The sequence below is a fragment of the Ovis canadensis genome, chromosome X (assembly GCF_042477335.2).
Source record: "Ovis canadensis isolate MfBH-ARS-UI-01 breed Bighorn chromosome X, ARS-UI_OviCan_v2, whole genome shotgun sequence".
Taxonomy (NCBI): domain Eukaryota; kingdom Metazoa; phylum Chordata; class Mammalia; order Artiodactyla; family Bovidae; genus Ovis; species Ovis canadensis.
Genome location: NC_091727.1, coordinates 109,328,399 through 109,538,138, shown reverse-complemented (window position 1 = coordinate 109,538,138; position 209,740 = coordinate 109,328,399). Strand labels below are relative to the sequence as shown.

Below are 209,740 nucleotides of genomic sequence, written 5' to 3'. Positions count from 1 at the left end.
GTAGTGAAATGTAAAGGAAGTATAAGCTGATATAACCACTTTGGAGAGTAATTAAGCAAAATCTAGTAAAGCTACAGATGCTCATATTTATGACTCAGAAAGTCTACTTCTAAGTATAACCTAGAGTTTCATGTGCCCAAGAAGATATGTACAAAAATGTTCTTTGCAACATGATTATCCCTCCTAATTTTTTATTTTGAAACCTTTAAAATACTAAGATGCAATAGTGGAACATACCCCTTATCAATTGTAAGCATGTTGCCACATTTGCTTTATCTGTGTGTAAAAATACAGTACTCTTTTTCTGAGTCATTTGAGAGCAAATTGCACTTAATTTCTAAATACTTCAGCATGCATTTCCTAAAGTAAAGGCATTCTTCTACATAGCCACAATATACTGATCACATTCAGGGCATTTTAATGCTTGTCATCCTACTATTATCTTGTTTACCATCCCTATTAAAATTTCTCCAATTATTGTAATAATGTCCTTTAGTGTTATTTTAAACTCCATCTAGAATCCACTCAAATGTCAGACATTTTATTTAGTTGTCATTTCCTTTAGTCTCTAATCTAGTAAAGTTCCACTACCTTTTTTGTGCCTTTCATAACATTGACTTTTTTGAAGAGTCTAGGCAAATTGGTTTTTGTTTGTTTTTAGATTTTAGAGATTTCAATTATTTATTTTTATCTATTTTTATTGAAGTATTATTGATTTACAATATTTTATTGGTTTCAGATGTACAATATTGTAATTCAATATTTTTATAGATTATACTCCATTTAGTTACTATAAAATATCGGCTATATTCCCTGTGCTATACAATAGGCAAGTTGGTTCTGCAAATGTTCCTACAACTGGATTTGCAACATTTTTAAAGAATAAACATTTTATTTTAGAATTGCTTTAGATTTAAAGAAAAATTGCAAACACAATACAAAGAGGTAACATACTAGTATACATTCAGTTTCCCCCATTATTAAGTTCTTGTAAGTAGGATGCTGCATTTGTCACAATTAATGAGTCAACACTGATACATTATTATTAAATAAGTACATATCTCATTCAGATTTCCTTAGTTTTTACCTAATGTCCTTTTAATCTCCCAGGAACCCATCTAGGTTACCACATTACCTTTAGTTGTCAGGTCTCCTTACACTCTTCTTACCTATGATATTTTCCTAAACTTTTCTTACTTTTGAGGAGTATTGGTACAGTACTGTTTTGAGGAGTACTGCTCAGATATGCTGTAGAATGTTCCTCAATTGGGATTTGTCTTATATTTTTCCTCATGATTAAACTGGGGTTATGTATTTTAAGGAGGAAGGGCATAGAGGTACAGTCTTATTCTCATCACGCCATATGAAGGGTACACGTTATCAACATGACTTACCACTGCTGATGCTGATCTTGACCACCTGGCTGAGGTAGTATTTTTCAGATTACTTCACTGTAAAGTTACTCGTTTGAGACCCTTTCCATACTGTACTCTGTGGAAGGCTGTCATTATGCTTAGCGCACACTAAAGAGTAGGTAGTCATGCTCTATCTCTGTGAGGGTGGAATAGCTACACAAATTATTTGGAATTCTTCTGCATGTGATATTTAGTCCTTCTCCATTTATTTATTTATTCAATCATTTATTTATACCAGTATAGACTGATGGATAAATACCACTTTATTTGGTTGGTCAAATTGTCCTAGATTTGGCTGAAGGGAATTCATTCATCTGACTCCTGTGTCCTTTTAATATACCTTCATCATCATTGCATCACTGCATCATCAGAGCCAGAGGTCAAAGACTTCCCTGGTGGCTCAGACTGTAAAGCGTCTGCTTATAATGCGGGAGAGCCGGGTTTGATCCCTGGGTCAGGAAGATCCTATGGAGAAGGAAATGGCAACCCACTCCAGTACTCTTGCCTGGAAAATCCCATGGAAGGAGGAGCCTGGTGAGCTACAGTCCATGGGGTCGCAAAGAATTGGACACAACCGAGCGACTTCACCTTCACTTTATCGTCATTGCATAGGTTCTTTGTTTCTTTATTTTTTAGAATATCCTTACTTTCTGGCACTACAAGATGATCCAGATTCTTCTTGTATATTTCTTGGCCCATTTCTAGAATTAGTCATTTCTCTATGGAGCCCTCGTTGCTTTTATTGGTATTAGAAACCAAGATCTGGGTGTTAAATGTGCTTGTTGCTACTAGATTCTCATTGCTACTAAGCTCTCTCAGTTGACAGAGCAAAGTGATATACGTATGTATATGTCATTAGACATTTGTTCAACTCTATACAATGTATAGGGCTTCCCAGGTGGCTCAGTGGTGAAAAAAAAAAATCCACCTGCCAATGCAGGAGATGCAGGTTCATTCGCTGGGTCAGGAAGATCCCCTAGAGCAGGAAATGGCAACCTGCTCCAGTATTCTTGCCTGGAAAATTCCATGGACAGAGGAGCCTGGTGGGCTAGTCCATTGGGTTGCAAAGAGTTGGACACGACTGAGTGACTGAGCACATACACACATACAGTGTACAACACCAGGAGTGAATCCTAATGCAAACTATGGACTTTGGGTGAGTATGCTGTATCAATGTAGGTTCATCAGTTGTAACAAATGTACTGCCCTGGCGAGAGATGTTGATAATAGGCAAAGCTATGTATCCATTGGGCAAGGGGTATATAAGAATGCTGTACTTTCTGCTCAGTTTTTCTGGGAACCTACAGCTGCTCTAAAAAATAAAGTCTATATAAAAGGGGAAAAATGAATGGAGGGTTACAGAGACATCTTATTATTATTTTACTATTCTCTATATTGGTTTGAATGTTTGAAGTATTCTTTAATAAAAGGAAAAGAAGATGCTTGCATATGGGCACTTCTTCAGGATTCAAAACAATGTTGAATTATATGCAAAGAATCATAGCCATTTTGGTTTTTTTTTAATTTAAATTTTATTTTTTTTACTTTACAATACTGTATTGGTTTTGTTAATAAACAACTCAATTGTCCATCATCAGGTGAATGGATAAAAAAACTGTGGCACATCCATTCAATGGAATACTACTCAGCAATTAAAAATTAGAAATTGCTGATATAGACAACAACCTATAGAATCTCAGAAACACAAAGTTGAGCAAAAGAAACCATATACAAGAGTTCATAAATTATAAGTCCATTTATATGAAATATTTATTATTAAATGCTTTTATTGCCTGCTTAGTCACTCAGTCATGTCTGACTCTTTGCAACCCCATGGACTGTAGCCCACCAGGCTCCTCTGTCCATGGGATTGTCCAGGCAAGAATACTGGAATGGGTAGCCATTTCCTTCTCCAGGGAATCTTCCCAACCCAGGGATTGAACTCATATCTTCTGCACTGCAGGTGGACTCTTTACTGTCTGGGCCAATAGGGAAGCCCCAGATGTGTATGAAAAACCCAAATGAACTTTTTGGCCAACCGAGTATTATCATTACTCCAATATATGAAGCATTTATAAATGGAAATAAAACCAGTGGTTGCCCCTTGGGGGATAGCGGTGGTAACCAACTGGAAATGGGCAAGTGGGAACTTTTAAAATTTGAGATATGGTTGTCATATAATGTGTAAGTTTAAGGTGTATAATATGTCATCTGATACATTTATATATTTTAATATGATTACCACTGTAGTGGTAGCTAACACCTCTATGTCACATAATTATTATTTCTTTCTTGTTGTGAAAACAATTAAAATCTAGTCTCATAGCAACTTCACAGTTTATAATATAGTATTGATGACTATAATCACTATGCTGTGGATTAGATCACTAGGACTTATTTATCTACTATTTGCAAGTTTCAGTGGGGATTTTTTGAGGTGATAAAAATGTTCTATATCTTGACAGCAGAGATTCTTATGTGGGTATATATATTTGTCAAAAACTCATCAAGAAATACACTTGAAATGTATATTATGGGACTTTCCTGGTGGTCCAGTGGTTAAGATGCCTTGCAAGTGCAGAGGACGTGGGTTCTATCCCTGGTGGGGCAACTAAGATCCCACATGCCTTGGAGTAACTAAACCTGAGTGCCACACCTAGAGAGTCCTTGTGCAGCAAGGAAAGATCCCAAATGATGCAACTAAGATCCAACCCAGCCAAATAAATAACTATTAAAAAAGAAGTAAATAAAAATAAAAACCCTTCATTAAAAAAAAATCTATAATTTTATGTAAATTATATCTCAATTTTTAAAAATAGGAAAAAAAGTGCTGGAGATGTTATTGTGTCTCGAAGGCCATCTTAGCTGAGGTGTACAGAAGGGGACTGATTTGTAGCCCCATTCCTCATTAGTATAGTGGTGAGTATCCCCATCTGTCATGTGGGAAACTGGGGTTTGATTCCCTAACGGGGAGGAGTGTCAAATTTTGGGCTTTCCAGGTGGCTCAGAGGTAAAGAATCTGCCTGCCAATGCAGGAGACACAGGAGATGAGGGTCTGATCCCTGGAGTCGGGAAGATCTCCTGGAGGAGGGCATGGCAACCCACTCAATATTCTTGCCTGGTGAATTCCATGGACAGAGGAGCCTGGCAGGCTATAGTCGGACACAACTAAACACGCACACAGTGTTAGAAACAGCAAGAGCCTCCAGCAAGTAGGAGGACTCAGATCTTATCAATGGAATCAGCTGTGGCCTCAGTCCACATACTTATGGTGCAGTCACAGCTTAATTGTGTGCAATGGCTCAAGACTTGTCAAGTTCACACAAGAGACAAGCCAAGACCAAGGCCAGATTTATTTGCCGATAAGCTCCAGCGAGTCATTTCTAGATTTAGACATTTTACTCCTTAAGTAGATAGCAAAAAGAAGAATAAGCCTAAGGTGCCAGTTCTCTGTGATCCTTTCCTCCACACTAAAACAGACAACACTAGAACAAGTTGTCCTGAGGAGCTGAGGTGTCATTAGGGGTTTTATGTTCTTGTAGATACGTTATGAAGGTGTAAGACAGAAAGCTCCACACATCATCAGAACCAGGGTGGCATGAGAAGCAATCTCATGACAGCCTCCCAGGGTGGGTAGGGAGGCCAATGGGAGATGGCCTTGTAGGAGCTCCTTACAGGCCTCCTGTCCTCCTGTGTTCCAGGAGGATAAAAGGCATTCTGCCAAAGCTCAGATAGTGCAAGCCTTTGCCTATGCGGTTATGTGCAATGTCACCATAGCAGAGTTATTTCCCTAATAAGGCTATTTCCCTATTGACAATGAATAGAAACAGTAGAAGTTGGATGAGTAGAAGGTCCCAGGCCTCTTTTAAGTGATCTGGCAATGACCTGGATTGATCATGATTTGGAGGAAATCCAAGTTCAGCTTTTTCAGGTAACCGGATACGTTAGTTCCTAGAATACTTGTGTTGTCATAGTAATGAATTCACTTCCCTTTGCCAACGCTGCTAAGGGAGACAAGGAATTAGAGGTAGTTCACAAGTTTGTCTTTGCATTAAATGCAGTATTCTTTAGCTTTTATTTTTCCCTGGTGGCTCAGATGGTAAAGAATCTGCCTGCAATTCAGGAGACCTGAGTCTGATCCCTGGCTCAGGAAGATTCCCCGGAGAAAGAAATGGCAACTCACTCCAATATTCTTGCCTGGAGAAGTCCATGGACAGAGGAGCCTGGTGGGCTTCAGTCCATGGGGTCGCAAAGAGTTGGACACGACTGAGCAACTGGCACACATATATTGTTCTCAAAATTTTTACATAGAGTTTAGGTTCGAATTTCTCAATTCATTCCTTAGGATGTTTTTTACCCCTTAAGAAATTCCTGAGCAAAGACCTCTTTCTATGTGAAGGAAAGAGCTCTTAACTGGTGGTTGGACTTGAAAACCAGTTGCAGGCCAGTTTCTGTCCACAGAGAGCACACTAAGTCAACAGTTCTGCTTCAGGATGGTGTCTGAACAAGGCCTATTCCTGTTTGGGTATGTACATGTTACAGGACATTAGGAAAAATTAAGACCAACATTCAAAAAGTCAATACACCACAGGAAGCCTGTGGACTACTTTAAAAATACAGTATTGGAAGCCTGAGAAAATATATGCCAACGATCAAAAATACTAGGCACTGGGGAAACAAAATATGCAACTTGGTTAACTGGCAAAGTCAAAGAGGCTATTGTAAGGAGGAAAAAAGCTTCTTTCAAAAAATGGAAATATAGTTTCTAATGAGGAGAACAGGGAAGTCTGGAAAATATGGCAGCTCAGATACAAAGTTGAAATTACAAGGGCTCAAAAAGAATGATGAGTTCTTTGCCAGGGACTGGAAAGCTCCTCTCTGAAATATATCCGAGAGAAAGCCAGCTAGAGAATCAGTGGGATTACAAGGATTTAAAGGGATTTGACGTGTGGCAGGAGCCTGGGAGGTGGGAGTTTTGGGTTGCTGGTGGCTTAAATGCTGGAAGGCTTTGGCAAGGCCTTGGGCAAGGCCATGGAGAGGTGATGAAATAAGAAAAGTTTTATCTTTCCCTCTCTGTCACTTCATCCTCCAATTTCATTCTCTCCTTAGCCTTTTCCTGAATTGGCTTGGCTTTGCCCCCTCTTTGCCTTTAATGTCCTTTTTCTGTTTCTCCTTGACCAGATCTTGGTCATTTCCACCTTGTGGTGCCTAGGGAGACTGCAGAACCCTTCCAACTGGGCTTACTCTGTGGGCACCCGAGTCCTCACCTGAAATCAGTACTAAGAAATTTCTGCACCTAAGTAGCTCTGATCAGGAATAGGTGAGGAGCAAATAGTTGTCGAGTCCTTTGTGCCTTCCTCTCCTGTTGGAGAGGGTAGATGACCGGGTCACCTTTGGCCTGCTAGGGTTTAGCTAGGGGAGGCTGACACCTGGTGGTCATACTCAGGAGGTGCAGAAGAGTTCACAGTAGCCCCATGCTTTTACTTTACTTACCATTTATTGAGCTATCTGCCTCATATGAATTATCTCATCTAAAAGTCACAATTCTGTGAAGTGCATATCACTATTTCAACTTGACATATGAGTGATTTATGCTAAGCATTTATGAACCTATGTAAGCAATGGGGTCAGGATTTTTTTTCTCCATTTTTCTTTTTTCAGCTCCTGGGACAGTACCTAGGTCATAGCAGACGCTCAGGAAATATTTACTGAAATCACATTTTTTACTTATCAACATCATGAAACGTTAATTCAGAGGGTAGTCTCTTTGTAATAGAGTTGATCTGAATATTGTGCCACCCACCAGATAAGCCTAGATTCAGCCTGCTGCAACTCTTGCTTTCCCCAGAAATCTCACCATCTCATCTACTTGGAGACTGAGTCTGCTTCAGAGAAAAATTCAGATCTATTGAATCTCTACTTAACTACGATCATTCTGCACCCTCTGTCCTGAACAAGGCTGAGTTTCTGTCCAAATGGAGACATTTCATATTGAGTAACCACCAAGAAACCACAAAATTTAGTCAGCTGAGGCTGTTCAAATGCTGCCTTTTTAGAATCCCCCCTCCCCAAAAAACACTAGGTGCCCAAGATGAATGCTTGTTGATAGGAACACTGAAGTTGCTCAAGATGGTAGCCAGTTTGTTAGAGAGGAAGACTGTGAGTCAAGTGTCAACATATTCAACCAATGAGAGAGACAGACAGAGAGAGACAGAGAGAGAGAGAGAGAGGCTGGCCAGGAAGCTATTAGACTATGGCAATGAAGAAGAGAAAATGGATGGTATAAACTTTAAGGAAGCAATATTGAAAGAGTTATGGGCTTGGAAGCAGTGATGACATAGGAGAATACCTACTGTATTATGTGAATAATAAATGAACGAGCATTGTTCACTGGAGGGAGGTGCAATGGAAGTGGTATCTTGAGGGGAGCACCATGTTTAATTCAAGGTCAGAAAGTGGGAGAGTTCCCCTGGAAGAGAGTCTGTCTGTCTTTGAATAAGAATTCCGTAGGGCCAAGTGGAAAGGTCTGGGTGGGAGAGGTGTTAGTGGGAATTTGGGTAGTACCAAAGTACAGAGGGCTTCCCTGATAGCTCAGCTGGTAAAGAATTCGCCTGCAATGTGGGAGACCCTGGTTCGATCCCTGGGTTGGGAAGATCCTCTGGAGAAGGGAAAGGCTACCCACTCCAATATTCTGGCCTGGAGAATTCCATGGACTGTATAGTCCATGGGGTCGCAAAGAGTCGGACACGACTGAGTGACTTTCACTTTCACGGAAGTACAGAGCAGGATGGAGATGAAAGGAAGAGAGGGGACAGATGATCAGGGGGCTTCATCTTGGGTGGTAGCCAAATATGATTGGATGTAAAGAGGGTTGTATTGACTTTCCTCAAAGCTAAGGCAGGCTGAGGCACTTGACTACAGTGGGGAACTTGGACTTCTGGAATCATTATGGGAAACTCATGAAAGTCTGGAGCTATCAAGGTAGAAGTGGTAGTTGCAGAGATACAATCAAAACCATCTGAGTGATTAAGTTGGCAGGTGAGTAGTGCCTTGAAAAAGATGAAGACTGAAAGTCTCTACACATTGGCTGACCCCACATGAAAAAGAAGGGTGTTTTCAGAAGTCAGTAGGTGTCCAACAAGAAATGCTACACTCTTAACCCACCAAACCTTACTGAGCTCTTTCCTTGTCTTCCAATTTCAAAATCTTGTATGACAGCTTTCGGAACCTCCTCGGCAGGCTCTTGGTGCTTCCTTTTAGACATCTTTGCTGATCCTCATGGCCTCCATGAAGGTCTGTACTCCCTAAGACCATGGATTGACCATTTCTATCTCTCAATTGCCCCTCTGTTTCTGTCTCTTCCCATTTGGCATGTTTTCATCATGGAAGTAAAGGAAAGAAAGCAGTTGAAGATCTAGAGAGATTTTGAGGTCAAGAAGAATGAAATTGGGGAAGCTTATGTGGATGTCCTCATTCTTTCCTGTGTAATGGAAGGCACAGTCATTGGCTGAAGGTCTGGTGGTAATTCATACCTCACATGACTGTTGTGAGCATTAAACAAGATAGTGGATGTGAGGGACTTCCCTGGCAGTTCAGTGCTTACAACACTGTGCTTCCACTGCAGGGGACGCAGGTTCAATTCCTGATCTGGGAACTAAGACACTGCATGCCAGCCAGGGCAGCCAAAAAAAAAAAAAAAAATTGATAGTGGATGTGAGTCATTTAGCACAGTGTGTGGCTTAATTATTTGATATTTTAAAAAGCTCCTTGTGGAAAAGTCAGAGTCCTGGCTGGGCACGGCAGTAGTCAAGGCAACTGACAAGTGTTGGGCAAGGTTCAGCACCCAGCAATGGATTAGTGAACAGGTAGGTAACTGGGATCCATGTAAGGAGAGACCAGCAAGCTACTAAAGCTCAAGGAATAAACTGAGGATTCGTCACATTGCATAAGTTAAGCAGTGAGTTTTAAGTGAGGCATGTGCGTGCTAAGTTGCTTCAGCCGTGGCCCTATGGACCATAGCTCACCAGGCTCCTCTGTCCATGGGATTCTTCAGGCAAGAATACTGGAGTGGGTTGCCATGCCCTCCTCCAGGAGATCTTCCCAACCCAGGGATTGAATCCACGTCTCTTATGTCTCCTGCATTCGCAGGCACGGTCTTTACCACTAGTGCCACTTGGGAAGCCCAAAGTGATGTAGGGATCCTGGCAAACCATTTGCTAGCCAGGGGGTTGCCTTAGACCCAAAGGTTATACCTTTCCTGAGTTGGACTCCAAGGGCCACTCATTAAGACCCATTAGGGCATCTTGGAGCCTGACTTTGTACAGAATCCAGGTAGTATGATTTAGACAGTTTCTTTAACAGCAGTTAGTAGGTACGAAGAGGGAGTAGAGAAATTGGGACAGGGCAAGGGACTGGCAAAAGGAGATGAGAAGGGGGAAATTTAGGGGAGTAGAAGGCATATTGTTAGAGTGTTTGATATGAAATGAAGCAAAAAAGGGAGAATGTTTTGTAGGCTAGCAAATAACTATAAAAAAGAAAAGAAGGAGATGGAAGAATAAGTTATATATCTGGTTCCTCTCCATCAAACATAATACCTCAAATCCAAGTAAGTAATTGCTAGAAATTTAATTCTAAATGAGAACATAATAACTCTCTAAAATAAGTGAATTTATTTACAGAAAATGGACTAAAACTATACTATTAAAATCAATAAGAGGAGAAACCAGAGCAAGCAGGATTGATGCAAGACACTTCCCCAGGAATTTTTTAAATACTTTCTCTTTTAGAAAAAATGATTTTCTGTGCTTTAAATCAGTGGTAAATTTTCAAATTCATTTGTTACACTATAAAAGCAATATCAATTTTATCTAAAATAGGGATTCCCTGGTAGCTCAGCTGGTAAAGAGTCTGCCTGCAATGCAGGAGACCCTAGTTCTATTCCTAGGGTGGGAAGATCCCCTGGAGAAGGGAAAGGCTACCCACTCCAGTAGTTTGGCCTGGAGAGTTCCATGGACTGTATAGTCCATGGGGTTGCAAGAGTTGGACACGACTCAGTGATTTTCACTTTTACTTTTTTGGCTAACATGCACTGGTAATACTTTAGCAGTCCCAGTTACTTAATAGATGTAGAAGTTTGATGAAATCCAGATGGTTAAGTTATACTCACTTGTCTAAAGAGGAGAGAGAAAACTGGCGGGCTACAGTCCATGGGGTTGCAAAGAGTTAGACATGACTGAGCGACTAAGTACAGCGCAGCACAGTCCAATGAGGAGCATAACTAGAGAAATGAAAAGAAATCCTCAGGACTTCCCTGGTGATCCAGTGGTTAAGAATCCACCTACCAATGCAGGGGACACGGGTTCGATCCCTGGTCTGGGAAGATCCTGCAAGCAACAGAGCAACTAAGCCCGCATGTCACAAGCACTGAGCCTGTGCACCTAGAGCCTGTGCTCCACAACAAGACAAGCCACTGCGATGAGACGCCCGCACACCACTACTAGAGAAAGACTTCTCAGAGGAACACAGACCCAGTGCACCCAAAAATAAATAAATAAAAGAAATCCTTGACGTTTAGGCAGTGGCTAACCAAAAAGAAATAGAAACAACGTGTCAGTTTCTTATGGCTGCTGTAACAAGTTACCTGAAACTGAGTGTTTGTTTGTTTTTTTTTTTACAACAGTCAGTGAAAGCACTTTATTATTTTTTTCCCATGAAGAAATTAGTTCCATCTCTAATGTCTAGGTTTCTTGGTGGGGAGGGGGGCGATCTTAAAGGAAACTGCAAATTTATTGTAGAAAACTTTTCATTTTGAGCACAGACACTAGTCCTAGCTTCAAGTAGTAGCATTTTTTATTGGATGGTAGAGCTGCTAACATCTATGTGTGCATGCTAAGTCACTTCAGTTGTATTTGACTCTGTGCGGCCCCAAGGACTGTAGCCCACCAGGCTCCTCTCTCCATGGGACCCTCCAGGCAAGAACACTGGAGTGGGTCGCCATGCCCTCCCCCAGGGGACCCTCCTGACCCAGGGGTCGAACCTGTGTCTCTTATATCATCTGCATTGCAGGCAGGCTCTCCACCACTAGTGCCACCTGGGAAGCTAACATTGACAGGCCCACTTATATATTTTTTGCTCCATATGCATGAAATCCATGGGATCCTGCATATGCGGATCTGCCATAGGTTGAATTCGCAGATGCGGAGCCCGTGGATGAAGAGGGCCAACTGTACACATTTTCAACTCCATTCCTTCCTGTGTCAACTAAAAGTCCCCTTCATAAAGTTAAGCGCTATGTTTGCATAATGTTAGTCACTCAGTTGTGTCCGACTCTTTGTGACCCCAAGGACTGTAGCCCACCAGGCTCCTCTGTCCATGCGATTTTCCAGGCAAGAATACTGGAGTGGGTTGCCATTTCCTTCTCCACTGAGTGGTTTTAAATAACAGACATTTATTCTCCAACAGTTCTGGAAGCTGGAAGTCTGAAATCAAGGTGCCAGCGAGCCACACTCCCTGCAAAGGCTCTGGGGAAGTACCCTTCCTGGTTTCTTAACTCCCGATGGTTGTCAGCATTCCTTGGCTTGTGATGCATCTTTCCAGTCTCTGTCTTCACATGGCATTCTCCTCTCTGTGTCTGTGCCCGAAGCATCTCTTCCTATAAAGACACTAGTCGTATTGGATTTACAGTCTATCATAACTCAGTATGACCTCATCTAAACTTGATTACCTCTGCAAAGACCCTATTTCCAAATGACATCACATTCACAGGTTTCAGATGGACATGAATTTTGGGGGGACACTATTCAATCCAGCGCACAAGCAAAATGTACTCTCTTGAGAGCTGGTACCACCAGGACAGTAAGTGTACTCTAGGTTTCCAAAAATACCACTGGGGACGGCAGAGGAGTGACTGGTAGAGAAGCCAAAGAGGAAAGGCAGAGAGTTCATGAGAACTGTGAAAGGGAAGGTCCTCACTACTTGTTTGTTATCCAGACTTTTTAGTACCGGGGCAGAATGAATGTTGGGGAGGACAGCCTGACCTGCAAGTTAAAGCTATTGATGTGACTGATATAGGAAGAATGAAGTATTGTGTGTGAAAACCATAGATGCTTCAAAATGAATCTGCTTTGTGGAGGAGTAGTTTATGCTGTTCCAGCAGAAATGGGCACATTGGTCGTACCGCTGATGAGATGTGTAGCATCCACCCAGACAGGGACCCATATCCTGCCACCACTCATCATACAGGAAGTCCCCTACATACGAACCTTCAAGTTTTGAACTTTGAAAGATGTAAATGTGTGTTCCACCAACATCAGGCATGAGTGAAATTGCAGCTTGCCCTCCCTCTCCTATTGCTGATGATCCTTCAGCTCTGCCATCTCCCACCTCCTCTCCCTCCTCCAGTCAGTGACTCTTCTTGCCTCTTCACTCCATGCCAGCCCCTGTATGACAGTTGTACTGCACTATTGTACTTTTCAAGGTCCTATAAGATTAAAACTGTTTTGTTTATTTTTTGTTTGCTTTTTATGTCCTATTTGTGTGAAATGTATTAGAAACCTATTACAGTACAATGCTATTGTGTTAGTTGGTTACCTAGGCTAACTTTGTTAGTTGGGTTAATACAGTTGTGTTATTTGGATACCTAGGCTTTGTTGGACTTATGAACAAATGGGACTTATGAATGCCCTGTTGGAATGTATATAGGGGACTTCCTATATTATAATATGTCCCCTTCCTGGGGCTGAACCTATAGCTAAAAAACCACAAGGCCTTCCCCCACCCAAACTCAGACCAAGGCTGACACACATAACAGTGCTTAACCCTTTAGGACCAACTTTGCCCTATATCTGCTAGTCAATACATTGCCAGACAGTCCATGCAAGTGTTCCCAGCACTACTCCACAAGCTGAAGTGAAAGCTTGTGCACTGGCCACAGTACGTACATGGATCACCTTTCACCACATGTGGAGACAGCCGTATCTCATGAAACCCATTCAGTCTTCAATACATCTTGACATTGTCCTGCTCAGATCACTGCTCACTGCTCAGACCCACACACTGCTCAGCAAACCGGGAGCCAGCTCTTACTTGAGAACCAGACCTCGATGCAATAGCCATCTGCCAGGCCAGAACCCATTTTCATACCAAAGCAAAACACACTGAGGGCCAGATTTGAATCCAAACAAGAACAACAGCCAGACAGACAATACAACCTCAGAGGGTTTATAGGGCTAAGTCCACACAACTCCATTTGGCATGCTAGGAACCATCAGAATATGAGTCATGCCCAAGTCATTGCTCAGGACACTCTGAGAAGGGCCACCCCAATCAGACCTCAACATAGATCCTTGCACAAAGCTTGATAACTGATGAGAGAGTCCCCAGCCACGCCTCACGCCTCTACTTGCTCAGCAGAACAAACTGTGATGCTGGTTCCAGCACTGGCTGGAACAACTGCCTGCAGGGCTGCACCCTCTGTGGACCACTACCGAACAAGACACAGGATATTTTTGCTTAGACCAGGCTCTGTGCATATGCCACCCCTCAGAACAGGCACAGCGTTCTCAGCTGCTCAGGGTAACAAATGAGACATGGTTCCGCCTAGGACCTCATCTCACCTCCTGCAGCCCCGTCCCTAGCCAGAACCCTCTCTTTTCTCTCTCCATGCCTCATCTACTCTTTTGCCACGGGGTCCTTTCCCAACGCCCACCCCATCTCCATAACCTGTGACACCTCTTCCATCCCTAACACAAGAGCCAGCTCTTTCTACTCCTCTCTCTATTCAAATCCCAGCCAAGTTTTACAAGAGCAGTCTGTAGCCCTACCACTAACTCTTCACTTTCCATTCACTCCTCTACCTGCCCCCCTCCCTCAAAAGCTGGCCTCTGACCTCAGGCCTCTCTTGAGATCACCAGCTGCCACATCCTAAAGTTGCTTTCCTGACTCTTATCTGTGGTACCTGGTTGGGAGATGGCACACTGGGTCCCAGCTTCCTCCATGGAACTCCCTCTTCCCCCAGGTCCCTGGATTCGGCTCCTGCCTCTCCCCACTTCTCTGCACAACTCTAGGCCCTCCCATGCCCCCATGGACAATGATCTCTGGGCCCCTGAGGACCTCCCGCTTCTTGGCACAGCCCCCAGGTGTCCCTCCCCAGGAAGCCTTGACAGACCCCGCCCCCAGCACCCCACTCCCCTCTCTAGCCCTGTGTGGCCGGCACTTGGCACTCACACTCTGGGTGGACATCTCTCCCCTGCAAATCCTAGGTCCTTGCGGGCAGGAGCCCTCTGTTTCCCACCGCTGGGTCCTCACAGCGGGGCTTGGTGTCTGGCTCTGAGCCAGGGCTTGATGCACCCGGCTACCCCTGGAGCTGGAGGGATCCCTGAGGCCCCAGGGGAGCAGGAGAGGAGGCGTCCGGCCCCGCACGTGGCTGCGGGGGAAGCTGCTGCGGGGGGCTGGGGAGGTCGTCCCATGAGGCCTGCTCCGGGTGAGTGGCCACCTCTAATGACCCCGGTAAGGGCTCCGTAAATGGGTGTTGAATCAGCCGAGAGGCGTCCGTGCAGACTCGGCGGTCAGGAGAGGCATGAAGGGCCCTTGAACCCCGCTGTTAGTGAGGATAATTTGGCAGAAGAGCGAGGCTCTGGGCGGCGGGAGGGAGAGGCGCCCGGCTGCAGGAGACTGAGCAGGAGTGCCCCAGGGTCTCGGGTCAAGCGCAGGGCTCCCCACCCCGGGGCGTCTGGGCACTGTGGGGGGCCGGGCGGCTCCCTGCGGGCACAGTCCAGGTCCTCTCCACACGAGGGCGGCCACATCCCCTCACGGGCGTGAGGGGAGCTCTCCCGCGTTTCCGCAGAAACCCTGGACAGAGCCCTGGGCGGGACAGACGGCGCGGGAAGGCGCGTGGGTCTTGAACAGGACGCCCTTCCCCTCTGCTGTTTAGAGCGGAGGACACTAAGGGGCCTTGGTCAGAGTCGCAGCCCCCTCAGGATGTGCCAGGGGGGCTGAGGGTCTGCACGGGGCTTGGGGGTGGGCTGAGGGTTGCCTGGAGGTGACATGGATTGGACCTTCTTCTGGAGGGATGGTCCTCGAGGAGCTGGGTCTCAGCTCTGGTTTGGGGTCCCTGTGCTTGGTATATTTATTTATTCAAAAGGGCCTGGAGCTGAGCCAGGCCTGAACCTTGTTTTGGGCACCTTGTGTCCAGCAAGTGTGCACATGAAGTCCTGGGATTAAGCTGAGACCATTCTGCATGGTGTTGAGCTGGGGCCTCTGTATCTGGATGTGGCTTGAGCCTGTCTTGGTTACTTCCTCATCTTGCCCCCTGAAGGGAGTTAGGCAAGGGTGTGCTGAGTGCGGAGGTGTCCATGCTCTGGTCTTAGCAAGGCCAGCCCCCTCAGGGGAATATGACTGGGTGTCAGGGGTTGTTGTCTCACAGTATGTCTAGCTGACGGTTGGCTGTAAACCCAGGTCTGGACACAAACTGATTTGGGAAGTGCTGTCTGTGGGTATGTAAGTGGGTCCTGTCCTTGGCAGTGATGTTGCATCATGTCTTCTTGGCTGATGATATTTCCTGGGGTATGTGCTAGAGGAAGTGGTAATGGACAGGGAAGACTGGCATGCTGTAGTCCATGGGGTTGCAAAGAGTCAGACATGACTGAGCAACTGAACTGATCCTGACTGTGCTAGAGATGATGGTATGGACTATGGCTATCCCATGGCACACTGGGAAGAGGTAGTTTTAAACTGGCCTTTTTTAAGACAGTGGCCTTCTCTGTGTGTGTCCGGCTTCTACCTAACTAATGGCTGACATGCTATTATTTATGATCGAATTCTTGTAGACTGTGCACCCTGAGTTCTGGGTGGGCTGTAAGTGTCCCAGTTAGAGCTTTTCCATATTTCCTCAGTAAGAATGGAGAATTTTCTAAAGTAGCAATGGTGTGGCTGAAGTGATATTGCTTTAAGCTTCTTGGTAGGGACCAAGCCCTGAGTCTTGGAGTAATTCAACTGGAAGGTCACAAGCAGACTCTGCCAAGGAAGGCAGAGATGTGGTCCCAGCTTGTGTTAAGGAAACATACTTTTTGCTTTTTTGAAGAGAGATACAGTATAGGTTTGTAAGGGTACAACCAGGGCCTAGGGACGTGTGTCACTCTTCTCAAATAGCCTAGGCCATCATCATTCTGAGAGATAAGTGGAGTGTCCAAGCATTTAAAACATGCTACAGACATGGAAACAACCTAAATATCCATTGACAGAGGAATGGATAAAGCATATGTGTATATATACACATACACATACATATATTCAGTTCAGTTCAGTTCAGTTCAGTCGCTCAGTCGTGTCCGACTCTTTGCGACCGCATGAACTGCAGCACGCCAGGCCTCCCTGGCCATCACCAACTCCCAGAGTTCACTGAAACTCACATCCATTGAGTCGGTGATGCCATCCAGCCATCTCATCCTCTGTCGTCCCCTTCTCCTCCTGCCCCCAATCCCTCCCAGCATCAGAGTCTTTTCCAGTGATTCAACTCTTCGCATGAGGTGGCCAAAGTACTGGAGTTTCAGCTTCAGCATCATTCCTTCCAAAGGACACCCAGGGCTGATCTCCTTTAGAATGGATTGGTTGTTACTCAACCATAAAAAAGAATGGAATTTTGCCATTTGCAGCAACATGGATATACTCGGAGGGCATTATGCTAAGTGAAGTAAGTCAGACAAATACTGTATGCTATCACTCATATGTGGAGTCTAAAAAATACAACAAACTAGTGAACATAACAAAAAAGAAACAGACTCACAGATATAGAGAACAAACTAATGGTTGCCAAGGGGTAGGAGGGGTGACGAAAGGAATGGATTAGGAGTTTGGGATTAGCAGATACAAACTATCTACAAATATCTACTAATACAAACTATTATATATAGAATGGATAAACATAAAGGACCTACTGTATAGCACAAGGCACTATATTCAATATTCTATAATAATCCATAATGTAAATGAATATTAAAAATAAAACATGCTACAGAAAGAGTTGACACACTATAGCCCATGAAAGTGAGTCACTCAGTCATGTCCAACTTTTTGCAATCCCATGGACTATATGGTCCATGGAATTCTCCAGGCCAGAATACTGGAGTGGGTAGCTTTTCTCTTCTCCAGGGGATCTTCCCAAGCCCAGGGATCTAACTCAGGTTTCCCACATTGCAGGCAGATTCTTTACCAGCTGAGTCACCAGGGAAGCTCAAGAATACCGGAGTGGGTAGCCTCTCCCTTCTCCAGTGGATCTTCCCGACCCAGGAATCAACCTGGGTCTCCTGCACTGCAGGCAGATTCTTTACCAGCTGAGTCACCAGGGAAGCCATAGCCCACGAGCCTGCTGCCTATTGTTATGAGTAAAGTTTTATTGGAACACAGCCACACTCATTTGTTTATGTATCGTCTATGGCTGCTTTCTCAGCACAACACCAGAGCTGAGTAATTGGGGTAGAGACCACATGGCCCACAAAGCCTCAAATGTTTACTATCTGGCCTTTTACAGCAAAAGTGTTCCAATTCCTGTGGAGAGGACTGTTCCCATTACTTCAGCTTGTCTGAGAGAAGAAAAGCATAAAACCAGAATAAAATTCAGTCTGTGGCCATACTCTTCTCAACAACCTCTTGACCTGGGTTGACATTCTCATCACGTTTTACAGATGAGGAAACTGAGATACAGACGGGTAAAGTGACACAGCCAGAAAGTGCCCAAGCCAAGACCTAAACCTGGGCAGGCTGGCTTTATCAGACCGGCCTCTAGCTATTGGGTTGGCTAAAAGTTCGTTTGGGTTTTTCCATAACATCATACAGAAAACCTCAAACGAACTTTTTGGCCAACCCAATGCTACATGGAACTACTTCCTTTGTAGAGCAAAGCTAGGAATACAAACTTCATCAGGTCTCCAAATTACTAGTGTCATCATGATTTTAGAGCACCCATGAGGCCTCTGCCTGTGGCTAGACTGAAGGAACATACTTCCAGAACACCACTGGGGACTAGCAGACAGATTTAATTACACTATTCTTTCCATCATGTCTGCTTTCCTTAGTCATGTCTGGGGTGCAGCCCCCTCCCCCCATCCTCCTCTCCTCAACTGTATTTGCCACATAGAGAAGAATACAAAGCATTTCATAATTAGCACCCCACCATGAAATTCTAGAATTTTCTTATACATGCTTCAGAATTTCAGTTATTAAGAAATAAAATATAGCCCCAGTTGGAGCTCCCTCTGTACTTCTGGATCTCTTTATCTTCCTGCTCCAGAGGTAACTACTACACTGAAATTGAAGTTTGTTTTTCCCAGGCATGCCAGAACTCTTTACGAGACTGCCCTGTTTAAAAATGTCATCATCCAGTATGGGCAAGAAATACTAGTTCCTCAAGTTCATATAGTCTCCCCAGTTGCTTCTCTTCTCACCTCTGATGAGGTATCCTTTGAACCTTTGTTTGGAGTCCAGTGTCTTTGTTCTCCAAGATCCTAATCTACTCATAGGTGTGGCTGTCAGGCAAGACAGAGGGATGGAGGTAAACAGAACTGGAGTGATGACTGAGTTATTTGTCTGACACAAATAAGTGCTTCCCATCTCACCTGTCACATCCTGTCACCACTCACAAGGCTGAAGCAAATATAACAGGGGTTCTTGCTCAAACAGTGTTCCAGAGTGAACTGGGCAAGGTTATCCAGAACAGATGAAAACATCTTAGTCCATGGGATGAGGGAGGAAGGGAAGCCAGAAGTCACAAGTAAGAAGCAGTGATAAGCATCAGCTTCCAAAGATGACCTTCAGTTTTACATAAGAAAAGGGGGTTATGAAATGATAAGGTCAGAAACCAGTCAGAGAATAAAATACAGTGTAGGTTGAAGCAAACAGTTCAAGATCTAGGTGGGACTTCACTGGTGGTCCAGTGGCTAAGACTCCACACTCCCAATGCAGGGGATCTGAGTTCGATCCCTGGTCAGGGAACTAGATCCTACATGCTATAACTAAGAGTTTGCACGCTGCAACTAAGACCTGGCCCAGCCAAATAAATAAATTAAAAATTAATATTAAAGACCTAGGCTGTGATGAGAAAAGAGTAATGGGAACCTGTGCTGCATTTCCTTTCAGGATTTGCTCCTCTCGATGTGTTCTCTACTCTGCTCGGTGCCTGCATGCTCAGTCGCCTCAGTCGTGTCCGACTCTGTGATCCTATGGACCATAGCCCGCCAGGCTCCTCTGTCCATGGCATTCTCCAGGCAAGAATACTGGAGTGGGGTGCCATTTCCTTCTCCAGGGGATCTTCATGACCCAAGGATCACACTATCTTATGTCTCCTGCAGTGGGAGGCAGATTATTTACCACTATCGCCACCTGGGAAGCCTCACTCTGCTCTGTACCAGCCCATATATATTGATGGTAAGATGTTATAGAAAAATCCAAATGAACTTTTTGGCCAATTCAATGCATTGGTGAGCTCCGTTGCCTCTGGTTTCCAGTGTGGCTTGGCCAATGGGGAAGACTGGCAAGGATGCAAAAGAATGAAACTGGGGTACTTATTTCTATGATTTTTTTTCCCTGAGAGGTGTCTGGAGGTAAACTGGCTCTTTCTGTCACTTGAAGGTCATAACTCTTCTTGTCTGGTAGCCCTTGCCACCCGGTGCTTGCTCTCCCCTACACCCAAGTTCAAGAAATCACTCTCTCCCTTTGCTGCTTCAAGTTTAGGACTGTTCACAGCCTTACTAGCCTCGGGTTTGGAATATCACTTGTGGATTCTCTATACCCTATCTAAATTTTGTAAATAGATGCCTTATCAAATGATTCTTTCAAAACATTTGAGTGTGCCATCGGTTCCTGCTGGATGTTTTAACTGACATGGGTTCATTCATATGTTACTGAGGAAATTCCTGAAGAATTAATTCCATTACTTCTATTAATGACAAGTCAACAGCACTAATTTTCAATTCAAGAAGGAGATACTAATATATAGACTCTCTAACTGATAATTTTGTGAAACTGCAAAATGTATACACTCAAATTTCCTAAAGAAATAATTTCCAGGAACACTGAGCCTTACACCCAGGAATCTATTATACTTTTCTTGAAATTTTGAATTTTTCAAAAGTAATCTCTGATGTGCTTGCTTGTCTTATGTCTGTCTCCCCTACCGGACTGTAACATCCATGACACCAGGACACTGTTTTGTTCACTACTGTATCCTCAATGACCAGGGCAATACCCCTCAAATAGTAGATACTCAACACATTTTTTTAAATTTCATGAATGATTGTATTATGTTTCTTTGATAGTCAAAAGCAGTACTAAAAACAGGGACTTCCCTGGTGGTCTAGTGCTGAGACTCCATGCTCGCAATGCAGGGGGTCCGGTTTGATCCGTGCTTGGGGAACTAGATCTCACACGCAACTAATGATCCCACATGCTTCAAGGAAGCTGGATGATCCCATGTGCCACAACTAAGACCAGGTGCAGCCAAATAAATAAATAAAGAGCTTAAAAAGAAAAGCACTACTAAAAACAATTACCCATCATGGAGTACTGATGAGTCATTTTCTTAATTAGAGGCAGGTGTGATGGAGCAGGCACTTGTTTGAATAGTTGCCTCTGTGAATCATGTGACCTCTTTGGGGCTTACAATCATACCTTTTTGTGAAGGTGGTATGGGAGTGTTCACAAATTTTTCAGGGTGTCTGCTCAATTATAGAAATAATAGGAAATGGTAAATTTCAACACAGGCTGTACAACACAGTTTGGGCTTTAAAATTTCAACACAATGAGCATAACACAGTTTGGGCTTTACTTTAGGAAAGCCTTAACATACTCAGAACTGAGGAATCCATGATATTTCCTTTGCAGAAGTATCTCTGTAAAGTCAAACCAACCCCTGAAGGCAAGAGGCGATAACATCAAGAATGTTAATGATAAATGGTTTTGCTGTGAGCACCAGCAGACATTTCTTAACTTGCTTGAACCTCTAACACATCACCCAGGAGATTAACCCTTATCAGTACACCCTTTGCAGGGAATGCATTTGCTAATGCTTATGGTCAATTAATAAGCATGCATAGCATACCTACCATTTGTCCTGTCCTGTGAAGGCATGCTCCCTGGAAATGATGAATCATAGTCCACATCTCGGAGAAGGCAATGGCACCCCACTCCAGTACTCTTGCCTGGAAAATCCCATGGACGGAGGAGCCTGGTAGGCTGCAGTCCATGGGGTCGCTAAGAGTCGGACACGACTGAGAGAATTCACTTTCACTTTTCACTTTCATGCATTGGAGAAGGAAATGGCCACCCACTCCAGTGTTCTTGCCTGGAGAATCCCAGGGACGGGGGAGCCTGGTGGGCTGCTGTCTATGGGGTTGCACAGAGTCAGACACGACTGAAGCGACTTAACAGCAGTAGCAGCAGCAGTAGCAGCAGCAGTCCATATCTGTGATTGCTCATAGGCTAGTGGAGACACAATCACAATATAAGTACTCTGATAAAGGTATTATTGTATGATTTTAAATTTTTTTTATTTGGAGATAATTTCAAACATACAGCAAGAATGCTAGAATAAGACTAGTATAAAGAGGAGGGGTGGGATGAATTGGAAGGTGGGGATTGACATATATATAGTCACTCAGTTGTGTCTGACTCTTTGTGACCCCATGGACTGTAGCCCACCAGGTTCCTCTGTCCATGGAATTCTCCAGGCAAGAATACTGAAGTGGGTTACCATTTCCTTCTCCAGGGGATCTTCCTGACCCAGGGATTGAGCCGGGTCTCCTGGGCTTCCCTGGTGCCTCAGAAGCTAAAGCATCTGCCTGCAATGAAGGAGACCTAGGTTCGATCCCTGGGTCAGGAAGATCCCCTGGAGAAGGAAATGGCAACCCATTCCAGTATTCTTGCCTGGAGAATCCCATGGACAAGGAGCCTGGTGGGCTACAGTCCACGTGGTTGCAAAGAATTGGACACGACTGAGTGACTTCACTTTCTTTCACTCTTGTATTGCAGACAGACTCTTTACCAGCTGAGCCACCAGGGAAGACTGTATACACAAACACACACACACACACACACACACATACATATATATGGACTTTATATACATATATATAATGTATAAAATATATAACTAGTGAGAACTTTCTGTTATAGCACAAGGAGCTCTAGGTTTCCCAGGTGGTGCTAGAGATGTAAGAGATGTGGGTTCAGTCCCCAGGTTGGGAAGATCCCCTGGAAGAGGGCATGGCAACCCACTCCAGTATTCTTGCCTGGAGAATCCCATAGACAAGGGAGCCTGGCATGCTACAGTCCATGGGGTCACAAAGAGTCAGACACAACTGAAGTGACTTAGCATGCATGCACTCAGAGAGAACTCTACTCAATGCTCTGTGGTCACTTAAATGGGGAGGAAATCTAGAAATGAAGGGATATATGTATAACTGGTTCACTTTGCTGTACAGCAGAAACTAACACAACATTGTTAAGCAACTATGCACACACGCACGCTCAGTTCCTTCAGCCGTGTCTGACTCTTTGAGACCCCATGGACTGTAGCCCACCAGGCTCCTCTGTCCATGGGGATTCTCCAGGCAAGAATACTGGAGTGGGTTGCCATTTCCTTCTCCAGGGGATCTTCCTGACCCAGGGATCGAACCCACATCTCCTGCACTGCTGGCGGATTCATTACTGGTGAAGTCCTGTAAAGCAACTAGATGCCAATACATTTTTTTTTTAAAGAAATAGTTTAAAGAACAGTTATAAACCCTTTTGTCGGTTCAAAACCTCTGGAGCTCCCCAGGTGAAATCTGAGATTGGCGCCTTATCCTCAGAAGCGAGGAGAGACCAAAGAGGCAGACCACCCCAGACTGGTAGGAGGAGGTTTTGTAAGTTAGGAAACTTACATAGGAGGCTCATCTTGGATGGTCCCAAAACAAACCCATCTCCACACCCACCTGCCAGAATCTTAAAAGTTTACACAGAGGCCCAAACTGGGCTCAGTCACTTATTCAGTCCAGGTGGTCTCAATACCTCACTCTCTCAGAGCTCTGGCCTTGAATCACCTCTGGCTATGGGAGCAGTTGGAGAAGGCAATGGCACCCTACTCCAGTACTCCTGCCTGGAAAATCCCATGGACGGAGGAGCCTGGTGGGCTGCAGTCCATGGGGTCACTAAGAGTCGGAGACGACTGAGCGACTTCACTTTCACTTTTCACTTTCATGCATTGGAGAAGGAAATGGCAACCCACTCCAGTGTTCTTGCCTGGAGAATCCCAGGCACAGGGGAGCTTGGTGGGCTGCCGTCCATGGGGTCGCACAGAGTTGGACACGACTGAAGCAACTTAGCAGCAGCAGCATGGGAGCAGTGGGCAGAATTCCAAGCAAGCAGGGGAGGGGATAAGAAGCCTCCCATTGCTTGTCCAATCCCAGGGTCAACTGGCAGTCATTTCCTCCTGATGACCTCCTCAAGCATCTTTACCCCAGATTCACCTGTTAACTTTTTACCCCATGTGCTTTATCATTTGTATGATCTACCTGTCTCTCTATCTTTTCTCCTGAACTGTTGGGGAGAATTATATATCATTGCCCTTCACCCCTAAATACTTCAGTGCATATTTCTGAAGAGTATGGTAATATTCTCTTACTTTAACCACAATCCAATTATCAACTTCAGAAATTTACATTAATACAACACTTTATTATTTTTGGCCACTCCACACAGCTTGTGAGATCTTAGCTCTCTGACCAGGGGTTGAACCCTTGCCCCCTGCAATGGCAGGCAGAATCCTAACCATTGGACCATGAGGGAATTTCCATGATACAACACTTTAATCTATCATCCCATATTCCAATTTTAGCAGTTGACCTAATAATGTCCTTTAAGTATTCCCTTACCCCACCCCAGTACAGGAGCCTGTCTAGGGTCAGATATTGCCTTTCGTTGTCACATGGTGGAGGAGGACATTGAGTTGTGACCACCAGTTGGCTGGTAAGCTGGTCAAGGGCTACCAGTGTCAGGATTAAGGCATCTATAGTGCCAAACTTAAGGAGACACCAGTGAGTTCCACCTGGAGGAGTTTGACAGGTGAATAGGAATGTACTTAGCAGAGAAGAGAGATGAGGTCATTTGGGACAAAGGGAACAGTGGCCAGAAAGACTAGGAAGCATGAAGAGCATGGTGAGAAGTGCGATATAATCATAGTATAAGGTATTTGTTAGGGAGGGCCTGAAGATGAGACTGATAAAGTAAGTTGAGAGCAGGTGTAAATTGCCTTAGTGTTATGAGCCTGGACTGGACTTTACCCTATAGGCAGTAAAAACGTTGAAGAGTCTTTTCACATCCCGGATTGCTTGACTCACTTGGTTATCAAATTCCATCAACTCCACTTCTACACTGGCTTCCCTTGAAGTCTCCCCCCACCCCTTGAAGGGTTTTAATCAGAGGAGTAACATGATTATAATATTTTTTAATGAGGTGAAACTGGCAACATTGTATAAACTAGACTGGCAGGATGAGTGATAAGAAAGGTGAAACCTAAGTCAGGTGAGGAGGCTAATCAAGCGAGAGGTGATAAAGAACTGAATTAACAAAACAGTAGCAGGAAGGGGAAAATGTTTATGAGATATAATTAGTTAAGACTTGGGTACTGTGAGAGGGTTTCAACCTGAAATGGAACTGGAGGATTGGAAATAGAGAATCTCAGGCATGTGTCCTCAGAAGAATGGAACTTAACCAAGAGACTGATTTCCCATAAATGCCTGACTTCCAGAGGACAGAGACTTATCTCCTGACCAACAAACATCCCTCCCCATCCTCAAGCCAGTGAACTTGCTGCTTGCGCTCTGGCTGGACATCCTCCTCTTTGCACTCCTTGCCCATAAATGGAGCCCACCCCGAACCCTCAAGGGACTCACCTGTAGCTTGATACAGCTTGCATTTCTTGAATTGCAATTTCTCTGCTATTCCCAAATAAACTAAATTTCTGGTAAATTGAGGCTGTCTCCGTTTACCTTTTTATTTACGTTGACCATGTTGATTTTATATGTAGAGTCTAGAGAAGTCCAGGATGACTTTTCAGTTTCAGGCTTGAAGGACTGGGTAAGAAGAGTTGCCATTCAAGAAGTGGGGAAAATGGTAGAAATAAGTTTGAGTGGAAAAGGAAGTACAGTTTTAGACATGAGTTCAAGCTGGCCAAAGGATATCCAATTAGAAGTTTCCATGAAAAGGTTTTGAAATAATGTCTCAGTGAAACTTGGACAGCTTCCCTTTTCTGAGTTCCTTCTGCCTTCACAATCAAGATGAAATCAGGAACTTTAGGTAAAACGTTTGTTTCACCAAGTCATGTCTGGGAGTCCCCAGGGGATATTTTTAACATCCTCACGAACCTATCTTTCAGCTGTTGTTACCTTATGGCACCCACCATCCTCCTCACTTGCCTCAGCCCTCTCATTTATATCCACTGTTCAATTAAACACCTGAAGAGTGTTTCACCTTTGCCATAGCTACGTGTCCACTGTCAAAGTATAATTTTTAGAAAACTGAAAATGTGACAAGGAGAACCTACTGTATAGCATAGAGAGCTCTACTCAGTGCTCTGTGGTGACCTAAATGGGAAGGAAATCTAAAAAAAAAGAGCGGATATATGTATACATATAACTGATTCACGTTGCTGTACAGTAGAAACTAATGCAACATTGTAAAGCAGCTAAACTCTAATACAAATGTTTAAAAATATGTGACATACAAAATATAGAATAAGCCCCTATAAATATTTAATTCATTAATGAGGAGACAGCAGTATGTTAAGTTGATTCAAAGGAGAATTTTGACGTCTCTGGTGGTCCAGTGGCTAAGAATTCACTTGCTAATGCAGAGGAAATGGGTTCAATCCCTGGTCTGTGAAGATCCCACATGCTGGGGCAACCAAGCCCATAAGCCACAACTACTGAAGCCTCTACACCCTAGAGCTCACGCTTTGTGTCAAGAGAAGCCACTGCACAGTAATGATGACCCAGTACAACAAATAAATAAACAAAGGAGAACTTGAAAGAAAGTGCATATAGGCACTCAAAGAAATAATTATAAAGTAAAACTATGAAGTTTGATTTCAATACAATACTGTTTAATGTCCTACAGGGAAATACAACTGTTAGCTTGGAGGCTGTCATTTCTATTTGACAGAAGCATTTGCATCTCTACAAACAGTCTGCAAGTTAATAGAGACTTCAGAGAGACTTGACTGTAATCAGTAGTAAATAGTAAGTCAAACAAAACATATTCCTCTAGACAAATAATCTTTGGGCAGCCTGTTAGACTGTGACATGGAAAGGACATCCTTTTGCCTTACTTCCAAGTTTTTCATAATTTTCATCACACAGAACATCTGTGTCGAGTATAGGCTCCTTATATCACTGAAGCTGCAAATGATCAGGTGTCAGGGTAGTGCTCCCCTCCCACGTTATTACATCTCTGCTGGGAACCAGATCCACCAGCTTATGCCATTAGCCTTTCTCCATATAGGGCTCAAACATGTGTCTCTGAGGCTGGGCAAGGGAATCAACATCCCAGCATCTTCTGGGTACCATCTTCTTTATTTTCATGTCTCCCCAGGTGCTCATGCAAACCTCCTTTACACAGGTGTCCTGAGCAATTTGATACGGATGCAAAAAAAATATCTTTGTGTTGCCTGCCCCTCCAGGTTATGAAAAGACATGCCCAGACATGGTTGAATTCTGGCCATGGGAACAATTAACATGGACCAGGAGACCCACAGTAGTTGTTTTCTTAGTGATTACGGACATTCCAGAAGATCATGAAGGATGCCAAATAGTTGACTTGGGAACAATGCAAGCAAAGGAAACACCCAGTATTCTCACCACCCTACAAAGGACTAAAGTGACTCACTCTCTCTGTTTCAGATATGATTGCTTATTGCCATGAAGTATGTGTTTCAGAGCACCTCTGACCCTGTAGACCAGCCAATGTAGAAGCGATTTTGTACCATCCTCCTTGTTTAGGGCCTGGTAGTCCTAGTGAAGCCTGGCCTTCTTACCTCCCTTTTCCACAAAAATCCCAAGAGCCTTGTAAGCCTGAATAAATGTCTTTTGCACCCTTACTTCAGATCTGTATTAGTCTATTTTTCTAGGACCCAAGTCCATGGCTCTGATGTACTGTCACTTAATGGGGAGGAAAACCCCAGGCTCAATGCAAATGGCACTGTCCTGGCCCCCATTCTAGGGCAGATTGAATTCATTGCCAGGCAAGGAATTTCTTGTCCTGGAATTAAAAAAAAGCAGACAGGGACTTCCCTGGCAGTCCAGTGGTTAAGACTCTGTGCTTCCACTGCAGAGGGTGCGGGTTCGATCCTTGGTTGGGGAACTAAGATCCTGCATGCCACAGGGCACAGCCTAAAAAGAAAACAAACAACAAAGCCCCCCCCCAACAAAACAAAAAGCCAAAACAAACCCCTTGAGAAACAAAACAAAACACATTCCCCTGAAAAACAACTACAAACCCCAAACAAAATGAAAAGCCCCCCAAAACTAAACAGCAACAACAAAATAGATGACACACTCAAAGGATTTATCTGAGGCGACTTGACTGAAGATGTGGGCAAGAATAAGGGAAGCAATAAGGAATGCTAAAGTGTGCTGGAGAAGCCTCAGAAGGAAGTCATTATCACCCCTCAAGCAGAAGAGGCAAAGAGAGGGAGGCACAACTAGAGCCTGGTGAGAGATGGAGTACAACAAGAAGGCTGCCTGGGAGCAGTTGTGGCCATTGAGGAACGTCCCTTTCTACAACCAGGGCTGGGCAAGAAGGGGACAAAGAGAATAAATACCTTAACTTCTCTTTCTTCTCACCCTCTAATCTCACATCAGTGCTTGCCACTGGCCAAACCTAACCAGAAGCCAGAGGGCAAGGGAGCTCATGTAATACAGACTATGAAAGGGGTAGCCTCCTGGGGCACAGGGCACAGTAGAAAAAAGTGGAGCATGGATTTGGGGGGTGGGCTGTAAGGAGATCCATGGAAAATATCCATCACTTTCCTCTCATGGGCAAGGCTCTCGGTGTGCTATCTCACACTGTCTGTCAGGTACTTGGGAGGTGGGCTAGGGAGCATTCTCCATGCTCTTCCAGCTATGCTTCTGGCAGGAGGTTAAGATGAAACTCTGGGTCCAGTTTTTCCAAGATACTGTGAAGTAGAAGGTTAAGCAAGGTTTTGACCCAGGACTGCAAGATGACAGGACAGACAATGGGAGAAAGCCAATGGTAGATGAGGAGGGCGGGAGGGACAGACAGAAGGAAGGAGGAAGGGAGGGAGAGAGGAAGAGGAAGGATGAAAGAAGAGGGAGAGGGGAGGGAGAGAGAGAAGGGAGAAGGGAAGGAAGGAAAATAAAAACAAAAGAATAAAGGAAGAAGGGAGGAACATAAATGAAAAACAGAAAGAAGCAGGGAAGAGAAAGAAGGAAGAAGGGAAGGGGAAAGGAATAAGGATAGTCAGAAATGACTGAGCGACTTCCCTTTCACTTTTCACTTTCATGCATTGGAGAAGGAAATGGCAACCCACTCCAGTGTTCTTGCCTGGAGAATCCCAGGGACGGGGGAGCCTGGTGGGCTGCCATCTATGGGGTCGCACAGAGTCGGACACGACTGAAGCGACTTAGCAGCAGCAGCAGGGAACAGGAGAGGGAGGTGAGGATAGAGGGAAGAAGGAAAAAATATTCTGAATATCAGTTCTGAGAAGAGAGACAAGGTTATGAAACAGGAAGACTCCCTTTGTGACAGAAATCCCTAACAAAGAGAAAGGAGTACAGACAAGTGATGAAAAGCGTGGGCTTTGAAATGAGACAGCCTTTGGGCCTCTCTCATGTCTAGATGTCTCCTGTCTAGGTGGCACATTTCAGTTCTTTCCTACCATGCTGGTGTGGCTTAGCTCTACAGTCCAACTGCTTTCAAAAGTCTCCAGGCAACAAGCAGCCACAACTCCCCTTCCTGACAGTCCCAGTAGTTAAAGCTAGTTGGGCTGCTGAAAAAGACCCAGAGGACCCACCATGACAATTCTTACAATTGTATGGTTTATTACAGGAGAAGGGTGCAACAGAGCTAGAAAGTGGGGCTACACATCACAGGCAAAGGCTGTTTGAAAGGAGAGTGGCCAGGCCAGCAGCAAGCTCCAAGTATCTTTTGTAAGGGCCATGGCAGGACACTTTCTCTCTCAGGTCCGGGACCGCAGAAGTTCAACCCCAGAGCCCTGGGCCGGAAGGAGTGCGGTGTCAAGACCAGGTGCAAATCATTAATCTCAATACTGTGAAAAATAAGTGCTTGAGTATCCAGAATATACAAAGAACTCTTACAATGCAACAATAAGAAGACAAATAACCCAGTTTTATTTCTTTCTGAGTTTTTGTTGTTGTTGTTGTTGTTTATTTTTGGCCACATGGCATGTGGGATCCCAGTTCCCTGACCAGGAATTTAACCTGTGCCCCCTGCATTGGAAGCACAGAGTCTTAACTGCTAGACCACCAGGGAAGTCCCCAAATAACTCAATTTTAAAATGGTCAAAGGGTCTGAAAAAAAAATTATCTAAAGAAGACCTACAAACGACCAATAAGTGAAGAAAAAATATTCAACATCAGTATTCACTAGGGAAATGACAATCAGACTCAGGAGGTACTACTTCACAGCCACTAAGATGGATATAATTTTAAGACAAACAAAAAACAATGGGAAAAAGTAATGGAAAGGATCTGGAGGAATGGGAAACCTCAGACACAGTGGTGAGAATGTAAAATAGTGCAGTCACTTTGGAAAACAATTTGGCAAATCCTTTAAAAAGTTAAATACAGAGTTGCCATATGACCCAGCAATTCCACTCGTAGGTATATATCCAAGAAAGTGGAAAACATAAATTCATATAAAAACTTGTGCAGACACACCTCACTTCATTGTAGTTCACTTTATTACTCTTTGTAGATACTATTTTTTTTTTTTTTTTTTTTTACAAATTGAAGGTTTGTGGCTACCCTGCGTCCAGCAATTTTACTGGCACTATTTTTCCAACAGCACTTACTCACTTCATGTCTCTCAGTCACACTTTGGTAATTCTCAAAATAGTTCAAACTTTTTCATCATTATTAAAGTCGTTATGGTAATCTGTGATCAGTGACCTTTGACATTACCATTGTGAAAAGATTATAACTCGCTGAAGGCTCAGATGATGGTTGGCATTTTTTAGCAATAAAATATTTTTTATTAAAGGTATATACTTTTTTTTTACATAATACTATTACACACTTGAGAGCCTATAGTATAGTGTCAATATGACTTTCATATGCCCTGGGAAACTTCATGTGACTCCCTTTATTGGGATATTAGCTTTATTGCAGTGGTCTGGAACCAAACCCATACTATCTATGAGGTGTGCCTGTACATGAATGTTCATAGCAGCGTTATTCATAACAATGAAGAAGAGGGAACAAATGTCCATCAGTTGGTGAATGGATAACCGAAATGTGGTATATCCGTAAATGGAATGTTACTCAGTCATAAAAAGAATGAAGTACTGACACATACTGCAAACATGAAGGCATTTGGAAAGTGTTTTCCTAAGTAAAAGAAGCCAGCCACAAAGGCTACATAGTGTGATTCTACATATATATGAAATGTACAAAATAGGAAAATCCACAGAGACTGAGAGTAGGTAGCTCAGTGGTTGCTAGGGGCTGGAGGGAGGGGGAAATTAGGAGACATGGGGTTTTTTTCTAGAGTGATGAAAATGTTTTGGAATTAGATACTGGTGATGATTATATAATGTTGTGATTATGCCAGAAACCATTGATTGTACACTTTGGCAAATTTTATGTTATGTGAATTTATTCTCAATGTAAAAGGAGTAAAATCATGCTGACATTGTAGTGCAAACTGCCCTGAAATTCCTGGAACCCATGGTCACAAAGCCACACTAGTAATCAATACATATTATACTCTGACCAGGGACTAGTACCAGTTAAGAACTTTGGCAAAACAGCTCAGGGTTAATTTCAGGCTTATTGAGTTTCTCATTATCTGCAGCTTGCACCTAAGGCTCTACCATTACGGATGGTTAGTACAGCATGAACCCTCACAGCATAGCTGCCAAGCACAGGGACCCCAAACCAGAGCTGAGACCCAGCTCCTCGAGGACAATCCCTCCAGAAGAAGGTCCAATCCATGTCACCTCCAGGCAACCCTCAGCCCACCCCCAAGCCCCGTGCAGACCCTCAGCCCCCCTGGCACATCCTGGGGGGGCTGCGACTCTGACCAAGGCCCCCTTAGTGTCCTCCGCTCTAAACAGCAGAGGGGAAGGGCGTCCTGTTCAAGACCCACGCGCCTTCCCGCGCCGTCTGTCCCGCCCAGGGCTCTGTCCAGGGTTTCTGCGGAAACGCGGGAGAGCTCCCCTCACGCCCGTGAGGGGATGTGGCCGCCCTCGTGTGGAGAGGACCTGGACTGTGCCCGCAGGGAGCCGCCCGGCCCCCCACAGTGCCCAGACGCCCCGGGGTGGGGAGCCCTGCGCTTGACCCGAGACCCTGGGGCACTCCTGCTCAGTCTCCTGCAGCCGGGCGCCTCTCCCTCCCGCCGCCCAGAGCCTCGCTCTTCTGCCAAATTATCCTCACTAACAGCGGGGTTCAAGGGCCCTTCATGCCTCTCCTGACCGCCGAGTCTGCACGGACGCCTCTCGGCTGATTCAACACCCATTTACGGAGCCCTTACCGGGGTCATTAGAGGTGGCCACTCACCCGGAGCAGGCCTCATGGGACGACCTCCCCAGCCCCCCGCAGCAGCTTCCCCCGCAGCCACGTGCGGGGCCGGACGCCTCCTCTCCTGCTCCCCTGGGGCCTCAGGGATCCCTCCAGCTCCAGGGGTAGCCGGGTGCATCAAGCCCTGGTTCAGAGCCAGACACCAAGCCCCGCTGTGAGGACCCAGCGGTGGGAAACAGAGGGCTCCTGCCCGCAAGGACCTAGGATTTGCAGGGGAGAGATGTCCACCCAGAGTGTGAGTGCCAAGTGCCGGCCACACAGGGCTAGAGAGGGGAGTGGGGTGCTGGGGGCGGGGTCTGTCAAGGCTTCCTGGGGAGGGACACCTGGGGGCTGTGCCAAGAAGCGGGAGGTCCTCAGGGGCCCAGAGATCATTGTCCACCGGGGCATGGGAGGGCCTAGAGTTGTGCAGAGAAGTGGGGAGAGGCAGGAGCCGAATCCAGGGACCTGGGGGAAGAGGGAGTTCCATGGAGGAAGCTGGGACCCAGTGTCCCATCTCCCAACCAGGTACCACAGATAAGAGTCAGGAAAGCAACTCTTGGTGCTAAACAGTGGGTATTACAGAAGCCCTGATCTGAGTGCAGATTTCTCAGTTGTGTGATCAATGATGAATTGTCTACCTGGGGGTCTCACATTCTGCTCTCTCTTCCTGTGAATGGTTTCTCTGTGGAATAGCAACTTGGTTTGCATATACTGGGCAGTGGATGTCGGTGGGCTGTTCTCAGCAGCGGCCGCCATGTTATTTGTCATGTTAGAGCAACAGTGAGTGTTGGGCCTTAGGCCAGGCTTTCCCATGATATGCTTGGTATACATATGTATATGTATATATATATATATATATGAATGACACAGGCCCAGTCTTAGGGAGAGACTGCTGGTGGTGCCGGTGGTGGCCCTAACACAGACCATATAGACTGTGACTCGCTCCTGTTTGCTGAGTCGTGGGATAAGGACTCATGTGGTGTCTCCTTGTGTTCTGAGCCATTTTGTGGGCATGGGCTCAGGTGTGAGTAGGATGTGTCTCCTGGCTCACAGGCTGATATGTGTATGTGCATGCATGCTAAGTCACTTCAGTCGCATCTGACTCTTGGAGCCCACCAGGCTCCTCTGTCCATGGGATTCATCAGTCAAGAATATTGGTGTGGGCCGCCATGCCCTCCTCCAGGGGATCTTCCCGACCCAGGGATCAAACCCGTGTCTCCTGCGGCTCCTGCACTGCAGGTGGATTCTTTACTGCTGAGCCACCTGGGAAGCCGTGTGTATGTACATGAATTCTATTATAGGCAGAAGCTGCATAGGAGTTTACTCCTATATCTCAGTTCAGTTCATTTGCTCAGTTGTGTCCAGCTCTTTGCCACCCCATGGACTGCAGCACACCAGGCCTCCCGATCCATCTCCAACTCCCGGAGCTTACTCAAACTCATGTCCATCGAATTGGTGATGCCATCCAACCATCTCATCCTCTGTCATCCCCTTCTTCTCCTGCCTTCAATCTTTTCCAGCATCAGGGTCTTTTCAAATGAGTCAGTCCTTCTCATCAGATGGCCAAAGTATTGGAGTTTCAGCTTCAGCCTCAGTTCTTCCAGTGAATATTCAGGACTGATTTCCTTTAGGATGGATTGGTTGGATCTCCTTGCAGTCCAAGGGACTCTCAAGAGTCTTCTCCAACACCACAGTTCAAAAGCATCAATTCTTCGGTGCTCAGCTTTTTTTATAGTCCAACTCACACATCCACACATGACTACTGGAAAATCCATATCTTTGACTAGATGGACCTTTGTTGGCAAAGTAATGTCTCTGCTTTTTAATATGCTAGTGTGTCTATTTGTAGCTAAAAACCCTCATTTAAGAGATCCCCTCTTAGTGTGTTCTGCTCCAAGGCTTTCTGTGAAGCAATAGAGAGTCATCTGTAACTTTAAATGCTTTTAAGGGGAAAAAAAAAAGGCAGCTTTAAACCGGGTAGAAGCCCATAATGTTTTTTCCTATGCTCAGCACTGGGACAAAAATCACCCCTCCCAGCCTGTATTGCCAAGAGAAATTGGGCATGGGAGATAGTCATTGATAACCAGTGGAAGACAGAATGGCTGGTTTTGCAGGGATCACAGGATTGGAGGAGTGAGGACATCATTTTCTTGTAGAGAGAGGGCATGGATTCCAAGGATGGGGCGGGGGTAGTTTTGGGCGAATAATTCCTGGATGAGGAATTCAAAGGTGAGAACTATGAACTGGAGAGGGGAAAGAAGGGAAGAGTTAGGAAAAAGCTTCCTAAATTTTGTGCCCCTTCTGGGTTCTAGGAGTTCTGAGGTATTGCCTCCCTTAGTCCTCAGGATGGCCATGCAAGGACTAGTGCAGCAGAGCTTCCAGACGGATTGTCTTTGGCCATGAACTGTCTATCCATTTACGACAGGGTGCCCTAAATATCCGTTTCTGAGTACCATGAAAAGAAAAAGCACTGCATTACGAAATAGTGTCCAAGGCACCACTTCCATTTTGCCCACTAGCCTGACCTTGTACAGCTCTGAAACATATGCCTGAAATCTTTAATGAAGAACTGCTTAAGGTCTTCCACATCAGGTAAGGGCAGATCAGGTAATTCAGACCAACTTTCCTTCTGGAGAACAAGTAAAAATGGTATAGACAAAGTATGTAAAAAGATACGTTTCAAACCATCAGAGAGCTACTAACATAGTGAGCAGTTTATTAGTTCAAGATCTAGAAGATATTTAGATAATAAAAGAATATCATGATCAGCTCTATGTCATACATTTTAACATTTAAGTAAAATGAATTTTCTGAAAACACAACTTTTGAATACAGTATAAAAATAGAAAACTCAAATTAATATAAAAGTTCTAGGTATGAAGGGCTTCACAATTGAGTTCTACTAAATATTTGAAGAAGAAATAGCTCCAATCTCTTCTACAGACTAGAAGTAAGATGCCCAACTCCTTTTATGAGGCTTCTATAACCTTGATACCCGAACCCAACAAGGACAGTTTGAGAAAGGCAAATGACAGGCCAATCTCATTCATGAACATAGAAGCTGAGATTTGGCAAACCAAGTCCAGTAATATGTGATGGAAAGGATATTATATCTTGAATAAATTGGGTTTATTCTCAGAAATTCAGGGGTATTTTGATGTTAGGGAGTCAATTTTTAATTGCCCATACTAACAGATTAAAAAGGGAAAACATGTGGTAATCTCAGAAGATGCAGAAAAAACATAAAATTCAATATCCATTCATGACAAAAGCTAATAGTAAAATAGAGAAAAGTGAATGTCTTTGATAAAGATCTTGAAAAAAATTTATACCCCTCATCATATTTAATGATGAGCAATTGAGATCATGAACATGACGAAGATGCCCCCATCATCACCACCTCTCTTTAATGTTGTAGTGAAGGTCTCGTGCAGTGCAGGAAGGTTTTGAGATGACAAACAAGAATTTTCATTATTTGTACACGACCTGACTCTGTATGTAAACATTCCAAAAGTAATACAAATCAATGATTAGGGTTAGTGAGACTATTCAACTAGAATGTTGGATAGAAGATATTTGCATACAAAATACAGTTTTCCCCCACATAATAGCCACATATAGAAAAATTTAACAAAAGGTACAATATGCCAGTAGCATCATAAAAAAGAAAAACACTTGGAATACTATGTTATAGAATTTAGGGGTAAGTGTACTGATGTCTGTAATTTACTTTGAAATACATCCAAAATAACATGGATTAATGGATGGATAGAAAGATAAAGAGATGAATGTGTGTGTTAGTCACTCAGTCGTGTCCGACTCTGCAGCCTCATGGACTGCCGCCTGCCAGTCTCCTCTGTCCATGCTGATTCTCCAGGCAAGAATACTGGAGTGGATTGCCATTCCCTTCTCCAAAAGAGATGAATAGATACATAATAAAGCAAGTATAGTGAAATGTTCCTGGTAAAATCAAGATGGTGTGTATATGGGGGTTCACTGTAAAATTATTTCACCTTTTCTATATTTCTGAAAAATTTCATAGTAAAATGTTGAAAAAAACCTTAAAACAAATACAACTGGAAAAGTTTATATATCCTATAGATAAAAATATAAAACCTTATTAAGAAACTTTAAAGAAGATCTAAACAAATGAAGAGATATATTGTATTCATGGATTAGAAGACCAAATATTGTTGGAAGTCCACTCAATCAATCGGGAGTGGTCTGCCTCTTTTGTTGGTCTCTGCTTGCCCTCTATGGACAGGGTCTAGTTTCAAATTTCACCTGGGGTATTCCCCAGGTTGCAAATCAACCAAAAAAAAAAGTCAAATGATCTATAGATTCAGTGCAATTACAGTTAAAACCCCAGAAGGTTTTCTTTGTGGAACCTGACAAGCTGATCTAAAGGTCTAACAGAAATCCATAGGGCCAAGACACTAGTGAAGAACAGGGTGGGAGGAGTTGATTGACCAGATACCAAGACTTATTTTAAAGCTATGTTGATTAATCATGGGATACATTTTTGAGGTACTGTAAAAATTAATTTTTATTGGACTATAGTTGATTTACAATGTTATGTTACTTTTAGCTGTATAGCAGAGTGAACCAGTTATACATATATCCATTCATTTTTTGGTTCTATTCCCATATAGGTCATTACAGAGTATTGAGTAGAGTTCCCCATGCTATAATAGTAGGTTCTTATTAGTTATCTGTTTTATATGAAGTAATGTGTATATGTCAATCCCAATCTCCCAGTTTATCTCTCCCCTCCCACCTCAACTTTCCCTCCTGGTAATCATAAATATGTTTTCTACGTATGTGATCTACTGTAAATAAATACAGTTGTATCATTTTTTTAGATTCCACATATAAGTGATATCATATGATATTTGTTTTTCTCTGTCTGACTTCACCCCGTAAGATAATCTCTAGGTTCACCCATGTCATTACAAATGGCATTATTTCATTCTTTTTTATGGCTGAATAATATTCCACTGTATATCTGTACCACATCTTCTTTATCCATTCATCTGTTGGTGGACATTTAGGTTGCTTCCATGTCTTGGCTATTGTCAATAGTGCTGCTATGAACACTGGGGTGCACATGTCTTTTCAAGTATGATTTTCTTCAGTTCTATGCCCAGGACTGGGATTGCTGGATCATATGGTAGCTCTATTTTTAGTTTTTTAAGGAACCTCCGTACTGTTCTCCATAGTGGTTGCACCAATTTACATTTCCACCAACAGTGTAGGAAGGTTCCCTTTTTCCCACATCCTTTCCAGCCCTTATCATTTGTAGATTTTTTAAAATGACAATAGTGTGATATTAAAACGAGGGAAGATAATAAGCCAGTGAAGCAGAACAGAGAGCCCAGAAACAGACTACTCCATATGTGCACACTGTTTAAACAAGATGGCATTACAGAGCAGAAATTGGACCCCCTACCTCATACCATACACAAAACCACTGCTGAGTAGATTAAAGATCCAAACGTAAAAGACTAAACAGTAAAGATTTTATAAGGTAATAAAGAGAAAATTTGGGAGTAAAAAAATAGTTCTTTAAAAAGTCATATAAAGTTCTAATCATAAAAGAAAGTATTGATGAGTTTGAGTGCTTTAAAATTAAGAAATTCTTTTCATCAGAAAATACCATAAGTTGGAAAGAGAAGTCACAGAATGGGAGTAGGTATCTGCAATAAATCTAGTAGAAAAAGGGCTATTTTCCAAAATGAGTAAATAACTCCTACAAACCAATAAGAAAAAAGATAGAAAATACAATAGAAAATGCGAGAAACTTGAATAGTCACTCCATAAAATTATATATCCAAATAGATAACAAAAACATGAAAAGTTGTTTAACTTCATAACTAATCAGGGAAATGCAAATTAAAACCACAATGCAATATTAGTCACCTGATGACAATGAAAAGCCTGACATTGATAATGGCTGTCAAGGACATGGAGCAACAGTGGGACTTTTAAATCATTGCAATCACTTTAGAAAATAGTATGTTATTATTTACCAATTTTGAGAATATACATATTTTTATGATTGAACAGTTCCACACAGGTATATATCCAGCATAAATGCATTCTTAGTGTCCCAGGGTGTGTGTGTATATATATGTATATATAGAAGCTGTCCCTAAAGAGGAGAATAGTTAAAGCATGCCATATTCATCCAGTGGAATACTATATATCAATAAACACAAATAAGCTATAGGTATAAACAAAAGTGATGTGGAGAGTTGAATTGTTGGTCCTTTCATGGGCACTTTTTAATCTGTTTATTGCTACCAACCCATCTCTTTTCACCTACCTCATGCATGCGTGCTCAGCTGTGTGACCCCATGGACGCCCACCGGACTCTTCTGTCCATGAACTTTTCCAGGCAGGAATATTGGAGTGGCTTGCCATTTCCTTCTCCAGGGCTTGGGCACTTATATTAGTGAGATTTGTATCATGGCTTACAGGAGCAGAGATAAAGTCAAGGCCATGGTCTGAGAGGTCTTTCCAACTGTGCTTAATGGTGGTATATGGCTAAGCTGTGTTTTGTATTGACATGCATATAAACCAAGTGCTTAGGACAGTGTATTCCATAATTGCTGAATAGTATTAAAGGTTTAAGCTTTGCTTTGGCCTAGGGCTGGTGTGTTAAGCCCTGGTATGTATATGGATATGGACCCTATTGCATTCTTGGTAAAAGCTGTCTCCTCTTATACAGTCATAGTGTCGATTTAGGCTGTTTGCTGAGAAGGTATTTATAGGCACTGAAAGTATGGTCAATACTGAAATCAGATTGATTATATTCTTTGCAGCCAAAAATGTGTGTGTGAGTCGCTCAGTCTTGCCCAACTCTTTGTGACCCCATGGACTGCAGCCCACCAGGCTCCTCTGTCCATGAGATTTTCCAGGCCAAGGATCCTGGAGTGGGTTGCCATTTCCTTCTCCAGGGGATCTTCCCAACCCAGGGATTGAACCCGGGTCTCCTGTACTGCAGGCAGATTCTTTGTCAACTGAGCTACAAGGGAAGCCCTTGTAGCCAAACATAGAGAAACTCTATACAGTCAGCAAAAACAAGACTGGGAGCTGACTATGGCTCAGATCATGAACTCCTTGTTACAAAATTCAGACTTAAATTGAAGAAAGTAGGAAAAACCACTAGACCATTCAGGTATGACCTAAATAAAATTCCTTACGATTATACAGTGGAAGTGACAAATAGATACAAGGGATTAGATCTGATAGAGTGCCTGAAGAACTATGGATGGAGGTTTGTAGCGTTGTACAGGAGGCAGTGATCAAGATCATCCCCAAGAAAAAGAAATGCAGAAAGGCAAGATGGCTGTCTGAGGAGGCCTTACAAATAGCTGAGAAAAGAAGAGAAGCTAAAGGCAAAGGGGAAAAGGAAAGATATATCCATCTTAATGCAGAGTTCCAAAGAATAGCAAGGAAAGAAAGAAAGCCTTCCTCAGTGATCAATGCAAAGAAATAGAGGAAAACAATAGAACAGGAAAGACTAGAGATTTCTTCAAGAAAATTAGATACCAAGGGAATATTTCATGCAAAGATGGGCACAATAAAGCACAGAAATGGTACAGACTTAACAGAAGCAGAAGATATTAAGAAGAGGTGGCAAGAATACACAGAAGAACTGTACAAAAAAGATCTTCATGACCCAGATAGCCAGGATGTTGTGGTCACTTACCTAGAGCCAGACATCCTGGAATGCGAAATCAAGTGGGCCTTAGGAAGCATCACTATGAACAAAGCTAGTGGAGGTGATGGAATTCCAGTTGAGCTGTTTCAAATCCTAAAAGATGATGCTGTGACAGTGCTGCACTCAATATGCCAGAAAATTTGGAAAACGCAACAGTGGTCACAGGACTCGAAAAGGTCAGTTTTCATTCCAATCCCAAAGAAAGGCAATGCCAAAGAATGCTCAAACTACCTCACAGTTGCACTCATCTCACACATTAGCAAAGTAATGCTGAAAATTTCCCAAGCAAGCCTTCAACACATGTGAACTGGGAACTTCCAGATGTTCAAGCTGAATTTAGAGAAGGCAGAGGAACCAGAGATCAACTTGCCAACATCCGTTGGATCATAGAAAAAGCAAGAGAGTTCCAGAAAAACATCTATTTCTGCTTTATTGAGTAAGCCAAAGCCTTTGACTGTGTAGATCACAACAAATTATGGAAAATTCTTAAAGAGATGGGAATACCAGACCACCTGACCTGCCTCCTGAGAAATCTGTATGCAGGTCAAGAAGCAATCATTAGAACCAGACATGGAACAATGGACTGGTTCCAGTTTGGGAAAGGAGTACATCAAGGCTGCGTATTTAACTTATATGCAGAGTACATCATGTGAAATGCCAGGCTGCATGAAGCACAAGCTGGAATAAAGATGGCTGGGAGAAATATCAATAATCTCAGATATGCAGATGATACCACCCTTATGGCAGAAAGCGTAGAGGAACTAAAGAGTTTATTGCTGGAAGTAAAAGAGGAGAGTGAAAAAGCTGACTTAAAACTCAACATTCAAAAAGCAAAGATCATGGCATCTGGTCCCGTCACTTCATGGCAAATAGATGGGGAAACAATGGAAACAGTGACCGACTTTATTTTCTTGGGCTCCAAAATCACTGCAGATGATGACTGCAGCCATGAAATTAAAAGACGCTTGCTACTTGGAAGAAAAGCTATGACCAACCTAGATAGCATATTAAAAAGCAGAGACATTACTTTGCCAGCAAAGCTCTGTGTAGTCAAGGCTGTGGTTTTTCCAGTAGTCATGTATGGATGTGTCAGTTGGACCATAAAGAAAGCTGAGCACTGAAGAATTGATACTTTTGAACTGCGGTGTTGGAGAAGACTCTTGAGAGTCCCTTGGACTGCAAGGAGATCCAACCAGTTCATCCTAAGGGAAATCAGTCCTGAATGTTCATTAGAAGGACATTCTGAAGCTGAAACTCCAGTACTTTGGCCACCTGATGCAAAGGACTGACTCATTGGAAAAGACTCTGATGATGGGGAAGATTGAAGGCAGGAGGAGAAGAGGATGACAGAGGATGAGATGGTTGGATGGCATCACCGACTCAATGGACATAAGTTTGAGGAAGCTCCGGGAGTTGGTGATGGACCAGGAGGCCTGGCATGCTGCAGTCCATGGGGTCCCAAATAGTCGGGCACGAGTGAGTGACTGAGCTGAACTGACTGATCTATATAAGGATCCTGCCTATATAAGGCAGACGGCCACCTCTCAGCTCACTGGCTTTTGTGGTTAAGGAATGTAAGCTGTATGAAGGCTCCTTTGGGTTGGATTGAAATATGGTATATAAAGGAATCCTAGACAGAACAGGGACTGTGTGTGGTTGCTGGGCTGTGGTGTGTATATAAGCTCTACTCTTGATAGAAAGAGATGATTTGGTAGAGGAAAAAAAATCAGTCAAGAAAAAGGGATTGTTCAAAATAAATGTGATGAAATATCACTAAAAATATTACTGCAAAAACTCTAATAAGGACTTCCCTCATGGCACAGTGGATAAGAATCTGCCTGCCAACGCAGGGGAAACAGGTTCCCAGGTCGGGGAAGATTCCACATGCCGTGAGTAACTAAGCCTGTGCACCACAACTACGGAGCCTGTGCATGTAGAGCCTGTGCATGTAGAGCCTGTGCTCTGCAACGAGAGAAGCCAGTGCAATGAGAGGCCCACGCGCTGCAACTGCAGAGTAGCCCCTGCTCCCACTCAGCGCAACAAGAGAAAGCCCACGCACAGCAACAAAGACCCAGCACAGCTCCCCCAAAAAAGTGAATTAAAAAAAACTCTAATAAGATACTAACAAAGAGAATATCAGCATGTATTAATCATGACCCAGTGGAATTCATTCTAGAAAAGTGAAGATGCTTCAGTACAATGAAATATACTAACATTACAACATGTATTTTATTAATAGGTGAAAAGTAGAAAACATATGATCCTCTTGATATATGCCCCAAAAATGCATCTGAGAGAATTCAATATTTCTTTATGATAATATTTCATAAAACCTTAATGAAACAAGAATAGATAGATATTGCTTTAACATGATCAAAAATGTTTTGACCTCAAAAATACAGCATCATCTTTCATATTTTTTTCTGAACTACCTCCTATCTGCTCTTTTATAGTTTGAGTAGCAAGCAACTGAGTAAGCCCTAAAGCAAACTGTTACAGCTTAGAATTAAAGAATCTTAAATTCCAACAACCTCTTGGAATAGAGAATAACCTTTCAATATCTGGCTCTGACTGGAGGCAGGGATGCTGCCCCTTACTGACAAATGTGCTGTGTAAAACTGTGTAAATAAAGCTATTTGGCAGGCTGAATTGGAGCTGGATTCCCTGGCTAGAAGTGAGACAGCTGGCTAAGCAGGAAGGTAAAATATTCCTTTTTGTGGGCTGAGAATGTGTGTGTGTCACCATAAGATCACAAAACATAGAATAGAGAAGTGTTATGTAATGAATATTCTGAGCTGGTGGCAGTGTGTGTGTGCGTGTGTGTGTGAGAAAGAGAGAGAGGAATGAACATAGAGCCTATCTAATACTTGAAATATTGAGAAGATACCACAAGAGTCAGAGCATGAGAGGGCTATACTGAAATAACTAAGGATCTCAGCTCTTAGTCACCATTTTCTTACCACCTAAGTTTCTACTATTTGGTCTGTTAGTTTCAGTGCTAACCCTTGACGCCCACCTATGACCTATGTCAGTCCAGTTCAGTTCAGTTGCTCAGTCGTGTCCGACTTTTTGCGACCCCATGAATCGCAGCACGCCAGGCCTCCCTGTCCATCACCGTCTCCTGGAGTTCACTCAGACTCATGTCCTTTTGAGTCAGTGATGCCATCCAGCCATCTCATCCTCGGTCGTTCCCTTTTCCTCCTGCCCCCAATCCCTCCCAGCCATCAGAGTCTTTTCCAGTGAGTCAACTCTTCCCATGAGGTGGCCAAAGTACTGCAGTTTCACCTTTAGCATCATTCCTTCCAAAGAAATCCCAGGGCTGAGCTCCTTCAGAATGGACTGGTTGGATCTCCTTGCAGTCCAAGGGACTCTCAAGAGTCTTCTCCAACACCACAGTTCAAAAACATCAATTGTTCAGCTCTCAGCTTTCTTCACAGTCCAACTCTCACATCCATACATGACCACTGGAAAAACCATAGCCTTGACTAGACAGATCTTTGTTGGCAAAGTAATGTCTCTGCTTTTCAATATGTTATCTAGGTTGGTCATAACTTTCCTTCCAAGGAGTAAGCGTCTTTTAATTTCATGGCTGCAGTCACCATCTGCAGTGATTTTGGAGCCCAAAAAGATAAAGTCTGACACTGTTTCCACTGTTTCCCCATCTATTTCCCATGAAGTGATGGGACCAGATGCCATGATCTTCGTTTTCTGAAGGCTGAGCTTTAAGCCAACTTTTTCACCCTCCACTTTCACTTTCATCACAAGGCTTTTTAGTTCCTCTTCACTTTCTACCATAAGGATGGTGTCATCTGCACATCTGAAGTTATTGATATTTCTCCCGGCAATCTTGATTCCAGCTTGTGCTTCTTCCAGCCCAGCGTTTCTCATGATGTACTCTGCATAGAAGTTCAATAAGCAGGGTGACGATATACAGCCTTGACGTACTCCTTTTCCTATTTGGAACCGGTTTGTTGTTCCATGTCCAGTTCTAACTGTTGCTTCCTGACCTGCATACAGATTTCTCAAGAGGCAGGTCAGGTGGTCTGGTATTCCCATCTCTTTCAGAATTTTCCACAGTTTATTGTGATCCACACAGTCAAAGGCTTTGGCATAGTCAATAAAGCAGAAATAGATGTTTTTCTGGAACTCTCCTGCTTTTTCCATGATCCAGCGGATGTTGGCAATTTGATCTCTGATTCCTCTGCCTTTTCTAAAACCAGCTTGAACATGACCTATGTACCAATCATCAAAATTATTTTACATTTTTCTTTTGCTCACATTTTGAGTTGTGTTTCTTTAAAAAAAAATGTGTTTATTTATTTATTTGACTGTGCGGGGTCTTTGTTGTGGCATGTGGGATTTAGTTCCCGGCTCAGAGATTGAATCCAGTTCCCCTGCATTGCCGGCTTGGAGTCTTAGCCACTGGACCACCAGGGAAGTTCCTTGAGTTGTATTTTTATATTGTCAGAAAATGTTCTTCAACTCTTATCCTCGTATTTGTCTTCGATTTATAATTACACCTATCCAATTCTCCTTATCTGTTCTTCTGCCAAAATTTGCCAATCATCTCTTAGTTGGATGAAAGTGGACCTGTAATAGAATCCTCAGAAAGAGTTCTTGCATACAAAATCTCTTGAGTTCTTCAAAGTTTAAAACTGAAATCTGGACTTCCCTGGTGGTCCAGTGATTAAGAATCCGCCTGCCAATGCAGGAGACACAGGTTCAATCCCTGGCCTGGGAAGATTCCACGTGCCTCAGGGCAGCAAAGCCTGTGCACCACAGCTGCTGCGCTCACTTGCCACAACTACTGAAGCCTGCATGCCCTAGAGCCCACGCTCTGCAACAAGAACACAGTGACAAGCCCATACACCGCAACTAAGAGTAGCCCCTGCTCACCACAACTAGAGAAAGTCCTCGAGCGGCAGTGAAGACCCAGCGCAGCCAAAAAATAAAATTAAAAAGAAAAAATGGAAATCCTTGGCCTGCACTTTTATTTTTACTTGAATTTCTTTAAAATGTTTCTTCATTCTTGTCCTCCTTTCTATAGTCCTACAAGTTGTTTGCTGCCATCTGATTTCCCTTTCTTATAAGTTACTCATTTTGCTTTATCTATAAATCCAAAGGATTTTTTTCTTTACTATTAATGTCTGTTTTACTAGACTATGTCTATGAGTTGATGGTCAGTTTTCCCAATTACACAATGGGTTCTAGAAATATGTAGAATCGGGTGTTTTTTAATTTCCATAAAGGTTTAAGATTATATTAAATATTAGTTCTTTTCCATTTTTTTTTGATTTTTGTTTTTAAGAGATTCCAGATATATCTATCAGTTTTCTCTTTATGTCTTTATTTTGTTTTGATTCACTTGGCTCTTTTTCATTCTCATTCTTTCTTTCCTTTCCTTTTTCAATCATGTCTATTCTCCCTTGGATATTTTGTAATTTAGTCTTCTAAGGTAATTCTGTCTTTTACTTCAATTTCTTTCCTAACCTCAGTCAGCACTCACTTGTTTGTTTCTGAGTTTAAAATTTTCTGATTCATAATATTCCTTCATATCTGTAATTCTTTAATATATTTCATTCACAACTTGCTCTGTTTTGCAGTGGTTTTTACTGAGCTGTGTGTGAGATTATTTCTATCAGCTGAAAAGTTTTGTTTTGTTTAGCTGCACTGTACAGCATGAGGGATCTTAGTTCCCAGAACAGGGATGGAACCCATGCTCACCACAGTGAAAGTACAGAGTCCTAACCCCTGGACTATCAGGGAATTCCCTCAGTTGAAAAGTTTTGATTCTCACCTTTTTTTAAAAAAAGAATAGCTTTGTGCAGACATTGAGATCCTTTTTCTAATCTTTATAAACTGTACTGGATTATCTGAAGTACTGTACTGGTTCAGCAATGACATCTGATGCTATTATACAGAAAAAAGTGTTTGGATGCCTTGTTTGTTTATTGGTTCAAGAGCACCCTCTTCTGTTGATACAAGAAAGTACATTTCCTTTAATAAATGGTGCTGGGGGGAGGGGTCATTTCAGTTTCTGACTTCTCCAGTGCATACCTCTCCTTTCTCTGTTACTGCCTTCTTCCTTCCTAAACCTTGTGTCCTATGCAGAGTTCAGGCCCCTGAGATCAGATCTCAGCGCTCTGATCACCAGGTCTCAAACCTGTTGTTAGTATTTACTTAGGGTGGGACTTTCTCCTGAGTGTGAACTCTGGGTGATGTTAATCATGTTTAACTACAGCCCTGCAGAAGCCCTCTCTCTTCCTCACAATTCATGTAAATGCCTGAAATTTCATATTAATGGAACAATATAGTATGTGATCCTTTGTGACTGACTTTTTGCAAAATATCTTCAAGTTTCACCCATATTGTAGCAGCTATCAGTAATTCATTGCTTTTCACACTGAATAATATCCCATTCTATGGTTATACCATAATGTGTTTTTCCATTATCCAGTTGATGGACATATGGGTTGCTTCCATATTTTTGACTATCATGAACATTCATGTACAAGTTTTTGTGTGAACATGTTTTCATTTCTGTTGGGTATATACCTAGGAGTGGAATTACTGGGCTTATAGGAACTCTATGTTTAGCATTTTGAGGAATGGTTGGATTGTTTTCCAAACTAGCTTGTATCATTTTACATTCCCATCAGCATTGTATGAGAGTTTCCTTAGCTCATCCTTGCCAACACTTGGTATTGTCTGTCTTCTGCTATTGTCTGTCTTCTTTTTTTTGCTGTGCTTGGTCTTCACTGTGGCTTGCAGGCTTAGTTGTCCCATGGCACATAGGGTCTTAGTATCCTGGACAGGGGTGGAACCTGAGTCTCCTGCATTGGAAGGTAGATTCTTAAACATTGGACCACCAGGGAAGTTCCTGTCCTCTTTTTTTTTTTTTTTTTTATTAGTATAGTCATCCTAGTGGATATAAAGTGATATCTCATTGTGGTTTTGGTTTGAATTTCCCTTATGATAACTGATGTTGAGAGTCTTTTCATGTCCTTATTGGCCATTTGTATATCTTCTTTGTAGAAAGGTCTAGTTAAGCCCTTTGCTCATTGGACTATTTGTTGCTTTATTGTTGGGCTTTAAGTTTCTTTATGTATTCTAGATGTAAGTCTCTTATTAGATATATGACTGGCAAATATTTCCACTCATTGTGTGGGTTGTCTTTTCACTTTCTTGGTGGTGACTAATGTTGTACAAAAATTTTAAAATTTTGATGAAATTTTAAACTTACCTATTTTACCTGTCATTTGCGCTTTTGATGTGGTATCTATTTTCATGGCCTAACTCATGGTCACAAAGATTTACTCCTATAATAAATACTTCTATACTTTGTTTTTGAATACTCTTTTTGTATCTAGCAACCTTGCTAAACTCTCTAATTTTAGTAATTTGCTGTATTTTACTTTTGATCTTCTATGTACATGAATATATCATTTGAAAATAATGACAGTTTAAATTTTTTTCCAATCTTTAAATCTTTTATTTCTTATTGCTGCTTTCTGCCCAGCATAATGTCAAATAGAAATAGTGATAGAAAATATCACTGTTTGATTCCTGATATATAAAGAGAAAACTTTCAATATTTCTCTTTTAAGTTTGATGCTTACTATAGGTTTTTAAGGTTAAGGAAGTTCCAGTCTATTACTATTTGCTTACAGTTTTTCTTTATCATTTTGTCAAATGCTTTTTCTGCATCTACTGATAAGATCATATAATAATTCTTTCATCAGCTAATGTGGCAAATTCATTGACTAATTTTTATTTTAAATCAAGCTTACATTCTTAACATAAACCCAATATCCTCATCACTCCTTTTTTATATTATAGGATTCAATTTGCTAATATTTTGTTGAGGATTTTGCTACACTACTTGTGATACAAATTAACCTGAACTTTGTCTTTTTTAAAACTGTCTTTTTTTGGACTTGGTTTAAAGGTTAGCTAGAATCGAAAGTAATTAGAGAAGGCACACTTCCCCCTTAACTATTCTCTGGAAGACTTTGCATGAATTGCAATGTTTTCTTCATTGAATATGTGTTAGAAATTACTTATGATGCCATCTGGGCCTGAAATTTATGAGAAGCTTAAATTACTGATCTTATTTCTTTTGTACTTACAGGTCCATTTACTCATCTACTTTTTTCTTTAATTTTGGCAGGTTATTTTTTTCTAGGAAATTATCAATTTCATGCAAAACTTTAAAGTCATTGGTATAAAGTTCCTTGTGATATTTTATCTTTTAAATAACTGCAACACTCATATGTTATGGATGTTCTCTTATGTTCTTAATATTGATCAATTGGTTATGTTTGTCTTTTTAAAAAAATCAATCTCACCAGGAGTGAGATTTTCATATAAATTTTATTAATCTTTTTTAAAAAGCCAACTTTTGGTTCTGTTGAGTTTCTCTATGTATACTTGTTTTCTACTTCATTAATTTGCACTTTTAACTTTATGACTCCCTTTCTACCCTTGGTATATTTTTCTGTTATTTTTGAAAATTTCATGAGATACATACTTTTCTCAATAAATTTCAGCCTTTGTTCCCTTCTAATATATACACTTAAAGCAAATATTCCTGTAATTATTGCAGCCCACTAGAGTTTCTATTCAGTGCTTTTGTTATCAGTCAGCTTGAAAATATTTTCTAATTTCCATTAAGATTCCTTCTTTGTCCCATAGCTTTTTAGAAGCATGTTTCAAAATTTATGGACATTTCCTACTAATACTTTTGTTATTGATTTCTAGCACATTTTTTACTGAGATCTTAGAGGATATAATCTATATAATTTAAATCCTTTGCAATTTGTTGAGATTTGTTTATGATATTTATAAATGTTTCATGAAAGCTAGAAAAAATATATTCTGTAGTTGTTTGGTACAGTGTTATATACATGTTTAATAGGTCAAGTTTCTTTACTGTGTTGTTCAAATATTTTATATCCTTACTAAATTGTTTTTGTCTACTTGTTTAATCAGTTACTGAGAGATGTTAAAATTATGCTATAAAATTGGTTAGTCTATTTCTCCTTGTAGTTCTGTCAGTTTTTTCTTCATATAATTTGAATTAATATTACTGAGTGCATGAATATTTAGAAGTGTTGTATCTTCGTGATGAACGAGATGACTACAACTTTAATATTGTTTGAATGTAAAGTCTATCCTGACATTAATATCTTATATTAGCTTTATTTTGGGTGGTGTTTGTTGTTGTTCAGTTGCTAGAAGTGAAAGTGAAAGTGAAGTCGCTCAGTCGTGTCTGACTCTTTTCGACCCCATGGACTGTAGCCTATCAAGCTCCTCCTTCCATGGTATTTTCCAGGCAAGAGTGTTGGAGTGGATTGCCATTTCCTTCTCCAGGGGATCTTCATGACCCAGGAATCGAACCCGGGTCTCCTGCATTGCAGGCAGACGTTTTACCGTTCAGTTGCTAAGTCATGTCCAAATCTTTGCAACTCCATGAACTGCAGCACACCAGGCTCCCCTATCCTTCACTGTCTCCTGGAGTTTGCTCAAACTCATGTCCATTGAGTCAGTGATGCCATCCAACCATCTCATCCTCTGTAGTCCCCTTCTGTTCTTGCCTTCAATCTTTCCCAGCAGCAGAGTCTTTTCCAATGAGTCAGTTCTTTGCATCAGGGGGCCAAAGTATTGGAGCTTCAGCTTCAGCATCAGTCCTTCCAATGAATATTCAGGGTTGATGTCTTTTAGGATGGACTGGTTTGATCTCCTTGCAGTCCAAGGGACTCTCAACAGTTTTCTCCAGTGCCACAATTCAAAAGCACCAATTCTTTGGTGCTCAGCCTTCTTTATGGTCCAACTCTCACACTTGTATATGACTACTGGAAAAACCACAGCTTTGACTATACAGACCTTTGTTGGCAAAGTGATGTCTCTGCTTTTTAATATGTTGTCTAGGTTTGTCACAGCTTTTCTTCCAAGGAGTAAGTGTCTTTTAATTTCATGGCTGCAGTCACCATATGCAGTGATTGTTTAAATGCCATATTTCCCCCCATATTTTTAAACTTTCAACCTTTTTGTATCCTTTTCTAATAGATATGTCTATTGTTTAAGCATGTAGTGTGTGTATGTACCTGTGTGAATTCAGTCTAACAATCTTAACTATTAACTGAAGCATTTAGTCAATTTGCATTTAATGTAATTTAATGTGCATACATTCATCTTTTAAATGTTCTGTCTCTTAATACCACTTCTTCTGTGTTCCCTTATATTGTTTTTCCTCTGTTGGACTAGTTACATTAAAAAAAAAATCATTCAGTTCTCACTCCCATTAGTTTCAAAATTATACCATTAAAAAATTCTTTTTATGGTTACCATAGAGATTATAACATGACTCTTAATTTATCAAAGTCTAATATTAATCTTTACCTTTCTCTTTCTCCCAGATAATGCAAAGACCTTGCTGCTGTGCTATGCTCAGTTGTGTCTGACTCTTTCCGACTCCATGGACTATAGCCAGCTAGGCTTCTCTGTCCATGGAATTTTCCAGGCAAGGATGCTGAAGTGGGTTGCCATTCCTTTCTCCAGGGGATCCTCCTGACCCAGGGATGGAACCTACAGGCGGATTCTTTACCACTGTGCCACTTGGGAACAGTTAAATCCACTTAATTCCCTCCAGCTTATGTGCTATTGTGTCATTAATTTTTTTTCTGGTTAAAAAAATTAAATTTACCATTTCAGGACTTCCCTGGCAGTCCAGTGACTAAGAGTTCAAGCTTCCATTGGAAGGAGCATGGGTTTCATCCTGGTTGGGGAACTAAGACCCCAGAAGCTGCATGGGGCAGCCAAAAAACAAACAAAAAACCCCTGTGCACTGGCAAATGCCTATGAATAGAAGAGGTCCTGGTTCACTTGTGTTCTGACCACACAATACCCTAACCACTAGTCCCCCACTTCCCCCCACCACACACTTGGCACAAGCTACCATCATCTGTCTCCTGGACTTAACTGGTCTCCCTGCTTCACAAGGGCTTCCCTGGTGGCTCAGTGGGTAAAGCGTCTGCCTGCACTGTGGGAGAGCTGTGTTTGATCCTTGGCTTGGGAAGATCCCCTGGAGAAGGAAATGGCAACCCACCCCAGTATTCTCGCCTGGAGAATCCCATGGACAGAGGAGCCTGGTGGGCTACAGTCCATGGGATCACAAGAGTTGGACACGACTGAGTGACTAACACTTTCACTTTCTTTCTGCTTCTAAAACTGTGTAACTCAAGTTGGGACTTGAACTCATGGTCTTTCAACTGAAATCACATACCTTATCTTAGGACTTGATGAAGTTCAGGTCCTTGATGTCTCATCACAGAAAAAATTCAGTGAGAGACAAAGTTGATAGGGATAGAGTAAAGGGACAAAGAAGATGATTAAATAGTTTATCATATTAGGGGACTGTAAGTAGAAAAAATATGGGAGACCTCTGTAAGTTAACGATTTCTCAAGAGAGCAGGTTTGCTTAATCACAAAACAAGCAGGCTTGTTTAGCAACAAAACTATGTAACAGAAGCATGAAACATGTGTCACACAATAGAATGATGGTGACATGAGCCCCGCATCCTGCCCAGTGAGCTCAATAAGTTAATGGTCCCGTCCCGAGGACACGCTCTCTGCACACATAAAAACAATAATTTGTGGACTTAGCTTGAACATGTAGGGACAAGAAAACTCCTCTGCCCAACCTGGAGGAGGAACTGATGATGGAAGCATGACATCTACTCAAGAAAGACAAGGAAGCTCTTTTCCCCCTCCCCACTTTTACTTTGATTATAAAACTGTAGCTCAGTAAGTTCTTGGGGCATGACATTTCTTGTCAACTTGCTTGTAAACCTCAAAAATTTCCTATTCTAATAAATTATTTCTTATCTATCACTTTGCCTCTCACTGAATTCTTTCTACACTGACACAAAGTTACAGATAAAAGTGAATTTATTTAGAGAGAAACACACGCTACAGATAGTGTGGGCCATCGCAGAAGGCGAGAGCCACCCCAGGGTATGGAAGCTGACTAAGCCAACTCATTAGAAAAGACCCTGATGCTGGGAAAGATTGAAGACAGGAGGAGAAAGGGATGACAGAGAATGAGATATTTGGTTGGATGGCATCACCAACTCAATGGATGTGAGTTTGAGCAATTTCCGGGAGATGGTGAAGGACAGGAAAGCCTGGCATGCTACAGTTCATGGGGTCAAAAAGTGTTGAACATGACTGAGTGACTGAATAACAACCCTAGGGTATGTAGTTGTCAGTTTTTATGAGTGAGTGAAGTCGTTCAGTCGTGTCCGACTCTGCGACCCCATGGACTGTAGCCTACCAGGCTCCTCCGTCCATGGGATTTTCCAGGCAAGAATACTGGAGTGGGTTGCCATTTCCTTCCCCAGGAGATCTTCCGGACCCAGGGATTGAACCCAGGTCTCCCGCATTGTAGGCTGACGCTTTACCATCTGAGCTACCAGGGAAGTCAGTTTTTATAGGGGTGGGTAATTTCATTGGCTAATGAGTGAGACCGATATTCCAGTTATTTTGGGGAAGGGGTAGGGATTTCCAGGAATTGGGCCACCACCCACTTGTTGACCTTTTATGGTTGGCCTGTGGGTGTGTCATTTAGAGTGCTAATGTGTTACAATGAGCATATACTGAGGATCAAGGTTTAGTGGAAGTCTCCTCTGCCATCTTGGGCCTAGTTGGTTCTAACCATTTATGTCATGTCCTATGGCTATGTCATTCTTTATTTTTTTTAAAAAAAGATTTTATTTATTTATTTTTGGCTGTGCTGGGTCTTCTTGGTTGCATGAGGGCTTTCTCTAGTTATGGCAGGTGGGTGCTGCTCTCTGGTTGTGGTGCTCCGGCTTCTCACGACAGCGGTTTCTCCTGTTGCAGAGCACTAGCTCCCCTCCTCGCAGGTCTCAGTAGTTGTGGCATGCGGGCTTAGTTGCCCTAAGGCATGTGGAATCTTCCCAGACCAGGGATTGAACCTGTGTCCCCTGCACTGTCAGGTGGACTCTTAGCCACTGGACCACCAGGGAAGTCCCAAGTCATTCTTTTAAAGGTTGCCCCCTTCCCTCCTATTTAATTTCCACCCTTGCCCCCTCATAGAAATGACAGTGATCCTTTAAAGGAATAAATCAGGCTTGACATTTCTTTATTTAAAACCTCCCAGTGCTTTGAAGCCCATTCAGAATAAAATTCAAAGTCCTTCCCATGACCTACAAGGACTTACATAACCTGAACCCTGGTTACCTTTCAGATCTTATCGCCTGCACTTCAGAAACACTGGTTTCCTTGCTGTTCCTCAAACAAGCCAATCATGCTTGAGCCTTGGGGTTTTGTACTTACTGCCTGTAATGCTCTTTACCCTGATATTCACATGGCTGGTCCTTTTACCTCCTTTACAATGGTTCTGTTCAAGTTTCACCTATCAGAAAGGCCCTCTCTGACTATTCTACATAAAATATCTTTCCTTTCCCTTTAGTCTCTATCCTCCTATCCAGCTTTATTTTCTTTTAGGACTTGTTGCCAATTGTTATATATTTATTTGTTTTTTAACATATTCTTTCCTCTCCCACTAGATTGTAAGCTCCATGAAAACAGGGACTTCTTAAATTTATTTTTTATGTCCAATATCTTAGACAGTGCCTTGCATACTATAGGTGCCCAATAAATACTATGTTAATGAAGAGACTGTAAAACCTACATAAAGGAAACTAAGTTTTTTCCAGAGAGACATCAAAGTGAAACCATTTACGACAGATTGGGACTTGAACCCATGTGCTGGGACTCGAACCCAGCCAAAATCCAGTTTGGGACTCAAATCTATGTGGCCAGGACTTGAACCCAGCCAAAACGCACAGTACCTGCTTTCAGGACCTAATGAAGCTCAGGTTCTTGATCTCTATTTGGAAGCAGTCTGTTGTTCCATGTCCAGTTCTAACTGTTGCTTCTTGACCTGCATACAGATTTCTCAAGAGGCAGGTCAGGTGGTCTGGTATTCCCATCTCTTTCAGAATTTTCCACAGTTTATTGTGATCCACACAGTCAAAGGCTTTGGCATAGTCAATAAAGCAGAAATAGATGTTTTTCTAGAATTCTCTTCGCTTTTCGATGATCCAGCAGATGTTGGCAATTTGATCTCTGATTCCTCTGCCTTTTCTAAAACCAGCTTGAGCATCTGGAAGTTCACAGTTTATGTATTATTGAAGCCTGGTTTGGAGAATTTTGAGCATTACTTTATTAGCATGTGAGATGAGTGCAATTGTGCAGTAGTTTGAACATTCTTTGGCATTGCCTTTCTTTGAGATTGGAATGAAAACTGGCCTTTTCCATTCCTGTGCCCACTGCTGTGTTTTCCAAATTTGCTGGCATATTGAGTGCATCACCTTCACAGCATCATCTGACCCTGCTTATCAGGGAGTAAAAATATCTGGATACCTGATCTAGAGGCCCCAGGGGCCAGGCAGCTCCTTGTTTTAGTCCACACTGGATGAAATCCCTACATAGCCATCATCTTGATGTAGAACTGTTGTAACTGGTTCCTTAGTCCTCCTATGTATCTTCTTGATGATGAGGCATTTTTGTACCAACACCAGTGTACAGAAATATCTATAAATGACAAAAGACTAAAAAAGTATGGTCAAATATTTGATTACAGTGTAGGATAAAATTTGGTTACAATAACCAGAATTACAAATAATCACATTTAGCATAACATACCAAATAACCCTAGTTAAATATTTCTCTTTGAGATACTTCAGGAGCCCTCTAACATTCCAAAGTTAGTTTTTAGTCAGATAAGATCATAAGTCACTGGAAGATAATACTTATTTCCTAACTTAAAGATTTTTTCCCCTAAAGAGATCAAAAGCAAATGCAAATCACTCACAGGCTAAGAAACTCATCTCAAAAAAAAAAAAAGAAACTCATCTCAATCTGTTTGTCAAAAGCAGCATTTCAAGAATACTTTGGAGGGAGAAACCAAATCCAGTCTTGTCTTAATTTGTTCCTAACAAAATCCAGGTGGATTCTCTACCAGGTGAGCCACAAAGGAAGCCCTAAGATTTAAGGCCTTTAGATTTAAGGGACTAGATCTGATAGATAGAGTGCCTGATGAACTATGGATGGAAGTTTGTGACACTGTACAGGAGACAGGGATCAAGACCATCTCCAAGAAAAAGAAATGCAAAAAGGCAAGATGGCTGTCTGAGAAGGCCTTACAAATAGCTGTGAAAAGAAGAGAATCCAAAAGCAAAGGAGAAAAGGAAAGATATACCCATTTGAATGTAGAGTTTCAAAGAATAGCAAGGAGAGATAAGCCTTCCTCAGTGATCAGTGCAAAGAAATAGAGGAAAAGAACAGAATGGGAAAGACTAGAGATCTCTTCAAGAAAGTTAGAGATACCAAGGGAACATTTCATGCAAAGATGGGCTTGATAAAGGACAGAAATGCTCTGGACCTAACAGAAGCAGAAGATATTAAGAAGAGGTGGCAAGAATACACAGAAGAACTGTACAAGAAAGATCTTCATGACCCAGATAATCACAATGGTGTGATCACTCACCTAGAGCCAGACATCCTGGAATGTGAAGTCAAGTAGGCCTTAGGAAGCATCACTGTGAACAAAGCTAGTGGAGGTGATGGAATTCCAGTTGAGCTATTTCAAATCCTGAAAGATGATGCCGTGAAAGTGCTGCACTCAATATGCCAGCAAATTTGGAAAACTCAGCAGTGGCCACAGGACTGGAAAATGTCAGTTTTCATTCCAGTCCCAAAGAAAGGCAATGCAAAGAAAGCTCAAACTACTGCACAATTGCACTCATCTCTCATGCTAGTAAAGTAATGCTCAAAATTCTCCAACCCAGGCTTCAGCAATATGTGAACTGTGAATTTCCAGATGTTCAAGCTGGTTTTAGGAAAGGCAGAGGAACCAGAGATCAAATTGCCAATATCCTCTGGATCATCAAAAAAGCAAGAGCGTTCTCGTAAAACATCTCTTTCTGCTTTATTGACTATGCCAAAGCCTTTGACTGTGTGGATCACAAAAAACTGTGGAAAATTCTGAAAGAGATGGGAATACCAGACCACCTGACCTGCCTCCTGAGAAATCTGTATGCAGGTCTAGAAGCAATCATTAGAACCAGACACGGAACAATGGACTGGTTCCAGTTTGGGAAAGGAGCACATCAAGTCTCTATATTGTCACCCTGCTTATTTAACTTCTATGCAGAGTACACCATGAGAAACACTGGGCTGGATGAAGCACAAGCTGGAATCAAGATTGCTGGGAGAAATATCAATAACCTCAGATATGCAGATGACACCACCTTTATGGCAGAAAGCAAAGAAGAACTAAAGAGCCTCATGATGAAAGTGAAAGAGGAGGGTGAAAAAGTTGGCTTAAAGCTCAACATTTAGAAAACTAAGATCATGGCATCTGGTCCCTCCACTTCATGGCAAATAGATGGGGAAACAGTGGAAACAGTGGCTGACTTTATTTGGGGGGCCTCCAAAATCACTACAGATAGTGACTGCAGCCATGAAATTAAAAGACACTTACTCCTTGGAAGGAAAGTTATGACCAACTTAGACAGCATATTAAAAAGCAGAGACATTACTTTGCCAACAGAGGTCTGTCTAGTCAAAGCTATGGTTTTTCCAGTAGTCATGCATAGATGTAAGAGTTGGACTATAAAGAAAGCTGAGCACCGAAGAATTGATGCTTTTGCACTGTGGTGTTGGAGAAAACTCTTGAGAGTCCCTTGGACTGCAAGGAACCAGTCCATCCTAAAGGAAATCAGTCCTCACTCTTCATTGGAAGGCTGATGCTGAAGCTGAAACTCCAATACTTTGGCCACCTGATGTGAAGAGCTGACTGATTTGAAAAGACCCTGATGCCGGGAAAGATTGAAGGCAGGAGGAGAAGGGGACGACAGAGGACGAGATGGTTGGATGGCATCACTGACTCAGTGGATATGAGTTTGGGTAAATTCTGGGATTTGTTGATAGACAGGGAGGCCTGGTGTGCTGCAGTCCATGGAGTCGCAAAGAGTTGGACAAGACTGAGCGACTGAACTGAACTGAACTGAACAAAATCCATTTACCCAACTAAATTTAATCCAATCTTAGAAAATCTTGATCATGTGTAACTCTTTGCCTGTAGTAATCACACCAAAAAGCTTAAACCACTTTCAATTTTTTCCTGAACATTTTTCAGATAACATGAGCCTGAAACTCATTCTGGCCAGATTATTTTGTATTTTTGACTATTTGTATGAGTATTTAATTTCCTTTAAGTCAATTAAATGGGGTTCTTTTATGAATTAACTTTTGGCAATATCACACATCCATAACACGCATATAGACACATATGAACACACAAACACAGAGACCTCATAATTCCTGTTCCATAATTCCAGCCATGATCTCTTGAACCCAAACCATTTTTCTAAAATAATTCCTAAATCTAGGAGAGGTTCATTATCATTTTCTATATATTGAAGTAATCTTAGAGGTGGGATTATCTTTTTGATCAAGTTCTCTGTTACTCCTAACACCTTTTCTTCCATATGGGAATAGCCTCTGCCCATCCAGTGAATGTGTCTACCTTTACTAATAAATAGATGTATCCTCTGGACTTGGGTACCTGAGTAAAATTAATGTGCCAGTTCTCCGTTGTTTCTTTGGTGTTGAATGGGTCTAAATAATGGAGAAGGGGGTGGCATTGTTCCAGGATTATTTTGTAAACACGTGTCACATGATTTCGTACTCTGGGCCACCACCATTTTCATTTCTTTACCCACAAGCAATCTTTGTAGTAAATTCCAAAGAGCTTCACACTCATAGTGGGTAGTTTCATATAAAGCCTTGATTACTTTCCATTGCTGAGCCTGTGGAATCATAATCTTTTCATCTAACATATGTCGTCCCCTTAGGCTTATTAACCCCCTATTTTTAGCCCAGTTTTCTTTCTTGGTATAGCCAAGGAAGTTGTGGAATTTCCTCTATCAAGCCTAGGACTTTTGAAACTGCCTGCAGTATATAAGCTGCTTTCTTTGCTTCTTGGTCAGCTCGGTGATTTCCCTTTCCAATTTCAGAGCTGGGAATCTGAGACTGATGTCCCCTACAGTGAACGACAGCTATTTGTTGAGGATCTTGTAGAGTAACCACTGGCTGGACATCTTTGACCAGACCTGGAGCCTTGATATTCCACATTCCAGGGCCTATTAAGTCTTCTATTTCAGCTTCAGATTCAATCTGTCACTTTGTTTTCTGTTAAAATCATTTGGCGATGAGGGTGGCTCCTTTCCCCTTCCAGAAACAGAGTGGCCCCTAACTTAGTTAATAAATCTCTTGCCATTAAAGGGATGGGGCAATCAGGCACAAACAGAACTGAGTGTAAAAACAACTGACCATTAGCATTTCACAAAAGAGGCTCCAGAAAATTGTGTCCTTGTTTCTTTCCTGACAACCCCATTACATATTCCTTATGATTGCTAAGGTTTCCAATCCTTTGGGTTAAGACTGAGAGGGTTGCACCAGTGTCTATAAGAAATTCTACCAAGCAGCCGGCCACATCAATGATCACCTGAGGCTGGACATTAGTTATGTAGACAGTATCTCTAGGCAGAGCCACTTTTGGCCTTGGGTCCTATCGATCTTCTGATTGCAAAACCATCAATGTTTCAGGGGCTCCTGTCATCGCTCTCTGGCGTCTGGGGCATTCCCTCTCCCTACGCCCTGGCTGCTCGCAAAGGACACATTGACCGCGGTCCTTCCTCCAGTGCCCCTTTGTCTGCACAGGATACACCAGCCTTGTATGGGTACCCATGGACCTTGTGGTCTGCCAGGACCAGATTGGTCCAGAAAGAGCAGCCTCCTAGTTGGTGGTCTTTGAGCAGACAAAGCCATTGCAATCATTTGGGTCTCTTGCATATTTCTCTGGGTACATTCAGCCTTTTCAGCCATATCCCTATTATTGAAAACCAAATAAGCCAACTGGAGCAAATCATTCATTGGAGTCTGAGGACCAGCAGTTGCTTTCAGAATTTTGTGCCTGATATCTGGGGCAGACCAGGCTATGAAATGCATAGCCCAAAGGGCCCATCCTAAAAGTCTCCACTAATCTCCTTTGGAAGACTTCAGGATTTTCAGCCTGTCCCTGTTGGACCTCTTTCACTTTTTCATAATTAACAGGTTTTACTGTAAGCTTCTTCACACCCTCTATTAAACAGTTAATCATATGATCCAGTCTATCTAGAATTTAGCTGGTAATTCCATTGTGGGTTTGCCTCAGTGACAGTCCTTCCCCACCCGGTGCCCAGCATGGTCCTGTCATGGGCTGCCAGTTGGTCTGCAAGGGCTCTGGCTGCCAGTATTATACCCTGCTTTTCCTCTGGGGTGCAGCAATGGGATAGTAAAATCTGTAAGTCCTCCCAGTGAGATCTTCTGATCTCACTAGTTGGGTAAATACTTTTGTAAAATGTTCAGGATCCTCAGAAAAACTTCCCAACCTGTCCTCTGCCAAACTTAGATCAGACATTGAGAAAGGTACATCGACTCTTATTGTTCCTCGATTTCCATCAGGAACTTCTCTCAGAGGCAAAACTGTAGGGGCAGTTGGTTGGTAACTTATATCACTGATAGTACTAGCTGAGCTAAGGATGGGCCCCTTGGGTAACTCAGGGTACAAAGAGATTCCTGAATATGGGTGGGGCCTCTTTTCATCCCTAGCTGTGTCTTCCCCTGAGGCAATGGTTCCTCCCAGCAGGAGAATAGTAGCTCTGGCTCCTCCTTGTAAAGGATTTAACCTTTGAAAGTAAAGTGAAAGGGAAAGTCGCTCAGTCATGTCCGACTCCTTGCGACCCCATGGACTGTATAGTCCATGGAATTCTCCAGGCTAGAATACTGGAGTGGGTAGCCTTTCCCTTCTCCAGGGGATCTTCCCAACCCAGGGACTGAACCCAGGTCTCCTGCATTGCAGGCGGATTCTTAACCAGGTGAGCCACTTTGGATGGCCCTAAAGGGTAAATCAGTTAAAACATCTTTGTATCCTTACTAGAATTATCCCTCCGAGCTACACACACCTTAAGTCCCTTGTGGGTCTCACTGTCTATATACAAGGCCATGAAAATTTGAACATATAGAAGCTCACTCCATTTTTTTTTCCTTTGGTTTTCTTTTTTACTTTTATTTTTTAATATAAATTTATTTATTTTAATTGGAGGCTAATTACTTTACAATATAAGTCTACCTGCAATATAGTGTCATAACTCAGGGACTCATTTAGTGGCCACTTTTCTTGGCTTTCTAGCTCACATTGTGGGCAAACATGATTACATAGCTTCACAAGTTTCTTTGGTTTTAATCCCAGTAGTCCAAATCTTTCCCAATCCTGTAGGATAAGACCCAGGGGGTATTGGTTAGGATTGATGCCACCTGACCCATTTCAGACCCAAACCTGAGATGATGCCTCTAACTCCTGTTCTATCCAAAATTTTACCCTTAAGTCAAAATCCACCATACAATTTGGTCAAGATTTGCACTTATGATTTTAGATGCTATCCCTTCCAAGGGAGTCTCCCAACCAGTTGTTAGTGTCCAGAAGTTGTCACAAAGAAACAGCACGAAGACTTCCCCCATAGTGTTGACGATGAGGTGGAGATGGTTTAGCTGTAAGTTGGGAATAAAGGGCCAACACTTGTAAGGGTTAGAGAGAAGGGAATAGAAGCAATTTTCTGGGTTAACAGAAGGAGCAGAGTGGAAATGAACAAGAACAAAAAAATGTAGGAGAAAAACCTTAGAGTCAAAGGAAACAGTATAATTTTGTCCTGGACCTGCTGTTGAACATGCATAAGCATACAGGATTGACCTGCCAGTCACAAATGAACAGACAACAGCAGAGCATTTTCCTCAGTATACCTAGCTCACGGTGTCCCAGGGACCTCTTTAGGACCAAGACCTGACTCTAAACCTTTTCTTACCTTATCACTGGCCCTTCATGGTCACCAGCTGAAACCATTTACCACAGATTAGGACTATTCTGCTAGTCTTAATCTCTGGTTGTCACTCATTGTCCCCTGTTTGGTTTTTAGCTCTTCCATTCCCTGCATAATCCATTCCCTGCATTTTTATATTCCCTGTTTGGTTTTTTTTCAGCTGTGCCACATGGCTTGTGAGATCTTCTTTCCCTGACCAGGGATTGAACTTGGGCCACCTCAGTGAAAGAATTGAGTCTTACCCATTGGACCACTACAAAATTTCCATTCCTTCTATTTTATTTAATTATTAAAAAATTGGAGGATAATTGCTTTACAATGTTGTAAGTGTTTCTGCTGTAGAACAATGTGAATCAGCTACAGGTATACATATATCCCCTCCCTCTTGAACCTCCCTCCCACACACCCCTCCCACCCTCTGTGCTACACAGCAGCTTCCACGAGCTATTTATTTTACACATGGTAGTATATATATACCGTTCATGGGGTTCTCAAGGCACAAATACTGAAGTGGTTTGCCATTCCCTTCTCCAGTATGTATATGTCAATGCTACTCTCTCAATTTGCCCCCATTTCCTGTATTTTAAATACTCAGAGCAGTTTCTATTTTCTGGTGAGACTCTGACTGATACACCAACAAAGAAAAACAAACTAGGATTGGACCTTTCGTCTAGGACACAGAAAGCTAGAAAACACTGGAATACCATCTACAGAATGCTGGGAAAAGAGAACCGTTAGCTAAAAATGCTGTACCCAGCTGTGACAGGCTGCTTCTAAAATGGCTCCCAATTGAGCCTCACCTCCTGGTACTTTTTCCCTTATCTAATTTCCTCCCCTTGGGTGTGTGTTGGCCCTAACGAATTGTTTATAATGAATAGACTATGGCAGAAGTGATGGGATGTCACTTTCATAATGAGGGTGTGAAAGAGTGTGGCTTCTGTTTTGCTTACATTCTCTCTCTGACTGTTCTTGTCTTCTGATGTAGAGAGCCACCTGGCAAGGACCCGAGGCCCTCAGTCCAACAGCCAACAAAGAACCGAATCCTGCCAACAACCATGTGAGTGAGCTTGGAGTAGATCCTGTTCCAGCTGAGCCTTGAGACGAGGCTGCAACCCCCACTGACACTTTGACTGCAGCCTGTCAGAGACGCTGAGGGGACACCTTGATTGCAATCTCCTGAGAGATTCTGTGCCAGATGACCCCCGTTGGACCACACCTGTAATCCTGACCCGCAGAGACTGTGAGATCATCAATGTGTGTTGCCACTACATGTTATTTTTCAAAAAGTGGAATTCAAGACTGAAAGCAATAAACAAGATAAACGGAAGCATACACCATTCAATCCTCGATGAAAAGGTGAACCATTAACCTTTTTGTATTAAATTATTACAGTGGCTTAAGATTGAAAACACCCCGTGCACCACAAGAACTGAGCCTGTGCTCTAGAACCCAGGAGCTGAAACTACTGAGCCCATGTGCCCACACACTCTAGGGCCTGTGCTCCACAACAAGAGAAGACACCACAAAGGAGAAGCCCCGAGCACCACAACTAGAGAGTTGCCCCCACTCACTGAGAGTGCCCCCACTACTAGACAGTCACCCCCATTCACTGCAACCAGAGAAAAGCCAGTGCAGCAACGAAGACCCAGCACAGCCAAAAACAAATATTTAAAATAAGTTTAAATGATATTAAAATAAATAAATTTAAATAAATAAACAATATTACATTTAAAAGATTTAAGCAAAAACTCTAAGAAATACAGAAAGATTTTGATTAAAAAAAACACAGCCATAATGGGAGATTATTATATATACTTCTTCTAGTATTTAAATGATCAAGTAGACAAAAAAAACCTAGAGAATACATGATCTGATCAATTTAACCAACAAGCAACAATGTATAATCTTATATATGTCCCTATGCATTTAAAAATGTGAATTATTTTCTAATGTCCTTCAATTGTGTGCTTCATCACAGAGGAAAAACTTCATAAATTTAAGAGATTTTAGAGGCTACACTTTCTCATTATAACCCAGTAAAATTAGAAATACATAAAAGGTAGCCAAAATATCTTTACTACTTGGAAACATTAATTTAGTCCTGCTACTGCTGCTAAGTCACTTCAGTCATGTCCGACTCTGTGCGACCCCATAGACGGCAGCCCACTAGGCTCCCCCGTCCCCGGGATTCTCTAGACAAGAACATTGGAGTGGGTTGCCATTTCCTTCTCCAAAGCATGAAAGTGAAAAGTGAACGTGAAGTCGCTCAGTCGTGTCCGACTCTTCGCAGCCCCATGGACTGCAGCCTTCTAGGTTCCTCCATCCATGGGATTTTCCAGGCAAGAGTACTGGAGTGGGGTGCCATTGCCTTCTCCGAATTTAGTCCTAGGTTAAGAGAAAATCAAAATGGAAGTGATATAATCTTTAGGAACTAACAAAAAGATGAATGTTTTATATCAAAAGCTATGGGATCACTTAAAGCTTTATTCAGAAGAAGAAAATTTATAGCTCTAAGTCAGGAATCACAAATATGTTCAGGGCCTAGGTTGGTGATGTAAATGTAGGAAGTGGCTAGATGTAAAAACAGAGATGGGTCCTGTGGAGAGTTAGAAGGTACAGCTCAGTTCAATTCAGTCGCTCAGTCATGTCTGACTCCCTGTGACCCCATGAACTGCAGCACGCCAGGCCTCCCTGTCCATCACCAACTCCCAGAGTTCACTCAGACTCATGTCCATTGAGCCGGTACATGACTGCCCTAAAAGCCCTGAAGTCCACCATTTTACATGCTTTTAGTATTTAAAAAAAAGGAAAATATGTAAAATAAGTAACCTATTAATACTAAGAACACAGCTGCAAAGCTATAAAATTACTAAAAGAAAACATAAGCAGGAATTAATAAGGATAAAACTCAAATTAGTGCAACAGAAAATTGTCTCAGGTTGAGTTCTCTGGGAAACAGATGCTGAGGAATTAAGGGTCCAAAATCTTTATTGAGGAGTAACATCTGTGAAGACAAAGTCCCTGCCAGCCCACTGGGGAGCTCCATAGCAAAGACTACCCATTAGAAAGTTCTTCTTTGGGCAGAAAAGGCTCTGCCCAGTGGGAGAAATATCAACAACCTCAGATATGCAGATGATAGCACTCTAAAGGCAGAAAGTGAAAAGGAATTAAAGAGCCTCTTGATGAGGGTGAAAGAGGAGAGTGAAAAAGCTGGCTTAAAACTCAAAAAACAAGATCATGGCATCTGGTCCCATCCTTTCATGGCAAATATATGGGGGGAAAGGTGGAAATGGGGACAGATTTTATTTTCTTGGGCTCCAAAATCACTGTGGATGGTGACTGCATGAAATTAAAAGACACTTGCTCCTTGGGGGGGGAAAAAAAGCTATAACAAACCTAGACAGCATATTAAAAATCAGAGACATCATTTTCCCAACAAAAGTCTGTATAGTCAGTCAAAGCTATGGTTTTTCCAGTAGTCATATACAGATGTGAGAGTTGGACCATAAAGAAGGCTGAGTGCTGAAGAATGGATGCTTTTAAACTGTGGTGTTGGAGAAGATTCTTGAGAGTCCCTTGGACTGCAAGGAGATCAAACCAGTCCATCCTAAAGGAAATCAGTCCTGAATATTCATTGGAAGGACTGATGCTGAAGCTGAAGCTCCAATACTTTGGCCACCTGATGCGAAGAGCCGACTTATTGGAAAAGACTGATGATGGGAAAGATTGAAGGTAGGAGGACAAGGGGATGACAGATGATGAGACGGTTGGATGGCATCACTGACTCAATGAACATGAGTTTGAAGAAACTCCAGGAGATAGTGAAGGACAGGGAAGCCTGGGGTGCTGCAGTCCATGGAGTCACAAAGAGTTGGAGGACATGCCTGAGTGACTGAACAACAAGAACAGTGCCACCACACTGCCAGGTCATCAGCTTTGGGCATCCAGAGAGGAGTTTGACCCTCAGCTCAAAATCTGAGGTGAATTCTGCAGACGCTAACAGCTATTAGCACTCCTTGCACTTGGACCATTACTCCTTTCTTAAAGTGGGATCTGAGCTGCGTCTCCCTACGTCTGCCACAAAACCTACAAAAATGGTACTAAAAAAAAATTCCTCATGGACTTCTCTTGTGGCTCAGTGGTGAAAAGTCCACCTGCCAGTGTAGGAGACGTGGATTTGATCCCCGTTCTGGGAAGATTCCACATGCAGCAGAACCAGCTAAGCCCAGGTGCCACAACTATTGAGCCCACGCTCTAGAACCCACCCTCTGCAACAAGAGAAGCCACTACAATGATAAGCCCGAGCACTGCAACTAGAGAGTAGCCCTGCTCTCCACAACTAGAGAAAATCTCGTGTAGCAGTGAAGACACAGTACAGCTAAAAAATAAATTAAAAAATGTTTAAAGCCTCATAAAATCCCAAATCAAAAGCTGGATTTAAAAAATTAATTAAAGCTTCCACTTCTTTCTCTGTGTGCGCAGTTTGCAAAACTGTTCTTCAGTGGACTATGCATGCACAAATCTGGAAATAGTGGACTTTTATAATTTGTTAAATGATATATCAGGCAAAAACAAGCATTCAAAGAACTGTCTTCCATGGTGGGGCCTTTAAATTCCTCATCTTTTAAAGTCAAACTTTTTTAAAAATTATTTTTTAGTTTATATTGGAGAATAGTTGGTTTACAATGTTGTGTTAGTTTCAGGTGCTTAGCAAAGTTGTTTCACTTATGCAGATACCTATCTCCATTCTTTTACAGATTCTTTTCACACATAGATTATTACAGAATACTGAGTAGAGTTCCTTGTGTTATACAGTAGGTCTTATTAGTTATCTATTTTACATATAGTAGTGTGTATGTGTTAATCCCAATCTCCTACTTTATCCCTCCCCTCTAAAGTTAAACTTGAGATGCCAGCCTTCCTTCTACCTCCCTGCAAATAAGGAAGCACTTTTTCATGACTTGAAATTAAGAGAGGGCTATTCCTACCAGAAAATAAAAGAGGAATATTCTGTTTGAAGTTTCAGTGTCCCCTGAAGATTCAGAGCTCCAGCTGCCCAACTCACTGAGATTTCTTGCCAGTTTGTACACTGATTTGACTGGGCATTATTCAAACAGGAAAGCTCCCAGTCATTCCAATTTTCTGGAGTTTTGTGATAACATTTAATAACAGCAGGTGAGGTATATTACATATATTGTATTAAGGAATTTCCTCAAGGAATTGCTAAAGTATATGGGTGCAACTGTTCTATTCGTGTTCCTACAAGTTTCATCTAGATTAGATTCCAGATAGTCAATGGATCCATAATTGCCTTCAGAGATTCACAAGAGTAACTGTTCAGAACCTTTGGCATATGACAGAAATAGAAGAAACTGCTTTGTTCAGTATGGTGACCACTAGCCAATGTGGCTTTTAAGCACTTGGAGTGTGGCTAATTCAATTGGAAATGTGCTGAAAGTATAAATACACACAAGATGTTAAAGACTTGGTATGAAAAAGGAGAAAGAATGTGAAATATCTTGTGACTTGCATATTGATAAATATTGATATATTTTGGATATATTGGAGGAAAGACATTGCGATTCATTTGACCTGTTTCTTTTAACTTTAAGATTTTTTTGATGTGGACCATTTTAAAAGTCTTTATTGAATTTGTTACAATATTGCTTCTATGTTCTGGGTTTTTGGACACTGAGGCATGTGGGATCTTAGCTCTCCAGACAGGGATCAACCCATACAATCCGCATTGGAAGGCAAAGTCAACCACTGGACTGCCAAAGAAGTCTGTCTTTTAACTCTCTAAATGTGGCTCCTAGAGCATTTAAATGCACACTTACTAACTTACTTTGTGACTCCCATTATATTTCTATTGGAACATGCTATGCTAGGTATTTACTGTAGTTTCCTGAATTCCTGGGCTTCTCTGGTTCTCAGTGGTAAAGAACCCGCCTGGGAATGCAGGAAACACAGGTTTCATCCCTGGGTGGGGAAGATCCGCTGGAGAAGGAAATGGCAACCTACTCCAGTATTCTTGCCTGAAAAATCCCATGGACAGAGGAGCCTGGTGGGCTACAGTCCATGGGATCGCAAAGAGCTGAACACGATTTAGCAATTTGAATGTAACGAACTTGAAAGTTGCTCAATCTTGTCGGACTCTGCGACCCCATGGACTATATAGGGCATGGAATTCTCCAGGCCAGAATACTGGAGTGGGTAGCCTTTCCTTTCTCCAGGGGATCTTTGCAACCCAGGAATCCAACCCAGGTCTTCCGCATTGCATTGCGGGCAGATTCTTTACCAGTTGGTCCACCAGGGAAGCCCTAAAAACAACCCGCATTCCTATTTTTTTGACTCGTTCCAAGTTCCAGGCAGCACAGGAGTGATGGCACTCCCATCTTTACTGCTCGCCATGGCTTTAACAGTGTAAGACAAATGAATGCCAATACAGCGCTCATCTTCAGTTCTCCAAAAATCTACCGGTTAACAGGGAGGTCCTACAGAGGTGTCCTGTCTCCCTCCACACTGAAAAGTGCAGGGAGACACAGGAGCACATGATGGGAACGCCATAAGCTCGGGCAGCAACAAAACCCGCAGTAAGTCATCCAGTACCAGCTGTGATAATGGCTCTGGCGTGTCTTTTTGTTGACCGACAGGGTGAATGCCAGCCTTCCAGCTGTACATTCGGCTGAGGTCCTGCGGCTGCGTACCACTGGGTACCGCCGCATCACTCGGTCGGATATATGGTGCAGGATGAGGAACCGAGCGCCGGCGGCATCAGGAGGGACCAGGCACCACGAGCCCGGCCCGGGGTGGGGGTTGGCGGGGGGGGGGGCGGGGGGGCGGGGGGGGCGGGGGGGGCGGGGGGGGGCGGGGGGGCGGGGGGAGCTGGGGGGAGGAGGAGAAGGAGGAGGAGGAGGCGGCGACAAAGAAGGAGGGGATAGCATCCGGGGCGGCAATGCCGGAAGATGGGGCTTGCCGCTCCTTCTCCAAACCCGGAAAACCCTGGTTCGGGTCTTAGGAGTAATCTCTCCTTGGCCGGTGTGATGCCACCGAGCCGCCCCTGCCTCTGCCTTCCCTCCGCTCCGAGTGATGCGGGTATCCGGGCTCCACGCCCGCTCAGCTCTCGCCCGCCCTCTCCCTAAAGCCGGTTTCTTTCTTTCTTTTTCTGAAAGAAACAATCAACTCCAGGCTAGCCGGTCTGCTGGCACGAAAGAAGAAAAGGGGGAGGGGAGGGAGGAAGGGGGGGGTAAAATATTATTAACGATAATGTAGACCAAAAAGCAGATAGATATAGAGGGTATTAAAAGACTTTTTAAGGGAATATAGAGTGTGAATATATCAAAAGAATGGTTGATTTCCTGGCAAACCATAAACTACTAAAACTGACGCAAGAAAGAAAACTCAAAGAGAGCACTAATTATAGAAGAGAACGGAAAGTCAGCAGGTCCAGTTAACTCTACAAATAAGTTCTAGCTAACCTTTCAAAGCAAATAATTTAAACGTTATTTTGTCCATTCTAGACCACTGTTTTTCAAAATATCTGCATGAAGGACTAATTTTTTTTAAAGTTACAATTATCGTGGATATATACTTTTGTAGAATTCAATAAAAATAACTAGAAAAACGAAATCATAAGCAAAGCAAGTTCAACTTAAAAATTTTAAGCTTCCTCAAAGATAAATTACATTTTACATTTCAAAAAATACAATCAAAACAAATTTAATATAGGGACAAAAAGTTTACAAAATCTGAATGCACTATTCATTGATGATCACTGCTTGGATGTCATAGCGATGTCAAATTGCTATAAAAGTTTTTAAACCTTTTCAGTTTCTGTACTTATCTCATCATGGACTGGTAACAAACAGTTCAGAGACTGGCAGCAGTCCTAACACCACACAAAAAAAGGAAAGATCCCAAATTCATTTTGTAAAGGTAGCATAGCCTTACATATAGTAATATGTTATTAAAATATGATAATATTTGTACAAAATATACACATAGAAATTCCAGATAAAATATTCATAAACCGATCTAGCAGTGTGACAAAAGAATAACACTCTGTGACCAAGTGGTATTTATCTTACAAATACAAAGATAATTCAACATTAGGAAGTCTATCAACTTCTTCATGACATGAAACAATTACAAGAGAAAACATATAGTATTGTGTCAATAGAAACTGAAAATGGATTTAAGAACTCAGCAGCCATTCCTAATAAATATTCAAGGTAAAATAGAAATTAAAAGAAACTACTTAAATGTGATCAAGATTGCTTACCAAAACTCGACAGCCAATATACTAAATGATGAATAAATAAAGTCAGTTTCATTAAAATCATGAATGAGAGAAGGATGCTGTCATCACGCTTATTCAGTGTTATTTTGGATGCTATAACCAATATAGTAAAATAAGAAAAATAATATGTGTAGCAGATTGTTAGTGACCTTCAAAAACTATTCTCTTATTTCTTGGAAATACTGTTTTAGCTAAGGACATGACTGAGAGAGTACATTTCTTGTTTCTCTTGAAGCTAAGTGCAGCCACATGACTGTTTGCGCCAGTGGAATATGCTCAGACATAATGAGGTCAGTGTACCCCTCAATTGCTTAAAAGGAACTTATTTACCCTAGACTTTTCTTCCAACCTGTTCCACAGAGGCTGGAATTTAGAAATAACTGTAACTTTGCTTCAACTGTGCTCATGAGTACAACACCTCAGTAGATGGCAGGGCAATAAGATGAAAGGAACATGGGTCACTAATAACTTGGAGGAGCAAGGGTGTTGCTCCAGCCTGGATTGGTCAATGGCTGTGTAAGAAAAAAATTAACTTTCATCTTATTTGTACCACTATATTTCTCTTTCTTCTCTCTCTCTCACAGGTGTGTTTAGATTTTACTCCAGCTAAAACAATAGAAATTCACATTAGAAAAAAAAAAAAAGATTGGAAATTCCCTGGCTGTCCAGTGGTTAGGACTCCAAGCTTTCACGGCTGAGGGCCAAAAAAAAAAAAAAAAAGAGGACGAATTATGCTATTTAGAAAATTATATTCAGAGACTTCCCTGGCATTGGTGGTTAAGACTTTGCACTTCCAATGCAAGGGGCGAGGGTTTGATATACTATGGAAATTTGTCCTTTGTGATATTAGTTGCAAGTATATTTTACCAGATATTAAAAGTATCATAAAATCTCCATAATTAAAATAGTACAGCATCAGTACAGGAATACAAAGACATCAGTGGAGTATTATTGTCCAGAAACAAAATCCAAATATACAAAGTAAATTGATAGATAAGAAATCAGCACTTTAATGCAATGATTTGATAAATAGATGTTGGCACAATTGGGTATCCACATGAAATAAAACAGAGCCGTGCCCTTATATCATGCCATGTGTGCATGCTGAGTTGCTTCAGTCATGTCCAACTCTTTTCTACCCTATGGACTGTAGCCCTCCAGGCTCCTCTGTCCATGGAATTCTCCAGGCAAGAATAGTGGACTGGGTTGCCATTTCCTCCTCCAGGGGATCTTCCTGACCCAGGGATCGAACCTTCATCTCCTGCTTGGCAGGCAGATTCTTTACCACTGAGTCACCAGAGAAGTCTGCCAGAGTGTATACACATATTTATAAATATTTCATATGTAACTATTCATACCTATATTAAGCTAAACATGAGTTCACACAGGTGTCTCCAAGTCTGCTCCATTACCACTTGAATCATCCTAGCTTCCTCCTGCCATACTGATCTACAAATTTGGATGAACAATTTTACCCAAAGAAATAACAAATATTTGAAGAAAACTTGGAGATTTATTGAGGTGTACGAGAACATTTTGAGGGGTCAAAGTGCCTTTCTAAAATTAGAGACACAAAATCCAGGAGACATTAAAGAAGATAGACATGATTGACTATATATAGATTTAAAATTTTTTTTTATGTTTCCAACATAAAAAATGTCAAATGACACATTCTAAACTTGGAAAAAGTGTTCGCAACACACACAATACATATAGGAGTGATATTCCTAATACATCAAGAGTTCTTATGAAAGTCTGATTGAAAAAAAATGAACAAAAGGTGAATAAACAATTCACGAAGAGAAAATTTAAATGGCTATTAATAGTAAATGAAAAGAAGTTTAGCCTCCCTAGTGGTGATGAAAACAATTATAGTAACAATGAGATACTGTTTCCATCCTTTAGATTAAAAATTAAAAGAGTAATAACATTGTACAGGGGTTTTCCAGATGGCTCAGTTGTAAAGAATCTGCCCCACCAAGCAGGAGACAGACACAGGTTCGATCCTTGGGTCAGGAAGATCCTCTGAAGGAGGAAATGGCAACCCACTCCAGTATTCTTGCCTAGAGAATCCCATGAACAGAGGAGCCTGGGGGGCTACAGTCCATGGGGTGGCAGAAGAGTCAGATACAACTTAGTGACTAAACAACTCTTCCCTGGTAGCTCAGCTGGTAAAGAATCTGCCTGCAATGCAGTATACCCCAGTTCAATTCCTGTGTCAGGAAGATCCCCTGGAGAAGGGATAGGCTACCCACTCCAGTATTCTGGCCTGGAGAATTCCATGGGCTGTATAGTCCATGGGGTTGTAAAGAGTAGGACACAACTGAGCAACTTTCACTTTCACTTTCATGCCACCAAGGACTGGGGGAAAAGTCATTATCAACTTTCCTGGTGGGAATTGAGTTACTGGAACCCTTTTAGAGAGAAATTTGGAGGAAGATTTTAAAAGTAGAAACACACATACTTCTTGATCTAGCAATCCTTGATTTTGGAGTTTATCATATCGCATGGATGGAGGAGCCTGGTAGGCTACAGTCCATTGGGTCGCTAAGAGTCAGACACGACTGAGCGACTTCCCTTTCACTTTTCACTTTCATGCATTGGGGAAGGAAAGGGCAACCCACTCCAGTGTTCTTGCCTGGAGAATCCCAGGGACAGAGGAGCCTGGTGGGCTGCCGTCTATGGGGTCGCACAGAGTCAGACACGACTGAAGTGACTTAGCAGCGGCAGCAGCAGCAGATATAAATAGAAGTACTGATTCATTAGGTTAAAAGTCCAAGAATGCTTAGGCAGCATTGTTTATGGAGGCAAATCTGCAAATTACCTGAATGTTTAGCAACAGAAAAATGATACACCTATACTATGGAATATAACACAGCTATTAAAATATTAATTAGATACACAACTTATTGACCTGGAAGAATTTCCATAAAGCATCATAAAATGAAAAAAGATTATTGCAGAATAGTGCATTTGGCACAATTTTTTTGGTAACAAGCAGCAACAATGACAGCAACAAAAAACCTCTATGTGTACATTTTTTAGTATAAACAAGAGTCTAGAAAGAGGATGCATTAGGTTGAACTTTCCCAGAATTAGACCCTGAGGTATGGATTTGAGTGCAAATAGTCTATTTAGGGGGTGATCCTAGGAAGCTTTGGTAGAGAAATAGAAAAGTGAGGTGGGGAAGGATGGAAAGCAATGCAGGCTGCATGAGTGAGCAGGCATGGCTGTGGGCGACTGGTGCTCAGCCTGGGGATTTCTAAGTGACTGTGGAGCACACCTCAAAGTTGTCTCCCCCAGGTGGGAGCTGAGGAATGTGGCACTACTCCCTGCCAGTTCAGCCAGGATGTGGCATCATTTCTTATTTTGGCAGAGTGAGGGAGTTACAGAAGCTTCCACTTAGCCATTTCTGTCATAAGCTTTTACTTGTTATGTGAGGGAATAATTTTTTAAAAATATTTATTTACTGAGTTATTTATTTGGCTGTACTAGCACTTTGTTGTGGCACATGAGATCTAGTTCCTTGACCGTGGATTGAACCTGTGTCCCCTGCATTGGGAGTGTGGGGTCTTAACCACTGGACTACGAGGGAAGTCTTTTTTTTTTTTAATCTTTTTGACCACGTGGCACAGCATGTGGAATATTAGTTCTCCAACTAGGGATTGAACTTGTGCCCCCTGCAGTGGAAGGATGGAGTCTTAACCACTGGACTACCAGGGAAGTCCCCCTGAGAGGGAATAATCTGAAGGTTCTTCTAATTGCTGGGTACGTCTCTTCCAATAACACACTCGGGCACCAGAGAAATAATCCGTTGGATTCACTGTGAGACTTGGGCCAGGACTCCACTTCCTTGATGGTACATTGGATTCCCTGATATCAGTACCCTCAAAGTACGGGTATTCCTCTTGCCTCACAGTATAGTCACAATGATAAATGCCTTAGGTCCTGATAAGGCAGAATTGCTGGCATCATAATTATGTATTTTCAGTTGATCAGCTCTAGGTTTGAAAACCTGCTTGGAGATGGAAACTAGATAAAGGATCATGATTTTTCCATTGTGGTAACTGACAGTTTACTGTTCAAGTATTCTTAGCTTATTTTATATATATATATATATATATATATATATATATATTCAGTTTTATAGGTAATACCCTTTTTGAGTTCTGTTAGGGGCTGAAATGTATCCCCACAAAATTCATGTTGAAGGCCTAACCCCTATGAGCTTTTGGTTTGACTCTCAAAACCTTGTCAAGGCAGTTCCAACAACTCTACTTCGTTTACTATATAGACTTTGTTGTTTCCAAGTTTCAAGGAGCCATTCTGAACTGTTTGGTATTGTTTCCAGGGCTCTGAAGAGCTCCTGGTCCTTTGTGTCTCAGTACAGAAAGAATGCAGAGAGGCAAAGTGAGAGATAAGTGATTTCTTAGAATAGGACACTTGTGAGGCTTACAATAGGGCGGGCAAGGGGGTGTCACGCCCTGAGAACTTACTGGGCTACAGTTTTAGAATGGAAAAGTAGGGAGGGGGAGAAGAATTTTGTCTTTCTTGAGTAGACGTCATGCTTCCGTCATCAGCTCTTCCTCCAGGTTGGGCAGAGGAATTTTCTTGTCCCTCCATGGTCAAGCTAGGTCCACAAATTATTGTTTTCATGTATGCAGAGAGCATGTCCTAGGGATCATTAACTTATTGAGCTCACTGAGCAGGATGTGGGGCTTACATCACCATTGTTTTATTGTTTTGGGGGCACATTTGTTGCATAGTTTTGCTGTTATACAAGCCTGCTTGGTTTTGTGGTTAAGCAAACCTGTTCTCTTGCATAATCATCAACTTACAGGGGTCTCCCATAATTTTTTCTACCTGTAATTCCCTAGTGGGATTAACCACTTACCTACTTTGTCCCTTTATTTTGTCTCTATCAGTTCTAACAGCATACTAGGACTGGCTCCAGGTATCCTTGCCAGGATGTTAATCCTGAGTCATGGGAGAGTGTTCCAATATCAATAAACTGCCATATTCAGCTTTATATTCCTCCCTGGTCCACTACCCTCAAGATCCAATCCCAGGTTTATTTATTTTTAAAATGAATTATTTATTGGCTATAGTGGGTCCTCATTGCTGCACACGGGCTTTCTTTAGCTGCTGCCAGCAGGGGCTACTTTTCCTGTGTGGGCTTCTCATCGCTGTGGCTTCTCTTGTTGTGGAGTATGTTGTGGGTTCTAGGTGTGAGTGGGCTCGGTAGTTGCAGCTGGCAGGCTCTAGAGCACGGGCTCAATAGTTGTGGCACAGGGGCTTTGTTTCTCTGTGGTATGTGGGATCTTCCCAGATCAGGGGTTGAACCCATGTCTTCTGCAATGGCAGGTGGATTCTTTAGCACTGGACCACCAGGGAACCCCCCCCCCCCCCCGATTCCCAGGCTTATTTTCTGGATTCCTGCAAATACATATTCACCAAGGGAATAGTCTCTTTTCTCTCAGAGGTGAAACACTATTTCCCTGCTTCAGTCATGCTAAGAATGGCCCTTATCTATTTGTCTGTAGAAGAAACGTGCTAAGGTGAGAGTAGATCTTGAGGAAGATAAACACCATCCTCTGTATAACTCTACCACCCTCATAATCAAATCAAGGCCTGGTTTTTAGCCCAGACTGCTCTTTTTTGGAAGACATAAAAAAAAAAAAAAGTTCTCACGAAGGCCTTCTGCTTCCATGTTGTTGATGTTTAGTCGCTCAGTCATGTCTGACTCTTAGCAACCCCATAGACTGTAGCCCACCAGGCTTCTCTGTCCATGGGATTCTCCAGGCAAGAGTACTGGAGTGGGTTGCCATTTCCACCTCCAGGGGATCTTCCCAACCCAGGGGTTAAACCTGGGTCTCCTGCATTGCAGGCAGATTCTTTCTGTTCCTCAATTTAATAGTTGGCTGCCCAGACCTATCATTTGCTTCTTTTAGGGTTTCTAAGGCTATTAAAATAACAATAGCAAACCAACTCCCTGATTCTTAAAATGTTTCCATTTTTCAAGTGCTAAAGCTATTGCACAAACCAGTGCATTTCCTTCCATTGCTGCTGCTGCTACTGCTGCTAAGTCACTTCAGTCCCTATCCCAATTCAGCATGGGTGGGAGTCACACCACTTGTGATCCTACAACATGCCAAGTGTTGGGCTGCACCCTGAAGGCCTACAAGGCCTATACTTGCCCAGTTTCAAGACTGAACAAAGAGCCCAGAGTCAGCGACAGAGACGTCAATGGTTTTAATGGGTGGGGGAGCTTACCCGTCTGAAGCAAGGTCTTGGAGCCACATCCCGTCCTTGTGTGGAGTGGATGGTAGGCAGGACATGGCAACAGTCTTTGCTTATGGGGGAGGGGGAGATGGCCAGTCATAGGGGAATTGACATCAGGTGGGCTCTTTGGTTGCCAGGAAAACCAGAAGAGGACATGCCCCTTGCTGCCCCTTTGATAAGAGAAGTCACTAGTTGGGTTCTGGGGCAAGTACATAGGAAGGTCAGTCACATGAGTAGGTATTGGTGAAGCAGGCCCTGGTTTCACAGGGATGTACAGAGAGCAAGAGAACAGCAATCTTTTTTTTTTTTTCATTAGGAAGAAATTTATTTATGCTATATAGGTTTTTTCATTGTTTTCATTTCTCAGTCTTTACTTTGTGTTATTAACTGTTCCAGAAATGTACAACAATAGTCAATGGAGACCAACCATCTTGAGTGGCCTGACCATACACAAGGGATTACCAGCACTAGTAATGAGGTCTTCCTGTTCATATGTTCTACAGGTGATCCAATTCCAGAATCATCCTGAAGGTCTATTTCAAAGGACTACTTCTGTATGAACTGTCTTACTTTGGGTGAAATAGAGCCTGAGAGAAGTATTTGGGAGCAGGCTACTTGGAAGATAATCCCAGGAAGCTACGGAGGGGAGTGAGGGAAGTGAGACATGAAGACCTGAAAAACAATACCAGGTCTGTTAATGAGCAGGTTAGTGCTGTGGGCAGTTGGGACTGGTTTCCATGGGGACCTCAGAAAGACTAAATAGAACATGCCTCCGAGTTTTTCACCCAGGGAACAAGGAAGCTGGGACAGTTTTCCCCTACTTGTGTCCATCATGGTTTGAGATGGACCTTAACTCCCTGCTACCCCTGGTTTGCTGTGTACACTGGTTAAACACCCTCCTGTGGCCAGAAGTCCTCAAGCAGAGAGTCAGGTGCTTGTAGTAAGAAGTCATCATTAAGAAGTCGTTAGCCCAGATGGAAACAATGAACACCCAGGGGATTGGGGGAGGTGCATTAATACACAGTATCAATCTTTTCCTTTTATGTATCCTTTTTCTGGTTGTGGTAAGAATGTTTCTCTGTGCACTGGCTGCCAAGAGGCAGGATGATGGAAGATTTCTTCTTTCAGACTTTAAAATAGGAGGTTTGGTACTGCAGTCCACTGATGCTGTATACACTGGGGAATTCATCCTTCCCTACCCCCACCCCCACCATCCAATCAACTGGATGTTGAACAGAAAAAAAAAATCCACTGCATACATCTTTCATGCCTAGGTTACATCTCTGTGACATTCTCTCATAGTCCCTTCTATGTTTACCTGCTTGTCACTCAAGGATGCTTTTGTCCACATATAACAGAATATCTAACTTAATTTTTCTCAGAACTAGGAAGCTGGAGGTCAGGGGCATGCATGGCTGCTTAGTTGTTCAGTCATGTCCAACTCTCTGTGACCTCATGGACTGTAGCCTGCCAGGCTTCTCTGTCCATGGGATTCTCCAGGCAAGAACACTGGAGTGGGTTGCCATGCCCTCCTCCAGGGGATCGTCCCAACCCAAGAATACGAACCCAGGTCTCCTGCATTGCAGGTGGATTCTTTACCATCTGAGCCACCAGGGAAGCCCAAGAATATGGGAGTGGGTAGTCTATCCCTTCTCTAGAGGATCTTTCTGACCCAGGTATCAAACCAGGGTCTCCTGCATTGCAGGTGGATTCTTAACCAGATGAGCTACCAGGGAAGCCTGAAGGTCGGGGCTGCTGGCATTTATTGAGCAGCCCAACAGTGTCAAGGCTGATGGCTTTGCAGTTCTCTGGCCTTTACCTCAATGTCACCAAATGATTTTTACAGCTCTACATTCAAGGCAAGTGTAAGGAAGAAAAGGAATGGACAACACCTATATCAGGAAAGAAGCCACACATTCATTTCCTTTGACTGCTCTAACACATCTCTGCAAATTCAGTGACTTAAAACAAATTGGTTACCTTATAGTTTTGAAGGTCAAAAGTCTGGAAGGGTCTAGGCTAAAAGACAGTGTTGGCAAGTTTGCATTCTTTCTGGAGGCTCTAGGGGAAAGTGCCTGTTTTTGTTTTTTGCCTTTTCCAGCTTCTAGAGGGTGCCCTGCCATCTTCACAGCCAGTGATCACAATGCTGACTTCTGTTTTTGTCATCACATCTCCTTCTCTGACCCTGGCCCTCAGATCTTTGTGATTACATCGGTCCCACCTGGATAACCCAGCATGAGCTCCCTATTTTAAGGTCAGCTAATTAACAAGGTTAATTCCATCTGAAACCTTAATTCCCCTTTGCCACGTAACCTAGCATATTCATGGGTTCTGGGGATTAGGATGTGATGTGTGTGCATGGAGGAGGGCAAATATTTGCTTACCACAACCCACTTTGCCTCATTGGCCAACATTCTGGCTAGAGTGGGAATTGGGTTAGATGAACAACAGTGTCTGCTCTGCCTCACTAGGACTTCTCACCATTTGTAATTACAGATTTATAGTATGATTTCTCCCCTAGTAGACCTTATATCCCATGAGAGCAAGAACCATATAGGTTTTGCTCACCATTGTATTTTCAGCGTATGACAATACCTAACAAATAGTTCCAGCTCAGTAAATTTTTAGTGCATAAAGGAATGCCCAAACAAGTACACAAACATGGACACACACACACACACACACACACACACACACGGAAGCATACTTTGGCATTTTCAGGGTCTTAGTCAAGAACTGGAAACTATCTGTTCATCTATAGAAAACTGGTTATACTACAAATTATTGATTTTTAAAAAGTAAATTCCTGGTATGTTTCCACAATGGAATATTCTTCAGGTTTTATAAACAATGAGGCTGATCTTAAACGTAATGGCATGAAAGAATGCTCATGATTTATCCTTATGGGAAAATGCAGAACAGTGTGTATTGTATAACCTGATATGTATGATAGAGAATAACTGACACTTATTGCCCTGGAAAAGGAAGAACACAAAGAACTAGAAAGAACAGAGTCAAATTCTTGGCTTTGATTTTTTCCAGGAACACACACCAAGAACATTCCCACCTCTTGGTCTTTTCACTGTCTGTTCTTTCTGCCTGGAATACTCTCCTCTCAGATATTAACATATTAGTATGATTAATATTTACATATTAATAACTTGCTCTCTTCTTTCACTAAGGTCTCTGTCCAATGTTACCTACTTAAAGAGGCCTGTCTTGACCCGCCTGTCTTAGATAGCATGCCCCAACACTCTCCATTCCCTTGCTCAGCTTTATATAAGATTATCTGTTTGTTTGCTATATCACTTCTTCAAGCGCCATGAGGCCAGAAATCCAGGTGATTCTGATGCAGGTTGCTGAAGTACCTCAGCTTAGTAACCACCTCTAATTCTTAGGGCAGCAGTTCTCAAAGTGTGGTCTCTTGACCAGCAATATCATCATCACCTGGAACTTGCTAGAAGTCAGATTCTCATACATAGAGCTGATTCATTTTGCTATACAGCAGAAACTAACACAACATTGTAAAGCAACTATATTCCAATAAAAATTAATAAAATGAAACAGATTCTCAAGCCTAGACCTACTGAATCAGAAACCCTGGAGTAGGGCGCAGCAGTCTGTGTTTTTAACAAGCTCTCCAGGGGATTCTGATGTGTGCTAAAGCTTGAGAATCACTGATTCTGGCTTTGTTCCTTAGTCATCACCCACCCCCTCACCCCTTAGCTCTCTTCCTAGATACCTTTTCCTGGTAGAAAGATTCTTCTCTCTATTGTTTCCTTTTTGCTGCTCCTAAGAACATTCTAAATGAGATACAAATGTTGAAATTCTGTTTAACTTACTTTAAATTTGAAGTTTTTTTTTAAACTTTACCATCTAGAAAAGGAGCTGACAGTAAGTGTTTTTTGGGTTTGCGGTCTGAGACAGCTATACAACTCTTCCGTCGTATTGGGAAATCAGCCATAGACAATACATAAATGAATCAGTGTGGCTGTGTCTGCATAAACCATCATATATGGACACTGAAATTTGAAGTGTTGCTAACCCAGTGGCATAATGTTTAATATGACATTATTTTGCATCTCTCTAACTACATTCATCTTGCCTCCTCTATAAAATGCTTGTCTGTTTCTCTTGCCCTTTTTCCTATCTGCTGAAGGGAAATCATTCCAGTGGGCAGTACCCATGGTCATTCACTTTGTAAGCAGGGAGAATCCTGGGAAGTGGCCAGTATCTTGGCTCACAAGAGGCACCGAGGGAACAATACTGGAATACCACTGGCAAGGAAATATGCGAAAAAGCTATGTAGGTGGACCCCTGGAAGTGGGCTCAAAGTGCACAAACATTTATGTCTCATTTTATATAGCCACCAAAGAGCATTTGTTGCAGAGGATGTGAAAAAACAGCCAGGTTGGATACATCAACTATACTTCAATTAAAAAAAAAGTTTTTTAAAACTCAAAAACAAAAAAAACTCCCCATCCAGGTAGATCAGCCAACCTTTCTCCTTAGCCGTTACCACTAGTGTAATGGGCCCATGAATAGGTGGCTATGCCGCAAGGGAGGGAGGCTAGACCTGGGCCCAACAGAGAGGGTTTCACCTCTCCAAGGCTGACTTAGCTCCTGTCACTGCTGAGTGCCCAAGAAGCCAAGGGCAGAGAACCATGGTGACAGCACCAGAGACTGAGGGGCACTAGCCATCCACCTTATGGCAAGTTGATTACATTGAAGCCCCTCCATCTTGGAGGGGACTGTGAGTTGTCTTTAATGGAATCAATATATCCTTCGCATCTGGGTTTGCTTTGCCCACCTCTGCTGTCTCTGCCTCATCCTCCCACCTCCTCATTTCCTTTACAGGTTTCACTCTCCAGTAACCCGTTGGCATGCCTAACTCGGTTTCAGCTTCAGCCTCCTAAAGCATGCAATCTGTGACCACCTCTTTTCTAGAGGGAAATAGGACACTTGAAATGCGTGGCATGAACTGAATGATGATTACTCAAATTATCACCCACGGTGGCTTGAAATGAAATACAAGTGGAGGGCAAAGCTTTCGGAAATCAAGTGGTTGGAGCACTTAGTCCCTATGGCGACAATGATGATTGCGATGAATGTGGCTCGGGCTAACTGCTTCTGATGCTTGTAGAGAGCTCACACAGAAAAAGAGGATAAATGGAAAGCCTTGAATGCACAACTCAGATCATGGTGGAAAATTCAAGAGCCCCATTTTAAAGGAGTCTTTATTCTCCCGGAGCTGCAGAATGGATATGCAACTTATGCTCAGGGACTGATTAAATTGTTGAAGAGTTAGAGCATCACTTAGAGTTACTGCCTTGCTAGGACTCCTAGGCCAAGTTAGCCAAGGATATGACTAGGGAACAATCAGGACCCTAACATATTGGAGGGAAATATTTGGGCATAAACAGAGGAAGCTGAGAAAAATGTAGACTCCAAGTCCTCCTGAACCTTCATTGCTAGTGGAAGCAGTCCTCTATCTCTTGTCTAACAGTACCAGCCTTCCTCTGCATAAAAGCCCGGGGACTTCCACTGGGGCATTTACCTCATGAGGACGGCTGATTCTCCTTACGACCAACCTCGGCAGCATTTCATTGCCTGCACTCCCGTAAGAATCACTGGATTTCAGGATAGCCTGTAATGCCCAAGAAGAAGGGAGTGTTGAAGCAGATATATTTATTATGGGTGACCTGTTCAGTGCCGACTTCCAACTATGCTCATGGAGTTTTCTGTGGAGTAGGGCTTCTGGATTATAGGATTTTTCAGTTTTAAAACTGTGGCATATCCAGGAAAATTGGGACAAGCTTATTACTGGGAGGATACTCTACACTGAGGCTTCAAGATATACATTGGTGAGAGGAATGCTATCATTGCTGAAACGCTCTGCAGAATATCCTCTGTAGGTCAGAGATGATGGCAAGAGATGCTCCAGTGGAACTGGGCTACTTGATTTCTGTAGGACTAATAGGATCCAAGTGGTAGGGTGCAAGTGACAGCACTTAACTGGCAGAACTAAGGTGGGTGCAATTAACATAATAAAGCATGAAGATAGAGTGGTATCAGAGTGTTTTGACCTCCATCTGTTGGAGTGGATGATTGTTTATGAAATACCCTAGGTGACATATAGAAGCAGAAACGTTATAGGCCTGATGGGCAGAAGTTTTGCAGACTCCTGAACCCTGACTCTGTTCCCAGATCTACCACGCCATTTCACTGATCTGGAGCCCCTTGAGTGAGAGCTCTTTGAGGAAGAATCCTGCTGCAATGCTACCATAGATATAGTCTGAACATCTTCCAAGTCCTTCCTCAGACTGGGACCTGTGGTCATTTGCTAGGGGGCCACTATCAGGGAAAATGAAATAGCCACAATCTTTTAAGGTTCTCAGATTATGACTCTGAATTCATTGCCAATTCTTTGAAGCCCAGTATGCTACTGTGGTCCATCTCCAGAGTCAGGTGATAAATTAAGCCTTGGTCTGAGTTTGTTTCAGTAGGAATCTCAGCAGAATTACTACACATATTTCTAACCCAATGATCCAAGGAGGGAGGGCTGTTATCATAGGAAGGGTCAAGTGGCATCCCCTGGAACTGTACTTCCCCCTCCTTTCACCATTGCCAAGAAAGTAAACCAAAGCAATACCAAATTCCTGGTACAATTGAAAAGACTAGAGCCATCGCCAAGGACTTGAAAATTGGAAGTGTGATGATTTCAACCACATGCTCCTGTGTAACTTGTCTGTGTGGCCTGTGGGAAAAGCCATAGAAGTTTTGTAGGATGCTTCTGGCTTATTGATAATTTAATAAGGTGGTGACACCAATTGCAAGTGTGGTTCCCATGGTGGTACTTTTATTGAGTACATCAACACAGCTTCTGGCATTTCTGTGTGCTGCCTTAGCAAATCAGTAGAGATAATCAGAAATAGTTTGCTCTCACTCTTACCTCAGGGCTATGTTACACTATGCTGTTTTCAGTCATAATTTACTCCAGAAGGAAGTCCATTGTCTTTGTATCCCAGACATAATGCTGGTCCACTACATTGATGGCATTATACTAATGAGCCTGAGGGGCAGGAAGAATCAAGCACCTAGATGCCTTATGGCCAGAGGACAGGAAATAAACCCTATGAAATTTCAGGGGCTTGCTAAATGGATGACATTTATAGAGGTCCAGTGATCCAGGCAATGTCAGGATCTCTCCTCTAAGGAGATGAGTTGTTGTTTCCTTGCAATCTATCACAAGGAAGGAAACTGATATTTGGTAGGCTTCTTTGGATTTTGGAGGCAACATCTACCATATTTGGGCATGCTGCTCTGACCCATTTACCAAGCAACCCGTAAAGTTGCCAATTTTGGGTGGAAACTGAAGCAAGAAAAGCAGCAGATCTGGGTTGCACTGTGTGCTGCTCTGTTACTTGGGCCTTTGGACTCTGCAGACCTGATGGTTTTGGAGGAATTTGTGACAGAAATGTTCTACAAAGCCTCAAAAGAAGTGGCACAGCACAGTCCCTTTGGGTGTTGAAGTAAGCCATGCTTCTCTACTTGACAATTACTTCCCATTTGAAAGGTAACACCTAGATGGCTACCAGGCCCTGGTGGTCACTGAATTCCTGACTGCAGGACACCAAGAGACTATCTGATTTCAACTGCCTATTATGAGCTGTGTGTTTTCTAATCCACTCCATCGTCAAATAGTCATGTGTAGCAGCATTGCATTGTTAAATGGAAATTGTCTATGAAATCAGATTCTAGTAGATAAAAATCAGAATGAATGAGGAAGTGGCTCCTACTGCACCATTGTCTCTCCACCAGCACATACATATGGCCTAAGGAGAGTCCTCTACTATCATTTAGCAGAACAAGAAAAGGTAGGCCCATGGGTTTATAGGTGGGTCTCCATGGTAGGCTGGCAGCTGGTAGAGGTGGGACACAGCTGTCTGACAGCCCTACTCAGAGATGGCTCCTAAAGACAGAAGGGAAAATCCTCCCAAGTAGTACATCCCAAAGAGACACCTGATTGTCTATTTGGTGGAAGGAGAAATGCCCCAATAGACTGATGCAGACTGATTCAAGGGCAGAGGCTAATGAGCTGGCTGGATGGTGAAGTGTGAGGAAAGAAAAAGAAATTTGGTGATTAGGAGATCTAGTAAAGAGGTTGGTGGAAAGATGAAGTCTTGTCTTGATGTTAGCCTCTTTCTTCAACTGCCCTCTTGCTTGCTCTATAGGCGCATGTACAAAATGGCCCTGGCAGCTGGGATGGGGTGTCTGTTGAGGGTCTTCCCTCACCAATGCTCATGTGCCCACTACTACTTTGAATTGGCAGCTGGCTTATCAGCAGACCAAACACTGAGGCACCAAGCTGGCACCAGTCCCCAGGAAGACCAGATAGTCACTGTTGGTGGATTGGTTACACTGAACCCTTCCATGACCGAGGAAGCACCCACTGCCTTCATAGGAATAGATGCATATTCCAAATATGGATTTGCTTTTCACACTTGCAATGCTTCTGCCAGCACCACCATGTGGACTCACAGGATGCCCGATTCATCCCTATGGTATCCCACCTAAAGCTGCTTGCATCAGAGGAACTCAGTTGAGTAGAAAGGAAGTGTGGCAATAGGCTCATCCCCACGGAAATTCATTGGTTTTATCACATGTCCCACCACCCAGAAACAACTGGCTTGAAAGAATGGTGACACTTCCTGCTGAAGGCTGCTATGGTGCCACAGCCTGCAAGTTCAGGGTGCTGTCCGACAGAAACTAGTACATGCTTCAAACCAGTAGCCAATACATCACTTCATCTCCCTCACAGACCGAAAGTGTGGGTCCAGGGTTCAAGAGGTGGATGTGGGAATGACCCCTCTCACTGGACAAATAATTATTTTCCTATCCCTACATCTTGGACTCAGTGGGTTAAGAGGTTCTAATGCCCCAGGGAGAAATGCTTGTACCAGCATTCCTGTTTTAGAAGCTGATACTTCTTTCTGGCCATTTTGTGCTCCTAGTGTTTTTGAACTAACAGCCAGACAGGGGGTCACTATATAGACCAGGGTGGTCTATCCTGATTAGCAAAGGCAGATTAGGTTGCTGCTACACCATGGAGACAAGGAGAGCTATGTCTAGAACCCAAGGACTTCACTGGAGTGCATCTTATCACTCCCTTGCTCAGTAGTACTGGTCAAGGAAAAGTGGCAATCCAGTCAAGTGACATTATAGGAAGTTAGATCCTGTAGGGATGAAGGTTAGGGCATTCCACCAGGTAATATATCCTGTCCTACTGAGATGCTGACAGAGGGCAAGGGCAGCATGGAGTGCTGAGCAGAAAAGGAAGCTATGACAATCAACTCTGAGCTTGTTTCCAGCCAAGAAACAGGATGACAGCAACTATGTTTTCCCTTCTGCTTTATCTAAAAAGCACTACTAGTGGTTAATATTTTATTGTATTTATCTTTTTCAGTTCAGTTCAGTTGCTCAGTCATGTCCGACTCTTTGCGACCCCATGAATCGCAGCACGCCAGGCCTCCCTGTCCATCACCAACTCCCGGAGTTCACTCAAACTCATGTCCATTGAGTCGGTGATGCCATGCAACCATCTCATTCATCCTCTGTCGTCCCCTTCTCCTCCTGCCCTCAATCTTTCCCAGCATCAGGGTCTTTTCAAATGAGTCAGCTCTTCGCATCAGGTGGCCAAAATATATCTTTTTAGTGGCTAATATTTTAGATTCCATGTAGAAGTAGGAACAAATCAATATCACCGTGCACTGATACAGTAGCTGATGGGACTTTGTACATTTTGTTTGAGGCCACGGGTTCTTCATCTGGACAAAGGGCAGGAGTGGTGTGGAGGGGCAAAAGGAATGGTCATTTCCAGCAAAAGTGCTGGAAATTCTGTTTTCCCTTTCAAAATCCACTTTCCATCCTTTTCCACCCTGCTTTGTCCCCTGACGCATACTATGTTTTCCATGGCCCTTGTATTATGGCTTGTGGTAGCCATCAGCCAGTGGGAGGGATCAGCAGGAGATAAAATGGTGAAAGGACAGAAAGGTCAGGGTATTTATTCCCCAGACTCCCTCCCTGCTAGGACATGAGTTGGTAATTATTCTTTGACAGAAGGCCACACTTCCTGTTGAATATTCCGTTCCTTATTATTTCATTTTTTCCTTGTCTCCTTAGTTTTGGGGACCCACTCCCTCCACTTGTCCCTTCAGGCTTAGGGGTGCTAATGTCTCCCTGTACTGCTATTCATGAGGTATTTTACCATCCATTTTTGGTTTTCCCTAATCCTGCCCACTCACTTGCCAATGCAGGAGACGCAGGCTCCATACCTAGGTTGGGAAGATACCTTGGAGAAGAAAATAGCAACCCACTCCAGTATTCTTGCCTGAGAAATCCCATGGATGGAAGATCCTGGCAGGCTACAGTCCACTGGGGTCACAAAAGAGTTGGACATGACTTAGCAACTACATCACAGCAACAAATCTTGCTCACACTCCTGTTCATGGTTCCTTTATTAAATTCTCTTTAATTATCCCCTTTGAGTATGTCATCTGTTTTCTGTCATGAACCAAACTGATACAATCCTTAGTATTTGTTTATATGTACCTCTCTCTTCTTTTATATACTCAGTCTCGTCAGAGGTGTGTCAGTTTTATTAGACTTTTCAACCAACCAATTTGGGGTTTTATTTGATTTTTTTGGCTGGTTTCTTTTTATTAATATTTTCTATTTAAAAATATCCTTACTTCTGCTTTCTTCTATTTATTCTGTATTGTTTTTTTGTAACTTCTTAGATTAGATGCTTAGCTTTTTATTTTTCAAGCCTTATTTCTTTAATAATACAAAGGTTTAAGAGCATAAATTTCTAAATACCACTTTAGCTGCAATGCATCATTTTTTCTGTTAGTTTTGATATGTAATATTTCCATTATTTCTCTGTTCAGAGTATTTTCTAATTTTTAGTATGAACATTTTCCTTGACCTGTGACATATTTCAAAGTATCTTTTTACATTTTCTAACATAGGGTTTTTTTTTTGTTGTTAAGCTTTCTGTTATTGATTTCCAATTTAATAGCATTGTGGTCAGTAAATGTGAACTATATAAGACTGATTCTTTGAAATCTGTTGCCATTTGCGTTTTAAAATGTAGTCTGTGGTTAATTATCATAAATGTTCTATGTGCTGGACTACCACTCACTGACACACTGCCTTTATGTGAATTAGGAAAATGTGCCCTTTCTTCCAGGTGAATGCAGCAGCACACCTGAGCATGTGGTTTGGCAAGTGAAGCACGGGATAAATGTTTGACCCTCACTTGTCCCTTTGGTGCTTTTGATCAGTGTACAATCTGTATGTGTTCTTATAAAGGATGTTTATTTTCCAGTTGCTAGGTACAGCATTCTTTGTATATCTACAGCATCAAACTTGTTCATTTTGTGTTCAAATAGTCTACATCTTTATGGACATTTTTATTCTGTTTTATCTATCAGTCTCTAGGAGAGATGAATTAAAGACTCACTGCCGTGGTAGATTTGTCTATTTCTCTTTGTAGTTCTGTTATATGTTCATATATTTCAAAGTGGTTGATTATATTCAAGATTAGGATGGTTACATTTTCTTGGTGAATTGAATTTTTATCAATATTTTGTAATCCTCGAAGTTTGGTAATTATTTTTTTCCTTAAAGTCTATTTTATCTGATATTAATCTAGCTATAACAGTTTAATTTTTGTTGATCTTAGTATTTTCCTGGTGTATTTTCCCCATTAGTTTTACTTTCAAACTTTCTGTGTCCCTGTGTTTTAGAGATCTCTCTTTTTTTCTTTAATATTTATCTGTTTGTGTCTTAGTTGTGGCGCAGGGGCTTAGTTGCTCCGCAGTATGTGGATCTCAGTTCCTTCACCAAGGATCGAACCCACACCCCCTGTATTGCAAGGTGGATTACCAACCACTGGATCACCAGGGAAAAGACCCTAGAGATGTCTTTTACAAATAGCTAGACTTCTTTAAACCCAGACTGATAATCTTTATTTTTAACTGGAGCATTTTGTTAATTTACATTTTATGCAATTATTGATATCTTTAAGTTTAAATTGGTAGATTTAAATTTCTTCCTCTATTCCACTTTTCTAAAAAATTTCCCTTCCTTTCTTGCCTTCTTGGGGATTGATTGGTTTCTTTCTCTTTCTCTCTTTTAGTTTTTTCCTCCTCTGGTAGTCTGGAAGATATATAATATGATTATGTTTGTAGTGGTTATCCTAGAAATTTAATATGTATATTTAACATAACTAAGTCTTCAGTTAATAAAAACCCATTACTAATACTCAGCATTCATGGGACAGTCCCACAAAGTGCATGGATTTATTATTTTGATTATTTTATTTATCTTGTTTTGCTTTCATGTGTTTCCTTCTGGGTCCCATTATCTATTGCCACTGAGATGATAAAAAATTGCTTGATCTTACAATTACCTAAAAGTAGCCAGTCACTCCATGCATCAGACTCTCAATATTGAAACTACCCAATCCCTAGCCTTCACCATAGACCTCACTCTTTGTCTAGTCCATTGGTACCCAAGAACCAGTGAGATCACCAGGGAACAGTACTCCCAGCTGCTGAGACAATGCCAGATGCTGATAGCAAAGAACAGGCAAGCCAACAACAAGGATGCTAAACATGTGATAGCTTTGCAATCTTATGGAGCAAGAAAGCCAATTAGTTGTGAGCAATTCCTAAAGGAGTCATCATACCATGTAAAAATAGTTCTGCAGGCTCTGGGAGAGGGGAAAACCTCAGAGGACATCACTGCAGTCAGATCATACCACATTTGTGGGATACTGAGTAATATGCATGCTGCACACAGTTCAGTGTTTGGAAGAAGAAATCACTGTGATACAGTGGCAAGGTAAACCACAATATGGCAGAATATTATAGCTCAGTGGCTCTCAACAGGGGGCTATTTTATACTCCAGGAGACATTGAGTGATGTCTGGAAATACTGCTGTAACAACTGGTGTGGAAGGTGTGACTGACATCTAGTGGGTCTAGGCTAGACATTCTACAATGCACAGGATTCCCCCTGCCTTCCCCAAAGAATTATCTGACCCCAAATGTGGATAGTGCCCACTGCTGTAGATTATACAGTGAAGTATATATAAACAACAGAATAGTTCTTCTTGGATCACAGAAGCCATCCTGTAACAATGATTTTAAACTTTTTAGGGAGGATGATGGTACAATGAAGATTCACTATACCATTCTGTTCACTTTAAAAATATTCCTTAGTTTTTGGGAATAATGAAAAATGAAAAGCTCAGAGGGAACTCATATCGCTGAATCTCCTTGAAGTGGCAAAATTATTTTTTTCTTTTTTTGGAGATGTCATTGAAACTGAATGGTGAAAAAAAAAAAAAGAAAAAAAAAGAAACTGAATGGTGTATTTTAGAATTTCAGAATCAGGACAGTAGAAGACTACATATAGCTGATGAAAAACAATCATAATAAACAATGTAGCATTTCCCTGAACTTATTCTAAATACAGCCTGTCCCTTGAACAGGTTTTCAATGCAAATGAACCTGGTTCATTTGATAAAACTTGCCAAATATAGACAATATTAGTTCTAAAGTTCATACATTAATACATGTATGGTAGAATTTCTTCATTTCTTATGTCTGTATTTTCTAAATTTTCAAACACTTTTAAAAAAAGACCTCTTTACTTTGAAAAGCTGCACAAATAGAACAGAGAATCTGTTCAGTTCTTTACCCACATTCCTAAAACGTTAATATTTTACATTTGCTTAATCATCCTTCGTTCTTTTCTGAAACATTTTAAAGTTGCAGCACAATGCCCCAATTATCTCTAAATATGTCATATTTTCTTAAGGACTTTCGCATAACCACAAAACGAGTATTAAGTGGACATTTATACAGTATTATTACTTAATCTACAGATATTCGAATCTGGTCAATTGACCCCTTTTTAGCAAAATAATTTTTTTGGCTGGGGATCAGTTCTATTGTTTTCGTTAATCTGGAAGAGTTCCTCAATATGTCTTTGTCTTTAGTGACCTTGATGATTTTGAAGAATGCAAGCCAATAATTTTGTTAGACTGTCCTTAATATGGGCTTGTCTGATGGCCCTTCGTGATTAAATTCAGGTTATGCGAATTTTGATATGATGAATACTACAAAATTGGTTAGAGTTTTTCTTAGCACCTCATCATTTGTCTAATGTATGGGAATGCTTATTTTTTATCAGAATTAGGAGGGTATCTGCCATGTTTTCCGACCGTAAAGTTTCTATTTCGCCCTTTGAAATAAGTGTCTCCTCGGGAGCTACTTTGAGATATTGGAATGTAAACAAGTTGTTTCTCTTGTTACTTGCGCCCCCTAGTTTTGCCTAAGGTTTCAGTAATAGCGGTTGATGCAGTGTCAGCGCTGGTGGCTCCGAGTATTGCCCAGGCCGATTGCTCTCTCACAAGATTATAACCCTCATAACAGCAATGGCACCCCACTCCAGTACTCTTGCCTGGAAAATCCCATGGGCAGAGGAGCCTGGAAGGCTGCAGTCCATGGGGTCGCTAAGAGTCGGACACGACTGAGCGACTTCACTTTCACTTTTCACTTTCATGCATCGGAGAAGGCAATGGCAACCCACTCCAATGTTCTTGCCTGGAGAATGCCAGGGACGGGGGAGCCTGGTGGGCTGCTGTCTATGGGGTCGCACAGAGTCGGACACGACTGAAGCGACTTAGCAGCAGCAGCAGCAGCAGCAACAGCAAAATGCCTGGTGCAAAGTAATCGGTTGCCTTTTCCCCGACTAATTTCTTTGATCTCAGCTGTTAGCAGGGTGTATTGTAATTGATCTGCTTATATATTTGTCTTCCCCATAGACTGAGCTCGTTGAGGGTAGGAATCATGGCTTATTATTTCTCTATCCCCAGTGTCTAGCACACATTAGGTGCTTTAAAAACACAAGTTTGAATTAGTGGTCTGGAGTAGAGACGAGGAAAGAAGATAAAGGCTACGAGTTGGCCTGGGGATGGCATTTTTTTCTGCTCTAAAGGGAAGTGGGGCCAGGTTTGCAGAGGGCGCGGCCAGCGTAGTCACTCTGCGACGGGACCCATGGGTCCCAGCCGCCTGGTTGGTGGCAGAGCCTCGGGCTTCCGCAGGGTGGGGTGGAAAGTGGGGCGGGAAATAAAAAAACCGAACTCGCGGCTCCCGGCATTCCCCGTGGGCGGTGCTCCCCTTTGACCCCTCGCTCGCGTGCTACACATCCGGGCCTCTGCTACTAGTGAGGGGAAGATGGCGGCCGCAACCGTGGTGGTTCCTGTAGAGTGGATAAAGAACTGGGAGAAATCAGGGAGAGGCGAATTGTGAGTGTCCGGGCTGGAGGAGAGCGCTCCGCCGGGCCGGGCTCGGGCGTCAGCAGTGCTCTCACATTTGGCGGGAGGTGGGGGGGGGGGGGGGAGAGGTGTCCCCTCCCCCATCTGGGTGACGGGTGTGGATGCTTGACTGGGAGTTTCGAACTCGGGAAGGAGAGGTGCTGGTAACTGCCGCCGATCTCCTGCCTTCCCTGGGCTCCTCTTAAAGCCCTGCTGCCCGCCAAAGCTTGTCTTTCTTTAGCCTCTTAGCAGAACTCCCCGTTTTGTCCCTGCGGGTCCCCGCGCTCTCGCTCCGTCTCTTTTTGTCCCCCTCTTCGCTGAGCTCACTTGGCTCCTTTCTCTTTACCGGGCCGCGCCAGGAGGGTTCCGACTTTCCGTTTCTCTCTGTCCCATTTCTTTACTCTGCACCCGTTCGACTCTGCAGTTTGGAGCCCAGCGCCTCTTCTGCCCGAAGTCCGGACCGTCCCGGACTCCCTCCCCTCCTTTCCGCCCAGGGCATCGGGAAGGACCTTGCTTGGCACCTCTCGCCCTCCTGGGGAGCGATCTCCCAGACCGTCCCGGCCCCTCGTGGCGCCGCTGTCCATGGGCGAAGTGCAGCAAGCATCGCCGCTTTCTCCAAGATCTACCTGCATTTCTTTGCTCCGTCTTTCCATCTCAGGGCCATTTCAGCTTGGAATCAACTTTTTCGTCATTAAATGTTTCCTAAACCCCATTTTGTCCTGGGACTGCAACTAATTTTGGCAACTCTCCAAGGCTCTCGGGTACCTAGAATAACGTGTTTCCTGTAGTCATAAAACTTGGGTGTTTTTCCTCTTTCTTTCCGTAACACAGAAGACCGTAATCTGCCATAACCCGTGATTTCCTTGCCCCAAATTTCGGCTCTGTCTGTCTCGGGGGGAAAATTCGTTTAAGCGGCGGAACAAACCCCAGATTTTAAAACAAATGACTTATTGCGAGTGTCTTTCTCTGGATCGCTTTATTAGTTAAAGCTCAGCCGGGTATGAGATTAACTCTTCATTAGCTGTTTTCCGCGTGGTTGCGCGACCCCGCCTCCCCTCCCCTCCCTGCCGGTAGTCAGTTTACGGTTGCCCGTGCGAAAAATACGGTCTTTCGAACTTCGGTACCGGGACCAAACGCGGGGAACGTGTTGCCGGATCTTGCGCGTGTAATCGCGCCAGCCTACATGGCCCGCGCCAGCCTTCATGACCCTCCCCAGCCCCCGTCCGCACTCGCGCTACTTTCCGAAGTCTTAGTGTGAGCGCTAGAATTGGATCGCCTGGGTAGGCGGTAGTTTTAGCCACTTAACTAGCCAGGTGACCTTGGGTAAGTTCCTTAGCCACTGTGACCGTTTCCCCTTGAGTAAATTGGGAATAATAAGTACTCAAAGGATTGTTGCGAAGATTAATGCCTGTAAAGCATTTGGCTTATAGTAAGTGCTCAAGTGATAACTACTATTACAAGTAATATTATTATTGCAGTCTGTAGATATTTCAGCTTCTCTGAACAGCTCTTGCACTTAAAAGTCTATACTACTCAGGTTAGCAATTAATTCGTCTCTGATTCTTTCATGTAATCTCATGCACTCCAACGAATTGAGTGATCCTTTAAGAGTGGGGACTGTGTCTCACGTTTCTTTTGGTTCAACCCTCCCGTCCCCGTCCTCTATCCCCCTCCCTCCAGCCGCTCTAGCGTCTGCTTAGGGAGCTTATTAAGTTTTATGAACTGACAGGGAAGTCTGTTTGATAACCACTCACTTTTAACTGTTAGGAACATTTTGCACATCCTTGTACGTGCTAGTTAACAAGTAGCTGTTAAAGTGCCTTGGGTGCGGGGAAGGCAGGATGAGAAGTTACCAAAGCGAAGCATCATTTTCATCTATATGAGAGTAGGATAACCACCCCATTCCCCCCCACCCACCCCAAACGGATACACCAGTTTATTGTTACTTTGTTTACTCTTAAAGTCAGCTTAGTTATTTGGGGACTGTCATCTTTGTGGATTACTTACCTTGCTCCTTCCTGCTGTTTTTGACAGTTTTACTGTTATTCCCATCTTAGAGTGAGTGGTATTAGGGCTAGGAGATAAAATTCTGCTTGGCTTTTGACTGGCAATGGTTGAAGAAAAAGTCATGTAGGAGTTTGAAATATCTAATCAGAATTGGAATTTTGGATTCACTTTATGCATATTTATGTGATCCATGCTATCCATCGTAATTTCTGTGTTTTTGAAGAGCTGCTTCAAGACTGTTATTCGAATTTAGGTGTATGTAGTTATTGCATGGCTTGTGGAATGTAGTTTGAATTATAGTAGATCCAGATTAGTATATTCAGTTTTATAACTGTTCTGTTACATGAAGAGAGTCGTGTGACATTAATGAAGTATTTTAAATAGTTGTGTGACATAATGAAATATTTTAAATAGTCAAACTCATCACCATCCAGTACTTAGTCTTCATTTGACCTCTTTTCCCTCTTTGGAAACTTTATTGCATATAGTCTAACTTTGGAGTTTTTTATCTTGCTAACTATGGAGTTGGCGTTTTCATTTTATTATAAAAAATGGTATAAATATATTACAAAAAATCTTTTCCTTTCTCTGGAAACAGCTTCTTAAAATATGAACCAGCAACCAGAAATGTTAAAAAGATAATGTGCTACCAAATTATTAGTGAATCCATTTACATATTTGGCTTTTAAGATTGATCAGTATTTAAAATTATATCTTCAGTGGATTTTTCCTTTTTAATGAGAAAAGTTAACAGATGAGCTTTAAGTTGACCAAAAGTCATGATATTTTTCATGAGGTGTAAGTTCATTTCTTGTCTGTTACTTTCTATAAGTCTGTATTCTGGGAGTTGTATCAAGTTCAGCAGCACAGTGTTAAAGGAACATATGAGCTGTATGGGGCGTATTATAACATTGAGAGGGCAATTCTTATTTGTGCCTCATGAAAAGCAGCTGTCAGTTAATATGGAAAGTCTTGGCTTTGAAGAGTAAGTTTTGTTAGATAACTAGGGAGAAAAGAAAAACTGTATTTTGCCCATGTGAATGGTCCATCACATACCTAGCTAACCTATTTCCAGAGATACTGATTATGTTTTTAATGGTAAATTACAGAACTCTTAAAATGATCTTTTCTAAGAGATAGCAAAAGCACAAAGGACTCTGAAAACATAATTAAGTGTCCTTTGCAGTAATACTTTGATCTACTCTTCAGAGTTTCACATCTTAATGCAAACTCTTTGAAATTCTGTGACATATGCAAGATATGGATTTAATCACTTTAATTTTGGAATTAGAGCTTAAGTTTCTTGATTATTTCATATTATCATAGGATTTGCCATGATTAAGCTAATAAACTTGCATGTACTGGTAGATCTAGGGGAGAATTTTATTTCTAGTAGACATCTTTAACACAGTGAGCCCAGCATTTCTTTGTGTCACAAGCAACCTTAATGGAGGATTTATATTCCAAGCTCTTAATCTGAAGATGTTAGCCTCATGTCAATACTTATTTCAAAATACTTATATTTGTTGAATATCAAGTATTTGTTTAAATAACTTGATTCTTTTTCTTTAAAAAATTTACATATCAAATAAAAATTTTTGTTGGGCATTACCTTATTCCTCAGTAGCTCAGCAGTAAAGAATTCATCTGCCAATGCAGGAGATGTGGGTTTGATCCCTGGGTTGGGAAGATCTCCTGGAGGAGGAAATGGCAACCCACTCCAGTATTCTTGCCTGGAAAATTCCATGGACAGAGGAGGTTGGTGCGCTACAGTCCATGGGGTGGCAGAGAGTTGGGCATGATTGAGCACACACACCCACAGGCAATAATACAGTTTTAAAATTTAATGGCCAAATGTTTTGGTTGCCATTCTTTTCTTCATCTGCTACTGGGTGATTTGACATATTCCAGAACTAATGGAAGGGCATTTAGATGTTCATTAAATGTTGTCTGACCTGAATTTTTTGGGGCAAAGTAGGAGGAGGGAGTTTATAGCAAACAGTCTAAGAAATTTTGTTTTAATATTTGTCTTTTTTTCCCTTCAAAGCGTGCTCTAAGTTTATGTGAAGCTTTATCTGAAACCATTTCTTCATGTCTTAGTTTTCATTTGCATTTGTTTTCTCATTTTGACCAGTGTTCACAAGTATAAGTCTTGGTCTATTTCCCTGGTAAGAGAAATTCATTCTTCAGAAAATGTAGCAGTATCAGGAGGTTTTTCTGGGCTACTGCTTTCTTTTTTTGTTAGAAAAATTGTTCTTTAACTAAAGTAGCATGAGTGCTATTAATGTACTTGTGTGCAGGAACTTCTGTTGTCTTTAACATTTCCTGTTCCTTTTCCTCCTCGTAAGTGCATATTTTCATTTTCTTAAATGCATGTTTTGAGATAAAACTATATGTCCTAATACTCATTTTTTTGGTTATGTCTCCTGTCAATAATAATAGAGGTAACACTTGCTTAACAAAGTTTAGCCACCTTTTGTTTTGTTTTTAAAAATTAGTTGAAGCACAGATCTACATCAATTTTTTATATGTAGAAGCAGCTTTGAGATGTTGCGTATAATCCAATAGTTCAGGCTTATGTTGTGTTTCTTTACTGGAAAATAGGATCAAGTAAGATGGAAAGTCAAATATTCATGTTAAAGAGTATTCACAAAATACTTAAGTTCTTGGAAGAACTTAAGACATTTTATTCAGTTTAAGTTTCATATATCTTTGACAGAAAGTAGACTCTTTGTTCTCAGGGGCCTGATGTCGCACCTCCACTGTAGCACCAAACTGTCATAAAAGAGGAAAAAATGGTAAACCCAATTATTTGGAGGTTATTAAGGGACTAAAATAGTCATTTGAATTTTTTCCAAGGCAGAATATTTGATTATTTTTAAAGCCATATTAAAATGGGCAACTGTTGAAGTTTTGTTTTTTTCCTCTTAAGATTTAGGATAGAGTACTAAACTGTACAAGAGGTGTAGTAAGACATGCAGCATTCTGAAACAGGGTTGTTTCTTTAAGGATACTTCATAATCTTCTATTAGTGGGAGGACTTAGGGGAAAAGCTGGGTCAAATCTACTGATTGGGGGAAAATTCTTAGTGAGTTTTTAGTTTCCTCCAACAACTAGGGAAGAAGTATTTTATACTAGGGAAATAAAAGTTACACAAATAAGTTGCTTTATATAATGTAATAACCCATCAGTGATTCCTTACACAGTTTGAGTGAATCTTTAAGATGCTAATTAATAGTGCATGATGACATTATCATCTGCATTCCTAATGAATATGTTTGTAGCTTTTGTGACTGACAAGATGGAATTACATTTCAGTTATTTTTAAAAATTATGTAACAATGACTGTACCATTAGATTAAGTGGGATTTGGTACACTGACATTTGCCCCTCCCCACTGGAAGGATTATAGCAAAAGACATTTGCATTAAGCTTGTTAAAACAAATAGAAAATGAAGCTATTGAAAATGTGAATAAGCAGACAGATTCACTGTAAGAAAGAATATTTGACCTTGCTTTTTAGTAGCCAGGGTACAAAGGGAAAGATGAGTTGCTGGATTTCCTTGCATTCTTCTGTCAAAGTTGAAATATTTCCTGCTACTATATTCTGAAGGCAATTGAACCTATGGGGACAGTGAAAACCACGGGGGAGGGGAGGGGATTGTTTCAGTACTTTATGGCAAATACTGAAGCAGCCTTGATGCACTTACATATTTACTCTGAACAAAAAGGAGCTAGGTGTCAGGCATTTTTAGGTTATATTCTCTGATGCTAGTCTGAAGCAGATATTTTTGTATTGCCTAATGTAATGAAGACTGATTTTGTTTCATATTTGAGATAAGCTCGTTGTAGGTTTAACTTACTTGGAGAAATTAAAGCTTACCCACTGTCTTAGCACATTGGAAGGCCTATCTGGTTCTCAGGAGAAATAGTTGAAAGTACTTGGAGTCAAACTTAAACTGCCTTATTTTACCGTTTCTAAGGGGCTCTCCGAAAATTTTTGTTCTTTTAATAGGAGTTGATTAAAAACTAACAACTAAATGAGATTTTCAAACTATGCAGATTTAGTAATAGTTGTCTGTTGGCAAGGGATTTTTGTTCTTTGGTTTTGAAAATGATTTTGTGAGACCTACAGATGAATTTTTGACCTGGAAAAGTCCATTGAACCTTACCCTGCTTATCCTGATGATGGAGTCGTGAAATAAAAGACACAAGAGAGGTGAACTGCAAGGGCATGCATAATCTGCAAAGTAGGTAATCCCTCTGTGGATGGTTGTAATGTGGCATCATATTTCACCTTAGATGTGATATATAAGCACATTCTGTCAGTTTTATAGTTACTTGCTTTATTGACTGGATTGCTAGACTTAAAAAAATAAACATATGCATTCGTTGGTTCTCCTTTTTTTGAGTTTTGTACAGCTTGTAATAACAATTACTTTTTCTAAATTGTGAAATTAAAAAAATACAGAAAAGTGCCTAAAGTTTAAGTGTAGAGCTCAAAGAATCACTAAGATGCACGCTCATGTAACTCATACCCAGCTCTAATCCCCCTTCCTTTTTGTACTCTTTCACCTCCCCTGTGATAACTGACATTTATGGCTTCCTCTTGTTTTTATTTACAGTTTTGCTACCAAATATGTTTAAGTTTGTTCTTTTTGAATTTCATATAAGTGAAATCAAAGAGGATGTGTTCTAATTGTTCCTGACTGCTTTTGATCAACATTATGTCTTTAGGATTCATTTGTATTTTGCGAGTATTTCCAGTTCTTGGATTTTCATAGTTATAAGATGCTCCATTGTATAACTATACCATACTTTATCTCTTATGCTACTCATGAACAAGTTTGTTGTTTTGAGTTTTTGGCTGTTGCCAACAGAGCCAATAGATCTATTCTTATATAGGTATTTTGGTGTACACAGGTGCACATACACCAACTTTACTAGATACTGCCACATAATTTCAAAATATACTCCTATCAGCAGTGTGTGAGAGTTCACCTTCACATCCTGGCTAACATCTAATACTGTGCTATGTGCTCAGTTGCTCAGTCGTGTCCGATTCTTTGCAACCCCATGGACTGTAGCCCTCCAGGCTCCTCTGTCCATGGAATTCTCCAGGCACGAATACTGGAGTGGGTTGCCATTGCCTACTCCAGGGGATCTTCCCTACCCGGGGATCAACCTGCGTCTCCTGCATTGGCAGGCAGATTCTATACCACTGTGCCACCTGGGAAGCCCAACATCTAACATTGTCACACTGTAAATTTTTTGTCAATATATATATCTAATGTTATTTTCTTCAACATTTTCATAGGCATTTTTTCCAATTTTTTTTTAGTTGAAGTATAGTTGATTTACATTATTAGTTTCAGGTATACAAAGTAGTAGTTCAGTATTTCTGCAGATTATACTGCATTTACAGGTTATTACAAGATAATGGCTACAATTCTCTGTGCTACACAGTATGTCCTTGTTGTTTATTTTATATATGAAAAGTGAAAGTGAAAGTCGCTCAGTTGTGTCCGACTCTTTGTGACCCCATGGACTTTAACCCACCAGGATCCTCTGTCCATGGAATTCTCTAGGCAAGAATACTGGAGTGGGTAATGGTTTTCTTCTCCAGGGGATCTTCCCAACCCAGGGATTGAACCCAGGTCTCCCACATTCTAGGCGGATTCTTTTACCATCTGAGCCACCAGGGAAGCCCAGGAATACTGGAGTGGGTAGCCTAACCCTTCTCCAGAGGGTCTTCCCAACCCAGGAATTGAACCAGGGTCTCCTGCATTGCAGGCAGATTCTTTACCAGCTGAGCTACCAGGGTGGAGGCTATTTTATACTACTATGCCTAACAAACTATTTTCTACATAGTAGTTTGTTAATCCCATAGTCCTAAACTGTCTCCTTCCCAGCCCTCTCCTTTGGTAACCGCAAGTTTGTGCTCTGTAGCTGAGTCTGTTTCTGTTTTGCATATGCGTTTGTTTGTAGCATAGGCGTCTGTTGTTTTTTTTTTTTCTACTTTTAATTTTGTATTAGGGCATAGCCGATTAACAATGTTGTGATAGTTTCACAACAGTGAAAGTATTCAGCTATACATACGTATTCATTCTCTCCTGAACTCCCCTCCCATCTAGGGAGCCCTGTAACACTCAGCAGAGTTCCATGTGCTATATAGGCATCTTTTTGTATATTATCGGTCATTTGGATTTTGGTTTATTGTGAAAGATCTCTTTATATCTTTTTTCCATTTTTCGATTGGATTGTTCACATTTCTTTCATTGATTTATAGTTCTTTCTATAAATTGTAGTTCTTTCAGTGGGTTACACTGTGTGTGGCAAATCTCTTGTTGTTCTTAGGCCTGTATTTCCACTCTACAGTCGTGACTTTTAATGAGTAGAAGTTGTTCATTTTAATGTAGTTAAATGTATCTGTCTTTTACTTTCTGAGTAGTACTTTTTTGTGTTTACTAGTTTCTCTCCATTCTAAGGTTAATGAACTACCCTGTGACTTCTGGAAACATTATGTTGCTTTCCCTTTTTAAGTCTTACTAACTGGAGGTGATTTTTATGTGTGCTGTGAAGTAGGGGGTTGCAATATATTGTCGTGGTGGATGTATATGAAGAAAGTTCAGCCTCACACTTAAATAGTTGGCAAAAGGAAGAGAATTTTAGTAGTCTTTTCAGATAATTATAGATATTTTTTAATATCATGTCAAAATTTGTCAAATGGTAGTTTCTTAATGGTTTGTTACAATGCCAAACCTAAAATCATATCTGTACTCCTTGTATGTTGTTAAATTGAAGTCCAGTTGTCTCTCTTTTACTTGGAATCTGTTTTACCCATGTATTATTTTGCAGAATCCTCCATTGGTCAGTTGGAAAATACTGGTTCACCCAATGATGCAGCACTTCCAAATATGACACAATGCATTGTATAATATAAAAAACCACATTCTTCAGTATCTTCACTGAACTAATCAGGGAAGTTTTTATGAATTGTGAACTAGCCAAGTCCATGGTGCCAGGTTAAAGTTTTCCAAAATTCTAATTTTTGTTTGAAACCTTACCTTTTATCATTGGCAACAGACACTCTCAGCTTTTTCCCTGGAAGTGACTGGCTCACTTGGTTCATTTTTGAGAAAATTCCGGCCAAAGACCCAAATCTGAATAACCATAGTTTGTCAGTTCTTTCAAGTAGAAAGGGCTTCCCTTGTGGCTCAGCTGGTAAAGAATCCGCCTGCAATGCAGGAGACCTGGGTTTGATCCCTGGGTTGGGAAGATCCCCTGGAGAAAGGAAAGGCTACCCACTCCAGTATTCTGGCCTGGAGAATTCCATGGGCTGTATAGTCCATGGGGTTGCAAAGAGTCAGGTACTTTCAAGCAACTTTCACTTTCAAGTAAAAATGGTGTTCTGTGAAAAAGCAGCTAGTTCAGCTCACAATTCAAACAATTGCATAAGTGATTTTCCTGGAGACAACCATGGTATTTTGGTGTGTGACAAAAATGTTTTATGTATACTTTCCAGTTTGTCACATAGAATATTAAAAATATGTATTCTTAAAAAAACATGTTCTCAGGGCTAGGATTTAATAAAATTCATTAAGGACATTTTCTTTATTGTAGATACAAACATATAACAGATAAATCTTAACACATTTTTAAGTAAACAGTACAGTATTGTTAACGATAAGCACAATGTACAACACATCTTTAGATCTTTTTAATCTTGGATGGCTGACATTTATACACATTGAACAGCAGGTTCCCGTTTCTCTATCCCTCTAGCCCCTGGCAACCACTGAAATTCTACTTTTTGTTTCTGTGAGCTTGATTACTTTAGATACCTCATATAAGTGGAGTCATATAGTATTTATCCTTCTGTGAGTATTTTGTTTCGCATACTATCTTCATGGCTCATCCATGTTGTTGTATATGACAGGATTTATTATTGAAAACGTTCCATTGTATATTCATGAGGTTTTCTTTATGTACTCATCTGTTGATGGACATTTAGGTTTTTTCCTACCTCTTGGCTGTTGTGAATAATGCTGCAATAAATATGAGACTGCAAATACCTCTTTGATATCCTGATTTCAAATTTTATGAGTAAATACCTAGAAGTGGGATTGCTGGGTTGTATGGTAGTTCTATTTTTGCTTATTTGAGGGACCCCCGCACTATTTACCATTTTACATTCCCACGAACAGTGCACAAGGTTTGCAGTTTCTTCATATCCTTCCTAATACTTATTTTCTGTTATTTTTTAAAAACAGGTGTTTTAGGTTCACAGAAAAGTTGAGAAAAAGATACATAAATTTCCCATTTACCCCCTGTCCCCACACATGCATAACCTCTCACATTATCAACATTTCCCCACCAGAATGGTACATTAGTTATAATTGATGAATCTGCACTGACAAATCATAATTGCCCCCAATTCATAGTTTACCTTTGTTTTCACTCTTGGTGTTGCACATTTTATGGGTTTAGACTATAATGACATGTATCCATCATTATAGTATCAGAGTATTTTTACTACCCTAAAAATCCTCTATGCTCTGCCTATTCATCTCTCTTCCCAGCCCCTGATAACCATTGAACTTTTTACTCTCTCCATAGTTTTGCCTTTTCCTGAATGACGTATAGTTAGAAACACACTGTGTAGTGTTTTCAGATTGACTTTATTGACTTATTAATGTGCACTTAAGGTTTCTCCATGTCCATGTCTTTTCATAGCTTCATTGCTTTATAGCTTATTTCTGTATGGTGCTGAATAATATTCCATTGTGTAAATGTACCAGTTTATTTATCCATTCACCTATCGAAAGACATCTGGTTGCTTCCAAGCTTTGGTAGTTATGAATGAAGGTGCTATAAACATTCTTGTGCAGGTTTTTGTGTAGACATAAGTTTTCATCTCCTTTGGGTAAATATCAAGGAGTGAGAGGGTTGGATTGTAAGGTAAGAGTATGTTTACTCTTGTAAGAAACCACTAAACTGTTCCAGTGTGGCTGTACCGTTTTTCCTTCCCACTAAAGATGATTGAGTGTTATGTTGTACCACATCCTCATCAGCATTTGGTGTTGGCAGTGTTCCAGATTGCGGCCATTTTAGTAAGTGTGTAGTGGTATCTCATTGTTTAAGTTTCCATGTCCGTGATGATGTACGATGTGGAGCATCTTTTCGTTTGCTCATTTGCCATCTGTATATCTTTTGATGAGATGTCAGTTAAGGTCTTTGCTCATGTTTAAATTGGTTGTTTGTTTTCTTATTGTTGAATTTTAAGAGTTATTTGTATATTTTGGATAATAGTCCTTTACCAGATGTCATTTGTTTGCTTGCAGTTTTTTGATAATGACCACTTTTACAAGTGTGAGGTGGTGGCTCATTTTGTTTTTGATTTGCATTTCTCTGATAATAAGTGATGTTGAGCATCTTTTCATAACCTATTGGCCATTTTGTCTGTCCTTTTTATTTATTTTAGGCTATGCCTTGCAACATGTGGGATCTTAGTTCCCCAACCAGGGATCAAACCCATGCCCCCTGTATTGGGTGCGCAGAGTCTTAACTACTGAACCACCAGGGAAAGACCCTTGTAGATCTTCTTTGCAAAAATGTCTATTTAACGCACTCCAGTATTCTTGCCTGGAGAATCCCATGGACAGAGGAACCTGGCAGGCTACAGTCCATGGGGTCGCAAGAGTCGGACATGACTTAGCAACTTAACAACAATTTATTTTTTAATCAGGTTGTTTTCTTGCTATTGAGTTGTAGGTGTTTCTTATATATTTTGAATGTTAGCCTCTTATCAGATACATGGATGGTTCACAAACATTTTTTTCCCCCTATTTCATAGGCTACCTTTCTTTTTTTTTTTTTTTTTGGCCACAACTTGAGGCATGTAGCATCCTAGCTCCTCAGGGATCAAACTGTGTCCCCTGCAGTAGAAGCATGGAGTTTTAACCACTAGACCATCAGGGAGGTGCCCTGCCTTTTCATTTTGTTTGTCATTTCTTTGCTGTGCATACAGTTTTTAGTTTGATGGTCCACTTGTCTGCTTTTGCTTTTATTGTCTGTGCTTTTGGTGTCACATCCAAGAAATCATTGCCAAGACCAATGTCATGAAGCTTTCTCCCTGTTTTTTTCTAGGAGTTTAAGTTTCAGGTCTTACTTTTATGTATTTGATCTATTTTGAGTTGATTTTTGTGTATGATGTAAGAAATAGCCAATTTCATTCTTTTGTATATGACTATCCATAATGCTGTTGAACATCTAATGAATTTTTCAGTTTAGTACTTATGTTCTTTAGTGCCGGAATTTGTTTGGTTCTTTTAAAATTTTCTGTCCTTTTCTTAAAATTCTCATTCTCTTTATACATCATTTTCCTGAACTCACTGAGCATCTCTATGATGGTTACTTTAAATTCGTTGTCAGATAATCCATATACCTCTAATTCTTTAGGATCAGTTTCTGAAGACAAGTTTTGTTCCTTTTATTAGACCAATTTTACCTGTTTCTTTATGGCCCTTGTAGTTTTGTGTTGGTATCTTTGCATTTGAGAAAACACTTTTATCCCAGGCTTTATAGACTGCTTCAGTGCAGGGAAAGGCCTTTACCAGTCAGCTTGGCTATAGATTCTGAGAGCCTCTCAAATTTTACTCTGGATGTGTCTTCTCTGGCCTAATGTGTAGATTCCAGATTAGAGGGAGTTTCTCCAAGCTTTCCCTCTCTTGCATCCTCTGGTGTCCATCTGTTGTACCCTAGGGTCCTCTGAAGCAGCAGCATGTCACCCAGCTTTTTTTTTGTTCTTAGTGGCTCCCAGGCAGCTAGAGTATGCTGGGTACCGTCAGCGCCCCGAGTCAGGCTAGACAGAAACCAGTCTCTCAGGTAGTGCCCCTCCCCCAAAGCTGGAATACTGGGCACATGCTCTAGTTTTCTCTTTCTCCCTTGAGGGAGAGATTGCCAAGCTGTTGGGCACCTCCCTGACCCCCCCGACCTGCCTCGCTGCCCCCGCCCCCGGAAGAACGTTAGATGTATATATAGTCCAGTCCTCTCTTTCCCTTCTCAGAGAGAATTTGGAAATTGGGAATTGCCTTCGAGCCATGTGGTGCTGTGCCAGGAGTAGGGACTTTGGTGAAAGAGCATCATGTATTTTCCTAGGAGCTTTAATGCAGCTGGTTTAATTCTTGCCTGGGGTGCAAGAATTAACTGTTTCTGAATTTCTCATAAAGGGAATTGTGGATGTGTATTGTTGACTTGTGTTTCTGTGGGAGGAGGGAAGGCCTGGGACCTCCTATTTTGCCATCTTGCTGAGCCACTCCCATCAAGGACATTCTTAAGTGAAACTGGCTTTTGTTTGTGTGAATGATCATGAGAGATGTAATGAAGTAATTTGGTGACATCTTACATGAGACTGACTTTATTCTTTGATTTAAAAAAATTTTTTTTAATTCTTCTTGATTGTGAAGAATTCAGTGAGACAGTTTGATGCTACTACCCTGATGAATGCTAAGGTGCCAGCAGTCTCACCTTCCTTTGCTTTTGAATTATTAGTGCGAATGTCAGTGCAGTAAGAAGGGAAATGCAGTCTTAGTACTATTATGAATATAGCTTTGACCTTGCAGAATGCCAGAAAGTGTCTTGGGGATCAGGGGTTTGTGAACCACACTATCAGAACTGCTGCTTTATCAAGTTATAACTTTTTTTCATGCTCCTAATTTTTAAAGTTTAAAAAAAATAGTGAATGGTTATTGAATTTTGTCAAATGTCATTTATGCATAAAAAGATGTAGAAAACTAAGAATAGAAACTTTCTGAACTATTTTGTGATTTTAAAAGTTTAATGTGGTAAATTAATTTGAACCAACTTTGTGTATTTGGGATAAACCCATGTTAACCTTGATGTATTTCAATATTTTTCAATTTATATATCTGTACATATTTAATGGAGCTTCCCAAGTGTCTCAGTGGCAAAGAATGCACCTGCCAATGTAGGAGACATAAGAGAAGCAGGTCGATCCCTGAGTCGGGAAGATCCCCTGGAATAGGAGATGGCAACCTGCTCCAGTATTCTTGCCTGGGAAGTTCCATAGACAGAGGAGCCTGGCAGGCTCCAGTCCATGGGGATTCTCCAGGCAAGAATACTGGAGTGGGTTGCCATGCCCTCCTCTAGGGGATCTTCCCAGCCCAGGGATCGAACTCAGGTCTTCTGCATTGCAGGTGGATTCTTTACCATCTGAGCCACGAGGGAAGTGCATACGTTGCAATAGATGTACTTCTTAAGCCTTTTTTATCCTGAGGGTCCCCCACCATCTTTTATTTTTCCTTGTAATATATTTGTTGAAGAGACTGGGCCATTGTCCTGTAGAGTTTCCCACAGTTTGTATTTAAGCTTTGCTCCCCCTCCTCAAAGACAACTTCATACGTGGTGGTGTATTCTTGTATTAGGATCAGGAGGCACATAATATCTGATTGCGTCTTAGGATGTGAACAGCCATTGATAGATGCCTAGATCCTTGAATTTATTAAGGACTTAAAAATGGTGCTGTTCTATCATACCTTTGTTAGCTGAAATACTAACAGAGGCATTTCTTATCAACTGTTGGTTTGTATACAAAAGGCAGAATAAGTGCTTTTCATTCTTTTATTTACCTATTTTCATTCAAAATAATGTCTTGATTCATTAGCATTTTCCAATTATGGTTTTTAGGTTATTTTATTTAAATTATAAATGTGTAATTTAAATTAAAATGTGTAATACATTTCCAGATGTTTTTAGTTGATAGAATTTGCTGTATAAGGATTATCTGTGTTAGAAGTAGAAATTAATACAGATTATTTGTTTTATTCTAGTTTACATTTATGCCGGATCCTCAGTGAAAATAAAAGCCACGATAGTTCAACTTACAGAGGTAAGACTTTTAAAAGTATCATAGCTATAAGATTTGGCTTGGTCAAAATTAATAAAATACCCTGTTTTCCATTAAATTTTATAAATAGAAGAGCTAGCATGGAAAGAGAAACTAATTCTGATCTTGTTTGTGCTAGGAAACTTGCAGAAACTGAGGTTCAGTGTTTTTACTAAAGCTGGTTATGTTTAGGTGGTATCAGGGGATCTTGTTAAAGGCAGTTGTCATGGAAAACATTACAAGCAAAGGAGTTGTTTATGACTGCATATCTCAAATATGATTTATTAAGAAAAGTGTTATGCAATTACACTGAATGTAAATTTTTAGTTATTTTTAGAGAATTTGCTGTTTAATTTTTTTGAATTTAAAATTAGATATATGGATTCAGAAAAGGAGGGGCAAAAACAAAAGCAATGATGCCCAGTAATTTAAACCATTTTCATATATAGCTTTCACTGGGTGTAGAATCAATGACATTTTTTTTCCAATTTGGAAAAATAATTTATAATCAATATTCTATTTTAAATAAGTTATTAGATAATTTTCTGTAAATGTTTATTTTATCAAAAATTAAAGATTATCTTAATATGAGAATATATACTTTTTGAAGAACATTTGGATTTTTGAGTAGAAAGCATTTTCAAATGAATGAATGAACCATTTTTCTTTCTGTCATTTGGGTAAGACTTGTTAACACTCCTTGCTCAATCCCCAAAGTTATTTTACAGTCATCCTGCTTTTAAAATTTCAGATCATTCATAAAGATTTTTGAGGTTGTTAATATAATGCCGTTTTTGAATAAGTCAGTTGACTGTCAGAAGAGTAAGACTAAAAAAAGAGTCCTTTTAAAAAGCATTGGGTACTTTTCCCCCTCCTCATGTTTGAAACAAGTTTCTAACTTCTCAGTTAACTTGTATCTTGTTTGTGTTTGAAACCTTAAGTGGATAAAAAAAAAGAAATTCTCAGAGAAACTATAAATAGCATAACAGGGTGGTTACTCTTAACATTTTTAAATGGAACTATTTAGATCTTTAATAACTATCAGACTATTGTTAATTTGCATGGTTGTTCTGATTCACGTATGAAACTCAAATTAGTAGGGGTGTGGCCTCATTGGCTCAATTGTGGGGCTTCTCTGGGCTCCCCTGGTGGCTCAGAGGTTAAAGCGTCTGCCTGCAATGTGGGAGACCTGAATTCGATCCCTGGGTTGGGAAGATTCCCCTGGAGAAGGAAATGGCAACCCACTCCAGTACTCTTGCCTGGAAAATCCCATGGACCGAGGAGCCTGGTAGGCCATGGGGTCGCAAAGAGTTGGACACGACTGAGCGACTTCACTTTCACTTTCTCTTTCTTGCTCTTGCCTACTTGCAGGGAACTGAATGTTGTTTCTTTAGAATTTCCTTTGTATATCTCAGGGGGATTGACTTTGTGTATTGTTCCTTCTGCCTTTTCTCTTTTTGCCTCTCTCTCCAAATTGATTTCATTTCAGGAAGGCAGTTTCCCTTGCACATGCTGCTGCTTTTATAAGTTCTTTTTATAAGTCCCCCCCCCCCCCCATAAAATAACATAGTAAGGATGGCTGATGAACATGAGCATTCCTAGTGATATTTGACATAACTAGTGGCTAAAATGCTCATATTTCACAAAAAATGTCTAGAATCTCTAGAAATCCCTTTTACTTGTGGCTGTTCTTGAAGCTGCTTTTTCTGAAATGTTAGCATTTATTCTTTTCTGTATAATTATAAGGGTTGTAAATTTTCCTCCCCATTGTAAATCTAAAGTTTTTCAATTTTAGTGTAGATTTAGCAGGGTTTTGTGGACTAGCCTTGGTAGTCTCTAAGACATCACTTACTATTTCTGTGGATAAAATACAACAGGAGTTCCTAGCCATTTAAATGGGCATTTAAATGACATGTGAATTGGGAACTGTCTTTGCTACTTTGTGGATTACATTGTGATTGTTTTGGTGTCAGTGTCAGCAAAATGACCTGGGCCATTTGTTCTCTATTTTAATCTCCTTTGATTAAGGTTAGAATTCCCTCAGCCCCTGTGAGCCCATATTCTTGTGGGAATTTAGTTTATGATGCTCAGCTGTTTTGTTCTTCAGTGAGTGATTGCTTTTTAAAAAATCTTAGTTATGTGGATAATTTCAAATGAATATTATTTGTTACAAAAGCATTTTATTAATGGAAATTGAAAGCATCAAAATGACCTCATATTCCAACCATAGTAACAGATTTTTCCTTTGCATTTTAGTTTTTATGAATTTATTATAAGCATAATGAAGGCATATTTGTGAGAAAGGTAGAATATATTTAATGAATCCTTCATAAGGAATTGGGATAATCTGGCTATATTTCTTTTGTGAATAATTTAGTGGACAAATTAATTTCATTATAAAATACTATTTTCATTGTTTAAGGGGAGATTGATACAAGTTTTGATTTCTATTATGTTCCTTTTTGTGGCTAGTAGTAGACCAAAGGAGATTTTTAAGTATTTGATTTCTTTTAAACATTTTTTTATTTTTATGGCTGAGCTGAATGGCTTGTGGGATCTCAGTTCCCTGAACAGTAATTGAACCCAGGCCATGGCAGTGAAAGCACCGAGTCCTAACCACTAGCTGCTGCTGCTAAGTCACTTCAGTCATGTCCAGCTCTGCGTGACTCCACAGACGGCAGCCCACCAGGCTCCCCCGTCCCTGGGATTCTCCAGGCAAGAACACTGGAGTGGGTTGCCATTGCCTTCTCCGATGCATGAAAGTGAAAAGTGAAAGTGAAGTCGCTCAGTCGTGTCCGACTCTTAGCAACCCCATGGACTGCAGCCTACCAGGCTCCTCCGCCCATGGGATTTTCCAGGCAAGAGTACTGGAGTGGGGTGCCATTGCTGTTACGAGGGTTATAATCTTGTGAGAGAGCAATCGGCCTGGGCAATACTCAGAGCCACCAGCGCTGACACTGCATCAACCGCTATTACTGAAACCTTAGGCAAAACTAGGGGGCGCAAGTAACAAGAGAAACAACTTGTTTACATTCCAATATCTCAAAGTAGCTCCCGAGGAGACACTTATTTCAAAGGGCGAAATAGAAACTTTACGGTTGGAAAACATGGCAGACTTCTCCCTAACCACTAGACCACCAGGAAACTCCTAAATATTTGATTTCTTAACTTGCTATGTTGCCCTGAAAGATTTTTTGATTCCCTTCAAAAGGGGGTTATAAATTGACTTTGTTTTACATTAATGTTTTTAGAGTTACTTGTTTTCTTACTTTTAAAGAGAGGAAGAAGGTAAAGATTTTAGTGTTTGGGACTAAAGAAAAAGGTAGCTGGAAGGATATGTTCACCTGACCATTAACTTCTACCTCCTCCCAAAACTCCTCCAGGAAAGGGCTAATTGTGAATGAGACAACTGTACTTGTGGTTGATAATTCTCACAGGACTGCTGTTTTTTTGGTCTGTATGTACATATGTAATTATGATCATCCCTTAGTATCTACAGGGAATTGGTTCCAGGAGCCCCCTCAAATAGCAAAATCTGAGTATCCTCAAGTCCCTTATATAAAATTGCATAGTACAGTGAATAAAGTCAGTCCTTCATATTCATGGGTACAGAATTTGTGGATACAGAGGGCTGAATATATTTTAGTTTGAATTCTGATGGAAATATAGGAAAAATTGAGGTTTAGGTTTGGTATGGGTTTTATATTTACTGTTATTCCTTACCTGTTTGTTGTCAGTGTAGCCCTGAGATTGAATTAACTATAATCTGAATGTAGTTAGAAAAATCTGCAAAATCTCTTGGTGAGAAGAATGGTTAATTTATATTCATTTGCTGGAGTTCTACACAGTCCTTAAAAATAATTTTGTAGACTTTGGTACTAGGAGGAAATACTTTTAAAAGTGTTTTTCGGGGAATCAGAGTACCAAATGATGTGAACTCTGAATGCAAGTATGTAAAATATGTAGACATATAGAAAAGGATTGGAAGGAAGTGCTCAAGCAATAGTTATGTTACAGTAGTGCAGTCAGTTCAGTTCAGTTCAGTCACTCAGTCGTGTCTGACTCTTTGCGACCCCATGAACTGCAGCATGCCTTTTTCTACTCTTTAAGTATTGTGTTTTTGTGAAAATAAAAGGAAAAAAATCTGCTAGAGAAAAGCGGTAGAAATATATTTTTCTTAATCATTATTGGTGTTTATAATCTGAGAAGTAGGAAATACATAGGTCTTCCCTTAGAGGGTCTATCTTTCATGTTCAAGAGATTGTGTCCTTATACTCTTTCTTTTATGTTTGACAGATTTCCAGCAAGCTCTTTATGAATTATCATACCATGTCATTAAAGGAAATCTAAAGCATGAACAGGCATCTAATGTTCTTAGTGACATTAGTGTAAGTATGCATATGTTTTTTAAATTATATAATTGTTACATTTTTTTTTTTGCCTTTGATACAAGGGATCCTGAAGTATAACTTGTGTTTTATTTTATTCAAAATGGTAAGCCATTGTTGCTGGACAGTAATATAGGTATTTTAATCTTTTTCTGTGGCTATGAGTAGAGCAGAAAATATTAGGTAAGCTGGGAGGGCAAAAACATCTATAAAAAATATTGGTTAGAATGTTCTCTCAATATTAACATAAGAAGACATTTTCTTTTGTTTGTGGTTATATTTAGATATTAAATATATTTTAAAAGCTGAGGATGAAATTATTTTAAAATGCAGTTGTATGATTCTAACTTAATGCTAATTTTCATGTTTGCTTTAGAAAATAATAGAAAATAATAACTAGATTTTTTTCCTCACCTTTCAGTGGCTATTTAAAGGTGAGAAAAAAAAACTTTGTTTCACTCTTTTGTTTAGTAGGCTTCCCCGGTGGCTCAGATGGTAAAGAAACTGCCTGCAATGCAGGAGACCTGAGTAGGAGATTCCCTGGAAAAGGGAATGGCAACCCTCTCCAGTATTCTTTCCTGGAGAATTCCATGGACAGAGGAACCTGGCAGGATACAGTCCATGGGGTCACAAAGAGTCAGATATGATTGAGCCACTAACACACATTTTTACACTTGTATAAATAAAGGTACATGTCCAGTTGAGAACAGCTTTCATAATAAGTATTTTTGAGGTGGTACCTGGAGTTTCTTGATACCTGTATGAATTTCTGTAGGCTTTAAATGTCTGTAGCCTTTAGCTTTGTATGATTTTTCTGCTTCCCCAAGGATAGTCTTAAGGAATTTCTGTGTTTAGTTGTTGTGATTCCCCCCCCCCCCATGTTGAGATGTATTTGAGCAGTAGAGGTTCAGTATGAGTTTCTCTTTTACCCCTAAACTGTCTCTATCTGATTAGTTCATGTAGGAGTACTCTATTTCTTCAATAAGTGATATTCTGTGTTTGAAAACTCTTATCTTGCTCTATTATTTTGGAGCACTTTCATTCAAGTAGATATAGCCAGATTTCATAGCCCTTAAGAAAAGACTAATGTCTGATTGGCAATTAAGGTCATTTCATTCTGTAAATTGGGCATGAGTATAGGGTTTATTGTGTTAATGGAATCTGATTCTAATACTCTTCCCACTTATTGAGAGTGAATAGTCCAAATGAACTTAATGTGTTTCATTCTTATGTAGCCTCCCTTTCTTTGAGTGCTTAGTAATATATATATACTTCTGCAGCTGGATCCTTTGTCATGGCTAGATTCTCATAGTCCCATATTGCACTCTCCCTTATCTTAGCCACAGAAACATATCTTGTGTCTCTTACAGCTGCCAGGTTTTTCTTTAGAATTATATTTCTTTTCTTTACTCTCTGAAAATAGGCTAATTTTAGTGTTGCTATAGTGCCAGCAAACTAATTGCAGTAATTGAACAGTGATCCTTACTAATGAAAAATGGCTCTAAAACTGGGCATGGGAGTGTGAAGTCAGGAGACAAATCTATTATAAATGTTGGATCCGTTTCTCCAAAGACTGCAAACATCAGTGCATAAAGAAAATATAGATTTTTGGTAATTATTTTCATCTTCAGAGAATCTTGAGTTATGAGACAACTGCTTGTACTTATTGCATTTTTCAGATTTCTGTTCTGAATACTATGATTTTTGCTTAGGTCAATGTTGACTCAGGTATGAGCACAGCATTTAAAGTTTTAGATGAAAAATGTACCATTTCAAACAATCTTACTTTAGATAGGTGTAAGGTACTCCACAAATTCCAGTGGTTTCTGACATGAAACTTCATTGGAAAAATGTTACTCATTTGTGTTTTTTATTATTTCCTGAGGTGCTTGTTTAAGGTTCATTTTTTTTTAACTCAAGTTATTTCATGGTAGACATTTAAACAGGTTTTCTAACCATTATCTCCCTGTTTTAATTTTCTCTATATTATGAAATTTGAAGAATTTTATTTGTCAACATAGTGGTATTAGGGTTTTGTTTTTAAGTTTTACTGAAGAGTGTTATTGTGAACCCATAATACTTGCTAGTGTGCTATTCTAGTATTTACTATGAATAATTGTATATTTTTTTAATTAGGAATTTCGTGAGGATATGCCCTCCATTCTTGCTGATGTATTCTGCATATTAGGTAGGTATTAATAAGCCTGTATTAATTTCACTTATAAATAGCCTTTATTTCACTTGTAAAAGGTGTTTGGAAAATTAATGTTCTTTGTTAAATAAAATATTTTTTTAAGCTAAGGATTTTACAAATGTTTCTACAAATCTAGATTATATTTTTTTTACTTTATAGAGATTATAGTATTGCAAGTCAAATGTGAGTTTAATCACTATATTTAAATAGTTCTACTTTATAATTTAAATGGTTTGAATTTTTCCAAATGTATCTTTGTATAAAATTGAGCTAAGTTAAGTCATTTCAGGTTTAAAAATCCAGGTTTTCTGAAGTTAGTCTGAATTATTCAGATTTTAGTAACCACCTAATTAATATTATTCAATGCAGGTTATCAGTGAATGTCAGAATGTCAAACTTAGGACACTCAAGAGATAATTACTTTGCTATTGTACTCTTTTGATTTTTAATTTTAGAAAGAGTAAGAGGAGCCAAAGTAATCAAAAATACTTTTGTTTTGAGGATAAGAAACCAGCTTTGGAAATAAAACTTCTCTCTTTGTCCAGAATAAATAAGAATTCATGCAAGATCCCTGGAGAAGGGATAGGCTACCCATTCCAGTATTCTTGGGCTTCCCTGGTGGCTCAGCTGGTAAAGAATCCACCTGCAATGTGGGAGACCTGGGTTCAATCCCTGGGTTGGGAAGATTCCCTGGAGAAGGGAAAGGCTACCCACTCCAGTATTCTGGCCTGGAGAATTCCATGGACTGTACAGTCCATTGGGTCGCAAAGAGTCAGAGACGACTGAGTGACTTTCATTTTCACATGCAAGATAAGAATGGAATTTCTTTGACTTGGAACAAAAGGTAGTATCCCTCCATGGGAAGCATGGATTTGAAAAATAATGTATATTACAAATATATTTCTCTGATTTTAAATCTGAATTAAAGTATCTGAGCACAGTTTTCCACATCAGTTTTAAACTTTCTGTAACTTTGATCTGTTAGAAAACATTACCAGACATTATAATATTCACTTTAAAATAAGACTTATTCTCTGAGAGTTTTTTAGGCTGGAATGAATTACTTTACTTTAGCTCATTAATCTTAACTCTTAGAATGAGATAGCTTACTTAATTTGTCTTACTGAGAATCTGGAATTTGATTGCAACAAATCTAAATGCCTGGTCCTTGATCCTTCATGATGTTTAAGATTTTATAACATCAGTAATGTTGTGAATAGGTCAAAATGTATGTGGACTGTGAGTGATAAATGAAAAGAGCAGACAGTTGATTGGATGACAGAATGTCCCCTTTCTGTTTTGTTTTCCCTGGCGTGATTATTAATTGTGTGTTCTGTCATACTTAAAACTCCTGATTTAGATGATAAAGTATTTGTCTTTGCTATCTATTGGATTGATTGATTTTAATTTTTAGAGCAGGTGCTAAAGATATTATATTAGAAATAAATACAACATAAGTCAAGTTTCAATTTAAAATATTGTTTTTACTATAAGGAGAAAAGGAAAGATACACCCATTTGAATGCAGAGTTCCAAAGAATAGCAAGGAGAGATAAGAAAGCCTTCCTCAGTGATCAGTGCAGAGAAATAGAGGAAAACAATAGAATGGGAAAGACTAGAGATCTCTTCAAAAAAATTAGAGATACCAAGGGAACATTTCATGCAAAGATGGGCTCAATAAAGGACAGAAACAGTATGGACCTAACAGAAGCAGAAGATATTAAGAAGAGGTGGCAAGAATACACAGAAGAACTATATAGAAAGATCTTAATGACCCAGATAACCACGACGTTGTGGTCACTCACCTAGAGTCAGATATCCTGGAGTGCAAAGTCAAGTGGGCCTTAGGAAGCATCACTATAAACAAAGCTAGTGGAGGTGATGGAATTGTAGCTGAGCTATTTCAAATCCTGAAAGATGATGCTGTGAAAGTGCTGCACTCAAACTCAATATGCCAACAAATTTGGGGAACTCAGCAGTGGCCACAGGACTGGAAAAGGTCGGTTTTCATTCCAATTCCAAAGAAAGGCAATGCCAAAGAATGTTCAAACTGCCTCACAATTGCACTCATCTCACACATTAGCAAAGTAATGCTGAAAATTCTCCAAGCAAGGCTTCAACACATGTGAACCAGGAACTTCCAGATGTTCAAGCTGGATTTAGAGAAGGCAGAGGAACCAGAGATCAACTTCCTAACATCCGTTGGATCATAGAAAAAGCAAGAGAGTTCCAGAAAAACAGCTGCTTTATTGACTATGCCAAAGCCTTTGACTGTGGATCACAACAAACTGGAAAATTCTTCAAGAGATGGGAATACCAGACTACCTTATCTGCCTTCTGAGAAATCTGCAGGTCAAGAAGTAACAGTTAGAACCAGACATGGAACAATGAACTGGTTCCAAATTGGGAAAGGAGTAGGTCAAGGCTGTATATTGTCACTCTGTTTATTTAACTTATATGTAGAGATGCCAGGCTGGATGGAGCACAAGCTGGAATCAAGATTGCCGGGAGAAATATCAATAACCTCAGATATGCAGATGATACCACCCTTGTGGCAGAAAGTGAAGAGGAACTGAGAGCCTCTTGATGAAAGTAATGAAAGTAAAAGAGAGTGAAAAAGCTGGCTTAGAACTCAACATTCAAAAAACAAAGATTATGGCATCCGGCCCCATCACTTCACGGCAAATAGATGGGGAAACAATGAAAACAGTGACAGATTTTATTTTGGGGGCTCCAAAATCACTGCAGATGGTGATTGCAGCCATGAAGTTAAAAGATGTTTGCTCCTTGGAAGAAAAGTTATGACCAACCTAGGCAGCATATTAAAAGGCAGAGACATTACTTTGCCGACAAAGGTCCGTCTAGTCAAAGCTATGGTTTTTCCAGTAGTCATGTATGGATGTGAGAGTTGGACCATAAAGAAAGCTGAGCGCTGAAGAATTGATGCTTTTGAACTGTGGTGTTGGAGAAGACTCTTGAGAGTCCCTTGGACTGCAAGGAGATCCAACCAGTCCATCCTAAAAGAAATCAGTCCTGAATATTCATTGGAAGCTGAAAAGTTGAAGCTGAAAAACTCCAGTACTTTGGCTACCTGACGTGAAGAACTGACTCATTAGAAAAGACTCTGATGCTAGAAAAGATTGAAGGCAGGAGGAGAAGGGGACGACAGAGGCTGAGATGGTTGGATGGCATCACTGACTTGATGGACATGAGTTTGAGCAAACTCCGGGAGTTGGTGATGTACAGGGAAGCCTGGTGTGTTGCAGTCCATGGAGTTGCAAAGAGCTGGACACGACTGAGCAACTGAACTGAACTGATATGTTTATAAGTCTGAAAGAATGATTTGTAGATATCATTTTGTGGAAGCTGTTAGTCCTTGATAGTGTCAGAAATATATTTTTGTCTTTCTCTGGGTAATCAGTTATCAGTTTATCAGTAAAGTTCTAGTAATTTGTTTTTTTATTGACTTATTAGGATATATTTTCCCTTCATAGTTGTGTAGTAATATGAATGATTGTTACAAATCATTGCTTTTTACTAGTAACATGAATTCATGAAGATGATGTTTGGTTGCTCTTGGGAAATTTCTTTTAGCCTATCCAGTCCATTTTTACAAGCAAGATTAGGATGGCAAACTTGGAAAGAGAATTTCCCACACCTGCCCCCCTCACTCACCCACTCCTACCCTTGGCAGAAAAAAAAATGATCCCAGGGTGACCCCAGACCAAGATAGGGGAATAGGAGTAAGAATGTGAGCTATCTCTAATGATAAAGATCATGATAATTATAATGATTATAACAGTAATAATAATATGGGTGCCATTTTGGACCATCTTCTATATGTTCAGAAAACATTTAATGTTTTCTGTAAGGGAGGTTTATGGATCAGAAAATTGAAGCTTAGGAAAGTAATTTCTCAAGGCCACACAACTAGTAAGGCAGAATTTGAACCTGGGTCTTTTTTGGTTCTAGAGTCCATGATCTTTTTACTGCATCATGTTGTCTTTCTAATATTTTGACAATTATAAGGGAAATCAGTGCTGTACTTCCCTGGTTGAGATAGCATTTTCCTTTAAAAGACTGATCATGTAAGGGTGAGCGGGCCTGAGAGGTTTTAATATATTAACCCAAAAGGAAAGTGTGGTGTAACTTGATGCACTGTTGGGACCTCTGAGCTGGGTTAGGTGATTGGTAATAGTGGGCCTAGAGTTTTAAATGACTGAGGACTTTTTAGTAAAATCAGAGGGAAATTAGAGAGAACTTTGATGCTGATTTGGGGTTCAGGAGTCAGGAATAGTATATGAATTTATTGGAATAGTTTCATGAGTTAGAATAAAAAGAATAAACAGGGAAGGCATAATTTGAATAATAGATTCCTGTGTTGATGATTGAGATAACTTAGCTAATAAATTTACTGAGGTCCCATTAAGCATTTCCTAACATGGTCAGAACCCAGAGAGTTGTATTTTAATCAGGTCTGGTGGCTAAGAGGAGAGTATATTTGGTTTGTAGAAGATGAACCTGCTACCCAAGTACTCTCATTTTAGGGACTTTGGAGGTAGATTTTAGAGACTGTAGGGCCTTGGAGAGTAGATAGATATTGGTTAAAAGAAGAGGCCCAATTTAGTCCTGACCTCTCAAGATCAGTATGTTTGAAGTTCTAGGCTGGGGAGGGACCAGAAAACCAGCTAGTGGGGAGACCACTTGGGAGTCCCTGGAAAGGGTTGACGAGATGCACATGAATTTAAAGTCTTACTGAGGGATTGAGATTGTACTGGAATTTACAGTACATTACAGGGTGTATAAATTGCACCCTGAAATTCCCTTAATACCCTTGATCTGATTGTGTGCTTAGCTATAGTAGTCAGAATGTTGGGAAATGGCACTTTCCAAGATGGAAAAGTGGAAAAGAGCCAGGAAAATGTGGATGTGTTTAACAAGGTCCTCTTCTCTTTTGATTCTTAGTGATGTCAATAGAAAGTAAACTGAAGGAAAGCAGTGGTACAATGTCTGTCTGAGGGGAACCCTAGAACTCTTAGAGGAGAATTTTTATTGCATCACTAAAATGGGTGCCTTTTTCTGTAGTACATTTTAAATATGTTGATTTTTAAAGTAAAGTAATGGTGTGTCATCAGTTAAAACAATAATTCTGAAATCAGTCTTATAATCCTGCTAATCCTGGTTGAAGCTTTTGATCCTTAGCGTTTAGAACTAATTGTTTATTTCCTGTATACTTTAGATGAGAAAATTGTTTGACAAATTCTTTGAATAATTTACTGAAGCTCAAGGAGGTGTCATTTTCTTAAAAAAAAATATTTAAGTAGGAAGAAAATGAAAACCTTCACTGAATTTTTCTTTGCTGACTAGAATTGTAATTCAAAATAAGATGTTAAAAATATCTTTTAATACAGTTTTCATAGAGTTGGTGACCAAGTAGCTTGGTTAGAACATGGTACGTGGTACCAGTGTAGTCAGTCAAAGGCTTGATCTTCATGAATAATAGTGTCTTTAGTATTAGAAGAGATCTTTGTTATCACCCAGTTCAATTTTCCACCTTATTGTCTCTGACACATGGTCATTTAAACTTTGCTTGAATGTTTCCATTTTTTTTTCCTTGGCTATACCACATGACTTGTGGGTCCTTAGTTCCTCAACCAAGGGTTGAACCCAGGCCTTGGGTAGTGAAAACACCAAGTACTAACCACTGGACCACCAGGAAATTCCCGAATGTTTCCTTTTTTTCTTTTTTGAAAGCAGTAGTTTTTTGAAGCTTTGTTGCTTCCAATGCCTTAGCACATAGCTCCATAATCAACTGACCATTTTATGGATATACCATTGGTCACAGGCTCAGTCTTCAATATCATGAGAAATTAATTCTAATTATTCATATGTGTATGAAGGACTGCTTATGCTTATCACAGTTTAAAATTTTACCCCCAATTCAGAATGAGGTATTTTAAGTTCAGCTAGTTTTAAAGAAGCGAGGTATGTTATAGTTCTGTAGTCTAGAAAAATCAATCAAACTTTCACCTTTTTTTCCTTCATCATTGTAGATATTGAGACAAATTGTTTAGAAGAAAAAAGCAAGAGAGACTATTTTACACAATTGGTATTAGCATGTTTGGTAAGTTTTAAAAAATACTTTCCATTTCTCAATTTTTTATGGAATGATTGTAATGACAATTAATCATGTTAATGGAGAAGGATATTGACATTCAGTTGACTGTTCATTATAAGGTGAGACTTGGGTTTTGAAATGGAATGCTTTGTAAAATTAGACATGCTATTTCTATGAAATAGGCATGCTACTGTATCAAACTATCTATGCATATAGAACCTTTGGTGGATACTCCTGACCTAGAAAGTTTCTAACTAAGGAAAAGGTAAGCATCTATCAGATGAGTAGAAATGATGTGGATTAGCTTTTAAACTGAACGATTTTTCATAAACTATTAGGCAAGGAGGAAAAGAATGGAGGTAGTTTAAAAATAATAAATTCTAGAACTTGTTATAATCATTGTCTAATAAACCATTTTATGTTCATAAATTTAGAACCAAGGAGGAATGGCATTACTTAGACCTGGAAGAATGTCCTTGTCTTTGCTGCACTAGAATCTGACTTAAACAGTAGAAACCAAAGAAGGCTGAAGTGCTGCATTATTTTAAAGAAAATTCAATTTTAATCAGAATTACATCTCTAGTTCTTGTCATTTGTAGGCTATGGAGAGCATGCATATAATTTTTAGTGAACTTTTAAAAAGCTACATGGTGTATTTTTCAATACTTTGAGAGTCATTTTTGTTAAACTGAAGTTCTAAGCCTTTTTATAAAGTTGTATAAAGTTTACAACTTTATAAAGTTGTATATTTTATAAAGTTGTATATGTGTATATATATAATATGTGATTTTAATATTCTTATTTGAGAAAATTATTTTGCATGTTTTAAGATTGTGGATGCATAGTTGGAATGCTGAGGAATAAATGGCCTTTAATATTTTTTAATACAGTATTTAGTTTCAGACACAGTTCTAAAGGAACGCTTGGATCCAGAAACATTGGAATCATTAGGGCTTATCAAACAATCACAGCAATTCAATCAAAAGTCAGTTAAAATCAAGACAAAACTCTTGTAAGTACATGTATTTTTATGTTGCAGATCAAGTGCCTGTGTATGTTTTTTACTTCCCATGTTGAATACCAGAAGTTTTTAAAGGTGTTTTGAAGACTTTAGTTGTTTTTGCTGTTAGAGTGTGTCTTGTGTTTTTTCTTTCTAAGAGTGGCCTATGGTTATTGAGTCAGCAGTGAACTTTACCTGTGTGAAACCAATGTTAATTTTTTTTCCTTATTAGAAGTTAAAATAATCAATGTTTTTATTACTACCAGTAAAATAATTTACAACTAGAGTATATTCTTGTCAATGATGGAGATAGTGTTATGTTAGCAGTATCATTTCCTTGTGTAGCTGGTTTCCCCTGTGTAATTCATATTGGGGTGTCTCTTATGAATCACTGTTATTTTCTATCCTAAAAGATACACAAAGAGGTAAACTTTCAACAGCTGTTCTTTTGGTGATTTAATATAAGAGTAAGAAAATTCAATGAAAAGAATACATTAATCTTATGCAGGCCTGTTAATTGAAATTAATTTTATCTGCTTTGTGATGTTTATCTAATTTCAGTTATAAGCAGCAAAAATTTAATTTGTTAAGAGAAGAAAATGAAGGTTACGCCAAGCTGATTGCTGAATTGGGGCAAGATTTATCTGGAAATATTACTAGTGATTTAATCTTAGAAAATATCAAATCTTTAATAGGTAAGATGTACATTATATGGTATATGTTACTAAGAATAAATTTGACTGTTGAAGAATATCCATAAAGACAAACTTAGTGCATTTTCTATAGATCTTTGTTTTTAAATTAAAAAACGCGAGAAGTGTTCAGCTTGTACTTTTAAGATTATTATCAACAGAAAAAAATTTGAGATGATATTTGTAAGAAATCTTTTTGGTACTCTTACCCTTGTGTTTATACTAGTTTCTGCTCTCTAGTATTTCTATCTTTAATTTTTAGATATTTTCCAATAATTTTATGGAGGGCAGAAAATAAGCAAAAGTGAAACTTTAATAAAATCTTTGATGAACTCTTGAAATGTGGAGATGTTCAGTTCTTTTGAACTTGATTTTAAAAATACTAAGCAACTTTGATACACATTTTATCTGTTAAAAGTAAGTGTAGCAGATGTTGTAAAAGTGTAACAAAGAGGAGAGTATTATTTTCCCTCCCTTTTGAATAGAATTTCTTTAGCATTGTTCTTTCCCTTTTTAAATTTCTTTGACTGCATGGGGTCTTAATTTGCAGCATGTTGGGTTTTTGTTGGCGCTTGGACTCTGGAGTGTGCAGGCTCAGTACTTGTGGTGTGCAGGCTCTCTAGTTGTGGCGTGTGGGCTCCATAGTGCACGGACTTCAGTAGTTGCAGCATGCAGGCTGAGTTGCTCTGTGGCATGTTGGGATCTTAGTTCCCTGACCAGGAATTGAACCAGCGTCCCCTGCACTGCATGGCAGATTATTAACCACTGGACCTTCATGGAAGTCCTAGCGTTGTTTTTTGTATTGAGCATTTGGAAGAAATAGTTGGCTTCTATAGAAAGGAGGAATGAATGATAGAAAAATAAGGTACTTCTGATTTTTAAAGAATGGAAAGAATTTTTGCTATTTGTTAGGTGTTATGCTCTCTCAGGGAAGATTTTGCAACAGTTGGATGTCTTAAGTGTTGAAACCTGTTGGAGAAGTCATATTTTCTGCTTCACTAGTTTTATGTAAAATTTTATTTGTTATTTTTGGCTGTGCTGAGTCTTTGTTGCTCTGCATGGGACTTTCTCTAGTTGTGGTGCATGGGCCCCCATTGCAGTGGCTTCTGTTGTTGAAGAGCACAGGCTCCAGGACAGGTAGGTTCAGTAGTTGTGGTGCACAGGCCTAGTTGCCTTATAGCACGTGGAATCCTCCTAGACCAGGGATTGAACCCATGCCCCCTGTGTTGGCAGGTGGATTCTTAACCATTGGATCACCAGGGAAGTCCTTCACTGGTTATATTTTATTAGAGGATATGTCCACTCAGTCATGTCCGGCTCTTTGTGGCCCCATGGACTGTAGCCCACCAGGCTCCTCTGTCCATGGGATTCTCCAGGCAAGAATACTGGAGTGAGTGGATTGCCATTCCCTTCTCTAGAGGATTTAGAGGATGCTTATGCTCAATTCTCAGTTATTTTCTGTGGTTTTGAAATTTATGTATGATTAAGAGAGAAGAGGTATCCTAGTCCTTTCCTCCTTTCTCCAGTGGGGACCCAGATAAAACTAGATTTACTGCAGTTATCTTTGCTTTTAACTTAGGCTTTTGGTGACCAACTGGTATAGAGGTAAGGAGCTTTTAGTTTAAATGTACCCTTTTCTTTGAAGTAAGTTTTATTCTGGCAGCTGATTAAGTCTTCTTTGCTACTTCCATTGTCAATTTAACACCAAGACTGGCAATCCCCTAGGGCCGCAGGGCTCTTGCTTGCTTAAACTGTGTGGCAGTGACCCATTAAAAAAAATCACCTGTAGGGTTTCCTTTCTGTTCTTTCCAGGGTAGGCTCTATATTTTTCCTGCAGCATTTTGATCTAGTTTGAGATGTTTGTCAGTACTACCTTGCTATAGGTTTGTCTTGTATCGTGCCATGTACTGTCAAAATGGTATTCCCTACATAAAAGTTCTGTGCTGTATGAGGTCTTCACATTTTTAAAAACTTTATCTGCTTGTTTGTTGACATCTCTTGTCTGTCCTTGTTCCTTCTATTTTTTGTCCTTGTGAGTTTATACTTTATTAGTTCTTTGTTATTTTGGGAACATTTCAGAGAGGGATTTTTGTATGCTTTTATCTAACTGAGAATAACATACACTATGTACTTTCTTTTCTTGAACTTTGTCCCTATAAAGAACAGGTTATGTTACTGTATCTGAAGAACAGTGTGACAATCACAGCTGTAAGCTCATGACTCACATGGATATTCCATGAGTTTAAAGAATTTGATTTCTTGGGCTAACCCTCTATTCTAGTCTGTCAGGTGTACTACAAAGCTCGATAGCCCAGAAGCACTCAAATGCCACCTCTGCAGTGTAGACTTCTTTGGCTACCCCACCCCCAACTCCAACACTCCCTATTGTTCACTATATTCCTTCTGAGCATTCGGCACCATATAATATGCACTGTATTTTATGCCACACCCACTGGAATGTAAGTAAGTTCCATGAGAATGAGGGTTTTTGTCTGTTTTGTTTGGTACCTCTAACCTTAGTGCCTGGTATGTAGGTGCTGAATAAATACTTGTTGAAAAACGAATGTTTCCCCCTTTCTAGAATAGTTTATACTGATTCTTAGCCTCTTTCTCCCAACATGGAGGATTTGAGAAAGTTCATTTCCCTGGCTCAGTGTTTGTTTCTCTTTGGCTAGCTGATTCCTCTCCTCCCCCATTGTCTGAGAAAGAAATTTTTCATAGTTGAAGTTAAGACTGAGTACTCACTCTTTCGGTGTTAGAATTTACCGGATTCCTCCTCAGTGCAGACTCTAGGTAGTCCTTGTCTCATCTGGCCAGAGGAGTTCACTAACGTAGCATCCTGCTTTTCGTGACATCTTTGGATGAGTTTCCTCTTGTTTATTCCCATTTTTTTCTCTCTAGGAGCAATCTAGACAGATAATACCTGAGCTATCTCAGGTCTGATCTCCTTCACCAGCCACTGACAGAACTGGTATCTGGTTTGGGAGGCTTGCATTTTAGATACATTTATATTTCAGGGTACTTGGTCTGATCAGGAGAAATCCTTATTTATCATTCTATAATTAAAAGGTAGGTATTTAAATGAGGTATTTAAATGCTCATTTAAATACTCATTTGCTCCCTAAAAGATTCTGGCACATCAAAATTTTATGTCCTAAATATGAAAAACAGTATTTATATTCTGTCAGATAGCTTTGGGCTGTTTACTGCAAGCAAGCAAGGATTAGGAACAGATATGAGTCTATCTGGTGGTTGCAATCTCGAGTCTGACAGTAAGTTTGAGAAACTTAATAGGAATGTATAGTGATTATTAGGCTCTTGAGCTGCCATGTCATAGATGCCTCACAGATGATCCCCACATCAAGATGGCAAAAAGCATATTTTAGAAATTAGGGGAAAGAATATCAGAGATGGACTCTTTGTTTTTTGGCTATGCCGAGCAGCTTGTGGGATCTTTTCCCTACCAGGCATTCAACCTGGGCCCTTAGCAGTGAAGGTGCTGAGTCCTAACCACTGGACTGCTGAGAAACTCCCAGAGATAGACTCCTTTGATTGCTGAACTAAACTATAAGCTGTATATTCTTCTGTATGCCCTTCAGAAAAAGTAATAACTAGTAGGTATTCTTTCCTTTTCTTTCTTCTAAATTAGTGGTCAGCAAACCTTTTCTGTAAAGGATGAGATGGTAAATATTTTTTTCCTCTGTGGGCCGTATGTTTTTTGTTGTAGCTACTCGCTTTTACCATTGTAGTGTGAGATCAGGCGTGGACAATATGTAAATAAAGGAGTGTCTGTGACAGCACAACTTTACTTACAAAAATTGAATGGGTTTGATCCATAGGGTGTGGTATGCTGATTGCTGCTGTCAGTCAAAAGTTATGGCTAAAAATTAGTCATGGAGCTAGCTTGAGTTTAGTTTTGGAGACTGAAAATGATTCTTGCTGGTTTGGGGTTTAGTGGCCCAGGATCTTTTTGGCCTTGACTCTGATTCTTTCCATCTCATGCAGAATCAGAGCCCTCTTGGCCAAACCTCAGGACCTTCATTTGTCACCTGGTGTCCAAGGTTGTAAATCTGACTGGACGTGACCAGAGAAACATTAAAAACAAAACCCCAAGTCAAATGATTTTATTCTTTGGCAGATTATGGGACATTTAACCCCTTTGAGTACATTGTCTTGAGTGTACTTAGTATTCTGTCTTCAGATCAGTTTGGATATAAGAGCCATTCAGCCTTGAAGCTTCTTATTGTATCAACACTCTCCTATCCCTTGGAAACGGAAACCAGTTGACTGCTTCTTTTACCTAAGGCTTTGCTTTATTGGTGTTTCTTTCCTGTACATGAGTTACAAAGAAGTCATTTATCTCTACTATGAAAAAGAAGATAGCAATCGGTGTTCTTAAGTATAGTTTTTTTTTAACTATTATACTTTTATTTTGTTTGATGCATTGCTCTGCATCTTGCTTCTCTGGTTCTTGCCTTGAAATGTGTAGTTTTTTGCAAATACTGTTTTCTTAGAAATAGTCTAGCATAAGTTTTCATTAGCCTGTTTTAGTCTATTCAGGTTTCTATAACAAAATATCATAGACTGTGGGGCTTATAAACAACAGAAATGTATTTCTCACAGTTTTTGGAGCTGGAAGTCCAAGAGCAGGGTGCCAGCATGGTTGGATTCTCATGACAGTTCTCTTCTGGGTTGCAGACTGCTAACTTACTGTTGTATCCTCATTTGGTAAAAGGGGCAAGGGAGCTCTCTTTTCTAAGGGCATTACTCTGATTCATGAGACTATGCTTTTATGACCTATTCATCTCTCAAAGAGCCTACCTCCTAATACCATTTCACTGGGCATTAGAATTTCAATATGAATTTTGGAAGTACAAAAAACATTCAGACCATGGCTTAGCCTGCTTCTAAAGTAATTCTATATGCCAAAGCTACATCATGTCCTTTTGTTCAGAACATGGTTTTTCTTTGTCTTATAAGGTTTATTCTGTCAGGAACATGATAATTGAAGCTATCATTCTGTTTTATTGTCAAAAATGTATAGGCTGGACGTCTCTCCTCGTCATGTTTACAGTGTTACCCAGGTCTTTTTGTTTCTGTTAAGAATCTCAATTTGACCTATCCCTAAAAGAACCATTGTCACTTTAATCATGTTTTTTTGCCTCTAATTGCAGTTCGTTGCTCTAATACTGGCCATCTTATCCATCTTTGGGGAACATTCAGTTACTTTTTATTGCATTTTTTCCAAAGATGTATCATCCAAAAGGTGTGAACTTTCGTTACGGGTAGGGAAGGCATTTTATTAATCTCTGTATCACAAGCATTTGGTACATACTGGGTAGTTACTTAATGTTTATTTAAATGAAGGACTGAATCCATGGTCATTACAGGTCTACCATTTAAAATGTTATTTCCCATATGGTTCCCTGTTTGTTTCTGAAAAAGCGTGTGTGTGTGTGTGTGTGTGTGTGTGTGTGTGTGTGTGTTGCTTAATGTAGCTGATGTAGAGGTAGGAGGTAGGCTTTATGCTTTTTCTCAGGATGACATGACTATCAATGCTTGGGCTGGATAAAAGCCCTTTTAAGATGTTTGAGCACAAGATTGCCTGTTCTACCACAACTGCCATTAGAAAAAAAATTATTTTGTACATTTTAAGCTTACTTATTGATACTAAAATCTTTATCGTATATGAAATAGCTTAACTGTTATTTAGCAAATCTCTGCCATTTAAAAAATGATTTTCTAAATCCTTCATTTGGTTTCTTTTTCTTTGTTATATAGCATATGTGTGTTAGTCGCTCAGTCGTGTCTGACTCTTGTGACGCCATGTACTGTAGCCTGCCAGGCTCCTCTGTCCATGGGATTCTCTAGGCAAGAATACTGGAGTTGGTAGCCATTTCCCTCTCCAGGGCATCTTCCCAGCCCAAGGATCGAACCCTGTTCTGCATCACAGGCAGATTCTTTACCATCTGAGCCACCGGGAAAGCCCATTATGTAGCATAGGTCATTCCAATTGATTGGACTGCTTTATGGCACCTGAGACATATAACAGAAAACTCATAAGCCAGATTTTTTTGTTAAGAAATGCAAACATTGTCATCTATTATAAATAAATGTTGCATCCTGTTCATCTAGGTTGCAACCTTAAATTGCCTCTAGAAAGAAATTGGTTGATATTACAGATCACTGTAAAATAACCTTTGTGGAATAATACTGTTAAACAAAACATAATATATCAATGGTTCATTCTGTAACACATTGAAAATATAAACTGTAAAGCAGTGTGACTGAAACACAACATTTCCATGTAATATGTTGCTGTTTTAGTCCTTATACACAAGTTTTGTGGACTGTAGCTTAAATGGGTAATTATAAGCTAACATTTTTTTCTAAAGTATATTCAATGTATCTTTTGTTCTCTGATAGAATAGCGCATTGTTCATTTTTATTTAGTTGAGTGAATTTTTATATTTAGTAAATGTAGGAGTAGTTATAAGGTTGGAAAGTTTGCTAGATCCTACTTCCATACTCTATTGTTAGTGTTATAGCAGTTTGAAGGCTTTTGTTTTTTCAACTTTATCTAGGCATGAAGTGTTAGTCGCTCAGTTGTGTCTGACTGTTTGGGACCCCATAGACTGTAGCCCACAAGGCTCCTCTGTCCATGGGATTCTCCAGGCAAGAATACTGGAGTGGGTAACCATTCCCTTCTCCAGGGGATCTTACTGACCCAGGGATCGAACCCAGGTCTCCTTCATTGCAGGGAGATTCTTTACCATCTGAGCCACCGGGGAAGCCCATCTAGGCATAATTAACGTACAATAAAATGTGTGTATTTAAAGTGTACAGCTTGAGTTTTAACACATATATACACCTGTGAAAACATCTCCACAATCTAGATAATGGACATTTCTATCACCCACCCTCCAGATTTCCTCTTGTCCCTTTGTATTTCATTCCTCCTTACTCTTTATTTCCTCCTGGAATAATCAATGATCTGCTTTCTTTCTTTTTTATAATGCTGTTGCATTTTATTTTAATTTGTAAATTTTAAAAAATATTTTGTCTGTTCTTGGTCTTCATTGTTGAACATGGGTTTTCTCTAGTTGTGGTGAGCAGGGTCTAATCTCCAGTTGCATCGTGCAGGCTTCTCATTGCAGTGGCTTCTCTTGTTGCAGAGCACACACACTAGGGCATGCAGGCATCAATAATTGCGGCTTGCGGGCTCTAGAGCATGGGCTCAGTAGTTGTGGTGCATGGGCTTAGTTACCCCATAGAATGTGGAATCTTTCTGGAGCAAGGATCGAACCCATGGCCCCTGCATTGGCAGGTGGCTTCTTAACCACTGGACCACCAGGAAAGTTCAGTGATCTGCTTTCTAGACTATAGATTAGTTTACATTTTCTATAATTCTTTTATAAGTGAAATAATACAGTGAACTTTTATTTTGGTCTGACTTATTTCATTCAGCATAATTATTTTGTAATTTATCCATGTTGTTGCTTGTATTAGTCGTTCTTGTTATTGTTGAATAGTATTCCACTGTATATTTACAGTTATACTGTACTACATTTTATTCATTCACTTGTTGAAGGATATTTGAGAGTGTCCTATTATAAATAAAGCTGCTGTGAATATTTGTGTATAGGTCTTTATATGGATATAGACAATTTTTCTCTTGAAGTAAAACCTAGGAATGAAATGGCTGGGTCATATGGTAGGTGTTAAGTTTAGCTTTTAAGGAAGCTGGTGATTTTATAAAGTAGTCATACTATTTTACATTGTATATTTCCACCAGCAGCATTTAAAAATTCCAGTTGCTATTTTGGAGTCACTTGTACATTCATAGGCCATACTTTTTGAGGGTGTAAGGAAAGGCAAAAATATTCAGAAGTTTTCTTCCCAGAGCTTTAGGTAAACATCTCTGGAGAATTTATGAAAGTCGAGCTCTTTTCTGTAAGATGATCATTGTATTGGTCCTTTCTTTCCTTAGTATGAGAAGTGGAAGAAAAATGTATTTTAAGCTTTGGTTTCATAAAAGGAAGAAAGAAATACTTAAATTTGGAGGTTTTGGTTTTCTAAGTGATGGCTAAGATACTGCAGTTAGACATTAGCTTTATAGCATTTAATATACTTAAGTGTGGAGATAGTAGAAGTAACTCTTTAATAGAGAAATCATTAATATATTATATAAGAATTTTCTTTGAAAAATCCTCTAAGTCATCCATAATATACAGTGGTTAGACCTAATATCTCTCCCTCAATTGACACTGTTCTTTTTTGCTCCAGCATTAGAATAAATCAGTGTTTATTTGCTTGTCCCAGATGAAGTGGTTAGCTTGCATTTAGGGGCTATGCCTAATGAAAAATCTGTTATTAAAAATACAAGAATTCCATTCAGCTTGGTGCACAAGGCATAAGGGAACTGATATAAACTGAGGGAACAGCAGAGTGATATGCTCACTCTGGGTCATCAGCATATATTATTTTGAGATGAATGATGGATGAAATTGACTATATCATTTATTTTTTAAATTTTTAAAATTTAATTTTTATTATAGTTGTTTTACAATGTTAGTTTCTACTGTACAGCAAAGTAAATCAGCTATACATATACATATAGCCCATCTTTTTTGGATTTCCTTCCCATTTAGGTCATCACAGAACTTTGAGTAGAGTTCCCTGTGCTATACAGTAGGTTCTCATTAGTTATCTATTTTATACATAGTAGTGTGTATGTGTCAGTCCCCGTCTCCCAGTTCATCCCACTTCCCACTTCCCCCTTGGTGTCCATATGTTTGATCTCTGCATCTGTTGTCTCTATTTCTGCTTTGTAAATAAGTTCATCTGTACCACTTTTCTTGATTCCACATATAAGTGATATTATGTGATATTTGTTTTTCTCTTTCTGACTCTGTGTGACAGCCTCTAGGCCCATCCATGTCTCTGCTAATGGCACAGTTTCGTTTCTTTTTATGGCTGAGTAATATTCCATTGTATGTATGTACTACATCTTTATCCATTCATCTGTTGATGGACATTTAGATTGCTTCCATTATCCTGGCCGTTGTAAATAGTGCTTCAATGAACATTCAGATGCATGCATTTTTTTGAATTATGATGTTCTCCAGGTATATGCCCAGGATTGGGATTGCTGGGTCTAATGGTATTAGGTTGATGAAAGAGTAATTGCGATTTTGGACCCTGAATTTTAAATCATTATAACTAGACTCAAAGACGTCTTTATTAATCAAAATAGGAACCATTACAGTCAACATATTTTTGCCAGTGAGAAATAAGTTTGTTTATTCCTGTAGCATAAAAATCTGTGCTTTGGGATTCAGTGAACTTTTGGAAAGTATTTTCTGTCTCCTGATGATTGTGGAAGCATTTTTCCCTGCAAAAAGTTATCAATATGCTTGAAGAAGTGGTAGTTGGTTGGCGAGAGGTCAGGTGAATATGGCGGATGAGGTGAAACTTCATAGCCCAATTCATTCAACTTTTGAAGCATTGGTTGTGTGCTGTGCAATTGGGTGTTGTCGTGGAGAAGAATTGGGCCCTTTCTGTTGACCATTAATGGCTGCAAGTGTTAGTTTTCCGTGCATCTCATTGATTTGCTGGGCATACTTCTCAGATGTAATGGTTTCGCTGGAATTTAGAAAGCTGTAATGGATCAGACCGGCACGCACAGACCACCGAACAGTGACCATGACCTGTTTTTGGTGCAAGTTTGGCTTTTGGAAGTACTTTGGAGCTTCTTCTTGGTCCAATCACTGAGCTGGTCATCGCTGGTTGTTGTATAAAATCCAGTTTTTGTCACATGTCACAGTCCAGTCGAGAAGTGGTTTGTTGTTGTTGCATAGAAAAAGAGAAGATGACACTTCAAAGTGATAACTTTTCTGATTTGCAGTCAGCTCACGAGGCACCCACTTATCAAGCTTTTTCACTTTTCTAATTTGTTTCAAATGCCAAATGACCACAGAATGATCGATGTTGAGTTCTTGGTAACTTCTCATGTAGTTGTAAGAGAATCAACTTTGATGATCCTCTCAATTGGTTGTTGTCAACTTCCAATGGCCAGCCACTGTGCTCCTCATCTTCAAGGCTTTTGTCTCCTTTGCAAAACTTCTTGAACCACCATCTTTCACTTTTCACTTTCCTGCATTGGAGAAGGAAATGGCAACCCACTCCAGTGTTCTTGCCTGGAGAATCCCAGGGATGGAGGAGCCTGGTGGGCTGCCGTCTCTGGGGTCGCATAGAGTCGGACACGACTGAAGCGACTTAGCAGCAGCAGCAGCATTGCACTGTATGTTTGTTAGCAGTTCCTGGGCCAAATGCGTTGTTGATGTTGCAAGTTGTGTCCACTGCTTTACGACCCATTTTGAATTCAAATAAGAAAATTGCTCAAATTTGCTTTTTGTCTAACATCATTTCCCTGGTCTAAAATACATATGAAATAAATAGCAAGTAATAAGTTATTAGCCAAAAAACATAAAGTGAGAAATGCGCATTAAAATGTTATAGAACATAAGCATATTTATTTAAGAATGCATTCCAATATCAAATGGCAAAGTTCAACAGTGCAAAACCACAGTTACTTTTGCACCAACCTAATAGTTCTGTTCTTAATTTTTTAAGGAACCTCTATACTGTTCTCCATTGTGGCTGTACCAATTTACATTCCCACCAATGGGAGTGTAAGGCCAGACACTATAAAACCCTTAGAGGAAAACATAGGCAGAACACTCTATGACATAAATCACAGCAAGTCTGTTTTTGACTATATCATTTAAATGATTTGTCTCTTTTATTTTACATTATTTATTATGTGTAAATGGTTGCATTCTCAAATGCACATATCTAACTGCACTATAATATGGTTATATTAACAGCTGAAGATGAATGCAAATAGAGGTAATAATAGTATTGAGAGTAGGGTGGCTGATAGGACTGTTTATTAAATTCATGTCTATTGGCCTTTTTAACTTACTCTAGGAGATTAGCAAGGGTAAGTAACCATCAGTCTCTATTAAGTGCTTCTTTCCTTTCTCTATCCTGCTCTACCTAGATCGTTTTCTTCTTCTCTGTTTGCTTGTGTTTTCCCCAGCCCCTTGGTATTCTCATATCTTTAGTATCAGCAGTGTACCTGATTTCCTTTAGAATTACTGCCAAAACTATTAATGTATAATTACTTTTTGTAGCTTTGTTGTGTATATAAGATAAACTAAAATATGATTCTAAAAATGATGCTCTACTTTCACAAACCTGAACTTCTAACTTGTTTATCCACATTCCAAATAGTTCTGCATAAAAGTTGTCTAACTTGTAAAACACGTTGTTTGATTTTCATATTTTGATTAAAAAAATTAAAAATGTGAATCTCTTTCACTAATGTGCGTAAACAAGAACTGATGAGATAATGTGGCATAGAAGGTTCACTTGACTTAGCGTCACAGGGTCCTGGGCTCAGCTGTGTCAGTAATCTGCTCTGTAATCCTGGGAAAGTATGTTTCTCATCTGTAAAATGTGGGGAGGTTGTCTTGATGACCTTGAAAATGAAGATTTCCCTCTGGGGCAGAGAAGGCAAACTTGTAAAAGAAGTTGTCTTTATTTTATGTAAGTTGTCCCTGAACGTTAATGATTTTTCTAGAAATGATGTATAATCACTTTTGAATTTGTGTATATCTCATCTGTTACAGGATGCTTTAATCTGGATCCCAATAGAGTTCTGGATGTCATTTTAGAAGTGTTTGAATGCAGGCCAGAACACGATGACTTCTTTATATCTTTATTAGAATCTTACATGAGTATGTGTGAACCGCAAACACTGTGTCATATTCTTGGGTTCAAATTCAAGTTTTATCAGGTAAAAAAATGTGTGTGTGTGTAAATTTTGTGATTTTATATGTAAAATTTAATTTGAATTTTATTTATAAATGATTGGTTTCAGCTCAGCCATTTTAGCAGAATGGATAAGAAACTACAATAGTGGTATGAATGATGTGATGTGAAGGCCTAATAAATTTTTGCCTTGAGAGAGATGGAGTCAGGGAAGACTTACAGATACAAGATTTTTTTTGGAACCTGGTGCTTGAAGGCTGTACGAGTTTGTTGAGAGTTGTCTGTGCAGAAGTAACAAATAGTGTGTGAATGAAGACATGGGAGATAGAATGTATATAACAAGTTGAAGAAATGGTACTTAGTCTCATGTGGCTGGATTGTAAGATATGGGGGAAGAAGGGACAGGAAGTGAGGTTGGAAAGGTTGACACAACTTTAGATTGTCAGGAGCCTTGAATGCTGTGTTGAGTTAGAATTTTATCATATAGGTAGTTACTGTTGAAATTTTTTATGGATGTGAATAAATTCTTGAGGCCTATCTTGCATAATTTTTCACTTAAACCACTGCATAGTTACCTTGCAGATCTGTGGCCTCTGATTATTTCTCTTTCAATCCATCTTTCATATTATGGATGTACTACTGTTACATTCTGAAAGAGATCTAATTAACACACTGCTTAAAAACCTTTGCTGGCAGGATGAAATTCAAACTTCTAAATGTAGCAGAAAAGGCTCTTCACAATCTAGTCCGATTCTTTCTTTCCAGCCTTATCTTTAGTAATTTTTTTTCCTGTCACATCTAATATTCTAGTCATTAAATTACTAGCTGTTACTTGAACTTTGGTATGGGCATTGCTATGTATAGACTTTTGTCTAAATGCAGTTCCTTATAACTGGAAAATGTACTTACCCACCCCCTCTCATCTGTCTTTTCTTCATCCTGTAAATTCTTATTTATTCTTTAAGATCAAGTACTTCCTGAACTATAAAAGTTTTTGGTGGACACTTCACCCATGCAGAGTTTAAGTCATTTCTTAAATTCTGTTCTCATAAAACTTAACTCACACTTCTAGCACTTATCAGGTTATATTGGAATAAATTGTGTCTGTCTCCTTTGCTAGGTTGTGAGTCATTTAGGACAGGGTCTATATTTTACTAATTTCTCTTGATTGATTTTATTGCTTAGCCTGTAGTAAAAGTTTGCTAATTCTTACAAATGAATGATCTATGTTTTAGGAAGATAATTCTCTTGATAGCATGGAAGATTTTAATGTAATAAGGCCTCTATTATCTTTCTGGTCTAGCTTTTCTTATTTGTCTACCTGCCTGGGATTTTCAACTAGTCAGGAAATACTCATATACTGAGTTTTTATGGTATGTTGTTTCTTTGTGTTAAACACTGAGGATACTCTGGAAAAGAGTGTCTATTCCTGTCCCTGAGAGCTCAAGTTCAGGATAGAAGGACAACTTCTTTTAGGATTCTCAAATATAATCCACCTACTGCCGTTGGTTGTCTTAATTTTTCCATTTCTCTATAATGTTCCAGAAGAGAAATTAGTTCAGAACTAAAAGCTTATAGCTTTTTGGTATCAAACAAGAGAACTGGTTAGGGTTTTGGGGCAAGGGCATTTCACCTTTGTTTAAAAATTAATGATGATAGTCATTCCTATTCCTACTGGCAGCCAGGGAGTCCATTCTTAGTACAGAGAAAGAGAAATTCAGGTGTTTAATTGCACCTTGATTGTTTTGGATTTGAGAACATGAAGCCAACTGCTGAAGTGACAGGGTAGCTGAAATTTAACTTGAGCATGATTAATTAGAATATAGGTTAGGACTTTGGAGACTGAGGGTTTCAGGGCTTATTGCAGTGAATAATGATGACCTACTGCTTAATATAATATTGTTAGTTGAATATCAGTTTTAGAATTAAAACTTTCTGTATGAGACTATTCCTCATAATGGTAACACTTTTTGAACTGAATTAAAATATTCCTGGGGGTTAACCAATGTTGAAATGATCCTTTTTCTTAAAAGTAGATAATGGGGCCTTTGTCTTACATAAGAAATGCCCAACCAAAAAATATTAGAAATAACCTATTATTGGAAAGAGTAACCCTGGTATTGTTCTGTATAACACCATTTGCTTATTTTTATTGCCTGAGCAATCTTATTTTGGGAATCTGTAATCTTAAGGACCACTGAGGGCAGGGGAAGAAATGTAAGAGATTTTAGATAATTTGTAGTCTGGTGAGGTAAAGTAAGAAAAGCCACGAAAATAAGAACTGCTGAGGGCTTCTAACCTGGGGAATTGGTTCCTAAGTGTATATGCTCATCCTGTGTACTGGTCTCTTGCCTAACTCTACCCACCCCAGCCCCCTGCCATCACTTCCTGAAAATGTTTACTCCTCCAGTCCACAACCCATATTTTTACCAATTGGAAATTATTTGGATTAACAGGGTTCTTTTAAATTTTTTTCCCTTAATGCTAGGACTTCTAGGCAAAGGTAATTATTTCTGCTATAAAGTCAGAGTGATTTTATTCTGATTTCAACCTGGGATTACCTGTACTGGATGTTTTGACTTGGAAAGGTGGTAGGGATGTAAGCAGTTTTAGAACAGACTTTGGAAAATTGGGCTGATTCAGTTCCCTTAACAGAGATTGCTGGAATAGAGGATTTAGGGTCAGCACGAAGGGCAAGAAGAAGGGAGTACTAGAAAGTGTGAAGATACTGAAAGACAAACTTGGCTGGGTTTGTCTTGCCACAGGAAAAGGGAGATGATGACTCTCAACTCTTGTCCCAGCTTCTTAGCTTCTTGATTCAGAACACAGTAATAGCGGTACCATTGTTATGCACTATTATAACCCAGATATACTCATTTAAGGAATATTGACTGAACACCTCCTATGTGCCAGGTAGTGTCCTTAGTGTTGCGACTATATATGTAAGCAAATACAAATCTTTGCCTTCATGATGCTTATATTCTAAGCAAATCATATGATACATTAAAAGGTGATCAATGAGAGGGGGCAAAAGAAGACAGAGAGCAGCATAAGGAAGAATGAGAATACTAGGGTGGTGAAGTGGCAATTATAAACAAAAAGTAAGAGTAGACCTCATTGAAAAGGTGAATTTATTTAAGCAAAGAAACAGATGATGTGACAGTGTAAACTGCAGATATTTGGAAGAGCCTCCAGGCAAAGAGAATAGCTACAGCAACAGTCTTAAGGTGTGAGCATGCCTGATGTGTTGAATAACAGTGAGGAGACCAGTGTGGCTGGATCAGAGTGATTGAGTGGGAGAGTGGTAGGGGGTGAGGTCAAAGATGAGGGACCATATCACATGGAACTGGTGCAAGGTTTCTGACTTCCAATGCCAGGTGAAGCCAGTGGAGGTTTTGAGTGATATGATCTGGTATAGTTTTTTTCATTTTGTTTCTCTTTTACCTTTTCATTTTATTATGAACATTTTTAGACATATAGAAAAGAGTGAATAGTGTGACTACCCATAACTCTATCACCTAGAAGTATGTTTATTAACACATTGGTATAATTTTGGGGGAAAATATTAACATATTACAGATCATGAATGGTTGCTCCTAAATACATTAATTTGTATTTTTTAAAAGTAAGGACATTTTTCTGTACAACCATGATACTAATTTTGTATCTAACTAGACTGCTATCATAGCTCAGACCATATTCAGATTTTCCAAGTTGTCCCCCAAATGCATTTTACACCTGGTTTGTTCAAACGATGATCCAGTCAAAGACCACACAAATATAATATTTGATTTTGGGGATTTTTTTTATTCTCTTTTAATTTAGAATAATTTCCCCCACCCCTTCCATTAATAGCAGTGACTTGTTGAAGAGAACATTCCCAAAGAAGACTCCACCTTTTGGATTTATCTAATTGCTTTTTGTGGTTGGTTTAATTTGTTCTTTATCCCCTGTTTTTCTTATATGCTTGGAGTTAGGGCTAAAGGCTCAACTATGTTCAGGTAAAATATTAGTGGCAAAAATACTTCATAGGTTGTGTTATATGTTTCATATTGCATAGCATCTAATACTGACTTCTAATATTTCAGTAAGTTGATGACACTATAATCTCGCCATTATACAATGACATGTCCCCATCTTGTCAACAGCAAGTTATCTGTAGGTTGATATTTGGTAACATGTGAATATCCACTTTTTCATCAACCTTTCATTAAGTGTAATGTAACTACTTAGATGGTAGTTTTCTGAGTCACTTATTTCCTTTGGGGTTCCAAATTGTTGGTTCACTAATTTTATCTTGCCGTCTACATTTATGAGCCATAAGTTGTCCCTTATTAACTTGAGTTGATTGGTTATTCTGCAGTATAGTTCCTACTAGAAAGACAGACAAATACTTCATTTTTTTCCCCACATTAATTACTAGCCATCAGAGTAAGGAGTTTCTTTAGTAGACATATCTAATGGTGACATGAGTGATATGTGTGTGAGAAAGAGACAAGAGAGACAAAAAGAGTGTGTACATGTGCATTTTGACTTAGGTTTTCAAAAAATCAATATGGTTATGGTAGTAGTGGAAGTAGATGATATTCTGAATATATTTTGAAGGTAAAGCCAATAGTATTTGCTGATAGATTAGATATAGAATGTGAGAAAGTAGAGTTAAGGACTGTCCTAAAATTTTTTTTTTTTGGACTGAGCAGCTAAAAAGATAGTTTTCGTCATCAGCTGAGATAGGGTAAATTTCAGGTGGAATGAGTTTGGAGTACTGTGGGCAGGAATCAGGAATTCAGTTTTGGGCATGTTAAGTTTGAAATACCTGTTAGAGATTCAGATATCCAAGTGGAGATGTTGAGCAAATAACTGGATATTGGATTTGGTATGCTGGAGAAAGAACTAGAAAGGGCTAGAGATAGAAATGTGGGTGCCAAAAGCACATAGATGATATTTAAAGTCATGATACTGGATGAAATCATTAAGTTGGATAAGAGAACCAAAGGCTGAGCCTTGGGGCACTCTGATGTTAAAGGGCCTGGGAAAAGAGGAGGAGCCAGCAAAGGAGATATAGAAGGAACACATGTAAGGTAAGAGGAAAACAAGAATATAGCATCTTGGAAGCTAAATGGAAGAAGGAATGATCAAGTCTGCTAAGTGTCTCTGACAGGTCATTTAAGATGAGGACTGAAAAATGGTCATTGGATTTATTAGCAGGGAGTTCAAAACTAGCCATATTTTTAGACTTTGAGTAATGTTAAAAGAGAATGGGGAGAATGGAATTAGAGACAATGAGAATAGACAACTCTATAAAGGAGTTGCTACAGAGAGGCACAGATAAATGGAGTGGTGGCTGGTTGAGGAAGTGAACTCGAGATTTTCTTTGAAGATAGGAGATAGACTGTTTATGTGTTGATGGGAATAATTGAACAGAAAGAAACTGGTGATGCAGGAGAAAGAGGAGAGAATTATTGAATTAGTGTTCTTGAACAAGATAGAATGCAGCTTATAGCATAAGTGATGGATGAACTTTATATAGGACCACAGGGAATTCACATATAATAACAGGTGGAAAGGTAGCATATGTGGGTACACTTGTTGGTAGGTGGATAGATCTGATGGTGAGAATTTGTAGAGGTCCTGTTGATTGATCCAGTTTTCATGCTGAAATAGAAAGCAAGTTCATCAGATGAGAAAGGGAATGATAGAGGAGGTATTGGAGCTTAGGAGAGAAAGTAGGAAATAGTTGCATAAGAGAGTATGAGAGTGAATGGACTAGAGAAATAAGAGTATAATTGGCCAGTGATGTTAAGGACCCACTTGAGGGTGGATATGTGAAGTTAGTACTTTGAGGAGTTGTAGCTATTGGTAATATTAGAATTTAGGATATGGAGTGAATGGCTAAAATAGAGTAGAGGAGGTCTTTGCAAGAGTGGAATTCAAGGAACTGAGAAATCAGCATGTTGGAATATCACTAACATGTATATGAAAATCTCTAAAAATTAAGAAAAGGATAGAGTTGGAGAAAGTGATATTGAATCAGAAGCTAAGATCATTCATTGCTAAGTAAAGGGCAGTGACCTAGGGGTCCATAGATGACAACAATAGTACATAACTAAAAGTGGCAGAGTACAGAACTCAGAGTTCTGTCCCTTCATAAAAGAACTGATGAACTGGCAAAAAAACTGTCAATCAACTTTCACAGAACTCTGGAATTTAGTAAAAACTTAAACAACAAAGGGATGATTTGGTGAAGGAAAAAGCTGCTGTTTGGGATAAGAGAGCTCTATGGCATTTTAAATTGCCTGCCTATTATCTCACACCCAGATTGATGGTGGCTGTGAAGATAAAAGCCGGCCATTCCTAGTACAGATTGCTAATGCCTGAGGATATAAAGAATTGTTCTGAAAGAATTTGGCCTGTCTGGCTACTCCCTGAAGGATTGGTGAAAGGGCTTGTCTTTGTTTTGCCTAACTGGGAACATCCCTCGGGCTAGGGTGAAAGTGAAGTCTCTCAGTCTTGTCCTACTCTTTGCAACCCCATGGACTATAGCCTACTAGCCTACTCGGCTTCTCCGTCCATGGGATTTTCCAGGCTAGAATACTGGAGTGGGTTGCCATTTCCTTCTCCAGGAGATCTACCCGACCTAGGGATTGAACCCCGGTCTCCCACATTGTAGGCAGATGCTTTACTGTCTAAGTCACCAGGGAAGTCCAGGGAAGATCCCATCCATGGGAATCTCCTAAAAATACCTTTTGGATCTTGGTATACCCTGCTGCACAGTGTCCAGTGGTGCCTTATATAGTCTGAGGAGCAGAAATAGAAAAGAATGAAGAAAAATCATCAGAGCCCAACAGACCTATGGGACACCATCAAGTATACCAATGTGTGAGGAGTTCTTTGGCTGTCCAGTGGTTAGGACTTGATACTTTCACTGCCGTGACCCTGGGTTCAATCCCTGTTTAGGGAACTAAGATCCTATATATGGTGCAGCCAAAAAAAAAAAAAAGTGTGTCAGTATGTACATTTCGAAGTCCAAGAGGCAGAGGGGAAAGAGAGAGAAAAGGACAGCATATTTGAAAAAATAATGGTGGAAACCTTCTCAAATTTGATGAAATATATGAATCTACACATCTAAGAAACTTGAGGAACACCACATGGGATAAACTCAGAGAGATCCACACTGAGACACATTATAGTCAAATTATAATATAGTATATTATATATATATGTATATGTATATATATATATATATATAAAATAGTCAAAGACAGAATCTTGAAAGCAGCAAAACAGATGTGACTCATTCATACAAGTGACCTCAGTAAGACTGACAGCTGATTTCTTCAGAAGGCAGTGTAATGGATTATATAAAGTACTGAAAGAATGAAACCAAGAATTCTATATCCAGCAAAACTATCCCTCAAAAATGAGAGATTATGATATTCCAAAATAAAAGCTGGGGGAGTTCATGGCTAGCAGACCTGCCCTATAAGAAATGCTAAAGTGAGTCCTTTGGATTGAAATGAAAGGACACTAGACAGTAACTTTAAGCCATATGAAAAAATAAAGAACATTAGTAAGTGTAACTACATAACTAAATATAAAAGCCAGTGTTATTGTATTTTTTGGTTTGTAGTTTCTCCTTTTTTCTGATATGATTTAAAAGACAAAAGAATAAAACAACAATTATAAATCTAGTTGACACACAATGTGTAACAATATAAAAGGGAGAAGGATAGAGATTTATAGATGCAGAGTTTGTATAATATTGAAGCTAAGTTGATATTAATTCAAAATATGTTATATAACTTTAGAATATTAATTGTTAACACTCAAGGTAACCACTAAGAAAATACTTAAAAAATAAATAGAAGAGGAAAGGAATAGGGAATTTAAAAAAACACTAAAAAAGTGATGGAGGAAATGAGAAACAGTAAAATAAGACAGGAAACAGTAAAATGGCAGAAGTCCTTCCTCTTTACTAATTATTTAAATGTAAATGGGTTAAACTTTGTAATTAAAAAGCAGCATTTGGCAGAATGTATAAAAAAGCAAGGTCCAGACCCACCAAGATCACATGACTTTTCTATAGTGTTAAAATTTATTGTAATAAAATGAAAGGGAAAAAAAGCATGATTCAACTATATGTTATCTATGAGAGACTTACTTTAAGATCCAAAGATACAAATATGTTGGAAGCCAAAGTATGTAAACAGATAACCAATGCAAACAGTATCCAGGAGAGATGGGGATGCTGTATAGACTTTTAAGTCAAATTTTTTTATAATCAAGGTATCAAAGGACATTATATATTGATAAAAGGGTCATCCTACCAAGAACATAAAGCAGTTAATAACTGTATATGCACCAAACAGAGCCTCAAAATATATGAAGCAAACATTGGCAGGATTGAAGGGAGAAGTAGACAGTTCTACAGTAACTATTGGATATTTCCATACCCCACTCTCATTAGTGGATAGAAAAATTTAGACAAATTATCAGAGAGAAAACAGAGGACCTGAGCAACACTGTAAACCAGTTAGACTTAACAGACATATATAGAACAGACCGTTGGATAACAGTAGATTACACATTCTTCTCTAGTACACATGGAACATTCTCCAGGATAGACCTTATATTAGATAACAGACCAAGTCTCAATATATTTATAACATTGAAATCGTGCAAAATATTTTCTTGGACCACAGTGGAATGAAACTAGATCACAAGAAAAGTGAATGATAGCGATAGAAAATTCAAAGCTGGGGGGGGGGCTTTAGGGAGCATGGATGGAGAATAGTCTGAAAACAACTATAAAAACAAAGATGATTCATACCCTACCTCCAGGCCTAGCAGTGTGAGGGGTCCAGGGAAAATAGCTACCACTTGACTGGGTTACAGTGGGAGTGGTGTTCTAGTGAATGCTAGGCTCTGTTCAAATGTTAAGGTGAAAGGGGGAAGGAAAGGTTTAGAGGATACATTTAGAGGAGAGTTTCAAGGTATAGGGGGTTTTGCTGAGGATGGGTCCTGAATTCCAGATGATTCCATAGAAGTTCTTTAAGAATGTGGATGCATGAGAGAGGACAGAGCAGGGATTGTGCAGAGCAATATGAAGATCAGAGTACAGGAATTGACATTTGGCCCTGAGAGTTGGAGGCTTTTTGTGGCTCACTTAAGCAGAGTTAACGGGGAAAATGTGAATACTCCTGGTGGATTCAAGTCAGTGAGCTTTTGTGGTTTTGCTCTGAAACCATGACCACCATTTGTTTTCATGGAAAAATGTTTTGATACTAAAATAGCCATTTAAAAACAATTAAAATCAAACTCTTGTTAAGTTGAGGACTTAATCTGCCTTAAAAATCATGGTGAAATAATGCCTTTTTAATATATTTGTTAGTTTCATTAGCTTCATATGTGCATAACACATATCACAATTATGGTAGGAGGTTTACTCATAAAGATCAGTGTTGAGTAGAAGGAGAATGTAGCGGGGGTGGTCCTAAGATGGCAGAGGAATAGGATGGGGAGACCACTTTCTCCCCCACAAATTCATCAAAAGAATATTTAAACACTGAGTAAATTCCACAAAACAACTTCTGAATGCTGGCAGAGGACATCAGGCACCCAGAAAAGCAGCCCAGTGTCTTTGAAAGGAGGTAGGAAAAAATATAAAAGACAAAAAAAGAGACAAAAGAGGTAGGAACGGAGCTCCATCCTGGGAAGGGAGTCTTAAAAAGAGAGGTTTCCAAACACCAGGAAACACTCTCACTGTGGCGAGCCTTGGAACCACAAGTCTGTGGCGAGCCTTGGAACCACAGAGGGCAACATAACTGGGAGGAAAAACAAATAATTAAAACCCACAGATTATGTGCCCAATGGTAACTCCCCCAGCGGAGAAGCAGCGCAGACGCCTGCACCCACCACTAGCAAGCGGGGGCTGGGCAGGGAGGCCCAGGCTGCATTGCTTAGAGTGAGGACCAGGCCTGAATGCCCCGAGGGCCATCTGAGGGAACTAACTTGGGCTAGCAAACCAGACTGTGGGATAGCTACCACACGAAAAGCCCTAACCTAAGACACCACCAGGCCTGCTCACAGAACAAAGGACTGAACAGAGCTAGCCCACTACAGACCATCCCCTTCCAGTGACAGGCAGCCAGAGCTGGAAGGGTGTAATCACAGCCCCAGAGAGGCATTATCTACCAAACTGCAAGCAGGCTTCTTTGCCAACTAAGACTTCTTGGGGTTCTGGACAGTCAACATCCACCTGAGAAGGTGTGCCAGTTGTACACCCAGAAAACCGAGCGGCAGGGACGGGGGAGGCAATAAGTTGCAGCTACCACGCTCTCCAAACACCTCATCACCTGAGCTGCTCGGACCTGGGAAGGGCACAAAATGCAGGCCCAACCGAGTCTGCTCCTCTGAGGACTACCTGAGTGCCTGAACCTGAGTGGCTTAGACCTGGGAGGTGCATGCAGCTCAGGGCCAGCCTGGGACCACTCCTGGCGGAGCAACATAGAGCCTGAGCAGTGTGGGCAGGGAAGGCACACGTGCCATGAGCAGGGGCAGGCCCAGTGTGGCTCAGACACTGCAAGCACACACTAGTGTTATTTGTTTGCAGCGTCCCTCCCTCTCCACAGCGCAACTGAACAAGTGAGCCTAAAAAAGTGTCCACCATCGCCCCCTTGTGTCAGGGCAGAAATAAAACACTGCAGAGACCAGCAAACAGAAGCTAAAACAGAGGGAACCGCCTTGGAAGAGACAGGTGCAATAGATTAAAACCCTGTAGTTAGTACCAACTACATAGGAAGGGGCCTATAGATCTTGAGAAATATAAGCCAGATCAAGGAACTATCCGAAAATGAACTGACCCCACACTGCCCACAACAACACCAGAGAAAGTCCTAGATATATTTTTACTATTTTTACTATCATTCTTTTTTAAAAATTTTAAGTCCTCTATTACTCCTTTAATTGTTATTTTTATAACCTACTATTACTTTGCAAAAAAAAGACCCTATTTTTTAAAGCAAGCTTCATATACATATATTTTTTTTATAATTTTAGTCACTTTGTTTTTTCTTTTTTCTTTAATATTGTAGTTTTGAAAATCCAACCTCTACTCTAGATTTTTAATCTTTGCTTTTTGGTATTTGTTATCAATTTTGTACCTTTAAGAACCCACTCTTCTGTACCCATTTTTACTTGGGAGCGAGATTACTGGCCTGATTGCTCTCTCCCCCTTTTGGACTCTCCTTTTTCTCCACCAGGTCGCCTCTATCTCCTCCCTCCCCCTTCTCTTCTCGACCCAACTCTGTGAATCTCTTTGTGTGTTCCAGATGGTGGAGAACACTTAGGGAACTGCTTACTGGCTGGATCTGTCTCTCTCCTTTTGATTCCCTCCTTTATCCTCCTGGCCACCTCTGTCTCTGTCCTCCCTCTTATCTTCACTGTATAACTCTGTGAACATCTCTGAGCGGTCCAGACTGTGGAGCGCACATAAGGAAGTGATTACTGGCTAGCTTGCTCTCTCCTCTTTTGATTCCACCTCATGTCATTTGGGTCACCTCTAACTCCCTCCTCCCTCTTCTCTTCTCCATGTAACTCTGTGAACCTCTCTGGGTGTCCCTAACTGTGGAGAAACTTTTCATCTTTAACCTAAATGTTTTATCAACCATGCTGTATAGGTGGAGAAGTCTTGAGACTACTGTAAAAGTAAGACTGAAAACCAGAAGCAGGAGGCTTAAGTCCAAATCCTGAGAACACCAGAGAACTCTTGACTCCAGGGAACATTAATTGACAGGAGCTCATCAAATGCCTCCATACCTACACTGAAACCAAGCACCACCCAAGGGCCAACAAGTTCCAGAGCAAGACATACCACACAAATTCTCCAGCAACACAGGAACACAGTCCTGAGCTTCAATATACAGGCTGCCCAAAGTTGCTCCAAATCCACTGACATCTCATAACTCATTACTGGACACTTCATTGCACTCCAGAGAGAAGAAATCCAGCTTCACCCACCGGAACACTGACACAAGCTTCCCTAACCAGGAAACCTTGACAAGCCACCCATACAACCCCACCCACAGCGAGGAAACTCCACAATAAAGAGAACTCCACAAACTGCCATAATACAGAAAGGCCACCCCAAACACAGCAATATAAACAAGATGAAGAGACAGAGGACTACCCAGCAGGTAAAGGAACAGGATAAATGCTCACCAAACTAAACAAAAGAGGAAGAGATAGGGAATCTACCTGATAAAGAATTCCAAATAATGATAGTGAAAATGATCCAAAATCTTGAAATAAAAATGGAATCACAGATAAATAGCCTGGAGACAAGGATTGAGAAGATGCAAGAAAGGTTTAACAAGGACCAAGAAGAAATAAAAAAGAGTCAATATATAATGAATAATGCAATAAATGAGATAAAAACACTCTGGAGGCAACAAATAGTAGAATAAAGGAGGCAGAAAATAGGATTAGTGAGGTAGAAGATAGAATGGTAAAAATAAATGAATCAGAGAGGAAAAAAGAAAAACGAATTAAAAGAAATGAGGACAATCTCAGAGACCTCCAGGACAATGTTAAATGCCCCAGCATCCAAATCATAGGAGTCCCAGAAGAAGAAGACAAAAAGAAAGACCATGAGAAAATACTTGAGGAGATAATAGTTGAAAACTTCCCTAAAATGGGGAAGGAAATTATCAGCTAAGTCCAAGAAACCCAGAGAGTCCCAAACAGGATAAACCCAAGGCGAAACACCCCAAGAAACATATTAATCAAATTAACAAAGATCAAACACAAAGAACAAATATTAAAAGCATCAAGGGAAAAACAACACACAAGGGGGTTCCCATAAGGATAACAGCTGATCTTTCAATAGAAACTCTTCAGGCCAGGAGGGAATGGCAGGACATGCTTAAAGTGATGAAAGAAAATAACCTACAGCCCAGATTACTGTACCCAGCAAGGATCTCATTCAAATATGAAGGAGAAATCAAAAGCTTTACAGACAAGCAAAAGCGGAGAGAATTCAGCACCACCAAACCAGCTCTCCAACAAATGCTAAAGGATCTTCTCTAGTCAGGAAACACAAAAAAGGAGTATAAACTGGAACCCAAAACAATAAAGTAAATGGCAATGGGATCATACTTACCAATAATTACCTTAAACGTAAATGGGTTGAACACCCCAACCAAAAGACAAAGGCTGGCTGAATGGATACAAAAACAAGACCCCTATATATGTTGTCTACAAGAGACCCATCTCAAAACAAGGGACACATGCAGACTGAAAGTGAAGGGCTGGAAAAAGATATTCCACAAAAATAGAGACCAAAAGAAAGCAGGAGTAACAATACTCATATCATAAAATAGACTTTGAAATAAAGGCTGTAAAAAGAGACAAAGAAGGACACTATATAATGATCAAAGGATCAATCCAAGAAGAAGATATAACAATTATAAATACATATGCACCCAACATAGGAGCACCACAATATGTCAGACAAATACTAACATGTATGAAAGGAGAAATTAACAATAACACAATAATAGTGGGAGAGTTTAATACCCCACTCACACCTATGGATAGATCCACTAAACAGAAAATTAACAAGGAAACACAAACTTTAAATGATACAATAGACTAGTTAGACCTAATTGATATCTATAGGGCATTTCACCCCAAAACAATGAATTTAAACTTTTTCTCAAGCGCACACAGAACCTTCTCCAAGATAGATCACATCCTGGGCCATAAATCTAGCCTTGGTAAATTCAAAAAACTTGAAATCATTCCAAGCATCTTTTCTGACCACAATACAGTAAGATTAGACCTCAATTACAGGAGAAAAACTAGTAAAAATTGCAACATATGAAGGCTGAACAATACGCTGCTGGAAAACCAACAAATCACAGAAGAAATAAAAATATGCATAGAAACAAATGAAAATGAAAACACAACAACCCAAAACCTGTGGGATACTGTAAAAGCAGTGCTAATGGGAAAGTTCATAGCAATATAGGCATACCTCAAGAAACAAGAAAAAAGTCAAATAAATAACCTAACTCTACACCTAACAGTTAGAAAAGGAAGAAATAAAGAACCCCAGGGTTAGTAGAAGGAAAGAAATCTTAAAAATTAGGGCAGAAATAAGCAAAAGAGACCATAGCAAAAATCAACAAAGCCAAAAGCTGGTTCTTTGAAAGGATAAATAAAATTGACAAACCATTAGCCAGACTCATCAAGAAACAAAGGGAGAAAAATCAAATCAATAAAATTACAAATGAAAATGGAGATATCACAACAGACAACATAGAAATGCAGAGGATCATAAGAGACTACTACCAGCAATTATCTGCCAATAAAATGGACAACTTGGAAGAAATGGACAAATTCTTAGAAAAGTACAACTTTCCAAAACTGAACCAGGAAAAAATAGAAAATCTTAACAGACCCATCACAAGCACAGAAATTGAAACTATAATCAGAAATCTTCCAGCAAACAAAAGCCCATGTCCAGACAGCTTCACAGCTGAATTCTACCAAAAATTTAGAGAAGAGCTAACACCTATCCTGTTTCCCTGGTGTCTCAGAGGTTAAAGCGTCTGCCTGCAATGCGGGAGACTGGGGTTCGATTCCTGGGTTGGGAAGATCCCCTGGAGAAGGAAATGGCAACCCACTCCAGTATTCTTGCCTGGAGAATCCCATGGACGGAGGAGCCTGGAGGGCTACAGTCCACGGGGTCGCAAAGAGTCGGACACGACTGAGCGACTTCACTTTCACTTTAACACCTATCCTACTCAAACTCTTCCAGAAAATTGCAGAGGAAGGTAAACTTCCAAACTCATTCTATGAGGCCACCGTCACCCTAATCCCAAAACCTGACAAAGATGCCAGAAAAAAAAAAAAAAAAAACTACAGGCCAGTGTTACTGATGAACATAGATGCAGAAATCCTTAACAAAATTCTAGCAATCAGAATCCAACAACAGATTAAAAAGACCATACACCATGACCAAGTGGGCTTTATCCCAGAGATGCAAGGATTCTTCAATATCTGCAAATCAATCAATGTAATACACCACATTAACAGATTGAAAGATAAAAGCCATATGATTATCTCAATAGAGGCAGAGAAAGCCTTTGACAAAATTCAACATCCATTTATGATAAAAAACTCTCCAGAAAGCAGGAATAGAAGGAACATACCTCAACATAATAAAAGCTATATATGACAGACCCACAGCAAACATTCTCCTCAATGGTGAAAAATTGAAAGCATTTCCCCTAAAGCCAGGAACAAGACAAGGGTGCCAGCTTTTACCACTAGAACATAGTTTTGGAAATTTTGGCCACAGCAATCAGAGTAGAAACAGAAAAAAAAAGAATGCAAATTCGAAAAGAAGTAAAACTCTCACTGTTTGCAGATAACATGATCCTCTACATAGAAAACGGTAAAGACTCCACCAGAAAATTACTAGAGCTGATCAATGAATATAGTAAAGTTGCAGGATATAAAATCAACACACAAATCCGTTGCATTCCTATACACTAATAATGAGAAAATAGAGAAATTAAGGAAACAATTCCATTCACCATTGCAACGCAAAGAATAAAATACTTAGGAATATATCTACCTAAAGAAACTGAAGACCTATAGATAGAAAACTATAAAACACTGGAAAAGAAATCAAAGAGGACACTAATAGATGGAGAAATATACTGTGTTCATGTATCGGAAGAATCAATATAGTGAAAATGATACTACCCAAAGTAATCTATAGATTCAGTGTAATCCCTATCAGGCTATCAACGGTATTTTTCACAGAGCTAGAACAAATAATTTCACAATTTGTATGGAAATACAAAAAACCTCGAATAGCCAAAGCAATTTTGAGAAGGAAGAATGGAACTGGAGGAATCAACCTGCCTGACTTCAGGGTCTACTACAAAGCCAGTCATGAAGACGGTATGGTACTGGCACAAAGCAGAAATATAGATCAATGGAACAAAATAGCCCAGAGATAAATCCACACACCTATGGACACCTTATCTTTGACAAAGGAGGCAAGAATGTACAGTGGAGAAAAGACAATCTCTTTAACAAGTAGTGCTGGGAAAACTGGTCAACACTTGTAAAAGAATGAAACTAGAACACTTTCTAACAGCATACACAAAAATAAACGCAAAATGGATTAAAGTGTAAGACCAGAAACTATAAAACTCCTAGAGGAGAACATAGGCAAAATACACTCCAACATAAATCACAGCAGGATCCTCTATGACCTACCTCCCAGAATATTGGAAATAAAAGCAAAAATAAACAAATGGGACCTAATCAATTCCAGAAAAATAAACGACCCAATCAAAAAATGGGCCATAGAACTAAACAGACATTTCTCCAAAGAAGACATATAGATGGCTAAGAAACACATGAAAAGATGCTCAACATCACTCATTATCAGAGAAATGCAGATGAAAACCACAATGAGGTACCATTTTACGCCAGTCAGAATGGCTGCAATCCAAAAGTCTACAAGCAATAAATGCTGGAGAGGGTGTCGAGAAAAGGGAACCCTCTTACACTGTTGGTGGGAATGCAAACTAGTACAGCCACTATGGAGAACAGTGTGGAGATTCCTTAGAAAACTGGAAATAGAACTGCCTTATGACCCAGCAATCCCACTGCTGGGCGTACACACCGAGGAAACCAGAATTGAAAGAGACACGTGTACCCCAATGTTCATTGCAGCACTGTCTACAATAGTCAGGACATGGAAGCAACCTAGATGTCCATCAGCAGATGAATGGATAAGATAGCTGTGGTACATATACACAATGGAGTATTACTCAGCCATTAAAAAGAATGCATTTGAATCAGTTCTAATGAGGTGGATGAAACTGGAGCCTATTATACAGAGTGAAGTAAGCCAGAAAGAAAAACAGCAATACAGTGAAAAGATATAGAAACTACAACAAAAAACAAAGATTCTGAAGTGAGGTGAAGTTGCTCAGTCGTGTCTGACTCTTTGCAACCCCATGGACTGTAGCCTATCAGGCTCCTCCATCCATGGGATTTTCCAGGCAAGAGTGCTGGAGTGGATTGCCCTTTCCTTCTCCAGGGGATCTTCCTGACCCAGGAATCAAATCTGGGTCTCCCACATTGCAAGCAGACGCGTTACTGTCTGAGCCACCATACTAAGGCATATATATGGAATTTAGAAAGGTGGTAATGATAACCCTGTATGTGAGACAGCAAAAGAGACCCAGATGTATAGAACAATGTTTTGGACTCTGTGGGAGAGGGAGAGGGTGAGACAATTTGGGGGAATGGCACTGAAACATGTATAATATCATTATAATAAACGAATTGCCAGACCAGGTTCGATACTTGATGCTTCGGGCTGGTGCACTGGGATGACCCGGAGAGATGGTATGGGGAGGGAGGTGGGAGTGGGGTTTAGGATGGGGAACATGTGTACGCTCGTGGCGGATTCATGTTGATGTGTGGTAGAACCAATACAATATTGTAAAGTAATTAACCTCCACGTAAAAGAAATAAATTTTAAAAAAAGGAGCAGAATATAATGTATTGTCACTGTTTGCTTTTTATTTGCATTGGGCCATTTAGTAATTGCCAGTTGTCCTCACTTCATTCTTCTATTCATCTGACCCCAGGCCATTTAAAAATTAAGCGAAAGTCATCTTGATGACAGAGATCCATCTGTTTCTTGGTAGGACCAATAGAGCTGACCTGGGATTGGCCATTCCTAGTTTTAAAATGTTTGATTATCCATGTGTAATAAGTATAGTAGTAGTAATAGTGTTAATCCCTCAGTGATGTCCAACTCTTTGCAACCCCATGGGCTGCAGCCAGCCAGGTTCCTCTGTCCATGGGATTCTCCAGGCAAGAATACCAGAGTGGATTGTCATTTTCTCCTCCAGGGGCTCTTCTCGGCCCAGGAATGAAACCTAGGTCTCCTGCATTATTGTCAGATTCTTTACTGTCTGAGCTACCAAGGAAGAAGTACAGACAACTGTTTTGAAGGGGAAGTCAGCTGACAAGCAGATATACTTAGCACAGAAACCAAGAAATAAAAGAACAGGGAGAAAAGTATAAAGCAGACACAGATGGTTCCACACTTCCAAATTTGTCAGTCTTGTCTATCTACAATTCCACTGAGAAGTACTTGAGAAAGCAAGTTAAGAAAACACGCATATAAACAGAAACCCAAACTAAGTATTATGCAGTATAAAATCTCATTATGTTCAAGTTTCAGATTTTATTCATATATTAGCATGTGTCCATTTTTGAAACTTTTTTTCTTGTGTCCGTCAGTTGTACCTATGTGAAAAGAGATACTCGCATGATTATATTTGTCCTGAATTCGAATGTTATTCATGGTCAGGAAGAGCAATGAAGCTTATTGTTGCCCTAGATTTGTTTGGTCTAATTGTTCTTAATTATTGGTAGATTAAAAAGATAGATTTTAGTTGTTCTTTTTGCACTAAATAGAAACTTTTCTTTTGTTTTTCAAGGAACCAAATGGAGAGACTCCTTCATCTTTATACAGAGTTGCAGCAGTACTTCTACAATTTAACCTTATTGATTTAGATGATCTTTATGTACATGTAAGTTAACTGGGTTGCTAAGAATATTTGGTTATTCATCCCAGGGGTGGGGAAGAGGAGGAGGCAGCCATATAGCACTCCAGGATTGGTTCTAGACTCTCAAGTCTTAATTTTTGAAGCCCTATTACGTTATTGCTTTGTGTTTGCTTTATAAAGTGAATGAATTTAGTTTATTGGAACCATGGGAATAAAATACCTTTTGTCACTGCTGCAGTTTTCAAGGTTGACTATGAAATTAATTGTCGTCAAAGCATATGACATACGCTTTGACATATGTCTCCATGACATATGGAGAGAGAGGCCAAGTTCTAATTAATGTGGTTTTAGACTTCTATATTATACATGGATTATGGGAAATATAGGATTACCTAAATAGTTTTTCCTTTTCCCCTAAATGTTAATTTTGAGGGTTCAGGATGAATTTGGAACTTTTCGTGTACTGTTGAAAGATAGCTTCTCTGGTGTTTTTACTGCTGGATAATAGATGACTAATATTGTGCTTTTATTGCAGGATCTAGAGGAATGTGTATGTGGTTGTAATAGATGACCTCTAGTTTAGCAATAGCTTAGCCTGTCAGTTTGAAAACACTAGGTTTGTAGTACAGAATTTCTTGTTTTATTAGGTTGTTCATTAGGATATCTATGAACTGTTCAAAACTGACATCATCTTCACTGCCTTTGAAATCACTTTCTAACTTCTAACTTCCTTGCCTGTCATTACATATTATGGTTACAGAGCTGAATGAAATTTGATCAGTCTCTTGGAAGCAGTCATAGTCTAGCAAGGGAGAAAACATTTTGCATTCTATAAGTACTTTATTGGAAATAGTCACATAGTGCTATGAGGGCTCAAAATAGGTAGTGACCATCTCTGTCATTGGGGGATTTTGAAAGACTTCTCCAAACTACTGACGTTCACCTGGGAACTTGATAGATGAGTAGGTGTTGGCTAGGCTTAAATAGGTAGAAAGCATTGTAGGTAGAATTAACTGAATATAAAGGCAAGAGGTTTGTAAAGATTTCATTATCCCCTTAGGGGAACACTGAGAAGCTCAGAGTGGTTGGAGCCTAGGATGATATGTAGGGGAAATGAGGATGGAGAAGTAGACTGGAGGCCAAACTGTGAAGGGCTGTTAAGGGCCATGGTAAGGAGTTTGGATTTTTTTCTTGTTGATAGTAGACAGCCATTCAAGATTTAGTGTAGACAAGGATGTACAAACTGAAAACATGAAAAACTGGTCAGAAAAAGAAGAATCTGAAGACATAGGTATGAGTTTATACAGGCAAATGTATACTCGCAGAACAAATGGAAAGTACAAAAATGATGATAGATTTATTACTGATATTTTTCAGCTTAATTATAAATATAAGCAGAGTTTAAAAGTATTCCTGTTAAAGTGACAGGGATTTTCAGATTGGATTAAAAACCAGTTTATTGTTTACATGAGACTTCTAAAACCTAAGGGCAAAGAAAGGTTGAAAGTAAAAGGGTGGGAAAATATACCAGGGAAATTATTCTTGTCAGACAGAACAGAGAATCACTTTATAATAATAAACTTGTTTGTACTAGAAAGATATAATCATTATAACTTTTATATATACCTAATACCATATTTTCAAAATACACAAGACTAGAAATGGAGAGAACTATAATTAAAAACTTAGAGTTAATCCACTGTAATGGGAGATTTCAGAGGCAATTGAAGAAGACTAGGTAAAAGATGAGAATCTGTGGTAGATATATGATAGGTATATAAATAGAGCAATAAAAATGGGTTTGATTGGCAGTGGAGAGAATAAGGAATGAGAAAAAGTCTGGCTTACCTCCTTGCACCAGTCCATAATGAGTTTTCTTCCACTCCCCTTTTTTGACTGATGAGATAAAGTCTGTAGTATGTAGTTTAATATTTCACTGTGTCTCCTTGTGCATGTGCTCAGTCATGTCCAACTCTTTGTGGCTCCATGGACTATAGCCCACCAGGCTCCTCTGGCCATGAGATTTTCCTGGCAAGGATACTGGAGAGGGTTACCATTTCCTACTCCAGGGGATCTTCCTGACCCAGGGATTGAACCTGCATTTCTTGTGTCTCCTGCATTGGCAGGAGATTCTTTACCACTCCTCCACCTGGGAAGCCCCTCACTGTGTCTCCTTTTATTATTTACTGATTTTTTAGTTTGTGTTAGATTTATCTATTGAAATAGATTTTGCATTTCTAGGGGCAGGAATGGTGAGCTATCACCATAGTGCCTAGCAAAAATGACTCAATAATGGTTTGTTGGATATGTGTCTATTTATGAACTGTCCATATTAACCATCTTCTACTCATACAAGATGGCTATACTTGAGATACTTGATCCTTTTTTTCATAATGGAGGGTCAACTATCCACATGATACTTTTCCTTTTGTAATAAACTAGAAACTAGTTTGTGACTTAAGGCAAATAGGTGTCCAGAAAATGAAAAGTGAGATGTCAAGCTGTTCATAATTTTTTGACTTGAGATTTTTCATTTAGAGGAATCAAATTTGCCCCATTATGTAAATCAATAGTTTACCTCTCCCAAATTGGATCTGTATATAGTATTTTATTTAATTTGGAGTTTGGCCTTTAAAGGGGAAATCTCTGACATTTTTAATTGAACAGGTACACATTTTCTTGGATAAACTAACAAATGCAATGGTAGGCACTACTGTTGTAGTATAATATTAATTTAGGACCTCTAACAGAAGAGATGAAACTTTGAATTGCTACCTGAGTTTAAAATTGTACAACATTCAGGTATTTAACCCTGTCAGGTTAATATGAAAATAAGGGGGAGACCTATTTCAAAGGGAAATTATGATCATAAATAGACCAGACTTCTTATGTACAGTTTTATCAATTAAGAGTAGTGTTTGCTTTTTATATGTATGTGTAAATAGTATTAGCTAACTTATGAAATTTTAATGAATTATTTTTAGCTTCTTCCAGCTGATAATTGCATTATGGATGAACACAAACGAGAAATAGTAGAAGCTAAGCAGATCGTTAGGAAACTTACAATGGTTGTATTGTCTTCTGATAAAATTGACGAGCGAGAGAAAGAAAAGGAAAAAGAAGAGGAGAAAGTGGAGAAGGTATATAATTTATTCTGATAAATGTTGTCTTCTGGATTTAAAATTATGAAATTCAACTTGTGGAAGAATAATTTCTTAATTTTGATTGTGATGAAACCTAGTTTGTGGAATACTAATTTGCAAACATGGTTTTGGTACCTCCCAAATGAGGCTGTCATGTTTTTTCCTATATAAATTTCAGAATGTATTCTAGATAATATCACACATGTATTGACTATATTTGTGCTCTGTGTATAGTGTCTCTCAAGTCCTGAAGGGATTCTCAAAGATGAATTCTAGTTTCCTGTGGCACAATAGAACCTTAAGTAGAACTGAATTTAATTCTAAGTCTGTAAACTGTTGTGTTTTGTCTGCTAAATGAAAAAGCAGATCCTGTTATTTCTTTTTTCAGTCACTAAAAATCTTGATTGTGCTTTCAAGAAAATACTGTTGAATTTGCTGTGAATGGCAACTGTTGTTGACATACATTGTGTTATTTGGCTTAGTTTTTTTAAATGAAAAAATATTTAAAGATTTATTGGTATCTGTATTCTGAGTATCTTTGCTATAATTGTTCCATTTTAGCCACCTGACAACCAAAAACTTGGTTTGTTGGAAGCCTTGTTAAAGATTGGTGATTGGCAGCATGCACAGAGCATTATGGATCAGATGCCTCCATACTATGCAGCTTCACATAAACTAATAGCCCTTGCAATTTGCAAGCTGATTCATATAACTATTGAGCCTCTCTATCGAAGGTATGTTACCATATGGTTTACTAATTGAGGTAGAAAGAGTTTAGGACTACAAAATAAAATCTGCATATTTACCTTGTCTCCTTCAATCAAGCATATATTTTAATTCAATCAAGCATATATTTTAAATTGTTTTATCAGAATATAAGAGATGTTCACAGAGCATATCCTTCTGGCAGGTATTAATCAGTGACTTGTCTCCCATCACCTACACCAGGCATTGCAGAATTTGTGCTGCAGTGTTGTCTAAAAGCTACATGTTAGATTTCTAGGTAGGATTTGCTCCGCTGAGAGTAAAAACTCCATTCTTCTGTTTTTGACTTTTCCTTCTCTCTTGGGGATGAGAGAATTCCTAAAGTTTTTACCTAGTGTAATTTTCCTCTATCTTGGGTTGAGTGGCTCTGAGTGAGGTCTGTGCCACTCTGCTTGCCTTGTCTCTTCTGGCATATAGGCTGCTCTTCTGGAAATTGCTAGTGCAGCCTCTCTCATCATCCCTGGTTACTGTGTCAACCAGTCCTCTAGCCCTCAACCTACTTGTAGGATACTTAGGAGCAGTACTGGCAGCAGTGCTGGCTTCAGCCCCACAGATCAGAGCCTGCCTCAAAAGCCCCAGCTTTGTGACTCATGCATAGCTGCTGGCTGCTGCCTTCAGTGCCACGTGGGCTGTGGACCATGAAGGCTCTTCTTCAGAGAGTGACCCCTGTGACTCCACAGCGGAACACCTGCTCAGCAGGTGAGAACTCTGGGCATGTTGTCCTTTTTAGTGTGACATACCCTCTTTCATTATGCTGCTCACCTACCTCACACTCAGTCTAGGTAGTGGAAGTCAGGTTGAGAAATGTTTAATGTTATCTCCGTATTTTTCTCTTTCATCTTTGTGTCTCTGAGGTCCATCCCTTGTTCCCCATTCCCATATCCAAATTCCTGATATTGACCAAATTTAATTAAAAACCAAGTTCATGTGATGTATGAATATGTTACCTGTTACATGGAACCTACATTACTCTGATTTCCTTTTCTTATGCAGTTAATTTGAAACGGTCTCCTAAGCTCTGAGTTTTTTCAAATGAGTATTGTTTTTGTTTTCTTCTACCAGTTAAATTATGTGGTATAATGAAGTTAAGCACAAATGAAATAGAAGAAGCAAATTTGAGTAAGGAAAGTTTTATAATATGACTGTGTTAATTTAAAATGGAGCATTGCATAGTATATATACATTTTTCTTCTTTTTGTAGAGTTGGCGTTCCTAAAGGTGCTAAAGGCTCACCTGTTAGTGCTTTGCAAAATAAGAGAGCACCAAAACAAGCAGAGAGCTTTGAAGATTTGAGGAGAGACGTCTTCAATATGTTCTGTTACCTTGGTCCCCACCTTTCTCACGATCCCATTTTATTTGCAAAAGTGGTGCGGATAGGCAAGTCATTTATGAAGGAGGTTAGTAAGTTTTTTTTCTTTAGAGCAGAAAGCTAAATTATAGAATGAAAATGTTCTGAGTATATTTGTGTTATATGTATCTCTAGAAATGCAAAGAAAGTAAACTTAAGAAAATGTTATGCTGAGTAAGATTTGGACAAAGTCAATTGTGTCCCAACCATTTATATATAAAAACTTAAATCCAGTCAAGCCCTCCAGGTAGAAAAATATGGTTTGGACATGTGATTGCTTTTGGAATCCTCTTATAATTGTGGTTATTTGAACATTCTTTCCTCTTGCTTTTATTCTGCTCATTTATTTTATTGGCTGCAGTTTTGAATCATTGCCATTATTTGTGTGAAGTCCCTTTAGCCTCAGACTTCAGACTGTTCAGGATCCATTTTTTTTTTTAGTAAACTTTTTATTGAAGTAAAACATGATACAGAAAGCACACAAACCATAATTATATAGCTCAGTGGCTTTTTCCAAACTAAATAGCCATGTGTCTACCACTTAGATCAAGAGATAGAACAGTGCTAACACTTGAGAGTTTTCCTTAGATGCTCTCCTAATCACTACTCCAAGGGAAACTTATTATTTTATTGATATAGAGTTGGTATACAATATTATATTAGTTTCAGATATATAGCAAAGTGGTTTGGCTATACATATGTATGTATATATCTTTATGCCATTTTTTTGGTTCTTTTCCATTATAGTTTATTAAAAATATACTGAATATAGTTCCCTGTGAGATGCAGTAAATCCTTATCTATTTTGTATATGGTAGTGTGCATCTGTTCATCCTTTGCTCCCAATTTATTCTGTCTGTGAGTCTATTTCTGTTTTGAAAATAAGTTCATTTATATCATCTTTTCAGATTCCTCATAAAAGTGATATATATTTGTCTTCCTCTGTCTGACTTACTTCACTTCGTATGATAATCCCAAGGTCCATCCATTTTGTGGCAGATGGCATTGTTTCATTCTTTTTTATGGCTGAGTAATATTCCATTGTGTGTGTGTGTGTGTGTGTGTGTGTGTGTGTGTGTGTGTGTGTGTGTGTGTGTGTGTGTGTACATACACAGATACACAGACCCCACATATTTTTCTCCATTCGTTCTTGATGAACACTTAGGTTGCTTCTGTGTCTTGGCTTATTATTCTTTTTTAAAGTTAGTTTTGAGTTATAATTTACATAGAGTAAATCTCACCAACTTTAAGTATGCAATTTGATGAATTTTGACAGATGTATATAGTTGTATGTCTACCACCACAATCATGATATAGGATATTTTCATCATCCCAGCAAGTTCCTCTTGCTCCTTTGCCATCATTCCCTCCCTTCATTGCTGGTTCCTGACAACCACTGGTAGGCTTTCTGTCACTATGTTTTTGCTTTTTCTAGAGTTTGACATAAACGGAATTGTATAGAATGTACTCTTTTCTGTCTGGTTTCTTCCACTTAATGCTTTTGAGATTCATCTCAGTTGTATGTGTCAGTAGTTCTTTATTGCTGTGTAACATTTCATTATATGCACATAAGAGAGTTTATTTGTTTGCCAGTTGATGGGCATTGAGTTGTTTCTAATTAGGGGCTATTGTAAATAAAGCTGCTATGGATATTCTTCTACGGTCTTTTTTCCCGGGGAGTGTATGTTTTTGTTTCCCCAGGATTGGGATTGCTGGGCCATATGGGTAAGTGTATGTTTAACTTTTTGTCAAACTTTTCCAACACGTGTGTACCATTTTGCACTCCTGGGAACATTGTATATGACTTCCTAATGCCCCACATCCTTATCAACATTTGGTATTGTCAGTCTTTTAAATATTAGTCATTCTAATGGGTGTGTAGTTCTATCTTTTGTGTTGTAATTTATGTTTCACTGATGATCAGTGATGTTGAGCATCTTCTCACGTTCGTACTTGCCATTTGTAATCACTTTTATTGAAATGTCTATTCAAATCTCTTGCCCATTTTAAATTCAGTTGTCTTTTATTCTCAGTCTGATTTGCCTTGTCATTTTGTTTACTGTCTTTTGTAAAGCAAAGATTTAAAATTTTGATTAATTCCAATCTAATAGCACTTCTCTTTTATAGTTTGTGCTTTGTGTTCTAAGAGGTCTTTGCGTAACCAGGGTCTTAAAGAATGCGTAATTTCTTTTCAGTTGTAAAGTAGTGTAACCAAAAGACTCTAGAAATCTGGAAATTGTTGCAAGCATAAATGTGGTTTTCTCCAGTGTTTGGTGATTGCACCTAATTTTTAATTTTTGACAACAGTAACTGGATAGAAAATTAACAACTCTTGTGTATTAATCACTTGACACCTATTTCATTTGGCTTTAGATACTTAGCTGGTAGATAATTTTTTTTAATGTTAACAAATTTATATTTTATAAAGGTACGCTAAAGAAATCTGCTAAGTAGTTCATTACTATACATGATATTTATTATATAGCATATATTCATATATTCATATAAAAGAACTAAAACAGTGTTTCATTATCTTGATCCTTATAGTCTGAAAAGGATGAGTCATGTTAACTAGTGCTTGTTCAAAGAACACGGGTTGTGTTTTCCCAGTGTGTAATATTGAGAAGCATGTAAAGTCAATTTGTCCCATTACTGGTGATGTTAGCATTAATCACTTGGTTAAGGTGATTGCTGCCAGGTTTCTCCAGTGTATAGTTACTTTTTTTCCCTTTGTTGTTAATATGTGTCCTGTGGGGAGATACTTTGAGACAATGTAGACAGCCTCTTTCTCATCTTACTTTCACCCACTAATGTTATTCTTTTTCATTGAAAATCTTAATGTTCAGATCTCTTGTTTTGAAATTCTTCCTCTGGCTATGAGTATCATAAACTTGTAAGCAGGAGCCCAAACATCAAACTTTTGGAAGTCCCATATGTAGACATATGTATAAACATATACAGATACAGTATTGTTAAGATACACAGGTGCTAAAAGTCTTCCAGTCTGCCATCTCCATTGTAGCCCTTGTTTGTCTTTATTCTATCACAGTTGTGCCTGGTGCCTGCCCCTAACTCCAGTCTCTATTTTTGCAAAGGTAGAAAGGCAGAAGGGAAGGTGAAAAAGTTTATTTTGATCCCAGTGTGGAAAGAAATCTATCTTCTCTCATTTCTAAGGTTGTGGTAGTAAAAGTGCATCTTTCCAATGATCTGACTTAGCATTTTGGTTCATTTTTTTACCCTAAAAATACTTCACTATAACAAATCATTGTGTGTTTATATATAGGTTTAAAAGACTTTGGTTGCCTAGCTCGAAATTTAATCTTTTTTTTTCTTTCTTTTTTTTAAGGTTCCTTCTAAAGGGGGAATATGGGGCTTCCCAGGTAGCTTAGCTGGAAAAGAATCCACCTGCAATGCAGGAGATCCTGGTTCGATTCCTGGGTCAGGAATTTCCCCTGGAGAACTGATAGGCTACCCAGTCCAGTATTCTTGGGCTTCCCTGGTGGCTCAGACAGTAAAGAATCTGCCTGCAATGCGGGAGACCTGGGTTTGATCCCTGGGTTGAGAAGAACCCCTAGAGGAGGGCATGGCAACCCACTCCAGTATTCTTGCCCAGAGAATCCCCATGGATAGAGGAGCCTGGCTGGCTACAGTCCATGGGGTCACAAAGAGTGACATGACTGAGCAACTTCTCTGTAGTCTGGAATAGGAAGTGAATGAGCTCCATGAGGCTGAGTACAGCCATCATTTAGGGGATCTCTGTTTTGTCTTCTGAGATAGATTACACATCGTATACTAGGCATGCCCAGCCAAGTGGGTATCCAGCTCCCTTGGACTTTGATTCCCTAGTCTGAGCCCAGTTCCTTTGAGAGACAGCAAGCCTTAGCAGCCAGAGTCCTGCTGTGCTGCTACTCAGAAGGGATTTTCCTCAGGCTACTTACTTACCTTGTAGGTCTTGTTCCCTAAAGGATTTTATTTACTTACCTTCCTTGCTCAGTACTATTTCTGGGGATTGGGTTAACGGCAGGCACCATGCCATACTGTCTGTAGTTTAGAATCTTTGTGTGTGTGTGTGTGTGTGTTTGCATGCCCTTGAAATTAACAGCATAATTTGCTCTTTTCGTGCTTGGTTGGTGGTGATTTGGGGACATAAAAAAAGTAAGCTATATTTTGTTTATTGCATTAGGGGCCGGGGGAGAGAAATTCTGTTTATGCTTCACTCTGTCATCTTAATTCAGTTGTCTGACTAGTTTCTTTATTTGACTGTTTCTTATGTTGGACTTTGGTAAAAAAGCCAAAGGAAAGGAAAGTGAGGTCGCTCAGTCGTGTCTGACTCTGCGACCCCATGGACTGTAGCCTACCAGACTCCTCTGTCCATGGGATTTTCCAGGCAAGAATACTGGAGTGGGTTGCCATTTCCTTCTCTGAAGTGCTCTAAATTGATTCACAGATAAAGTTTATAGAGAAACCTAGAGTCAAAGGGTCAGATTGGGTACTATTGGGTTGGCCAAGAAATTTGTTTCAGTTTTTCAGTGAGATGTTCTGGAAAAACCCAAATGAACCTTTTGGCTAACCCAGTAGGTGATAGTAGGAATAGTTGTGATAATGATAATTGTGGTAATGTGGAAGAATGTCCTTACTCTTAGGAGATGCACAGTGAAGTTTTTTGAGATCATGTCTGTAACTTTTTTGGTCAAGAGAAAAAAAGGCAAATGTAAATTGTTGAATATGCATAGGAGGTATATAGATGTTCATGGATAGCATACATTGATTCAACTTTTATGTAAGCTTAGAATTTTTCATAATAAAAATTTGGGTTACTAGGGGAGAATGTACCTTAATACCATTCATCCTTAAACTGGCTCTAGTTTATGAACCAGCTACTTTAGAATCTTGACTTGATATTTATTGTTTTTTGTTAGCTATTAGGGGAGGGAGAGTCATTTTCCTAAGCCAGAGATGGGTGGTAATAATATTTGTCGTCTAGCTCCTGGGGTTGCAGTGTGAATCAAATGAGATATGTCATCTCACACGCTAGTAAAGTATTGCTCAAAATTCTCCAAGCCAGGCTTCAGCAATACATGAACCATGAACTTCCAGATGTTCAAGCTGGTTTTAGAAAAGGCAGAGGAACCAGAGATCAAATTGCCAACATCTGCTAGATCATTAAAAAAGCAAGAGAGTTCCAGAAAAACATCTATTTCTGCTTTATTGACTATGCCAGAGCCTTTGACTGTGTGGATCACAATAAACTGTGGAAAATTCTTCAAGAGAATGGAATACCAGACCACGTGACCTGCCTCTTAAGAAACCTGTGTGCAGGTCAGGAAGCAACAGTTAGAACTGGACATGGAAAAACAGACTGGTTCCAAATAGGAAAAGGAGTACGTCAAGGCTGTATATTGTCACTCTGCTTATTTAACTTCTATGCAGAGTACATCATGAGAAATGCTGGGCTGGAAGAAGCACAAGCTGGAATCAAGATTGCCAGGAGAAATATCAGTAACCTCAGATATGAAGATGACACCACCCTTATGGCAGAAAGCAAAGAACTAAAGAGCCTCTTGATGAAAGTGAAAGAGGAGAGTGAGAAAGTTGGCTTAAAGCTCAACATTCAGAAAACGAAGATCATGGCATCCGGTCCCATCACTTCATGGGAAATAGATGGGGAAACAGTGGAAACAGTGGCAGACTTTATTTTTTTGGGCTCCAAAATCACTGCAGATGGTGATTGCAGCCATGAAATTAAAAGATGGTTACTCCTTGGAAGAAAAGTTATGACCAACCTAGACAGCATATTAAGAATCAGAGACATTACTTTGCCAACAAAGTCTAGTCAAGGCTATGGTTTTTCCAGTAGTCTTGTATGGATGTGAGAGTTGGACTATAAAGATAGCTGAGCGCTGAAGAATTGATGCTTTTGAACTGTGGTGTTGGAGAAGACTCTTGAGAGTCCCTTGGACTGCAAGGAGGTCCAACCAGTCCATCCTAAAGGAGATCAGTCCTGGGTGTTCATTGGAAGGACTGATGTTGAAGCTGAAACTCAATACTTTGGCCACCTGATGCGAAGAGCTGACTCATTGGAAAAGACCCTGATACTGGGAAAGATTGAGGGCAGGAGGAGGAGGGGACAACAGAGGATGAGATGGCTGGATGGCATCGCCAACTCAATGGACATGGGTTTGGGTGGACTCTAGGAGTTGGTGATGGACAGGGAGGCCTGGCGTGCTGCAATTCATGGGGTCACAAAGAGTTGGACACGACTGAGCAACTGAAGTGAACTGAACTGAAACTTAATTAGATTATAATAATTAGGTATTCAATTTTAGAGTTAAAAATAGTTGTCATGAATTTTTAAGATCATAATAAGTTATCACTTATGTCAGCTATTGCTACACTATCTTTGATGAATTTTTAAAAGTGTTAATATTGTTTAATCTATTTCTGTCTCTAAATATAAGATGCCACTTTAAAGTAGCAGTTTCGTTTCCCTCAGGAGCAGATTTTATATAGGAATGCTTTTAGCTTCTTTACATTGTAGTATTAAATGTTTCCCCCCCATTGTTGATTTGTTATAAATAATCAAAGAATTTTTTTCAAATAAAGGACATTTTTGTTGCTGGGTTTTAATGAACTTGGTAAAGGTAGTTATGGACGTGTGTCCATTTTAAAATAGAAACAAATTTTGTAAACTGTCTTAAATCAGAACTTTTCATTATAATCCTTATTGTCCAAATGGACACAGACACTGCTGTCGTTGGCAATCTAGAATTGGAGCATAAGTTTAATCTACAATACCCTTGCTGTTTAATGAGTCTGAGCAGGGAACAACTGTTAGAATGTTTATATTTGTATTATCCCCTATAATAATTGGTTTGAACTGAAGTCATTTTAGCTATTACTGAATATCTTCATATGGCAATTCTAAACAAGGTATAGAATCATAGTAATAAATTACTATGTAACAAATTACAAATAGGATCTTAATTTTTCCCATTAGTTATGTTTTTTACCTGGGAGGGGTATGTAAACATACAAGGAGAGGCAGACATTTAAATCTATTAGTAGGCAAATGGAGACTCTTATGTACAAACAGTATAATTTTAAAAACTTTGTTTTATACAAGAAAAGAAAGTGGAATTTTTAGTGTGGACCACATGCATGCAGTATACAAACACTTGATTTAACTATTGTAACTTCCTCTCTGTTTCCTGAAATTGAACCTTAGTGTTTAGTTTCAGAAAAGATAATTCAAAGTGTGTAAAAGAGAGGTAACATTTAAAATTACCCTGGGATAAAAACTGAGCCAGCACTTATGTCATCCTGTGTGTGGGTGACCATATTAGACATTCTTTGGCATCTTAGTAGAGGTTTGTCTTGACTGAAAAAGAAATGTGGTGGAAGATAGTACTTTTCATTTAGTATCCTACCCTGTGATTTCATAAAAGATGTAGTATCAAAGTTAAGGGATTATTTCTAACTAAATGTTTTGTAAAGTCTTTAAGAATTTCTGATTGAAAGTTAAAAAGACTTTGAACCAAAACACTGAAAGGCTATTGCGTTATCTCTTCTCCAGGCTTGATAAACTCAGGTTCCCATTACTTTTAATTTATAGGTTATATTTTCCTATTTTAAGTTACTGTGATGAGTGTTCTATAGACTCTATCAAAAAGGTTTTCTCATAGAGTAGTTTTAAGACAAATCTGAAGTTCTTAGCCCATTCCATGGAACATAGTACTCAGTGAATGATAGCTAATAAGAACAAGAAAAATAAGGACGTTGAAAGTAATGCCATGATTTATTTAAATGTAGCTTTGAATTCTAACCTAGGCTTAAATTTAAGTATTTTTCATTTTTTTCACTTTTCTGAGATAAAGTATACTCTAGTATGCTACTACTTTAGTATTTGAAACATTCATGAGTAACAGGTACTAAAAATAGTACATTAGTAATAAAAAAAGTAATTGATCTAGTTATATCTATGACTTTCCCCAACCTTTATTTTTCAACTCTCTCAAAGCCGCTTCTTGATGAACCTATTTTTTTTTTTTTATGTGGGGGGTTGTGCTCGGTACTGTTATGCAGCTCTGACAGCTACTCTGTCATTGTAGGGCAAGAATGAAACCTGCTTGGGGTCATTTATAGCCGATGGTCTGTGTAGACATAATTGTGTGTGCTCAATTTTACTCAGACTTAAAAATTCAGTTCCTAATAGTATATTGGTAAGCGTAGTTTTTTATCTTAAAGAGATCTTCAAAGATAAGAACTATCTTTGTCAATTCCTCAAAGATAGAAACTTTTTCCTGTTCATCTTTGAATTCCCAGTGCCTGGAACATAGTAAACAAATGCAGGAGTGAATATCTTTTATCCATCCCCATCCTTTCTCCCACTTCTGCCTGACCATTCAGTAAAGCTTTTAGTATTCTTTTGTGGGAATGGAGAGTTTTGTATGTGCTCTGAATTAAAAAGCATATTAAGTTAAGCTAAAGGAAACAATCAAGGAAGTGGAATGTGTAAAGGAAATCACTTTTACCTGTGTGTATATCTTGATATTTTTTTTTGTTCATCTTTATTATAACTAGCCTTTGATAGAAACGTTTTCTTACTGTTCTTCTAGATAGTTTCATTGTGGTTTCCATATTTCTTTCTCTCTTTCAAATTTTCCTGTTTGTGAAATCCAGAGAATTGATACATAGACATTAAAAACTAATGAAAGTATCTAGTAAGGGAATTAGGACAGCTTAATAACTAGGAAAATATCTTATTTGTATGGAGAAAACTGCATGTAGCTTTTTTAGGTTCATCTGAACTGTAGTATACTGAACTGATACTAGGAAAAGAGTAACTTAACTGCCTTTAAACCTAATTCTTCCAATTATGACAGACCCTTATTTCTGCCTCCCAGGATACACCCAGTATGCCATGAGGATTACCCCCCTCCTCCCAACAAAATAAAAGCAACTGTCTAGTTTGTTTTCTGCCAAGCCACTTCTTCATAACTGGACTCCTTATTTGCTGACCAGGATATATGTTGATGACTAAATTGTTTCTGTGAAAGGGAGCCATATTTTTTACCCTGCCAATTAAAAAAATGTGATTGATTGTTTTCCCATCAAAGTAATATGACTGTCCCTGAATTAGTCTTATGTGAAAATGTTGCATGGAAGTTAGATTTCCCTGTAGTAACACCCATTAAATTACTCAATCATGAAAACACATATGCACAAAATATCCTTATCTACCAGTAAAGTATGTGAACTGCTTATTTGCTTTCCCCCTTCTCACACTGAATATTGAGCTAAATCCTTTCCAGAAATCTAGATTGTCCTTGAGTATCAGTTCCTCAGCTGTCCTTTTGGCCTTTGCACACTCCCCACAACACTCCATCTGAATATTCACACATGAATGTTATGATTTCATTTTGAATGAATAAACAGCATTGTCAGACATGGCACTTCAGCAGCCCACCTGCAAATCACTGATAAAATAATGACCCAGGCCGTTTTGTTCAAGTCTGTTTAAATTAGGAAGTGGTTTGGTCTTTGTCAGCAATGTTAGTAATATTTTTGGGCTTATTTCTTGGTGAGGGATTACATAGTGGTGAATTAAAATGTAGCTTTACATTTTCTTTGAGTTTAGTTTTTGTTGTTATTGCTTTGCGTTAGATTTTACCAATTCTGAGGGAGAAAACTAGAATGTCTAGAAGGAGAATTGTAAATGCATTATAACCAAATTGAGCTTGCTACAATTTTATAATAAATACAGATCAGTTTTAGGATGTGGTAGGTTTGTAATAATGAGGTTGAGGAAAGAATTGGCTTATAAATCTGGCCTTTAAAATTCATGAATGTTACAAATTATTTGAAGGTTAGAAATATAGATAAGAATTTAAAATGTTAATTTGTAATAATGGCTATATGTAAATCTACATGTGTGTAACAAGTTAGGAAAGAATTCAAAACCACATGCAAGTTGATTGTTTTTTGAATTAGAAATGAAGTTGTGACAGCATAATCTTAATCTTTTTGCATTTTATTTATAGTTTTTTTTTAATTTTAGTTTCAGTCTGATGGAAGCAAACAAGAAGATAAAGAGAAAACGGTAAGAGACTAGAAAAGTCCAATGTGTCTAATGTTTGTCTAGGTATAGCATACTGTGAATTTTACTGTGAACAAGCTTTAATCACCTATGTGAATAACTATTTTATACTTGTACATGTTGAATATAGCTTTTGGCTTATCATACAAAGTATCTTTTAAGATTGACAGCCTCCTGTTTTTGAGGATTACCTTGTTCAAAAAAGGAAAAGGGATAAAAATTCCCTCATTCTTGCTACACCTTTCCTTCCCTCACCTCATTTGCTTTCTTAGATAGAGAAACACAAATACATTGTGAAAAGTACAGTGATAATGTAGGGAATTAGATATGGTGTGTTATGAAATCAAAGAATGGCAATTTTTCCAAGGCTCACATAAATTTGTTTTGGGGGGAGGGATTAATATGCAGCTCTTACTGAAATAATTTTTCTTCCCTTCTTCTTAGGAAGTTATCCTTAGCTGTTTGCTTAGCATTACTGACCAGGTATTACTTCCATCTCTTTCTTTGATGGACTGCAATGCTTGTATGTCTGAGGAACTATGGGGAATGTTTAAAACATTTCCATATCAGCATAGGTAAATATATAATATTTTGTATTTTTAGTTAAACAGTTCTAGTGCACTAATCGTGAAATGTTTAACTTTTCATAATTCTTCATCTCATCATTTTTAAAGATATCGTCTGTATGGCCAGTGGAAGAATGAAACTTACAACAGTCATCCACTTTTAGTAAAAGTTAAAGCTCAAACAATAGACAGAGCCAAATATATCATGAAGTAAGTTTTAATTTATTTTTCTTCTTAATATCTGGATATGATTTACTTTCTTTCAGCCAGCTTGTCTGAATTTCAGTTTTGAGGATGCCCAGGAGTATTTACTAATGGTATAGCTGATTATATACTTCCCATAGAGTGACTACCGGTTTTTGTGGTTTTTAGCTTGTTTTGACTATAATGTTAGCTTTGTAGTTGTCATTTTGCATAGCTATAAACTCGATAAAAATCCTTTATAGGATGCATTATATTATAGGATTTTTTTTTTAAAGGAGAGCATACTGTGGCCTTTGCTCAATTTGGGTACTACATCCAACGGCTTACACAAGATAGTCAAACTTCTAGGAATTTCTACTGAAAGTTATAGCAGTTTTTTTCCCCCTTTTTGGAAGATCTAGTAGAATCATGCAGAACTATCTCCTTAGGGACTCAGCTTTTGAAAAATTTCCATTTTTTAAGTTTGTGTGCTTTATTTTGTCACTAAAAACATAAGAGTGATGTTATTCCTAATTCCTAGTAAACTGTTTGAAGTTTAATTATGAAAATTGTATACTTCAAATCAGTACTGGTTTAGATACTAATTACACTGCTGTATTGCAAGGACTTTCAGTAAGGCTGTTTTTTGTCATTTCTTTTACATTCAAGCAGTGGTATGGTTATTCTAATTAGAAGTAGTGCATTCTCTAGTTTAACTAGATTGAACAGTATGCAGTGAGACTCTCTTTGCCTAGTGATACTATCCTAGGTTGCAGTCTGCTAGGGAAACAAGTGTGTGCACGACCACAGTCTGGTTTAATAGATGGCTGTTACACAGCATGTATAAAGTTCTCTGGGACAATTGAGAAGAGAATGAATTATTCCACCTCATGGAAGTTAGGAAAGGAAGGCATGTTAAGAGGTGATATAAGAACTGGTCCTTCCGAAAGAGTTCCAGTTTTTAAAATTTCCCAAGTAGGGTTTCTAGCTTTAATAATAGCTAACATTTATGAAGCCATTACTATATGTGATGGACACTGAACTAAGTGCTTTATATGGATTATTTAATGATGTATTAAATATTGAATCTGTCTCTTCCACTCTCTACCCCTGCTTACTTAGTTCTTTCAGCTGGAGTATTATAGTGCCTTGTATTATGCTCTTTCTTCAAAATCCTTTGGTGACTAACCATTGCCTGCAGGTTATATGTCAAACTTCATGGCATGGTGATATAAGAGCACCTCCATGATCTGTCTCTCACTATTTCCATCTTCACTTCCTGTCAGTTTTACCTCTAGCTGTACTGAGCCCCACGTATGTTTCCCTGAATGTGCTATGGTCTCCTTTTTCTTTGCATATATTTTTTCTTTTGTTCATACAGATTTTCCCTTGCCTCTTTTCTTCTCTCCACCTGGTGACCTCACCCTTGGATGGTGGGCTCCAGCGTCACCTCTGTGAAGCCTTCCATTGCATATACCACCAAGCAAAATTGATTTTTAAAAAATTTAATTAATTAATTTTTGGGTCGCTGGGTCTTTATTGCTGCGTGTGGGCTCTCTAGTTGCGGTGCGCGGGCTTCTCATTGCAGTGGCTTCTCTTGTTGCAGAGCACGGGCTCTAGGGTGTGCAGGCTCAGTAGTTGTGGTGCATGGGCTTAGTTGCCCCTCGGCATGTGGAATCTTCCCGGAGCAGGGATCGAACCGTGTCCCCTGCATTGGCAGGCGGATTCTTAACAACTGGACCACCAGGGAAGTCCAACGATTGTTCTTTATTTGTGCCGCCACTATTAAATATGCATATAAATACTATCATACTGCTTATGTATATTGCTATGATTATTTTTCTTTTTAAAATTATCTAATTTTTTTACTAGTTTATACATTCACATGTTTTAGATTTTAGTAAATATAAAAAAGTAGACAGTAAAAAGTCTCTCACCCTGTCCACTCAGTTCTCCCAAGGGAAAAAATGTGGCCACTGTTTAGTTTCTTATTTGTCATTTGATATTTTTATGTATATGCAAATAGATACAATATATTATTCCCTCTCTTTTTATACTACTGATAATATATAATAAGTAATGTTCTATAAGTTGCTCTAATTGTTTATGAATAAAAATTTTTTTAAAATGGTTTTAAATCTACCTCCCCAGCTGAACTGAGCTTGAGAGCAGGAACTGTTACTCATCCTTGTATTTCTAGTGATTAGCACTCTGCCCATCATAGAAGACATTAATATGGATTAATGAATAAGTAAATTAATACAAATGTTTATCACAGAACAATCTATGCAGAATTTTTCATGTATTTGGATTTTTTTGTTAGCTGTAACTCTTACACTAGCCTTGAACAATATGATTTTAGTATTCATTGAATTTTTTAAGTTAAGAATGAAATTATTAATTTATTACTTGAGAATTTCACCAGTTTTGATTACTGTTTAAAACATGAATTTTCTATAGGGCATCCAGTAATTCATTCCACAGATGCTCATTGATTGTGTTCCATATGCCAAGCACCATAGTTGCTTGAGGGGAAGACATAATCAAGAGAATATTCCTTTTATTATAATTTTTTTTTGGTGGAGGGAGGAAGCAGAAAGGAATGAAATAAAAAAATGGGAAAGAAGGGCTGTTTTTGTCAAGTAGGAGGGCTACCTGAAATAGTAGGGTTAGAAGTAAGGGCAGGTGGTGGTAAGCTTGAAAGTAGAACAGAGTATAACCAAAGTTTAAAACTGATGAGTCATTCTTTTCTATGGGAAAAAAAGAAACTGGGCATAGAGAATGGGAAAGGGAAGCAGTTGTTGATAATAATTTTGATTAATGGATCAGTTTTGTCTTAAGATTTTTAAGATAATTATAGTTTGTCACTTCCAGAATGATCACATTCCTTGAACTGTCAACTAAATTCATTATTTGCTTCATTATATTTTCATTCTAGAAAGCTGTCACTTGTTATTTTTTCAAGTTTCTAGATTTATTATGTAATAATCTCATCAGAAGAGTTTAAGATCCTGTGTAATAATTGTTTTGAATTTGTAAGCATTTCATAGATATAAATTTCCAAAATGTTAGTAAAAGAATACTTAGTAGAGGGTGAATTAAAGAGAAAGGAAAGAGTAGAATAAATTTTTCAGGACTTGATTACTTTGAATATGAAAATCAGAGAACTTCCTGTATCAAGTGCAGACTCTTCTAGGGTCACTAAGACAGATGACATGAGGTATTTCAATGTATTACACCAAATTTGTTATCTTAATCCCTAAACTGATAGTGAGCCCTTCTAAATCTGAAATAATTATTCTCTGTAAGAAGAGTTTTATGTACTTGTAGAGTACGGAGAAGGCAATGGCACCTCACTCCAGTACTCTTGCCTGGAAAATCCCATGGGCAGAGGAGCCTGGTAGGCTGCAGTCCATGGGGTCGCTAAGAGTCGGACACGACTGAGTGACTTCGCTTTCACTTTTCACTTTCATGCATTGGAGAAGGAAATGGCAACCCACTCCAGTGTTCTTGCCTGGAGAATCCCAGGGACGGGGGAGCCTGGTGGGCTGCCGTCTATGGGGTTGCACAGAGTCGGACACGACTGAAGCGACTTAGCAGCAGCAGCAGCAGCAGCAGCAGAGTACGTTAAGAGTTTTAATGCTTATTAGACTATTACTATAAAATGAAAATGTGTATATTATAAATGTTAAGCATTAATACAAAAGTTTAATACCCTCTTGGAGAATGCATAATCAAAATAGCTCAAGTCCTGCAGTAAAGCATATGATGAGGGTGGTTGTTTACATGGATCCATTTTGGATATATGGGAAATAAATTTTTTTTTTCATGATGTAACAAAGCTACCAACATTATAAGGGAAATTACTTAAGATGATCCCTGCCACCTTTTTCTCCTCTTGTAGGCGTCTAACCAAGGAAAATGTGAAGCCTTCTGGAAGACAAATTGGGAAGTTGAGCCACAGCAATCCAACCATTTTGTTTGATTATGTATGTTTTGAGGTTAATATTATTTTCAGGGATTTTTCTTTTTGTTGTCTTTAAATCAGCACAAGTGGAAATAGAATGATGTAGCTTAAAAAATGATAGTTTTAGGGGAAAACTCTTTAGCAAATGAACCATTGTATGGTAAAAATAAAATTTAGTATGCTATATACTTAACACATTGATCTACTTTTCTAGTAATATGTGACAATGCTGCTGCTATAAACAGATTTTCTGATATTGTCTCATGTATCACATTTCGAGTTACAAAAACATTAATAAAGAGATACATTATTTGTTGATTTAGTTTTTAGAAACACTTGAACAGCATTTCATTGCAATTCACATGTAACACTTTCATATTTAGAATGTGATTTCTAAAACACATTTGATGTCAGTCTAGCCTCTATAATTCCAAAATTCAAGTTTGGATGTCCTGGAAGTATTTCCTAATTGGAAAATGTAGCCTAAGAAAATATTTTCTTAGGAAATGATAGACTAGTAGGTTTTATATAAATAAACAATGGAAGGAAACTAATTTTAAGTATTCTTTCTTTTGAAAAATAAAAAAGACTAGCCATTATTAGCACAGTAAAAGTTCTCTTTTGATTAGTTAATGCCTTTTATTCTTTGTTGCCATCTTCCAGATCTTGTCACAAATACAGAAGTATGATAACTTGATAACACCTGTAGTAGATTCATTGAAATACCTCACTTCGTTGAATTATGACGTCTTGGCCTGTATCCTTTTAAATGAAGTAATTCATAGGTTTTACATTTCATAGGTTGTAGTGGTGAATGGTTTTTTTTTTTTTTCATTCTAAGTTCCTTTCTTAACCATCTGAGGTTGATTCCGATGGCTGATTGGAAGGTTGGCCAGTCAGGAGTTTGTGTCTGGTTTGTATATTGGGAAAGATAATGTTAAGATTACCAAAAATCTTTGATATAGTTAGATTCTATCTTGCATGCTAAAAGATGGAAAAGAGGCTGCTAAAAAGAAAAGTTTGTACTACAGTGAGTGTATTTTTCAATAATTTGTAATAAATTAAAGCTAACAATTAACTTTTTTCCAAAGGGTGGCATTTTATTGTTCTCTTAGCTAAAAGTCATTGTTAGGGATGTAATGACTTAAAATTTTTCTTAATATATGAAAGATTGTATCATTGAAGCTTTAGCTAATCCAGAAAAGGAGAAGATGAAACATGATGACACAACTATCTCAAGTTGGCTTCAGAGTAAGTATTTTTATTTTTCCAAGGATGAAATTTCCATCTGTTGTTAACTGCCATGCTATGTATTCTGTTACCTATGCTAAGAATCTATTTGTCAAGAGCTTTTGAGACTACCTAACCACTCAGCTTGTTCTACAGAGGGTTCAAATCCTTGGTTGTGTAAGGAGGTTCATATGGTATTTATTCCTTTTCTAACTCAAGAGATCAGTATTGGCTGTGATAGAATTTGGAGAAACATTACGAGGGAGATGAAAGTTCCCAACCATTTTATTATTTTAGAAGAATTAATATTAAGGGAACTATTCTTCTGTCTCTCCGTTCCATCCTGAGGTTCCAGTTACCTTAAAAGAACAAAAACTTGGTTGTTTCATAAAAAGCCCTAGCATTGTTTTTTTTTTTCCCTTGTACCTTTGATTTCTAGCAGCCATTTTCATTTTCTTTCAACCAGTTGTGTCTCTAATAGCTGAATCTTCAGTAACTCTCCATTGCCCTTTGAAGTCTGCAATCTGTAATATATCATACAAGAAAGCTCTTTTGGAATCAGGTCCTCTTTCTATACTAGCCTCATCTTTTGCCCCTCCCTAATATTCTAGTTCACATGGAAAGTGAACTTCTTGTACTTTCCATGGCACATATTATTCCCTCTTCTTGGGGGTACACATCCATACCCACTCATCTCTTCCAGCACACTTCTACTTATTCATTAGATTTCAGGTCACTTTCTTTGGGAAGCTTTCCCTGTTAACACCTCCCAACCAAAAAGTCAGAATAAAGTGTCCCTCTTCAGTACTGTTGTGTAGCTTTTTATTCATCATAGTTATTTTAGTTTACTTTTCTGTATCTCTCTGTAATGTAAGCTCCTTGAGACCAGGACCTGTGTTTTGTGCATTATCCTTTAGGTTCTCAGCAAATAATTGTTGAAAAGGATGCAGATCACTTGACTTCACTAGGGTCTCCTCTTTTCTTGACTGGGATTTTCTCCCTACTAATGTGATAAAGACTATTGGCTAAAATTGGTCTTTTGTTTGCTTCTTGGTCTGATGATGTTTCCTTGCACCTCCACAACTGGTGGCACATTCCTAGATAAAGTGAGATTTTTTTTTTGTGACTCAAACATTTGAGGGGCAAGTGTTTTGTTGATCATTCAAGTTTGAGTTATATGAAAGATTCTGTTGTGGCCTAATTCATGTCACAGGTTGTGGAATCAGGCCTAAATATTTGAATCACTGTTCTACCTCATACCCAACTCTGTGACCCTTAGCTAGTTTCATGACATAACTGTTCCAGAATTCTGAGCTACCAACTGTAACTCCTTATTGATAGGTTTATACTAACTTGAGATGATTATTGCAAAGATTAAATGAGATAATAACATAAAGAGCTTAGTAGACTACTTGGCATATGTATGATCAATGAATATTAGCTATTAGGTTGGTGCAAAAGTAATTGCAGTTGTGCATTGTTGAACTTTGCCATTTGATATTGAAATACATTCTTAAATAAATGTGGTTATACACTTTTGTATAAAATGATGTTATATAACATTTTAATGTGCATTTCTCACTTTATTTTTTATCTTTTTTGCTTATGACTTAACTACTTGCTGTTTATTTTATATTTATTTTAGACTAGGGAAATGATGTTAGACAAAAAACAAATTCGAGTGATTTTATTTGGGTTCAAAATGGATTGGAAAGCAGCAGAGACGACTTGCAACATCAACAATGCATTTGGCCCAGGAACTGCTAATGAATGTACAGTGCAGTGGTAGTTCAGGAAGTTTTGAAAGGAGACAAGAGCCTTGAAGATAAGGAGCACACTGCCTGGAGTTGACAGTGATTAACTGAGAGGATTATCAAAGTTGGTCCTCTTACAGCTACACAAGAAGTTTCCCAAGAACTCTGTCAACCATTCTATGGTTGGTTGGCATTTGAAGCAAATTGGAAAGATGAAAAAGCTTGATAAGTAGGTGCCTCATGAGCTCACCGCAAATCAAAAAAATCATCATTTTAAATTGTCGTGTTTTCTCTACATAACAACAAAAAACCATTTCTTGATTGGATTGTGACATGTGACAAAAAGTAGATTGTGTAAGACAACTGGGGATGACCAGCTCAGTGGATGAACCGAGAAGCTCCAAAGCACTTCCCAAAGCCAAACTTGCACCAAAAAGGGTCATGGTCACTGGTGGTCTGCTGTTGGTCTGATCCACGACAGCTTTCTGAATCCTGGTGAACCCATTGCATCTGAGAATTATGCTCAGCAAATTGATGATGTGCACCAGAAACTGCAGTGCTTTCATCTGGCATTGATCAACAGAAAGGGCCCAGTTTTTCTCCATGACAATGCCTGACCACATGGCACACAACCAACACTTCAAAAGTTGAATGAATTGGGTTACAAAGTTTCACCTCATCTGCTATGTTCACCTGACCTGTCGCCAGCTGACTACCACTTCTTCAAGCATCTTGACAACTTTTTGCAGGGTAAATGCTCCCATAATCAGCAGGATGCAGAAAATGGTTTCCAGGAGTTCGCCAAATCCTGAAGCATGGGTATTTTATGCTTCAGGAATAAACAAACTTATTTCTCATTGGCAAAAATGTGTTGATTGTAGTAGTTCCTATTTTGATTAATAAAGATGTGTTTAAGCCTAGTTATAATGATTTAAAATTTCACTGTCTGAAACCGCAGTTGCTTTTGTACCAACCTTAATATTATTAATTATAAAATTCTATTCAGTGGCATCAGCAACAGTTTTTCCCAGCTCATTTTGTTTTGGAAATTGAGTTAGTTGAAATGACACTTAATATTGTGCTTTTTGTTTTATGAACTGTTTTTTTTAAGCCCTGTTTTTTGTTTTTTTTGTTTTTATTTCATATAGGTCTGGCTAGTTTCTGTGGTGCAGTTTTTCGTAAATATCCAATTGATCTTGCTGGTCTTCTTCAGTATGTGGCTAATCAGCTAAAGGCAGGCAAAAGGTATTCATAGCAAATTATATGTAAATAAAATTCAATAATTAGAGTGCTTCTGCTGGTATTGGGATACTGAGGTTGCTAGTATCTTGAAAAACTATTTGTTGGTTGTAGACTTAAGAATAATAGTTGTTCACTTATTTACATGGAATTCTTTAAAAGAAATTCAAGAAATTATAACTTACATATATAAATAGAATTTTATAATTTTATAATATTTGGCTATATATGTAACTCATTAAAAAATCATTGACTATGCATTAGACTTTTGAATAAATAATTGATATGGTATATTTTAAGTCCTCTTAAGGCAAAACATATTGCACTATTGATTATGCTACTGGGCAAGAATTGGCCTTTACATTGAGCATTTGGTAGGAATGTGTTTATTTTGAAGGTGTATGTACTATCTTTAAAACAACTATTTTCTGAATTTAAACTTTAGAGATAGGTAACATTAATGTATCTTTGGACACTGTCCTCTTTTCTGTATAAATAGTTTTATTATTTTATTCTGAACTAATATCAGTGCTTAGAGTTTGAATTAGAATGTAGGTTAAACCCCATCAGCAGTAGACTGACTAGACTAAGAACTGAAAATTGTTTTCAAAAGCTTTCTGGTAGAAAGCAAACAGGAATCTGTAAAGCTCTCTGGTGCTTCAAACAATTATTATCTAAGTAATTCTTGACAGATTGTTTTGGTTTAGGGAAAATTTTAAAAAAGAATTAACAAAACTATGTTAAGGATCTATTGGCCAGCCCCATACATTTTACTCTTCTGTGACTATTTAGGCCAGGAAAATAATCATGTTACTTTAAAATCTCTAGTTCAGTTTTCTGTACTGTGATATAGTTTTTGTGACCATATAATGAAAAGATTTTATTGGTACTTGTTGCATACTAATTTGCATGAAGGCCCTCTTGTTTTCCAAAACTATGTTTAGAGAAGCAAGGCAAGTTGAGAGAGTAAGCACTTACTCTATTAGAAAAACCACCGTTCTTTTTTCTAAGAAAAAAGAGTCTTAGAAAAATCACTGTTCCTTTATTAACTGGTATCTTGGGTATGCTTAGCTTTACCTTTCTTTGGAAACACATCTGCATCCATTTTGTAGAAAAGTATGTTTTTACTTCATTACTTAACAAATTAAGGAAGATCTTAGAAGTCATAAGATGTAAGGAAGATCTTAGAAGTCATAAGGTGTTATTTTCATCAGTAGTCATAAACTTAGAGAATTCAAATGAATAACTGTTGGCACAGTAATAAATATGCTTAAGGCAGACTTCCAAACTGTCATATTGCAACTTTGAACTTGCATTTCCTTCCTTTTTTTCCTTTCTGCTCTCCCTGTCTCCATTCCTCTTTCTTAGTGTATTAATTGCAACTCATTTACATTTGAAGTTTCAACTGTAGACTGTTTCTTATTTTTCCTAGTTTTGACCTGCTTATACTGAAAGAAGTGGTACAAAAAATGGCAGGAATAGAAATTACAGAAGAAATGACAATGGAGCAACTAGAAGCCATGACTGGTGGAGAGCAACTAAAAGCTGAGGTGAGAGTTGCTCTTTTTGTTTAGTGACTTAAAATTCAAACTGGGTGCATGTTACCTTTTAAAATCACATTAAAAAAAGTACTTGGAAATATACTTCACCAAGGGAATGAAAGACTTATTATGCTGAGAAGTATAAAACATTGATAAAGGAAGTTGAAGATGATTCAAAGAAATGGAGGAGAAGGCAATGGCCCCCCACTCCAGTACTCTTGCCTGGAAAATCCCATGGGCGGAGGAGCCTGGTAGGCTGTAGTCCATGGGGCTGCGAAGAGTCGGACATGGCTGAGCGACTTCACTTTCACGCATTGGAGAAGGAAATGGCAACCCACTCCAGTGTTCTTGCCTGGAGAATCCCAGGGACGGGGGAGCCTGGTGGGCTGCCGTCTATGGGGTCGCACAGAGTTGGACATGACTGAAGTGACTTAGCAGCAGCAGCAAAGAAATGGAAAGATATTCCATCCTTTTGGATTAGAAGAATTAACATTGTTAAAATAGCCATACTACCCAAAGCAATCTACAGTTAATGTCATCCCTGTCAAAATATCTAGGACTTTTTTTTTTTTTTTTTTTACAGAACTAGAACAGATAATCCTAGAATTTATATGGAACCATAAAAGACCCAGAATTTGGGGGAGGGAGGTGGGAGGGGGCTTCAGGATGGGGAACACGTGTATACCTGTGGCAGATTCATGTTGATGTATGGCAAAACCAATACAATATTGTAAAGTAATTAACCTCCAATTAAAATTTGAAAAAAAAAAAAAAGACCCAGAATTGCCAAAGCAATTTTGAGGGGAAAAATCAAAACTGGAGGCATAACCCTCCCAGACTTCAGACAGTACTACAAAGCTATAGTAATAAAAATGTATGCTTGTTCATAATAAAGAATTTAAACATCAAATAAGTACATAAAACTAAATGTCAAAGCCATACCCTTCTCTTATAATCATCCCCACCTCCTTTTTAAAAATGGCAATGTTCTAGTTATTTAAACCTTTTTAAAAAGCTGAAACAAAGTATAAAAGATAGTAATACCTCTAAAAGGAAATAAATATCAAATCTTCTGTGGTCCTTGATACCCCAGCTGGCATAAATCTGAGCATAGTTACTCTGTTGTTGAATCTGCTCCAAACTGACTAAAGAATAGCCCTTTATAAGGAACCACATGGTAGAAAGTGGAAAATATGTAGAAGTTTAAAGACAATTGGCAGTTATCTTTAAGCCAGTGACAGTAATAGTGTCAGTAAAATGAATTTGTCAGGAGAGGGAAGGAATGTAAGGTGTGTGAGAGTTTTTATCTTCAGGATTGTAACCAAACCTTTCCTGTTTTCTTTTTTCAAATCAGATGGCGTGTGTTATGTACTGGTACACTAGTAAAATGTATGTCTTTTCTTTTGCAGGGTGGTTATTTTGGTCAGATAAGAAACACGAAAAAATCCTCCCAGAGATTAAAGGATGCACTATTAGACCACGATCTTGCTCTTCCTCTCTGCTTGCTTATGGCTCAGCAGAGGAATGGGGTAATCTTTCAGGAAGGTGGAGAGAAACATTTGAAACTTGTGGGAAAACTCTATGATCAGGCAAGTTAAAGTGGCCTTTGTGTTTCTGTGGGTTTTTAAATCTTGATAATGGAAAATATAAAATGTTATGTAATTTGAAAAATGTCATTTTGCTCATCATATATGTTATATATACCATGGTATATATATTATATATATATTATGGTATATATTATATATGGTATATATATTATGGTATATGATGTATATATAAAATAGACATTCTGGAAATAGGGACAATTTCTGTGCAAATTATGATATTTAAGAGATGGCTCTAGGGGATATAATAGTATAAGGTTTTCAGTCATTTTTGAAAATTTTATGGTAATAAACTTGCATTTATAATATACACAAGTTTAGAACAAAAACCTAACAAAATGTGAATAACAATAATCATAGATTGTATAATGAACCCTTGATCAGTTTTAAGGTCTAACAACTTTACATGGTGATGTTAATTGTATCACTCTCTAAAAATGTATTATGTGTTCTTGGGCAATAACATTCAGGTGACAAAAGACGTAGTAATACGTCTCTAGTCAATAATGCATTAAGCACTGAAACCTATGGCTAACCTAAAAAATGTGTTTAACTATCACCATATTACAAGGTAATTAAAAAATCACACGTGTTTTATAAAATTTTCTACTTTTAAGGGCCAAGAGAATTGACTTGTATATACATAATATTGTTCTATAAAATTTAGGTAAATATATTTTACCACTAAAAGTGGTGAACTTGAGACCCTGGTCGACTATCAAAACACCCGTGGCGGATTCATGTCGATGTATGGCAAAACCAATACAATATTGTAAAGTAATTAGCCTCCAATTTAAATAAATTTATATTAAAAAATTCTCAAATTAGTTAACTTTTCAGGACTTGAGTGTATTTTTTGTAATATGATTAAGTTTGTGGATTGTCTCCAAAGTTCTTTCAAGTAGTAATATTTGAATTCTTAATTGTTAATCAAAATATTGTTAAAAAGAACATCTTAGTCATTTTGGAAAACATTACGTTGGTTTAATAAAATGTTAGCACATTTGTGTTTTTTGTCTTATTTTTTAAATTTAGTGTCATGATACCCTGGTACAGTTTGGTGGGTTTTTAGCATCTAATCTAAGCACAGAAGATTATATAAAGCGAGTGCCTTCAATTGATGTGCTCTGTAATGAATTTCACACACCTCATGATGCAGCATTTTTCCTGTCTAGGCCAATGTATGCACACCATATTTCGGTAAGTATAAGTATTTTTGCTGCCATTCCAAGAATGATTCCACATTACTTCTTAACTGTTTTATTTGTAAGTGCATTGTTTGACATAGGTTATTAGAGAGTTGCTCTTTTGTTAGTACTCAGCTCTGAGCAGTGGTCAATGAACATAACCCTTTTAAAAAGGAAAGTCTTTCTAGTTCTATAATTTTACTGTTGCTACACTACCAGTTGTCCAAGTTGATATCTTGTAGGTCCTCTAGAACTATAGTTTTTAAACATTAGTGCAGATCATCAGGAAATTATTAGAGAACCACCAGGGAAGCATCTTAAAAACTTAACCCCATGTCCATAAATTCTGATTTAGAAACTTGAATGCTACCAGAGAATTTTTGCTTTGCTTTTTCTTCTTTTAAATAAGACTAGATGATTCTGATGCAGATGAATGTGGCATATCATTCTGAGAAACACCCCTAGAGAGTTTCCTTAGTGACAGTTATCCTTGTCAGATAGTTGACTTGCTATTACACATACTGCCTTGAAAGAAAAGGCTGAAAGACTTAACCACCTCCAAACATTGTAAATACTTCCGCACTCTCTGTTGTGTAACTTCTAGGAAAGGTATATTCATGGTTTCTGTTTTATTTCTCTCCACCTAAATAAAAAACAAATGAAAACAACAACAAAAAGCAAATCCCCAAGTAGGTTATCTCTTTAGTGACTGTACTGAAAATCAAGTAAGGATGTGGGGTAAGAGGAGAAAGCCCTTCCTCTTCTTGTTTATCTGCCATCTGGACTCTTCCCTTCAAAGCCATTACCTCTAATAGGAATCAACTTTTCCTTTTTCCTCAGGGCCATGGTCAGTCCTCTGTTTGGAAACTGTGGTCTTCTCCACTCTGACTGGAGTCTAAGCATATTCTTCATTTTTGTGTAGGCTTGGATTCTAGCCCTTCTGTTTATCTGTTGTTTTTAAGTCTGTACTATGCAAGGCTTTCATTACATATTTGAGGAAAGATCTTGGTTCCCCTATCTTTAACTAGGATCCCTTCTTTTTTCCAGTAGGGATACAGGGCTGTGTATTAGAGTTTGGCAAAAGATGCTGAGAAATTTGGGATCTAATTGATCATTTGATCAACTTATTAGTCATAAACCTAGCTGTTAGTGTTTACATATCAACCCGCTACAGTCTCACACTTAACTTCTAACAACTAACTAAATGTTAATTGATTCAACTATTGCTTGCAATACTGTGCTTTACTCTCTAGAGGGAAAAAGACAATAAGGGAGTAAGATTGGGCTGTTGCTTCTCCTTCAGACTCTTCTCAATCCAGAAAATTTATATTCTCTTTCTGTAGTTATATTTTGTGTTGTTGCTCCATCCCCAGTATATCAGTCTCAGCTATACAACAGGGGACCTGATTTCTTGAGGGACTGAGGTGGGAGAATTGCTTCATCTCAGAAGTTCTGACCTACCGTGTACTATACTGAGAAATGAACACACTAATCAGTGATATTGAACCCTAGCAAAGAGAAAAACTTGGTTGCTTGACGTTGGCTGAGTGTTTCCAGGTCAGAATATGGAGGAGATCATTCATACCAACAGCTACTTTTTCCATAGCCTGTAGAAAATATTGCTTAAGAGATAAAAATATCTAAACGAAGAAATGTCATTCCCCTCTCAGGGTTGAGAGGAAAACAGAGAACTACAGAGGTGGCTGTACAACCAAGTCAGGGGTAGGCCACATACTACCCCCTGGAAAGGGAGTTCCCCAGCAACCTTGGTTGCACTGGATTGGGCATCCAAGCTTCCCTTGGGATCCTTACTTTGCCTCTTGCAAAAGCCCCTCTTGAAGAACCCCCCCCGCCCCCGGCTCTTAAAAATACCTATTTTGTTTCTTGGCCATGCTGTGCAGCATGTGGAATCTTTGTTCCCAGACCAGGGACCATACCTGCATGCTCTGCATTGGAAACGTGAAGTCCCAACCACTGGACTGCCAGATAAGTCCCTTGAAGAACCTTTGATGAGAGAGTATGAGTATTAGAGGGCATCTAGGTCCCTTCCATAAAGTGATTACTGGCAGACTCCTGGGAATAATTAAGCCAACCAAATACTGCTCAGGTTGTTAGACTGAGAGTGTTTTGAACAGTAATTAGAAGTACAGCAGAGACTTCCTGGCAGTCCAGTGATTAGGACTCTGCTTGCACTGTAAGGGTCATGGATTCAGTTGCTGGTTGGGGAACTAAGATCCCATATGCCATGAGGCACAGCCAGAAAAAATAGCAATAACAGTGAGTATCAGTTCTATTCCGTAGGTCCGGTTCCCCAGGTGACTTTGTAGAACTGTTAAACTTATCAATTTGACAAGGAAGTATTTGTCCTCGAAGTATAGCCATCTTTTCTGATTGAGCCTGTTTTATTTTCAGCTAGATAGGAACCAGGAGGGTGCCTGGCAATAGAAGTCACAGATTCAGAATGAAAGGATTAGGGAGACTAGGGCTATCATATAACACTCTCATGTTGTTGTTTATTCACTAAGTCTTGTTTGACTCTTTGCCACCCCTTGGACTGCAGCACGCCAGGCTCCTCTGTCCATGGGATTTCCCAGGCAAGAATACTGGTTTTAATTGTTGAGACCCACCTTGCAACACTGGTCTCAAAGAAAGGCTTTTCCTCTAGTCCATATTCTATATATGACCAAATCAGGTAGATAAGCTATCTTATGCAGGTAATTTCAGCACTGTTTTATTCTATGTTTTGTTAGAACCTCAGCAAATATCATTCTGCACACATAGGTTCATATTAGTTGACTTCAGTTGGAGAAGGCAATGGCACCCCACTCCAGTACTCCTGCCTGGAAAATCCCACGGACAGAGAAGCCTGGAAGGCTGCAGTCCATGGGGTCGCTGAGGGTCGGACACGACTGAGCGACTTCACTTTCACTTTTCACTCTCACGCATTGGAGAAGGAAATGGCAACCCACTCCAGCGTTCTTGCCTGGAGAATCTCCCAGGGACGGGGGAGCCTGGTGGGCTGCCGTCTATGGGGTCACACAGAGTCAGACATGACTGAAGTGACTTAGCAGCAGCAGCAGCAGTTAACTTCAATAGGACTTCAGTAGGATCAGAAATTTTAAAGTCTTTCTTATCGCAGCTGCTATTCTCTCAGGTTTCTGGTGTAATTGGGGCTTCTCTCCTAAGTAATGTTCTTTTTATTTATAGCTTTGTCATCTGTAGCCTTAGTAGTTATCAGCATGCTTTCTAAAATGGAGATAACAGGAGATAATTTTTCCCACTTCTAAAATAATTGTATGATTCTCTATTCTGCTTGAGATATCCTGTGAAACAAAGAGCACTTGGTGTGCCTTCAAGCCAATGAGCCTAGAGTATGGCAGCACTCAGTGAGAACGGCAGCCGGATTGTAAGGAGCCAAGACTCTGCTTGTCATGATGCAGAACTGGAAGTAGGACCTTTGACTTCTGACCTTCTAGTTCTGGGTTCCATGTTTAGCAAAAACTGTGAATGATTTAAGTGCTTTTCTAGCATAAAGAAGCAGCTAGTTTTAGATGTCCTCTTAGGTTCATCTTCAGGGATGATGCCAAACCCAGACAGTTTTCTGGATGAGAGCTCTTTCATCTTAAAGAAACTGAAGGACATGAGACAGTAGCAACAACTCTATTGTTTTCTTTTTTATGTTTGGCATATATTTTATGAACTATTGATAATATGTGGTCCCTTCCATTATACTAACAGATTCTTTTTTTCATACAATTAATCCCAACTCTCTCCCAAACCAATCAAGCCAAAAAATAAGCTATAGGAAGTCAGTTCCCATATGATTTAAACTTCAGTATACCATAGTCATTCAGAGAAAATCTTATTTGGCTTAGCAATAGGATTATCGGTAGGTCCTTGTTTGCCCAAGACTTTCCCAGTTTCAGCACTACAGTCTCGCATCCTTGGAAACCTCTCAATCACGGGGAGATCTGGACAGTTGGTTCTTCTACTTAGCAGTCTTATGGTAATGTTCTCATAACCTTTCTTTGTGTTGATCCAGCTTCTTAATTGACAGATCATAACAGATGACAGGGCCTACATGTAGTGATAAAACATTCTGTCTTGGTTTGCTGTCCTGCTTCTTTCCTAGTGTTTAGACCATCTACTTGGTTCCCTTGAATATTTCAAAAGCAGGAGTGGAAACCCCACCTGTTCAGTCCTTGATGCAGCAGCAAGAGAGTATAGTGGGGGAAATGGACAAGGGGCTCACATACCCTATTCACTTACTCAGCAGAAACTTGTGCAATAGGAATCTCTGGAAAGCTCCTAGTAAGCACACAGGACTAAATATTGAAACAGCTTCTAGGGATGATTTATCTTTAATGTTGTTGGTAAGAAATTAGATTTCCTGCAACATTTTTGATTGGTCATTTTCTGATTCTTAAAAAGGGGACCTAGGTTTTTTTTGGTAACTTTTTATTTTTTACTAGAGTATGGCCAATTAACAATGTTGTGATAGTTTCAGGTGGACAGCAAAGGGACTCAGCCATAGATATATATATGTATCCATTCAAGGGAACCTAGGTTTTTATACTATGAAAATCATTGCTATAAATATTGTATGTGTGTGTTTTTACTTTTTTATCTCCAGTCAAAGTATGACGAACTTAAAAAATCAGAGAAGGGAAGTAAACAGCAGCATAAAGTTCATAAGTACATCACATCATGTGAAATGGTGATGGCTCCTGTTCATGAAGCAGTGGTTTCCTTACATGTTTCCAAAGTCTGGGATGACATCAGTCCTCAATTCTATGCCACGTTCTGGTCATTGACAATGTATGACCTTGCAGTTCCACATACCAGCTATGAACGGGAAGTCAATAAACTTAAAATCCAGATGAAAGCAATTGATGACAATCAGGAAATGGTAGGTTTTTGTTCTAATAGTTCAAGAAAAATAACTTCATGGTATTAATTCAACATTTTCCTTACCTTGGAATTATATTAGCTCAAGTTTCTATCTTGTTGTTTTATAATGTTTTCCTAAGTGGGTTTAGAAATGATCTCTCCATGAGTGGGGGCAGGGGCTTGGTGAGTGCATGGAGGTTATGATCAATCAGAAGGTATTCAAGTTTGCTTTTCTACTGAATGCTGTGCTAGTAACTTAAAATAGTCTGTGTTACTAATTGCATGAAGAATAGGAATTCCCCAGAGGAGAATTCTTTAGGAGAAAACTTTATTGAAGAGTTGAGTCTTAAACTGGATAGGCCTTGAAGATAGGTTAGGTTTAGAAATATGGAGGCAAATTGGCGACTCTGGAGCTTCAGCAAAGGTATGAAGTAATCTAAAGTTTAAAGAGGCCGTTTGTACTATAGTGAATGGGCTTAGTGATAAATTTGAATGGTTAGGATGGTGCCCAATGCTGTAGAGCAATGGAAGTTAGAAAGGAAGGCTTGATAAAATTCAGAGCTATTTTAGATTCCTGAGCAGGGAAGCAATAATGGTAAAAATGGCACTTTAGAAAGCTTGCTCATAACAGTGGTATGAAGGATTCGTTTGGTAGGCCAAGGGACTGGCATGAGGCAGGAGACCACCTAGGTGGCTTTTGGGTAATTCATTATGAGGTACTGAGAGCATAGACTATGGTGGAGGCAGTGAGAACGCAAGGGACTTGTAAGCAGTTAGAATGTTGAAACAGAGAAGGAGGGATCCAAGGTGACTCTATGCCTCAGACTAAAAGTACCACTGTTGAGAAGGTAGCCTATTTTGGTAGGGTACAAAGACTGACTTTATTGATTGGAGGTGAAAGCACATCCAAGTGGACTCCTGAACATCCCTGTTGAAGTAATTAGTATAAAATACTGGCATTTATCTCCTTACATTTTTTAATTAAAAGAAGGAGAAGTAATGTGCCTATAGTTAGAAAAGTATCTAACTTATACTTTGTAGCCTCCAAATAAAAAGAAAAAAGAGAAGGAGCGATGTACTGCCCTTCAAGACAAGCTTCTCGAAGAAGAAAAGAAACAGATGGAACATGTACAGCGAGTTCTGCAGAGACTGAAACTGGAAAAGGACAACTGGCTTTTAGCAAGTAAGTTGTTGGAATTGTTACATTTCTGCCACTTTACATGAAAAAAAGCAGACGTTTATAACTTTGGAGGTACTAAAGTGTATTATGTTTGCATTTCAACTCAGTGTTCACTATCCCATTCTTTGGTTTAGTTGCTAAGTCGTGTCCGACTCTGCGAGCCCATGGACTGTAGCCCACCAGGCTCTTCTGTCCATGGGAATCTCCAGGCAAGAACACTGAGTGGGTTGCCATTTTCTTCTCCAGGGGATCTTCCTGACCCAGGGATCAAATCCGAGTCTCCTGCATTGCAGGCAGATTCCTTACCAACTGAGCTATAAGGGAAGCCCATCCCATTCTTTGGTTATTCATTAATGTAGAGTTGACTTCACATGTTCACTGAAAGAACAGATTTAGTTTGTGATGAAATTAATTGACCATATTGGCAGCTTATCATTCAGCTCTTACGTATGAAATCTTATTTCTGGAGAAATTATAGGTAGAAAAATGTCCACAGAGTGAAAATGAAAGTCTTATCCCAGGCATGACCTTTTGGTTACAAACTATAAATAGTTTGTGGTTTTATAGCATTCTCTACACTAAAGTTAATGTTGTCATGTTTAGTGACCTTGAGGCACTTGAGGAAGAAGTTTACCACTTAATATATTCTTCCCTTATTTTTAGAATCTACCAAAAATGAGACCATCACAAAATTTCTACAGCTGTGTATATTTCCTCGATGTATTTTTTCAGCAATTGATGCTGTTTACTGTGCTCGTTTTGTTGAATTGGTACATCAACAGAAAACTCCAAATTTTTCCACACTTCTTTGCTATGATCGAGTAAGTTCTTTTTATTGCAACCTTTAAAAAATAGTCTCACACAAAGATAGCTAAACATTATAATCTGTGGAGGTATTATTTGTGTGTGGTTAAAAGTATGAGCTCAAGAGCCAAGTGCCTGAACTTGAATGCTAGCTCTGCTACTTTCTAGCTATATGATCTTTGGCAAGTTTTTTTAATCTCTCTGTGCCTCAGTTTTCTATCTGTAAAACGGGATAATAGTACCTGATTCATAAGATTGTTGTGAGGATTAAATGAGTCATTACACACAAAAGCACTTTGATTAGTGCCTGGTATATATAATAAGCACCCCCTTGTTAATCCATTAACTCTACATTTGAGTTTATGCATTCTTAACCTTCACCCCCTCAAAAAACAACAAAAAAGCTTACACTTTTGCACATATATAAAAGCCGGGACACTTTTTAGTATGGTCACATTCACAGATTTTTGCATCTGGCTTTTTTCTTAATAATAAATTACTGCATTTTATAGTTTAAAAATCTGATTTATGTTACCGCCTCTTAGCTGCCTATTTCTAGTTTCTGTCAGCCTTGCTTCTGCTTAACCCTGCTTAACTGCTCCCTGTAACCCCATTAATATCTATGGCTAAGTCTGTTAAAAAGTTATGATGTAGTAATAATGATATTTTTTTCTTCTGTCATTGTGAATCAGCTTGCTTTATAAAAGTGGGTTTTTGTTGTTGTTATTGTTGCTTTATAAATGTACTATTTTCTCACAAAAGCCAAAATCTTTAAAGGTCTTGGAATTGTGAATATAAGAGGGGATGATGCACTTTGACTAAAGCTACCTGTTTAGTTTATTATGATTGGTATTACATGGTCTTTTAATATTTTGAACTTGATCTGTCTTCATATTTCACACATTGTTTTCTGTAGGTTTTCTCTGATATAATTTACACAGTTGCAAGCTGTACTGAAAATGAAGCTAGTCGATATGGGAGATTCCTTTGCTGCATGTTAGAGACTGTGACCAGGTGGCACAGTGATAGAGCCACATATGAAAAGGTATGAGAAACAAATACTATTAGACATTACCCATTTACCATGTATATAATGACCACTTCCAGTAAGCTCTGGGTTGTTTGGTTTGAAAAGGGAAGCTGAGTTCAAGATTGAGTTGTAAAACAATGTTTAAAATTTAAGCACAGTTCATTCATTATTAAAAAGTGCTATATTTTTATCTTATCTCAAACTGACATTTCAAATTAATGTCACTGAATAAACAATCTTTCTGTGAAAACTACCTATAATTCAGATACACATCATGTTTTCCCATGGAATCATTAATCTAGTCTACTTCAGTTTCAGCTTCTGCTATTTTGGAGGACAGAATCTTTCTGTAAAAGTGACAGCCTATTTTCTCCCTCAGGAATGTGGAAATTATCCAGGATTCCTTACTATATTACGAGCAACTGGATTTGATGGTGGAAATAAAGCTGATCAATTAGACTATGAAAATTTTCGACATGTTGTACACAAATGGCATTACAAACTAACCAAGGTAAGAAAAAAATTTGTATTTCTCAAAGGTGTTTTTTTCTTCTTCATACTGACACTTTTATAATAACAGATCTTAAAATGTTTGTTGTAGGCATCGGTACATTGCCTTGAAACAGGCGAATATACTCACATCAGGAATATCTTGATTGTGCTAACAAAAATACTTCCTTGGTACCCAAAAGTTTTGAATCTGGGTCAGGCTTTGGAAAGAAGAGTGCATAAAATCTGCCAAGAGGAAAAAGAGAAGAGGCCAGATCTATATGCATTGGCTATGGGGTAACAGAATTATACTTTAATGTGATTTATGAGACTAGATTACAGAAGGATTCTGAAGACTCTAAAATGTTTTACAGTGTTGAAGTTTATCTTCTGCCTTACCTCAGGAGATTATGGGAGATTATGCGATCATGTTCCCACAGGCTGGTGAGAGTTGTCACTTCTGATTATTAGCTTCCGGTCTGTACTGGATGATAGTTTCAAAAGTCATACATAACATATTTTGGCTTGGAGGAAATGCAGTTTTATCATTAGTTGAATTATCAAATCTTCAGTAGTGGAAAAAAGGCATTTTAGTTGAAAAGGATTAGTTTACACTGAGATTTTTATTTTTAAGCATCTAGGCTCTCCATAAAGACCTTTAGGAACTTACTGAAAGTTAATATTATTTTGTTCTTTGGAACCAAGTATCAGAGTGAATAACTTGCTAATTTTATTCTTTTAAACCCCATGTTTGTGCCTTTTGATTTGTATTTGTATATTTAAACACTTTGTGCGACTTTCAGCTACTCTGGGCAGTTGAAAAGTAGAAAGTCATACATGATACCTGAAAATGAGTTTCATCACAAAGACCCCCCTCCGAGGAATGCAGTTGCCAGTGTACAAAATGGGCCTGGTGGTGGGCCTTCTTCATCGTCGATTGGAAGTGTGTCTAAGTCAGACGAAAGCAGTACCGAGGACACTGGTATGCTTATTTGTATGAATTTATAAGTACTACATTTTGTTCCAGGAAACTGATATGTTTTGTATCCCATGACAAGTAAAATGCTGGCTTAGTGTTACTTTTTTGTTTCCTAAGTAGGAATATGTTACTGCCAAGAAGTGATCATTCCTTTGTTTCTTTCTATCTAGTCTTTAATCATTTTGCTGTGAAATTGTAGCTTATTTACATCTTGGGGCTTATCAAATAAAGCTTTACCTTTATTTCAGATAAATCAAGGGAGAGATCTCAGTGTGGTGTGAAAGCTGTTAATAAAGCTTCTAGTGCCACACCAAAAGGGAATTCAAGTAATGGAAATAGTGGCTCTAACAGGTAGGAACACTGTGTTCTGAACTAAAATTCTGAATTCTTATATGATTAACCAACCTCACTAGACATGAATGAAAGAGGATGATAGTTGAATACTATTAAACTCATTTATGTTAGACTTAAAAATTTTGTATATACTGCTATTTGATGATATGCTTACCTTCCTCACATGTTTTATAATGCTGAAACTGCCTTTGTTTCCTCTACTGGAATATGCAGGGGAATGTATGTGTTGAAGTTGAAAAAAATTTTTTAGGATTGGGTGTTTGCTGTGAACAGTCTAGGTAAGAATAATTAATATGAGAGACGCATACACTGATTTAGACCAATGGTCCATCCAACTAAGTGATCCAGTTCCTGATCATAGCACCCTTGGTTGGCTTATGGGATAGTTTTTGTTACTTTTTAATTCTCAAAGGTTATGAACATATACAAAAAGGTCCAGCATCACTTTAATTACCCTTTCTTAATCTACTGTTTGTGAATTTGGTTATTATTTATTGGATAAAGAAGTACTTTCCTTTTGTCTTAAAGTTGTCCTTTAGTTTCCTTAGTTGTCCTTTAGTTCTGAAATTTTTGAAGTTAGTAAAAAAAAAAGGCTTTATGATGTATAACATTGAATATATTTTATGGCCATTTTGTCTTAAAATCTCGTGTTTTCCTTCTTAAGCAGCAAAACTGTTAAAGAAAATGACAAAGAGAAAGGAAAAGAGAAAGAAAAAGAGAAAAAAGAAAAGACTCCAGCTACTACTCCAGAGGCCCGAGTACTTGGTAAAGATGGTAAAGAAAAACCAAAGGAAGAACGGCCAAATAAAGATGAAAAAGCAAGAGAGACGAAGGAAAGAACACCTAAATCTGACAAAGAGAAAGAAAAATTCAAGAAGGAAGAAAAAGCTAAAGATGAGAAATTCAAGACCACTGTCCCGAATGTAGAATCAAAGTCAACTCAAGAAAAGGAAAGAGAGAAGGAGCCGTCCAGAGAACGAGATATAGCAAAGGAAATGAAATCAAAGGAAAATGTTAAAGGAGGAGAGAAAACACCAGTTTCTGGGTCCTTGAAGTCACCTGTTCCCCGATCAGATATTACAGAACCTGAAAGGGGCAAGTTTAAGTTTGTCTTTCATTTTACTTGTTTACCTTTGGTTGTTGTAATTTAAAGGGAGAAACTAATACTTAAGAATCTTAGAAGTTGGTGTTTTTTTTTTAAGTGTTTGGGAAAAGTGGAAACATACCTTAATTGTGACTATTTCTTTTCATCCCAACAGAACAGAAACGTCGCAAAATTGATACCCATCCTTCTCCATCACATTCCTCCACAGTAAAGGTTAGTATAGCCTGAGGAAGGCAGCGTCCATGTTAGGCTCACCTGTTTGGAATACATGTCCTGACTTCCTTCAAGTCTTGTGCCAAGTATTCACTGGAGCCACTGGAGGTTTTATATTGCATTAGAAAATGATTTTTTTTTTACATATTGGTGGACTGATATTTTTTTCCTATCAAGTATTTTTCTTATAAGAATATTAAAACTTCAAGGACCTAGCACTAATTTTGTATGTTTCAAAGTGCAAGAGAAATTTTTCTCAGAAGTGCCTCACTGCTTTAAGCAGTCATTTTTTGGAGTGCAATGATAGCTACAAGCAAATGAATCTTTGCAGCAGAATGAAGCCTATTTTCCAGCATAAATATTGAAGAATATATATCACTGAAGACTTCCTGGATGATACAAGATAAACAAGATACCTCTGAATTCATCAAGCTACTTGATGAGCATCATACCGATGTGTGCCTTCTAAGAAGGAGTCTTGAAAGGAGTTCCATTTTAAAGTCTCCTTGGTGATCAGTTCTCCTGTAGTTGTGTATATTCAGTGAGCATGCAGCTTCTGTTGTATCTTCCCTTGGAGGTTTGTTTATACCCATTGGGTTCCCAACAAGTTGAACCTTGCAGATGTGGCATCCAATCCTACCACCCAGCAAAGAGAAACCCCAGGCATTCAACTGCAGCACAAAATCGTGGGTGTAGCCTTCTTGAAGACTCAGGGTAGCCATTCCTTGCTCCATATTTAATTTTAATTCTAAAGTCATCTAATTTCATGGAATCTTTGAATTTGCAGTACGTTGAACTTTTAAACCTGTAAGTTAACTAATTCTTCATCAAGAGCACTGTGGTTGAATACCGTAATTTCATTTTCTTTTTTTTTTTTAATGTCTTTTTTTTTTTATGGGAGGTATGAGATTTACAATTAGAGGCACTTTGCAAAAAGAAAAGAGTTAATTACTCTTTTATAGAATATATTTTGTTTTCTTGTTAATGTAATGCCACTGAGTTTTCTGGCTAGAATAAAATTTGTGTATATTTATGATAGAGTCACAAGTAAAGTTTGAAACCTCCCTATTAAAGAAAAACTATGAAAATATAAGACAATGTTGTGATCTCCACTATCTTAAACTTTTTTGTGGGGAAAAAATATTTTGCTTTTTTAAGCTTAATGTTACCTGTAGCTTAAATACAGTATTATGAAAAAATGTGGCATTGACATTTATTTTTAAATTCTGAGCAGAGATTTTTATTTGTTACAATGAGTACATATAATTGAGTTTTTTTAAACATTACAATTCCATTACATAGTTTTTTTTTAACTGTTGATATTCATATAATAATGACATCACGAGATTTATCCTCACAAGAAGTAGATGGTTTATTTCCAGGTTACAGCCATACTTCCCAAAGTTCCTCTGGGTTCTGAGAACTATGCCAGCTCACCTGTCATCTCCATTCATTTTCTACAGGACAGTCTCATCGAACTCAAGGAGTCTTCAGCAAAGGTTTGAGTCTTTTAAAATCATCATGCCTAAGTAAAACAAAGAAAAATTTGTTACTTCATTTGTTTAGTATACCCTCACCCTAGTAAATTCAGTAAGCTAGTGGAATAACCTTTAAAAATACCTATCACAAACTGAAACAGTGGATGACAATGGGGATGATCCCTTTAAATGAAATTGTTACGAAATGTATGTAATGTGGCAACCTTTCTATAATCTCTCCTTGCTTGCTGTTATGCCTTATCCTTTTATGCTTCAAAATCTGAAAATAAGTTTAAGATATGCAAAGGGAGTTGTTGGTTTTTTTTTAAGGGGGAGTAGGCTTATTTAATTTCTCAAAACAAATCTGTCAGACTGTTTTCTAATTTTTTTAGATAACCCAGAAGACCAAAAGATATATCTGATGCATTCATATAACTCTTCTAAAAACCGAGTCCATCTCAACCCATAAACGTCAACCCATTTTATGTCACTTCTGCCGAGCTACCTTTTTGGTAGTTGTGGCATATTATCAAAAAATATGGTTAATGTAAGCTAATCATTCTCTTGGAGGGGAATATTCAACTCAATGGTTGTGTTTACATGTCAGTATTAATTCTTGCCTATTCTTGAGTATTCTGCTACTAAAAATAATGTGCAGTTTGTGTATCTTATTACAGAGTTCATTCATTTCATGATTATAGTTGAATTGTCCAATGTTCATGTTATTTTGTCTTTATTATTATAAAATTTGTACCCTGTTTCACTTTGATTTTCTACTTTGCCTCCTCTTATATCTGCTAAGTATGATTCCTTACTGGTGGACCAGTAAAAAAATGATATCTTGGAACAAAGCCAGTTGACAGTACTAACCACTTTTAGAACTATAGCTTTAAATTGAAATGTCTGTGGATATTGGGCAAGTAAGCAGTAATTTTTAACAGCTTAGCTTAGCCAATATGCCTGTCCTGAAATTGTAGCATTGTTTTTAGAATATACTGTATTAATCAAGTGTGAATGGTTTCTTTTAAAGTAAAATTTTTGCTATATTGATTATGTATTCCAGTATAGTAGATTTTTATAATAGAGTGGGATTGTGTATGTATGTCAGTCTTAACCATCAGTGGCTTGTGTGGGCTATTTTAAATTCATGGGTTTACAATGTTACCTTGTGAATATTTCCTGGAACATATTTTGAAGCAGTTGGAAACCTGCTGTTATACTTAACTGGATTTTTAAATCAATGATGAAGATTATGGTTCCTTGCATTTTGTGAAAGCCTTTTGAAAATAAAACATATGAGATAAGCATATGTTATCTCATTTCATACTCATCATAGATGTTGTGAGGCAGGTAGGGCAAGTAGCAGTGTCTTTTTTTAAACAAATAACAGCCTAAAGTTTCTGATCTTTTCCCAGTGGCATATAACTTGTTAGTACCAGAACTTGTACTAAAATTAAGGTTCCTCAAGTATTCTTACCACCATGAAAATAAAGTTGCAAAAAAATAGTTCTTTGATTCCTAGCACCCATATTTCAATAGTAGTTGAGAACGTTCTTAACTTCTTTTGTGTGTTTGTCTTATTTTTTAAATTATAGTGATTCAAGGGTGATCCCGTTCCCCTTAAAAAAAGAGATAGTGATTTTGTGGGCATTTAAAACTCAATAGATTTATTCCATATTCAGTCAGAACACTTAGAAATGGCATATGAATACACTTGTAAAAATTGTGACTCATACCATTTTCAGATCCTTAGTGCCTGACAGTATGATTAGATGTTCAGTAAATATTTAAAATGAACTTCTATGCCTTTGGACTTGTTAAAGCATCCAAAGTTCACTAGTCTGAATAGTAGTTGATGTTGCTTTTTGTGTGTCTAGGAAAGATTACTAGCATATGAATGTCTTAGAAAATTTTTTTTTCTGGATTTTGAGTGCTTTCTAATATGAATGATCTATAAATAAACTCACTGTTTCTGTGGTAGCTTTTACTTTTTAGAGGATTTGAAAGGTATGTGTCTATATTTTCAGGTCACTTTGTTATTGTACATGTAAAAATGTTTCCCTGCTTTAGTTTCATCTTTTAGTTATACTTTGTCCAGGATCCTCTTTTTTAAAAAATAATTAAATAGTTGCTATTTTCATTTTTTAATCCATAGTGAAAGTAATACATGGACTTGGCTTTTCAAGATGAGTTAGTATCCAAATCTTTTCTGTCAGTTCACCTTCTACCCCAGTTTCCAGTTGGCATGTTTCTAGTTTTGGTCCATTGTGTTTTTATTTAGCAATCTTAGCACTTAAATTGGATAAAGTATGCATAGCAGGCTCCTTTAAACCAAGCTTCTCTGTAATTTCAGAGGGGGGGCAATAACCCCCCTCAAAAAATAAACTTCAGCTTTTAATTCTGTTCATCATCTTAAAACAAGGGTCTACAACCAAACCTGAGCCTACATGTCAGGCCATCTTCATATGTATTGAGTACTCACTGTGTGTACAAGGCACTGGGAAGTATGTAAAAGTAGAAAAAGGGAAATTAGCTTCCCTGCCGTCCTGTAAACTGTGTTATGGACAAAAGTAAATGACATGATATTAATTGGGAATACGTGTCACCAAAAAGGCTAATATAAGTTCACTGGACAGTGATTTGTGGAGTTGAGGGAATGTTGAACTGCTGATGGCTTTTGAAGTCAAAGTAGGAGTTTAAGAGATTAAGATAAAAATGAACACCTGTTCCAGTGAAGAGACCTGCTGGGAAGTACAGAGTGTTAGGGAGCAGCAGCAGCTACAGCCTAGGGTACGTTGGATTAATCCATAGTAGAATAGAATTGTGCAAAGATTGTGAAGAGCTTGGAATACTCAAGCTAAGGAATATGCATTTTATTCTGTAGGCAATGAGAGACTGTTTTTGTAGAAAAGAGTATTGTCATCAGAACTATTCTTAGAAGGATAGAAAGAAGGAATAGAACTGGTATATTTCTAAACTAAGAATTTTTAGGTTTCCCAGTTCCTTGCAATACAGAATTCAAGTTAGGTACACTTCATTCTTGTGGAGGAGTGTGCATGTGTGCATGCCTGTGTGCACACGTGTGTGCATGCGTGCACATACTTACTGATAATCACAAACAGAAATTTTACTGGAAGAATTAAGCAGTACTACACTAAGAGTATTGCAATAACATCACTTTCTTTGTCTTGTCAGTTTTATGAGTAATATTGACTTAAGGTGTGAATAAACTCCTCAGTTAGAAAATCTTAGTGTCATTTAGGGCATGTACCTGGCAAGAGTACCTTTTGGACAAGCACTTTTATGATTGTTTCTCATTCTCTTGCTCTTTGTTATTAATAAACATTTTGTCTATTTCACTTGATCATCAACTTTTATACATTGAATTTTTAAAGAATCTACTTATGCATTGCTATGGCAGTATTTCTGAGCAAACTGAATTGAAAATATTTGGTGGTGTTAAAAAACAAGTGTTAATTCTCAAACTGATGGCTGTCTTTTTTTGTGTATTCCTTTGAATACCAAAGGATTTGTTTGTGTAAAAATATTTGACTTTTGACTCACTGTTCTTTTCATTCTCAAGGTATATCTAGAATTGTGTAGTTATGTAATGAGTTATGTTCAGTATCCTGCCTAATACTTTTTAATGTTTTAAGTTAAATGTAACCTTATAGCACAGTTATAAATGCTGCAAGGTTAGGTGTCTGATTATTTCCTTAATATTTTCTTTCCTAATGGATTTCCATATTTACAACTTGTATAAGTAAGATTACCTCTTCTTTAGAATTAGCACATCCTTGATCTTTGGCTATTTTATGGCCTATGGGCCTTTCATTGGAGAAAGAATAGGCAAAAGAGAACATTGGTTCATCATTTTTCAGTCTGTTTCATCAACCTCAATGGACAATATGGCTTTCTGAGCTTTTTAGAACCAATAAAACAAATTTTGAGCTTCCCTGGTGGCTCAAATGGTAAAGAATCCACCTGCAATGTGGGAGACCTGGGTTCAATCCCTGGCTCAGGAACATCCCCTGGAGGAGGGCATGGCAACCCACTCCAGTATTCTTGCCTGGAGAATCCCATGGACAGAAGAGCTTGGGGAACTACAGCCCATGGGGTCTCAAAAGAGTCGGAGACGACTGAACGACTAAACACAGCTCAGCGCAAGACAAATTTTACAATCAATTGTGATTACTTGACAGAAACTGGAGTGCTTTCAGAAGTAGAGAATATGCAGCCTTTACTATAACGGTGATTAAGGAATAATCTATTTATGATTTATACTGAGGCAGAAAAGACTTATTAGTAAAGTCATGGCTAGGTTTTATATTATACTTTCCTCACTGTCATCAGTTGCTTATCAGTGAATGGTAAAACTTTTTAAAATTTCCGTGATTGTGTAGAGTTTTTTTTTTTTTTTAATGGTAGAGAAAGTCCAGTAACTATTTTTCACACATGAACTCTTGTAATAATGGTGGCTATAGGTCTTCACAGTAGAACTATATAAGAACCTGTAGCTTGTGAATTTACTAATAAAAATCTCAGTTGAGGGAGGAGTGAACTGGTTGAGTTTAAATGATAAACATTTACAAGGTCAAGAATTGAAGTCTTTGCATAATTTGTGCCATGCCCTTTTATTTTAACCTCTCATAGTCCATACAGCTGACCAGTTTTGACTTTGGGTCTACTACCAAATGTCTTTCATTAAATAAACAATCGAGCAAATGATGTCAATACTGGAAAACTAATAATCTTTAGTAATATTGCCTTAATTTAACAGCTCTACATTAATCATACTCCTCCACCACTGTCCAAGAGTAAGGAGAGAGAAATGGACAAGAAAGATTTGGACAAGTCAAGGGAAAGATCCAGAGAAAGAGAAAAAAAAGATGAAAAGGACAGGAAAGAGCGGAAAAGGGTTTGTAATTTTTTAAAAACTAGTTTGGAAAGTTCATTATCATGTATGGTAGTGTGTCTGTTGTCTTATTTAAAGTACTAGTTTGTTGCATGACAGTCTGTTATTTGGTGTTTAACTGGTATTTTCACCCTAAAGTGTGTTTGAATCTTCTACAGTATAAGGATCTTCAGCCTAATAATCTCTACCAGCTCTTCTTGCCTATCATGTCATTTTACCAAGTATGTGAAACTACTGCAGATATTCTCCAATGCTAGTTAGCTATGCTCTTGTAGAAAAGTAGTACTTTAAAACAAAAACTCTCAATCAACGTAGTTCACAATTCTTGGTTCTAGGATCACTCAAACAATGACCGAGAAGTGCCACCGGACTTAACCAAGAGGCGGAAAGAGGAAAATGGAACAAGTACGTAGACTTATTAATACTTTCCAAGTAGTCATCAAACTGAATCGAAAAAGGCTTTCATGATTCTCTTTTATAATTTTAGTGGGGGTTTCAAAACACAAAAGTGAAAGTCCATGTGAGTCTCCTTATCCAAATGAGAAAGACAAGGAAAAAAATAAGTCAAAATCTTCAGGCAAAGAAAAAGGCGGCGACTCTTTTAAATCTGAAAAGATGGATAAAATCTCCTCTGGTGGCAAAAAGGTAAATTTTGAGAACAAAAGGAACAATGAACCATTTTCTTAGAAAATCTCCCATTAGAAAATTTAGCCAATATTGAGGTGTTTTTTTTTTTGTTTGTTTTTTTTTTGTTTGTTTGTTTTTTTGTAGTCAAATAGTTTTCTGTTAATTATTTGGGGGTGGGAAGAGGAGGTTTTGGAGGAGGGCAGGTTTTCTTAGAGAACTTGAAGCAGTTTAGTCCCAAATTGCTGGGAGGGTAGAATTAGATTACTTCTGAATTTCCTTTCCTCTCCATTCCACTCACACCTGCTTCTTGTCATTGAGTTTCAGTGTGTTTTCTTTTTTCTCTGACAACAATTCTTATAGTTACTCTTTAGTCATGAGATTAAAATATGGTCACATGTATTCTCCCTGATCATTACACTGTTATAAAGTCTTTCTCATTTTTCAACACACTTTTATAATATTTTCTCCTAATAAACTTATGTTTACATCTTATATGTGATTTTAAAATTAAGTGTAGTGTGCATTCTCTTAGATGCTAATGGAGAATACTCAGAATATATCCCATGCATCTGTCATAAAGTAAGCAAGTCATTACTAAAGTGTTTACAAAGCATCATTATATTTAGTCAACATATATGTCATATATTCATATTTCTTCAAAGCAGTTTTTGAAAATTATAAGGTGATGGTTTTTAAAGGGAGGCTGCTCCTTATAAATAAGTATTTTAAACTGAGGTAAAATTTCACATAACATAAAATTAACCATTTTAAAGTATATCATTCAGTGGCATTTAATATATTTACAGTGTTTTGCACTCATCATCTGTCTAGTTCTAGAACATTTTCATCACTCCAAAGGGAAACCACATTCTAATCAAGTCATTCCCCATTTCCCCCTCCTTTTAGCTTTTCACAACTCTGAATCTGCTTACTATCTCTATGAACTCTTTATGAGCTTATCAAAAACTCTAGCTATTTCCTATAAGTGGAACTGTATAATAATGTGGCCTTTTGTCTCTAACTTCTTTCACTTAGTGTAATGTTCTTGAGATTATTCATGGTGGTGCATGTATCAGTACTTCATTTCTTTTCATGGCTAAATAATATTCCCTTGTTTGAATATACAACACTGGTTTATCCATTCATCAGTTGATGGACTTTTGTCCTTTTTCCACTTTTTGGCTGTTGTCAATTGTGCTGCTGTGAACATTTGTGTGCTACAATGAATTATTTGTTTGAATGTCTTTTTTCAGTGATCTTGTGTATATACCCAGGAATGAAATATCTGGGTTATATGGTAATGCTATGTTTAGCTTTTTGAGGAACCACCAAACTGTTTTCCATAGTGGCTGCACAGCTTACATTTCTACCAGCGATATATGAGAGTGCCAATTTCCTTACATCCTTGCCAACACTTGTTATTTTCTGTTTCTGTTTTATTTGTTTTTACTTAGTGGGTGTGAATTAGTATCTCACTGTCATTTTGATTTTGTGTTTTCTTAATGACTAATGATGTTGAACACCTTTTCATATACTTGTTGGCTATTTGTATATCTTTTGAAAAAATCTATTTAGATGTGTTGGCCATTTAAAAAATTGTATTGTTTGTCTTTTTGTTACTCAGTTGTAAGAATTCTTTATGTAGTCTTGATATTAGACACTTATGAGATACATATATACAAATATTTTCTCTTATAGGTTGTCTTTTCACTTTCTTGATAGTGTTCTTTGATATATACAAGTTTTTATGTTTGATGAAGTCCAGTTTTGTTTTGCTTGTGCTTTTGGTGTTATATTAAATAAGTCTGAAGAAAAATTTATGGCTGGTGGCTGATGAAAAGGGATTTTAAGCTGATTTTTATATTTGGTTTTCCCTTCCTCAACTAATTCTACCATTCGTTATAGGAGTCCAGGCATGATAAAGAAAAGATAGAAAAGAAAGAGAAACGGGACAGTTCAGGAGGAAAGGAAGAGAAGAAACAATATCCTTTTCATCTTATAGATCTTTTTAATCAGTATAATGGAAAACTTTGATACTGATGTTATTTAGAATTGTACCCTTGTAATATGTGTCTAACTGCTTAAGGACTTTTAAAAATGGTCTACCTTTTAAATGGTCTCTCTAGTTAACCCTCTCAAATGTATGAAACATGGAAATGGGAGACTTGATTGTTTTTTTTAAACTTCTTTATTAACTGAGGTGGTTTTATGCCACCAAGGGATTTAAAGTCCCTCTGGCTCTATCACCAAGAGGAGGAGAGGAAACAGAGTCCCTTGGGCTGGGGGCATGGGGAATAGCAGAGCAAGATGATGCTGCAGCTGAGCAGAGCTGGTAGAGTCTGAGACTACCAGGCTGGTAAGAGTCAGGCCTGCAGGCTGAGGGATTGTACTAAAAGATGAGACACGATTTTTCCGCCCCCCCACCCCCCGAAAAGTTGTTTTCCCTTAATTTGTCATCTACTCATAAGTCCTCGGACAAGCACAGATAATGAAGACTTTCAATCAAGGTGAGTCTTCTCTTACCTCTTTCTCATTTAAAGATAGAAATACAAAATGAGATATGATAATGTTGAAGAAACTAGATCCGTTTTTGCAAGACACAACTGTAGTGTTTCACCTAAATATAATGCTCAGGTCTTTGGGTAAAGATGTGAAAGAAGGTTCATGGTTATTTTTTCATTTTAAGCTTGCTGATTAAGTCATGCCTTTTTTTTTTTTTTTCTTTTTTAAAGCATCAAGATGTGTTTAAAAACATCTGGCTTTCTCTTCACCACTCATTCCCATCTTCTCTGGATAATCAATCCATTTTTAAAGTACCTTATAGGTGGTGGTGGTATCTGCTTTTTACAGGGGAAGAAACTGAGACTCGTAAGGTTAAGTTGAAGGGGGTGGCAGAGATATTACCTGACATGGCCAATACATAAACGTAGATCTTCTTGCCTACTAGTGTTCTCCCATCTTTTTGCCTTTCATGCCGACATGTTATTCAGAGATTTTTTTTGTCTTAAAGTTTCTTGCTTCTCTATCACTGCCCATGTTTTTCAAAGCCAAAAATATGGTCTGTGCTTTTAGTTTTGGAATTTAAAATAGGCAATTTTGTTTTCAAAGTAGTTATACCTTATATGAATTTAAAAAAATGTTTTATCCATCTTAAATTATAAGTGGACAGAGTGTTCAGAACCCTTAATATGATCTTTTTTGAGCACTCAGATCATCATTTGAAAAGTTATTGTTTGGTGATGCCTTAGGATTATTGAGGTATGTAGGATGATTTGCCCTCTACAGCTAATGGTTTGAGATGGCAGTATTGAAGTTTTTGAATCTTTTATAGCCAATTTTCTTGTTTCTGTTTTAGCTGTCACTTCTTAATGACATCAAGTATACTTACATTCTCTACCTTCCTCCTAATATTATTTGCTGCTTCTAATCTTTTATTAAACTGGATAGATAACCAAGGCTGTTTACAGTTTGAGTGAGAAATGTCTGAGAGCCTGTTCCATATAAAGCAGTGAACTTTAGAGTATGGATTTTGTCCTATTTATTTTGGCTACAAAGCAGGGATTTGAGGTTGCCAGGTAGGTAACTTCCTGATAGATTATGTGCTTTTTCTGTTTTGTTAGTCTGTGCTCGTTTTCTAAGTATTAGCATAGAAGGGAAGATGAGAGTTGTGAGAGAGCTCTTAAGAATTTAGTAGATTTTTTTTAAATTAGGAAGATTATAAAAGAAACATTACCTGTTCTTAAATTCTACCTATCCCTTTACCTAACAACTAGCTGTCTTCCCTGGTGAATGATAAACTCTTAATATTTTTTTATTCTTCACCATAACCTTCCTTTTAGTTGGCGTTTTGCTTTTTGCTTTTTACTTCTTGCTGTCACCTGGTCCCCTCATTAAAAAAAAAAAAAGCTCTACCTCTTTTATCTTCATTAGGAATGGGCCAGTCATTGTCATTGACAGCTTTCACTGTGGTTTTATACATCTCTCTTCTTGTGTAGACTGTTTGTGAAAGCACTGGTAGACTTTTCCTTTTTTTTAAGCTGTTCTGTCTTCTGTTGGATACCTTCTAGGGTTGGTCAAGTCTTTATGCTGTTCCTTTTCATTTAGAGTTCTCATCACTTCTGATTGGCATCATTTACCTTTCAGTATCAGTATCAGTTCACTCACTCAGTCGTGTCCGACTCTTTACAACCCCATGAATAGCAGCACGCTAGGCTTCCATGTCCATCACCAGCTCCCGGAGTCTACTCAAACTCATGTCCATCGAGTCAGTGATGCCATCCAGCCATCTCATCCTCTGTCGTCCCCTTCTCCTTCTGCCTCCAATCCCTCCCAGCGTCAGGGTCTTTTCCAGTGAGTCAACTCTTTGCACGCGGTGGCCAAAGTATTGGAGTTTCAGCTTTAGCATCAGTCCTTCCAATGAACACCCAGGACTGATCTCTACCTTTAGGCCACTTCAAATCTGCTGCTCCTTGCTCCCTTTTTAATTTATATTATACAGAAAGGAGAACTGCTACACGTGTCACATTTCCGTGATTCAGAGATGTCATTAATTGTAAGATTCATTGTTGCTTTCTAGAACTGTTTTTTTTTTTTTTGAGAAAAGTGCATAGAGAAATGGCATTGATTTGTAAGTATCACCCTGATTTCAGAAACATTAAAATGATCATGTTAGAGTTAAGAAAATACAGTATATGAATGTGACCCAGATTAAATTCCTTCCAAAGTCTTATTTTCCTGTTTCATACTTTTTAGTTGCAAAATCCTTTTTGCTTGTTCTCTGTATTTCCTGTTACTTGTTTTTGCTAACGTCTTTGTCCAAATTCATCTTACCTCTCTTTCATTTGGTCTCTGGAACACAACTAAGTTCTTTGCTTTTAACCTTTTCCCCTAGTTTAATCTTTAAAAATTCCTGTCTATGAAAAATTTCCACTTAGAACCATTCTTTAGAGTCTCAGTTTTAAATTGATATGTATGGTCTTCAATTTATTAATATTGAGTTCAGCTATCTTTTGAGAGTCCTTTAGTGAGCCAGACATTGCTAAATTGAGACTTCTAGGTTTTGAGAAACTCAATCTACTTGCACTTCAATCCTGGATTCTTGATTTCAAAGAATATTAACAATTAACTCTCTGCTCCCCATCTGTATTTGTGGTATACTGCATTCCTATTCTAATACTCCACTCCAGCGAGGCCTAATATATTTTCAGGTCTGTCTGTCATCTCCATCTCTTATGTGTAACCTAACTCTTAACATTTAAACCCAAGGTTGCAAATTCTCAGCCCTTAGGCAGAATGTGGATTATTAGACATAACTTCTTGGCCTTGGAGATGGCAATGGCAACCCACTCCATACTCTTGCCTGGAAAATCCCATGGACAGAGGAGCCTGGTAGGCTGCAGTCCATGGGTGGCTAAAGAGTCAGACACGACTGAGCGACTTCACTTTCACTTTTCACTTTCACGCATTGGAGAAGGAAATGGCAACCTGCTCCAGTGTTCTTGCCTGGAGAATCAGGAGCCTGGTGGGTTGCCCTCTACGGGGTCGCACAGAGTCGGACACAACTAAAGCAACTTAGCAGCAGCAGCAGCTTCTTGGCCTTGCACAGTATTTAACATTTTCAGAATAGTTACACAAAATCCAAATGTTACTTTCTATTGAAGAACTGGAACACCTGGCAACATTGTGTTCTCATTTCCGCATGTCAGCAATCAGCTGGACCTGCCTAGGTACTTGTCCCCCTTAAATAGAATGGGTCTTTTTTTGTAGTTTGCCTCAATCAGGCCCCAGTAAGTGCACTTCCATTTGTTTCCACTTTATACTAGCCCCTATAAACAATTGATTTTCTAATCCCCATTCTGAGTCTTTCTTCTTCAGTCCATACTTGGAAACCGACCTCCTAAGTGCTCAAAGAGTGCTTAATTTAGGAATGTATTACCTTGAGGTGCAGTTCTAGATGCTGATAATATATGTAGAGTAGGGAGTGTTCAGTTAACTTTCTCAGTAGTTTCCCATTGCTTACAAGCGTGTGTCAGCTTGCCTAGAATCCTAGTCACTAATTCCTATGTATATATGAGTGTGTTGCATATCCCTTTCCTTAGATTTTGGTCTTGTTGAAGGCAGTTAGCTTCCATCTCTTCCTTCTAATCAGATAACCAAGTATTTTTCTTTATTACCTACTATGTTTCAAGGGGTGTTGGTTTAGTTGGTAAGTTGTGTCTGATTCTTTGCGACCCCATGGACTGTAGCCCGCCAGGCTCCTCTGTCCATGAGATTTTCCAGGCAAAAATACTGGAGAGGGTTGCCATTTCCTTCTCCAAGAGATCCGCCTGACCCAGAGATGGAACCCTCATCTCCTGCTTGGCAGGTGGATTCTTTGCCACTGAGCTACCTGTTTCAGATACTCTTAACTTTACATGGAGAATTATGTACTCAGAGTGTTAACTGTATCTTTTTGGAATTGAGGAGAAACATCATTGACTTTTTTTTGCCCTCAATAGAAGGTTCAGTTTATTTGTAATATTTGATCAGTTCAGTCCAGTCGCTCAGTCCTGTCTGACTCTTTGCGACCCCATGAATCGCAGCATGCCTCCATGTCCATCACCAACTCCCGGAGTTCACTCAGACTCACGTCCATCGAGTCAGTGATGCCATCCAGCCATCTCATCCTCTGTCGTCCCCTTCTCCTCCTGTCCCCAATCCCTCCTAGCATCAGAGTCTTTTCCAGTGAGTCAACTCTTCGCATGAGGTGGCCAAAGTACTGGAGTTTCAGCTTTAGCATCATTCCTTCCAAAGAAATCCCAGGGCTGATCTCCTTCAGAATGGACTGGTTGGATCTCCTTGCAGTCCAAGGGACTCTCAAGAGTCTTCTCCAACACCACAGTTCAAAAGCATCAATTCTTCGGTGCTCAGCCTTCTTCACAGTCCAACTCTCACATCCCTACATGACCACTGGAAAAACCATAGCCTTGACTAGATGGACCTTAGTCGGAGAAGTAATGTCTCTGCTTTTGAATATGCTATCTAGGTTGGTCATAACTTTTCTTTCAAGGAGTAAGCGTCTTTTAATTTCATTGCTGCAGTCACCATCTGCAGTGATTTTGGATAGTATACTGTTTAAGAAGTTGCTTTATGTGCTGCAACATATTTTTTGAGGGCAGGTTTAGTATGCTTTCATCTGGCTCTGTGTGTAGCAACCACTAAAGATATACAAAAGTTTTGTTAGGAGATTGAAATGATAGACCCAAACTATTTTTCTTTTCATTTTTATCCTTTAAAGTATCACTGAATTCTGTGCACTGATATTCATAGGCACTAAACAGTTGGAGAGAACAGGAGGGATTTTCCATTTCCTTTATTCTACTTAAGGCAGACAAAACATTCACTCAGGTGCTGTGCTGCTCTTCATCTGTACATAGGCATGAGCACTTCCCAAAGACTCCAGTGCCACATTTACCCCTGAGTGACTACTCCCCATGCACACATTTATCTTGAGAGGTACCCCAGGATGTGCTGAGATTCCGTTCAACAGAATCCTAGTCTTAACTGTTCCATTTTATCCAGTTGGAATACCTCAGGAAGTGTGTTTGTGATGATAAAAATTGCTAGGGAGCAGTTTAAGGGTAAGTGAAGGAGTAAAGTGGGGTTAGGATGGCTGTCCTTTTGTCTTTCTCCTATAGCTTCTTTCTTCCTTGTAAATGTTCATTGGACTTTTTAACTGTCAATTTTATCCATGTGTGCCTTTCTACTTGGCTTGTGGGTACCTGTGTATGTGTGTGTGTATGTATGTACAGGTACTAGGATTAACCAGAAATAAGCTATTAATTTGCTGGGCTTGTATTACATAGTTTCTCTACATAAATTTCATTGCCATCCAGAGGGCTCTTTTATAAAGAACTACTGAAACATTTCTTAGGACTTTTTTGGTGAATTTAATCATAAAATTAGTGTGTGTATGTGTTTATAAAGAGGTAGCTCTGCTAACAAGGCTGATAGTCTATTTGTCTTTGTTCTCTACTTTGATCAACAGTTTAGCTGCTCTTTCACCCAGACCTATGCTTCAGACTTCCTTCTTGCTGTCATAGCTCTCTATAAAGTAACTTCATTGAAAATCAGCTGTCTCAACTCTGAAAGGGTACTCTTTGAAGGCATTTCATACATAGTTTTCTGATACCCAGACAAAGGAGAAGGGTGTGGTGGAACATAGGGAAATGACAACCTTACTAAAACAGCAAGGCCTATTTCTGGCAAAAAGCAAAGAAGAAAAAACCCCAGGATGTCCAAATAATTCCCAATGGAAAGTGATATTTACAAATGTAATCCTGTCTTAGCACAGTGAAAGGCCACCTTTTTTGGAAATGTGTCCTGCAAAGATGGTATTACCAATGCAATTTATAGCACTGGGAGAGGAAAGCTGTCTAGGATCGAGGACAGCCAACTCTGAACTGAGCCTAAAGTAGAAACTCTTTGAGAAATATCAGCAGTCCTTGATGTGAAAAGATCTGTGGGATTTCCTGCATTTAGAACCTGTGCTTTCTTATTACAGTGGTTAAAGTTGTAAATATTTCTTAAAAATTGTTGAAAAAAAAATAACCTTAGTAGAATATTCCAGGTAATGTGGTATAGACTTGTTAATGAAAAGAAAATATTACTCTGCTGGAAGATAGAGTCCTAAAGTCTGAGTTTAGCAGTGTTTTATCACTGGGTGACTTTCTTCTTGATGGCATTTCTTTCTCAAGTTCCCTGAACTTGGGGCGGTTTTCAAGTTTGTAATTCCAAGACTTCAGCATTATTTTGTAAATACATTCTGGACACTGCTGAGAGACTGACATCCAGTATCTTCTTTCCACTTGCTCTTGTGCTTGCTGATTTGTCATTCCAGGGTGTGGACAGACCCCTAAGCTGAAGGTCTCCCAGAGGAGGATGCCAAAGCTCCATGCGTCACTCTCAGAACGATATCTCCCATAATTGAGAGCTTCTGGTGCTGTCCATTTAATGGGAATCTGCTTTAAATCAGAAGATGAATACACACCACCATCCTCTTGATGAGACATTCCAAAGTCACTGGTTTTCAGAACATTATTTTCACCTCCAAGCAGTTTCTTGCAGCAAGGTCCCTGTGTATACAATTTTTACCTGAGATTTGCCATCCAGAAGCAGCATCTAATAAAAATGTCATTGTTTTAGGTCATCCTTCTTTCTCAGAAAGGAGAGGAAATCACGTCCTGGAACAAGTCCCTTAATTTTGTAGATAGGCTGTATTTGTGTGCTAACGTTTATGAATTTTACAATATTGGTATGATTATATTGCTTGAGGATTTTGGCTTCTTGTAAAAATTTTAATTTCAGTTCCTGGGAAAGATCATCTTCACATGTTCTAACAGGGATACCAATTTTATGTTTTAATGTACCCCTAAATGTGTCATCAAAATTTCCCTTGCCCAGTAATTATGACAGCTTTGTGATTGAGATGGAGAAGGCAGTGGCAACCTACTCCAATACTCTTGCCTGGAAAACCCCATGGACGGAGGAGCCTGGTGGGCTCCAGTCCATGGGGTCGCTAAGAGTCGGACACGACTGAGCGACTTCACTTTCACTTTTCACTTTCATGCATTGGAGAAGAAAATGGCAACCCACTCCAGTGTTCTTGCCTGGAGAATCCCAGGGATGGGGGAGCCTGGTGGGCTGCCGTCTGTGGGGTCGCACAGAGTCGGACATGACTGAAGCGACTTAGCAGCAGCAGCAGCATGATTGAGAACCCATTTCTTATACTGATACCATGATACTCTTTATTGTGACATGGACTTTTTTGGCAGTTAAAAAAATGAGTTAAATTCACATAAAATAAAATTTGCCAACGTGGTTTTTAATATATCACTGTGTTGTAACTATCACCATTAATTCCAGAACATCTGCATCATCCCCAAAAGAGACCCCATACCTGTTAGAGTCACTCCCAGTTCTCTCTTTCCCCTCCCCTTGGAAGTAACTAAAGTATTTTCTTTTTGGATTTGCCTATTTTGGACATTTCATAAAAATGAAATCATTCTATATGTGGCCTTTTGTGTCTGGCTTCTTCTACTTAGCATCATGTTTTCAAGATTCATCCATGTTGTAGCATGTATAAGAGCTTCATTTCTTTTTATAAGTGAATATTATTCCATTGTATGAATTTGTACCACATTTTGTTTATCCATTCATCAGTGATGAACAGGAACAATGATTTTTAAGTATTAAAATTAATTGTAAGTTCAACATATGTGTATCTATAATTATAATTGGTAATGTCAAGATTATACATGATGTGAACAGAATGCTGTATAGAAATGATATGTAAATTATTGTCAGCATTTCATGCAAGTGTGATGATTTTCTAAGACCCTTCTAGCTCTGATTTTATGAAATGTGTGAATGTAGTATTTCATCAATAAAATTTAATGCCTTAAGCATTAATTTAAAATTTGAATGAGAACAATGTTAGGCAGATAACTTATTTGCCACATGTTGTAATAATCATGTTTTGATTTATTTCAAATATGCAGTATTTGAAAAATGTCAATACATAAGGAAACGAGTATAATTAAGTCAATATATTTTTAAAGCAATTTTTATAATTTAGCAGACATTGCATCTTAATATAAGTAACTATTAAAATCATGTCCTCATGAAAAAATGTGATGTCATTTTTCTTTTTATTGATCATGTAAAATTGGTTCCTTTTCATTGCTATGTGTTGTTTACTTTTGACAAGCTATTGCTTGTCCCAGTGGAATGTTTTACTTGTTTCTATTTCATTTTTTCCTTCCTCCCTTCCCTCGTTCCCCTTTTTCCTCTCTCTCAGATAAAATACAAGTTATCATAGTATGCCTAGTAGGCAATAAGAAATACACAAATATTTTATCCTTATCTAGTGACTTAATTCAAGCATTGGTTATTCACAGAACTCATTGATTTTCTTTCTTAAATCTTCCTTCTCTTTTTTCTTCCTTCTTCCTTTTCTCCTTCCTTCTCCTTTCATCTGTCCCTCCTCCGCCTTCCATCCGTCACCTCTCTCACCCTCCTTCCTTTCTTATCTATCAATATAATCACTTTGTTTCTTTCAGGTGAGATTGGAATGAATTGTTCAGCTGTGACCAGAAATTTATTTTCCTGAGTAGATTGCCAAGAATTATGAATGAAGAGGGCCCATTTGCATCTCCTTAAATTATTCAGTTATCTGCTTTATTGCTCCATGCCGAAAACTTAAAATTGTTGAGTTGTGCATTACTGTATTTAACTTGTTGCTTAGTTTTACATGTTTATTTTCAGTAAATGGCTGAAAGTGTTAACTGTTTCATATTTTTAGCACAATGTGCTGCATACAGTTTCCAACAAGCAAATAAGGTTACATATGTACAGAATTTCACTTTAGAGTAACTAAATATTGCCTGGGTTTATTTTTTTTTCAATATGAAATGCTTCCTTTTTATTGTTTGAAATGGAAAATAAACAATTATTGAACCATTTTGAATTTACCTCATTTAAAAACTCAATTTTAACTTATTATTTGGCCTGTTTTATATTTAGTCAGTAAAAAAACAAAGTGGGAGCAGTGTCTTATGCAATGCCTAGGAATCATTTTATATAGTTCGTGTATGACATTAAAACATGTTTGAAAAAAAAAATGGTACCAGCACTCACTTGTCCCTTGCCATTTTTTCTTGTAATTATGTCAGAAAAATCAAGGGGTTGGGGGGAATAAAAATATGTTTTAATTCTACAGTCAGAGAAGCTTTGTATTGCTGAACTTTCATCTGGAAAAGTTTCACAGTGACATTTTTAAAAGGAAATTTTTTTATCTATTGAATTCTACCCATGTAACCTTTTTTTCTAAATAAACAATAGTTTTCTCAAATGATTGTATATCATTGTGTATATTGTTGCTTATTCAAAATAACTTAGCTAAGATTCCTAGCCCTTTTCTTCTTATTTGTGTCTTAGTCCATGGACCACAATGTTTCCAAATGACAGACATCTTATCCAATAATATGAGAAAATCCTATTTTCTTTCCTCTGCACCTGGGGTAGAAAGTGGGCTGAAATCATGCCCAGACTTATTCATTTACTCTTCAGTTTCTTGAACCCCAATGATACCTATGCAAATTAATTTTTTGTAGAGAATGACAGTAAAGGGTTTGATTTTTAAAAGGATTGAGACGTGCTAAGTATATTTTAGAATTGGCAAAGGAATATAAATCTCAATGCCCCATTTCAGGTCATTATAATTTGCAAATTGATGAGCACAGTGATTGTTGTAGAGTGATCCACTCAATGGCTGTTGAGCACCTATAATGTGCCTGGAATTTTAAAAAAAGATACATTGTTAGAATGATTATGCCAGTGAGAAAATAACAG

General features: G+C 39.1%; 1 protein-coding gene and 1 pseudogene across 22 annotated transcripts; one reads left to right on the top strand and one right to left on the bottom strand.

The window, feature by feature from the left end:
• The first annotated feature begins 90,602 nt into the window (after positions 1-90,602).
• Positions 90,603-209,240, top strand: THOC2 (THO complex subunit 2). 22 transcript variants are annotated; one of them, XR_011446435.1, is made up of 39 exons: positions 90,603-90,894; positions 105,762-105,820; positions 110,114-110,205; positions 112,342-112,393; positions 118,452-118,522; positions 119,407-119,528; positions 120,078-120,211; positions 131,905-132,071; positions 150,592-150,684; positions 153,645-153,800; positions 154,365-154,537; positions 155,770-155,965; positions 165,974-166,015; positions 166,457-166,587; positions 166,687-166,788; positions 170,666-170,762; positions 171,392-171,485; positions 171,899-171,979; positions 174,861-174,957; positions 176,384-176,501; positions 177,902-178,081; positions 179,135-179,299; positions 183,920-184,195; positions 185,218-185,359; positions 186,020-186,177; positions 187,077-187,205; positions 187,570-187,701; positions 187,792-187,976; positions 188,483-188,661; positions 188,907-189,009; positions 189,677-190,107; positions 190,272-191,137; positions 191,794-191,829; positions 196,589-196,726; positions 197,059-197,128; positions 197,211-197,368; positions 199,256-199,332; positions 199,812-199,857; positions 206,229-209,240. XR_011446435.1 is itself a non-coding variant. In XM_070292081.1 (39 exons), the coding sequence occupies exons 1-38, from the start codon at positions 90,824-90,826 to the stop codon at positions 199,837-199,839; spliced, it is 4,779 nt and encodes a 1,592-aa protein (XP_070148182.1). In that variant the 5' UTR covers positions 90,603-90,823; the 3' UTR covers positions 199,840-199,857; positions 206,229-209,240. The 22 variants fall into 22 exon arrangements, 17 of the variants coding, with proteins under 17 accessions (XP_070148182.1, XP_070148175.1, XP_070148181.1 ...); XM_070292081.1 differs by having other exon boundaries at positions 170,666-170,750; positions 189,680-190,107; positions 190,272-190,330; XM_070292074.1 differs by having other exon boundaries at positions 170,666-170,750; positions 189,680-190,107; positions 190,272-190,330; positions 191,698-191,829.
• LOC138930834 (tyrosine-protein kinase Fer pseudogene) lies at positions 204,746-206,794 on the bottom strand (annotated as a pseudogene).
• Positions 209,241-209,740: the final 500 nt, after the last annotated feature.

What these genes read in the sequence shown, in the direction of transcription:
- THOC2 (XM_070292070.1), top strand. Translation starts at nt 90,824, where the DNA reads ATGGCGGCCGCAACCGTGGTGGTTCCTGTAGAGTGGATAAAGAACTGG. An exon ending in ATTGAGCCTCTCTATCGAAG is followed by an intron (nt 154,538 to 155,769) that starts GTATGTTACCAT and finishes TTCTTTTTGTAG; the next exon opens with AGTTGGCGTTCCTAAAGGTG. An exon ending in GGCATTACAAACTAACCAAG is followed by an intron (nt 187,702 to 187,791) that starts GTAAGAAAAAAA and finishes TGTTTGTTGTAG; the next exon opens with GCATCGGTACATTGCCTTGA.